We start from the raw sequence: 288,358 nt of genomic DNA, 5'->3' as shown, positions 1-288,358 counted from the left end.
TCCAGCGCTGATCTGTACCTCCACGTGGGATGGGGTCCCGCCGGACGTCCCACCGTAAGGACAGTCTCTGGATCAGCAACACAGCTTACGGAACATGCAGCAAACACTATCACTGGGTCCCTGCACTAAAGGATTACAACAAGGTCTCTCTCTCACCCTGCACTATCACACAGCTGAAGGGGCACAGGGTCCTTACCTAAGGGCCTGTCCCTATGAACACCCAGCCTCACTAGTGGGGAGTCAGGGCCTCAACTCTAGCCCGGGGAATTCTGGCCTAGGGCAGAAGCTCGCAGCTCTCTGCCCCCCTTCTTTCCCCTTAGTCCTCCTCAGCCTGACTGAACAATCCCTGTCTGCACACAACATTGTATCCAATTCCCTGCTGCAGAGAATCTGCAAGTCTCAGTGGCTGGCTGCAGGTGACAGGGATCATAGGGCATTCCCCAGAGGCAGCTGGGAGATGTAGTCCACTCAGGACCTCTTTCCTATGGGGACCGCGTGCGCGATCTCTACTGCGCATGTGCGAAGCTGTAATGGCAGCCGCTACGCTTAACTGCGTCTGCGCAACCTCCGAGAGCTCCTGCACACTTGTAATGGCCACCCTCTGCGCATTGCGCGAACCTCGAACCAACCACAACATGGCCGCTGCGGCTATCTGCGCATGCGCAACCCTTCGTGCATGAGCGAGCATCAGGACCCCGATGGCGCCGGCCCAGATGGCGGCACCAACTGGGAGAAGTCGCCGTCCCCTTCCCCCACAGCCACAGGGGTAAGGCAGGGGGCAAAGGAAGATCAGGGGAACCGGGGGTGACCCCCTTACATATGTGTAACCCTTATTCCCCCCCCCCAGACTCATCTGTGGTGTCTAGGGTGCGTGAGGGCAGATTACATGCGTAGTGGTGGTGCATACCTGCGTGGAACAGGAGGGCCTGAGCTTCCCGTGTTGTTATTGGGGAGACAGGACCAGGCTTCTGGGCTGGTAGCCTCCATGCTTTAGTGGTGCAGCGCCTCCATCTTCTATACTCCCAGGGATATGGGATAGGACCCGTACAGAAGAATGAACCCTGGTCCCAGGGTGAATGCTCCAGACTCACACAACAGTCTTTGTATAAAAGTATTGTTTCTTTATTTGTCAGATCAGCGACTCCAAATGTAGTGGCAACCAGCAGCCATAACAACAACAGCAAAGTCCCACTAATTACTCCGCTCTCCTCCCTTCACAGGTCTTTCCTCCTCTCCTTCCCTCCAAGTCTCTCCTCTGACAGGATGGTCTGGGCTGGGGCGTCAATACCCCACAGACCAACTCAGAGGTTAGCCCCTGGGTGGGGAATGGATTCTCCCCATCTCTCCAGACATGGGGTGAGGGGCATTGGTCCACCGGGTCTATGGTACTATCAGCTCCACTCAAAGTGGCTGAGTCTCTCCTCTCCTCTCTCTGCTCCTGTACGACTGCACAGGTGAGACCGCACTGTCTCCTCCAACTCCTCACACAGAACAGGGGGCCATCACTTACGGGAGCGGGCTCCTAAATAGAGTCAGCCCCACCCCTCATGATGTCAGCAGAACCTCCCCTCTGTCTCACACCTGCAGCAGAGTCAGGGGCCTGCATCTACCACTCAGGGCAGGGCTTGGAAGGGGGAAAACCCACGATGACTACTGGTGCCTGCCCTTAACAGGACTTACCACAGTATGAGAAAGATAGGTATAGCCTGTGCTGTTTACAGGGGGCTACATATGCAATGAGGAGAACTTCTTCCAGAAGGTGACAATATGTTATCCTCTGTAAATGATTAAGAGTTGGCACTTTCACTCATACAGTATTTTGCTTTTGATAATGTTTTTTGTCTTTGACATGTTTTTGGTTGTCAAAATTATTGGGGTCTGGTTTCGGCAAAACAATGTTTAGTTTAAGTTTGGGATTTTTGCCAAATTCTGGAAAATGCTGGGGTTTTGGGGTAAGGGGTTAGGTTTTTATGGTAGGGGCTTAGGGTAAGGAGTTTTAGGGTAAGGGTTAAGGTTTTTAGGGCAAGGGGTAGCGTTAGTATTAGGGGTTAGGATTAGGGGGTTTTAGGGTAAGGGGTAATGGGATAGGTCTTTCGTTGGCTGCAAAACGGCTGGCGGAGAGATGTCCCATCGGCAAGGTAAGTGGTGGCTAAACGCTGGCAGAAACTTGGTCGCAGCAAAATGGCTGCCACCAAACGTCTTAGACTTGATGACAGCATCACTTTAATGAAATGATCACGACATAGTTACATGGTAGATGAGGTTGAAAAAAGACATACGTCCATCGAGTTCCACCTATGCTAAATTTAGACGACACATACTTTATCCTATATATATACTTACTTATTGATCTAGAGGAAGGCAAACAAAAAATCCCAGTGATATATCACCCAATAATATCTCATGAGGGGAAAAATAAATTCCTTCCTGACTCCAAGAATTGGCAATCGGATTAATCCCTGGATCAACATTCTTCCCAAGTTTACTTATTTGGTATATTCCTGTATACCTTTCCTTTCTAAAAAGATGTCCAACCTGTTTATGAACAAATCTATTGTATCTGCCATCACAGTCTCCATGGGTAATGAATTCCACATTTTAACTGCCCTTACTGTAAAGAACCCTTTCCTTTGTTGCTGGTGAAATCTCCTTTCCTCCAATCTTAAGGGATGGCCCCGAGTCCTTTGTACTGTCCTTGGGATGAATAGTTCTTTTGAAAGCTCCTTGTACTGTCCCAGAATATTATTTGTATGTAGTTATCATATCCCCTCTTAGACGCCTCATTCTAATGTAAATAAATAAAATTTAGCTAGCCTCTCCTCATAAATTAGATCAGCGGTGCGCAAACTGGGGGAAAGATTATTCAGGGGGGCGCTACGGTTGCAGGAGCCCTGCACTCTTCCCCCAGGGCATTTAAATTAATACGGGGCCGCGTGAGTCCTCTGCAACTTCACTTACCTTCTCTTCGGCGATGCAACGCCATGGCAACGCGGCAACAACTGACGCTGCGGGGTCTTGTGACGTCACGTTGGCATGGCAACGTGACGTCACGTGACCCCGCGGCGTCATGTGACGCCAGGAGCCGAAGAGAAGGTAAGAGAGGGGGGAGGGGCGTGAGCAGGGAGGGAAGCAGATGGGGGGACGCGAGTAGAAAAGTTTGCGCACCGCTGAGTTAGATTGTCCATCCCCCTTATTAATTGAGACAGTGAAGACGGGCAAAGTGGCTATGAAGAGGGAGTGAGGAAGTAGTCTCAAATATGCAAATCTTTATGTAAATGACCATTTCCCACCAAATAGATCCAGTATGCACATTTATGTATGCCATTTATAAGAGTAATGATCACTGTGCCTCACTTCCTCAGGAGTGCATAGCTTGGAAGGACTTCTTGAAGGAGCGGCACCAACCATCTTACTACATTTCACTGATACAAGGACCGTGTATGTTTTTTTATGACTGCATTTTCACTGACACATTAGCAGTACATTACATTTTAGTGCAATTTGACTCACCTGTTATCCTATATTAAAGATATCAAGCTGTGTTTACATTTTTGTTAAAAGTGTGCATGTAACAGTATTATGTAAATATGTAAGAAACCAGTGATGTGTTTTGCACTTTAGCAACCCTAGTTCTGGCATATACAGCAAGTGTAATGCATTAGACAAATTGCAGCTAGTACATATTTGTGTTTTATGTTATCTGGAATCTTTTTCATCACATAGTTTAGCTGTTTTCTCAATATCCTAGTAGCCAAAAATATATTTCACATAACTGGCCTGTCAGATCTTTTTTTTTTTTAATTTTTTTATATCTGAACTTTAACATGATGGTAATGTAAATATTATTAATTTAATTTCCAATGCCTTTAGTCATGATATTAACAAAATCCAGATTCCTGGTTAATTATTGTAATTAGTTTAATGCAGCATATCTTTTGAGTATGTCATGTTTTCTAATGTAATGTGTATGTAAGAATACTACTTAATAAATAAAAAATATGTTAACTTGCTGGTTTACTGGGCACAACATATTATAAGAATACTGTAATTCATTGCAGACAGTGATAAATGTGAAGCGGAAAATAAGTCATATCCTGGCGCTTTTAGATACAATACAGTTATCTGGCTTCCGCGCAATACCCCGGGCATAAACACAGCCACATTTTTTCGGTTAGATCCACGCATTGTTCACCCACGGATAAAATGATTTGGACATGTTTGGAATGTTACCATTTTAAATAAACTTAGGTGTACTTTTACATTGGAGCAACAGACATGACTTTTATTGCAATCAAGTCTAATTCTGTAAATACTTAAGCTACATTGACGGTTTGTGGAATAACGTTTTTAAACGTGAATTGCAAACTAGGCTGCAATGTCACATAAATACTGAAGACATAAATGTGCTTGTAATAGTTTTATTATCTGTAACAAAGCAAGTGTTCTAAATGTGTGATAAAAAAAAACATCTTTAAAACCTTGCCTGGCTCTTAAGGAGTTTACATCAGATGTCTATGTACATGGCTTTGCTCAGTTTCTTATACCTTGTCAGGGTGCTGGGTCCATGCAGGCTGTGTGTAGTAATGCTGATGGATTAATAATGGATGCCAGCAACATTTATAGTACAAACAGGAGCTCTATTAACAGACATTGTTAATTATCTTCATTTTTAGACACACCACTCTCTTCACATTTACAGATATATTTACAGTGTTTGTACTATTTGCTTCTTCCCTAGGTACCCTCATCTTAAAATGCTAGGAAGGTACCGAGGCTTGTTTCTCTTTGGGTTAGCTGAATAGTCCGAAATGTACCATTACTAGTGAGCCCCTTGCAGGCATTAGCCAACATTCCATTTCCTCAGGATCAGAATCCCAGTACTATGCACTTACAGCCGCCTCTGGGCAGACTGGGTCTGAGTTAGCTACAGACATTCCGATTTGGCAAATCTGGCAAGCCCTAAAGTTCCTATCTGGAGAACCCCTTTTGGGCATAGGCTTCCTCATATCAAATAAATGGGTTCATCATGGCCATTGCTATGGACGCTACATGGTTAGGGCATTTTCCCTAACTATTAAACAACAAACAGGGAAAGATCAATATGTACACATATCTATACACAGGAACATATTTACATTATTAACAGTAACTGTAACTCCTAGGAACCTAATTCTAGAACCTTCGGACTGGCTATATATCCCCCGATTGTGACATCACTCGCCACCAAGCATACAGTGGGAGTGGCTACTTTCCTGCTACATCACTCATCTCGTTGTGAGGTGGATGAGACTTTACCCTGCGTAAACCCACACAGTTAACCCATTAGGGCCATTTACCCCTTCATTCAATAGTAGACACATTAAATGAGTAATATTGTCAATGTAATATTGTCAAATTTTCTAGTACAGTATGAAGATAGCTTTAAGAGATTACGGATCAAATCTATCCATAATGTTTATGTGAATCTAAAAAAGAACTGTCATAAATAAGCAAATAAATTTGTTTGTTTTTTAAATCAGGAAAATGAACTACAAGTATCACACAAGTATCACACTGACATTATATCAGTGTCAGTGCAGCGTTGACATCCATTATTTAAGACACTGTTAGGATACATTGTAGAATAGTGTCAGAACACATTATCACATGAGCCATTGCAAATAATGTTACTAAAATTCATTAATATGCAACATCGGTTTCATGTACAGCATGGCCCCGCTTCTCGGCGCCTCACTTTTTGGCGATCTGCTGATACGGCGCCACCGAGAAGGAGGCCGCCATCATTAATTGTCTGCGTTGTCTGCGTGCGCAGACCGTAGGCCGCGCATGCGCAGAACGGCGAAAACGCAGTTCTTTGCATATACAGAACTGAAAATCGCTGGATCTGCTTTCCGGCGATTTTCACAATACGGCGGGCCCCTGGAACGAACCCGCCGTATTCCCGGGGCCCTGCTATACTCCAGATTTAATCCTGTTTTATTCCACTTAATACTTATTACAATAATGTATGCCTGATCAAATATTTAAAAAGAGCCCAAGTTAAAATTGATACAATATATCATTACTTAGTTCTCAAACACACTTCTTCAATATAAAATAAAATATATGGAATAGGATATTCCTCCCAGTGGATTTAACTATGGTTGGGTTTCACATAAAAGTTGGAAAGGTTCTGGTCCAGGGTTTTCCTGGAGCTTGCCCTTACGTGGCCCTTACAACCATCTTGTTTTCTGGCAAACTTCTTCCTGGAGTCAGTAATTGGCTGCAACTGTCCCATGACTTTAAAAAAATAGGCAGCTACTCCCAGCCCCCATCTGAGCATGGTTTTCTGTTCCATGTGTTCCCGGACACCATCTGCTCCCTACTCCAGTCTCGGATCCTGACCTTGATCCGTTACTGCCTGCCTCGACCTCAGCCTGTGATCCCAACTACTCTATACTCAATTCAGGACTCTGTCTCATGGTTCAGGTCAGTGATTTCCTATCCTACCTTACCTCAGCCATGCGAGCCCTTTCTTGTCTTGAGACGCGCACAATTATATTATGTTCGGGGCAGACATGGACCCTGCTGAGGTAAGGAGGGCAGTTTCTCTCCAAGGACATCTACACAGAAATCACAAGCAATATCCCTCTTCAGGACCAGCAACTAGCTACAATTGCTAGACCTGCAAAAAAATGACTACCGCCTTGATGCTATACCCATAGTCCTGACTCCCTTACCGCATTTGGTAGCCCCACATGAAGTTCCCACTTCAAAGACAAGTTCTCATTTCCCTCATTTTCATGCAGTATTTGATATACCTATTGTTGATTCTAAGGATCCTGCTTCAAAGTGAACTTCCTCTGTCTTTGGCTCCCCTGCAGTGTTTAATTTCTTAGTCGCTGGTTCTAAAGTCCTAGATTTAAAGGTAAGTCCCCCTTTATCTGACTCTCCTGCACTGTTTGATATACCAATTGCTAATTCTAAGGCTCCTGCTTTACAGACATGTTTCCATACCACTGGGTTCCCTGCTATGTGTGATTTCCCTATCCTTGATTCTAAGGGGCCTATTCACTAAACTTCGATAAGTTCAGTGCATTGCAGAGCGGGTTTGCATTTTCTTACAGCACTTTAAGAAATGTGTGTCAAAACAGTATTCACCAAGAAAAATCACAATTTCTTTATAGTGCGGTAAAAAAATTGCACTACTTTCCCCCCCCCCCCCCCCCCCCCAATACTTACTGCACTACTTGGAGGGAGGCATGCTACCGGATTACCTGATCTTACCTGCCTTTTTGATGATTTTATATCACTCCAAAAAAGAAAAGGCATCACATGGTTTATCTACAAATTTGGTTGGTTGGTGTACCATGTGATGGCTGCCCCAATTTTTTTTTTGCTGAATTGACGTCATCTTAAAGGGAGGGAAGCATATACTACTACCTGATTGGCTGGCTGGCTTCCTGCCCTTTAAGATGACGTCACATCCTTAAAAAATAATGGAAGCTGCCACATGGTACACCAACCATATTGGGGGGTGTACCATTTGACACTCAAATGTGACGTCACAGGACTTATATAAGGCCTGTCCCATCTCATTTGAGCCCAAGAAGCCATCGGGGCAACATTTGCGGCCCTTTTGGATTATAAAGAAGAGAAGACAGAAGAAAAAAAGAAGAAGAAAGAAAAGAAGGAATAACTTACCAGAGATGTTCCTTCAATCAATCAATGATTGTGGACTTGTTCGCATCAGGGTGTTGAGCATTGCGCCGAGGGTCAAGAAAAGGTGCTGGAGTAGGACGAGGTTGAATGCAGCAAAGGTAAGAAACACATTAATTGTATTTAATTAATTGCGTATTTTTTTAAGGTTGCCCATTGACTGCCAATGTGCTTATCTATGCCCCTCTCTGGGTAGAGATACTCTAAGAACAGTGACAATCAATGCATTTTTTGACAAATATTTGTTTTTATTTCATTGTAATGTATTGTATTTTTTGTTATGTGTTTTTTTAGGTTGCCCATTCATTGTCATTGTGGCAATCCATGCCCACATTGTGAGCATGATTTACCACAGTCATAATCAATGGCTTCATTGTGAAATGCTTGTTTTTATTGAAATGTCATGTGTTTTATGTAGCAGGATGTCTCCGGAGCTGAAAAGCATTCATTTCAGCCTCGGGGACCACTGCTTCCCGAGTTACAGGCCCCAGGACTGGGTGATGTTATCTCCCTGCATTGTTTAAATGTTCAGCGTCACGTGACCGGGAGATTTAAATGCGCAGGCGTCACATCACATCTTCAAAAAGGGCGGTAAGATAGCCAATCAGGTAGCTTGCCTCCCTTCCTCCCTTTTTGATGATGTCACATCACTCCAAAAAAAGAAAAGGCATCACATGGAATATCTACCAGTCCAATTGCTTGGTGTACCATGTGATGGCAGCCATTTTGTTTTTTGCTGAAGTCACGTCATCTTAAAGGGAGGGAAGCATATGCTACCTGATTGGCTGCATTCCCTCCCTTTAAGATGACGTCACATCCTTAAAAAAATGGAACTTGTCACAAGGTACACACACCAATCGGATTGGGGGTGTACTATTTGACACTCAAATGTAACATCACAGGCCTTATTTGAGCCCAAGAAGATGTCGGGCCACCTCTGTTACCGGAGACGTCTCTTCACAATCAATGATCTTGAACTTCTTTGATGAGAAGCATTATGTTGTGGGTCAAGAGATGGTGCCATAATAGGACAGTGGTGAATACCGCAAAGGTAAGAAACACATTGATTGTATTTTATTTAATTGTATATTTTTTAGGATGCCCATTGACTTCCAATGTGTTTATGTATGTCCCTTTCTAGGTATAGATAAGCACAGTGACAATCAATGCAATTTTTTGCAAATGTTTGCTTTTATTTCATTGTAATGTATTGTATTTTTTGTTCTGTGTTTTTTTAGGTTGTCCATTAATTGTCATTGTGGCAATCCATGCCCATATTGTGGGCTTTGTTTACCACAGTCACAATCAATTTCTTCATTGTCAAATGTTTGTTTTTTTAAATGTCATGTGTTTTCTTTTATGGCTCTTTGTTTTTAGCTTGCCCATTCATTGCCATTGTGGCAATCCATGCCCATATTGGGGGCATGGTTTACCACTGTGACAATCAATGGGTAGTTGGGTTGGGGCGTGGGTGTAGTTGGTGGGGAGGGAGAGGTTAGGCCTCCATGGTGGGTAGCGGCGGAGGGGGTTTAAACCCTTAATTACTACAGTGGTTACTGTAAGGTGATTAAAAACCCTTAATTACTGTAGTGCCCATGGTTATTCTAACACAAACCAGTGGCAATTGTCAAAAAGACCCAGGTACACCCAGGTACATGCTGGATACATGCCTTAAACTTGCCTTAAACTAGACCCAGCATTTCTGCATTGATTAATGGCCCATCAGATTATTAGCAGGGGTCCCTGGCAGTCCCATTCAAACTGAATGGGACTGCCAGGGACCCCTGCAGTGTTAATCCTATGGGTCATTAGTCAATGCAGAAATGCCTTAAACTTGCCTTAAACTAGCCAGGTTACACCCAGCACATACCCAGAATGTAATCGGGCTAGTTTAAAGCAAGCTTTAGAATACTCGTGGTCTTGTATGTACTATAGCGGTTACTAACCGCTAAGATGATTAAGGGGTTAGTGGCCAGTAGTTTGTTTTTTTAGTATAATAATTCTGGACACAAAGAACGAGGAGGACAGTGATGAGGACGAGGACAGCCTTCATCATGGCAGGGGTAGAACTTTAATTTACTTTATGCTGGCTGGCTAATGTTTTATTTTTAATGGGCAACTGCGCTATTATACAGATCTGGATAATAAGAATTTTGCCCATGAAAGTGTGTATTGGGGATGGGGGGAGGAAGAGGGGGGCTATATTTTTATTGTATTGCACTGTAATGGTTTTTGAATGGGGAAAAGTGCTATTAGTCATCTTTGGCTAATGGCTCTTTTACCAATTCCGGTGTAGTGTTGTTGGTACAGGGGGTGGGTGCAGGTGGGTAGTGTAAAGGGTTAACTCATTCATCTCCTTAGCACTTGTAACCGCTAATGTAATGAAGTTGTTAACTTCTACTGCCACCGTACCGCAAGGCTTAAACACCCACCCTGGGGCAACTCAAGCTTCAGCCACACCCTGTACCAACAATAAAGCAGTGGCTGCTATTTAACCCCTTCATTGGCTTAGCGTTTAGCCGCTAAGTTAATGAAACTGGCTTTAATGTTATTTGTATTACATAGGATTGAATCCTGGGGGTCTCCAGGTCAGCTACAGAGGCCCCTGAACACCCCTGGGGACTCACAGAGACCTCCGGTATCAATCATATGCCGTAAAATAAACTCTTTGTTATGCAAATCACAATTCTGATCCCTTTGGGTTGCAAGAAAATAATGTGAATTTTTATAGTACTATATGCATATTGGAGTTTAGTGAATAGCAGTTGCTGGCAAAAAAATGCGAGTTTGGGCATTTTTTCAGCTACCGCACTTTAGTGTGATATTGTCCTGTTATGTTATCCAAGCGTTGTGAATAGCTACACATTCAATACCGCTCTTAAAGGGCACTTATAGTGCATTAATGCATTTATAGAAGTTTAGTGAATAAGCCCTGCATTGTTTAAGGCTTCTGCTTCAAAGACAGGTTTATCTCTCACTGATTTTCAAGCCGTACCTTACGTAATCTTTACTGATTCAAAGAATCCCGCTTTAAAGACAGATTTACTGCTCACTGATTCCTGTGCAGAGCCTTATGCACCCTTAGCTGTTTTTATGGTGACTATTTCAAAGGCAAATGCACCTCTCTTGGTTTTCCCTGCATTCCTAATGTACCCGTTGCTGATTCCTATGCTCCTGCTGTGCAGAAAAACGCACATTTTCTGATTACCTATCCCTACCTGATGCACCCTCTGCTAATTCTATTACCCTTACTGCAAAGAGAAGTTTACTGTACACTGATTCACTTGCAGAGCCTGATGTATCTCTGGCAGATTCTAAGGCTCCCACTTCTAAGACAAGTTTACTGCTCACGGATTCCCTGGCATCTGTATTGATTTACATTCCGATACCCACCTGCCCAAGGGTGCTGGCCTCCTGCTGACAGCTAATCCAACGACAGAGAATTACTTTGTCACCTCGACTGTCACAGATATGTGGCTGTGTGTAACTGGACTTGACCTGTATCCATGCCATTCATTAGGCCTCCTCAGTCTCTGTCCATGCTGTCCTTTGACTGGATTCAACCTGTGGCAGAACATTCTCATTAACTTTTACATGCTGATCAGATCCACTAGAACCTTTGCCTTATGATTCCAACCAACTGTCGGTGCTTCTTACTTCGTAGTCTAACTACTACAATGAAATTTGCATCCATCTTGCGGCCTTCTGACAGGCTTATTCAGCCTGTGCCTGAGTGCCCAGCTTGGCTACCACTCTCCATGTTCAAGTATTCTGACACTCATCATAAACTGGTATCTATGTACTGTATATGAAATCGGCTAAACAGCATCTCACCATTTGTGTTGACTATGCCTGTGATATTATGTGAGTCTTCCATGATGCATTCTGCATATCAAGTCTTACAGTAAGACTGATTTCTGTCTCTGAGGTGGTACTCACTAAAACTGTCTTACAGTTCCTCAAATCTGCTACCCCAAGAAGACGGTCTCATATCAAAGCTGCTACCTTGAGGAGACGGTCTCATTTCAAGCCTGGCAACCATCAGACATTTCTCCAATAATTCCAAGTCGCCAAGATCTCTGGTCAAGCCAGGTCCTGATCGCCCGGTGGTGTCCCCAGAAAGGAGGAGGGGGAGGGGGGCACTGTAAGGGTTTCAGTACTAGGTTTTCCTTGAACTTGCCCTTACATGGCCTTTGCAGCCATCTTGGTTCCTGGCAAACGTCTTCCTGGAGTCAGTAATTGGCTGCATCTGTCCCATGGCTTTAAATAACAGGCAGCTACTCCCAGCAACGGCTTTGTTTTCTGTTCCATGTGTTCCCGGGCCACGTCTGTTCATGCTCCCTGTTCCTGTAGATTGCCTGTTGCCGACCACAGCCTGTGATCCCGACCTTACTCTGTTGCCACCTGCCTTGACCCCAGCCTTTGACCCTGACTACTCTATATTCAATTCAGGACTCACGGTTCAGGTAGGTGATTTAATATACTATCTCAGCCCTGCGGCCCTTTCCTGTCTCGAGATGAGCATGTTTATAAAAGTGTGCTCAGAAAAACAATATGACCAAAAAATAAAATAAAAGAGTTAAACATGTAAATCCCAAAATAAAGTCTCTGTTTGCTGCTTCTTTAGAGGATAATTATACCAACTTGCATAACTAAAAGCAAAAGGCTATAAAAAGATAAATGCAACATCCATAATGCAGTATTTATTGACAGCAAAAAAGATGCACTCACAAACAAAGAATATGCCAATCCTTTTCTTTAAGATCTCCATTGTATCTGCCATCACAGTCTACATGGCTAATAAAGTCCACATTTTAACTGCCCTTACTGTAAAGATAATTTTTTCTTTGTTGCTGGTGAAATTTCCTTTGCTCCAATCTCAAAGGGATGACTCTGTGTTGTATGTACTGTCCTTGGCGTGAAGAGTTCTCTTAAAAGTATTGTCCCTAAATACGTTTTATTATGTATGTTTAATGGAGTGGTGCCCAAAAGTGTACTCCATATTCAAGGTGTAGTTTTGCTAATGATTTATAGAGTGGCATGATTATGCTTTCTTGCCTTCTATCCCAGGACATACTTGAAAACGAGAGGTAACTCTCAATGTATTACTTCCTGGTAAAATATTTTATAAATAAATATCCATACCCCATTTAATGCAAGATTTTGTTTGCCTTTGCAGCTACCACCTGACATTGAGCACTATTACTAAGTCTGCTGTCTACAAGCACATAACTGTATCCTTCTCCATCAATGATTTACCTCATGTTTCCCATTTAGTTGATACAGTATGTTGACTGTTTATATTTGCCTCCCAAATGGATAACTTTACATGTATCCGTATTAAACCTCATGTGCCATTTACCCGCCCAAGTTTCCAGTTTATTCAATTTTTTCTCTAGAGAAATTACATTCAGCTCTGATTTTGTTACCTTAAGTAATTTGGTGTCCTCAGAAAATATAGAGACTATGCTCTGTATGCCACCCTCAAGGCCATTAAAAAACAAGTTAAAACGTAGTGGCCAGTACTGAACCATTAGTTGATATACCACAGACTATTTTTATATACACCACATTTACTTAATTTTTTTTCTTCAATAAATACAGCTTAACCCCGTTTTTTTGTGGTGGTACCGCGTTTGCTGGAGGGGGGAAGCTGATAACTCTCCCAGCATTCCCAGACCCGGTGGGGCAGCGGCAACAGCATACAGCACTTACCCGGCATCTGGCAGCTCTTCTCCCTGTCTCTGCTTCCTGCTTCTGCTTCCGTCTTGCGAGAGCAAGCTCCCTTAAAGAGACAGTGTGTCTCTGTATGTGTGTGTGTATTTGACTGTGTGTGTGTGTGTGTGTCAGTGTGTCAGTGTGTGTGTGTGTGTGTGGCGTGTGCTGCGTGTATGCAGTGTGCTGTGTGTGTGCAGTGTGCTGTGAATGTATGCAGTGTGCTGTGAGTGTATGCAGTGTGCTGTGAGTGTATGCAGTGTGCTGTGAGTGTATGCAGTGTGCTGTGAGTGTATGTAGTGTTCTGTGAGTGTATGTAGTGTGCTGTGAGTGTATGCAGTGTGTGCTGAGTGTGTGCAGTGTGCTGTGAGTGTGTGCAGTGTGCTGTGAGTGCTGTGAGTGTGTGCAGTGTGCTGTGAGTGTATGCAGTGTGCTGTGAATGTATGCAGTGTGCTGTGAGTGTGTGCTATGAGTGTATGCAGTATGCAGTGTGCTGTGTGTGTGTCAGTGTGTGTGTCAGTGTGTGTGTGTGTGTGTGTGTGTGTGTGTGTGTGTGTGTGTGTGTGTGTGTGTGTGTGTGTGTGTGTGTGTGTGTGTGTGTGTGTGTGTGTGTGTGTGTGTGCAGTGTGCTGTGAGTGTATGCAGTGTGCTGTGAGTGTATGCAGTGTGCTGTGAGTGTGTGCAGTATGATGTGAATGTATGCAGTGTGCTGTGAGTGTGTGCATTGTGCTGTGAGTGTATGCAATGTGCTGTGAGTGTATGCAATGTGCTGTGAGTGTATGCAGTGTGCAGTGAGTGTATGCAGTGTGTGTTCAAAAAAAAACTAAAAATCTTTTTTTTTTTTTTTTAAATTCGGGGTCCACGCTCAAACCGCGTTATAAGCGGATCTGCGTTATAGCGGATCGCGCTATAAAGGGTTGAGCTGTACTGGGCAAACAATGTTGTGCTTTTCTCTTCCTAGGTTTTAACATAACAAATGGATGAGAAGGAGCCGTTGACAGTGGAGGGGTTGCTACTCCTAAACAAGGCGGGAAATTTCGTAATCACAGGGCACTATGAAATTAATTTGTATAAAGCAGCCTTCACTTTTTTGGAGCTTACAGTGTAGGGGAACTGGTAGCAGCATCTAAAGCTAGCAGAGACCCTGTTCTGTTTTTTTTAGGAAAGTAATAATCGGGGACAACACTGTGGCATGCCGCATACACAAGTAGAACACTGATCAGGCAGACAAAGAGTCCTGGGTGCACCTAAAAAGGTAGGAAGACAGCAACGTGTGCCCTGTGACGGTAGCGAAGCGATACGTCCAGCAGCAGCCGCAAGGGGGCGAGGTTTTTGTGGTGCATAGCAATCTAAACCCTTTAATAAAATGTAAAATCAACAGCATCTTTACCTGGGAGCGGGGAGCATACATTTTCTCAATTTTGGGACACACTCCTTTAGCATAGGGGCGGCAACAGCTGCCGCAGAGCAGGGTCTGCCTGTTGAGCAGATAAAAAAAAGTGGGCAGGTGGCAATCCAATGCATACAGAGCATACATTAGGTCCAGGAAGGATAGTAATTAAACATTGTGCAGTGCTAGCATGTGTCTATCATCATAGTGGGAAAACCAAGCGTGGCTCACGAAGTGTAGCTGATAGGCCACTTGTTCATTCACTGGGCCTGGGAGCAGGCCATGAACAGGCTAGGGAGTCTGAAGCTGGGAATACCACAGGAGAGTATAAACATATGATGACTGGGGCAGAGAGGGATGTGCTGGGGAGATTTGATACCAACCACCACAAGAGCATTGGAGGAGTATAAAAGTAAGCCTTTGGTAGTAATGATTCACCTGGGAGGGAATGAACTTGTGGCAACCAAGTCGCTAGATCCAATCCTCCAGATACCGGCAGACTGCGCTATACTGAAAGCCCTATGAAATGACACAGTCATTATTTGCTCTGAATTCATCCCAACATTATTATGGAGGGGAGCCTCTAGCTGGGTGAGAATTGAGAAAACCAAGAAAACAGTGAACAAAGCTGCCAGTAAATTCATCCTCTCTTGGGAAGAACAGGTAGTGAGACACGTAGAGTTTGAACACAAGAGATATATTTGGCACAGAAGCAACAGAGTGTACCTAATGGACGAGGGCATATACATTTTTATCAGTACTCTCAGTTTAACTCTACAAGCAATAAGCAATTAGAGCGCAGGGTCTCAGTTGTGGTTGGGGGTTATACACAGTAAGTGGCCTGAATGGGTCTTCTGAATGGCAGAACTGTCAGGTCAGTCAGCTTAAGGGTGTTAGAAAATGCCAAGAACTGAGGCGCCAATTTATGATTCCCCCGAAAAGATGGTCGGACGCGTCGATTTATGTGGCCGGGCTATACCCCTGCTAAAGTCTTAGGAAGCTGGGCTTCAACTTATGCGGTTGGACCCAGGCAACCAGATGGGGGGTTTGGGCGTGGAGCATTCCCTGCAGGATTCCAAGACCAGCGGAGCACGGCATAAGCGTCTCCCACCATGCAAGTTTTGACGTACGGGGTTGTCTGCAGACAGGGACTAGTGGGCTGGCTGAACAGTTTAATTTTCAAATGTTGTTTAAATTAGACTGTGTGGTCTCCGTTTATACGTGAAGAAAGAAATCACGGGGTAAGCAAACTAAGCCTTTATAATACCCTCTTAAACCCGGGCGGGAGAACAACCAACCTCAGCCCGTTACATCCTAAACAACCTGTAACAAAAGGAAAAAGTGTTTGAGAGAATGTGTCTAGAGAGAAAACTCCTACAATATATTCCCAAACCAGGCTAGATTATGATTGTTCCATAATGGCCAGGTCAATAGCAACTGCTGAGAATATATAGATACAGGCAATAGAAGGGGGTTATGAGATATAGCTGCTGAGCAAAGAAAACAGCATTGAAAAGCTACAGTATGTAAATTGGGAGAAACATACAAATCACAAAGACACTTTCGCTTCAGCCTTAGTCATTTATGGTAGGTGCATTGGAAGGGTTAATACTACTGTAGTAATATCAAAACACAGAGAGAAACAATGCTTCTTGAACTTCACTCAATACCAATAAAGATTGTAAGATTGTAAATTTTAGCAAATAACAATAAAGCATTAAATAAACTGAAACCGCCTCCTATTTGTTGTTACTGTGTATGTTATCGAGAGATCACTGCTCTTCTCATAATATTACTATCTGCCAATAGTAATACTCACGAACAATAAATAGGAGGCAGTTCCAGTTAACTCTGTATTGTTATTTGCTAGAACTTTCAATACACTTTATCATCTGCTGAAGCAGTATTGGAACTGGAAGGAGTATACATCGATCTTTTGATCAAGTTCCCTGATAGTCACTCAGATTTAAGTTTATCTAATCTTTTTTGGTATTGAGTGGAGTTTAAGAAGGATCCTTTTTGTCTCTGTTTTTATATTACTATGGCCCTTTGGAGACAAGTTAAGGTTTCCATGTTGTTTGTTGCTTTAGGTTTAACTTCCCCACCATATGACAAACAACTGCAACTATTAATGACCATGCTTGAGTTCCCCAGCAAGCTACAGTATATAGGTTCTGTAACCAACCGTTGCAACATTAGCGCTGGCTGAATTGATAGTATCTAGTGAGAGGTCTCTTTAATCCATGCGTCTTTCCTCACTGATTTTGGCACAGACCTCACCATGTCATGGCATTTAATGTCAAAATATGGGCACAAGTGGGCATTCAATTTCTGCTGCTTCCCTGGTGAAATGTATGTATTCTGTAGTGTCCTTTCATAGCCTACAGAAACTGGTGGAAGCATCCCAAGAATGTAGTAGCGAAATTCAACCTACTGCAGCTATTGTACTTTTAAAAGATCCACAGGCTAGGTAATTTTAAGAGCACAGTAATTCCAGAACGGCCTTACCCTTGACTGTTAAAAGGTCAAAATCAGCCCTCAAATGTTCATAGAGTGCTAATGTGGCTATAGTACTCAATCGAATTATCTTTATAACCGCCTCCTCTTGCAGCTCCAGCAGGATCTGTTGGGCCCCAAAGACCCTAGGTCTTGTTCCCATCTTCCGCCTTCGTTCCCTCTCCTCTCCCAAAAGTCTTCTCCCTCACTCAATCTCTCTTTCTCTCCTTTACTCTCTCTGGCACTCTGAAATTCAGCAAAAGCCTCCATCTTGTCCTCAGGAATAGCTGCCATAGAACGCCTTATATATCCAGGTAATTGTTGATTAATGTGGCAACAAATACAAAGAAAAAAAGGTCTTAGGGTGCATATGAAAAGACAAATGAAACACACATACAGTAGTGCAAAAATGCTACAAAACATAAAAACTTTGTATGAATGGTGAAAATGTCCCACTCACGTGGTATAAGATAAATTCAAGCATTTTCAAAATAAGCACTGGCAATGTGTGCAGTCTTGGTCAGTGGTATCTAAGATTTCATATATAAAGAGAAAAAAGTCAACATACTGTACAACAGTACAATATTTTTTTATATGTACAAAGAGCAGAACAATAAAACAACGCAATTGCACTCACAATTTCCTCAGTCTTTAAACATTCGTAAGCCACAGTGGGTCAAAGAGAACACTGCTCTGGGACTTTCCTCTTGTGGACTCTGGCACTCCGCTTCCTCTGATCTGGCACGTGACTGTACTTCTGGACGTGAGGACACAGCTCACAGAGAGTTGTGTTTCAGCATAAGTCCACAAAGGAGGGAAGAAGGGATCCTCACGTGCTTGCTAGTATTAACCCTATGCGTTTCATTCGAAGAGCTTCCTTACAGGGTCTAATCTACCGTTTGGATGTTGGGAAACATCTTTTTGACAGAGTGGCATCTTTCCCTAGGGTTGTATTTATCTTTTGATATATTTTTTTCACTTGTTTACACGCAAGTCACTTTGGTCTAAATGTTTACAATATTCTCTGTTTTTCACTATAAATTGATTTATTATATCACCTTGTCACCTTTTAAGGAACCTTTGTGCTTATTTTCTTTTTAATAGTTGATTAATGGCTGATTTACTGTAGGTGAAATTCCCTTACCATGACATAGTTCTCCTGCCTTGATCAGTGCTGCTTAGTAAATGCAGATTAATATGATTTAGCCTGTAATTACTGTACCTCATTAGCATCCAATTGAACATAACTCATAATACCAAGCTTTTTATGGCAGGAAAACCTAAATAGCTTTACATACATTTTTATTAATGTGTGTTATCTTGCTCCCTCTTTGTTTACCAGACCCTATTTGAACCCTGACAAACACTACCTGCTTGCTGCCGGCCACGGACTTTGGCCTGTCTACTGACTATTGTTAGCTGCCTGCCCCCTGCTTCTAATAACTGTCTGTCCACTGGCTTGGTAACCTGTCCCAGCTTCCTGTGATAGTAGCACAGTACAATGTGGTAAGGAGGACAATAACATACAGACATAGTACCTATAAGTAAGTTAAAACAATAGGAAAGAAGGTCACTATCCCAAAGATCTTACAATCTACAAAAGATGTGGGGGGGGGGGAAGAGGGTGAGGTGCGGTTGACATGAGGAATAGTGGGGGAGACTGCTCACATGGTTTATAGTTTACGTTTATAGAGTCCAATGGCATTGACTACAACACATATCAACCAAACAACAGCAGACTGCAAACACCCTTTGGCAACCCTACACCTTTTGGCAAGGCTGCTGCCTTGTGCTGTTCCATAGTGTAGTAAGGAGAGTCCCTTAAGGGGAATAAGGTGCACCTGAGTTGGGTGGTTGGTCCCATTCGAGCAGCACAAGGCAGTAAAAATTGCTCCCTGAGAAAGCTGTCGAATCCAAACAGAGTGAGAATTAACCAGCACACATAATATGGCATTAGCTAATGCTTCTGTTAACTAAGATTAACATCACTTTACATAGCATATCTCCGTTTAATGAATATAGCTCTAGATGGGCCAAATAGCCCTTATCTGACACGAGTTTCTATGTGCTATGTATGTCTAACTGTGTTGCAAAAAAAGCTATATGTCACCTTTTAATGCACTTTTCTTGGAATACTGTAGTAGTGTTTTTTCTAATTTGTGATGCTTAAGTATCCATACATTTCCAGCCTGACACACTTATATATTGTTAATTACTACTACAATTATTGTAACTACTCCCATACACATGCAGACAATTTCGCGGGAATTATAAAGCCATGAAGGTTTCCTAGCATAAAGGAATTCACCCGTCCTTAAGAGCTTAGCATTTAAAATGGTTAGGTGGGAGTAATGAACAGACAGGAGAATCACATGAATGTGCTTTCAAGATTCTTATCCAGCTGCTTTGTCTCGGCAAAATTACAACCTGTTGACAAAAGAAGACATATTTATAGTTATGAGCAACTTAACAAATTACATTTTTATAAAGCCGTGCAGCATATCATTTATAATTCTTCATCACGAAATTACAGACACAAGTTTTCTTTTGGAATCAGAGGAAAGCTTTGGCAGCCTTTGTCAAATATGTCTCGATTACAAGTTTTTTTTTTTTTACAACAAATACTTCATTGTTCTATAGGTTTCTTGGAAACTGAGCTATTCATTGTAGAGGAAAATATATTGAAGGATTATACCTTTAAATGAATTGTCGTGATTACAACAAGCCATAGAGCTATGCTCCTGCTTTCGTGGGTGGAATGACTCATTGTTTAGAGGTTTTCTCCTTCATTGCACTGGAAACCAATGGGTGAGATGACAGATTAAAAGATACAGATTGTATTACTGTCACTGTACACTACACTGGGAATTCTGACATCCAAGTTCTTATCTAGATATAACACTCGGGCTTTAGGCGATGATAGAAATCTACAGTACGCAAATTTCAGCTCTTTTTTTTTTTTTTTCACAAGACGACACAAAAGGTTTAGTTTCCTCTTGGCTCTTACAAGGGAAATGATATACAGCTCTGACGTGTTTCAAGTGTATTGCTGAATAAATATTTACCATATTTTCAGATCTAATATTTTGGGACACAACCCAGTCTTGGTTTACAAGTCAAAAGTTGTATCATGCAGTAACCTTTCAGCCTGTCTTTCTCTTTACAACAGATCTGTTTCGCTGCCAACCTCTCAAAAAATATTCTAACATTAAGATAAATACCGAAAGACCAGGAGGTTTAAATAAAGAATTGGACTACATTATGTTTTGTAAGTGTTGTTGCTTAAATCTGAAATGATCTTATATATTACATGAATAGTATTAAAGTATAATCAGACATGATCAGTTATTTTGTATTTGAATTAGCTGTTTCATAGCTATGAAGGTCTAACTGGGTCTTTAATTAAAAATTAGATGAAGTAATGTTTTGTTGTTGTACTATTTTATGTTTGTACCAACAATAACTTCCACTTCTGTTATTTGAAGTTTTTTTGGCAGTATCAAAATTTGTTGACATGATTTTCATAATAAAACATTATTATTATTATTATTATTTAATTATAAAGCGCCAACATATTCAGAATTGTGATACAATGCAGGAACAGAATGATATAAATTACATAAACAGAATGACATACCCAATAAGGACAAACAATCACAAACAGATACAAAAGGTAATGAGGCCTCGGCTCATGAGAGCTTATAATATAGAGGATGTAAGGGGACAAAGTTGAAACTTAAGGTAAATTAGCTGCTCATTGTGGAATTAAGTATGCCTCAGGATTGAGTTTAGTCCAGCCAAGGTTCCAATTTGGTTAGGGGGTGTGTATGTTAGGTGGATGCCAGATTGGCTCCTTTAAAAGATGGGTTTTCAGGGAGCTTTTAAAAGTTTGAAAGCTGGGGTTAGTCTGAAGGTTCCTTTTAGGGAATTCCAGAGAGAGGGTGCAGCACTGGAGAAGTTTTGAAGGCGGGACTGAGAGGAAGTAATAAGGGAGGAGGAGAGGCAGAGTTCGTTGGTAGAATGGAGGGGGCATTTAGGGAAGTATTTAGAGATAATGGCTGAGATGTAAGGGGCAACATCCTTAAGAACTTTGTAAGTCAAAGCTATGATTTTTTATGTTATTCTAAAGGATATGGGAATCCTGTGTAGGTATTTGCATAGTGGAGCAGCAGATGTGGAGCAGTGAAGCAGATGAGTCTGGCAGCAGTATTTTGGATGGATTGGAGTGGGAAAAGATGGATGAGGGGGATGCCAACTAGAAGAAGGTTGTGGTAGTCAATGCGAAACACGATGAGTATTTTTGTAGCATCATGAATGAGAAAAAGACGTATCCTGGTTTTACTGTATTTCAGAGGTGGAGACGGCAGGACCGTGAGGGACTGATTGTGAGGAATGAAGGAGAGAACAGAGTCAAAGATGACCCCTAGACAGTGGGGTTGAGGTATTTATGAGATTTTGGTATTATAAACAGTGAGGGAGTGTTTGGGTGCAGTGGTAGCAGGAGAAGGGGAAAGAGTATTAGTTCTGTTTTGGACATGTTAAGCTTGAGGTAACGGTGGGCCATCCAGAAGGAGATTGCAGAGAGACAGTTGTTGACACGGGACAGGGGAGAGGTCAGGGGAGGTGAGGTAAATTTGGGTGTCATCAGGATAGAGATAATACTGAAAACCAAGAGATTGTATTAGTTCACCAAGAGAAGAGGTGTAGAGTGAGAAGAGCAGAAGGCCAAGGACAGAGCCTTGTGGGACCCCAACAGAGAGAGGTAGTGAAGCAGGGGAGACAACAGAGAAGGAAACACTAAAGGAGCGGTTGGATAGGTAGGATGTGAACAAGGGGAAGGCTGCACTACGGAAGCCAATGGAGTGTAGAGTGTTCAAGAGAAGGGGGTGATCAACAGTGTCAAAGGCAACAGAGTGATCCAGGAGAATTAATAATGAGAATTGACCCTTAGACTTAGCTGTGAATAGGTCATTGGGCACGTTTGTTAGTGCTGTCTCAGTGGAGTGTAGGGGACGGAACTCAGATTGCAACAGTCAAGCAGGGAGTTGAAGGACAGAAAGTGAGTCAGGCAGTTGTATACAAGGCAGAAAGTGTGGCAGCTAGGGATAGAGGCAAAGGTGCTAGTGAGCGATCGGAGGTAAAGAAGGTAGAGAAAAGTAACAGTAGTCTGAAGCTGAGAGGGAGCTGAAGTCATTACATTATATGAGGTTGCAGTGTTCCCAGTTCAGGGTGTTGGCAGGTGCAGTGCATGAACTTCAGCTGCTGCCTTTGGGGCAACACATATGTTAAAATGAAGAGGTTATGATTGAATTCAGCTGGAGGATGCCAGTCCTGAAGCCCAGAGCAATAAAAATTGCAGAGCGTGGGGATGACGAGTCAAGCAGCGAGTCCCAGATGTTAACACAGCACACTGTTGCTGTGCAGCAGCTCCTGGGAAACCCTTTCAGATGTCCGCATTTGAGGCAGCACAGATGTGAAATATTTTCTGGACCTGGCAGTGTTTCAAACCGTGACTGTCTGGGTTTCAATCTCAGGACACCCTTAGTTCCACTGCTGTATCACACCATTGTGCGTACATGACTGAGATGAATACCAGGAAAGATTCTATGATGCACAGAGTTCTTTTTATTGATTAACTTTGAGCTTCATATACTTTCCCCCAACCTGGACATGCTGCTGCCTCTTTCCTTTTCCTGTGATATTTGGCTTAAGACATGAAGACAAAAGAGTAACCACAGAGATGTGAACATCCAGTAAAGAGAGCATTTGGGAAGATGTAAAAAAGGGGCACAGTGAAAACAATGTTAGAGAAGCATGCACTAAGATGAGAAAGAAAGAGAGGGAGACAGAGAAAGAAGGAAATAGGAAAGCTAAAAGAAAAGATCCATGGTGGACATAGAAATGGAATATGGGGGAGACTAATAGTGGGGAACTGTCAAAAGAGGGAAAGTGGCACAAAATTAACAGCAAGGAGTAGGAATGGGGTAGAGAGAAATTGTGGCACAGATAAAATGTGACTGGTGGACATGAAAGAGAAGTATGTATAAAGGAAGGTAAAACAGAAGCCCCAGGGGAAAAGCATAGGATGTGCCAACAAAGGAGAAGCAAAAGGAGGCTTTCCAAAAAGTAAAAGGCACAGCATACAAAGATGATATAGCGCACAGGAAGAGAAAGTGATTAAGCCGGTGAAAGGAAAGGTGAAGGGAACTATACATAAAGAGGTGAGAGTATATAAGGGGCACTAACATGAGTAAAATAGAAGGGGCAGGGAGAGAAAAGGTAATGTTTGGATTTTGCATTTTTTTCCCCATTAATTTTTCCATTTACTGAGCTTTGCAGGGTAAAATAAAAGTTGGCTTCCAAGTTGTTTGTCTATCTCTAATACTGACCCAAGAACTCCAGCTGTTCTTAGGAAACACACACAGTATATATATTTTATTGTTTACTTTAGTTTGTTTAACTTCATTTTGAGTTTGGGATCATCCTATGCTTGTACTAGATTTTTCACAATATTTATAATTCATTCCTACTGTAGCTGTCTCTTCTTGCTATGTCAGACTGTATAGGGCACCCAGTGTAAAGGTTGTCCAAGCCACTGACCTTGGAAGCAAACCATCATATTTTAAAACTGACACCAACTCATTATGACCATAACACATGTTCTATTCAAATGTATGTATAAATACATAATGCACTTTACTTTTTTTGATGGCATTATTAATTCTCGGTGTCTTCTTAAATTTTTGGTGCAATTCATAAAACTTCTAAGTCGGAAAAAGAACTGTTGTCTTCACTGAAAGTAAAAATGTAACTGCTGTTAGAGTTATATGTACAAATGGACAGAATAAAAGGACCATTTGACCTTCTCTTCTGCTCATAATCCCTACTTTCTTTAAAACTTTTGACCGTATTCTATATCTCTGGCCATATTGTATAGTTGGAAGTGCTGGAATTTCCAACTAAGAGAGGCAGAACTTTCAACTAATTCACAGGAAGCTTCAAAATTGTAGCTGGATGTTCTAGAATAATTAGTTTGGGAGAATTATAGTTTTGTCTTTAGGAGAGGGTTTTCATATTGATTGCTTGGGACCTACAGTATGACCAGATTCTAAGTTAAGTACTGTATTAGCTAGACTTGAACACATTGTGCTTTGTGTATTTTTTTTTCAGTTGTCACTTAAATGTATGGTTGTATATACTGTAGTGTAAAATAAATTCAATTTGTGAATGTAATTTCTTTGCATTTTTATACATACAGATGTGGTCCATCATGTGGACAAGTTATCATAACATTACTACGTCATGTCTAATATTTCTACTATAAAATAATCAATTCAATTCATCTAAAAATTATAGTCTTTTGGAAAGTTCTGTATTTATTTAATAAAGTATTGTACTTCCACACTATACAATTTAACAAAACAGTCAGCACATCTTTAAAGCACTCTCCTTACTTATTGTATAGTAACCGTGGTTTCTCTATAGGTAATACTTGTACATCATGGCAGTCGTGAAATAATGGAAAACAGCAATCAAGCAACTGGCTGCTGTTGATTTGATATTCGGGTTTGGGGTGTGGTTTGTGTGTGTATGATTTTAGTGTTATGGGATTAGTAGGGAGGGGTTGCTTAAGGGAATAGTAGACGGTATGGGGTGGCTGGTGGTAATTATGGGGGTGCTGAGGGGATTGTGGGGAGGGGTAGTTATGGGGAGGTTGAGGGCAAAGTAAGGCTAATAACTATTGTATACGAAAAAATTATTTTGGTGTGTGTGTTAATACACAGAAAAAACTGTTTTTCTCAAACTCGCTTCTCAAGGGCTACCAACAGGTCAGGATTGAAGGATATCCCTGGTTGAAAACAGGTGGTTCCATCGAAATGACTGAGCAACAGACATCAATGCTGAATCAGGGGTATTTTCTTTCAATCCTCACTTGCTAGCCTTTGATAAATGCGTTTACATGCATAGAGAGATTACATTATTACACACTTAAAACAATTTATTCAAAACATGTTTACGGTTTCTTCATTTTATACGTTTTCATAAAAATGTAGAAATTAAGTGCCTTTGTTTTCCAAGCGTTCTGAATCTGGCAGGATGAGTGCTTTCAAACGCCTGTTAAAAAGAAATCAGTTAATTATACTGCAAAAAGCATATAAATGATCATTGCTCCTTACATCTTGATATAGAGACTGTGAGCACAAGCAACGCTAAATACTTTTTCCAAGAAAAGCAAAGCCAGGTTATTGCCATCCTTCTTAAAAAATAAAAATAGTTTTCACAGAATCACTTAAGGGAATCTCTGGTATAGTATTGTATAACACTTCCAAATATCACTGTATAATTGATTCATATTGGCAATCGCATAAACAGCCAGCATAATCTGTAATGCAGGTTTGCAAATCCTCAGTATACTACAACAAAACAGCATACATTCAAAAGGAGTGCCCTTTCATCAAAATCAGTAGCCAGCCTCATTGATTAAAATTACAAGTAGACCAGACTCTCTATTAGAGATCAGAAGTTGATAAGTACAGCACATTCATTAGAAAATCAACAGTAATGCACACGTACAGACAAAATACCGAGGTAAAATACTCAACAATCCAACATTTATTCCACCCTCCATATCCCCATTTAATTCCAAACATTCCGTTATGATGACCTTGATATACCAGTACCATGCCCATCAACTTAGATGTGGGCATATCTGCCAGGCAATATGTCAGGCAATCGTTATGTGCATGGTACTCCTTGAATACAGTTCTCACCTTGCTATAGTCACCCTGTATGAGAAACACAGAATCAAAGGGATACTTAGAAGAAGCACCAAAAGCTCCAGTAGGATCACACTCAAAAGTTGCACATGGATGGGTGGTTAGGCCTCTTGGGGGCAGGTGATGGTAGAGGTCAAGCCCTTCATTGCCTTATCAGTTACTAAACCATTGCATGGCGCTGCTTTAATAGCCACTATGGTAGATAAGGGGGGTTGGTAGTGTATTAAAATATTTCAATTGATCCATTTGTAGCCCTTTGTGGTCATGTAATGAAAACCCATGGCTGACCACTTGGGCTACTAAGGGGTTAATATGTACTGTAATGCTATGTATTTAAATAAATATTGTATCACCTATTCAAGGTTTGTTTAGGTTGTCTTGACTATGAATTGTCTTGATGATGACCAATATATATAATGGCAGGATAGGGCAAACGCCAGCCTGAAGTACAGTACAGTAGGTGATAAAAAGGTGTGCTATTTTGAGGTTAATCCTGTTCCAATAAATATCAGAATGGCCTGATAATGGCCAAAATTGGGATATTATGTACATTTTTTAATGGGCCCGTTTTTTCCCCCCCCGATGCCCGTTTAAAAAGGAGTTATTTGTAGCGGTGCAACTTTGATGTATTGTAGAATAAATATTAACTAATTTTGTGGCTAGGATACCCCATTTTTGGCTTGCCGGAGCTTCATGTATCCAGACCATGGAGTCTTTTTTTTAATCTCAGTGGCATTTTTCTAAGAATGAAACTCTACACTGCATGCAATTAGATGTCAGGGCTGTAAAACAATATTGTGTAAGCTGTTGACACAAAGTTCTCAAGAGAGTAAACGTATGAAAGGGTAAGAAAATTACAGGCTAGGCAAACAAAAATTATATGGCAGCGACCTCTAATGAAGTGAACAGGGGATCGGCTGCAATAAGCTTGTTACAACTGGCGATCCGTCTAGATTTACTGTCATAAATAGGACTGAAGTGTCCATTCAGATCAATTACTTTGTTCAACCTTTAGTGGGATTATTTCTCTCTTACTTTTTCCTTGATGCTGCAGCAGCGTTATGGGTTTATTTTAAAGTCAGACCAAAGTAACCTGAATTAGCTTGCAAATTTCAAAAATACTGTACAAGTGTGTGAATAGCAAGTAAATAAGTAACAATATATTTGGTAGCAACTAGTTATTGCTGTTATCATCATTTCATATTCTGCAGTGTGGTACAATGGGGAAACAGTAGGTAGATACACAGAATGACAAACAAAATAAGAACAAATACATGCAACCCTACACAATAGGTACTCTGGGCCCTGCTTACATTCATTGCAAATGCGCAGCAATGCTTAATTTATATTTTGCAGCTAAATGTTAAAAAAAAAAAAAAAAAAAAAATTAAGTTATGGTTCAAATTAAATGTACAGTACTACCGCTCAAAGAAATATTATTACATGGGCTATCTGTAGTAAATTCCCAACAATGCTTTAGTTAATTAATGAATTTATTTAATGTTTTACCAGAAAGTAATACATGGAGAGTTACCTCTCATTTTCAAGTATGTCCTGGGCATAGAGTTAAGACAAATAATACATGGTTACAAATACATAGTTACATTAAGTGAACAGGTTAATACCTTATATACAAGACATTGAATGCACAGTTAAAGATAATATATATTATAGGTGTATGTAACAGTTACAGGCCAGATTAAAATGAGACCATCTGTTTTGAAAGAATTTAGAGTGGTGGCGGATGAGAGAGTTGACGGTAGATTGTTCCATTTGTGTGGTGCACTGTAAGAGAAAGATAAGCGATGACCAATCTAGTTCTTTGAGCATTTCGCAGTGATTTGTGTTGTAGTTGCATTGGAGGACAAAGCGGCATAGGGAATTTTAGAGGTTATCAAGTTTGCCAAGGTTCTGTTTGGGTTGCCGTGCCATATACTACGTATATGTCCCCATAGTATATAATTGGCATCAGTATCTGCTTTGTGATGCACTTTCTGACCAGCAGACTGTTAATAACATTGATGACATACCTGCACAAACCTCTGGAACCCTTGTTATTCAACAGTCACCCCAACCTGGATGTATTTGAACTGTATTAAAACATCTGTGGTATATTAGATAAGCAAACTTGATTTGTTAATTGTCCAGCTTGTAACAGGCAGATTTATTAGGGGGAGGTCATGTGACTGTTTATATGTATAATTGTGCAAGCACTTAAGGGAAGCATTTGCAGGGTTGAGCATTACTGTACATTTTAAGAGTGTTGCATATTTTGGGTCTCTTGTTCTTCTATATTGATTTGAAAACGTGGTACACTATATTTAATCTATGAAGAACTCTGATCGCTTAAAAGGTATCACTGTGTAATATACTGTTTGTACTCATTTGCAGTCATTGGTACGTTTATTAAAGGGAATGCTTGTTGAGTAACTGGACAATATATCAGAGAATATTTAACTTCTTAAAACACAACAAACTCATTCTAGCCCCCCACCCCCTCCTCACCACCAAAAAAGAAAGCAACAGTACCTATACATTTAACACTTTAATTCACACAACAAATATAAAAATAAATATGAGACCATCTGTAGAAATATCTACCAATCTCAAAACAAACACACTATTTGCAGGTATTACGTGTTCAAACAATCCATTAAGCCAGTAATAATTTGTGAGCTGCGTACATTCAACAAGCCAAGTTACATTATGTTACACCTATAATTTCTTAGAAGATGTTCCAAAAAAGGACAGGACACTTGGATGTATTTTGTTTGCATTGTAACAGCCTACAAACGTTACAATGCTCTTCTTTATGATTTTAAAATATTAAATGTTTTTTTTTTGTAACTTGTAATTTTTATTGAAGTAATGTACAGGTACAAATCATAACGTGGCATAAACCCACTCAAGGGAGGTACATATGACATAGTCTTTCAAATTAATACAGTGTATGTGGGATGACGACAGGACAACACAAAACGAGACTAACTTAGACAGCATCCATCTTTCGGTGTCTTGATATCTACTATCATATCCGGAGACATATAACTCATCGCTGGATGATGGGAGAGTGTGGGGAGAGACATAAGGGAGGGAGGATATAGGGTTGGGGGAGGCATGTCTTCTCGTTGAGGTGAAAGCGGCTCTCGGAGGGTGCTTCTTCAGCTAGGATCACTAAGACCTACTTATTTGAGCCCGTGTACGTACACCTGTTGTTCTATGACCTGTTTGCCGATTCCCTGATGATTTTAATAACAAGATGGAATATAGGCTGGACCTGCCAAAGGAGAATGCATCTAGTGCTATCAATGCCAAATTGTGGCCTGTTCCACCCCGGGTATGTCTGTTTGGGCCAACCAGGGTAACCAGATCTTTAGATAATTGATGCCAGTGTCGTTAACTAGACTCATTAAATCGTTTTTATAACATAAATACTGAATGATGAGGCTTTGGAATTCATAATATTTATGAATTTGAGACTTTTTCTCACTAAGAAAATGTGCCTTGTATTTCAGTGGATCTTATACTAGTAGAATGAATATACAGTATGAAAATAAAATGTCGTATTTCCGGTGTCCTCCCAGTAAATTAAAAAGTTTTCTGAGGCTATAAAATAATCAGATACAAAGTTAATACTGTGTGGTGTATTTATTTTCAGAGTAGGTCAAAAATGTATACATAGTGCTTCATTCACACACTACAATAGTCAATTTGAATAAAAAAACTGTTACTTTGTGGTGTTGCATAATATTTTTAAAACTTTTGGCGATCCTCAATGGTCCACAATGTTCTCATTGTAAGGATTCGTGATGGTCTGCACGTGCTCTTCGCGGTGCTCACCCCCCTCAACCCGTGATCGGGTGCTTCGTCGCCCGTTCCTTCCATGGCTCCTCCTGCGGTGCTGTGGGTGCCGGCCGTCGGCCTCGCTTTATGCACGGACCCCGCAATGGGGGAAGTACTGGTCCCGCTGGTCTCGACTCCAGGCTCTGTCCTGTGACATCAGCAGCGCGCAGCGCGCACACGATTTGCGCGGGTGGTGCACGCACACGCTGAATCAGGGCCTGGCTTTTGTCCCTTATTCCGCAGCTGCTGCAAACTCCTGCCCTGCTTATCACAGTGGGGCATACTGGTGAGCTCCTTCCTCTTCAGCCTCCCTATTGGCCCAGGGTACTATTTGGTAAGATGGCTGAGCGTAAGACTTCATTCAGTGCGAAGTGCTTACTGCAATCCTTGCCTCATTGTCTTGTACAGGTTACACCAGTTCCTGGCTCCTGATTGTCTGGCCTTGGCTTCATCTGTACTTCTCCTCTTCTGACCCTGACATTACCTTCAATGATCCGCACCTCTCCAACCCCGACCGCAGCAGGTATCTATGAAGATCTGCACCTCTACAACACTGACCTCAGCAAGTACCTTCTATGACTCTGACCTCTATAACCCCAACCCGGCTATCTGCTGCCAATCTACACTCCAGACGTGCTCTCGCGGCTGGAGGTTGGTGTCTTCACACTCCCCACCTCGGCCCTGCGGTCACGCCCTGTTTGTGGTGAGCACTCCATTACACTCATCCAGTTAGTTCATGCACCTGCATGTGGGAGCATAAAATCCGTACACATTCTCTTTTGTATTTTGACCTTCAGAATTACATCACATTGATAAAAAGTTAAACATTTTTAGCTAATGCCACATGCTTTCAGGGATTCATTTTCAACCAAGATCTTCATGGTATATGACATGGCAGGGGCATCTTCAATGCCGAGCGCCCATTTGAAACAAATACATTTATGATATTTCAAGCTATTGACTATCAGGAAGATAAGAGAGCTACAGTCTGTGAAATGTATGACTATATCATATAGAAATACCCATACTACAAAGAAGCAACTCGCCCAAAGAATTGGAAAAATTCAGTTCGACACAACTTATCCATTCATGAATGCTTTATTCAAATAATACCACGTCCTGGACAGAGGTGCTATTGCTGGGAAGTACTCCAATAGTGTAAGCTTATGTCCGATCATGGCACATATCTGTTGAGAAATAGTTATTTCTTCAGTTATCCATGTAAGAATCGACATTCACAGAGTGGTGTCTCGTATCATACGCCAGCACAGTGCCTCACACAATATGACTGGCAATGCGGCGCAAACTACTATGGGAACATGCAAAACTTCCCTATGCAATACCAGGGTGCATGGGAAAACATTAGCCAAGATGCGTACCTTGCTCAGCCCATGTACTGGACAGAAAACTATGTGGCAGAACAAAACAATGCTGGCAACGAGATGTATATGCATCAGGATCCCATGATTGACTCAATCATGGACAACCCAGATCTGCCTGCCTGGAACAATGGATACCATAAAGGACCTTGTTGACTTCACAATAAAGATAAATATCATGTAATATGGCTTTAATTATATTATTGTGAAGTACTTCATTACATAAGAGAGCACCATCTGCATAATATCCATCACGCATGTGCTAAACAACACACACGATGATGCATAGCAACAATTATAACACACATATATATATATATGTGTGTGAAGACAAGAAACTAACAGATGCCCAAAAGGAAAAGCACTCTAGCATATCCAAAAAATGAATTACATCTAAAAATACACACAACATATATTTTGAAATAAGCTGAGGAAAAACCCATAGGGGGCTATGCACTAAGCAGTGATTAAGTCGTTTTAAGAGTGCAAAGTGCTCTTAGAACATGATGTTCCGCCAAGCGCGATTCACAGAGCCGGGCAAACAGGCACTTTGCACTCTAAAACTGACTTTTTTCAGGAAATTTTTAAAAGTCCAACTTTGCTCGTACGATCAGCTGTTTGCGCTGAATCCTGCCCTTCTGCGGGATTCACTAAGCAAAGCAAACTTATCGTACACGAAAGTTGCGCTGAATTAAGCTCACCAGCTAAAGGCAGGTGATAAAGAAAGCAGGACTTTGAAAAATTTCTTTGTTTACATTTTTGCAGGCGCAACACCCATACAACAGGCTGGCGGGGGTCCACGGTTGACCCCGCGGGGTCCCCAAGGGAGGCCGGGGGTCCCGCGGGTGTCCCTGGCTGACGCCATGGGGGTCCCCGGCTGACCAAGCAGGGGTCCCTGCGGGAGTGCAGGGGTCCCCGCGGCTGTCCCAGGGTGTCCGCGGGAATCCCCGCGGGAGTCCCGGGGTCCCCGCGGGCTTGCGGTACCAATGTTGTGCCTCCAAAAAAATAAACAATATTTCTCACTAAATACACCCCCCTCCCCCCACCCCCTAATACATACAATACAGTAATGGGCAAAATTACTATTATCCACATATGGATAATTATGCATTTGCCCATTTAAAATACATATAAATCACAGAAAATGCAGTAAATACATATTACACTTACCTTTTCCAGGCACCCACGATGAAGGCCGTCTTCATCCTCATCATCATCCTGCCCATGTCCCCTCCTAAGCTGCAAAATATACAAAACAATCAAAATAGCCAATGTAATGTCTCCTAACCCCTTAATCACCGTAGCGGTCATTAACCGCTATAGTCATTAAGGGGTTAACCCACCCTCACCCACCACTCGGGAGGCCTATACACACTCCCCCACTACCCACCCCGTGAGACCTAACCACCCACTACCCACAAGGAAGCCTCCCCAGCCTGGATTGGGGACATTACCCACTTCTCCCACCCCGTTAAACACAATAAACAGCACTATATTTAATAAACACTACATAACCCAACCCCTGTGCCCCCCCATAAATATCTGATTTATTATTTTACATACAGGGTTAATACCCCAGGCCCACGGGAGTCCCTGGTGGCACTGACGGGTGTCCGTAGACCTCACAGTAGCCAAGCACAAGGTTTCAAACAGGGTCTGGAGGCCTACGGGTGGTCCCAACCAAGAGCCGTGGTCCACCAGGTGGTCACCGCCGGTCACCGTGGGCCACAATGGGGTCTCCACGGGTAGGCCAGCGGGTGTCTGGGGGGCCCCGGGTCAGACCCACAGGTGTCTGAGGGGCCTCGGGTGGTTCCCACAGGGGTCTGGTGGCCCACGGGTGGTCCCTACGGGTCTGCGGTGCCCCCACAGATGGGGCCACTGGTTCTTCCCCGCAGGTATCCCCCGTAAATACGCCAGCCTGGTACCCGTGAGCGTCCGAGGAGACCTCAGGTGGTCTCCAGAGGTCCCCGCAGACCTGAGGAACCAACCCTGTATGTAAAAAAAATAAACCTGTCCTATCCATTTAAATACATAAATACCCCCCACCCCCCACACACATACAGTACAGTAATGTGCAAAATAACTATTATCCAGATATGGATAATAGATTATTTGCCCATTATGAAACACATAAAACATGCATAAATAAAAACATGAAATCTTAATGTAGCCAGGTCATCTTTTTCCCCCTGCGACCCCCCCGGGCGCCTCCGTGGTCACGGACGCTGTCGGGTACTGCCAGCGGCAAGCGGCAGACCCGACGGCCATTCAGGAGGGTGGGGGCCGAGGAGGGAGCTCGCCGGAGTGCAGGAGATCTCCGGCGGCTCTTGCACAGGGCGCCGCCATGTTGCGCCGGTTCGCGCATGCGCAGAGAGTCCCCGGCGGCCCGAGATAGTCGCGCATGCGCAGAAGATCGCGCGAGTGTAGGAGCCAGCCAGGAGAGTCGCGCGAGAGGTAGGGAGAGATTGCGGCGGCCATTAGGGGTTAGTGTAAGCACAGGGAAGGCGCGCACGCGGCCCCAATGTTATAGTAAGGGCCTCGGGACTACAATTCCCAGGAGGCATAGGGAGACAGGCACCAGGTGCCTGATAGGAGCCAATAGGGCTGCAGGACTGCCCTGGAGGGATATAGATACATTTGGCGGGCTTGCAGCTACGTTGTCAGTCAGAGGAAGGAGCAGTCAAGGGAAGGAGGTAGGGTACAGGAGCGAGGGACTCCCTGTACTAGGCCAGCACCCCCTTGGCCCAAGATGGCCCTGAGTCCCCCAGTAGTGTGAGTGTTGCCAGGGACAGCCCTCAGGATAGGGAACCTGTCACTTACTTTAGTTGGCACTGGGGAACAGAAGGGAAGATAGGGACAGCTGGGGGGTTTCATAGCGGTAACCAATCCGGGGAGCCATAGCCCAGGGTCCTGTTGTGAATTAGTGGCACGAGACAGCTGGGGGGTTCATAGCGGTAACCAGTCCGGGGAGCCATAGCCCAGGGTCCGTGTTGCGAGTGGCGAGGCCACTGGGGGGGTTTCATAGCGGTAACCAATCCGGGGAGCCATAGCCCAGGGCGGCGTTGCGCGTAGTACGAGGCAACTGGGGGGGGTTCATAGCGGTAACCAGTCCGGGGATCCATGGCCCAGGGCCCGTATTATGAGTAGGGTGGGTACAAGACCTATCTATATAGGATAGGCAACCCCGAAGGCCCTAGGAGAGTGACCCTTAAGCCACTTAAGGATGCTGTGCTATAGGGACGGCCTGTAGTGCAGGGTGTGTCACGTTGCTGTATCGTTAGAAAGGGACTCAGCGGATGCTGCGGTTCCAGTGAAGGAGTTCGGACCCACGTTGGGGTCACAGAGAATATCGCCAGGATAGGATCAGACGGATTCATCACGCGTCTGACCCTTGGTGAAGCGTTGCTGATCCGAGCACTGGAGTGCTCGGCAGGTATCTACAGTTCTAAGTGCACCACCGGGCCCTTAGCTTAATAGTGACTGCGCAGTCACCCATTGATTCTCTGCAAGAGTGCGGGACATTGGGTGGGGTTCTTTGGACACTGGGTGGGATCACCTAGTGTTGGGGAATCGTCCTGCGAGACGTCACGGTTAGTGTCTCCTCCTGAGAGGGACACAGGTTATATTATGAATGTGATGTGTCGTATTACATGTTAGTAAAGTCCTTAGTTATTATACCCCATTGTGTATGTGATCATTGAGTTTGTCCTGCGAGGATTCACTTCCCCCTCTGGTGGGAGCCATCGCAGGTGGAGGCGCTGCACCTATTGAGTAAGTGGTTACCCCTAGTATAATTGCCCCAGGTTCCCCGTGGCGGAAGCTCAGCCCTCCTGCGAGCCAACAGGTAATGCACCACACCGGTAACACTGCATGTTCTACTCACCCACACTATATATGCGATTGGGTGGGGTGGAATACCCGTTACATTTGGAGGCGCTGCTGAGATAGACCTGGGGTGCCCTGTTTGCAATTTTTCAAATTGTCCCATTCATATTTTTCATCATGGCGGTGCCGTCACCGCAAGACGTCGATGACTGGGCCTTAGCGCGGCAATTATCCCCAAGGCGCGTGTTTGTAGTGGCCGGAGTATCCCATGATACGCAATTGTCCACTATGCGCGCCCAAGTAAGAACTTGCCCGGAATTGGCCACTGCCCGGGTGACAGACTTGAGGCTGGATACTGACGGCCGGGGGATTACCTATCTCCTGTTCACCACGCATGACATATGCCTAGAGACTGTTCCCCATGTATTAACACTCCCCGAGTCTTCCGCAGGGGACTGTCTCATGATCTATGCAAAAAGCTGCAGTGTAGTTGACAGGACTGTAGTTAAAATGGAGGCTCCTGCAGCCGGGGAGGCTAACAGTGAGTCCCACCTAAAATGGCGGCTCCCGCCAACTCAAGATGACACACGTGCTTCTGACTGCCAGGCTGCTCAGAAAAAGGTTACAGAAAACCATCCGGGACTGGCGGGAAAACCAGAGCCCCGCCCCCGTAATGTGAGTGACTCAGTGCAGAGCCAGAGCCATCCAGTGATAGAGCACACCCCTCCTTTAAACTCCACCAGGGGGAGTGAGCACAGTGAACAGCCATTAGACCCTTCTATTCACCAGGAGGAAGAGGAGGAGGAAGGCATTGTCGTGGACATGGAATATTTTCTTTCTGAGCAGGAAACCGAGATAGACTGTCAGGACATACACCCCAATATGTATGTGGCCTGGCGTGCGCCCGGAGTAGATTCTCTTCTCTTCATATGCTCCTGCCTGCAAGAAGCCCACGCTCAGGGAGCCAAAGTGTCTCGGTTATCCCTCGACTACAGGACCATCGAGGTGGAAGGAGAAATGGGCATACAGTGTTTTAGCCCCACTTGTAACTGTTCTAGAGAGACATTGACATGGTGGTCCTACTGTGAGTGTTGCGGTGTGCGGTTATTGAAGTCTATTGTTCCCCAGCATGCCGAACCAGCAGAGGAGACAGAGGAATCACAGCATACAGAGCCTGCTGTGGGCCCGTGTGCCCTACCACGGCCAGTCCGGCCTACAGAGGTACCATCGGTCCCAGGCTTGGGATCAGTACCTGTTGACGACGACAGGGGTGAGTTGACTGCCCCAGGGGTGTTGGGTGTGAGCCTCCAGGTGACCGCGGAGCACGATAGCTTCTTAAGTCTGGACACCTGGGCGAATGGTTCCACTCGACATCGCGTCCTGGCGGAGGTGTCCCCCCTAGAAGATAGCTGTCCTGCAGTGCGAGTGGACCAGTACCCACTGCCTACCGTTCCAGAAGAAGAGAAACCCATCGCAAGCCAGCAGAGTGGTAAGGAACCCCCTTGCTCCCCACAGGCTTCGATGGAGGTGGCCGTGCAACAGGCCAGAGTTACGGTTCCTGATCTGAGTGAGAGCCCGTGCGCTCCAACCCAAATGGTCCCAGGACTGGGATCCAACGCTCCCGAGTTTAAGGACAGCAAGTGGACTGCCCCAGAAGTACAGGAGGCAGGTCCCGAGACAGCCGAGGTGGGAACTGACAGCGTCCCCGAGGACCTGTTGGCCACCGAGAATCACCGCAGGGGTAAGGTGTCTACTCTTTACCCCCTGCCAGGTGAAGCAGAGACTTTGAGTAAAGAGACAGTGTCCAGTTCTCGCTTCCCAGTGGAAGCTGAGCACGTATGTAGGGACAAGGACTATGTGGCAAAGGAGCTGGTAGAAGTTGCCTCCTTTGCGCCCAAGAAGAAGCGGCCCATTCGTCACGTAGTGGACCGAGGGAAAGGTCCTGGCCGCCTGGCCTGCTGCTTCCAGGCCATGGATGATCAAGTAAAGGTTGGTGTGAAGGACACTGCGCTATTCCTTCCACCAGGGGGAGGAAGTAGCACTGAAGCAGTGACTGTTACGCCAGAGTGTGCTTTCCGAGAGATTCACCCCGGGGAGGCTCACGGACGCAAAAGTGAGGTACCCCCATCTGATCAGTTAGGGGCACCCCACAAATGGTCTCAGCAAGCAGCTGATACTCAGCTGGCCTTGGGTAATAGTGGGTGTGATATGCCATGTAATTTTGCATTGTGTGAAAATGTGCCATGTTTTGAGGATGTTGCAGTCGATCTGTTAAGTGTACGGGGTATGCCATGCCATTTTTCAGTGTGTAAAATTGTACCATGTTATGTCGTTCCCCAAGCGAGGGCGTTGGGTTTTTCACCAGGGGGAGAGTGTAGCCAGGTCATCTTTTTCCCCCTGCGACCCCCCCGGGCGCCTCCGTGGTCACGGACGCTGTCGGGTACTGCCAGCGGCAAGCGGCAGACCCGACGGCCATTCAGGAGGGTGGGGGCCGAGGAGGGAGCTCGCCGGAGTGCAGGAGATCTCCGGCGGCTCTTGCACAGGGCGCCGCCATGTTGCGCCGGTTCGCGCATGCGCAGAGAGTCCCCGGCGGCCCGAGATAGTCGCGCATGCGCAGAAGATCGCGCGAGTGTAGGAGCCAGCCAGGAGAGTCGCGCGAGAGGTAGGGAGAGATTGCGGCGGCCATTAGGGGTTAGTGTAAGCACAGGGAAGGCGCGCACGCGGCCCCAATGTTATAGTAAGGGCCTCGGGACTACAATTCCCAGGAGGCATAGGGAGACAGGCACCAGGTGCCTGATAGGAGCCAATAGGGCTGCAGGACTGCCCTGGAGGGATATAGATACATTTGGCGGGCTTGCAGCTACGTTGTCAGTCAGAGGAAGGAGCAGTCAAGGGAAGGAGGTAGGGTACAGGAGCGAGGGACTCCCTGTACTAGGCCAGCACCCCCTTGGCCCAAGATGGCCCTGAGTCCCCCAGTAGTGTGAGTGTTGCCAGGGACAGCCCTCAGGATAGGGAACCTGTCACTTACTTTAGTTGGCACTGGGGAACAGAAGGGAAGATAGGGACAGCTGGGGGGTTTCATAGCGGTAACCAATCCGGGGAGCCATAGCCCAGGGTCCTGTTGTGAATTAGTGGCACGAGACAGCTGGGGGGTTCATAGCGGTAACCAGTCCGGGGAGCCATAGCCCAGGGTCCGTGTTGCGAGTGGCGAGGCCACTGGGGGGGTTTCATAGCGGTAACCAATCCGGGGAGCCATAGCCCAGGGCGGCGTTGCGCGTAGTACGAGGCAACTGGGGGGGGTTCATAGCGGTAACCAGTCCGGGGATCCATGGCCCAGGGCCCGTATTATGAGTAGGGTGGGTACAAGACCTATCTATATAGGATAGGCAACCCCGAAGGCCCTAGGAGAGTGACCCTTAAGCCACTTAAGGATGCTGTGCTATAGGGACGGCCTGTAGTGCAGGGTGTGTCACGTTGCTGTATCGTTAGAAAGGGACTCAGCGGATGCTGCGGTTCCAGTGAAGGAGTTCGGACCCACGTTGGGGTCACAGAGAATATCGCCAGGATAGGATCAGACGGATTCATCACGCGTCTGACCCTTGGTGAAGCGTTGCTGATCCGAGCACTGGAGTGCTCGGCAGGTATCTACAGTTCTAAGTGCACCACCGGGCCCTTAGCTTAATAGTGACTGCGCAGTCACCCATTGATTCTCTGCAAGAGTGCGGGACATTGGGTGGGGTTCTTTGGACACTGGGTGGGATCACCTAGTGTTGGGGAATCGTCCTGCGAGACGTCACGGTTAGTGTCTCCTCCTGAGAGGGACACAGGTTATATTATGAATGTGATGTGTCGTATTACATGTTAGTAAAGTCCTTAGTTATTATACCCCATTGTGTATGTGATCATTGAGTTTGTCCTGCGAGGATTCACTTCCCCCTCTGGTGGGAGCCATCGCAGGTGGAGGCGCTGCACCTATTGAGTAAGTGGTTACCCCTAGTATAATTGCCCCAGGTTCCCCGTGGCGGAAGCTCAGCCCTCCTGCGAGCCAACAGGTAATGCACCACACCGGTAACACTGCATGTTCTACTCACCCACACTATATATGCGATTGGGTGGGGTGGAATACCCGTTACATTAATCTGAAAATCACCACATTGCATCTTACAATTAAACCAGCAGCAGTTTTAAAAATAAATGATATCTCCTCTCCCAACAAACCAGCAGCTAGACAAATGTATATCAAATATCACACAATTGCATTGAGTGTGTACATGATGCAATTAATCTGTGCATCATGTAACACTATGCAAAATCAATTCCAAAATAAAATACACTATGAACAACATACAATGCCAGCCACAAAATCAAATAGAAACTAAGCAAGTAAACATAAATACATTTACCATCAACCAATTAATCAATTTCCTAAATCAATTACAATACAATCCAAATCAATTATACAATTCACTATTCAATTCCTAAATCAAAACCATTGAGAAAATAATTCTACTTCAAAGTAACCACCTTCATACAAATCTAACTACCAGATATAAGCCATTATTCAAAAGCAAGCCCCTGAAATATACTCCTGCAAAGAGCATTAAAAATGACATGTAACTAAATAAAAATTAAATTACACACACAACAATGTAGAAATCAAGCAGCTAAATACATTTGAAATACATGAAAAAAACAGTCTGTAGCGGATACCTCCAACACTGTGGAAGAGTCAGTGAGAGACAGTATTGTCTGAGGAGTGGGAATCCCAGGCTCTAAGGCTACATGAGGAGTTGTGGGGGGACTAAGAGAAAAACTCTTCTTTGCTGTGAGGGAATTAAAGTCATGATTACAAAAGGAGCTGCAGAATAGCCAGTGAAGAGTATGTTCGTTCCTAAACTGGATGCCTGAGAAGATGCAGTGGTCACATTAGGTACAGCACAGGGGTCCGGGGAAGGTATACTGGTCTCTGAAGTGGGTATTTGAGAAACAACAGGGACCAGACTAGACGCTTCAATGGGATAAGAAAATGCTGCGCTTGTCTCTGAAAGGAATATTTGAGGAACAGCAGTAACTGGACTAGATACTAATATTGAATCAGAGGACAGTGCGCTTGTCTCTGAAGTGGGAACTTGTGAAAAGCCAGGGCCAGGCTAGGTACTTCTGTGGAATCAGAGGAGATAGCGCTTGACTCTGAAGTGGATATTTGTGAAACAACATAGGCTAGACTAGGTACTTCAATAGAATCAGAGGACATTGCGCTTGTCTCTGAAGTGGGAATTTGTGTAACAGCAAGGGCCAGACTAGGTACTTCAACAGAATCAGATAAAGTTAAGCTTGCCTCTGAAGTGGGAGTCAGAGTGTCCATAGTGGGGACATCAGACTCCATGGGAGACTTTGTGGCCAGGGTCTTAGAATCAATCAACGAAGCTACAGGCATTACAGACATAACAGAGAAAACACCTTTTAAAACAGGAGTTTTAGCATTAGTGATAGGCATAACACAGACTACAGGAGAGTCAGAGGGAAGGAAGCCTGGCTTTACATCAGGAGTTATAGCAGTAGCAGAGGTTAACACAGGAAGTGCTGAAGAATCCTTAGAAGCAGTGAGGGGAGACTCAGACCTTACTAATGGATCAGAGACAGATAAGCTGATCTCTGAAGTGATAGCTAGAGTGGCAGAAAAAGGGGAACTAATCGCTGTAGGAGGTTCCAAGGAAACAGACTTAGAGTCAAAGGCAGGAATTTAAAATGTCTGAGGCACAGGAGGAATAGCATTGGGTGTAGCAAGAGTGTTAGAGACAGGGGAATCTGCATGCTGGCTCTTGGCTGAAGCAGACTCATGAGCATCACATTTAACTGGAATTAATATTTCAGAAGAAGTCTCAGGGAACTCAGTAACAGGAACTTTAGTTGGGACAGGAGAAAGACAGCAATGAACCGCAACAGGCTTAGCAACTTGAACCTCAGGAGAGGCATAATGTGCAAGGTCTGCCTTTAAACCTAGGGGTTGGGAACTAGCAAAGGTTAAAGCAGGCAGTGCATGAGAGTCAGAGAAAATGGGATCTGACTTGGAAACTGGGGCATAGAAGGTTCATCTTCAGGCTCTATAAATGTCACGTTGGCTTGGGAATTACAATAATGCACAAAGGGTGCCTCAAAGGGTTTACAAGCATGGGTTAAAGTAGGCAAAACGTCAGAGAAATGAGAGGTTGAATCAAAACCAGGGATCGTGGCAAACTCTTCTTTTGGCTTTAGAGAAACAAAATCAGTTTGGTAATTTTCAGGAGAAGGCGGTACCCCCAAGGGTTTAGTAACAGGACTAGTAGCGCAGGGGAACTGTCCAATAACAGTGTAGCTGGCGAGGAGAGGGTCATGCTCTTTTATGTACTGGTCCAAAGATAGGGACAGTTCATGAAGCATATTTTGAGCCTGCACCAGTCCCACAGGATCCAAGTTTTCCCAGGTCACAGGGGAGCCAGGGGAAGGAACACAGGAGGCCAGGTTCTGTTTTAACTCTCCAAGCCGCTGGGCCTTAATATGGATTTCTTTACGGAGCTGTCTTTCAGATGGAGTTAGGCCTATAAACAGGGACTGGGTTTCAGGCGGGGGCAGTATTTCAAACAGGAACCAGTTTTCAGACAGCATTTCAGACAGTAACAGCGGGGTCCGAGTTTGTGGGGCTGAGCATACTGTAATGGACGTGCTCGCCACAAACCGGGACTGGACCGCGGGGCTGAGGTGGGAATGTGAATACATCTACCTAAGACCACGAAGCCGGTTCTGGATTGCGCAGTTCGTAGTCAATTGTAGCTGGTTTAGGGTTGGAGAAGGCAGGGTAATCCATGGTCAGAGTTGGAGACCCAAAAAAGAAAAAAATATATATAGTGTAATACAGTAACAAAGTGTCGATAAAAATATAAGGAGTTGCCAAATCACTACTCACAAATGAAGTAGATTTTAAAGCATTGAATCTGTCTGGAACCATGAAACATCCCAGTCAGGTGCAGTATAAACGGACAGCAATCTCATGAAAAAGAGAAAATAGCCATGGTGCAGATAGAATAAAAAAGTTTTATAAATAAAGGTCACAAATGGATCTACATCGTTTGTGAGTAATGATTTGGCAACCCCTTATATTTTTATCGACACTTTGTTACTGTATTACACTATATATATATTTTCTTTTTTGGGTATCCGCGACGCTGCCCTGGAATTCGATCAACAGTGCACCTTCAGACTTTTGAAACTGTCTTTTCTGCAGGGTCGAGTGATAAGTGGTTTTTACCTTTGTATTCACGATTTACACTCACTGAATGTTTATCACTATTTGATTTATTTATTCACTTTATTGTTTTAATTGATTTATTTAATCACTTCACAGTGTTATTGATTTATTCACTTCACTGTTTCATTGGGTTTAGTAGAGCGCCATCTAGCATTTATTTTTAGTGTCAGAGTTGGAGACGTCAGAGTAGTCGATATCCAGGCTGGGGTTCGGCAACTGGTAGGCTGGTGCGAAGCGCTTCAGCATAGCAGGTGAAGTGCGGGAAACGTCAATACCACACGTCAAGGTCCTCACCTTTTTAACTTGGGAGGTCTTTTCACTTTGCTGCAAAAACAGGACCTACTATGGTTCTTTCCCCACATACACTGGCGACACACTTTATTCGAGCTCGGCTAGTCCCACGAATTCGGGTATACTCGGGTGTATTGAGGTTTGTGACTGTTTTCTGCCCGAGTGCATTGCATTATTTTCCAGGTAGGGATTGAAGCATTTTATTCCCGCTGGCTGCAATACTGCACAGTATATATATATATATATATATATACTGCATTACAATTCATGAATTTATGCCATCTGGTAGACACGCGAAGCATTGCAGCCTATTAAATCCTAATCATTATTATTTAACAGATCAGCCGCCCGTCAGCCAGGCATGAACCATGGCTGGGAAGGCAAACGCAACGGGGCTTGTCTGAGGTGAGGAGCGGCGCATTCCAGGTATCTGCCAGGTACATACTGGGTATTTGCTCGAATAAAGTGTGTCGCAGCAGTATAGAGGTGGAGTAGTGTAGGACCTGCACTTTTGGTTATACCTTGACATTTGGTATGCAGGCTTACAACGCTTTGGCCAAAGGGTTTAACTAAATAACCAAGTAATTATTATCATTATTGAAGTATTTAAACTTTATTCTTATTAGCATATATGTTTTGTCAATTGGATGTAGCATTGGGCACCCCTGTCTTTTGTTGTATACATTTGCCATGCTCACTATTTTTTGGCATAAATATATAGTCATGATGTGGTGGGTGTAGGAGTTTGAGCTAGCTGGGAATGTGTGTTAATGTATAATTGCAGCTGTGGGACAATTCCTAATCAAGCGTCTTTTAAGAGCTCCACAAATTTAATCTTACACCAACATTTCTCTGACATAGTTGGATGAAGTACATTACACAGTGCATGGCAAAGTAAACTGAGTTTGTGCAAACCAAATAAGTTTCAATGCTTCTTCAAGAATGGATGAAATATAATCCAACACACACCCCTCTATCGCTTCCAAGAATTATTGGAGTACTGTACATGGAGTACTAAATAATCCCTTTCAGGACACTGAAGTGACATTGAGGAACATGAACACAAAGCAAAATTACAATACAAACCTCTTTACAATGTGTGTTCTTTCCATTGTGGTTTCATGTTGGTTTTTTTAAGTATCGTACTTAGTAGGTTTTCCATTTATATGAGTACAGTATATCCCAACATAGCTTACGCCACATAAACGGAGATAACATCAGCTATAGAAATAAGAAAAAATATACCTTACTTAAGAAAATGTATTGATTTGACATTTTAATAAGAGTACAATATCGCAGAATACATTGTTTTCATATGTAATGTTAAACTACAGAAAAGGTCACATTATACACTTTGCAAATACAGGGAGCCACTTACCAAACAAGTAATGTATAATGTACTGTAGTGCCCACGGTTATTCTAACACAAACCAATGGCAATCGCCAAAAAGACCCAGGTACACCCAGGTACATGCCTTAAATTTGCCTTAAACTAGACCCAGCATTTCTGCATTGATTAATGGCCCATCAGATTGACAGTGGTAGTTCCTGGCAGTCCCATTCAAACTGAATGGGACTGCCAGGGACCCCTGCTGTGTTAATCCTATGAGTCATTAGTCAATGCAGAAATGCCTTAAACTTGCCTTAAACTAGCCAGGTTACACCCAGCATGTACCCAGCATGTAACCGGGCTAGTTTAAGGCAAGCTTTAGAATACTCATGGTCTTGTCTGTAAATTAGCCTTTAAATTGGCTCAAAACAAAATGTATACAGTATTCTGTAGTATAAAACTGTTTAAATGTATAAAACTATTCTTCTCTATTTGTGCCTGTTTGTGATTTGAGAAGTGATTAAATAGATATGAGCCTATTCATATTTTCAGTAGCAGATGTAATCAGCATTTCACCAGAAACATTTTTGGGGTCGGTGACAAAAGTCTTAGAAGTCTGAAAACCTGCGTTCAGAAATTATTGAGGATTCATATCCACTGGCATTTCATGATCAACAAACACCCATTACAATACAAAGTACCTCTGGTTTCATACAGATGCAGCGGCCGTTATCCGTACATTTCACGATTTGTATTCCTGGACATACCCAGGTTTTGCCGCATGATTTCTTCAAACTTTCCCGTGTAAGACGCGTATTTACTAGTGTTTTTATCAGGTGTTGTTGTCTTAAAATCTAAAAATCTAAGTAATTTGAAGATTAATGTTACGATTTCATACTGCATACTGTACATGGGAAAGACGTCCTTTCTGAGGCTTCTTAGCCATACACAAACCCTCTAACTGTAGAAGAATATGGTGTGATTGGCGGCATTCACGGCAGCGTTCACGGAAGAATAACGAGTGAATGCCGCATAAAATACAGCAGAGTTCATGAAAACGGCTCCGTGAAATGTTCGGATAACGGCCGCTACATCTGTAAGGCTATTTTAAGAACCCATGCACTTATTATTTATGCTTACATTTTAGCTCCCAATCTCAGCCACTTTTGGGGTTATGAAATCCAGAAATATCACCTACGCTGCCATCAAATTTCCTCCAGACCATGTTATCTGAGGATACCGGTTAGTCTTACAAAATCGCCTACTTTTATATACTTGCTGTACCGTTGAGTTGTCAAATCAAATTGTACGATCTGCAATGGCTAATTGAGTGGTATTAACTTAGGAGTAAAGGAAATGTCTTGAGTGGGACAGCACTTGATCCTCATGAAAGTTGTGATATTGCCATTGTACTGTATCTCCCTGTTTCTTGGGCAGCAAAGTCATATATAGTAAATGATTTAGGGCACAGTATTATTGTGTCTGTAATGCTTACAATATAGTGATAAGCACAGAGGAGTGCAATATAAAATAACATCTTATTTGTAATCTTCTTAGTTCTAATTTGTGATTGTTTAAAACAGCTCTAAATTTGCCATCAAGCATCTCCTGGGCCTTCCATTCTCTCGGAGTTGATCTTCCCTCAATATGCAGTGCTTTTACAGCACCCAGGTGATCCATGTCTCTCACTTGTGTTCCAGCTCATGCCTTCCACTGCATACAACCAGAAGTGACCCCACTCAGCAGGTCCAAAGTGATAGCACAGTCATTACATAATACCGGCCCACAAGAGTTTTGCAGTCATGCTTCTTCCTCATGGTGAAAGGGCAGCTCAGGCCTACAGTGTAGGAATTCTGGTCTCCCTGGGTGAGTGAGAAGACATGGTGGGAACTGGTTGTATGTGGAGGCTGAGCATGCATGTGATAAAGACTGCTGTCACAATAAAGGGTTGGAACCATTAAAATCAAAAGCCATTGATCTTGGTCTTTTATCTTAAAAACAAATTGTCTTTCTAGTCCATAAATTAAGGGTCAAATGTAGGTGGAGTGTGCTTCCTTCCTCAAGGTCTCTAAAGCTCCTTGTAGTAGCTGACAAAAAATGGTCAAACACACAATAATACCTACATGGCACAGTACCCTTTATTATCTTGTGTAGTATAAGAGTAATAATACAAAGATCAACTCACATTTGATTACGCTTTACCACAAACCACATACGATCAAGTCATATAAGGAGGGATTTCCTCTGTGCCGGACCACATTGGTGCAGGATCTCACTTTCTCCCAGCTGATCCCACTCATTGATGGGGAGCTGTGGACGTCTCTCCACCGTTGTTCGTTCATTCCTGCTGCTGAACTGAAAGTCTCTGCATGGTGATGTTATGCTCACAGAGGCACACAGGATATTCCATGGAATACATCCACCGCATATCAGGAGACTACCTCCTTTCATCATGGAAATATTTAAGGGTGTGTTGGTGACATCTCACTCACAGAGGCTTGAATGTTCCCAACAAACATTCAAACATCCAGTCCAGTGAATGCTCTATCGGCCGTGGAGCAGAAGCTGTTGCTGTTTGGAGTGCTATCTGTCCAATTGACCTAGAGTGGTCTGAATGCTTACCACAAAGACATTTATGTAAGTGCAATACTTTGTGTTTTTTATTTATTAAAGCAATATTACACTATTTTTTGCTTTTCTCCTTCTATACGTGTGTAGCCCCGGTAAGAAATGGGGGCTATATATCTTTCTCCAAATGGTGTAAGTCCTGTTAAGGGCAGGCCGCCAGTAGTTATCATGGGTTTCCCCCACTTCAAGCCCTGCTTTGATTGATGGAGGTAGGCCCCCTGCCTCTGTGTGGAAGGCATGAGACACAGGGAAGGGGCCTGCTGACATCAGGAGGGGTGGGAAAGACTAAACTTAGTCCTGCCTGTTCCTGTAAGGGACAAGTAGTTCTGTCCTGGGAGCAGAGAGTGCTGGAGTGACTGACCTGAGAGGTCATGATTAGAGTGACACCTGTGCTTGGAGGAGAAGCAAAAGACCGGCCTGTTTAGAGCTGATAACACTATAGGCAGTGGACCAATGCCACTCACCCTGCTCAGGGGGTGAGGGGGGGAATCTTGCCTCACCCAGAGGGTATACCCTTGGGGTGGGTGTTGGGGGCCCATACAGCCAATCCTGCAGGTGTACAGCCTGGAGGAGAAGGAGAGGAGGACAAGACCCTGTACACTGTACATGAACTGCTGCTGTGTACTGTTGCAAGGACAATAAAGAGACACTGCTGTTTTTATGCAAATACTTGTGTGAGACTGAAATCTCTGAGACCAGGTCTTCTCTGGGAGGATTTCACCCTACCCCTATAGGGCTCGCTAGAGATGGAGGCGCAGCACCGTTACTGCTAAGAAGATAAAGGCATATACCCCAGAAGCCTGTCCCTGTTATCCCCTATACCATCGCGGGAGACTCAGGCCCTCCTGTTCCTCACAGGTATGCACCACCATAGTACACGTAGCCAGCCCTCACTACACCCTAGAGGTCCAGTCTGCGATCGAGGGGGGGGGGGAACATGGGTTACATGTGGATTTTCCCTCACTTCTTATGGAATACTGCCTGTGATATTACGAAGTACCTGTCTGGATACATTCAGAGTTGGTTACTCCTAACAACCACACTGCCTGATTATCACGTTTAACACGTGAGTGAAAACTCTATAGAGTCTCCAGTAATATTTATCTACTGTTGAATAATACAGTATAGCACTATTTGGTGTTTTTATTTCTTCCATGTCCTGATGAAATTTGCGCACCTGCTGTTCTTCATCATATTAATTCAGAAGCCTATAAATCCAACTAACAATAATTCCTGACAAGTACATTACCATTCCACCATCATGCATGCCCCCCCCAGCCCCATAAAAAAATAAAATAAAACGTGCAGTTATCATTTTCCGTAAAGAAAAAAAATCTGACAATCTTAGAGCAATGACTGCCCCTCTCATGTGAACACAAGCACAAGATTGTAATCTGATTGATGACGAGTCCACTTCACCTAAAGACTACCAATAACCATCTACTAAACAAGATCTTGATAACACAAAAAAGACTTTTCAAGAATTCTCAAAAACTTCTTGCTCTCGAATGTAGTGTACTTTAAATAATACTCACCCAGGGTGGGACCCAGGAGAAACTGGCTGGTTTGAGACTACAACTACGTAGACTATGGGAGGCCCAGGAGGACCTTGAAAAACAAACACGGAGGAATAACTCCAGTCAGCCCCCACAGAACAATTTAACACCTTTTTAGAGATACTCTTCTACCACCTGCTACCAGAGACAGACCAAGAGATACTTGTTATGGAACTGGCCCATCATTCTGTCAGAGTTTATCCTGCAGTACCATGAACATCCACCTGGACTGCTGCTGCTCTTGTTTCCAGACTCTGAAACCTGACACCTTTGCACCTTTCCTATGCCTCCAGCCAGACCTATATAAACCTCCGTTTCCTGTTCCTCCCTTGCCTGTTTATACTTGTTCCTCCAGCACCTGCTAAGTTACTGTATTTGCTGCTGCTGCCTTTGCTGCTGTTGCTATTGCCTTGTTCCTGTCTCCTCATTGCCGACCTTTGCTTGTGACCACGACTAGGCTATCTGCCGCCTGCCTCCAACCTCTGCTTTTGACCCCGACCACGCTATTTGCCGCCTGCCTCCAACTTCTGCTTGTGATCCCGACCATGCTCCCTGCTGTTCCTGCCACTGGGATCCACTCCAGCCATAGATCAACCCTTGACAGAATAAATAGGCCTTTAAATGGATTCCGTAAGAACAGATCTGACCCAGGCTCATCTGATTATTGACTTACAACGTGCCATGGTTGGCTTCCAAGAACAACAAGGACATGTTTATAACCGTCTTGTCGTCTGGAAGAACATGCTGTCCTTTCAGAAGAACGTGCTGCCTACGCAGAAGATGAAGTACGTGAACAACGTGCAGCTACAGTATAATCGCTGCACCTGTTCAAAACACCTTGCCTGTGCAAACCGTGCCCTGTGAACCCCTTCTGGAAAGATTTGGGGGTGAAAAACAATCATTCCGGGCTTTACTCAATCAATGCAGACTTCTGTTTAAGCTACAGCCCACCATCTACATACAGAGGCAGCCACATGTATTAGAACACTTACCTGGGAAATTCTGGGAGATTCTGGGACAGTCCCACAGTAATTGCCTCAACATTTCTGTGAGATTCTTAATGGCCCATCAAATTGACAGCATCGAATTAACACCATTCAAACTCAATGGGACTGCAGAGACCCCTGCTGTGTTAAATCAGATGGGCCATTAAGAATCTCACAGAAATGTTGAGTCAATGTTGTGGCAAGTTGAGGCATTTACTCTGAGACTGCCCCAGAATTTAAAAGGCAAGAGTTCTAATACTCGTGGCTGCATCTGTATAATACTGACGAAGCCAAGGTTGGACTGATCATCACCCTGCTCAAAGATAAGGCTCTTGCTTGGGTTTCCCCTATGTTAGAACAGCATAGCCCACTACTAATGGATCTGGAAGGATTCATCGAAGCCATGAGCCTGATTTTTGATTACCAAATCCGTAGTGTGACCGCTGAGACAATTTTGAACAACCTTCGTCAAGGAAGACGCTCGGCAGCTGAGTATGCCACTGAGTTCCGCAGCTGGGTTACTGATACAGAGTGGAATGAGGCTGCTCAGAGATGTTACTTTCATCACGGTCTCCTGAGTAAATTAAAGACGAACTGTTCCGGGTGGTGCCGCTAAAGGAGTTTGAGGAATTTGTCCATTTGTGGCTGAAAATAAACCTAAAATAAAGAGAGACTTTATGGACCAAGCCATTTTAAAGCAGCAAAACATGTAGCACTACACTATTTTTTTTTTAACATTTTTGTTTTTATTGAAGCAGGGGGTACTTGAAGTATTTAACTATGTATTTTGTCACATTGGATGTAGCATTGGGTATTTTTGTCTTTTGTTCCAGAGATACTTGCCTTCAAAGGGGTGCCAGTATATTTGCAGCCATTGAGCGTGTGTGCCTAATGAAGTGGCACTTAAATGTCACGGGCCAATAGGAAGCCATGACATGAAAACGTAGGTTCTAAAAATGAACTAGCTTTAAAATACTTAGCTTTTTTAATGTATGTATATGTTTATTTATAAAGCACCGTCTATCTTTTTAGTGCTTCATATGACAAAAAAAATCCCTTCTGCCACAACCACTGGCAGAAAAATGACGAACAAGAGAAACAGTGAAAGAAATAAAGTTGTACTGGAGTGCATGAAGGAGATAAGCAATCAATTCTATTGAACTTCTATAATGTTGCAACCATTATTTGACATTATAATCCCATCAATGTATGCTAATGAATAATTATCCATGAGACATCCCATTATGCTACAAGTTGAAAACAAGGAACTATTTTCCTCGACTAGTACAAACTGTTGGCTTTACGTGATGATACACAAGATATGTCCCAAGTATTATTTTGTATACAGAGCTTTAAATGCACAAGAAGAAACTAGTTTTCCAGAACCCACGCTGTAAATGACTCTCCATTAAAAACTGACGCCATGTAAATGAGCAGCATTGTTTGTGCCCCATTGTTGTACGTATTATACTATAGCCTAGCCTCCCGGCCGCTACTTCTTTTCCTGGGCCTTTCCAGTGTTAGTCCTGTTAGGTGCAGGCAGTGGAAAGGTTAATTCCTTCTGTAGGCTGTGTACAGCTGTAGCCCTTTTTCTGAACCCTCCCAAAGGAACTACTGGTCACTGTACAACACCTGCGGCTCCAGGAGATCTGAGCCTCCGCTAGCTGGGATCCTGGGGTAACACTCATACACTTACTTAGCGCAGCGCCTCCACTTACCCAGGATCCCCGTGATATGAGATTCCCCTGGGCAAGAAATACAACAACACACATATATATATGCAACCAGTTTTACTATATGATAATGAACGGAACCTTATCACTCTATATTATAGCAATATAACCTTAACGTGTAACCTTAGTGGATCCGCCATTCATCAGGAGCAACGTCTCCATCCCCTCACCGCGTGCCCCACACACCGTGTCCATATATATTAAGTGATGGTATACAGTAGGCTCAGTTCTTTAACCACTCGCTCAGTGTTCCTAAAGAGTTTAGCCTAAGGCGGGATCAGCGCCTGTTGACCGGTGTTGGTGCACTTGATGTTATAGCACCTTCCGGTCACGGCGGTGACCAGTACCTCTTCGCAAAGGGTCAGATGAATCAGCGGTCTGTCTCCTGGGTCTCAATGTCCTGCCGTCTGGTCCCAGACGACTCACCAGCAGACCTGCTCGCACGCTTGTCCCTTTGTCCTAGCTGGTACTCAGTAAGAGTGATGCTCGCTACTACTATAGGCCGTCCCTGCAGCACAGCAACCTTTGGTGTCTTCAGGGAACACTCCTAGGGGCCTACGGGGTAGCCTGTCCTATGCAGGTGGGTCACTGACCCCCTGCACCCACACTACCTCTCTCTTCACCTCCCGGATCCCCTCTGACTACTCAACCTAAACCTGCAGCAAACACACTGCACTCACACAGTACCTGCAGCGACCGCACTGCACACACACTGTGCCTACTTGTCAGCGCTCACAGCACTACCAGCCGTGACACTGACAAGACTGCACACACACCTAAGGGTAGGGTCCCTAACCTAGGTCCCTCAGTACCTACCCACTACCTTGGTGGGGATTGGGGCCTGCCTGGGATCTGGGGAACTACCTTACCTGGTGTAGGAGCCACTTACTCCCTACACCCTTCCTTCCCCTTCCTGCTCCCAGCTTCAACTGCCAAACGTGGTCCCCGCAACATTGTAGCCTTCCTCCACAGGAGAAGCTGCAAAACCCTATTTGCTGGCTGGCTGCACGTGATGTGGGTGAAAGGGCAATCCCCCGAGGCTGCTGGTAATTGTAGTCCACTCAGGACCTCTTTAGCATTGGGATCGCGTGCGCTACCCTTACTGTGCCTGCGCGATCCTGTAATGGCTACCGCGGTGGTTCTACGCATGTGCGACCTCACGCCAACCTTAACATTGCTGCCGACACTCCTGGCACTGTACAGCGCGTGCGCGACTACACTGCGCAACCGCGAGCAGACACAATGGCGGCCCCCGCTAGCCGGGTGCGCCGCAGAGCCTCGGATCGCTCCCTGCTCCGGCCCCCACCTTCTCGGCGTGCCGGCGGGTCCGTTGCTGCCTCCGGCGGCACCCGCAATCGCTCGGCACGCTACAGAGGGGGTCTCTGGAGGTAAAATAAGACCGGGGCTACACAGCCTTTGATACAATTCTGGTATCCAGGACAGGCCTAGCAACCACCAGAGTGTCAGCCTGAGAGATGGATACTGATTGGCTAGCCCTGCTTTTGGATGAACCTGCATTCAACCTATGGTGTGTATGGGATAGGGTTCCAACCCCCTATCTCATGTTATTAATTCTGACACTCTCCTAAATTGAGCAGTTGAGTTCAAGTTCTAGAAGGAGTGAGGAGTCTCGTCCTCCATCCCACCAGGGGATAGGAGGGAGGGGTAACAGGCCTGAAAGGGGCCAAAGGCCTGCGTCAGGGCTCTGACCAGGAGATGGGAACAAGGAGAGAAAAGGGATGCATCTGTGTTGCTGTCCGATATCACCTATCTGCAATAAAGCCAGTTGTACCCAGCATCAGTGTCATTACTGTCTGCTGCCTGCTGTGTAAAGGAAAATCAAGGTGTAAGCATGGCCCATCCTCTGTTGCTGCAGAGGACCTGTGTTGACTGGAGGCGCTGCACCACTGAGAAATAAGGTAACCTACATACACCCCTGTTCTGCTCTCCCCACACCACCGCGGAGCACTCAGCCCTCCTGTTTGCCAACAGGTACATTGCCCAACACCTAGAAGTAGCTGGAGAAAGCATACCCACCCCAATAGCACCTGGGGTAGGGGAAACAGGGCTACATTTGGAGCCGTTGCTGAGATGACGAACTGCTACCAGAACAGGACAGGTTTTTGCAGCAGCAGTATACTGGACTTTATTGTATGTGCACACACAGAGACTGTTCCTGTTTCTCTCCCAAAGAAAGAAATATGTTGGGGCGACCCCCTGGTCATCGTGCCAGAAAGTGTGGACACCCTCATATGAACTTGCTAATCTGTGGGGTGATTCCTTGAGGCTACACCAAGGAAGCGTGGATACCCACATACACTTCACAAATAGGATTTGGGGTGACTACCTAAGGCTTCACCAGGGAGGAATGGGTACCTTGCATATCAGTATACCAAGGAAAGAATGGGGATCAGGTTTCTGAGGCGACACCGGGGAGCCTGCAGATGATTTCCGGCACTTCAGTTGGGGCGACTACCAGGGAGGAGGGGTGACCCTTCTGTACACCACAACGGAGAATAGCAGCAAGGGGACAGGGCCTCAGAGGCATCACCAGAGACCCCTGTGTACTCAAAGCAATAAAGGACTATTGCAGCAGAGATTCGTGAGGCGTTCCCTGAAGCTCTACCAGGGTGCGTGGTACTCAAAGAAAGAAATTGTGCTTTGTTTTGTGTGGCTCCTTAATGAAGAAAGGGGTCACACGTGTTCACAAGTCCTCACAAGATGGTGGTTTTTGCTCTCAAGGAGACCGCATGGTGCTGGACTTTGTGCTTTCAAAATGGTGGTTCCAGAGAACTGGGGACCGCATGGATGTTAACTATCTCAAAATGGTGGTTCCCGCCACTACCAGGGAAGCCGTGTGCTCTTTTGCAAAAGCTGCATCAACTTGCAAGCTTTTGCTGGATTACAGTTTGCAGAAACAGCGCGAATTGCTGAAACCCCCCCCCCTTCCTTGCTCCTGATTGGACTATACTATTCACCGGGGGGAGGAGCTGGGTGTGCCCTGACGGAGCACATAGGATGTGAGAAGCCAGAAACACGTAGAGACAGCAGTTGAGCTTATACGGTTGTCTCCTAATTGATCCACATGGAGAACAGTGGGCAAATTTATGAGCTGACCGGAGGAGTCCTTGTCATCCATGACTCCCATGAGACTCAACTTCTCGGGGTCTGCCCGCTATGCGACTACCCGGGCGGGCAACTACAACTGCTGGGGAGCTGCCCGGCTTGCCGTGTGCTCTATCTCAGGGCTAGGCTCGAAGATCCACAAGCTATCAACATAGCGATGAGCACCATGGAGCTGCACACTCTATATCAACTGGTGCGAAAATTATCACAGTTGGCCCAGGGTTGGCGGATGATGCTGCTCGCCACTACCTTGCGATGGTCTAACTCTTCTATCCAGACCTGCAAGTGGTGGCTACTTACCCTTCTTCCGTGTCAAGTATGGAACTCTCCACCGTGAAACATGGCGGCCGAAAAGAAGGCTCTCTACTGGGTTCCACCACCTGAGTGACTGCCTTCCAAAAGGTGCCTGATGCTTCTCCACCTCCGGAGCTGTCCCTCCCTGTGTCCGGCGGGACATCTATGCCCAGTGGTCTGCCGTCTGTGCCCTGTGGAACCGCCCTACCACCATAAAGTGAGGTGCTGTCTGCTGTTGCTGCTCTGGCAAGCTGCTCCGAGAGGGAGGTGATTGCCGTTGGGGTGTCTGATGACAACGCCGCTGACATCCGCAAGGTAGCTTCCGATCCCTCCCGCGTACCTGATGTCCTGCCAGGTTTCGCTGCTGTCCTACTGGGAGTGACGTCAGAGCCGCTCAGCACGCTGCCCGAGATCCACACTGACGACTTACCTGCTTATGGTGAGGTGATCCATCTATCTGCCATCCAGGGTCTTGCAGTGGGAGCGTCTGCTTCCAGTTTGCCTGACAGCGAGGGTGCTACAACCTCCAAGGTACCGGTCGGGGCCTCCCACGCTCCCAAGTTGGCGAGTGTCCTACCGGTTCCCGTTCCTGAGGCTGGCACTACCCCAGATGTCGCTGTCGCTGCAACTACTGCTCCACCACCGGGAGAAGAGAAGGCTGCAAAGCCGTCCGGATGGGCTTAACAGCTGCTGCTACCTCCCCGGTGAGCCAAGTCCTCAGACTCCTTTTCCCTCCAGTGCCGGGGGAGAAAAGAAGAACGGAGCTTCCAGGATGCTGCAGCCGTCGTTGCGGCTGAATCTATGGTTGTCAGGGGCTCTGGCCTACAGAGCCTTGCTGGGACTGTGGACACTGATATGGCTCCACTTCGGGAGGTCTCCTTAGTCTCCCGCTTCCAGGACTATAATGTGCCCATTCCGCTGTGCCCTGTCCTGTTATCCTCTGATGCTGTCCCCGCTAGCGCTCACATTATGACCCCTAGGGCCTTGTTACCAGTAATATCTGAGGTCCCCATGAATAATGGTGTTGTTATATCTGCCCTGCCTCTCACACCAATGGTAAGGGTATCACCACAAGAACAAACTGAAATACAGAGGTTAAAAAGGGAATGGAACGTGTGGCGTAGTATCTGCATGAACAGGGTAGAATACATTTCTGCATCTGCAAACAAAAGATGCTATTCAATAAGAGTGCCTGATAGTCAGAGCCATATGGTGTTGAAGCCTGATCCAGCACATTACTACTAAGGTAGCCCTACCCATGTTGTAGTAATGGTATTGTCACATTGCATTGTACTGTATGTTATGTAGAGGTATTCCCATGTTTATGCTGACATTGAATCATCATATGCACTTTTATGCAAATGTATATTGCCATTGTGTGTTATGCAATTTACATGTTGTTGCATTTCATGTTATGTGATTTATTGGTTGTTGCACAGTAAGGTAGTGTTATACCTACTGTAGTCCAAGCGGGCCGTTGGAGTTTTCACCAGGGGGAGAATATAGCCTAGCCTTCCGGCTGCTACTTCTTTTCCTGGGCCTTTCCAGTGTTAGTACTGTTAGGTGCAGGCAGTGGAAAGGTTAATTCCTTCCGAAGGCTGTGTATGTGTATTACAGCCTTTGATACAATTCTGGTATCCAAGGACAGGCCTAGCAACCATCAGAGAGTGTCAGCCTGAGAGATGGATATGATTGGTTCAGCCAAAGCAGGGCTAGTCAATCAGTTTTCAACCTGTGCTGTTATGGGACAGGGTTCCAACCCCCTATCTCAGGTTATAAATTCTGACACTCTCCTAAATTGAGCAGTTGAGTTCAAGTTCTAGAAAGAGTGAGGAGTCTCTTCCTCCATCCCACCAGGGGATGGGAGGGAGGTATAACAGGCCTGAAAGGGGCCAAAGGCCTGAGTCAGGGCTCTGACCAGGAGATGGGAACAAGGAGAGAAAAGGGATGCATCTGTGTTGCTGTCTGATATCACCTATCTGCAATGAAGCCAGTTGTACCCAGCATCATTGTCATTACTGTCTGCTGCCTGCTGTTTAAAGGATGATCAAGGTGTCAGCATGGCCCATCCTCTGCCCATGCAGAGGACCTGTGTTGACTGGAGGTGCTGCACCACTGAGAAATAAGGTAACCTGCACCCCTGTTCTGGCTCTCCCCTCACCACCGTGGATAGAAGTAGCTGGAGAAGGCATACCCACCCCAATATCACTTAGGGGTAGGGGAAACAGGGCTACATTTTATAGTTGAGTACAAAAATAAAGTGTACAATTAATTTATTTACTGCTGTCATTGATACAGCTCAACAGTCACCATTATTGTTAAACCAAGATAATAGGGAGTCATTAAACAATTAATTTAGCACATAACATTCATATAAAGTAAAACCAAAAGATAGTTTTATAAATGTTCATGAACCAAAAAAGAAATACAAGTCAATCATACTACTATTGTAAAGGCTTACATGTCATGGGGTTTAATAATATTTGACTTTACTGTGAACCTTACATTATAACCTAGAATAAAGTAACCCTTTGAAAACCACAATGACAAACATTCCATCAAAGTGCATTGTGATATTTTTATTTTTTACCATAGGTTTTTGGTTTCCCACATTTATTCTTGATCTGATCTGTTAGTAGTTACAGTATGGTCAGTAGTGGTGTTGTGTGCAATCAGGATTCCTGACTACAGACTAATGTTATAGGAGGAAACATAAGTGAATGCATCCAGTGGTCAACATAAAAGAGGCTTTGCATCAGGAATTTGTTCATTCAGGAAAACGGAAGACAGCTAGGTTTCTTAAACTCAGTGCCCAGATAGTCTCTACATGAATAATTTTATTACATGGAGAGCACAACTAACGTTTAGCCAAAATGATTAAATATATATCTATAAAAATGAAAACGTTGATTGTTTGCTGAAAACTTTGTTTGTTTGCTGTGCTTATGGGCAATCTGATTGGTCCGTCGGTCGGTCACTCAGCCTCTGGCCAATCAGATTGATCCGTAGCCTGGCCCCGCCCCCGCACGCCTCTCATTGGCCTGTGTTGTTCTATGACCTCACATACCCAACTGCCACACTCTCAACCACCGCCGACACAGCCAACACAGCCAACACCACCCCACCTCACCCCTGCACACCGCCAACCCCCCCCCCCCTCACACCTGCACACCTAATATTGCACCCGGTCCATTACCCCGGGCCGCAACCTTCCCCCTCGGCGCGCCCTCCCCCTTGCGGCGCCCTTAACCCTGCGTGGCTGTGCGCTGCGGGACATGGGCGAGGGGGGGTGTGAGAGCACGGCGGTGGCGGTCGCGGCGCGTCTGACTGTCCCCGATCAGCTCTGCACACAGAGCAAAGTAGCTGAGTAGTTTCCTGCAGCGGAAGCAGGTAGGGGCTCTGCTGCACGTGTAACACTGGTAATAATAATAATAATAATAATAATAATAAGAGGGGGGAACATATATAGTACTTGGGAGCCAAGCAGAAGTTTTAAGGGGCCAGCGTTTGTTGGGGGGGATGCATTCCCCCTGCCCCTCACCCTCTGCCCCTCACCCCCTGCCCTGTCAGTGTGTCTTTGACACAAACTCTCATACAGACACGCTCTCTCATATAGGCAGACACTCTCTCCCTCATGCAGACACACACTTTCTCATACAGACACACACACTTTCTCAAACAGACACACACACTTACTCATACAGACAGACACACATTCTCACACACTTTTATTTTTCATCTCGGGCAACGCCGGGTCTCTTAGCTAGTACAGTATAAATTACTTCAAATGAAATGGATATTGATTGTATCAATATTTCTCATGTACACTAGATGTACAAAAATAGTACCTGATTAATAAAATATAATAATTTATTGTTTATATATCATCTTCAGCATTTGTTGATCCACAGCAACAGGGGAATCCAAACAGACAAAAGGGTAAGGCGTGACAGCGAAGACAACAGGAACGGCAAATGTTAGAACCTTGTTCGGTGACTCCCACTAGGAACTGCAGCCTGCCAGTACACAAAATGTCCAAATTGAGCAGAAAGGGCAGGCAACCTGGAAAACCCGAACTGCATCAAAACCCAGCACAGATCGAGCAGAATACTTACAGTATCCCCCTCTTGAGGAGAGACCTCCGGGCAATCTAAGCCGCTTTGGCAGGGAATCTCTGATGAAACGCCAAGACCAGGTTGGGGGCATGGTCATCCCTGAATTTGAGCCATGATTTCTCCTCGGGTCCATAACCCTTCCAATAGACCAAGTACTGTAGCCAAACACAGGATCTATGGGAATCCAGTATCTGGTATACTTCAAATTCCTCCTGGCCATACACCAAGAATGGTCTAGGAGGAGGGAGAATAGGAGGAGAGAAGGTGTTCTGGATGAACGATTTGAGGAGGGAGACATGGAACACTGGAGGTATTCTTAAGCTATCCGGAAGTGAACACCACTGGATTGACCTGTTTAAGGATTTTGTGAGGTCCAATGAACTTGGGCCTGAGTTTGGAGGAAGGCAGTTTCAGCCGATTATTTTTTGTAGCCAGCCAAACCTGATCTCCCACTTGAAATGGGGGAGGTGGTCATCGACGTTTATCTGCCTGGGTTTTTTGCTGGAGGGCGACTGTTTTTAAGGTGAAATGAAAATAAGGCTTTATTGCTTGTTCCTTTAAACAATACAGCAAACAAAAATTATACATAAAACAATAAATACCTATCCCTGTGTAAGAACAATGTAGACAAGGGAAAATCCCTAATTGGGTGCTCTATATCTTCAGTATTGCTTTTATGTAAGCATAACAGTAATGATACACAAACAGGGTTACATCCTTTTGAGCCATAAGTATCACATAAGATCCCAGCGTGGAGAGAATAATAAGTGCAATAGTCCATGCAGTGAAGGTAGAAGCCGTCTAACCTGTTCCCGGTGAGTATGTCGCTCCACCCGGCGGTCCCCCTCTGGATGGGCTTTTCAAACCTCCCATTGTCTCACTGAATGTGAGCATATGTACTCACGGTTCATAATTGAACTCTGATCCACCTCTCCGGCTGGGGATTAGGGTTGGTCCTGTTCCGCTGCGTGCCTCTCGTTCCAAGGTAAGGTCAGATTGAAAAAAATGGTGGGATGGGCACAGCAAATTACAATAGGCTGGAGGCAAAGTGCTATAGAAATTTTTTTTATTGCGGCATACAAGCCAGGTTAAAAAACATGAGTCTTGAAGGGAACCTCTGACGCGTTTTGTGCAGTATATGCAATTTGTCAAAACTCTTTGAACGAAACGCGTCAGAGGCTCCCTTCAAGACTCTTGTTTTTACCCAGTATGTTGCTAAACGTTCAATAAACTTCTTTTGATACCATGAACCAGCATCTGCCGCACTGCCTTCATTTGGAACGCATCATTCATCGTTTGACACGCTGTGCATCGCCATTACCCTTCCCACGCTGGGAGGAATCCCTCTCCTGAAGGCCAGCCTCCACCTTCCCTCAGATTTTTGTGGTTTCAGGTGCCGCAGGAAATTTAATTACCTAATTTATTACTTTGGAAACTATGGACTATTTAAAGCCATTAATTTACCTCGGCCATAACCCCTGATGCAGTCGCGCCTTTGACTACGAAACACGTATGGATGTTGTTTTACGCACTCAAACGTCATCACACAGACGAGTTGGAGGAACGCAGGGCTGGAGGAAAGCAGCTTAGAATATCAAGTTTATGGAGGACGTCTGTGGAGGTTGTGCCATCTACACCTAGTCCAAGATCGGATGCTATTCGACTGTGCCACGACTGGACTTCCATTTGGACAATTACAGCGGCGGTGCCTTGAGCTATTTCACAGAAATGTGATTCCCACTCTGTGTTTGTGAGTGTGATGATTTTATATTTTCTGGTCTGATTAAATTGTTATATATGGTTTTATACTATGGAGTGTATGCGCTCCCTTTTTGTCGTGTGTGTGTGTACATTGTAAGTTATGGTGGGTGAAAAAGGCAACAAAAAACATCCACCATTAGCATATAGCCAATAAAGAATATCACTTGTGAGCACATTCACATGTCTTAGACAGGTCTGCAACCCTGCCTTTCCACCATTATCACCTAGCATACAGTGCTCCCACTGCAGCTAGGGATTCTGGGAAATGACATGCAAATGAGCACAGGTGTCACCTTTTGCCTGGAAAATCCATTCACATGGACCCCATTTAAGCAAATGCACCGCCGTTCACACAGCTTTTAAGCACAGCATGGGACTAGCAAAGCAAGTCAAACCACTCACAAACATGTTTCAACCTTGATGGGTATCATCAGTTTGATATACATATGTACTCTACATACACACACACACATTATTTTACACATGGAAAAAATATGACATGGAAAATAATTTTATGTAGAGACAGGCCTCTATTCAATTTGCCGTGAAATAGTTTTTTTTCTCTGTGCAGGAGAAGAGTTCTGATAAACTCAAGTGAATTTTACTAAAATCTCCAGCAGAGGAAAGCGTTAACATTCACTAAGCTCTGATTAGGGGTATCGGAGCCCAATCCCTGTTACTTGGCAAATCCATAGCAGCTAGCACAGAATCAGAGCTTAGTGAATATCAGTCAAAAAGGGAGAGGATTCATTTAGAATATAAAATGTCATACAGAGACAAAAAATGAAACTATCTATAGATAAGAGAAGTCAAACGCTTGAATCCAAAGACCAGAGGGATAGATTTAGACAAAAAATAGCATGCAAACTTAGCCATTCACCATTGTGCACATACATACTAGATATGTATATATGTATACATAGTATATATGTATATATACTAGTAGTGCATGTAGTAGAGACTGAAGGAAAAGGTATGTTGTTGCGCTGAGGTGTTTTCTACTTTTTACAGTAAGTTTTATTTTATGTTTTTTGTATATGTTATTGCTGCATGGTTATTTACGTTAATATCAAAGCAAAGCTACCTTAGCAAAAATCTCAAACACGGAATGGAAATGACATCATTACCATACGCACAGATTTAGAGATAAGAAAACACCAGGGTTATATTTGCCTTCCATATGTACTTGAAAGTATGTAAACTCCATTATACTTTCCTATTCCCATACTTCAAAGTAACTCTACCCCCTCTAACACAATACTTGTGGTTTATTTCATGAAGAACAGCTAGAGGGGTGTTTGATTAAGACATTTACCTTGGCACAATGCCCTACCCATGTGTGCCTTCATTGTAAAAACATGTGACGGGAGGGGGTGACCAGGCTGCATAATAAGGGTCAAGCCCACCTGGTTACCCCTGGCCCAAGTATAAGGGTCCCAGAGAGTTAGCTCTTGGGCCCAGTAACATTGTATTAGTACATTGTACTTTGTGTAATAAAAAAACCTTTCTTGTATATGAGTTTCAAGGGGGGTTTTGCAGAGGAACCGTTGTCCGAATGTGCCTAGGAGGTTGGGGTCCAGAGTTTCCGGTTCCCTAATAAATGTGTCCAGGAATCATGCTTGATTCTCGGCTACATGTAGGCACATTGTCCCGGCAATACATCCCCTTGGAAGGCACTCACCATTAGGGCACCTTGCTTCAGCACAACTCGGAAAGTAGAAGAAGGCACGGGGGTAAATGTGTATCCCTTGGGCTGAGGGAATCCCTGGGATAAGGGGGGTACCCCAGCTAGGGCCAAGGTGACACACAAACAGTATATGGTTGGGGGGACGCTGAGAGTCCAAACTGGGTCAAAGGGAAGGTGTGTGGGGAAATAAGGCAGACAGAAATAGAGACATAATTTTTTCCTTTTCAGTTCCCTGTACCCTAGAGCAGCGGTACGCAAAGTGGGGGGGCGTGAGATTCGCTTTGGGGGGCACGGGGTTTACAGAGGCCCCACGCGCTTTCCGAAGGCATTTAAATTAATGCTGGGGGAGCTGCAGGGCCTCTGTTAACCTTACTTACCTTGATTCAGATGCTCCTGGTGATGCGTCGCCAAGGCAACGCAGCGTCAAATGACGCCGCAGGATCATGTGACATCATGTAGCCATGACAATGTGACGTCACGACACCAGGATGTCTGAATCAAGGTAAGAGGGGGGGGGGCACGAGGAGAAGGGGAAAGCCAGCAGGGGGCGCAGGGGAAAAAGATTGCGCCCCCTGCCCTAGAGACTACAAACTTTGGGAGTCTAAGTCTTAGGTGAGGTTTTGGGGTGAAAAGCAAGTCATTTTGATTGCAGGAGGTCTTGGGACGGAGTTACCGGTGGCCATATAATTCTCCCCGGCTTACTTGCCCTATTTTCGGGTACCCGGGATGAGTTGCACTGGGGCCATACAGTGTCTCCCAGACTCCTAGTTTTCGAACCCGAAGATCCTCAATTAAAGTCTCACATAGCTGGAGGGGTTCCCCGAGACTCAGAGTTTATTAAAGTGTATTGTAATGTGTTTTTACATTCAGAACTATGTCCAAACAGGAAGCCCCTGCAAACCCATAGGCGCCGGTATGTCTGCTGGTCATCGGAGTTCAAAGTAGCCTGAGGATACCCAACGGTGTTAACGGCATTTGGTTAGCAGGGAAAGGTGGAGTGCTAGGTCCGGAGATCAATGGCAGTCCCCCGGGATGCCACTTGTTCTGCCAGACATAAGGGCACCTGTCCAGCGGGTGGCATTGGGATAGCCAGGGGGGATGTGGCAGGATTGCGCATGTCTCTTGGCGTGTTCCCCTTGAGTCAGAGTCAAAAGAGCGTGGGCAGGCTTTTCAAAGTTGCTTTGTTCGAAATAGCAAAGCAACCGGCTTCGTTTTGAAGCCTGAAAAGTCTGCCCACCAGAGACTAAGTCACGACTTTTATGCCCAAATTCAGTGGACAAGAACGTAGTGGTGGCGTTTTGAATTTCATGCCGATTTGCGTTCCAGGAGATCCCGGGCTAAGTCCCGGTTAGGGTAAAACTCCCCCAATAGAGTGCCCTGCACCTAGGAAAGTTTTGTTTTTGACCCAAGACCCCAGTAAGTGTGTCTTTTCATCTGTATTTTGTGTTCCACGGTGTGTATGTGGATTTAAGCCGAATAAACGACAATTTATTTCTCTACCTTGTTTTGCTCAATGAATGATCCTGGTAAAAAGGTGTAAATAACCTAGTCTCCCGTGACAACATGATTCTACTCCTATAGTACTGCTGCGGCCAAGTTTATTCGAGAATTTGCCCGTTCTTGGCCGCAGCAGTAGCCTGGCGCGCGCCCGAGTGTGACGGGCGCGCGCCGAAGCAGCGGAAGAGCGCCCTCCGATCGGGGCGCTCTCCCTACCGCTACCGGGTCCGCCGGGTCCTCCGGAACCCCCTGCCGCCGTCCCGCAAATCGCGGGACACCAGGGCTCCCTCGGGGAGCCCTGGACGCGCGTGCAGGGGGCGCAGGCTCCCGAAGACGCGTGACCGCGCGTCTATGACGCGCGGCACGCCGAGGGGCAGCCACAAGCAAGCCGGGAAATCTCCCGGCTTGCGGTACCGGCCACACTTTAATAAAGTGTGTCGGTAGTGTATATCTATTAAAATAGTGACCTTACCAGTATGTATGTCTGTTAATCATTTTTCTTAGTAAGGGCACATCACAAGCAGTTTTCATCCTATATTGAATTTAATAAAAACATTTGTAGACTACTTCAAACTAGCAATGTCAGCAGCTTGGAAATAGCATTTATCTTTCTTTTTTTTTTTTTTTTTAAGAACGATGGAATAAAAGTATATGTTTTGCTAACATCAATCAATTCATGATTTTTTTTAAATCATAAACTAACTATGTTGCCAATAAAAGGTCTAAGCAAGTGGAATACTGTTATCAGTGAAAATTAATATTGCCCCCCAAAAAAACACTGCCTAAATTTGGACTAAAACTCAACCTGCATTTTAATCTTTTTAGCCATTTACCTTGTTCTAAGGAGTAGAGATGGGAGGGAGAGGAAGAGAAAGAATGAGAGAGAGAAAGAGAGAGAAAGAAAAAGAGAACAAAAGAGAGAAAGACAGACAGAGAGAGGGAGAGAGGGAGAGAGGGAGAGAGGGAGAGAGGGAGAGAGGGAGAGAGGGAGAGAGGGAGAGAGGGAGAGAGGGAGAGAGGGAGAGAGGGAGAGAGGGAGAGAGGGAGAGAGAGAGAGAGAGAGAGAGAGAGAGAGAACAAAAGAGAGAGAGAGAGAGAGAGAGAAAGAGAGAGAGAGAGAGAGAGAGAAAGAAAGAACAAAAGAGAGACATAGAGAACAAAAGAGAGGCTTAGCTAAGTACTAGAACGTCTCCCCAGAATAGCAGAGGTTGTGGGTTCTAATCCCGTTGGGCCTGACACCAGTACCCCATTCCGTAAGGTGCCTTGTCAACTCAATATGTAGTTCTTATGGAAATCCTTTTAGGAAGTTTGAAAGGCGAGTCAATCAAAAATACTTGAAATATCTCCCAGGCACCTCATATGTGCTCCTTTTTGAGTACAGGGATCTCTCCCAATGTTATTTGAACTGAGGTTTGAGAGAATATATCTATATATCTATCTACCTTGAGAATGTAGGAGCTTTACAAAGAGCCAGATAGACCCGACACGTCTCCATTTTTACTTTTGAAAACTTTGAAAAGCTGCAGATTAGATTTTGATAGGTTGGCCCTTATATAATTGGGAGGGGTTTAACTTTCTTAAACTAATCTCATTGCCTTATTTGGAAAAATTTATCTTTTTTTAACATCCTTTGATGTACACGAAATGTAAAATAGGTTATAGAAGAACAATACAGGTAATGAATATTTGGCTGCATGGTTAGTGATGAAAAATCCATGAAAAGCTTGGAAATATGCCTGAGGCCTTGATTATACCCGGAGCGTGCGAGCGCCCTCGTGAGTTCACTAGGGCTATGTGCATGCCCAAAACCTGCACTGCAGGCAGGAGGCAAACGAAGGAGACAGGGAGGCGTGGCAAAGGCGTGGCCATGAGCGGTTCACCCTCATTGGCTGAACCATTCACGTGGCGGGGTTGCCGCGCACCAAAATCAAAAATGAAAATGTGCTTGGGAGAAGCTCGCGCCGCGCGAAGTATGAGCAACTGCATTAGGTTACATTCATTTGTTCCAGTGGTGCGCGCATTGTGCGTCTGGCCACAGTGTATAAGCACGGCCTAAGATTACATTTCTCTTCTTTTTGCTTAAAGTCTTTTTTTTTTTAATTTATTATTATTATTATTCCTTCCGATGATGTTTTTAAATATTTGCTTAGAGGTTGCAAATTGTAAAGTAAAATATAATTTTTTTATTTTCGATCGCTAAATTTTGCATGAACATTTTTATTGGGTGGGGGGAAGAAGTGTGTTTGTACGAACAAAGATGCATCCACGGAGATTTGCACTTGCGAATAAATCCATTTTTGGAACAGATTTAAACCTTTGTTGGATCTTTAATTATTACTTTAATAATTGTTTTTCTTCTATCCTTTCTCAATCATAAGTAGCCCCTTTTCCCTGTCACTAAGGGAACTACCAGTATTGCTGTTACCTGTTTGGCTACCAGAAGGCCTGAGCCTCCGCCGCTGGAAGTCTGGGATGATCTCCCTCCCCCCCTTCCCCTCCCTCCTTCCCCCCCCCCTTCCCCTCCCTCTTCCACCCCCCCTTCCCCTCCCTCCTTCCCCCCCCCCTTCCCCTCCCTCCTGCCCCCCCCCCTTTTTTTTTTTAATTTCCATTGTTGGTATGTAGTAATGGTTCATATCCATTGATACTCTCATGGATTTTGTCTTCTAGGAGGATGAGGTGTTCATTGTGTGGCAAATGTCCTAATTAGGTTATAACCTATTTGACATTTTTGCAAGAAGATATTTCAGTAATGTTTACTATTATAATGGTTATATATTTAACATGCTCTTTGTGGGCAAAAAAAATGAAAATATGTGCAATTATACACATATTTGTTGACATCTCATCCTCTGATCCTTTTCCATTATGTGTGTTATGTTGTCTATTTTCATGGTTTATTTTCCTTATAGAATTAGGACTCCATACAGCATTTTGTTCTTTTGGTTTTATATGCTAACTTTTAAAACGTGTTTCATTTTTATTCCGGCCTGGGGTTATTGGGTGTTTTTTGTTCATGCATTATTGTAAAAGTTAAAAACATTTTTGATGCTTTTTCAGATATTGTACAAATTACCTTTAGCCCTGGGGTCTGGTTTTGTTTTTTACTTTAGGTTTGTTCATGTTACCCGCTCCCTACTGCCCCCCCCCGAATCCTCCCACTCCCTCTGTTAAAACTTGTAATGCTATCAGCTGGTGTTTAACAGGAGGGGGAGTGGTTTTCTACATAGTGATCTTTGGTTGGTCACTTTGCTCGGGTTGCTGGGTATTTTAATGTGTAGTGTTGTGTACCGTGTATGCTCTTTGATAAAGTGCGATCCCTCGCACGAAACATGTCAGAGTGAATGTTTTTTGCTGTTTAATGTGCCAAAAAATTTATAGTTTGCTGATCCAGAGGATTCCCGGTCTGTTTCACTGACGTAGGCAGTTGCACCGCCTTCTTCTCTCCATTTATTCTTGGCTACCAGAAGGCCTGAGCCTCCGCCACTAGGAGTCTGGGGTGATCTCTCATTCATCTCGGTGCAGCGCCTCCACCAGAGAAGGATACCAACGTGGTGGGATAAGCCCCTCACAGGAACAATACAAATAATAATCACACACAGGGTATATAATAACTGATTTTATTGCACATAAGATAATCAACCTGTGCCCCACAGTATATAGCCCCCACACACAACCCCAATACACCAGGTGAGTGTCCCCACAGTACATAGGGTGCTTGTCACCAATATCCCTGAAGTCCTTTCCCAATGTCAGGGCCCACCCAAAAGTGAATAGAATAGCGCTATCCCGAGAACTGTTGGTGCTCTTGGTGTGGTACCTGCCCAGGTGCTCCAGCACCCGGGTGCTGCCGAACAACAAACAGGGATCCACTGATCCAGCGACGTCGTTGTCCGCAAAGGTGTCCACTTCTGCGTGGGGTGAACTTTGGCTGGAGGGTCTCACTTGTATGAGTCTCTATATGCAGGTGGTCTGGTCCAGGACCACAGGCCGTAATCACCGCATGGCATCTCACCGGTGCTATACGCTAACTATAGGCAGCTACTGGGGAAATGTCCCTAGCTGTGGGCTTTTCCTGTAGCAGCCATAATCTGATGTGAGTCGGGGCCTAGCTAGGGCCTAAAGGGGGTATCTGGCCTAGTCTGAGAGCCCCTGGGGCTGCTGGGAATTGTAGTCCCTCTGCAGAGCCTTTATGAGATAGCTGCCACATTGCGCATGGAAGGCTACCCTCTGCACATGCGCGAGATTTCAAAATGGCCGCCACCTGTAATGCGGAGCTCCGGAGCTCTCCTACTTCTGCCCGCAGCCTGACCCTGCAGCAAGGTGCAAATAAATATGTACATAGAAATGGATTTTCTGATTATTGAGGTTTGTTTCTTTGTTGTTTACAGTTCAAAGTTCAAGTTGCTGTATTGGTCCAGGAGAAATGCAGAGTGATTTGTTGGTTGTAATCAACCTACAATGAATCTTGATCTTTGCAAGAAGCCTTATGTCAAGCTTGGTATGTTTAAATACTTTGCAGAACCTTGATTAGTGAAAATGGAGTATGTTTAATTGGTTGGTATCAAAACAAGTCAAGTTTACCCCCCTTAAAACATCAAATGGGGCAAAGTTAAGGGACTTTTATTATATAATAATATATTCCCCAACTTAAAAGACAAAAGGCCTATTGAAAGGTAAAAGCATTCTGTACGTCAGGGGTGCGCAAAGTTTTGGCCCTGTGCCTCCTGCCTGCTCACCCGCAGTGCTCGTGCTCCCCCTACCTGGTATCCAGCATCAAATGACGCTGTGGGGTCATGTGACGTTGCCCAAAGCCGTCGGAGAGAAGGTGAGTAATACTGAGGCCCCGCACACCCCATGCATTTAATTTAAATGCTTCGGGGAAGGGCGAGACCTTTGTAACAACCGCACCCCGCAAAAAAATTATCACGCCCCCATTTTGCGCACACCTGCTGTAAGATATGCTTCCACAAAATATGGCCCAGTTTACCTAAAAAGCTAAAATGATTGGTTAGAAGAAATATAAGTATAATGCTATTATATCATTTTATAATCATTACATTACCCCTGGGGGGGAAAACTTTGTTACTAAAACCCTCCTTGAAAAGACAAGAGCCCCAATGCTACATCCAACATGACAAATTATTTTGTACATTAGTACTGTATGTATTTTATCTGTATTCTTTCTTCATAAATGTAACCCGTGTCCCCCCACCCCCTAAGGGAGATTTAGCAGCTACAGTACATGGTGTTTGCTGGTGCTAGGTTGCTCACCTTTGGTAGTACAGAAGGCCTGAGGGCTCCGCGATGTAATGGGGAGTAGCACAGGTCAGTCTTTTAGGTGTTCTCAGATGCAGCGTCTCCATCCTCCACAGCCCTATCAGAGATAGGGGCAGCCCCTGCAGGAACTCTCCTTCAATAACAGACACCAGGCAAAGCAACAGTCCACTATTTATTGAGGCAGGCCAGTCTTGTAGCTCCCTTCTCACGCTGAAGAAGTACTTCACAGCATAGTACATGTTCCCTCACAACCTGCTGCATCTGTGTCCCTGACTAGATACCTAGGGACTTGAGGCCCCTGAGGCTAGCCTTCACAACCGCTAGCCCCCTTATGGGGCAAGGGGAATCCTCGCCTACTCCCTAAGGAGCATGCATCCACAGAGGAACTCACTAGAATTTGGAATTTGTTACCAGGGAGGGTCCCAGGTCTTAGCCCCGGTAGGTGGGCAGCACCTCGGCATTGGGCCCACCCCCCTTTGACTAGGCTCCAATGGTTTCAGGACACCTGCAAACCATACCAATTATATGTAGCTAACAGGAGCTTACATTGCTGACTCAGAGGCAAGGGATTTAACCCTAACACTGCCTGAACTGGTACCAGGGCTTACATGCTAGAGCCAGGAAAACACGTAGTACGGTCACAGGGCTACATAAATATGTGTAATTTAGTTCAATACTTTGGCCAAAATATTTGAAGTCTCCAACCACGTCCTGGTAGACCAATTTCAGCAGCGCCTACACTACCAGTATTATACGCTCTCATGCATTTCTTCCATGAAGATATGATTATTTTTCAATCTGCTTGGAAAAGACAATATTTGTGCGCTATCACCATCTGTGCCTTTTTATCAATGTGTCCAGTACTGCAAGAGTGATTCATTTTATGTTTTCATAAATGTGTTAAACACATGCAGTTCTGCAAAAGAGCAATAACATATTTGCAGGGTATTTTTTTTGTAATAATAAAGGGTTAATACTGAATCGATGTTGGGTTTTAGTGAATGTTGATGTACTGTACGTTGATCTTGAGGTTTTTTTTGCTTTTAACTTGTTTGGTCCCTCTTCAACAGTACTCTAGTGGAAAATGATGACGCTGTGCAAGTGCTGCATGTAGTTGGCAGGCTTGCTAGAACACCTTGCACTGGATTTATATTTCAGAAGGAAGGTGACTACAGTTATTGCACCCAACCCACCTACTCCCACAGGTGCTTTGCAAATGGCAAGCTGTTTAAGAAATTGACGGATTGCAAGTCACAGGCTCCATGAAAACTAAAGAGAGAAGGAGGAATTCAGCTCAGAGGACATTGCAAAGTTTTTTTTTTTAATTAGACAAAAGGACCTGCCTAATAAGGTCACCTTGTCATGCTGGGCAAGCTTATCATACTTTACCTAAATTATAGACCTAAAACCCCAGTTTAAATGAAATATTAGAACGTTTAGGATCAGCATGCTTTTATGCAGCTTGCGATAAGTATGTGAAAGAGTTAACAAAAGATAAACATTTTGGTTTAAGAAGATTTGAATGAGTGTTGATCTTGGGTTTTTGCTTTTAGCTTACTGGTCACCCTTCAACAGTTCTCTCAAGGAGTTGCCGTAACTTACAATACCAAAGTCACATACACCTGGAAAGGTTTTTGAATGTCAAGTGATCCTCTATTGCCAAAGAAAGAGAGCAGTATCAGCTGGCAGGCAAGCGGAGAGGTGAGAGAGCCTGTAACCCCACCAATGTAAATAAGCGCTGCGGCTGTAGGTAAAAGCTGACCCTCACACCTGGGATAAATAGTCTTAACAGGGACAGCCTCTGCAACGGCCGCTCCGTAACAGGTCCTGCAAATAGAAGCACAGCTGATCTGCCTCCAAGGGTTTCGCAGACCCTGGTCCAGTATTGGGATTCAGTTGTCCTGACATTAGGGTATACCCCTCCCCTCCCATCCCTGTTGATCCCAGGTGTGAGGGACAGCTTTTACCTACAGCCACAACTATTATTTACATTGGTGGGGTTACAGGCTCACTCACCGCTCCACTTGCCTGCCAGCTGTTACTGCTCTCACTGAATGGCTATTCAGCTCACTTAGGTCCTGGGTCCTGGCTTATGATATCAGATCCCAACAGGACCATTTGCCTCCCACACCAGAATTATTGTAGCTTTGTGGTATGAATAGCATTTCATTGCCTACACTCAGTGCGCCTCTCCCCCTTGTTAATACAACATAGGGAGTCAATCCAGACACTTTTACTTTATGTTTTTGCTATTAAGCTCCTGCGCTTTCACTGCCAGTGTACTTTTACATGCTAGTAAATGTGGTTTGTTGTCCTTGTGTCCCTGTATTTTAGTTTTGGTCCATTGGACCTCCTTTAAATTGTTTTAACCTCTCCAATAGCAACTCTGGTTTCACTAACCTGTGTATGTGACATTTACTGTTTTACACTACATGTATATAGTGATACTGTGCACCATCCACTATTTACTCTCACCTAGTCCTCAGCCTCTACCCTTTGGTCTCCACACAGATTAGCAAATGCATGGGAGGCTTCCACTTAGCCTACTCTCCACCTTTAGAGTGACCCTCTAGCTTTGCTATATCCTTGCTCTTGCCATACTACTAGTGCATCCTAATATCTACTACCTACAGATGAGTGGGTGTCCCTCTTTTGTCTTATTCCCCAAAGTCTCCCACCTGCACAATTAGTGCATGCAACATATATATGAGATGCTCTCTTTGATTAATCTGGTGTCACAATTTGCACCAGCATTGTACCAGTTTTGTAACAGTTGAGGGGGTTGCTGAACATACTCTGAAGCCCAAAATCCTATTGACATGAATGGTAGTTTTCAGTAGATCATGGTGTGATCTGATGTATCTGAGCATATTAAATAACCCCCTGAGTTTCTGTGTGACCAGTTGCAGATATGTAGTGACATATGTGCAAGAGTCGGTGTGTATGGATGTAAGAATAAGAGTTGGTCCTAAAAAAATATGTTTCCTATATAGGGTGGCACAGAGTGGAAAAAAGTTTGGTAGTACTATTCTAGCTTGTTACATGGAGAACTACTCCATGCACTATACAGTTCTAAACACATATACACAAAGTATATTATTGCTCTTTCCCACCAATGCATATAGTTACATAGTAGTTACATAGTACAGGCATACACCAGTTTAAGGACACTCACTTTAAGTACACTCGCGAGTAAGTACATGTCGCCCAATAGGCAAACGGCAGCTCGCGCATGCGCCTGTCAGCACGTCCTGAACAGCAATACCGGCTCCCCACCTGTGCCAAAGCTGTGCGCAAGCGGGGAGACTATAGAGCCTATTACAAAAGCGTTATTTACATCAGTTATGCACGTATATGATGATTGCAGTACAGTACATGCATCGATAAGTGGGGTAAAGGCAGTGCTTCACTTTAAGTACATTTTCGCTTTACATACATGCTCCGGTCCCATTGCGTACGTTAATGTGGGGTATAGGAAGAAAAAACCAGGGGAGCGTAGATACCTTTAAAAAGAAAAAAAGACAAACATAGTGCAACCTGTAGTAAAATATGTTATAAGGAGCTCCCAGCTGGGCACCACATACTAAGGCCAATGCCTGATGGGATATATCAGCAGGAACAATTCGGAGGAAACAGTCCGTCTAAGGGTTTGAGTGTCTTTATTTTTACTTTGTATTTTGTGTTTACCTTCACATTTATATACATAGTTTTTCCATTAAGTGTTTATATATTATATTATTCACTGTGTTTAGGTATTGAGCGCCATCTTGTGTGTTCCACGTTAATGTGGGGTATGCCTGTAGATGAGGTTGAAAAAAGACTTCCGTCCATCAAGTTCAACCTATGCTAAATTTATATCTATACTTATTGACCCGGAGGAAGGCAAACAAAAAACCCCATTAAGGGGAAAAAATTAATTCCTTCCTGACTCCAAGAATTGGCAATCGAATTAATCCCTGGATCAACATCCTTCCCATGTATACTTATTTGGTATATCCCTGTATACCTTTCCCATCTAAAAAGATGTCCAACATTTTTTTTAACAAATCTATTGTATCTGCCATCACTGTCTCCATGGGTAATGAATTCCACATTTTAACTGCCCTTACTGTAAAGAACCCTTTCCTTTGTTGCTGGTGAAATTTCCTTTCCTCCAACCTTAAGGGATGGCCCGAGTCCCTTGTACTGCCCGTGGGATGAATAGTTCTTTTGAAAGCTCCTTGTATTGTCCCTGAATATATTTGTATATACAGTAGTTATCATATCCCCTCTTAGACACCTCTTTTCTAAAGTAAATAAATCTAATTTAGCTAGCCTCTCCTCTTAAATTAGATTGTCCATCCCCTTTATTAATTTGGTGGCTCTTCTCTGCACTCTCTCTAGTTCCAGAATGTCTTTTCTAAGGATTGGTGCCCAAAATTGTACTCCATATTCAAGGTGTGGTCTTACTAATGCTTTGTAAAGGGGCATAATTATGTTTACTTCCCTTCCATCCATTGCCCGTTTGATGCAATATAAGATCTTGTTTGCCTTTGCAGCTACTGCATGACATTGGGCACTATTGCTAAGCCTGCTGTCTACAAGCACTCCTAAATCCTTCTCCATCAAGGATTCCCCCAATATATCTCCATTTCATTTGTAAGTCGCCTTTTTATTCTTGTATCCCAAATGCATAACCTTACATTTATCTGTATTAAACCTCATCTGCCATTTACCTGCTCACGTTTCCAGTCTCTCCAAGTCCTTCTGAAGAGAAATTACATCCTGCTCTGATTCTATTACCTTACACAATTTAGTATCATCAGCAAAGATGGAGACTTTGCTCTCGATCCCAACCTCAAGGTCATTAATAAACAAGTTAAAAAGCAGGGGTCCCAGTACCGATCCCTGAGGTACTCCACTCATGACTTTAGCCCAACCTGAAAAAGTTCAGTTTATGACAACCCTCTGTTGTCTGTCCTTTAACCAGTTTTCAATCCTGGGGCATATATTATTACTGAGTCCAACTTTCTTTATTTTGTACACCAACCTCTTGTGTGAAACCGTATCAAAAGCCTTTGCAAAATCTAAGTAGACCACATCAACAGCATTACCCTGGTCTAGATTCCTACTTACCTCCTCAAAGAAACAAATAAGGTTAGTTTGGCAAGATCTATCCTTCATAAATCCATGCTGACTATTACTAATAATTTTATTTTCCATTAGATATTCCTGAATATTATCCCGTATTAAACCTTCAAGTAGTTTCCCTACTATTGAAGTCAGGCTTACAGGTCTGTAATTTCCCGGTTGTGATCTACAGTAGCTCCCTTTTTAAATATAGGCACCACATCTGCTTTACGCCAATCTTGTGGTACTGAGCCTGTGGAAATGGAGTCCTTGAATATTAAATATAATGGTTTTGCTATTACTAAGCTTAACTCCTTGAGAACTCTTGGATGTATGCCATCGGGGCCAGGTGCCTTATTAACTTTAATTTTTTCAAGTCGCTTATGAACTTCTTCCTCAGTTAACCAATTGTTCATTAATATGGAGGTTGTGGCTTCCTCCTGCGGCACTACTATTGAACTTGATTCTTCCCTGGTAAACACAGAGGCAAAGAATTTGTTTAATACCTCAGCTTTTTCCTTATCTCCAATAATCTGCCTACCCATCTCACACTGAAAGGGCACAGTAGAAAAGGAAACATAAAAAATAAGATAAAGTTTCTTAAAAAACTGTCACTTTATAAAATAAACCGCTCAGATATTGAAATAGTTGATAGTGTCAGTATCTGATAAAAGTACCAGAATATTTTAGATAAAATATTTAACGAGAGAAAATAAACTCTTCAACCCTATACAAAGAAACTGGACTACTGTACAGCAGTATTTTTACCCAAAAAACAAATCAACATTTGATGGCTTCAATGTAAAGAACTGTTCTGTAGCTAGAGATGGGAGAATTGTTTTTGTGAATTTGTTTCCGCCTTGGATCGACCGGTTCCTTTGGTCTACGGATTTCCGAGAATCAGTCTCAGAAATGGCGATTTGCCGTTTCTGGATTTTTTATCGTTGACAAGCTATTCTGCGGATTCTGCAGTCCGTTGGGGTACTTAAGAATACAATCCTCGGACTCCACAATCTGTCGGAGGATTCTTAAAAATCCTCCAAATGATTGCGGAATCCATGAATTGTATTCTACAAATCCAAACAATGGATTTTACACGGCGGAACGAATTTTGAATGGAAAGCTCGGGAAATAGTGGGAAAGGGATTTTAACAGTATCGCCCATCTCTATCTGTAGCTCTATTGAAAATAAATTTCAAGGTGATGAAAAAGCGTTTCAGTGTGCTGAATATTTACCTAAAATATCCAATGGCACAACTGTGCTGAAGGCAGTGATTGAAAAAAGTCACGTTAAAAAATAACCTTCATGTTGCTTTTAAAAAATTCAAGAAGGTTCCCATTAAATACACATACTGTATGTACAGTTGAAAACTTAATTCTACTTCCTTCATCATATAACTTTTACATTTCGGGTATCACCTAAATGTTTAAAAATGTGAAATTTCAATAAAAATCTGTTTTGGCATTTGCTACAATGTATAGCAAATAGAAATATCACTCATGAGTACATGTGTTAGGTGGGTTTCGTGGACCTGCCTTTCTCCATAATCACTCAAACAATTCTTACACCGGAGGCAGGGATTCTGGGTAATGACATGCAAATGAGCACTCAGTTTGTCACATTTTGCTTCCACTCTATGCCTGGGTTAACCGTGCATGGTCAGCCAACCTCATCACAGACTGATGAGACCCAAAAGGTCAAAACAGCTGTGGCCACTACGAGCTTCATATTGCTCATAATGTGTACACAAACAATTCCTATTTATCATGTAAATATGCAAATTAAAAGAAAATACTGTTGCGTGCTGTGACAAGCGGCTTACTCCGGGGCTCCGCCGTCTACCCGGGACTGTTACAACACTGTCTTTTAGGGTAGATTAAATGACGAGGCGTCACGTGCTGTTCCTTTAAACAGGCTATGTCTGGTTTATTCAGTCCCAGGCAGTGAGACTGCCACAGTGCATACAACAGAAACACAAGCAAAACAAAAACCTGCTCACCTGAGCAATAACTTAACTTAGGTTTTCCCTGACTCAGGGTTGAAGTGGCTTTTCCACTTCCAACAACAAAATAAGGAACTTTGCAGTTTTAGACAAAAAAGAGCAGAATGATTTAACCTGTTTGGGGAGAGGCTTTTCCCCTCTCTGCTTCCAGCAGGCTTCCTGCCTCCAGGCTCTTGGGGGAAAGGGAAGAGGAACCAGGAAATCAGTCTGAAATACCTGATTTCTAATTAGCAGGACAGGTGACAGAAATCAGGCAGCAGACAAACTCTGGTTTGGATCCCTCATCCCTCAGTTCCAGCACTTGCCAAACTGTGGGATGGAGTGCATGTATTATGAGGCTGCACTTCCAGCCTAAACAGGATAGAAACTGTTCAGTATCCTGGGAGCCCTATATATGGAATTTATTACCATCCCCTGGTTTCTGTCACAGTGCCTAACCAAGTTTTGGAGCAGTACTTGTGAATCTTGAGTGATTATGTTGCTTCTAAGCCTTAGGGCCGATATCCTGCTGGTTCGCACTGGTTCACTAGAACAGGTTCTTGAAATTTTTACTTGTTCAGAGAAACACGATTGAATTTACCAGTCTGGTCAGATTTTAGACAGTGCTTGTCCTGGATTTTCCCGACCTTGCAGTCCTCAGTATATTTGTAGACAGCAGTATACAGTGTTCTAATAAATCTGACAGCCTAATACTCCTCCTTTTTCAGGAATCTGAGGGATTGACTGTGCATGCAAAACAGCAGCATACAGTACCTGTGAATCACATCTAAGATTTAAAAATAGCTGTGCCCCATAATGAAGTGAGTTATCAGTATGCGCACTGCATTCCAGGGTGCGTTTCTTATTGTCCTTCATGATGACAGTATAGCCATGGCTGGTCCTGCTATCTTTCTGCCCCTCCTGTCACGTAAGTCCCAGTAGCTACAGGCAGTGACAGGATATCCTGTGGGGTTTACCCCCCCTCACACAGTCTCCCTGAGTGGCAAGAGAGGTGGTGTCATGGGGTCTGTGTTGCAGCCAATCCTGGTGCAGACCCTGTGCCCTCCGCTTTTTGCATTAGGGAGGATGTTACAAATTATAGGAGTCAGTTCCCCTCCATCCCTCCTAGTGAGAGGAGCATGTGTCAAGTCCTCCTCCACACCTCCTGGGGCTGGGAAAAGAGATCTGTGCATGGCACAAGGCCTCAACCATTAACTGCTGGCCAGCACGATCCAGGGATCTGAGACCCCTACTCTACTATATGCAATGCTGTTTACCATCTACAGTGGTTGCTACAAATAAAGATCTCATTTATATACCCCTGGCGGTCTATTAGTCAGAGGTATTGGAGAGAAAGAAATGTCATGGTAGGGACTACCTGCAGCTTTGCTGTAGCCTGCCGTGTCCGGACGTGCTGTATCACCATGGAAAGAACATAAGGATCACCGTAAGCCTGTCCTGGTCCCCACCCCATCGCGGACTCTCAGCTCTCCGGGACCCTCACAGTTATGCATGCACCAAGACATCAGTAGTAGCAGCAACATGTTTCTAGAGAGGGGGGGGGGGGACAGGGCTACAACAGCAATTCTGCAGCCTGAAGCTCTCACACTTCTGATACCTCCTTTGGTTCTCTCCCTTTCCTCCTGCTCTCATTGGTTATCTGTGTCCGCTCTGCTCTCCCATGCCTCTGCTTTCTTTCCTGCTCCTCCATTGTGCCTCTCTCACCTCCCTGCTCTCATCTGCCTCCTCTTTCCTCCACTCTCCCGATAAAGAGCTGATAATTGGAATGGACTTCCAATTCAGAGGCAAGCAGCATAACCACAAGTCCTGTAACCCTTCTTTGTGTTAATGAGCTATGCATTCCTGGTCAGTGCTGCATGCACACAACATTTTGTTACTGAGAGAATTACTATGTATTATGTTAATGATTTGCCTTATGAAGTTATCACTTTCTACTTATTCAATATACTGTAGTGCATTTCAATTAGGATTTTTGGACCGAATGGTATATATGGTATATAGAATACCGCTGTTAATTGAACGTACACACAATATGCTGGTTCATCTCCATATTACATGGATGTATTTGCATTTCTTATGGTAAAAACGATTCCTGGGATGTGCTGGATCCTTGGAACAGTCAGAACCACCATTTACAATCCGTGGGGAAGTCCTTGTCGTGTGAATGTGTCAGTATCCTAACCCTAACTCGAAATCCTCCAGTCTTTCAACACAGACACATGCCCTGTATCAGCCCAACACACCTACCCCTCTGTTATATGATCGAAAATCTGTAAATAAATGATGGCCCATAAGAACAGAAGGGGAAAAAACAGTAATATGGATATGCAAAGTTTTCTGCTCAGTCCAAGGCCTCTCACTTGTGTGATGATAAGAGACAGCCCACATTAAATCTAAATAGATACTGCAGGAGTGGAGGTGTTCATTGGAATGAATAAGCAAAACTACGAGCTAACTGTTCTGACTCAAGCACACACTGTGGCTAGTGGATAGAGGCAGGCAGTTTAACTTAACCACATATATCAAGCAAGGGAACCTTCTTACTTGCTGAAGTGTTTATTTAGGTGCAACAACAATACAAATAAAAAGATGAAAAGGCACTGAGGGAACACTGGGGCATGGGAGCAATGGTATGAGGTCTGGTCAAATCATTTCCAGGTTTTCACGATTTTGCTCTTGCTCGCTCTCTGTGGCTGGATCGTCCATCTTTGCTGCTGGCAGCTTCCTTTAAAAGAACAGCCCTGTGAGCAGGAAGTTACTGGGCAAAGTTCCAGTTTCCTACTGGGTTCATGCAACGCATTTATGCTTATTGTCTTTCGCGTTACCAGATCTGGCTCATGTACCTCGACTATCATTGCCTTCAGCCTGCCTCGACCTCTGCATTCCCACGTACATCGCAACTCTGGTGCAAGCCCTGACTTTCGGCCTACTACGCACTACTCTATCAGGACTCTGTCCCTCGGCTCAGGTCGATTCTTTCACCTTCCTACCTCAGCCCTTCGAGTCCGCTTCCTGCTTGAGACGAGCATTGTTACAAATGAAGGGGAAATGGAGCTACTGTATGAGGGCAGTGGGATAATGCAAGATATAAGGAAAGGTAAAATTCAATAGCTTTACCAGGAGTAAGAGAGATGACTGCTCAAAGATGGCTGCTGGTTCTAAAAGGGAGCATGCTGGTCTGGGCTGATGGGAAATGAAGCTAGGCCTATACCAACTGGCAAAGGGAGGAAGACCCTATGGTGAAAAGGCAGGGGGAGGGGGGTGGTTCCAAGGCAACTGGCCAGGCTGTAGGAGCAACAATATTGTAACTTACCCTGGGGAGCGCTGGCAGCCTGAGAGTAGAGAAAAACACAATCCTGCTCCAGGACACTAACAATTAACACACAAAGAGGATTTCTTTCAAAATTAGACAACACAAGGTTTGTTTGTCTGACCCTGTGTACAAGTGTGTTAAAAAATAAAAATTATTTTAAAGTGAATAAATTATTGATATTTTTGTTTCTCATATGTGCTTTTTAGGTCAATTCCTCGTGACCTGTGATCACTGAGGCAGTTTTGTCATGTATTCTGTGGTCATTATGAGGCAGTCAAGTAATACTTAATTAATTCCGATGCAGTGGACATTATTTTAAGAAATCACTGCGCCGTTTTCGTGTGCGCTGCTGTACTCCATGCGACATGAACGGGGCCAATCGCCCCAGGCACACGTGTTTATCGCAGTTGCTTTGTTTCAATTTCATGGATTGTGTGCAATTAAATGCAATGAAATGAATTACACTGGCGACACACTTTATTCGAGCTCGGCTAGTCCCACGAATTCGGGTATACTCGGGTGTATTGAGGTTTGTGACTGTTTTCTGCCCGAGTGCATTGAGGTATTTTCCAGGCAGGGATTGAAGCATTTTATTCCCGCTGGCTGCAATACTGCACAGTATATATATATACTGCATTACAATTCATGAATTTATGCCATCTGGTAGACACGCGAAGCATTGCAGCCTATTAAATCCTAATCATTATCATTTAACAGATCAGCCACCCGTCAGCCAGGCATGAACCCAGGCTGCAAAGGCAAACGCAACGGGGCTTGTCAGAGGTGAGGAGCGGCGCATTCCAGGTATCTGCCAGGTACATACAGGGTATTTGCTCGAATAAAGTGTGTCGGTGCAGTAATAGTAATGTGTGCAGTACTGTGCCAATTTCAGGTGTTTACAAGCCAGAACACTAAAATGCCATTTTCTGCACTCGCGTCTTAAGGCGGTAAGGTTGGATGGGGCGGGAAGGTTGGAAGAAATCCCGCCCCATGACATGGGTATTCCGAGGTATACACCGAGTAATTTGTTAAAATAATGGCCGCTGCATCTGTATTATTCTTAAAGGTTAAAAGGACAGTCTTTTCTGTTCTCATTTGAAGGCAGGCCTATATTTTCTTTCATTTGTGAAGTTCAAGGTTTAGTGGAATAGTGTCTGTGATGAAAACAGGGGGGTTCTGTATTTTCTTGTTCAATAATGATTTTCTTTCAGGCTTAGAGGACAGCGCCATCCATTTCCTCTATTTCTGAAATGTTATATATATTATTAGTGACGTTAGTTTTCAAAAGAGGAGACCATGATAAAATAATTATTTTTAATTACAAAAGCAGAATGTATCTTATAATGTATCTCATAATCTGTAGTTCTGTTTTATATAAATATACAAGTATGAGCAAACTTGCAGTAAAGCCTACTGAGTTTAGGACTTGCTAGATCAGGGGAGCACAAACTTTTCCCTGCGCCCCCCTGCCGGCAGTTCCCCTCTCTCCGCGCGGGGCCTCTGTAAACCCCACGCCCCCAGCAGACAGACAATCTCAGGGGGGGCGTGCCCCCCAGTTTGCGCACCGCTGTGCAGCTAGATCACCTGAATTATCACCTTGCTAGATCACCTGAATTATCGCTTTGCGAGCCAAAAATGTCTTACACGTCCGCCCTCAGAGAGGCGCCTTGTCTTTATTTTCTCTTTCGTCTGATGTACAGTAATATAAGATCTAAGCTGCTCTGCACTTAGAATATGTGCACACACTATTTTATGCAGGGTACCATTGCATATATACAGTGTTATTCACGGCCGAAAGGTTTTGGCATAGCACTACATGCTTCCTGCAGAGAGAATAGAAGAGAGCTAGTTAAAAATGTGGAATATCTTTCATGCAAAGCTGGCTCTAGACTGGAAGTATTAAACACAGCAAATGACATATCAAACTTGTACACTTTCATATCATTTCATTTGTACAAATCTGGTAAGAAAATGTGACTTGCTACAGCTAGAAGTCTGAAACGTAAAGCATTATAATTGAAACTATATATATAGTGCAGAATAAATGAGTTCTTCAGTATTAGGTGATACCTTTTTTATTGGACTAACCATTTATGTCATAGGACAAGCTTTCGAGAGTTATCCTCTCTTCTTCAGGTCAGGCAATACTGATATACAAAGGATTCAATGGCTAAAACAGTGTAGAGTGAAGAAAAAAAAAACATTTGAACTCAGAATGATAAGACTCTTTGACACCAAAACCAAATGACTTAATGCGGACATGGGTTTTCTCACACGCTATCAACATTGCTTGTAATTATCCTGCTTGCCTCTATTCTTATCCACCCTTTCTCTCTCCCCCCCAGTATCCCTCCCCCTGCCCACCTTTCTTTGACACTGTCCCCTGGCTTCAAACACATTTGCATATGCACACACAGCTGTCTCTCACACATACTCCTTGTTTTTCCATCCCTATACACCAATAGGGACCACATAGTATCCACACACACTTTTAGTTATGCTATAAACTCTCACATTTCCACACCCACCCACACCATTTATATCCGCTCCCACTCCACACACACCTTTTGTAAAGCACTGTATATACTGTGGGCTCTCCATTCATGTTAATTCACACTTATACACATACACACTCTTTCATCACTTGCTCTCAGGAACCTTTAGACACCTCCAGCCATAAAACACATCCACCCCGGGGGAAGGACCAGCACAGATAACATTCCAATAGACACTGTTTATAGTATAGCTTTTGCTTGCTTCATTCATTGTAACATCGCCGGAAGAAGAGATCAGTGTATCTCGAAAGCTCGCACAAATAACAGCATTTCGTTAGGCACAGAACGGTATCATCTATTTATTTTTTGATTATTGAAGCTCGGCTAACACGGTACTGATACCTCTATATATCACACACTCAGATTCTTGTCTACAAGATATGTTATAATAATTTGATGTCGAAAAGGTTTACAAACTGATTGTTTCTGACATAAAACCATAATCCCAACACCAGAAAATATTTCTCATACCATATCTTCTGTTTTTAGCTTCTTTTCTTTAAAGATTACTTTAGCAGTTTGATGAATCATTTTAAGTGAAATACATTTACTGGAAAAGATATCATCAACAATTAAAAGCAGAGATAGGGTCTGTTGATATTAAAAACAAAATGTAGACATTGCTTCTAGCAAAGCACACATTTTTATTAAAGAAAATGCTGCCTATCCAAAAGCTGCTATTGCAAATGCATACAGCTTCCCCTCTGTTATTAGCCTTCGTATGGTCCAAGGCTGCAGACAGAGTTATCTGTTACTGTACTTCTCAACTTGTTTACCTCATTCCCTTTCGGTGTTTTTGTGACTGCACATAGACTGGAACCAATAAACCCAAAAAAACAAACGTTTTCACCGAATGTATGCAGGACAGATTTGCTTTTAAGTTCTGTTTTTAAAAATACTTACAGAATAAAAAAAAATAACAAAATAAATATAGAGATAGAGAGGAGAGAGAAGTAGGAAGTCCACAGCGTATTGTTTATTGAATTCATCGGCACCCATTTTTACTTTGTATTTGTTTATTAGATGGATTGAATAAACAGATTTTATTTTTACTTTGGTGCGCGGTGTACGTCCTACGTCTTCAACAACATGCCATTGGAGATAGTGGGCTAATCCTATTTCGTCAAGTGTGCACTACTTCAAGATGAGTCATTTTAACTCTTACATATCACATTATTTATCACACATATATACTGTGAACACACACACACACAGACACATATATGCATACCAAAAAAGAAAGCGCACCGCCATAGTGTTAATCTGTACTAAATAAAGGGTTATTAAGAATGCAAATTGCGCACTTACTGTACAACAATCCAAGATGTTTGTGGGGAGCGCAGATATATATGTGGAAAGAAAAACACAAGCAAAATAGTGTAAATATGCCTTTCAAAAAAACTGGATATTCATTGAGTTCTTAGTAGAATCCAGAGAAATTTGTACTTACAAATTTCCCAAAGTACACATGTACATAAAGGTATCATTTATCCAGAAACAGCAGCTTTCACCGAGATGTATGTATATATATATATATATATATATATATATATATATATACTGGAACCTTATCGGAATAGGACAGAAATACAAGACATTGCACATACTGTTCAAATTTTATCTTCTTAAAATACAAAGTATAAAAATGCGCTCACATTTTACAAAATATAATCACGCATTTAGGATATAATATCCGCACCAACAGAACTCTGCTTCCACAATCAGTATGGCGTGTGACGCCTGCTCTCACGTGTCTGGAAGGGAATCCCTCAGGCTGACTGGAGATCGAGCTGCAAGCAGACAGATGTCCTAGGATATGCCCACCTCTGACATCACTCTGATCATCACGTATCCCGGAGGCGCCTTCCAACAGCGTGGAGTCAGGAAAGGTAGTGCAGACCAGTCTCAGCTCATGTGTCCCTCTGCTAACCAATGCTGGATTACACTCTACGCGTTTCACCTATGCAGGTTTCATCAGGAGTGTCTCATGATGGTATTGTATTGTATTGTATGTCTTTATTTATATAGCGCTTCACAGTAGTAATACATGTGGTAATCAAATAAATAACAGATAATATAAATAACAGATCATGGGAATAAGTGCTTTAGACATAAAAGTAACATTTCGGAAGAGGAGTCCCTGCCCCGAGGAGCTTACAGTCTAATTGGTAGGTAGAACGTACAGAGACAGTAGGAGGGAGTTCTGGTAAGTGCGTCTGCAGGGGGCCAATCTTTATGTATCCTGTGTTCAGAATATCCACAGTGCTATTCATATGCTTCTTTAAGCAAGTGTGTCTTAAGGTGGGTCTTAAAGGTGGATAGAGAGGGTGCTAGTCGGGTACTGCGGGGAAGGGCATTCCAGAGGTGTGGGGCAGTCAGTGAAAAAGGTTTGAGGCGGGAGAGGGCTTTAGAAACAAAGGGGGTAGAAAGAAGACATCCTTGAGAAGAACGCAAGAGTCTGGATGGTGCATAGCGAGAAATTAGGGATGAGATGTAAGGAGGGGCAGAAGAATGTAAAGCTTTAAAAGTGAGAAGAATGGAGTGTGAGATGCGGGATTTGATCGGAAGCCAGGAGAGGGATTTCATGAGGGGAGATGCTGAGACAGATCTAGGAAAGAGTAGAGTGATTCTGGCAGCAGCATTTAGGATAGATTGTAGGGGAGACAGGTGAGAGTCAGGAAGGCCAGACAGCAGGAGGTTACAGTAATCAAGACGGGAGAGAATGAGGGCCTGAGTCAGAGTTTTAGCAGTCGAACAACAGAGGAAAGGGCGTATCTTAGTTATATTGCGGAGGAAAAAGCGACAAGTTTTAGAAATGTTTTGAATGTGAGGGGCGAATGTGAGAGAGGAGTCGAGTGTGACCCCTAGGCAGCGTGCTTGGGCTACTGGGTGAATGATTGTAGTTCCAACAGTAATGTGGAAGGAGGTAGTAGGGCCAGGTTTGGGAGGAAGTATGAGGAGCTCTGTTTTAGCCATGTTGAGTTTAAGGCGTCGGAGGGCCATCCAGGATGATATAGCAGAGAGACATTCAGAAACTTTGGTTTGTACAGCAGGTGTAAGGTCAGGTGTTGAAAAGTATATTTGTGTGTCGTCGGCATAGAGGTGATAATTAAACCCAAAAGATGTTATTAGGTCACCAAGAGAGAGTGTGTACAGAAAAATAGAGAAGAGGTCCCAGGACAGAGCCCTGGGGTACCCCCACAGAGAGATCAATAGAGGAGGAGGAGGTGTTAGCAGAAGAGACACTAAAAGTACGATGGGAGAGGTAGGATGAGATCCAGGATAGAGCTTTGTTCCGAATACCTAGAGTATGGAGAATGTGGAGGAGAAGAGGGTGGTCCACTGTGTCAAATGCTGCAGAGAGGTCGAGTAATATGAGCAGAGTGTAATGACCTCTGTCTTTGGCAGCATGGAGGTCGTCAGTTATTTTAGTGAGGGCTGTTTCGGTGGAGTGAGCAGTGCGGAAGCCAGATTGTAGAGGGTCTAGGAGAGAATAGGTGTTGCGAAAATGGAGCAAGCGAGAGAATACAAGACGTTCAAGGAGTTTAGAGGCAAAAGGCAGGAGGGAGACAGGTCGATAGTTAGAAAGACAGGTAGGGTCAAGCTTGCTGTTTTTGAGTAATGGTATGACTGTTGCATGTTTGAAGGAGGATGGAAAGGTTCCAGAGCAGAGGGAGGAGTTAAAAATGTGTGTAAGCGTAGGGATTATAGTAGGAGCTAGAGGTTTTAGGAGATGGGAGGGAATGGGGTCAAGAGGGCAAGTGGTAGAGGGAGAAGAGGCGATCAACAGCGACACATCCTCCTCTGAGACAGTGGAAAAAGAGTCAAGGAAGGCAGGAGGAGAGTTAGGAAGATGTGTAGGATGGGGGGAAGAAACAGAGGGGATGTTCTGCCGTATGGATTCCACCTTTTCCTTAAAATAGTCAGCAAAGTCCTGAGCGGAGATGGAGGAAGGAGAGGCAGCTGACGGTGGTTTGAGTAGAGTATCAAAGACAGAGAACAGTCGGCGTGGGTTAGACTTGTGCATGTTGATTAGTGCAGAAAAGTAGGCTTGTTTAGCTTGCGAGAGGGCAGAGTTGAAACAGGATAGCATAAATTTGTAGTGAAGGAAGTCTGCGAGAGTGTGAGACTTCCTCCAGAGGTGTTCAGAGGAACGAGTGGAGGAACGCAGCATGCGCGTGTGGGAATTTAGCCAGGGTCTAGGGTTAGAAGGGCGGCAGAGAGAAAGCGGGGCATGTAGATCAAGAGACGAGGACAAGACAGAATTGTACTTTCTGACCAGGTTGTCAGGGTCTGTAGCAGAGCTGAGAGAGGAGAGGGAGGAGCGTAAAGTGGACTCAAAGTCAGGTAAGTGAATAGAGCGCAGGTTTCTGCAGAACCGGGGGGTAGATGGAGGTGGAGAAGGGGAGAAGCGAGATAAAGAGAATGAGATGAGATGATGGTCAGAGAGAGGAAAAGGGGAAATGGAGAAATCAGAGAGAGAGAAGTTTTTAGTGAAAACCAGGTCTAAGTAGTGGCCATCCTTGTGGGTGCTGGCTGCAGTCCACTGTTGAAGGCCAAAAGAAGAGGTAAGAGAAAGAAAGCGGGAAGCCCAAGAGAGAGAGGGGTCATCAATGTGGCAATTGAAGTCCCCAAGGAGAAGAACAGGGGAGTCTGAGGAGAGAAAGAAAGAGAGCCAGGATTCAAAGTGAGAGAGAAAGGCAGAAGGAGGATGAGTAGAGGTAGGTGGGCGATAGATGACTGCCACATGAACAGGGAGAGGAGAGAAGATCTGGACAGTGTGAGCCTCAAAGGAGGGAAAAGCAAGAGAGGGGGGAATAGGAAGGGTTCGGTAATGGCAGACAGAGGAGAGCAGGAGTCCCACGCCTCCACCCCTGCCATCAGGGCGCGGAGTGTGGGAGAAGGAAAGGCCACCATAGGAGAGGGCAGCTTCCAGAGCAGAGTCAGACTGAGTGAGCCAGGTCTCAGTTATAGCAAAGAGAAGCAGGGAGTGAGAGAGAAAGAAGTCATGTACAGAGAGGAACTTGTTAGAGAGGGAGCGAGCGTTCCAAAGAGCACAGGAGAATGGGAGAGAGGAGGGAGGGTGGCAGGGGATGGGTATGAGGTTGGAGGGGTTGACACCAGAAGGAGTAGAAGTTGCATGTGGGAGGCGAGGACGAGAGCAAGTAGAAATAAGACAGGGACCAGGATTGGGAGAGATATCCCCAGAAGCAAGGAGGAGAAGCATGGATAGAAAGAGGATGTGTGAGGAGGATTTGTAGGGGTGTTTTTTAGTGCAGGGGATATAGCAGTGTGGTGTCAGAGGACGCAGGTAAGAAAGGAGTTCATGTGAACTGAGAAGTGGGGAAGGAAGGAGAGATGGAGATATATGAATAGAGTTTGAGATATACTGAGGCTGGTAAAAAGAAGTGCATAATTTGAGAAGAAGTGAAGTTACAGCAAATATAAATGGCAAAGGCAGCATCACAGCAGTAATGATGCAGTCTGGTATTGATGATATCCTCCTTTCCAGCGTAGTTCAAATGCAGGAATCAGGGCCAGATGGGGTGTCCACTTCTTCCTCACTTCTTTTGAACTTCCTTTTAAACTTCAGTTTTTCAGTAGACATGCCACTTATAATGGGCCACTTGGATATGTGCTGCACATATATAAGTACCCTGTCTCTGCTTCTCATTGGCTCATGATAGACCAATGGAATGGTGTATTGTTCACCTTACTACAAATGCTCAAAATCAAAGCTGTAAACATTGAGTCACAAATGTGATAGCACAAATTAAAATTCAATGTAAGACATACAGAGAATTCCAAAAAATGGTGGACCTTATAATAGCATATCATATTAAAAATAATAAAATATTAAGTATAAACTATAAAGTATAAGCAATCTCTATCTACTTAAATTAAATATAAAATATCTTGAAATCTGGAAGAACAGAGGGAAACAGAATATTAGAAAACATATCAATATTCAAATGAAAACACTCAGATCAAAATCGGCATTTAAGCCAGCGGGACTGAGGGTGTTTAATTGATGAATCCAGAATGATTCTCTCCTAATAAGATCTATATTGCAATCTCCACCTCTCCAATGTGGTAAAACTGATTCTATACCCATATATCTTAATCCGGAAGGTTCAGAGTCATGGAACTTGAGGAAATGTTTGGAGACACTATGTGTTTCCAACTTCCTTTTGATATTTCCCACATGTTCCAAGACTCTGGTGCGTAGTGGTTTAATGGTCTTCCCAATGTATTGCAATCCACAGGGACAAGTCAAAAGGTAGACAATAAATTTAGATCTACAAGAGATATCTGTCTATTTACCTTATTTACCTTATAGCTTTTCCCCGTGGTATGCGACACAAATGAGTCTCCTGAAACAGCACTGGATGTGCAAGCTAAACAACTCTTACAACTAAAAAAACCTTTAGGAAGATTAAGCCATCCTGCACTTACAACAATAACATAGAAAACAAGCAGTCCTGATGTATGGCCACCAGACAATGCTATAGGGGAAAAGCTGTGCAACGTAGTGATTTCAACCAGTCCTATTTCACCATCAACCAGGGATCTGGATAGTCCACAGCAGATCAGTTGGAAAAAGCCGTCCCTTAGGAGGTTTCACCCAGTACACGGGCTGCTGTATATTGAGCTCCCACCTAACAGATAAGAATAGGAAATCCTCTTTGCTTCACCAGCTGGGCTGAGTTCCCTCCACAACATGCTGGCATCAGTGGCGCAACCCAACACATTTTGCCTCCTAAAGTCATGTGTCATAGTGACGATAAACAGGAATGGTGGAAACCACTACAGAGCCCAGATGTTTCTCTACAAAAGTTGGCTGGTGGCCATACATCAGGACTGCTTGTTTTCTATTTTATTGTTGTAAGTGCGCAATTTGCATCCTTAATAACCCTTTCATTAGTACAGATTAATACTATGGCTGTGCGCTTTTTTTTTGGTATGCATATATGTGTGTCTGTTCACAGTATATATGTGTGATAAATAACCCTATAAATTAGTACAGATTAACATTATGGCTGTACGCTTACTTTTTTTTTCGTTCTTTTTTGCTTGGAAGTGGTTCTTCCTTTTTGAAAGCTGCAAGAGACTATGTTTCTTATACTGGAATCCTAATATTGGACTCGTATGCTTTTCATTTAAACTTTCACTTCAAGGACTGGTATATAATTTTGTGTGAACTTTTATACATTTCTTTGTTCTTTTACTTTTCACGGTCACAAGGTTTATGATACATGTACATTAATTATACATCATGTTTTTATGGTATTCGTTTTTACACTTATCACTCACCTTGAGGTTTATGTGTATTAGGCACTTGTAATAGTTTTTGTTTGGAGCGGATCCCCTTTTTTTTCTTATTGTTTTTCTAGAAAGAGTTTATTACAAAAAAGTACCTTTTTGTGAAACTCTTACAAACTGGCATTTTTTTCTTCAAAAGACCTGAAGTGCCTGCTAATTTACACACAAACACCCCAAGATTTACAGACACACCTAGGTCTTAGTTTAAAGAGTTTTATGATTTATTACTAAAAGTTCTGCCCCGGAGGGCCACGATTCACGAGTAATCTCATTCCGCAATTTATGCCAGCATCCACGGCACCACTACTTTCTAATTCAACTGATATTCACCTCAAAAATTATTGAGAGCCTCACAATGACTTTCTTACACTTCTGTGCAGTGTTTTTTGCTGAGAGCAGGCATTCATGTGGACAAGGCCAAAACTTTGGTTTATTCAGACGCTGACGGGGGTAAGATCCTTTTTGATCTCACTTTAACTGAATGTTTGTGAGAAGTTAAATCAACAGACTTGTTTCATGAAATGTTGTGATTAAGGAAGCGAGAGAGATCTTTCTTTACATGACATCTCTGACAGAGTACTTTAAAGAAAAACTAACCCCCGTGGCTTTCGTTGTAAGTAATATTCCCACTATACTGTATGTGGAACTATCCCAGAATTTTGTCACAAAAGGTGTGCAATTTTAAATAACTGTTCTTTCTACCTACAGTGGTGAGAACAAGTTTGTGAACCCCTTAGGATTTTCACAAATTTCAAACCTAAAATGTTATTAGATCTTAATCCAAGTCCTAAAAATAGAAACAGATAACCTATCAAACAAATATCACAAAAACATGATATTTAATCAACATTTATCTACAAATGATTCAAAGTTCAATATCTATGTATGAAAAAGTATGTGAAACTTTTGATTCAGTAATCGTGGCAACTCTTTGAGCAGGAATGACTTCAACAAAGCTTTTCCTGTAACTGCTGGTCAGTATCTCACCTCGGTTTTGAGTAATTTTGGCCCATTCCTCCTTACAGAACTGCTTCCACTAAGTGACATTTGAGGGCTTCCTTCAGGTCCAGCCACAACATTTCAATGTGGTTTAGGTCCGGATCATTGTCTTGCTGCATAACCCACTTTTGCTTCAGCTTACAGACAGATAGCCTGATATTCTCCTCTAGAATCTTCTGAAACAATGCAGAATTCATGATTGTGTCAATGATGGCAAGCCGTCCAGGTCCAAAGGCAGCAAAGTGTAAGGATTCTGCCGATCTGTGCTGGATTTTGCTGACAATTCATGTTTTCCAGGCTGCCTGCCCTTTCTGTTCAATTTGGCCATTTTGGTTACTGGCAGCCTGCTATATAAAGCTGCACTTCCTGGTGCGAGTCGCCGAGCAAAGTTCTGCATGTTTGCAGCTCCTGTCGGTCTTTGCAATTACGCCTAACCCTCTTGCCTGTTTTAAATTCCTGTTGCTGACCCCAGACCGTGACCCCAACCTCTGGGTCTGCCTCCTGATTTGAGATGAGCACCGTTACTCAAAGCAACACCCAACAATCACACCTCCCACCACCATGCTTAACGGTTGCAATAAGGTTCTTCTTTTCGAATGCATTGTTTGGTTTTCGCCAAACATATAATTTCTCATTGAGGCCAAAAAGTTCTACCCTTGACTAGGCTGTCCAGAGACCATTGTTCTAGAAGTCTTGTGGATCATCTATGTGCTCTTTGGCGAACATCATATAACAGCAATGTTCTTTTAAGAGAGCAGTGGTTTCCTCTTGGCTATCCTTCAATGAATCCCATTCTTGTTCAGTCTTTTTCTGATAGTTGAGTCACGAACACATTAGTTAAGGTGAGAGTAGCCTGCAGATTCCGGGATGTTACTCTGGTGTTCTTTGTGATTTACTGGATGATTTGCTGGTTTGTTCTTGGAGAGATTTTGGTAGGACGACCGCTCCGGGGTAAAGTAACTGTGGTCTTGAACTTTCTCCATTTGTTTGAGAATGGATTGATGGAGCCACAAATCCTTAGAAATGTTTTTGTAACCCTGTCTAGACTGGTGAGCATCATTAACTGCTTTTCTGAGGTCCTGAGAGATTTTTTTTGATTTGTTTCCACACACCTGTATGATGAAAGCCAAACTTACAAAGTTTCTGATCTTTATATAGGGTGGGGCCTCCCAAACTCATACCTTAAGATCTACCTAATTATTTAAACACCTGATTCTAATTACCCCCTTTAATTTAACTGATAAAACCAGGGTTTCACTTACTTTTTCACATACCCTGACTCTTAATTACTCATTGTTTGTCTAATTCATACTGTACATCATTTTCTTCAAAAGACATGGAATTGATTAATATAAATTCTATTGGCTATTTAAGAAAAGACTGATTTTGATTCAAGAAGGTTATCATGGAAAAACTATGGAATCTCTGTAATTATCATTGTGGTTCTTAAACTTTTTCATTCCAATGTATATGTATTTCTTTGGAAAACGCTTCTTTTTGTTACATTCCTACAATCAGAGAGACCATCTGTTTTTACAGTCGGTTCATAGATTATATCTTTCTCATTTGGAATTGTGATAGTTGTAGTCTGATAAAACATATTGATGACATCCACTTGTCCCCTACACCGATAAAATTGATACTTAAAAGTGATTTACATGACTTACCAGCCTCGGATTCTGTCCCCTCGTCCCCATCTTAACAAAACACACTGACATCATGGTTAATGGGTATAAATTGTCACAGCATTTATTAAGTACAACATAACTAATAAACAAAGCACAACCTTTATAACTTCCCCAGGGACCTGCCAGTTTGCTCTGAATTACCACACTAGAAAGCCCCCAGGATACCTGTGGCTTGTATATGGATATTGCCACTGCCGCTCCCTGATAACGCACATTACATTACTGTGAGGACACCACTACACCCACTATGTTAGCATTGTATGGTACCCTACTCCCCCATTACCAGTAGAGAAGGGACTACAGTCTCCACCCACTACAAGAGGGACAACGGCCTCTACCAAGAGCCAAACTGGTAAGGTCCCCACTACTATACTCAAACCATCCTGCCATGAGCAAGGGCATTAAACCACCTTAAACGGCTGCCACCAAACCCACTGCCTTCTCCAGGACACACTGCACACTTAAGTTGAAAAGATCGCACCAGATATCTGAGAGATGACCCCTATTGTCCCTGAACAAACCTGCCAACTTGCTCCTGAGATCCTAGTCATATCTGAACTGCTAGGGCCAGTCGTGTCCACCTCTGTGACCTGTATGTGCGCCAGTGAAACCCTTACACCGCTCCCCTACCATACCTAGCCTAGCTAAATCTCTTCAACTGCACACTTCTCCTGAAACCCACATACCCTGAACTGCTCCTAAATAGCCACCTCCCCATTTTCTACTCCTCCCTCCTGATCCCTTACAAACCTGCACTTCTTCGTTCTTGCGTTGCCCCAGGAGGCAGACACCCTTTCCACCATGGTCTCCCGCTCACGTGATGGGCTCCTCTGCAGGGGTTTAGATTTTCTCCTGAGCCCCTCTGTGGACCACAGTTCCTATTTGCTGCCATGAAGTGGCACTCTTATGCCGCTTCTGCCTTCCTTGCTTCTTTTGTCCTCCAGCATCAGGGGCACTGTACTCATTCCAGCACTGCTCTCTCCCAAGTGGGGCCTGCCTCCACTGGCTGCCGCAGAACTCCTGGCAGGGATGCTTCCAAGTTACACCAACCGTCTCCCTCTCCCTGCAGCTCCAGTCCCACCTATCCTGGCAGCCGCATCATTGCTCACTTCACTCCAACAACACCCTGGGGGGCCTGACTCAGCCTGGACTCCAAGCAGCCTGGCTGCCTGTCTCTCCTGACAGCCGATCCTTTACATCCGTGCCTCAACTCGAGCCCAACATCAGCTGCAACCGACGCTCAATCGCCAGTCTGTCCCCTCCTTGAGTAAGACCACCTCCCCCTTTGGCCGCTCTGTGACGTAGAGCCCCCCTGCCTCCGGATGCTGGTCAGGCTGGCCATGCCCCCACTCAAATGTTCACCCGCATCCTCCAGATCCTACTCCGACACTGCCGCTCTCAGGGTTCTCTTCCCACTTCAGCCCCCAGGAAACACGCAATCAGCTAGTTGGGGCCCTTTCTCCTTGCTTCTTCCTTCAGCTGCTCCATCCATCCAGCATGCAAGGCTACACTGACGACACACTTTATTCGAGCTCGGCTAGTCCCACGAATTCGGGTATACCCGGGTGTATTGAGGTTTGTGACTGTTTTCTGCCCGAGTGCATTGGGTTATTTTCCAGGCAGGGATTGAAGCATTTTATTCCCGCTGGCTGCAATACTGCACAGTATATATATATACTGCATTACAATTCATGAATTTATGCCATCTGGTAGACACGCAAAGCATTGCAGCCTATTAAATCCTAATCATTATCATTTAACAGATCAGCCGCCCGTCAGCCAGGCATGAACCCAGGCTGGGAAGGCAAATGCAACGGGCTTGTCAGAGGTGAGGAGCGGCGCATTCCAGGTATCTGCCAGGTACATACTGGGTATTTGCTCGAATAAAGTGTGTCGGTGCAGTACAGAGCTTCTCCTCAACATCGCAGATCTCCTTCCAGCCATTCTGTTAGATGCCTTTTCCATGAGGTAATCTGAAAGAGAGAAGGCGGAACGAGGTAAGTGAAACAATATATAACATACACAGACTCCACCCCCCCCTTCATACACCCATCACCTCATATCCTGCCTGATAACATCCCACCCCCTTTTAACCCTTAGCGCATGTAACCCTCTCTGCCCGGCTCCTAGGGAGGTTACACAGATGTAGGTACAATTGGCTGCCCAGTATGTATTACATTTATCAGGGGAGCAGATCCGTACAGGCTGGGTGTACATGTAGGTAATAATGATGGGCACCAGAAATGTTGTACTTACGAACAGGACAGGCTTTATTTATAATTCATTAGTTACAACTTCTTCTCATGGTGCAGTACCGCATCCCTGAAGGCACATTCCTTGAACAGTTGCATGAACATACATTAATGGTAACTCTGTTTGAGGTACATTATAACAGTTCCTATCCGGATCCCCTCTTGGAATACCCTGTATATTTCTTTTGGAGGTAACTTGCACTTTGTATGACTCTGCCCCATCTTTTATGCTTCCTGGCTGGGAGGGAAAATATCATGGTTCACTTGTACAGGTCTACCTCATTCCCTTGGGATGCTCACCACAGGGATAGGCCTACAGGCTTCTAACTGCTGACCTGTCAGAATGCTCCCAGGGCTACAGGTTGGACAACCCTAGGGGACACAGGCCTGTACTTGTATGCTTCCATACTCTAGGGAGCCTAAGTTCAAAGGTTACTTCCCTATCTATAAAATACCTACGCTATGCTATGTATCTACATTGTTATATACAGGTGACCCCTCCCCCCTTCACTGTCACTCCTCCAGGGGTCTGAGGGGAGATCTATTCCCACCCTTATTATACTCCCTGATGACATCACAAGTTGCCATGCTTGCTCTCTTACTTTATGGGACAGATCAAATACTTTCTAGAAGAGGGGCGTGGCTAGCGGTTTCTGCCCAGTAACTCCCCACCTGTGATGAGAAAGTTACACTGTTGTTGCTCATACAGTTAACCCCTTAAGTGAACATAACTCCCTAAAGGGGGGTTACACACATATGTCGGAGGGGAGGCCCTAGGCATGTCATGCCGCCCCTACACTTAGTCAGATTGGGGCTCTCTAACTTAACTTCTTAGACGTGACTAATTAACTTAAGTGGCCGTTTAGGTACAACTTTATTTAGGAAAAATCAACAGAAACACACTAAGCGTTGGATATGCCATTTGTTGCAAAGTGAAACGTTGGATAGCGAGGACTACTGTACCTGTATTGTATGCCACTAGTTTTCACTCGACAGCACTTAAACGGTAATTACCTTTTCCCCAAATGCTGAGAATACATTGTATGGTTAGTGATGACATTAGGTTTACGTTAGAACTAAAAGCCATGGGGGATCGTTTTTTATAAAGCGGAGAAAACCCTAAAGACATACAAAATAGCATGTCACGTATCCTTGCGTTGAAATGAGAGACAACCTTCATCCGACTAAGACAAACCAGACCAGACCGATTGCCGCGCTAGGGTAACTTCACGACTTCATCTAACTTCATTCAAAAGACCATAAGAGAGAAATTGTATATTCTGGCTACTGACAGCAGGCTACCTGGACTAAGTAAGACTCAGCGACATTTTTGCTATAGCAGAGGTAAAAACCTGAGACCAATTAGTCAAATCTGAGATCCCTGTTGAACAACCAATATATCCAATTGTGAAATTGGGATATTATAAATGAACGGGATGTACCACGTCTAGGTACATGATTACAGGTAAAACCTTTAAATATCCACATAAGGGTTCCACATCCAACCTAAAAAAACTCTTATATACTCAAGGGACATAATCATATACTTAATTGAATGTCCATACGGTCTCTACTATGTGAGTAAGGCTCAGCCTACGTTTAACCAAAGAAATGCACAGCATCGCTCAGCAACATAGGCTGCTTTAAAGGAACATAACAGTGAACAGCCTGTTGCGTTACACTTTCTAACAGTGGGGCACCAACTACCCTCAATGCGATACTGTGCATCATCATTGACCAGGTAAACTTACCAAGAAGTGATAGTTATAGGTGAAACTTACTTTTACGTGTAGAAGCCTGCTGGATTTTTCTGTTGGACTCAGTGACACGCAGGGGATTTAATGAAAGCCTTCAACCTAGGTACTTTATTGATGAAAAGACTTAAGTGGAACTTAAAAATTGTATGTATGAAGCATCTACATAATTTAATTCCCTTGACTTATTTATCTGCAGTGTCTATGGGAACAGTTCTGTCACCTCGGTATACCTTCCATAATAGGACTCTGTGATGTGGACTTTCTGTCAATCATTAGGAGTAACAGGAGTAGGTACTGTAATAAAAATTAAACTGGTGAAATATGGTTTAATATAAAACCTAACCTGTGTCAGGCCTCCGGTTACTAAAATTGCTCTATGGAGTCGTTAAGAAGAATAACCTGGTGGACTGAACAAATGACCTCAAATACACCGTGACATTTTGTGCAGTTTGGCATGCACAGAATTCACAAAACGATTGCTTTTCATAGGACAGAATTTTTTTTTACACCACCCCAACTCCAAAAATCCTGTACAAACACTTATCCACCTAACAACGTCACATGTTTTGTGTCGGTATAGAAACCTTCTGTTAAGCAAGGAAGGTAAACAACTTTTTGTGACGTGTGCCTTCGAATGACATACTATACCGACATGCGATGCTAGTTTTACTGCAAACAGTTGGGTGTTTCCTTTTTCTCTCTTTATCTTTGTGGATTAAGAAATAAAAAGGCAAGCAGGAAAATACAACATTACAAACTGTACCTTAGAGTTGCGTCTTGTAAAATAAATGTGTCTTTTGGAAAGATACCATTAAAATCATACAATTTTAATTTAGTTTCATCGCTAATGATTGTTTATTTGACTTAACATTTTATGTAATAGTAAATTATAGTGTTCTAAAAAAAAAATAGCATTGAATTTGTTCTGTTTATTCAGGGCAGCCTGGAATGTATGAAGCAAAGAAAGATAAAAGATCCCAGCTAAAATGAACAAAGAACTTGTTAAGAGCAAATAGAAAATATACAGTAGACATTGTCACACCTACACTAAAGAAGCGCTTTCCATTATATCTTTCACAGAGAACCAGGGTTGCAGAGCTGAAGGTGAAGTTACCAAGAGACCTAATCAAACGCCACAATCAGAGAACAGAGAATTCCAACACTAGCCCAAATGTACATGCTCCCAAATATACAGAACAAAACACTAAAAAACATTCTCAAGCCCCAGGTAAAGTAACCATGTACTTGTAGAGAGGATGCCACAGACTGAACAATGCTGTGATTGGGCTGATGCCACGAGAATCCATCCTGGAAACTAGGGATATGGAATCCCTATACATCAACATCTCTCTGAATGTGGCCTGTAGAGAATACAGTAGAACACCAAGATATATCATTCAACTGGTGAAGGGTGGTTAGTTCCCTTGCAAAACTTTGTGTATATGTTCTGCTCACGGATATGTGAATAAATGTAGCCGAGATTCATCAACTTTGAAGTGGTTACATTTCCCTGGTACGGCAGTCGTATTTGCATTACTGTACAACACAAAGATATACGGTACCCACAGAGATTGTGACCCAATGTATACATTTCATACAGACCACTTCTCATTTGGTAAATACATCATGCAAAATACCATAGTTATCAATGCTAAAATCCATTTGCAATTCAGATGCCGAAACTCCCATTTTCTCCCATTTTGGAAACATCTTTCTGCAGCTTTTTGCCCATTTTAAAAACCTTTCTAATTGGATTCTCGCTCTTTATAACTTTCTATTGATCACGTCTAAATATAAAAAAAATAAAGAGGTTAGTACAAGTCTCCGGGGAAACCTTGCGGTTCCTGCTTCTTCAAAATGAAAACTCGTACTGCTTCCTCCTACAGTTTAGGTCTAAACCTGTAGCAAGTTGCTGATCCATAAAATTATTATTTTTCCAGTTATACCATAACAACCTTTGATGAGGTACAGTATCAAGTAATGTATCAAGTTTTAAGAAAATACAAATATACCATAGAAACTGGATGTCCTTATGCTTGTGGACCACCTCAAAGAATTCCAGTATTAAGGTGCTGTATGCCTGTTAACTACGGACTCTCACGCTGTTCTTTTTATTTTTTCTACCTTTATATGAAAAATGTCTGCCAGATTTGATGCAAATGTCTGCCTCTCACAGATATATACAAACAGAAATCATATAATTGTAACGGTTTTACGGGCCCCCACCCAATCTCACATTGGCCCCTGTGATCTACTGGCCCCATTACATGTATGTATAGTGTGTGGTGCACCTGCTGGCTTACAGGACTCCTGAGTCTCCCACTTGGTTGGTATGGGGATATCAGCATGACAGGAATCTGAGGTAGTGTGCCTAGAGTCCTACTCACATCTGATGCAGCGCCTCCACCTCATCAGGATCTCTGCGGTCGCAGGGGGATGTATCTGATGAGGAACTCCTCTGTGGTACCTCCTTCTGTGTAATGACTCCACACAGCAAGGGTCTTGTGAAACTGGGCATCTTTATTGACATCATCATGCAGACTGCCCCTCACAGCGGTCGTCCTAGCCGCTCATCTTGGTGTAGTACATTCTTTCAGAAGTCCTTTCCCTCCTAATGGAGTTGGGTCACCTCTCCCCTCAGGGAGATCGCCACCTGTGTCAGGTCCCTGATCACAGTGTAGATACTATTGAATATATCTGCTGCAGACCTCCAGAACTGGATCATAACGGATCCCTTGATTAACACTCTTCAGCCACTACAGAACACACACTCACTTTAGGCAGTGCTGTGTCTTATATAGACTCAGAAAACAGCCACACCTCGTGTCACTAATAGTGGACACAGAGCATGTTACCACTCCCCTTGTGTACATATGACACCTCCCCAGGGTGTGAGGGCAAACCTCCATGATTGATGCTGGCAATCCTGCATACTTACCAGGTTTTACTGCCAGCATGAGAAAGAACTGTATACCATTTTTATACATGGCTACATAATAAGAGATTCATATATGTCCAGGTATGTCTTATGTGTAACACCATTTTACATGCCTGCTACAATACATTTTCATGTGCAATACTGCTGTTAGGAAGAATAATATAAAGGCATAGTCTGGCTCATTGACAAATTAACATGTAGAGCACTGTTCCCATGAACTGCTACAACAAAATGTTCAATAAATTATGAGATGTGCAATCTTGACAGCAATCTGTGTCAAGGAATGCAACAAGACTAGGCATTTGGACTAAGACACATGTTTGCTCCCAAGCCATGGACATTGATGGATATTACAATGTATGCCAGCTATGAAATTTGGCATAAATCAGTAAGCCACTTTCAGCACCATGACACTTGTGTGCTTTGGCGTATGTTTTGCAATTAGTTCAATTTATTAAGTTACAGTATTACTTCTCTCACAGAACTATGTTTATTTAAACAAAATTAAACAGAGGCTTGTAACAAATCATTGAGCTTGCAAGCACCAAGCTGTGTGACTGAATTGCAGGGTTCTGGGTTTAGAGATTGCGCATTTATTAATTGTAATGTTCAACTGGTATCAGTTGCATGGAGGTTAGTGACCCCCTCCTCCCAGGGTTTAGGCTCACCCCATCCCACTTTTAAAGTAGCAGGTTTTTTCATGTTCCTGTGCAGGACAGACACCCACTGGTCATTCTCCCTCTAGCAGAGGTAACCGAGAATTTTCACAGATACAGTAGTGTTAGGACCTGCAGAGTGGTCATGTCGTGACGTGGCTTGCAGGCTTATAACGCTTTGTCACATTGGATGTAGCATTGGGTATTTCTGTCTTTTGTTGTATGCATTTGGCCACACTCAGTAGCACTCCTTTTGACTGACACCACACACACACACACACACACACACACACACACACACACACACACACACACACACACACACACACACACACACACACACACACACACACACACACACACACACACACACACACACGTGTGTGTATTACCAGCATTACTGTGAGTTTGGAGATTGTACAGTGGGTTAATATATTTTGGTTGTGTGGGAATTGGATGTTTGTAACAAACTTTTTTTTACTTCATGTTTGATAGCAGTGGGTGCTGGTTAGTTAATTGCTTACCTACTGTAACACACTTGCTTTGTGTGTCTGTGCTTTAAACGGAGGCTTGAGACAAATCCTCAAGCTGTGTGACAGAGGTTGTTTGTGATTCAGCCCCAAAACAGAGCGTAAAACAGTTCTTTATTGGTTTCAATTACTTTTCCTTTTCTAATTAGTTGGTGTGGGAATACTTTTTTGATTTTGGGGAAGTTTGGGTGTGATTTAGTTGGGTTAAAATCCCGTTTTTATTTTCCCCTTGAAGCTGTAATCACTCATTCAAGCAAAGCCCTATTCCTTGTGAGCTAGGCACTGTGGCAACACCCGTTTCTCAGATTTGGGCTTAATAATCATTATATTTTAGATTTCTTTTTACAGTGGTTCAGTTGGGAGCTGCTTTTTAAAGTTTTAAAATGGGGGCTTCGAAGAGCGCTGGGTGCCACTTCTGGCAGGGGAGATAGGAGTTAACGGAATGGGGGAGGAAAAAGCAGAGATGCAAGGCTTTTAAAAACTGCCTGCATTTCTTCCTCAGCAGCAGCAGAAAGAAGACTAACTGGTTCCTAAAGAGAGCGCCGCTCTCCTCGGGCACTTTCTTCCTTACTCTGATTATAAAGGGCAGCATCACCGTGCCTAAAAGGGAAGGAAGGCTTAAGAAGGGGGGAGACCCTTTACCTCCAAAACCCCACTTACATATCCCAAGCCACAGCCCTGCACCATTTAGTGCCCTGGCTGCACTTCCCCAGCTCCTGCTAGCAGCTTAACCTCTGCAGCCCCAAGCCACATCATGGGTGCAGGCGGTCACTGCAGGCACTAGCCTCAGTACCACTGGGGCTGAACCTGTATTAAGCAGGAAGCATGGGGTGAGGTGCTCTAGTTGTGGGCCCCTCTGCAGTGGCGCCAGTCAGCAAAATGTAAGGGAAGGGGGTATTCTTTCTACATATGCTGGCTTTTTGTTTGTGTCTCCCAGGTGCTCGGGTTTGGCACACTGTATCAGGTCGACAGATTGATGAGGGTCTAGGACTGTGTAGGGACATGCTATAAACCAGGGGTGAGCAAACTTTTTATGCCGAGCCCCCCGTTTTATCCATGAAATTTCTCGCCCCCCCCGCCTGATGTAATCAAAATCACATGAAAAAAAAAACCTTTATTAAACGGTATACAATGTAAATACAAATATGTCTAAGGCCGCGCGTATATTGCCCGCGACGGAGATGCGTGACGTCACCCGTCGCCGCTAGCGAAAGTTGTATTTTGCTTTGTGGCGGCGCGGGCGACCAGGCTATTGATTGGTTTAGAGGCTGTCACATGAGGTAACAGTCCCATAAAAATTAAATATTGCCGGCTTCAAAAAAATCGCATCGTCCCGTTGCGCTTACTATAAGCGCACGCGGCGGCGACAATGCATTTGTTTTCGGGCGACGTCGCGTCACCGGCACTATAAGCGCAGTCTAAATACTTACATACTTCAACAGCTCGCTCTTGCAAAATTAGGCTGCGTCCACGCTGCCGCTGAAACCGGTGACATCACCAACTCTCAAAGTATAAGCACAGGGTGTCCTGCATAATTTTGAAGCACGAGCGGGGAAGTGTTTACGCTTTTTTTTTAATTATTTCTGTACATTCATAGTATGATTGATATACTAGCAGCCTACCCTCTCACTTGCAGAGGATCGCAGCGAAGCAGGTTGCCAGAGGAGGAGAGCAGGAACACAGCGCTATTGCAGGGCAAACACCGGAAGAAGGGGCGTTTGACATCAAAGCGCTCGCGCGTGCTCCTCCCCCGTACCTCCAAATCACGTGGCTGCCACCTGCACTATCCTGTTCGGCCGCCCGCGCACATCTTTTTCTCACGCGCCCCGCCTAAATCTTGCGCCCGAGGAGCTCCCCATTTGTGCACTGCTGCATTCAATCACAACACCCACAGCACACATACTCAATCACCGCACACACACCTACCTGGTGACTGGGGGGGGGGGAGTAACTAAGCCTGCTCAGGTCCCCCCATGTGCTGCTGAAAACGGGCGGGTAACAGACAGGAGGAGGAGGGCTTGTCTGTGTGCAAGAAAGGCCCCGCAGCAAGGCCCCTCCCCCTCTGCAGGCAGACACAGCAGAGAACTGGAAGCAGCCTCAGCACGGAGCTTCTGGCGGCCCGTGCACAGCTCTGCCCACCCCCAGGTTTCCCCACACGCAGCCTGCACCCCCCTACATAATCTTGCGCCCCCCTAAGGGGTCGTGCCCCCCAGTTTGCGCACCGCTGGTATAAACCACCAAGTATCTGACATTGAGGAAGCCAAAATATTTTTGCAAATGGAGAAGGTAGCAAAACTTGGTCATGTTTTCATTATGGGCGATTTAAAAGCAGCAAAATTGGAAAAATCCTATGGTTTTTAAAAAAAATTTTTTAATAAATCAGTTTTGTAGTATTAGATAATACTGTCTGCATTTTTTTTAAACTCCTAATGCCATTTTTTATGATTTAAAAAAAATGTACTGATCAACCATTTAGAAACTAATACTGAAGTAAGGGAAAGAAAGGGGAAGAGCCCCTGCGTCAGCCTAATAGCAACTAATCAATAGAGAAGATGTGTACTTCGGTGCAATAGGGATAAAGATAACCTTCAACACAGACAAAGATTCCCCAATTAATGCACTCATAGTAATACTGTATGTATGAAAAATTATTATTAAGTTGAGATCCTTTTATTAGAAAATAGTCTAAAACTGTTTTGTATAGAGGGACTTGGTATTGGTATCCATGGCCAATCCCTTAAACACACCAAATACTTATAAAAAAATACTTTAGTTACATTAAGTGGTCAAAAAGACACATCTTGACTAAGTGTCTTAGAAAACCCTTTTAAGTAGAGTAGATTAGCTGCTATCAGTTGGCGCACTGCTGGTTTAGACTGCTAATATTTAGCTCATTCACTAAATAGTGATTCTGTGCATGGAGATGCTAATGTTTACTATCTTTATTTTTAAGTAAATTAAGCTACACCAAACATTTATGTAGCAGAGAAATAGATATTTGAGCAGCATAAGGGCTGGGACCCGCTGCGCCCGGTGGCGCGGGCGGCCGCGTGAGCGCTACTCGCCATTGCCTTGTAGCCTCACGATCCAGTCCCAGTTCCTCCTCACTGCCAACTGACTACGTACTGTGACGCGTCAGCCAGCAGGGGATACCAGAGAATTGTGTTCCCGTGCGGCGACGCGTCACATGGTACGCGAGTCAGCCAATGGGGAGGAGGGGAGGGAAGGAGCTAGATGGGAGGCGCCTTGGGCGGGGAGCAGGGAAGGAGCTGCAGGTTAAAGTGTGTGTGTGTGTATATGTATGTATGTGTGTGTATGTATGTGTGTGGGGGGGTGGTCGGCACCACGATCAGATCCCGCCCCCCTCCCTCCCACTCCAGCCCCCGGCTCCCTACAGACCGCATATCGCGGTCTGTGTCTGTCAGCGCCCCGCCTGTCTGCAGTGCGGGCGCGCTGACTGAGGGAGCGGGGCCTTAGCCTAAGACTGCGCTTATAGCGACGGCGTGCCAAAACAAATGCATGCATGCGCTTATACTGTAGTAAGCGCAACGCGACAGCTTGGTCGCGATCGCTGGAAGTCATCTCTATTTGATTTTACGCCAACCGTTGCGTCGCCGTCACTATAAAGCGCAGCCTAAGGCCCAGGGCATGGTTACTGCTTGCTTGCTCTCGCTTGCTGCTGCTTGCCACTGAGCCCCTACAGCCGCAATTAAAGCGGCTTTAGTAGGGGCTCGCGCATGCTTTCCCTTGCTTGCTGAGGCGCTTGAACAGAGCCGACAGTGAAATTTTAAATTCACGCACTGACTCCGCTCACGTGACGCCTCAGCAACCAATTGAAGGAGAGCAGGGAAATGTGAACGGGGTCTGGCGCCAGCGGAGTGAGTGTACCTTCTGCCCGATCCCTGTGGCTGTCAGCCTGCGGGAGATGGAGGGGGCTTGCGTCGCCGGGGGGGGGCTGGTGATGTGTCCCCTTCTGCCCCGATCACCGTAGCTGCCTCCCTGCGCGGGAGATGGAGGGGGGTTGCGCGGCCACGGGGGGGTGGGTGGGAGGGTGAGGAAGGGGTTGTGTCCCGGAGCAGGGGTGGCAGCAAGGTGGTGTGTGCATGTGTGTGCATGTGTCTGTGTGTGTGTATGTGTGCGTATGTGTGCGTGTACGTGTGTACCAGTGTGTATGTGTCTGTGTGGTGTGTGATGTGTGTGCGAATATATTTATCAAAGTTGCACAATGTTAATAAATAATTTATTCTCACGTCTTTTTTTTTTAATTTTTAAAATATTATATAATACACACACACACACACACACACACACTCACACTGACAGCTACCAAGTGACACACACACACACAGTGATACCCGCCTCCCAAGCGCTTGCTGTCTCCTCTGCAAGGACAGCAAAAAGCTCCTGGTAGAGCGAGCGGCAGCAAGCGAGAGCGAGCAGCAGCACCTAAGCGCTTACTATGTCCAAGGCCTAAGTCTGTTGTACACTGCTGATAGCAGCTAATCTACTTAAAAGGGTTTTCTAAGGCACTTAGCAAGATATGTTTAGTTTTGAACACAATGTACTGTAACTCAAAGTATTTTTTATAAGTATTTGGTGTGTTTAAGGGATTGGCTATGGATACCAATACCAAGTCCCTCTATACAAAATTGTTTTAGACTATTTTCCAATAAAAGGATCTTGACAATAATCATTTCTCATACATACAGTATTACTATGAGTGCATTAATTGGGGAATCTTTGTCTGTGTTTTGAAGGTTTTAAACCATTTAGAAAAGTCATATCCATTTCCTCTTTTGAAACCGCTCTGTTGCCATGAGCTCTGCCCTTTGGCAGCAGAGTATCACAAACAGATCTGTTGCAGTGTTCCAAACAGCAGACTGTCTATTACTTTGAAAGCTATAAGAATAATGTGTTACACTTACTAATATAATGTTACATACTATATCAGCTGCAGCATATCACCGACTGCAGCACAAAGTTAGAAAGCGGCCATTCTGTTAGGTACACAATCAGGCGTTTACAGAATTATAACAGGAGAACTAAATGATTGCCAGCTTAGCCAAGAATGTAGAATTATACATTGTCACATATAAATAATAAAAATAAATAAAAAAACAAAGGGGGGGGGGGGGGGGGGGAATTGGTGATAAAGTAGTATTACTGCTTTAATTATCCTGATAGACTGGAGCAATAAGATTAGCATTACAACTAAAGGAAACAGTTTTTTGGTGCTTGTTAAAAGACAATTACATGACACAAATAATTGAGGAACATACCCGGAGAGAGGCAATACTGGATTAAGGTAATACCAAACAATGTAGAACTAATAACAAGTCAGGGAACATTTGGGAAACAGTGACCATAACATGAAATAAATTATCAAAAAACAATGTACTGCTGCGGCCAAGTTTATTCGAGCATTTGCCCGTTCTTGGCCGCAGCAGTAGCCTGGCGCGCGCCCGAGTGTGACGGGCGCGCGCCGAAGCAGCGGAAGAGCGCCCTCCGATCGGGGCGCTCTCCCTACCGCTACCGGGTCCGCCGGAACCCCCTGCCGCCGTCCCGCAGATCGCGGGACACCAGGGCTCCCTCGGGGAGCCCTGGACGCGCGTGCAGGGGGCGCAGGCTCCCGAAGACGCGTGACCGCGCGGCACGCCGAGGGGCAGCCACAAGCAAGCCGGGAAATATCCCGGCTTGCGGTACCGACCACACTGCAATAAAGTGTGTCGGTACTGTATATGTCTTATCTTAACTGCCCTATACCTACACCAAAATATCCTATACTGCTTTCTTCCAGATCCAACTCAAGTTTCACACAGGAGACATCGGAATCCCCCCTAACCCAGAAAGACAGGTAGGGAACACCCCAGGCCCATACTGAATCCCCCCAGGCCTTTTGTCACATAGGATGTAGCATTGGGTATCTTTGTCTTTTGTTGAAAATATTAAAATAAACAGATTGCATTGTAATGTTTTTTCCCGTATTAACAATAACAAGAAAACAGTTAAGTAAAAGTTGTGCGCAAAGACTTTTTTTGCCGTGATAGGTGCGCTATGGGGGCGGGGGGGAGGCTGCTCCTTTCATTTGTCCTGGGCCCCACGATTTCTGTTAGTATGCGCATCTTGTCAGGGCCACCATTGGAGATAAGGAAAAGACAGTGGTATTAAATACGTTCTTTGACTCTTTATTTACCAAGGAGTCAATTGCGAAAACATTGCAATAGGAGGAAACCACAACGTCTATATTAACAAACAATTGGTTAACTGAGGAAGAAGTGCATAGATGGCTTGATAAAATAAAGTAAATAAAGCACTTAGCCCCGATGGCATACATCCAAGTGTTTTTAAGGAGCCAAGTTCAGTAATAGCAAAACCTTTACAATTCATATTCAAGGACTGCATTTCTACAGGCTCAGTACCACAAGGTTTGTGTAAAGCAAACGTAGTGCCTATATTTAAAAAGGAAGCTAGATCACAACCGGTGAATTATAGACCTGTAAGCCTGACATCAATAGTGGGGAAGCTACTTGAAGGTTTAGTAAGGCCTAATATCCAGGAATATCTAAAATCGACATCAAAATTATAAGCAGCAGTCGGCATGGATTTATGAAGGAAAGGTTGTGCCAAACTAACCATATTGGTTTGTTTGAGGGGTAAAAAGTAATTTTGACCAGGGGAATGCAGTTGATGTGATCTACTTCGATTTTGCAAAGACTTTTGACATGGTTCCACAAAAGAGGTTCGTGTACAAAATAAAGGAAATTTGTCTCTGTAAAAATATTTGCACCTGGATTGAAAACTGGTTGAAGGATAGACAACAGAGTTGTCCTATGGAAACTTTTCAGGTTGGGCTAAAGTTGTAAGTGTAGTACCTCAGGGTTCGGTACTGGGACCACTCAAATGTATCACAACCTACATCGAATCTACTTTTCTTCAGGACCATGATGGCAAGTAGAATAGGAAATGTTATGTAAAACTAATATCCCTATAAAGCTACAAGCCATTTTATAGCATGGATTTCCAGATCAGTCATTAGCAGGAGATCCTGTACTGTAACTGCAGTTTCAAATCAACTACAGGATTATTCTTGAAACAGAATGACCTTTTTCTAACCAATATTTGTATAAACTTGTGTCAAATATAATTACCTAGGTGAAGATATAAAAATAAAGAAAATGCAAATAGAAGAAGTCGCTCAATTTTCTGCCTGTGTCTGCATGAAATTTAAGTATTTCCTACATCTGATGCAAATTGTTAGATAGAAAGGTTTACGCCACTTAAGACTTGTTGGATTGTTTTGATGCAAACACAACATAAAAAATGTAATGCAGAAGAGATTCTAATATAGCTCATGATGACTGTCATGTAACTCCTCTATGGCCCCACCTAATGTCACTACCAAAATAGAAAGCTGTACACCAGATATTTGTACTATAGGAGGGAAAAAGTAATTTTCAGTGTAACCCGTAGATGAATGGCAGTGTCTATTAACACGGTAAAAAGACTGTGGAAAAGATTAAATCAGTTTTATTTTTGAAAAAGTGAGTTTAGCCAAGGTATATAGTTTATTTTCCCCAATATCTGCTATAGTTACTATGTTTGGTTAGCCAGTTGTGGAGAAGGTATTTCTCCTCAACACAAAATCCCAACCAGGTGTTCTACTTGGGGATTTCCTTACAAATTATACATTCTTAACATCTGGTCAACATTGATGGGAAAAAAAAAAATACTCAAAGTTCAACGTACTGTATGTTCTCCATTCTTTTTATTTATTTTATGAGCACTATGAGGTTTAATTACCATGTTAATAGCTGATTCTTTTTGGATAATGCATTAGGTCGCGTAAAAAGAATAATTTGTTATTTTATTAGGAAAGTTCCATGACGAAGGCAATGCACCTGTAATTTTAGTTTATAATTCCTCTAATTTTAGTTTGTTTCTACTGTATGTCTGCTACCTTTTCCTGATAATCACTGTGTACAGGTATCCAGACTTCCTGACTTCAATATGACTAAACTGGTTTTGAACTTTGTGATGGTGCTGGCAGGATAAAAGCACAGATCCCTCTGTCACTGCATTGGGACATATGAAGTAAGTCTCTGCTGCACACAAATGATAAACTGAACTTGTCAACATTTTACTGCATTTATATAGCAGTAAACATCATATTCACCTATATAATTATTTTTTATTTTTTATAGCTCTTATTCAACCCCTGAAATGTCATAAACACATTATTAACAAGTATTTGGGATCATGAGGTGTCAGCGTGATTGCATGACAAAAAGAGAGGTACAGAAATTATTAAAGTGTATTAGACACAGACCCATTTGTAAAATTAGTTGGCATTCAGATAGCTAGAGAGATGAATGGAAGCCTATTTAATACATGCCTGATAAATGTAAAGTAAGTTCAGTACTATAAAACATTTTTAATAAAATGACAAAAAGTAAGGGAACAAATGATGAATTCACACTTTTATTTGAAAGACGTTGGAGCACAAATTCTATTTTTCGTAGACAAAGTATTCACATTTGGACTATCAAATATTCTCCAATGATCTGATTTAAATCCTTAAATTGGTAGATATGGATACAAAGCACGTCCAATCGCAGCACTGAGGATATTAAACACCCAGATCTACTAAACATGTGTGAATCCTATTTGCTAAGGCTCCATGGCGTTTAGTAAATCGGGACCAACGGTTAAATGTCAAAATGCCAAGTCTCTCAAGTCTTAACTTCAATGGCATACTGCAAACACACACACACACACACACACACACACACACACACACACACACGCGCACACACACAGTCAAAGGACATTATAAACAATTCTTCCTAAGAATTATATTTACATAAAATCTCCTGGGTACAGCCAACAATAAACTCTTGCTGAGCTAGGATGTATGAATGCGTCTGCCATAATCAATGTTTGTTCCACATGGGTGTCGCCATAGGCACTTGTGCTGCCCTTTCAACAGTTATATATTCATCAGGGTTGTCTAAAGCCTGGTAGTGCACTAACAAATCCTGAATTGCATGCTCTTCAATCTGAAAAACAAAAAAAAACCCCTAATCATTTCTGAACTTCATCAACAGAAAACAGAAATTAAAGAACACAAATACCAAACGCAGAATTCTTAAATATGAAATGCAATTTTAGTTTTGAAACTGAAAGAAAATCCTACAATGCAGCTCACCATAACATTTGTCATGTAAAGTGTTTACGTGATATGCAAATTCATTTCACATTTACTAATCCAATAATGCCTTAACATGATGTGAAACAGTTTCATCATTTATGATATTCTTTACCTGGATCAATGCCAGCGGTTTCTCTCTTCTTCTGATCAGAGCAGCTTCTTGCTTTTTTTCCTCCTCTACAATAGTTGCAAATGTGACAGGAACTGCTGAATTGGAGGTTTTGCTTAGTGTCAACAGCCAAGGACTGCAATGGAATAAAATAATGTAAGCAACCTTTTCATCTTTAGGTCTCTCATTCAATGGGCAAATCCACCACTTTCTACACAACCTTATTTATAACATTTGAAATGGACTAGAAGCCTAAGTCTATTGCACGGACACTAGGGATCATTTATACACCACTCCACCTACAATTTACACCTAGCATAGGGGTAGACATGTGGGAGACCAGGTTACTTGAGAATGAATGCTCACACTTTTTCCCACTGGAAATGTTAGTATTGTACAATTATCGCCACCCTTTTATTTTACTAATTCTGTACAGTGCTGCATACCTACAACTGACATGAGAATTCTGAAACCTATAACCCCAGGAATTACTTCAATATAACATAAAAAAAAGATTTACTTGAGACTGTCTTGTTGCGGCACATCACATTTAGGCTGAGCTTCATGATCCAAAGTACGAGCTGGCTTTCTAGTAAGATATAAAAGCAACAAATAAAATGGTGTCAATATTGCCCACCATCCTGATACAACAGGAAAATTATGTTTAGCTTTTCATTTCCGGCGATAAGGAAAGAATATCGAAGAATTCAACAAATTAAAAAGAACCTCAAGGGGATCAAGACAATTTCATTTAAGACCTTTTAAAGATAAGGGTCATAATAAAATAGAAGCAAACACAAACCACAGGGTCAAATGTAAATATTGCAGAGTTGTGTTAGCATAAGGCAGAGTTAGGCTACGGCCACAGCCAGTGTGTGCACGCATGCGTCGGAGCGCCTGGCAGACGTGCGTGCACCAGTTTCAGCTGCGACCTGTGGTCATGTCAGGAGAAGAGCAGATCATCACGACACGGGGGGGTGGGGGAGAGGGAGGGAATGGGCGTGGACATGACGTCACACGACTGGTTCACCCTCATTGGCTGAACCGCAGCCGTGATGTTGCAAACGCTCGGCCACTGTGCCAAAAGACAAAAATCGTGTCTTTTGGCAAAGGCAGTCGAGCATCGCACTTTGTGTAGCGGCGTGGCAGCAGTGACTGGGGCCAGCCCCATAGAGGGCCGTATCTTGTTCGCATCGCACACGCCGTAGCATGTGCAGCCGCAGGCCGTGGGGACGAGGCCTTACAGTATTCCACAATATGGGCCTGATAAAGATCTGTCTACAAAAGCAACCATAACACCTTATTGGGACAGCTTTGCAGCTATGAATTGCTTAGAATCCAGTTCACATAACTTTCAAAATGACCACAAATTAGACATCCTTTAATATAAAAATTGCAGTTGGCGAAAACCAGTCAAACAAGAGATGTAGGTGTAGCCTGAACAGCAGAATAAAACAATATAATGGGTCAATGTTCCAGACTTGCACTTAAGGTACTTATTAACCTCAAGTGGCTTCTTCTAAAATTAAAATGTATGACCACTGGTGGAAACGTCGTGAATTGTGCAACTAATGTTGACAACAGCTAAAAGGGTGTCTGATTAGGCATTCTAACTTTCTAAAATAGAAAGGTTTAACATTTCTTCGATGGCAATTGTGCGTCTTCAGGCAGAAAAAATACTTGTATTCGCCTGGCCTAGTTAGCAAGCATTCAGTTACTTAGTGGATGAATACCACAATTAGGCCCAAAGGTGTACATGCTCATTCTAAGAACAGTACAACAGAACAAGTTACCACATGGCCTAAAATAATACTTTCATGTTTTTCCTTAATAGTGATTGACACACAGGTACTACATGTGTATTATGAAATTAAAATTAGGCATTGAAGAAATTAAGTACAAAAGGTAGCTATAGTGAAGGGAGAATGGTGTGAAAACACAAGCCGGTTAACTGCCATTTCTTAGAAAGGCTATACACAGGCGTTTAAACCCCTCGTCAACACATATATCCATATGTATTGGTCAGGCATAATTAATGTCAGTTAATACTTATTATAGAGTAATCACATTTTGGAGTATTGTGACACTCCAATATTTACATCAAAACTATTGCTTTTACATTTTGGGGGCAAAGCATCTCAAATCCATTGTGTATACATGTTTGCATTATTGCTGGTGGTCAAAACAAATAAAAAGGTTCAGAGAGTTCATAGCAGATCATAAAACTATTGAGGCACATTACATACATTTGTGCTCATTTCTTTTCTTTTGAAAACATCTGATGCTTAAAATTAGGAGATTTCCTTGAGTTGACGCAATTGATTGTTTTGTGTATAAAAAAATCAGTACAGATCTATTTCCTGTTATACTTAACGCCTCAAAAGTCCCCCAAATATATAGTTTTGATAACCGACAGCTCAATTTGTGTCCATCATGTGATGTTAATGTTAGTGAAATTGCACTAAAACATGTGCGAGTTTAGAATAACGGCCACTACCTCAGTAGCATTGTCCGACAGCACTGGCTATATTGCTAGCAAACATGCGGTTAAAGCACATAATTGACAGTGCCTATGCTTTAAAAGTTGAAGTTTAATTAAAGATGGAGCAACAGCACGCTCTAGTGACCAATAAAACTCATTTTATACCAAAGTATTTTAGACCTGGTTACAAAACCAATGAATAAATAAAAAAATAGCTGGGGAGTTTAATAGGGCAAATGGTAACACAGGAAACTGCTGAATAAATAATTTTAAAAAGTTACAGAAAATAACAAAAATATTTTTTCATTCGCCGTAATGCATAATGTATTGTCAAAGAACGGATTTGAGATTGAATACTGCAGCAATGTCTTGAATACCTTTATCTTGCAGTAACACACATCTTGGAAATGTTACTTCCTAGCATGCTACAGTATATGACTGCATTCTAGTGGACAGACAACACAACACAGTGTAATCACAACTCGAATTTACTCAAATCCTAAAAATACAGCGATAAATAAAAATGGGTTCTCTTGTATTCAACTCTGTATGAACTAGTTACACTATCACTATTACTAAGAATGACAGACTGTATTTTTATTCAGAAAGTATATTTAAAAACATAAGATGAGTCCCTTTGGTACAGTATAGCCAATAAAATTGCTGCATTTTAAAATAAGAGCAAGGAAAATAAGAGATACAAGATTCATATTAAGATGGTATCCCTCTTTCCCATCACAAATACAACAGTTGTGGTAGTCTGTGTAAAAAGTATCCACGTGGCACGAGGGGAGCAGTGCCTATAGATGTGGATTTATACCATACTTCAATTGTTCCCCTTTAACATTTTAGATATTATTAGGATTAGGCATTTAATAGTGAAGTATTTTATTTCAGAAATACTGCCATGATTCATTCAAAGGCAAGAATTCTCTGTGAAACCCGAAGTTTTTGAAAACGTCATTCCGCAATTCTTAAAATGTTAGGATTATAAAAATGGTAAATTTCACCCAACTTCAGATTTTATATGCAAAATCACAGCTCTGAAACAGCCGACGTATCAAATCCGAAGTACTGTATGTGACATACAGTATGTCTGGCTTCAGGACATTTCACTACTGTACTGATCTAACGCCCGTCATTCTAAAATTGCAGGTGGTATTGCCAGCATAAGTTCTAATGTAAGATTTATCACAGTTTTAGTCAAACAAATTGAGCCACTGGTAACATTGCATGATTTTTGATACATATTGCATGATTCTGAAAGATTACTGGAATATCATCCTGGATGGCCATCCGCCGACTGAAACTTAACATGGCAAAAACAGAGCTCCTTATACTACCTCCCAAACCTGGCCCTACTACATCCTTCCACATTGCTATTGGAAATACGATCATTCACCCAGTAGCCCAAGCACGCTGCCTAGGGGTCACACTTGATTCCTCTCTCTCATTCTCCTCTCATATTCAAAACGTTTCTAAAACTTGTCGCTTTTTCCTCCGCAATATCACAAAGATACGCCCTTTCCTCTGTTACTCAACTGCTAAAACTCTGACTCAGGCCCTCATTCTCTCACGTCTCGATTACTGCAACCTCCTGCTGTCCGGCCTTCCTACCTCTCACCTGTCTCCCCTACAATCTATCCTAAACACTGCTGCCAGAATCACTCTACTCTTTCCTAAATCTGTCTCAGCGTCTCCCCTGCTGAAATCCCTCTCCTGGCTTCCGATTAAATCGCGTATCTCACACTCAATTCTACTGCTCACTTTTAAAGCTTTACATTCTTCTGCCCCTCATTACATCTCAGCCCTAATTTCTCGCTATGCACCATCACGACTCGTGCGTTCTTCTCAAGGATGTCTTCTTTCTACCCCCTTTGTATCTAAAGCTCTCTCCCGCCTTAAACCTTTCTCACTTTCTGCCCCACACCTCTGGAATGCTCTTCCCCTCAATACCCGACTAGCCCCCTCGCTATCCACCTTTAAGACCCACCTTAAGACACATCTGCTTAAAGAAGCATATGAGTAGCACTGGATAATCATGGACACATGACACAAAGCTTGGCCTCCTGCAGACGCACTTACTAGTATTCCCTCCTACTGTCTCTGTACGTTCTCCCTACCTACCAATTAGATTGTAAGCTCCTCGGAGCAGGGACTCCTTCCTTAATGTTACTTTTACAGTATGTCTGAAGCACTTATTCCCATGATGTGTTATTTATATTTGTTATTTATATGACATGTATTACTACTGTGAAGCGCTATGTACATTTTATGGCGCTATACAAATAAAGACATACATACATACATACATACATTACCAGGTGCTACATCTGTACAGATCCAGTTGATGTACTGCACATGGTTTAAAAACAAAAACAAACAAACACCGAACGTACAGTATAGGTCATACTGGTTTTTCATTGAAATGTAAAAAAAAAATGCCAATTAGAAGTTGTTGGTGCTGTGTTATAAGGCATTGCTATTTAATGACTTAGAAGCACAAGGGAATCATATTCCCTGAACAGAAGCATCAATTCTAAATGCTCTTCTAAAATCTCTTCTTAGATAGTTAAGGCAGTTACTGTCAAATAAGATTTATTTTTTAAGCATGGACACATCCACCAAAAAAAGGAGGTGGATGAACCCATTAATTAAGGCAACTGCTTTGTCTCTGCAGATGGGAACGTCAAATATAAAATGATTACTGGAAAGTAAAAAAAAAAACCATATCAAGCTGCCAACAAAATTAAAGCATGTACCGTTTACTAGCAGACTTTAAATGAAGGGAGACACTCAAGCGTACGCTATGTAACTACAGAAAATGATTTTTTTTGTACAAAAATCATTATTACAATGAAAATTGTACAAGTAGTACATAAATCCCAAGTTATTAATTTCACCATCACCATTTGATACTAGGTTCAGAAGCAGCACATTGTGCTACTAGTGACTTTATACTATTAAAATACAGCACATAAGGCAATTAGACATTTGGGATGGTTAACAGACATTCATTTGAAAACCTTTTAACGATCGCTAACAGCGATGGTCAGCAAGTGAACTTCCCTCATATTGTTACCTTGCAAACTTTTGAGAATCGCATTCATCAAGCGGTGTGTTTCTTTTGCCATTACAGCCCAGAGAATGAAATTGCACGTTGGACTTTTGTTCTTCAAGCAACAGGTCACGAAAAGACTTCTGCTCCCCAGAATGTAAAGAAGACGCCCTAGAAAATAAAGCTAACATATTGAATAATGTTAATCTATTGCTTACCTCTGTATTTGTTATGTATTTTTTACCTCAGACAACTACAGTGATCATTTATGAAAATCTACAACCGAGCAGCTACAAAGCTTTATAAATGATGTACTGCGTTGTGTAAACAAGCTTAATTTAGCCCTTGTTTAAGGCTTTAGATTATGTACTTGGTGTACATGTGAATCACACGATTCACAGGGATTACATGGCCCTGACTAGAATGCCTGTTTCTAGAATGGGAGATGAACTCTTCTTTCTTTCCAATTGCAGTGACGGGCGGCTTTCAGAGATGAGCAGCGGTAAGAAGTCCTAGCTAGACAATACCAAGAATTGTATGTCGTTCAGGAATATTGTAGTAGCCATGAAAGTACCTACCATTGGGACACTGTCTGAACGTCATAAGGGAAAGGTTATAATTAACCATCATCACAAGAAATAGTGAGTACTTAAAACTCGCCCTTTTTCACTTATCGAAATCTAAAGTATCTAAATTTAGTTATTAAGAAGTATTCTATTTTTAATTCTGAAAAAAAACAAAAAACTCTCCTTGATGCAGTTTCATGTCCCAACAGATCTTTCCTATAGCATCATAACTACAGTATGCCGGCAGAACAAATGACAATAAATGGAGAGTTAATAAAATCCAGATTTGGAATACCCACGAAGGGAAAATAAAAATAAAATGCCCAAATGATTAAAAACACATTCTCAAAGACCACCAGCAGCTTGGGAAACAGGATATAGTTGAACAAATTGCAACGGTTTCAAATTCTGGACATAATAAAGATTATAAGACCGTAATTATTTGTTTTTAAACCGATATATTCACATAATTAATTTTAAAGCAGCTGTATATCCCCGCTCCCCAAGTAACCCACAATTTTTTTTTACAGGATTAAAACCCGGGGACCTTCTCAAGTAGAACAGTGCTATTTTATGTTCAGCTCCAGGAACCCGTCGATTCCCACTATACTTACCAGTAATGCTACGAGTATTGAATTCTGACTTTAAAGAAAGGATTTAAATGGCGGTCCAATAGGAACCAGCAGCTAATGTTGTGCCTTCCTATTAAAATCAAACAGGTGGCCTGCCTGGGGTGTTAGAGGAAGATCTCCCTCTATTACATTTTTACACCATCTCTTTAAGACTCCAGGTTTGGTTTCTATATCTACTGTAGAGGTAAAACGTTCCAATCACGTCATATTGTATAATCAATTCATACTGATGAAGCGGTCGTTATTCAAACACATCTCGGCGCCGATTTTGAGTTCTCTGCTGTTCCCCACGCAGCATGAAACGCGGCTAATCGCCCTACAGGCACCCATGCTTATCGCGGATGTTTTGTTTGAATTTCATGGATTCTGTTTCTTTGTTTGCAATAAAATGGATGAATTGTAATGTGTACAGTACTTTGCTACTGTGCCAATTTCATGTTTTTAAAAGCCAGAACACTAAAATTCGTTTTTCTGCTTTCGCCGCGCTCGCATCTTAGTGCGGGAAGGCTGGAATTCATCCCGCGGTTTCAAATCGGGATTCCGATGTACATGACGCGTGAAGTGTTCGAATAACGGCCGCTACAGCAGTAGATAATAGTAATTTTCAATTTAGCCACTACCTTCCTACACGAGCCTACAGTGGGTGCTCCGTTCTCCCACCAAACAATCCAACCGGATCTTCGACAACACAAAAGACACAGCGAACCAGAAGTGAACGGTAAGTAATGTGATTAAAAAAAAAAAAAAAACAACACACAAACATATAGCTTAGATTTAGAATTTCAAAAGTAAAAGTAGGCTCCATGATTTCCCAGTGAGAGATTGAAAGGTCTGTTGGTGTGATTCTGCTAGGACCCGGTGCACCAGGTCCCCGGACTCACAGCTCGTAGCACTTTGTTACACAGCTATGCAGCTCAACAGCTGATCCACTGACTAGCGTCTCCACGTGATGACGTACGGACACTCCTGCGTGGTGACGTATAACAAAGTGACGAGACCTCAACGCATTTCGCACGTACAATGTGCTTCATCAGGCTGGAAACGTTTTTAATTGTAAATCTATGCTATATGTTTGTGTGTTTCTTTTATTACATTACTTGCCATTCACTTCTGGTGCACTGTGTCTTTTGTGCTGTTGGTTTCTATATGTAGTCTGCGTACTGATGACTGGCTGTGCACCCGTGGCAGTTATTCTACAATAACGCAAGTATTTCTTCACATGCGTACGTGGACGTTAAATAATTTCATACAGAAATGAATTTGCGCTACACTACTGTTGCTCGGAAATTGTTGCTGCTAAGAAAATCAGAGATGATAAATGAGAAAAGACTGGTAAAAACGGATTTAACGCTTTATTTTTTACCAGTCCCAAAAAATGGTTTAGGACAAAAACCACGTACATTTTATGTTATTTATGTCGGTGACCAAGTGTGATATATTTAAAAGCACATAATGCAACCTAGCTCATCTAAAATCTGGCATTTAACTGAAAGAAATGCACTGCTCTAACCCCCACTGAAAGCATAACCTTTACACAATTCTACCAGCTTCAGAGGAATGTGTTTCTGAGTTTCAAAGAAGGAAAATAACAGAGGTTTCATGTGAAATGGGAAGTCTGAGGTATTCTTTGTCCTTACTCATCTTAAATAAGACGCCAAAAACGTTCCCACCCTTCTGGCAAATGACACTGCCAGTAATGCTGCTGGATTTCCATTGCAAATATTTAATTTCAATGAATTTTTCACAAGTTGCGCTGCTTTTAACATCTGAATGGAAACTGCGGCTCTGCGCCAAAGTGACCCCACTGATTGTCAATAATGTAGATACCCAAAACATACAATTTCAGCATAAAAAAAACACAAGAGTGAGTATATAAAAATACATCCGGACTAAATTCCATACCAAAAATACAAAAGTGATGCTATTTTTGAACAATGTCCTACTAAAGAATTGTTTGACAATACTGTACATTCTATTGCTTTGTACCGGCTGAGCTCGCTTCTAAATTTGGTAATTGGAGCTTTTATAGGGCCAAGATTTTATTTGAAACAGGTGGAGATTTCTTAAATGCTGTGACTTTCTTAATCCATGGGAAACTGCCACTTTCCATCTTTTTTCAGAAATATACATGTACAGACAGGATTAATACAGGACACAGCTTCTGCCAGCGAGTGTGTGTATGTGGGTGGGTAAGCACACACAAGATACAGACCAAAAATATACATTTATATATGTAGAATACAACGTTTGTGACACCCTCAGACCGAGCAACTTGCCTGGGTCCATCTGAAACTAAATTAATCAAAAAATTTAAAAATTCAGGTCCACACAGTACTTGGAAAAAAAAAATATAGTATTTTTTTTAATCCTCAACGTTTTGGCCAATACATAAGCCTTTCTCATGAAATGCAATATGTATATATAAATTGAGATATATTCATATACACACATATGCCAATTAAGCTTTAAATGTCAAATCAAAGTAGCAAAAGTATTACAACAAATCCAAGTCTTATGTTTACAATTAGAAGCTATTCCAGTCAGTAACTCCTTGTCAGCTTATCTTTAATTACCATGTTGTTCCTGTACTTTTGATATGTGTAGATGTGGAAGAAGCCACTTTAGTTGGAGTATTTTCATTACTAGAAAATCCAGTGCTACTATCCTTTGAAGACATCACCATCATTTTCCTTTGCTTCTGAGAAAGCTTCATGCCACCTGAGGCGGTTTTAGCTACCCTACAAAACAAAACATTATAGCATTAAAACCTGGGACAAGGACAAAGCACAGACGATAATCGCACACAGCAGTTATTTACTTTAGAAGACACCTTCAGAATATGTGTTATGCTAAATTGTGAAACTTGTGGGAAATTATATTCAAAAGGATTATAAACAACCCAAACTGTGCGGTGCTGATCACTATGTAAAACATGAAACAAAGGAAAAATAGTATTTATTCAACTATTTTCATTGTATATATTGTAGCTTGCAGTAAGTGTCATTAGTATTGCCAAATAATATAGGCAGATGGTAGATGTAAATAGTTGCAGAACACTGATTGCAGAAATAACCAGTTAAAATCTTCTGATTAGAAAGAAAAATTAACATAAGTTCAGTAGGAAAATGTGCTGTCAAAATGGATGCCTTTTTCCCTGAATCATAAATCTGTGTGCAGAGGGAAATCTTGACCTGAGAATTGTGTAACAAAGGCATATAAAAAGGTAGGAGATAAAATATTCAATTATGTTTATTACAACAAAGGTGAGGAACCCACTTCATTAATTCAACATTGTGATTAACAAACAAAATGCATCATCCATTTGGATGCAAAATGCACCTGGTCTTTTGGTTGTAATCCTATACTATTATTTGGGTGCGAGTTGTTGGTACAGTTTTTAATCTTTCTATGCCAAATCATTAGCTCGAGTTGTCCTTAGAGATGTAGCTCAAGTTATTATGGTCTGTTTCGGAACCCGAAGTGTTTATATTTGCAGTTGCTTAGTTACGGCCCCGGCCTACTTCCTGGGAGGCGTAGTTGCATCCGTGCTAGCTGCGCTGGTTCCTGTTGCGGCTTCGAGAGATGACAAATGCCTCCTCCCCCGGGTTGCAGGGTACCCGGATTGTTTCATAAATTTATATATGTCTCACTTTTGCACTTCATATTTAAGCCCTGACGAAGGTCTGTTTTTGGAATGAAACATCGGTATTGGGTTTTTAATATTGTTCTGATAAATATTATGTTTGAGTGTCCAGCTGGTGCATTTCGCTCTAAGGATTATTCCTCGTGGATAAGGGACCCTGGATTACTAGCGGGAGGTACCAGATCTCACATTTTTGGGATATTATACTTTCGAGTGCTTGATCATGTTTTGTTTTTGCTTGTATGCAAAACTTAAGATTGCCTCGTTTAAAGTGGCAGTCGTACATAACTCAAGAAAGAAAAAAAAAAACCCAAGTCACCAGAGTAAAATATTGTGGCATTACACTAAGTGTGATTTCAAAAATTTTAAACACAGGTATGACGGCTCCTCATCCAGCATGCGTGTGTCAGCGGTGACGTCATGAACTCCGCCCACCTATCCATCGCATCACATCTATTGGACAGAGGGCTTTCCTCCCCTGTTCCCACATCAGCTGGGACTTCTCCTGCACTCAGCAAAACAGCGCTTCGATTGGATAGCAGGCTCCCCCTCCCATTAATCCCATTAATCGTGCATCCCATTTCAGTGACCCTATGAATATATGTATTTATCTTAACATACTTACCTGATTGGTCATTAATATAGATATCAATTGTAGAGTGGTCGTGGGAGGGGGGAGTTTACTTAGGAACTCTCTTCCTCCTACTAGTCGGCTCACAATCCTACTTTTGTCAGGCATCTCTGCCTTAGTCATTCACCTTTTTTTAAGGGTTGACTACCCAAGCTTCATTTATTGTAGCTTGGCCCTTTGGGGTATTTTTAACACCCTGTGTTTTATACATTTTGGTACTATTAAAGTGTTTTAATTATTATCATCATATCACCCATTTCATTTGGATATCCTAGCTCTCACCTGTATTAATTCATACACATCTCATCTGCAGCAAGGGATTCTGGGAAATGACATGCAAATGAGCACACAGTGCCACTTTTTGCTTCAAAAACCATTTTTAACATGGTTCCCTATAGGCTGGTTCCCTGGCTGTGCTCAAAGCTGTGACCATACAGCAAGCTTAAGCCTATAGGGAACCATGTTAAAAATGGTTTTTGAAGCAAAAAGTGTCACTGTGTGCTCATTTGCAAGTCATTTCCCAGAATCCCTTGCTGCAGCTGTGTGCTGGGTGATAATGGTGAAAGGCGGGGTTGCAGACCTGCCTAAGACATGCTAATGAGCATACAGTTGTATTTACATTTGCATATTTGCTTTGCTGTGGAGGGTTTTTGTCACTTTTTTTACTCACCATAACTTAACTCAGTATGGTAAACCCCATCCTTTAGCTTCTCTGCATACCCAGTTAACCAACCCCACACTGATGAGACCCATTAAGGTCGAAACAGCTGTCTGTGGGTGGGTTTTCTGGGTATGCACCTTTACCCTGGCTGTGCTCAAAGCTGTGACCATGCAGCAAGCTTAAGCCTATAGGGAACCATGTTAAAAATGGTTTTTGAAGCAAAAAGTGGCACTGAGTGCTCATTTGCATGTCATTCTCCAGAATCCCTTTCTGCAGTGGAAGTGCTGTGTGCTGGGTGATAATGGTGAAAGGCGGGGTTGCAGACCTGCCTAAGACATGCAGATGAGCATAGTTGTATTTACATTTGCATATTTGCTTTGCTGTGGAGGGTTTTATAGCCAATAAAGAATATCACTTGTGAGCACATTCACATGTCTTAGACAGGTCTGCAACCCTGCCTTTCAACCATTATCACCTAGCATACAGTGCTTCCACTGCAGCAAGGGATTCTGGGAAATGACATGAAAATGAGCACACGTGTCACCTTTTGCCTGAAATCCATTTACATGGAACTCATATAAGCAAATGCTCTGCTGTTCACGCAGCTTTTAATCACTGCATGGGATTAGATGAAAAGCCAGTCAAACCACTCACATACATGTTTCAACCTTAATGGGTCGCATCAGTGTAAGGTTGGGTGTACACACAATTATATTGCACTATTTTCTTCTACAGTATGTTTTTCTTCGTGCTTATAACATACTTATTGTCCTGGTTGACTTATGATGGCATCACAATTACAGTACTTTACACATAATGGGTACTTGTGACATGCATTTAACCAATTAAAGATGTCACTGCCCATATAGTAGTTCACCACAGTTATAGAAGGTACTTCCCTTTTAAATACCTTTCAATTTAGGTTAATCTTTTTGATGCTTTTCCCCCAGCATTGCATCACTGTGTAATCTACTGGTCAGCATGCCAATTAAGTAAAGTGTCTTTGCACAGATACTGCTATACAAACACTCCTTGAATCTAGACCAAACCGTTTCATCCCATCACAAATGTAGAATACCAGCTTGTAAGCACTTAAAATACTGTGGGGAGATCCTACATTACAACGTGTTTTAAAATATACTCATGGAACATTAAAAAAAAAACAAGTGTAATATCCAAACCAACCCAGCACTCAGCTTTGGTGTAGCTCCACCTTTTTGTATGTTTTCTTCTATTTCCATGATGGTTCTGAGATCCATTGCTGGAGGACTGGCAGGACTGAATTCAGAAAAAAAGAGAAACAATTTTGAGACTTGATTTACCTAGGATACACACACCACATTGATTTATGTGCTGCTGCAAGGCTCTGATGAGGATCTCTTGAGCACAATATGCATTAGTATGTTCAGGTCTAGTCTGTAATGTTTTTGGCCTATAATATATGGAATGCCCTTCCCCTCAGTACCCGACAAGCACCCTCTCTAGCCACACTTTAAGACACACTTGCTTAAAGAAGCATATGAATAGCACTGTGGATATTCTGAACACATGATACGTAAAGCTTGGACCCCTGCAGACGCACTTACCAGAACTCCCTCCTACTGTCTCTGTACGTTCTCCCTACCTACCAATTAGATTGTAAGCTCCTCGGAGAAGGGACTCCTCTTCCTTAACATTACTTTTATGTCTAAAGCACTTATTCCCATGATTTGTTATTTATATTATCTGTTATTTATTTGATTACCACATGTATTACTACTATGATGCGCTATGTACATTTATTGCGCTATATAAATAAAGACATACAATACAATAAAGACATACAATACAATATATATATATTTTTTCATCTGGAACGTTAGTGTGCATTTTTTTTTTGGTGAGCGGACTGCGCAGGGTACTGTGCAGGGTACTGTGTTTTTAAACTGTATTTTTCAGATATTCATTAGGGATTATTACTTTGTATGACTAATTTAAAGCCCACCCACAGCTCCTGTAGTCTTTCAGACCAAATATACCAACATACGCTGTGGCATGATGTAATACCCCAAAGAAAAGGCATATGTTCCATATGTATGGCAGAATGGTGACCATTCTGGTACAGTCAACGTTAGCTTGATAGACTTTAATGGTAAAGATTCCGAGGGATCAGTTAAACACAGAAATAGGATTCCGAGAACAGAGACATAACTCCTTTGGAGCACCCTGACTGCTGAAGTTTACCTGTGAGGAGAAAGATCCAAATAACAGTTTGTCTGACTTTCCATTAAAGATGAGAGGCCTTAGTGCTGGTTGACAGAAATGCAAAAAGCAACTATGGAAGTCTGACAGTTCAAAGAAGGTACCTTTCAAGATATAACTTTTTTAAGATACCACCGAAATTTTTTTTTAAACACTCTGGAGAATGTTTGATACCAGAGGCCCTCAGAAAGCCATTCCTACAGTTTGTACAAGATGAGAACTAGAGAAAGAAATAGACTTTCATCTTAAAGAACAAACACCTTATCGCTTCAAGACATTCCTATATACAGTATATATTCCATAATTACAAAATGTTTAAAGAAGAAGCCTCTGAAGACTTCTTATATTCACAAATACCTGAAAGACACAGTGACCCAATTAGGAGAGCTGGCAGAAGTAATTCTGGTACTTGGGATAGCTTCTGGAGAAGAAGCTTTAGGTTTTGGCATCTTACAGGAAGTTCCACTCACTACAGCTGGCGGAGTACTGGTACTTACAACAAGACCTTTATCTTTTGCCTAAGAAAGAAAACATAAGGGCGTCAAAATTATTACATTCCCTGTTGCTTAAAATATTTTATATCTACAGTATCTCAAGAAAAAGGTACTGTATAGATCAAGATTCTGTGCCTCCCAATCCTACAAGGAGTTAATGGCAGGGACATGTTTATGTTGTATAAACTAGGAAACAGAATTATTTTTTTAGAAACAAAACACCTACTTTATAAGAACTTAATTTTTTTTAAACTTGGTTTTGCAAACATGTTAAGCTCAAAAAAGGTTTCATTTCCTATATCCTCTCTCCACCCCCTTATGATTGGCCCTCTGATGGGTAGAAGGAAGGATAGTGGTGACATGAACCCCCTTCATTCACAGTCCCTTTGAAAATGGAGACTTATTTTACAAAGATACAGAAACTGCCAAATGTTTACTGTAAGTATACAGTAACTGCAATTGTTTAAAGCTGCAATCCAGCTAGAAAGGTTATTGAATTTGTTTTACATATTTGGAACTGGGGGGTTATGTACCCCAAGTTCCGTGAGATAATTAACGTTTTTGTGTGCCCGTTCTTCCCATGTAGAATTCAATATGGCTACTAGCATCGTTCAATAGGAGGACACAACCTATTGGTCTATAGGAAACGGACATTTTTGACATGTTTGAGGCCTTATAAGCCCCTCCTATGCCTGCCTCAGGTCAGTTGTACAATACGTCCAGCCAAGCTCAAATACATAGATATGATCACATAACAAGAAAAATAAGTTATCTACTACAGTATATATTTTGAGAAGTTGTCTGTTTGATATGCATTTTGTTTATGTTTTGATACAATTCACAAATGACATCACTGATCAGCAATAACATCAGGGTACTGCCTCTATGGAAGCCACTGTCTCTCAAGAGTGTAACGTATTGTTGTGCTGTAGGATACCTTACGCCTAATTTTTCTGCATAAATGCCTTATTCTACCTTTCTTTTCTGCTAGTAGAAACACACTTGCTGTTACAGTATTTAACTGCATCCCCAAAAATCTCAGCCTCTGTGACGTGGTAAGTCTGCACTTTTTGTAGTTGACCAACGATCCGTGAATGATTGAGCAAACATGCTAGTCTGCTTTTTCTGTGGATCTGGCTCCTACCAGGATATCGTCCAGATATGGAATAACAAATATGTTTTGCTGTCTGATGTGGGCCACAGTGACCGCCAACATCTTTGTGAATACCCGAGAGGCCGTTGAAAGGCCAAAAGGGAAGATTTGTGAACTGATCATGCCAATTCATGATTCTGAGGAATTTTTAATGTGTACTGGATGGTTATATGTAGATGAACATTCTTGAGGTCTACAGCTGCTAAAAAAATAAATAATTTCCTGGCATTATGATAGATCTGATGGATTTCAGCTTGAAGTGTGTCTTCTTGATTAATTTGTCCATCCTTCAGATCGAGTACTGGATGAGAGGAGTCCTCTTTCTTTGGTACCATGAAGCGGGTAGAATAGAACCCTTGACCCCATTTGACCTTGGATACTTCTATAATTAGCCAGTTAAAGTTTATCTGCACATATGGCAATTTAGTCTTTGGAGCCAGTTAGAGCTCTATATCGCAGAATGCATCCAGTCCACAAATAGGAGCCAGCGTGAGCTCACTTGCACACAGTGCATTCTATCAATTAACCACTATACCAGCTAGATTACCTTCCCCTGAGCCTGCTAATACATGGTGGCTCTGTGGGTGAGCACCTTAAGAGTCTGAATATTGTTCTGGAATTAAACAGCTGTTCAGGGTGGTATACACACCCACTAAGCTGTAGGTAAAGAGCCAGTTAGAGCTCTCTGCTATTTATGAAAATTCAATACAAGACCTATTTACTATAGAGATTGGAGTCAATTGAGCTCATTAGCACTACTAGCGCGCTCTAACACACCAACAATGGCTTTACATACCTGAGCTGGACAGCCGTATGTGGGCTCTGGTAACAAGTACATTGAAGTTATACCTGGTATCTACAGTAGAGCTATATCAATGATCTCCCAGTTAGGAGACACAATGTCCGCCCGTGGGGGTATCTTTTTACGTTACCGAAAACACTTAAGACTCTATAAGTAGTGTCAGTGTTAATTATTTTATGGTACAAGGTGTACAAATTATATTAAAAGTACATTTTTATTATAAATAACAATTTTGTTAACTATATTCATTATTAGTCTGCTACAGTGTTCAAGAAAGGTATCCGCTGAATCTCAGAAAGAGGGATTCCTGGACAAGGACTGACTTGCTCCATAACTTTGTCTTCCTCTAACGTTCTAGATGAGCTGCCTTCCTGTTTGATAGGTGGTCTTGGTCACTTGAATGATCTGTGAAAATACTGTCCCTGACCTATGGATGATGTAATAAAACGTGTCATATCTTGAGGTAGGAATGTTCCCTTCCCACCTGTGACTGGTGATTATGGTTTCCAGTTCTGGAACAAAAGGCGCTTTTCCAAGGCAGGGAATAGAAATCAACGTATTCTTTGAAGAGAAATCCACACCCCAGGGTTTGAGCCAGAGAGCTCTGCGTATGGCTACAGAGATTGTAGAAAATCTGACAAGTAATCTGTTTGTATCAAACCAAGTGTTACAGAGAAAATCCAGTGACTGACATGATAGTGCAGTCTTTAAGTCTTTTGCGTCATGATGTTCCTGCTTCAATTGCCTCTTGAATATTGGAGAACCAGATATAGCTCTCATAGTTCTTACCAGGCAAGCTAATGTAATCATGGGCTTGAAGGATGCTCCTATTGTAGAATACAAACTTTTTAGCAGACCATCTATCCTTTTGTTTATAGGATTTCTGAAAGATGCTGCATCCTCTAGGGCAGGGGAGCGCAAACTTTTCCTGCTGCGCCCCCCTGTCTGCCTGCTCCGGAGCTAACGCCCCCCCTTACCTGACAGCTGCGTCAAATGATGCTCTGGGGTCACGTGACCCGCAGTCATTTGACGCTTGTGACGTAGCGTTGCCATGGAGACGTGTCACAGCGTCTGAATCCCGGTACGTTTTATTGTTGCAGAGGCCTCTGCAACCTCCCGCGCCCCAGACAATTCTCCAGCCCCCCCTGGGGGGCGCACCCCACGGCTGTAGGGAGCATGGTTGTTCTCCTAGTCAGTCTGGATACTGCAGTGTCTCCTCTGGGTTGACTGTACCATTCATTCTTATTTTCCATCTTAAACGGATACACCTTATTAAAGTTATTCGTCGTACTGCTCTTCCAGTCTGGATATTTCCATTTGCGAAATATCAAATCCTTTAACGGTTCTGATTTTTTTCTTTGACCCATAGTAAATCCTATCAAGAGCATTTAGATATGTTTCCTCAGGTAGTCCAAGGGCCAATGCCATTTCCTTAATGGGTCATTCTGTTCCTGGGATGCTTGACTCGGGACTGCAAAGCTTCTTCTCTGGCTTCTTTTAAGGATTCTGACAAACCAATTGCTCCTCCTGTCACCCCAACTACCTCCTCCATGTACCCCACTGTCCCCTCTTCCCTCCTACCACATGTCACTCCTTCCCCCTGCGATACCCCCTCCCCATATGTCACCCCCTATTTCCCCCTTGGTCATGCGTCACCCCCTCTTTCCCCGCTCCCACGTTTGACCCCCTTTGCCCCGACTGTACTCTGTGTCAGGTTATATCCCGTGTCAGTGTGTAGTGCCGTCAGGTTATGTCTGGTCAGTGTGTAGTGCCGCTGGCTACATTCTCAGTCAGTGAAAAGTGCCATCAGGTTATACTTCGAACTATACATTTACACTAAGTGCATAACCTTGTCAGCTTATACACCCCCGGTCAATGTATAGCATGGAGTATAACCTGATGGCACTATTCACTAGTGTAGCAGTGGTGTTGGGGAGCGCAGATATCACCATACATAAAAAACATAAAACACAATAGTGCAGATAATCTTTCAGCAGGGGTTAATTACTGCCGACAATCTAGGAGATGGGAACTCACATTCAATTAGCAGAATAAAGGCATTTTCAGAAAATTATGTTTGGTGAGTTGAAGTATATCTCCGGTGAATACTGGGTAGATGGATCTCAGTGTGTGTTTGATGTCTGCTGGCCCGTCATTTGATGCAGCAATATTAGTAAAAGCAGAGACAAACCATAGTGCAATCTGTACCACAAACACGTTTATAAACAAGAAATATAAATTACAAACTAACGTAAGTCAAGTCTGTGTGGGCATGTAGAACTAAAGATGTATATAGGAATTCCGAGTTCCCGCTGGCATCTGCAGCCGTCCGTGATCCGGCGTCTCCCTGCCTATGCTACTTCTGGAGTCAACACGTCCGGTGGTCGGATGATGGAACGACGGGACGCCACGTGGATCAAGAAAGGCAGCTTGCGATTGATTCCCAGCAAACAGTGTTGACTGTACGCGTTTTGCCCCAAAATTGGCTTCGTCAGGAGTCATCTTTCGCCATGACTCCTAACGAAGCCAATTTTGGGGCGAAACGCATAGTCAACACCGTCTTCCGGGCATCCATCACAAGCTACCTGTCTTGATCCACATAGCGTCCTGTCGTTCCATCATCTGACCACCGGACGTCGACACCGGAAGTGTCGTAGGCAGGGAGACGCCAGATCACGGACTGCTGCGGATGGCAGCGGGAACTCGGGAGTTCTTACATACATCTTTAGTTTTACATGCCCACAAGGGACTTGACTTATGTAAGTTTGTAATTTATATTTCTTGTTTATAAACGTGTTTGTGGCACAGATCGCACTATGGTTTGTCTCTGCTTTTACTGCGATTACTGCATCAAATGACGGACCAGCAGACAAACACACACTGAGATCCACCTACCCAGTATTCACCAGGTAAAAACTTCAACCCACCAAACAGAGTTTTCTGAAAATGCCTTTATTCTGCTAATTGAATGTGAGTTCCCATCTCATAGATCGGTAGTAATTAACCCCTGCTGAAAGATTATCTGCACTATTGTGTTTTTATGTATGGTGATATCTGTGCTTCCCAACACCACTGCTACACTATTCCATTGAGGAGGACTCAGAACCATCCTTTACAGGGTTTTCATTTCACTTTATTCACTGAGCACTTATTTTGTGTTATCACTGAACATTTAAACTTGTGTTGTCACTATTATCATAGAGCACATATATAGGTTTATTTCCTAACATTGTATATCATTATTATTCTAGCACATTTGTACTCCAATTTAGGAGCGCCTTTTCACATTTTTCTTTTTTGGGCACTATTCACTGACAAGAGAATCTAGCCAGCTGCACTACACACTGACACAGAGCACAGCCGGATGGCACAACACACTGACACGGTCGGGCATTGCTCTGTATCAGTGTATACAGGTATTAATTTGATTTGATATTATTGTGGCCCCTTAACAATGACACTGGTAAATTCTGGCTCAGACTCCCAACTAGGTTGGCCAACCCTGCTGTAAGAGATCAGTGAGAATTCAGTATAGTGACAAACCTCATCTTTATCAGGAGTAAATTCTGCAATGAGGTCTGGAGATTGTAGATCTCTGGGGCTACCTGCTCCTGCAAAGCTTCCTTCAGAATCAGATGCAAGCAAGTCCTGAAGTGATTCTATAGAGTTGGTCTTTTCTGACTTTACTAAACCTGAATAATAATTAAAAGAAAGAAAAGAAAAAAAAAAGAAGAGGTAAATAGAAAGGAAAAGATTACACATTTGAACCTGTTTTATCAATCTGATGTAGAAAAAGACAACAATCCTGTTTAATGAGAACATGATTACAGAGCAGTAAAATACCTTCCCCACTGCTGCCCCCCTATCCACCACCCCATCGCAGTCCTTCTGATGATGATCTCTCAATCATTAAACGCTCTTATCCCCCCCACATCTCCTTCTGACCTCATTCCACACTACCTCCTCCCCTACACTTCCTCCTCCTTCAACCTCTCCCTATCCAGCGGACAATACCCAGACTCCTTCCAAACTGCGGAAGTCATCCCGCTTCTCAAAAAAACATCTCTCGACCCTGCCCTCCCCTTCAACGTTCACTCAATCTCACTCCTTCCAAACTCCTCGAGTGCATCATTCACAACTAAGATTTTCATTAATATTCATATTTATTATATTGTAATTAGGCTTGGTTGGGAACAGATGTCACACATGAATTATTCTGATTGGCAAAGAATGTTCTGTAGATCTTATTACATAGGAGAGATGAGTTATAGTTGGGTCTCTGCTTTGTCGGGTTATCTGTGGAGGCGCCAGCAAATGATAGATAGCTACTATTGAAAACTAAACAGAAAAGCTGATGCAATCAAATCTGATAATAACTAGGGTAGTTCCTTATACGTACATAAGGAGCAATTACATCAGTGTTAAGCAGGACACATGGTAATACCATATTCGGTCATTATGTTCGGAGTAGGAAAGACTGACTAATGGATATTCTCCTGATAAATACTGGCAGGTTTAGTTGGATAAGGCAGACAGGATAACACCAGGAGAGGAATCTGACAGGACATTTCAAGCAGAATAATCTAATTATTTGATGTCGCCATATATCTGCTATTTGTGAACGTAAATAAAATCTTCATAATAAACGTTTCTTGCTGCTGTGAAAATACAAAACAACCAATGCTCTAACTTCAACAAATCCCCTTCCCTCCTTCCCACTGTCCAGTCTGGCATCCATCTCTCACACTACTAAAATTGCCCTCCTCGCTATACACAACGTTCTCTCCCAAGCTTGACACTCAAAACTCTCCTCCAGCCTCATCAACCTCTCCAGCCTTTGACACCGACCATCACCTCACTCATCTCCACCCTCACCAACCTTGGCATCACTGACAACGTCCTCTCATCCCATCTCTCCCTCCGCTCCTACTCCGTCACGTTCAACAATTCATCCTCTCAACCCACCAGCCTCTAAGTGGGTGTGCCCCAAGGCTCCGTCCTTGGTCCTCTCCTCTTTTCCCTCTACACTGCCTCCCTATTTCACCTCATTTCCTCCCATGGATTCAATGTCCATTTGTTTGCAGGCGACATCCAAATCTACCTCTCCTTCTCGCTATTCTCACCCTCTCTGCCTGCCTTTCTGTCATTTCCTCCTTGATGTCCTCCCCACTTCCTACAAATTAACCCAGCTAAGACTGAAGTACTCTACTTTCCTGCTTCCTCCTACCTTTCATCCTTCCCATCTCCCTCTCTGCTCGCAACCTTGGAGTCACCTTTAACCCTTCCCTCCTCTTTGCCCAACACATCACCTCCATCACTGACACCTGTTGCAACCACCTATACAACATAGGAAAAATGTGTCCACTAATTTCTGTCCTCTGCCAAACTGCTCATCCGCTCCCCCATCTTCACCTGTCTCGACTACTGTAATTCCCTGCTCCTCTGTCTCCCCCTCTACTCCTCCAACAAATCGAAAATGCTACAGCCCGTAAACTTCTCAATCTCCCTGTTCCTTCTTCAATCTCCACGTTACTTCTTCAAATACTCACCCTGGTCTACACATTTCTCCATGGTCTTGCCGCCCCTTTCAGCACTCATCTCTCGCTACGCTTCTTCCCATCCTCTTAGCTCCCCGACTGCCACAACCCTTACTAATTCCCCCCACCCCAGTGCCTCCTCTCAATTCCAATCATTTGCCTTACTTGTCCCCCTCTACTGGAACAAGCTCCCCCACCACATCCAATCTGCCACCACCCTATCTTCAGAAGCTAACACAAAATTTATCACATTCAATGGTCCCATTAACCTCTAATCCCATCTCCTCCCTCACCCCATCCTCCCCAATGCCCATGATCTCCCCTACCTTCTCCCCTTCCTAATCTTTCCAAAACCCCAAGTCACCCACCTCACCGATCCAATTGCCTCTTGTCTCCAGTTAGACCCATCACTATGCCACCGACAAGACTAAATCCAGAGACCCCAACCCCTGCCCACCAACAAAGCAAGTTCTCAATGCACCTAGCCCATAGCCCGATCATAAAGTTCCCACCCCTGCTCACCACAAAGATATCTTAGCAATTACCCTATAATCTAATCTGTATGTAACTACAACTTTGTTTTACTAACTAATGTATAGCGCCCTGGATAAGGGTGCTATATAAATGATTTTATAAATAAGTAAGACACCTTCCAGCACAGCGTAAGAACCTTATGGTTCTTTCAGATAGGCGTGGGTTTCTTGCGTGTACTACCGTGACAACAGGAAAAACAGAAAATGGAAGCAAAGCATAACATGGCAGCTGCGCTATCTCATGGGACACCTTTCGGACACATGTATTCATGTTCAATTCCCACATGGTGTAGGGGTGTGTGTGTGTTTGTCAGTTAGCAATAAAGCATTGAATGTTTAAATCGGGAGTGACACTCAGACCGTGTTATAAGCGGATCCGCCTTGTGTATATATATATATATATAAATATATATATATATATATATATATATATATACAAACACATACATATCTTATGGTAAAATGTATAGGACAAATAGTAAGTACTGCTTTTCATAAGAGACCTGTTGCAGGGGGGCTCTGAATGATGTCAGAAAGGTTGTATCCTCCAGAGCTGTCTGATCGCTTTCTTGGCTTCTTTTTGGTCTTTGTTTTAGCTTTTTTTAAAGTTGCTTCCCTGTAAATACAGAACCATAACAGACATTTTGTAGATATGCTGCAATGTTGATTCAATTCAAGTAAGTTTCTTTATAAAGTATTGACAAGAACTCAATGAAAACTTGGGCCTAAATGACCCTTGCTTATGAGAAGGAAAGCAGATAAGTATTTAACTATATAATTTGTCATGTTGGATGTGGCATTGCGGCTTTTTGTATTTTGTTCTACACATTAGGTTACAAGACTAGTAGCACTCCTTTTGACACAAATATATATAATTTAGTGGGATTGGGTTCTGAGTTTACAGAGGCTGTGCGTGTTCCTAAATTAATGGACAGATGTTACAAGTATGGTCCTGCTAAAATGAATCAGATTTTGATCTCCAAAGACTCTTTGGAATGTGAAATCGGAAAACATGGTTATAAATATTTATCCTATTGACCATTTCTTTTATTTCTCTGCTGAAAATATCTAATGTGCATTTAAAAAGGTCTAAAATGTTATACATGTTGTCCTTTTTATAATAAAATAATACCATGCAAAGTCCACACTTAGAATCATATATTGAAGATGCAATAAAGTAAATATCACTTGGACACTAAATATAACGAATATAAATGTTAAGATACATTCATATTCATGTAAATCCAAATCTGCAATGCCAAGTGGGGAAATGTAATTTAAGAGTACCTACAATAATGCTTTTAACTGAATATTTCTCCAAAAACATAAATCTACTGGATAATTTCACAAATCAATCAACAGTCAAGATGAAATTGAAAAAGGTAAGGCACTTTGCACAGAGAACAGCTAATTAGGACAACATCATTGAGAGAACAGAGAAAGTCTCACATAGATTGATGCGAAAACGTACTACACACTAATCATGAATCTCTTAAATTAGAGTTGCACAAATACTGTAATTATAAGGACTTACAGTAATCAGAAAATTGTGATGCTTCTTGCTCTTTAGTTTCTAAACTTTGAACTTCCCGAACCCCTGCCTTAACGCATGCGAATGGACTGATAATTGTGACGCACTCCTCCATTTTCCAACAGTGCCCTCTTTTTAAAAATGTATTTCATAGCCAAAACTGAAGCAACAGGCACTGATTCCAATGCTTTAAACAATACTGCTACTAAGAAAAAAAACCTTCACAAACTCGTATGGCATCCGATAATAAGACATGCCATGAAATAAAACTAAGATTTCAATTGTTAAGATAATATAGCGCGAGAAGACTAGTTTCAACCTGAGTTAATAACTGGGTATTTACACCTCCCCCTACTACACAGTAGTGTTATAGAGTATGATCACACGCGCCTTACTTTTCATCTTCTAAAACGATTGTTCTCAACTTTTTTGAGCATGAGGTGGTTTCAATCTGGGGTACATCCCTGTTTATTAGACTTCACTCAAACATACACAATTTTTCTGACACATTCCACATTCACCCCCTTTCTCACACTTCATACTCACCCCTATTCTCAATGCTCCATTATTCAATTTGTTCCCCCTTTCTCATACAGCACTCTTCCCCTTTATCACACATTCCATATTCAACCCACTTCTCATACTCCATACGTACACTCAAACACCACTGCCCACACACCTAAAACATGGCAGCCACTCAGGGCGTGCGTCATGCTGTGTCTGGAGGCAGGGAGGTTATCTGCCTTCTCTCTCTCTCCTCTGGGCCAAGCTGAGTAGAGGCGGTTCACAGTCGATATGTCTCCAGACAGTGCAGGTCACGCTTGCTGAGCAGCCACCAGTTTTTTTTCCTTGAGCCCAACGGCATCCTTAGCAGATGGCCGCGACACACCAGGGCCGAGGTTGAGAAACACTGGTCTAAAACATTGAGGCTCATCAAGCATTTCTCAATGCTAGAAGAAGAAATGTCATGTCCCAAAGATAGGAGTTGGGAGTAAGGGGGAAATCTGCAGAGGTACTTAATAGAAAAAGTGCTGAATTCATGGAGTAGTCTCCCAACAGAGGTGGTAAAAGCCAACACATTGAAGTTAAGATAACCGTGAAATATACAGGAATTGATATATAAATATTGCACTAGTACAATTCTTAAAGCGGGCCCCATGCGAAGGAATCAATGGATTTCTTTCCTAGTGTGCATGCAAACATTACAATTACAAAAATAATGAAAGCACAACAAAAGCATTACCCAATTTTAAAGCAGCTTCCCCCGCCCCCACCTGTCCCAAGCACGGGAATAGTTGAAAGCCAACACTGATGTGTCAGCACAGAAACTAATATAACCATTCAAAATTCAACACTGCAATTTATAGAGGTCAACAAATGCCATCAAATGTCATACTCCAGAGAGCAAATAAATGCTTTGGGGTGTTTAATATAAGAATTTTCGTAAATGGTCATATATGGGCTTACAAATCGCCAAATCAAATCACCTGAGCTTTTGATGAAAAAGCAGAATTCCAATATTAAAATTCATAACTCTTCATAGCTGGAGGGGCCTGCCATAAAGGTCAGGTACTTATTTAATATTTTCAATGTATATGACATGGATGTTTGTGGTCCCTATAACACAAAGTAGTTCAATTATAGCTATATATGAATGAAAACCAATGAAAGACTGTGGGGTATATTACTAAAAAGAAACAACTTACTGAGTAGCTTGCTCGGACAATATATCATCCCTGACAGAGGTGAGGCTTTCTCCATCTTCTGAATCTAAAATACTGATGTCTGGACAATCTAGGTATGGTGTGATCATTCTAGTATCCATGGCTGTAATCTGTATTTTAGTTTAAAAAAAAAATGTTGTGGTGTTACCATACAGTATAGCAGATATTACTGTAATAAAGTTACACTTCTCATACAAGTAACATTTTCTACTTCTTGAGTGCTTGGTTCATAAATTAATATACCTTCAGTAGCTTCTCAAATGTAGACATGAAAGTTATAACGTGATCCATACCTTATACACATTTTATTTGTTTCATCTGAGGTGCAACAACTGAGAAAAGACTACTGCAGCCACCAGCAAAGATGCAACTCAGACCCACGGCATTCACATCATCTTAACAAGCTGTGGCAATATTACACATAACAATACACCCCAAACTTTTTCAGGTTGAGTTAAAGCTGTGAGTGGAGTACATCAGGGATCTGTACTGGGACCGTTGCGTTTTAACTTGTTTATTAATGACCTTGAGGTTGGCATCGAGAGCAAAGTCTCCATTTTTGCTGATGATTCTAAATTATGTACGGTAGTAAAAATCAGAGCAGAATGTAATTTCTCTCCAGGACGACTTGGAGAGACTGGAAACTTGGGCAGGTAAATGGCAGATGAGGGTTAATACAGATAAATGAAAGGTTAGGCATTTGAGAGACAATAATAAACAGGCGACTTACAAATTAAATGGGGAAAAATTAGGTGAATCTTTTATGGAGAAGGATTTAAGAGTGCTTGTAGACAGTAGGTTTAGCAATAGTGCCCAAAGTCATGCAGTAGCTGTAAAGGCAAACAAGATCTTTTCTTGCATTAAACGGGGAATGAAGGGAAGCATAATTATGCCCATCTATATATAAAGCATTAGTAAGACCACACCTTGAATATGGAGTACAATTTTGGGCACCACACCATAAAAAAGACATTATGGAACTAGAAAAAAAGTGAAGAGAAGAGCCACCACATTAATAAAGTGGAAGAAAAATCTGATTTCTGAGGAGTCTCTAGCTAAATTAGATTTGTTTCCATTAGAAAAGAGGCGTCTAAGAGGGGATATGATAACTATATACAAATATATTCAGGGGCGATACAAGGAACTTTCAAAAGAACTATTCATCCCAAGGGTAGTACAAATTACATAGGGTCATGCCCTAAGGTTGAAGGAAAGGAGACTTCACCAGCAACAAAGGAAAGGGTTCTTTACAGTATGTACAGTTAAAATGTGGAATTCATTACCCATGGAGACTGTGATGGCAGATACAATGGAGATCTTTAATAAAAGAATAGACATCTTTTTTTGCTTGTGAGTGCATCCCTTTTTCTGCCAATAAATATTGCACTATGGATGCTGCATTTATCTTTTGATAGGCTTTTAAATTTTAGTTATCATGGTTAGTATAATTACCAATGGAGACTGTGATGGTAGATACAATAGATATATTTTTTAAAAGGTTGGACATCTTTTTAGAAGAGAGTGGTATACAGGTATATACCAAATAAGTAAACATGGGAAGGATGTTGAGACTGGGAGTAATCTGATTGCCATTATTAGGAGTCAGGAATGAATTTATTTTCTTCCTTATGAGACATCATTGGGGTTTTTTGTTTGCCTTCCTCTGGACACAAATACTGTAAATACAAATATAGTTTAAGTATGTCGTCTAAATTTAGCATAGGTTGAACTTGGACATATGTTTTTTTTTCAACCTCATCTACTATATAACTATGTCACTTACCATTTGTCTATACGCGTTTGACATATCCTTCAAAACATCATCACTTAATACATCCAAAGACCTACAAGTTAACACAAAATTGCATTAAAGGGTGTACCAAACAATGCAGGAGACTGTTATACACCTGTTATTGGCAGGCAAAATAGGAAAATTATACTCCCTACACTATTTTCTCATAAGTACTAAGCAAAACCACCAAGAGAATTTTTCAGATACATTCCATACTTTATACCATAATTTATATTGAAGTTTACATCATTTACACTGGATTTGTAATTCTTATATTACAATGTGTATTCATTAGTGATAACCAGGCAGAAGCTACCAATGTATCTTGTACTATTTGTCACACAAAGAATTCACGGCCACATTTAGTAAGCAGTGCTATTCCATAAATACCTTATGGTTCATGCACTTCAATTAGCTGTAAGGTAATTCCTAGATATAATGCTCCTCCCTACCTCGCTTCCAGTAGAGCCGCCATGTTCTGTCCTATAAACTGGAAGCAAGACAGTTTCAGCTGCTCAGCATTGTACAAAGAAGCAAACTCCAGGAGCTCGGCTGCATTCCTTAGAGTAACTATGAATTACAAATGAAACAATGAGCAAACAGCAGATGAAAATATATTTCTTTGTATTTACACCATTGTGCCAATCCCTGCAGCACATATTCAGAAATGCCGCACTTTGTAATTTCCACATCACGGCTTAGATTTTCCTCCCACCAATTCCTTCAGAATTTGTCTTAAATCAGGCATTTAGGAACTATATAAAGTCAAACTGTAAAAAGATGGTGCTAAGGTGACAAATGCTTGGGAAAAGGGTGTTCTTGTACATAAACAAACATTTAAAAGAAAAGGTGCGAAGAAAAAGAATATTCTGATACCACACTTCTCTAAGGTACACATTGCATTTAAGAATAAATCTTAATAAATCATAGCAAAAAAAAAAAAAAAAAAAAAAAAAAAAAATATATATATATATATATATATATATATATATATATATATATATATATATATATATATATATATATATATATATATATATATATATATATATATATATATATATATATATATATATATATATATATATATATATATATATATATATATACATACACATACACATACATATACACACATGCATATATACATATACAAACAACACACAGATGTCCTGCACTCATGAATATATTCATTAAATGAAATAAGTGATATAAGCCAGGGGTGTGCAACTGGCAGGCATGCGGGATTTAGAAAGGCCTTGTGCGCTTCCTGAAGGCATTTAAATTAAATGCCGGAGTAGTGGCGAAGGCCTCTTTAAACTTCACTTGCCTTGGCTCAGACGGCTTCTGGAGACACGTTGCCATGGCAACGTGGAGGTCAGACGTCAGAACACAGGAGCCAAGGTAAGGGTAAGTCCCCAGTCTTCACTGTGACACGCGCGCCCGGCGGGGGGCGGCGCGTGCACAGCGCTACACCGCGATCTGCGGTGAGAGGGAAGGTTTACGACGGGAGGGGGCGTGGCTGTAAGTTTGCGGGGGCGTGGCCATGACGTCCTGCGGCCCCAGTCGCAGATGTCGAGGTCAAATTCCCCTGCCTCCCTGAAAACCTGTCGCGCACCGCTTGGGAAAGGTGCGCGACAAGGTAGGGACTGGGACCGGCCGGACTGGAGGGGCGGGGCTTGATAGCACAGCGCACGCCGAGCCGTGCGCTGTGGCGGTGACTGGGACCGCAGCATAAGCAGGGGTGGCGCGAGGAGGGGAGGAGAGCCGGCAGTGGGGCGCAGGGGAAAAAGATTGTGCACCTCTGAAATAAGCCATAATAACTCAGGTGCTACCCTAAAGCTTATCAAACATTGAAAACAATCTCTATAAAAAGCACTTAGAAACCAAGACTACTAATAGGATGCACTAAAAAACTGATCCTTGCGTAATTCATTAAAAATGACAACCTGGATCAAATAATGCATATGTACACATGTGGAAGACGGTGAATGGGGAGAAAAGTTATTCTACTTGCTATGGCCTCAATTCTTTTCAAATTATGCACTTCTTTCTACCAGCCTCATTATGTCTTTAACTCTATTCATATATCTCCATCTCTCCTTCCTTCGCCACTTCTCAGTTCATATGAACTCTTTTCTTACCTGCACCCTCTGTTACAACACAGCTATATCCCCTGCACTAAAACACACACCTACAAATCATCCTCACATATTCTATTTCTATCCATGCTTCTGGGGATCTCTCTCCCAATCCTGGTCCCTGTCTTGTTTCTACATGCTCTCGTCCTCGCCTGCCAAATGCAACTTCTGCTCCTTCTCGTGTCAACCCCTCCAACCTCATATCCATCCCCTGCCACCCTCCACTCTCCCTGTCTCCTGTGCCATTTGGAATGCTCGCTCCCATTCGAACAAATTCCTCTCTGTGCATGACTTCTTTTTCTCTCACTCTCTGCTCCTATTTGCTATAACTGAGACCTGGCTCACTCAGTCTGACTCTGCTCTGGAAGCTGCCCTCTCTTATGATGGCCATTCTTTCTCCCACACTCTGCGCCCTGATGGCAGGGGTGGAGACGTGGGGTTCCTCCTCTCTGCCGTTACCGAACCCTTCCTATTCCTCCCTCTCTTGCTTTTTCCTCATTTGAGGCTCACTGTCCAGATCTTCTCTCCCCTCCCTGTCCACGTGGTGGTCATCTATTGACCACCTTCTTCTACTCATCCCCCATCTGCCTCTCTCTCTCACTTTGAATCCTGGCTCTTTCTCTCCTCAGACTCCCCTGTTCTTCTCCTTGGGGACTTCAACTGCCACATTGATGACCCCCCTCTCCCTTGGGCTTCCCGCTTTCTCTCTCTAACCTCTTCTTTTGGCCTGCAACAGTGTATGTGAGTGGAGAAAGTATCCAAAAACCAGTGCTACAAAATGACAAGCAGCAGCACTGCAACAATGAGAAATAAATGTATCAGTTCTGCCGCAGGACCAAATCCACTGTAGTCATAAGCATGTAGAAAGGGCATGGGGCTCACAGTGTGCAAACATAGTATGATACCTCGGGAAGGGGGCCAATATGTGGTAGGGAGCGGGGGTCCTAAGCGCAGACCTCCAAGAATTAAGCTCCGCCACTACCCTCACTAGGCAGCATTTGATCATGCAGATTCCCTTAATAGGAAAGACTTGATTATAAATAAACGCTATAGGAATAAAAAAAAAGATTACAGAGTTATTCTGATAATGATCTTTCATGTCCTTTTATTTATATCGACATTCAATAGACAATCACAAACCATTCGTGAAATCTTCCTTAAACATTGGAAGATTCTTACATTAGATAAAGATATTGCCCCTATTATACAGAGTGGCCCTAGAATTGTGTACAAAAAAGCCAAGACATTGGCAGGTCATCTTTCACCTTGTTTATTTAGTTCCACTTCTAGAGATTCCCAAATTAGAGGTACAGTAGAGGCAACGTTTATTCGAACATTTGCCGTAAACTAGCCGGGTTACATTCTGGGTATGTTCTGGGCTAGTGTGAGGCACGTTTAAGGCATTTCTGCATTGACTAACGACCCATAGGATTAACACAGCAGGGATCCCTGGCAGTCCAATTCAGTTTGAATGGGACTGCCAGGGACCCCCGCTGTTAATCTGATAGGCCATTAATCAATGCAGAAATGCTGGGGCTTTAAGGAAAGTTTAAGGCATGTATTCAGAATGTACCTGGGTGTTTCCTGGGTCTTTTGGGGAATTAGCCACTGGTTTTTGTTCGAATAAGAGTTGCCTCTACTGTATTCCAAAAAGTTTTTTCCATGTGGAAGGTGTTCTATTTGTAGATATGCTAGAACTACTAAAACCATGCTGATTGATAATAAGAATGTTCGTATTAACACTTTTATTAATTGCTATACTAGCTACGTTATTTATCATCTACAATGTGGTTGCAAAAAATCTTATGTTGGTCGTACTATTAGACCACTTCGGCTTAGGATACAGGAACATGTAAGACTTATTATCAAAAATGATCTTACACATCCAGTATCACGTCATTTCTCTCAATGTCCTTTGGGCGGGATTAAGAATTTTTCATTTCATGTTATAGAACATATACCAGTTCACCCCGGGGGGGTGGGGGGTGAGACAGAATACATTGAATGTGAGAGAGATATATTGGATTTACACCATGAACACTATACACCCTACAGGCATTAAGATTGAATGGGACCGCAAACATTTTTTGACTCAATGAATTGTTCATGGTGCTGTTTATCATCTTTTTATTCTTTTTCCATTGCATCTCCCTCATTTTCAATTTGTCTTTTTCATGCAGGTGTTCATATATTGTCCTCGTAAACATCATTGTCATGCTTAGTTTATTTCTTGATTTATTTATATCAATATTATTATTTTTTTATATATATTCATTCATTATACAATTACTATTATACATTTTGAGTTTGAATAACTATACTACTTATTCCAATTCTGCCATTTGATTATTGTTTTTTTATCATATGATCGGATATTTAATGTTTTTTGTTTTTTAATATTGTATTCTTTTTTGTATTCTTTTCTTTCACTATTTTGTTTTGTATATTCTTCTGATGCCATTGTTGATTTCTATTGATGGGCGCCTCAGTTAAAACTGAAGGGTTTTAAACAACACACTCCTTCAGTAAGCCTGATTATATTACAGATGGTTTTTTGATGATGTAATAGGAAGCTATAGCCAATAGCATCTGAGGCGCCACTATATAGTAATCACCTTGCGCTCTTACCAGTTACTCTTTGACAAAGTCCTAGCCATAGGACGAAACTCGTCAGAGTGTTCTTGTGGCATTTTGTAATGTCTAGTGCACATTAAAGACTGTTTTTATTCATCTTTGGATTGCGCATTTCATTACCCCACGGATGGCTGTGAACCGCCATACTTACCTTCTTTGATGGCCTTCAACAGTGGATTGCCACCAGCACCAACAAGGATGGCCACTACCTAGACCTGGTTTCACCAAAAACTTTTTTTTCTCTCTGATTTCTCCATTTCCCCCTTACCTCCCTCTGACCATCACCTCATCTCATTTTCTCTATATCGCTTTTCCCCTTCTCCATCTCCATCTAGTTTCTGCAGAAACCTGTGCTCTATTAACCTAACAGCTTTTGATTCCACTTTACGTTCCTCCCTCTCTCAGTTCTGCTCCAGACCCTCACAACCTGGTCAGGAACTACAACTCTGCCTTATCCTCCTCTCTTGGTCTACATGCCCCGCTTTCTCTCTGCGTCCTCGCCCTTTTAACCCCAGACCCTGGCTAAATTCCCACACGTGCATGCTGCGTTCCTCCACTCGTTCCTCTGAACGCCTCTGGAGGAAATCTCACCGTCTCGCAGACTTCCTTCACTACAAATTTATGCTATCCTATTTCAACCCTCTCTCAGGCTAAACAAACCTACTTTTCTTCACTAGTCAACACGCACAAGTCTAACCCACGCCAACTCTTCTCTGTCTTTGACTCCCTACTCAAACTACCCTCAGCTGCCTCTTCTTCCTCCATCTCACCTCAGGATTTTGCTGACTATTTTAAGGAAAAGGTGAAATCCATACGTCAGAACATCCCCTCTGCTTCCTCCTCCATCCTACACCACTTCCTAACTCTCCTTCTGCCTTCCTTGAGTCTTTTTCCGCTGTCTCAGAGGATTTCTCACTGCTGATGATCTCTTCTCCCTCTACCACCTGCCCTCTTGACCCCATTCCCTCCCATCTCCTAAAACCTCTTGCTCCTATTATAATCCCTATGCTCACACAGATTTTTAACGCCTCCCTCTACTTTGGTACCTTTCCCTCCTCCTTTAAACATGCAACAATTATACCATTACTCAAAAACAGAAAGCTTGACCCTACCTGTCTTTCTAACTATCGACCTGTCTCCCTGCTGCCTTTTGCCTCCAAACTCCTTGAACATCTTGAAATTCTCTCGCGTGCTCCATTTTCTCAACACCTATTCTCTCCTAGACCCTCTACAATCTGGCTTCCGCACAGCTCACTCGACTGAAACAGCCCTCACTAAAATAACTAATGACCTCCATGCTGACAAAGACAGAGGTCATTACACTCTGCTCATTACTCGACCTTTCTGCAGCATTTGATACCGTGGGCCACCCTCTTCTCCTTCACATTCTCCATACTCTTGGTATTCGTAACAAAGCTCTATCCTGGATCTCCTCTCACCTCTCCCATCATATTTTCAGTATCTCTTCTAACACCTCCTCCTCTATCGATCTCTCTGTGGGGTACCACAGGGCTCTGTCCTGGGACCTCTTCTCTCTGTACACACTTTCTATAGGTGACCTAATCACATCTCTTGGGTTTAAATATCACCTCTATGCTGACAACACACAAATGTACTTTTCAACCCCTGACCTTACACCTGCTGTACAGACCGAAGTTTCTGAATGTGTCTCTGCGATATCATCCTGGATGGCCCTCCGCCGACTTAAACTTAACATGGCAAAAACAGAGCTCCTCATACTTCCTCCCAAACCTGGCTCTACCACCTTCTTCCACATTACTGTTGGAAGTATTATCATTCACCCAGTACCCCAAGCACGCTTCCTAGGGGTCACAGTCGACTCCTCTCTCACATTCAAAAACGTATCTAAAACCTGTCGCTTTTTCCTCCGCAAAGATACGTTTTTTCCTCTGTTGCTTGACTGCTAAAACTCTGACTCGGGCCCTCATTCTCTCCTGTCTCGACTACTGTAACCTCCTGTTGTCTGGTCTTCCTGCCTCTCACTTGTCTCCTCTCCCCTACAATCTTTCCTAAACGCTGCTGCCAGAATCACTCTACTCTTTCATAAATCTGTCTCAGCATCTCCCCTGCTGAAATCACTCTCCTGGCTTCCTATGATATCCCACATCTCGCACTCAATTCTCCTCCTCACTGCTAAAGCGTTACACTCATCTGCCCCTCCTTACATCTCTGCCCTAATTTCTCACTATGCACCATCCCGACTCTTGTGTTCTACTCAAGGATGTCTTCTTTCTACCCCCTTTGTATCTAAAACCCTCTCCTGCCTTAAAAACTCTCACCGACTGCCCCACACCTCTGAAATTCCCTTCCCATCAATACCCGACTAGTACCCCCTCTATCCACCTTAAGACACACTTGCTTAAAGAAGCATATTAGTAGCACCGTGGCCAATACTATACATATGATACATAAAGCTTGGCCACCTGCAGAAGCACTTACCAGAATGCCCTCCTACTGTCTTCGTACGTTCTTCCTACCTACCAATTAGATAGTAAGCTCTTCGTAGCAGGGACTCCTCTTCCTAAATGTTACTTTATGTCTGAAGCACTTATTCCCATGATCTGTTATTTGTATTATTTATGTATATGATTGTCACGTGTATTACTACTGTGAAGCGCTATGTACATTAATGGTGCTATATAAAGACATACATACATACTATATCTATGGTAACCCGGGTATCTGAAATAAACAGTATTAATCATAAATCAAACACGACTTACTGTATATATGAACAGGCATCTAGGAAAAAACATATCAACTGGATAACCACTCAAAAATGCAGACACGATTCTCAAAGCATAGAAGTCAAACATTCAGCACCAGGCCCCTTATTGTTGTAAGGTTACTTCTAGTCTCCAGTAGTATTAAAAGAAACATACTTGGTATCAGTAGCTAAATAGCTAAGGCCTCTCTTCATAAAGTGTAACCAGAAAGGGTAGGTTTTAAGAGGGTCTTTACTAATACCTTAGAGTGTTCCGGTCCTCGTGCAGACATGTTTACTCGGGGGCTCCTGAAGCAGTCCAAGATGGCAAAACATGTGTTGTACTAAAATAACGTGCAATCATGACATCAGACTGCGACCGGTGCCATATTTGTGATTCACGCTGAGGCAGCGGACAGCGAGTAAACGTCTGTCTGCACGAGGACAAGAAAGCTGGTCATACCGCCCGGATTGATGGTTCTAAAAAAGCCTTTTTCACACAGTTTCGACATGTGAAAAGGGCTTACACAATAGCAAAACATGAAAATGTGCTTTTACAGTGTACTTTAGAAGTGAATTGTCACAATTTGGAGCTACTAGAATAGACCCCTTAGCATCCTTACAACAATAAGGGGCCTGATATTGAACGGTTGACTTCTATCTTTTGAGAAAACATCTGTATTGTCTGCATTGTGAGGGGTTATCCAGATCAAATATTTTCTCCTACCTGTATGTACCCCCCCCCCCCCGCCCCTCCACTCACCCTCTTCCACACGTGTACACATGCAATGATTGCTCTAGGTTGTAATTTTTAATTAATTACTCAAGGATTTATATCACAAAAAAAGCAAAAATAGAAATAAATGCTTCTAAGCAAGCGTGTCGGATGTGTTGGCTTCTTAGTGCAGGTCTTGTGGCCAAACTTCCATCTGGCAGTAGAATACTGGAACACCTTGGAAAAAAAGAGTGCAACACAAAGAAAGCCAAAATATACTGTACAGTAGTAAATTCTTTAATGTGATGATGTATCCTAAGCAATCTGGGATTACTCAAAAGATCAATATGCCAGAGAAAAATTGAGGGACAAAAGCCCTTGGCATTTAGTGCAAGGAGACAGGGACGCCGACTTCACATCTGCACAGCTGTATTTGTGTTGCGTATTGAAGCCGATTAAATCAGTCCCCGGCACCCAACCAACTGCTCACTCACTGCTGCCTACATTAGGTGCGCGTTTTGAGGTGGCCACCCCGCTTTATCAGTGGATTGTGAGCGACACAATAGTCTGTGCTTAAAGGCTCTGAAATGGTTAGCATGTAGTTGAATACAATAAAGTACATTACAAAAACAATTAAATGCTTCACAATAATGTATTATAAAACAGACAACGCATAAAAATACAGGCAGACTCCAGTGTAGCAACACTTAATTAGTACTGAAGATAAAGAGGTCTCAAAAAGCATGTAAATAAACTAAAATGAGAATATTTAAAAAACACCAACTAAAATAGTTGGAACAATGCAAGATAAAACTGCATAAATATATATACACATATATACATAGTATATATACATACGTATATATATATACACACACACACACACACATCCCAGCTCGCCCCCTCCGGCGGCCGCGGAACCATTGAGGGGTGCAATTCTCTCGTGCAAAAACGAGACCGCTTATAACGTGATGCGATTCTTTGGACCCCAAGCACCGTGTTATAACGGGGTTGAGCTGTATTTTCTTTTTATGAAAAAAAGAATATATTATATTTTTAGACTTTATTTCCCTTACCCCATCTTATTTTTATACATTCGTAGATTTTTATATTTGCATCGGGTCAGGTTTTGATATTTTTATATTACATTTAGTTCTTCTTTTTTTTTTTTAGATGCATCAGACATTATATCTATCTATCTATCTATCTATCTATCTATCTATCTATCTATCTGTCTGTCTGTCTGTCTGTCTGTCTGTCTGTCTGTCTGTCTGTCTGTCTGTCTGTCTGTCTGTCTGTCTGTCTGTCTGTCTGTCTGTCTGTCTGTCTGTCTGTATCTATATACACACACATGTAGAGGTATCAGTACCGTGTTAGCCGAGCTTCAATAATCAAAAAATAAAAACGGTATCATCTATTTATTTTTTGATTATCTATATATATAAAATCGAATGGTTAGTGCTATTTGTGGTGAATCTGATTAGCCAGAGGCTGAGGACCAATCAGATTGGTGGGTCTGACGTCACCCAACTGCCACTCTCTTCCCCCTCGGCGACACACACACACACACACACACACACACACACACACACACACACACACACCTCTCCCCTCCCGGCACTCATCTCTCCCCTCCCGGCGCTCATCTCTCCCCTCCCTCCGCTCATCTCTCCCCTCCCTCCGCTCATCTCTCCCCTCCCTCCGCTCATCTCTCCCCTCCCTCCGCTCATCTCTCCCCTCCCTCCGCTCATCTCTCCCCTCCCTCCGCTCACCTCTCCCTCCCTCCGCTCACCTCTCCCTCCCTCCGCTCACCTCTCCCTCCCGGCGCTCCGCTCATCTCCATCCCCGGCGGGGGAACAGGCAGTGGCCAGGCAGGCTGCCTCGCGGCGCCCGGAAAGGACCCCCTTCCTCCCTCGCTGCGCCTAAGATGGCGGCGCCCGGAAGGACCCCCTTCCTCCCTCGCGGCGCAGAGTGAGAAGATGGCGGCGCCCGTAAGTAGAGGTAGGTGTCGCGTGTGTGTCACTCTAGGTGACGTGTGTGTGTGTGTGTCACTGTGTTTGTGTGTGTGTGTGTGACACTGTGTGTGTGTGTGTGTGTGACACTGTGTGTGTGTGTGTGTGACACTGTGTGTGTGTGTGTGTGTGTGTGTGTGTGTGTGTGTGTGTGTGTGTGTGTGTGTGTGTGTGACACTGTGTGTGTGTGTGTGTCACTGTGTGTGTGTGTGTCACTGTGTGTGTGCCTCACTGTGTGTGTGACACTGTGTGTGTGTCGCCCCCCCCCCTTTCACGCCCCCCTGCCTTTCACGCCCCCCCCTGCCATTTACGCCCCCCCCTGCCTTTCAGGCCCCCCCTGCCTTTCAAGCCCCCCCTGCCTTTCAAGCCCCCCGCGCCCCCCCTGCCATTCACGCCCCCGCCCCCCCTACCTTTCACGCCCCCGCCCCCCACGCCACCCCCCCTGCCTTTCACGCCCCCCTCCCCTGCCTCCGGGCAACACCAGGTATATCAGCTAGTATATATATATATATATATATATATATATATATATATAATTGCCTCAACTATTTTAGTTAATTGAATTTAAGTGTGATTTTTTTTTTTAATTTTTCTTTATTTACATGCCTTTTGAGCTCTTTAGCCTCAGTGCACATTTTTGGATCAAATGTATACAATATTTTGTACTTTGCCTGTTTCTTAATAAATTCTTGCAAAGATCCTCAATTGTTTTTTGTAATGCACACTATTGAATTACATGCTAGCGGATTAGGAGTCTGACGTAATCGTCTAGAGTTTGCCTACCCCTGGTGAAGTGGTGCAATCGCAATCACTGTGAAACGCATAGGGGTGTGTTGTAGCAGCTGCAGCAATGAGAGGAGAATGACTCAATCGGCAGTGAGATGTAATACAAGTACAGCTCTGCAGATGCGGTGGAAGCCGGGGTACTCGTCTGCACTAAATACCAAGTGCGTTTAGCCCTCAATGTACTTGGGCTTATTGGTCTTGTAAGTAGTTCAGGATTGCTTTGGATACATCGCCATATAAAAGGATTTATAATACTATATTTGGCTTTCTTTTAGTTGGCTCTTTTTCTAAGGTTGCCACCATTTTGTAACTAAAGACCAACAGACAATATTGTTGTATAATTGTGAGATTACCTAATGGGGTCAAGCGCTGGTCCTATTTCCATGCCAAAATATGATGGCAAAACATGATTAATGTTTACAACAGGGCAAATATTCAATGTATATTGAATATGCAATAAACCAAAGTTAAAAGGTAATACAATGGATTCTTTGCACATTATGAAAAGTCAACATAAAAGTACATTCTGTATGTACACCAGGTTTAAAACCCTTCACAAGATGTGCACATCTATGCTTTTGCTAGAGCAATATTGAGAAGCACAGTAAACATTATTTAATCAGTTGGGTCATTTGGCATAAGCTATATTTGCCCATTTTTCATAAGCATTATTATTTCAACTGACATGCTTTTCTTGTGTATCTCATACTGTACTGTACACAACCCCTGTATTCGTGACCCTTCTGGCTAAATTAATCTCTGCTTTGCAACAACATTCTTTGGCCACAAAAATGTTATCTGTGATTGGCAGACAGTCCTCCCCCCTAACATCCCCCCCACACACACACCTTATCTACCTTTCTTCAATCATACATTGCCCAGAATTCACTTGACCTTTATCGGTCTGTTGGAAACAAATTTGTACACGTTTCTGTGTCATTTGCCAGTAACCCAGTGCTGCAGCATCTGTGATCTTTGTTTGGCACGTGGAATATTTCAAACATCTTTGACATAAATCTTATGATAGATTAGTTATGAATTGGTTATTTATTATACATGAAAGAGACACAAAGATCTGGTTTCTACATATGTCCTGCGAGATATATTTTTTTTTACAGACAAACATTAAACTTAATTTACCATTTTATTGCCAGAGGGGCTTGCACACCGGTGCAGCCCCCTGTTAAAGTGACAAATCAATGGTCATAGAAGAAATTTTATTTTAAATTGAAACATTTTTAAGTCTACAATTCACAGTCAACTCTAGACAGATGGACTTCAACTGCCACTTACTCATATAAAATGGCGATTTTGGCCAAAATCCATTAAGAAACATGCTGTTTTTATGAAAAGCCTTTAATACCAACGCAGCATTTCCTTAATCTAGAGAACTGATTTTGTTTCTGGTCTTTCAATACCTTAAAAGGCATGAAGGTATTAAAAGACCAGGCACGAAAACCTTTTCATTGCATTATGTAATTAAACATTATTATTATTATTATTTTTAAGTATTGCCAAAAAACAAAACAGAAATATAATTGTATGAGTCTTTTCAGGAATTAATTTACAAATACATTCAGATTTAGTAAGGATTTATTTTAGGTACAAAGCGTTCCTTAAAAGAAGTGATCAGAGAAATGCATAACGCCAACTCCCCATCATTTCACCATGCGCACTCATTCGGCTTCCTTTAAAGATCAAATGCAAACAGTTTCCCAGAAGAGGAAATTCTAGACCCCTTGCCTTCTTTTCATAGCCCGGAAATCTGTAAAAATATATATCCAACAGCCCCACATTCGAGTTTCCAGCTTCCAATTACAGTCTATTGAAAAGAAGTTAAGTTGCCTGATTCCAACTAATTCCAGGAAGTATGGCATTTGATATGAAACCCCTTCCAGCATTAGCAAAATCAGGCACTTAAAATAATATTTAATAATGTCCAATAGGGCTATAATGGTAACCATTGCAATACACTGGAAGAGGTGATAGGATGTTACACAAGGTTAACCAACAATGGCAACTGAACCCTAAGTACACCATGTAAATTGTACACAAAAAAACAGTACAAGTTACACTTCTATGTTATTACTGAACAACAATAACTTTTTGATGAACATAGTAACTACAGTACCTTTGCAACTAAAATGAAACTTACAGCATGAATTTGCTATAAACAAGATCTTAACATCCACATGAATTACAGTACAGTACAATTGCTTGAACAACCACTTTGCTTCAATATACTGTATGTACCCTACGTACAGTATCTCTATATGGCTCCTTTTTCTAATGCTTTGAGAATTACAAACAGAACTGTGTTTGTGTATGTATTAGTTCTTTGTGGATCAAGGAACATGCCGTTAATATTTGCTGAGCACTGCAGAGCAAACAGAAATTTGAGGTCAAGTTTCATGTCATTGTCTCCAAGCCCCAGGAGGGCAGCATACTGCTCTATGGTAATGATGTGGGTCACAGGTTGCTGCTGGAGCACCTCACTTTCCTCTGCCTGCAAATCTATGTAGTGATTGTAAGTAATGGAGCTGACCATGCCCCAAAACAAAAAGATGTAAGGACAAAAATACTCACGTCTTTCAGTAATTGTTACTTCACATATTTCCTTTAATCGAATGATAAGGAGCTGATCTGCTACCACGAGGACATTACAAATAAATTCAACATTTGAAGACTCTGAAAAGAAATGAAGATACATTTATGTTCCCAATACAATATGCAGTCATGAGGAGTGGCTCAGTGAGCAAAACAATGACACAGAGTATGAAGCAGGGGAGCCTGGTTCAATTCCGAGTGTCAGCTCCTTGTGACCTTGGCCAAGTCACTTTATCTCCCTGTGCCTCAGGCACCAAAATCATAGATTGTGTCTGTACTAACTAATGTACAGGGCCCTGGATAAGGACGCTATATAAATATTGTTATAAATAAATGTATTTGTCTTTAAAACTAGTGTCGACAAAACACATTTAATTTGCCTTAATCAAAAATTACGTTTAGTTTCAAATCTTTAATTTTTTTTTTTTAAATAGTCCAGCTCCCATATAGTTTACTTCAGTAAAAATGTAAGCTTAGCTTATGTTATAAAACAGTACTGCATGTTATATACAGTATGGAAGATGCCACAGATTAAAAACTGCTTTCCAAATGAAGTGTTTCCAAATTCTATTTCTCTACAAATAACTCCTATTAGCACTGATTCGACAATACAGAAGAATAAATGTGTTACATGCAAAATAAAAATGGAGGTAAATATTTTTCCAAAGGGAGCTTATTTTATACTTTCACGCTACAGAACGCTAGATAATGTTTAACAGTAAACATTTAAAGCTGGCCCTACAATCTTGATACTGGAAAACTATTTTTGTATTGCTTTCCCCCAAATATCATAACAAAAACAGAAAACTACCATATCGGGTCCGATCACTACAACTCACAAAACTTAAATGTGCCTTTCCACAAAAGGAAATCATTAAAATAATGACAGGACAAAGTTAAAACTAGACTGACAACATCTTGGGGGAAAAACCCCACCAACAGTTAACCATCATCAGGACAAACGTTCAACATTTGTTTCAGAATACCCACACTAATGTTGATCTTTTTTAATATGTCAATTATCTAGCTTTAACCTACTGAACATATTTGCCATTAGTTCAAGTTTTGTGCCTGAGGAAATCTACTGCTTTTTGCAGGGAATAACAAGATGTCCATTTAAACAATGGACAGGAATGCACATGCAAGCTTTTATTTTTAAAACTCACACACTCAGGGGTGTAGCTATAGCCCGGGCAAAGCCCAGGGGCCCGCCGGGCCCGCCCTCCCCACCTGTCGTCAGAGGCAGGCGGGTGGAGATGGGACGCGGCGGCGAGAGGCGGAACGCCATCATTGATCAGAAGAGCAGCCGGCAGAGGAGGAAGGAGTTATATGGAGCCAAGGAGGATAGCCAGGGAGGAGCACGTCCCACCGGTCTGACCTGGAAGTCTTTCTTCTGCTGTCTGCTGCCACAGCGCGCTCCTCACCTCGTGCTGTCCTGCTTCCCTCAGTAAAACTCTTACCTCCTCTGCCGGCTGCTCTTCTGGTCAACGCTGGCAGCCCGCCGTCGCTACCAGCATCTCCCCCGAGACATAGCGAGCGAGAGAGAGCAGGTGATGGTGAGGAGGAGGGGGAGAGAGAGCTGGTGAGGAGGAGGGGGAGAAATGATGAGGGGGGGGGGAGAGAGAGCTGCTGATGGTGTGGAGGCAGGGGAGAAATGATGAGAAGGGATAAAAAAAATTGCAGTTAGTATTAATGGGGCCCTGATTTTTGTTTTACCGGTGGACCCGCGCATTTCTAGCAATGCCACTGCACGCATTATTACATACAGGTATATTTAAAAAATGTGATCTGCAGTTACCAAAAATATCAGGAAGAGTGAAAATGTTATCCAAATTGTGTAACTAGTAACACAATGTTAATTACGGGGAAATACTGAGTAAAAAATATACATGAAAGCATTTTAATGTTGGGACAATGCAAGGGTTAATCTAAAATACATACCTTTGACACCAAGGGCTTGATCTGTATAAATATAATCAAGGATAACTTGCAGTACATCTGAATTGATAGGCATTTCTAGCGCTGTACAGCAAGACGCCTATTATAAAGAAAAATGTTATTTAGAATTTTTTTAGAATGGCATCAGTGGTTATGTACAGATGAAGTCAGACTTCCTGTTCCCAGCGCCGCGATCGATTGCAGCCTGGGAGGATTAACAATGCGGGGGATCCCATTGAAAGGAATGGACCCTCAACAGCACCATCGCGGCTACCACCTCCCCCAGCGCCATGTTTTTCAGAAGTTTCGATCGAGGCATCAGCAACAGTAAGGCTGACTATATCTATACCTTCCCCCAAACGGTAGGGGGGCGTGAAATTAGGTGTGATATCTCTTCATATTAAATCTGTGAGTTAGCAACTCCCCATGTAACACGGTTTGCCAAAGCTTAATGGTTTAGCAAGCATTACAAATATTTAAGCAATGAAAACAGCCAAATCCCTTGCATATACCATAGAACCGTGAGGTGATATCTCTACAGGTCCACTGAATTCCGAAAAAAATAACGCAAGTCATCTTACTAAAACCACCTTTCTAGTTTTAAAACGACCAAGTCAAAGTCCAGAACATTGTAGCTAACAAGTGTGTAACCATCAATAATACGTTGACCATGTCCCAAATTAAAATATTAGAATGTTTAACTTTTAGAGACAGAGATGAAGGAAAAGCAGTATATCTCAGGCGCCTCTGCAGTAGAGTGAAGATAACCAAATATGTACATTTATACGTTATTCTTACCTCAATCCAAGAGCTGCTTAGCATGCTGTGAAAATATTCTGAAAGAAACCAAAACAACGATTTACATTATAAGGGAAAAGAACAACAAAAAACACATTAGTTCTGGCAAATGAGACATACTGTACCTAATCTTGCACAGAGCACACATTTATGGCAATGGAACTCTTTTCCATCTTCTGACCTCATTGTGACATCACAAAGGGAAGAGCTGCAAAATGAAAGATTATTTTAGCGCATTTTTCTTTACACAATGAGAATACCCAGTATAACACCTTCACAATATCACTTTCGTGACACATTACAAAACATGCAGCACATCAAGGGACCATAGAAGTAAAATTAGTATTTGCCTGCAAATCAAGCAATGTGTGATGCTGCGGCGATGCAGATTCATTCTCTTGTTTAGCCCCTGCTCCGTCTCACCTATGTAGTAGCAGCCCCCTGGGCATATATCATGCACATGATGAGGTACAAGACATTGCTGGAGGAGCAGGTGAACCTTCCTGTGATTTTGTACTCCAGATTCCTGTGTGGTATGTGTATTGTGTCCGCTGTGTGGAGCATATTTACACACACACGGACCATTTAACAACTCAAGTCATAAAACGCTTACTGCACAGGGGGAGGGATAAGTTTCAATCACAGATCACATTCCAGTATGCGCTGTTTTAAAGTAAAAACCCTTTTTTGGCTTCATTCATTCTAACATCGCCGGAAGAAGAGATCAGTGTATCTCGAAAGCTCGCACAAATAAAAGCATTTAGCTAGCCACAGAACGGTATCATTATATATACACACACATATATACATATATATACATACATACACACTGTGTGTGTGTGTGTGTGTGTCTGTGTGTGTGTGTGTGTGTTTGTGTGTGTGTGTGTTTGTGTAAATGAAATATAATATATATACTATTTTATATATATCTATATAGAGATATCTATCAATATATCTATATCTATGTATATATATATAGACAGAGAGATGGAAGGTATCACTGTATGGAATAACACTGATGCAGAACCTTTATGATGTTGAATAGGATGCTGCTCCCTGTGGATCTGGGGTAAACGTAGCACTAATAAGCACACAATAGGCTGTGTGTCATTTGCCTGTGATGTGTAATGACGGGGAGAAACCCTATAGTATCTGCCAACGGAGCTACTCAAATGCTTCGTTAAAGAGGTGTGTTTTAAGATGGGTCTAAAAGGTGGCTAGAGAGGGTACCAGTCGGAAATTGAGGGGGAAGGAGATTCCAGAGATGTGGGCTAGTGAGTGAGAAAGGTTTAAGGCAGGAGAGGGCTTTAGATACAAAAGGGGTAGACAGAAGACATCCTTGAGCAGAATGCAGGCGTCGGGCAGGTGTATAATGAGATATTAGGGCTGAGATGCGAGGGGCAGTGGAGTGTATAGCCTTAAAAGAGGGGAGAATATTGTAATTAATACAGGATTTAATAGAAGGCCAGTAGAGGGATTTCAGCAGGAGAAACACAGAGACAGATCTAGGAGAGAGTAAAGTGATTCTAACACCAGCGTTTATGATAGATCGTAGGAAAGACAGATGAGAGAGGTAGGAAGGTTGGACATTAGAAGGTTACAATAGACAAGACGTGAGAGAATGAGGGCCTGTGTTAGAGTTTAACAGTAGAGCAATAGAGGCAAGGGCGTATCTTTTCAATGTTACAGAGGAAAAAACTACAGCTTTTGGCTACATTGTTAAATGTAGACGCCGTGATTGTGATACTGGGTGTATGACAGTGCTGCCAACAGTAATGTAGAAGGGTACACACAAACACCAGCCAGCACCACCTAGGCAAAAACCTCTAGCAATCACTGAATTAGGTGCGGGTAACATCAAGGGTCACTGTACACCCTTAATGTAGTCACACTATTTAAATATATATGACCCGCACACAAAGAAGAAAACTACTGACAAAGCACTGTCTATAACTCAATTTTTATATATCAGTAGAAAACCACATATAAAAAGGTAAACAACTACTGTCACACTCATGAAAAGTAACAAACAATTACACGGAAATACATGGTGACAATAAATCCCTAATACACCTAAAAGAGAGATATATACATAAAAAAAAAGCACAATGGAGTAATGAGTGAATAGGATACACATCACCTAATACCATGCAAAAAGGTGTACAAAGTGTGCATTGAAAAAGAGGGTAATTGCAAAAAAGGAGCAATACTTATAAGAAGGGGGCAACGTTTCAGGACCTATTGTCCTTTCTTCTGGCCCATTCCCACGCATCTAAACGCAGTACTTCCCTTGTGTCCCTCCTCGGTAATCTCCAAGTTCAAACAACAGCCACACTCAGTCTCTCTGGATCTGTTGTTTCAGTAATATAGAAGGGGGCAGTAGGGTCAGGCTTGGGAGGAAGTATGAGAAACTCCGTCTTTGACATGTTAAATTTGAGTTGGCGGAGGTCCATTCAGGATGATACAGCGGATAAACATTTAGAAACTTTGGTCTATACAGCAGTTGTAAGGTCAGGGGTTGAAAGGTAAATGGGTGTCATCAGCATAGATGTGATATTTGAACCTTAGAGATGTGATAGGGACGCCTAGAGTGTATAAAGAGAAAAGAGAAGAGGTCCCAGGATAAACCCCTGTGGTACGCGCAGAGAGAGATCAACAGAGGATGATGAGGTGTTAGCAAATAAGACACTGAAAATACAATGGAAGAGGTAAGAGGAAATCAAGGATACAGCTCTCTTAGGCCGCGGGCATGGTGTCTCGGGCCACGCCGAGCTGTGCTCCTGCTCAGCCTCGACTGCTCAAGCTGGTGCTTTTTTGCGTCCTGGCAGGCGAGGCAGTGAGCGCGCTTTGGGGGAGAAGGCGGGGCGGAGGCGGGGCGGAGGCAGGGCTAGTCCCTCGTTCCCATTGGATGTTTGCGGTCACGTGACCGGCCCTCCACTCCGGAAAGCATGAAAACTTAATTTAGTATGTCGGCTGCGATTCAGCATGCCGCCGCACGAGCCCGCTGAAGCCACACACATACAAGATGCAGGAGGTAAGTGTGCTGGCTCAGCACGCTATTTTTTACTATGCCCGTGGCCTAACAGATACCAAGAGAATGGAGAATGTGAAGAAGAGGGTGGTGCACAGTATCAAAAGCTGCAGAGAGGTCGAGTAATATGAGCAGAGTGTAGTGACCTTTGTCTATCAGCATGGAGGTCATTCGTTATTTGGTGAAGATTAAGTGGAGTGAACAGTGTGGACGCCGGATTGTAGAGGATCTATGAGAGAATACAAGGCGTTCAAGAAGTAAAAAACAGGAGTAAGACAGGGTGATAATAAGAGGGACAGGAAGGGTCAAGCTTATTGTTTTTGAGTAAAGGTATAACGGTTGTGTGGTTAAAGGAGGTGGGAAAGGTACCAGATTGGAAGGAGTGGATTTGAGTAGGAGCAAGAGGTTTGAGGAGATAGGAGGGAATGGGGTCAAGAGGGTAAGTGGTAGAGGGAGAAGAGGATATCAATAGCAACACGTTTTGCTCTGTATAAATAATCATGTTTCTATATCTCTGACATAGCTAATGAAGAACCTGGAGAGGTATGAAAGCTTGTAACAGATCAAATATTTGTTGGTCCAATAAACAGAATCACACTACCTACTCTTACAGTACCTTTGTTCATTTTCTACACTAAACGGATGATGGTGGTCTTAAATACAGTACATAGCACATCTAATGGAGACCTCTGCAGTCTCTAAGGCTTATGCACAGGACAACCAGGTATAATTGATATGTTGGTCCATTAATAGGTATCATAACACACAAAGTATCTTACGCCTTCTGTGACCAAGCACTCGAGTAAATATCCAGAGAGAATAAAAAGTATACCTGACAATCTACACAATTAGGATTGTTATTTTATAATCATAATAATATGGTGCCCTTAAGATACTGAAAACTAGCTTATTTTATTATGATGTATATACATTGTATCTTGTAGTTATTAAAGTAAATTGACGTTTCCATCTGATAATTCAGCAGTATTGTACAGTAGTTAAATGAATAACCCCCTTGGTGTAATCACAATAATAGTTATATTGGTCATACAGTACATTATTCAAAATGAATTCTACTCTACACTGAATAAGTCTTGAAAGACAAAAAGAGAAGTGACCTGCAGAAACCACAGAAATACTACAAATCAACTGAGCTTCACTTTTAAAAGATACATGTGCAAGAGTTGTGCAATCATTTCATTTCAATGTGCTTGAAGCCAGATGTCAAAGAAAAACACACTTGGAAATGCCCTCCTACACGGTGATGTAATACTACGACAAACATGAAACATTTTAGGAAGCACAAGAGAAATGACTGAATCCGCATTATAGGCATTCGCTTTTGAGACGTAAGAAATCTGAAAACGGATGCACATTACAACCAAGGCCAATTGTAAATTAATCAATTGAAGAGTACACAATTGGAATCAATACGAGATGTCAACAATGTAGACAGTATAATGGCTTATGCTGATAGAATAGACCCACCCTAACGCACTGCAATGTGTTGCTAGAATTCAGCAGCACACATACTAAGCCAATTATAATGATTAATAATACCACTTTCAAAATAAAATACATACAAAAGCATACCATTTCTTTTGGTTGAACCTTGCTCTGTTCACACTTTTCTTGTGAACAACATTAATTCGTCCATTTTCATATCTGACTCCATCCAGTCTAGGAGGCAAATAAGTGGAGAGGTTAAAAACAAAACAAAAACGCACTAAAAGGATGGGGAGGGATAATGACTTAAGAGTGATTTTAGTGCTAACAGTGAAAGAGAAGAAGTTGGAATCATGTTTAAGAATGAATGTCAGTCATCTCCTACTGAACGCTGATCACTAAGAACACTATTTTATATCAAATGACAGCATACGCATTTGTTTCAAAGTGGAGTCATTGCTTTTCAAGGGTTTACAAAGATATAGCAGATAGTATTGCACCCATTAATGTAACAGTGCGTCAAAGCTCGCAAGATTTGATGCAGCTCCATTGACAACACTCATGACATTTCCTTTACTCGTGCATCATTTGTTGTGAAATTGGGCAACAATCACACATTAACAAGTGCAATAATGTCTGCTACATCTGTATCTACAAAAACAGAAAGGCCCAGCGCAACCTATAAAGTGACACAACATATAGTAAATCACATCTGAACTGTTTCATGCATATAATAGTAATTGGGTATGCTGGAAACTGGAAAAGATTGCAGCGTGTTATATAAAATAAAGTACACATTTTATGCTATGTATATCATTTAATTACAATTAACAGACTAGTTAATTTTAATTGTAACATTTTATTTAACAATACCTTTTATAACTATAGGACAAAGTATATCTTCAAGCTAATAAAATGCATCTGCATATACAATTTAGAATTCTCTTGCTATTGTTTTAACAGGGAAACATGCATCTTATAGATATAGTAATTGAACCCGTAAATTTGGGAGTTTTAAAATTCCATTAGCCAGAATTGCTTATATACTGTATACCGTTAATACTTCTAAAATGTGACTCAAAATAGTGCAGAAGCTTCCTAGTGTGATTACAATATCCAATGCTGCAGCGCTGTTTCATAAAAATAAATACAAGATTCTCCAACAAACCTTGAACTTAGACTGCTCAGGCCAAACCTCTTGGCAATATTCTGCAGCATTTTTACAGGGCTAGCTTCTTCACTGATAGATTTGCTCTTCTTGGAGGTCTTCATCTTGCCTTTTTGCTTTTTATTGTCCATGCATATTTGGCTCTCCCTATAGACTTCATATGCAGACTTGCCTTTGACATCTTCATGAAAATCCATCTTCTGAAAGTTGGAGATGATGGTATCCTGATTGTCTTCAATTTTTTCCTTGTGACACATCCTTGGTTTGTAGCCCTGCACCAGCAGGTCACATGTGTCCGTATAAACAAAACGAAGGAGGTATGCAAATAGCTCAGGATTAACTTTATCCACCACAAACAGGTCACATCCAGCTGCATCCTCGCCATTCTGGTGCAAGTCTAGAAAATCAAGCTGGTTATCATCCTCGGAAAAAAATAACTTTTGGAAGAAGTTACATCTCATGGCCAAAATGTACTTATGTGCTGGGAAAGTGTGGGCACCGACTTGGAAAGTCACATCATGGATACTGTCCGTCTCATCCACTTCACTGAGCAATTTCCCAAAGTCTTCAGCAAACATAGAGGAAGATGCAGAGGGGACTAAATAAAGGCTGTTGGACAAATGATATGTAGGACTTAATGATTTCACCCGTATACATAAATAAATGAAAATGTACACAGACTTCTAACAAAAATAAAAGTTAAGAAAAGTCCACATTTTCTACTTATTTAAGTCAACTAAACACTTAGACAACACAAAGTCCATATGTAGTTCATATGCGAACTTCCAGATCAGAAACAGAATAGCAGTAAAGGGTAACCACTTATTTAAAGTTATGCTGCTAGGAACAGAACAGTTACATTGATGGTGAACACAATAATCCACATAATTTCAGGAAAGTTTATTGTGTGAACAGTGTCTTACATGTCCTACCATGAAGACCCATAAACAGTCTACTTTTAGCCTTCTCAATGTAAAAAAATAAGTGTGCTTATTATTCAAGTGATGCAAAGGTCACACCGGACCTACTTTCTCTGTCTATATCTAATATAGCAGAATGCAGCTGAGAAATCATGCACCTATTTGCTTAATACAGGCAGTCCTCGTTTTACAACGCTTCGCTTTACAACGAATGGCTTATCCAACGCTATGCAATGCATATCTATGTTCATTTTTACAACACCAAAACGGCTTATCCAACGCTTTGCAAAGTTGTTTATGTGTACAGTGGCGGCAGCTTTTATTTGAAGCAATAACCCCGGCCGGGTGCGTGTGTGCGCTGCGTGGAGACGCGGCACGTTGCGGCGCACTGTGACGTCACAGTCACGTGCGCGCCCGGCTTCCCCGACACCCCTGGAGATTAAAGTAAGGTAAGCGGGGGTGCGGGGAAGCAGAGGGCCAGAGCAGGAGCCGGGTTCGGGGTCGGGAAGGGGGGGCAAATTGCGCGCGAAGTGGAGGGGAGGTGCGTGGGGGAAACACGGCGGCGCGCGGTTTTGACTGGCGGCAGCCGGAGTAGATCCCGGCATGCCGCCGGCATTACTTCAAATAAAAGCTGTATATAATATATATATTAATAATATTATGTTATACTATATAATATATATTATTATATTTTATGTTCTATTATATATAAAATACAGTATATACACTATATCATTTATGTGTGTGCTGCATATCTTATTGCCTGCATAAAATATTTGGTGTATTTTAGTGTTAAAATGCCTTCAGGAATGGAACCTTTCATTTAAACAGTGTTCCTATGGGAAAACGTGTTTCACTTTAAGACGTTTCGCTATCCAACGCCATTTTGAGTAACGCTTTGTGTCGGATAACCGAGGACTGCCTGTATACAGTATGTGCTGTAAACATGATAGGTGCAGCATTTCTATTTTTTAGAAATTGATATGACACCAGAAGCCTCGTGCATACCAAAAACCGAACAGGCAAAAACACTTGTAGAGTAGCACTTATTGCATTATTCATTACCTTGTTTTTGGATCAGATTGTAACACAGCAAAGTTACATCCATTGGGATCTGTAGTTACACTAACAGCCCTGTGGACAAAGCAAAGCTTCTGAAGGCATATTCTTTCATACACACTGTGCGTATCACAGTGACAGGTTGAATCGGATATTGAGTTCTCTATGAGAAGAAAGGGTGGGGGTTAATGACCAGTGGAGTTAAAATAAAGCACAAGCATTGTTACTTCGAGGAGACAGTGGAAGCGCACACTGCCTACAAACACAGAAACATTAGAATGTTTTAATTTCTTTCTTACAAAGTATAGACATCTAAAGAGGATTCCTTTGTAACCGCAAAATGTCATGTATTACATTAACACGTGATTTTGAAGGTGGCCCAAGAAAAAGGTAATGCAAACTGCAAATGCAAAATTGAAACTAAAGTTGTTCATCTACACATACATACGTTGACACCTTACAAATAGACTATAATAGGACTTATTTTTTAAATATAATTTTAAGATGCATACACACACGTGTACGTACAGTATGCGTGTGTGTGTATATACATACACACACATACCCCTGAGGAAGAAACAGGAGCTTCAAAACACGTACGGTTAAACAAGGAGGCCTCCCTGCAACCATCTGAATAACCGAGTGCCACCGCTGACATCATCCCCACAGCGCCACTCTCAGCTGATCGCCGGCAGCCACACATGGAGAAAATAGACACGGTGAAGGAGCCCTAGGGACATCAGCCCCTGATCGCCCTTCAAGTAGCTTTTCAAAATGCATATTTGAGAGACAGGCAAGGGGGAATACTGGCGGGTGGTACAGCAGAGTAAGGCTACGGCCCCAGTGTTCACTGCTGCATGCGCGTCTGGCGGAGCGTGCACGGGTGCAAGCCACGATCTGTGGTTGAGCTCCAGGAGAAGAGCAGGAGATCGTGGCAGGGGGCGTGGTGGGGGCACGGCCATGATGTCACGCTGCTGGCTCGTCCTCATTGGCTGAGCCGCTGCCGTGACGTGACCAATGTTTGTCCGCCGCGCCAAAAATCTGGTCTTTTGGCCAAGGCAGTCACGCATCATGGCTTGTGCATGCACACACACCGACTGGGGCCTGTCTCATAGAAGGCAGTACCTTGTATGGGGAGCTCACGCCGTCGCATGTGCAGCCGTGGCCTCTGGGGACCTAGCCGTGTGACTGACCAGACAAGCAAATGCATTTAGAAATTCAGCATCAAGTGTTTGTAAAACATTAGAACCTGAAATAACTATTGGGTTGTACTGCTAAACTACACCATAAATATGGCAGCCGAGCCATACATAGAAGGTTATTGCCATACATATTAGGCATCAATTACCTTACATTAAAAAAAAAATGTTAATAGTGCAAAGCTTGGAGAATATTTAAAGATAGCTCTGCAAACCAGACCTACAGTATTTCCCAGCCCAAAGCTGCAAAAATTCACAGTAATGATAAATAATAGGATACATGTTTTATAAATCAGATACTAGAGGCACAACCTGTTATAAACTTATGTGTTGTAAAAGTTTACAAAGAAAAAAAAAACAAAAAAAAGAAGCGCTTACCTTTTTTCTCAATATTTCTTTTCTTTTCCACCATCCACTTTCCAGTAAATCCTTCACCTTCCTGTGTGACAAACATCATTTCATTCTTATTTAGGGCAACATCGGACATAAAGACTTGGCGGCCATAAATCCATCTACAAAGTTTCATGGAACTGCTGGGCGACTTCAAGCAAAACACCTTAAACAGAAATGAAGACTATTTAACATCTCCCTTTAGAAAAGTAATAACTAGAACAAAGCTATGCTCAAATAAAATATTAATGCTTCCGTATCAGATAACATTTCTTCTGTGAACGAGGAGGCCGTTCCCTGAGCTATACCACAATATTTGTAGCATTTAGGAGCCACCAGCTCCCAAGATACTTACTGGTAAAAAAAAAAGGTACAGGTGTTTCAGTCCCCTCCAAGCAAACAAAATAACAGTTTAAATTGCCTGAGTCATGTAAGCCAGTAGAAATCTTTACTATGTGACAGCCATTTAAAACCCAGAGCAAAAAAACAGAAAGTGACGCTAGTGCCTTTACTTGTAAGTATTATGGGAACCTTGGTGTCCCCAGAGCTGCAAATAAATTAAATTGTAAGCTCCTCGGAGCAGGTACCCCTCTTCCTAAATGTTACGTTTATGTCTGAAGCACTTATTCCCATGACCTGTTATTTATATTATCTGTTATTTATATGATTACCATGTGCAGTGGTTGACAAATCACCAAAAAATCTACTCGCCACACAAAAAAATCTACTCGCCACCTAGTACCAAACGTGTGCTGCTTGGGCCAATATTTACTCGCCCGGGGGTTAAATCCACTCGCCCGGGGCGAGCAAATGTATAGGTTTGTCGAACACTGACCATGTGTATTACTGCTGTGAAGCGTTATGTACATCAATTGTGCTATACAAATAAAGACATGCAATACAATAAAGCCGTTCAGCTCTGGGAATCCCCTAGCTCCCATCCTATAGCAAGAAAATAAAAAAAGGAGTGGGTGGAAAAATCGATGGAGTGACTTGGTGCTTCAATGAGCTTTTGAAGTGTAAGCCAGCTTTTAAGGCGTTACTAGAGGGTTGGAGTGTATCAGGCCCCACCCATGTGTTGCCATGGAATCCCGACTTCACGGAGCGTATATAGAGAAGGGGAAGGTTCGAGAAGGTTAGGTTCCTGGGAGAACAAGAGGGAGCCTCGGGAGAAGAGATAAAGATGTTCCTAAAGTAATAATCGAGACCAGGCCCTTTATATTTTGTTGTGTTGAAGATGGGAACAGTGCCCCTAAATTAGGATTCCAGGTGAAAGCAGATGAGTTCTCCCGGATGTCAGCGCATTGTTTCTAACCGCAGGTCCGCATTCATATTCCTAATCAGTCGGTATGGAAGTGGCAGCTCCCAGTACTGTTATTACTACACAGTCATAAACACTGTTTGATATCCGGGGTTTACAGACTCCCATTGGATTCACATTGCCTTGTTTAATAATTCATTTTAAAGCCCTATATTTTAATTTACGTTCAGAATAAATCTCATCTTATTTTAAAATGACACTAGTCATTCCATTAGGTGCGAGTGCTATCAAATTGGGGTCCTTTTCTCTAGTGTTGTCAGGCTAAAGGTCTTGTGACCAATCGCAAAGGACCAACCTGGTTTTTCTGTAGGGGCCCAGGTAACCTGGTTTAATACAGTAAAGGTACAGGTATTGAAATAATAAGGGGGGCCGAGTTCAACATAAGCTAGGGACTAAGTAAATGCACCTCCATTCTAGTGTTAAGTGTGGGCAATAATGGAAGTAACAGAAATCCTGTAAGAAGTACAACGTCCAAAGTTTGAACGTGAATAGTCCCCATGCCTGGGAATCAGAATAAAAGACTGTAATATTACAAAAGTACTTGGCACCCATTATTATGCATCCTTGCTACCTCATCACCCACCCACCTGAAGCCAGCACACTGAGTCAAGGTAATCCATGCCGAGTAGCCAAATAATGCACAACGATGTAAACTTCCAAGGATTCGGGCAGGAAAGGTTACAGAAATATCCCACATGTCTACATGCTAAAAAGTGCAATTACGGAATATCAATCTAGGGTTGGGCGATATCAACATTTTCACCATAATAACGAGATTAAGAAATGTATAGTTCGCAATATAGATTGCGATAACGAGCTGTTTGGTCGGGGGGAGCGTTGGAGGAAAGAGGAGGAGAGAAGAAAAGCGGGGAAAGGGAGCAGGAGGAGAAGAGGAGTAGGAGAAGAAAAAAGGAGGAGGGGAGGAGAGGGGGAGGAGGACAAAAGAGGGGGAGGAGAAGAGGGGGGAGGAAGAAAAGAGGGGGGAGGAAGAGCATTGAGACGTGACACGTGAGAAGCCTCAGAGCAAACTCACCCTGCCCCTCCCCCCTTCAGTGGAAGATGTGCTTCCTGGAGCTGGAGGAGCATTGGAGTGAGCCACCGGGGAAGAATTGGGGAAGCAGCGGTGCAGTCACTGCTGTGGGTGGCTGGGCTAATGGTAATTTTTTTATTGTCTGGGGGGTTACTGGAGGGGTGGGAGACAGAGAATCACAGGTGGTAGGTATAGGTAAAGGATAACAGGGTATTGGAAGGATTTTATTAGGGAGTTTTTCCATTCACCTCCTCTCGGCATGGCAAATGCATCTCCGATGGAGCCGGGGGACCGGAATACCGTGATATACAGAAATTTTACAAATAGTTATACCGTCCGTTTGTGTTATCGCGGTATTACCAACAAACCGGTTTATTGCCCAACACTATCTCAATCACATTAAAATACACATTCACATTTTCACCATGTGAGAAAGGATATTACAATTTTATGCGGTCCACTAAAGTGACAACCAAATAGGACAGTCTTTAATGGGACGCCACAAGCACAAGTGATTTTGTCAAGGGAATATCTTTTTTGAATGCCTTTCAGTAGTGTTGTACCGGGTAGTGATTTTGAAAAAAAAAAAAAACGGGTTCACGGCCAAAATTAATAGTTCTACCTGTCCGACTTACCCGGTTTGGCACTTACCTGCAGGGTTGTGGCGACATCTAGGAACAGCAGCAGCGGTCCTGTGGCAGTGGCAGCATCGGAAGTGTCTTCAGCCGGCGCGGGAGCAGCAGGAATCCATTACACAGCACAGAAGCAGTGTGAGCCGGGGAACCATGTGACAGGAGCAGGAGCGTTCCTATTGGACAGCTGTCTGTCCAATAGGAACGCTCCTGCTCCGGTCACATGGTTCCCCGGCTCACACTGCTTACCTGCTGAAGTGCTGTTGAATGGATTCCTGAAGCTCCCACGACGGCTGAAGACACTTCCGATGCTGTCACTGCCAAAGGACCGCTGCTGTTCATAGATGTCGTCCATCGCTAGCTGAAAGGTAAGAAAGGTAAGTAATAAGATTATTTTCAGCTACCCTGACATTACCCGGCGCCGGGCCCACTTCTCAGTTGCCGGGCCCGGGTAATGTCCGGGTAGCTGGAAATGTGCCGGGTACCGGGTAATTCCGGGTACTCGGTACAGCCCTAACTTTCAGCAAATTGGCAACTAGAGCCTAGCAAGCTACCGCAAACATGTTTCTATTAATAATAATTGATAGATATATAGTAATAGGTAGAGTTTACTCTTCCAGTTCGATCCAGGGCAAGGATACAAACAGGCTGTCCACCATTTTCTTTGAGATGCTGTGAATCAGCCTTATATTCCAGAAAACCACCAGAAACAAGGACCTTCGTTAAGTTGAACTGCCTACAAAAAGAAAATACAAACAGATAAAGCTTCCTTGTTAGGCTCACACCCATTCATACCCACAATCTGTTGAAACACCCACATTTGAAGTAAGAGAGGTTAATCGAATGGAAGGGAGAGTGGGGTCTTACTTTGATGCAAGCTTCTTGCATTGATACTCAGTTAGGAGGTAAATATCTCCTCTTTCGCTAACACAGACTGTAGCTCCATCACTTGCAGATACCAGAGATATAGCTATGTCCTTATGATGCAGAGCAGAAACTTGGCGAGGACAGCTAACAAGCTTCTCCCCATTAGGATCTAGCAAATATCCTAGGACAAAAAAAAAAAACAAATACAAATGATTTCCCATTTCCAGTAACACTGAACTAATTTCTCCCATAGTTTGCATGATGTTACTTCTGTACTAAAGGGTTCAATGTAGCAAATAGAAACAGGTAATAGGAAATGTGCAATTACCTGTACCCTCAATAACAAAATATGCTAACAAACTAAAATAAATAAAACAAAATATGTCTCTTGGCAAAGGTTGTTACCTTCTTTGATTACTTAAAAGTGCAAACCCAATTTAATTAAGAACAGTCTTTTCCAGCTTACAAAGTGCTCTATTAATCCTGACCACACAAGTCATTATACTATTTCCCCAACTACAACATCACAATTCAGTGAGGATCGCGGCATCTTCCAAACGGCTGAACTAATCTTTTTTCAGCAAGTTAAACGCATTGACAAAAAGTTGTTTTTTTTAAATACAAGACGGAGCTTTCAATTTACTGCAACCCCACTCCATGTGGCTAGATATAATTGAATCATTAAGATTTTATCTAAAGTTAGGCTTTCAAAAGGAAAGTAAAAAATGGTAGAAATATTTTATAATTCTGTTACCTAGTTGACCACCATTCAGTCCCATTGTATACACCGCGTCCTTAGTCCACAGCACAGTGTGAAACCTTCCAGCAGCCACGCCTATCACAGTTTTGCCTTTCAAAGTTTTGGCTTGAATCTGCAGTTACATTAAACACAGGTTTATTAATCACATTCAATACACCAACCCGACTCGTGTGTTCTGCTCAAGGATGTCTTCTCTCTACCCCTTTTGTATCTAAAGCCCTCTCCCCACTTTAAACCTTTATCACCGCCTGCCGCTCCACATCTGGAATGTCCTTCCCCTCAATATCCGACTAGCACCCTCTCTATCCACCTTTAAGACCCGCCTTAAAACACACCAGCTTAACGAAGCATACAAGTAGCTACATGGCTGATACTTTACACCTCATATATAAACCTTGGCCCCTTGCAGACGCACTTACCAGAACGCCCTCCTACTGTCTCTGTACATTCTTCCTACCAACCAATTCGATTGTAAGCTCTTCGGGGCAGGGACTCCTTTTCCTAAATGTTACTTTTATGTCTGAAGCACTTCTTCCCATTGTGTTATTTGTAATGTTTGTTATTTATATGATGGTCATGTATATTACTGCTGTGAAGCGCTATGTACATTAATGGCGCTATATAATGACATACATACATACATACATGGGCCGCAGAACACGGGGCGCAAATATATCCAAGAACATATAAAATAGAAAAAAACAAAGGAAAAAAGTGTGCAATATTGTAACAATGATAACAACAAATCTGGAATGTGTGATCAGGCGTTGAGCTTATTATGAGTGACCAACTCTTGCTGTGATCTCAGAATTGTATCCAGACACCTATCACAGCATAAAGGTCAATACCAGTTGAGAAGAGCTGCGTATGCAAGTGCTTTACTTTCTGATATTAATTTGATAAAGCATACTTCACTATTGTTGCTTGTCTTCTATGTAGGATTCCCCTCCCCCCCTCTTCTCAACTGGTATAGACCTTTATGCTGTGATGGGTGTCTGGATACAATTCTGAGATCACTACAAGAGTTGGTCACTCATAATAACCTCAACGCCTGATTAACATTTGGAGCATGTGAGTGGAAAACTAATTTTTCCTGTGTTGTTTTTCTATGTTATATGTTCTTGCATATTTGCGCCCATGTTCTGCAGCTCATCTCTGTTTCTGGACTTGGAGAGTCCTGTTTGGGAGCTGCGTTATTTCCAAGGACGGTGTAATTATATATTTAAATATGAATAATAATAATAATAGCATGTTCTTGTACAGTGCTGCTAGTATTATGTCGTGCTTTACAGAGACATTTTGCAGGCACAGGTCCCTGCACTGTGGAGCTTACAATCTATGTTTTTGGTACCTGAGGCACAGGGACAAAGTGACTTGCCCAAGGTCACAAGGAGCAGACACCGTGAATTGAACCAGGCTCCCCTGCTTCAAGCAAAGTGCCAGTCAGAGTCTTTACTCACTGAGCCACTCCCTCTTAATCACTACAAGTGTTATACACACTATTTATTATATTACTGTGCTATTTGCACTTGCACTATTTATATGTTTGTATACATACATACAATACACTTATACATATATGCACAGACCGTTCAAGACAACCTACAGAGACGACTGTTATTCTATAAAATCTATTAAGTTTTTAGGCTCATAAAAGGTGGTAAAGATCATCTAAGAAACAATTTATTTGGGTCAAAAATTACGTGCAGCAGTACTTGCATAGCAACAGCGGTTTAAAATACCACCACTGACAGAGCAGCTAACAAACCAATACATTGAACCTAGTTTCAAGTAACATTACACATTCTGCAGAGACATAACTGGAGTCAGAATTAATCAGCATTCATCGGGGGACTTTTAAAGAGCATGGGGGCAATAAAGAGAAAAAGTAGATTGGAAGTTTCAAAATAGGATGCTAGGTGGATAGAACATGATGTTCTCCTTATCAGGGTCGCTGCCAAATGCCACGGGTTCTTCAAATGCCAAATATTAAACCCTGACCTGTACTACAAGGCATGAAAAGATGTAATATGAGCACCTACAGTATGCACATAAATGCTTCTTTGTGAAAGCAGAGCATATGTTTATTAACTTGGAGCAATGCATAGTTATGGGCATCTTTAAAAGCTAACTACCGGTCAAACAAAGTACCAATTCCCTCCTACTAAAATGTATTTATTTTTACCTTTTTTGTTTGTTTTTACAGAAATTAGAACTGCCGCTCTCCGGGAGCTGAATGGCCCAATTGTTTTAAGGTCAGCTGATCACAACCTGTTCCCTAAAAATGTACCCTTTATGTGCCAGTGTTTCTGGTCCTTTTTGGGAAATCAATATGGCCGCCATCCAAGTCTCACTCCCACAGGACAATAGCAAGCTGCAACGTTGTCAGGGCAATGATATTGCACAACACTGGCAGCCATCTTTGATTTTACCAGCACATAAAAAAGTTAATAGTATCTTGGGATCCAGCTGGTAGGATTAGCACAGATCAGCTCTGGGGGACCCCCCATGCCCACATTCTGGAAATAAAATAATACATGGGGAGGGAAGAGCAAGAGTAGTTACAGCAGCAAACACATACCTGTCTAGGAACACTGCAGTTGGAAGGAGGTGGCGTGATACCTAGCTGATGAAATGTGTTTACGCCAAAGGTGTAAACATATCCATCTTCTGTCAGTACAACTGTATGGTCCTTTGCAGCAGCAACCAGACTACATGGATGACTACTTAAAGCTTCGACCAACCTAGGAACCTTAAAAACGAAACAAATACAGAACTTATTCATAGCAAATTAAATAAACAAATTCAAAACGTACACTCATACGTTTTGTTTTTAGTTGTACCATCAATCTTCAGTTATTTTCGGACTACTGGTTGCATTTCTGGGCAAAGCTGGAGATACAGTATGTCAACATTACAGTAAGAATCAGGTGTTGTGTACGGATTCTGGGTTAACCAGCAAAAACAGAAACTAGCCCTGGTCCTACATTCCATTAACCACTTTCACAGGGACAGCATGACCAGTTTAATTAAGTGGTTGAGTTAGTACTCAGGGAAGAGTCTGGAGCAAATGTGATTCTGGTCAGTAGTGTCTTACAGTACTTCTTGAACATAGAAAAATGGCTAACAAAGCACTGCTTCTTTTACTTCTGATGAAAGAAATGGCTTTCTCCACTGGAAAGTTAAGAAATTATGGAATTTATCACTGATACAAACAAGGTGGAGATTGAGCGGGAAAGCAACGTCCACTGTCAAAACGCAGTGACCTCAAATACTGCAGATCAATATAATCCCTTTTAATGATTTGGATATTTTCAGAACAGGACATTACATCTAGAGTAAACCTGTTGGATTCTAGCATGTCCTTCCTGAGAAGCCTATTTGAAAAAAACCTCATTGACATGCAAGTAGCCTAGTTGGTTTTGCAATAATTAAAATAGTTGTGTCAGCTATGCTTAAAGCAGCATTTAAGTCAAAATCCTGTAGGATCGGCAGCTCACATAATTGCATTGCCTTAAAGGTAAAAAAACAATTGCATAAAAAACAAAAAATATATAAACATTTTGGAAAAGCCTTTTGGGTGCTGTGCCCCTTCATTCACCTAGAAAGTGTCTCAGTTGGGGCTCAAATAATGAATATATCAAAGTGACCGCACTAAAGTGATTTCAATGTAGAGGGATATACTGTAAATGAATGTGACTGTGATAATATAATATAGGATACAAACACACACACACCTCATGTGCAAATAAAAGTGTAATGGCACACTAATAGACAGTGAATCTATCTATACAGAACAAAAACCGCGTACAAGCTCCAGGTGGTCTGGCTGCAAGTGCACTGATAATAACAATATATGGAGCTGACACCGGGTAATGGGGAATAAACAGTGATGCAGTGATAAATATAAACGGATGTTAGGGAGGACAGGAGGGGAACAACACAGGGACAATAAGGTGAAATATATTCACATGGTCCCCATAGCCCCGGCGAGCCCGGTGTGGAGTAGCCTTACTCACGATGAAACACCGTCCTGAGTCCCTTCCTTCAACTGCTTCCCTGACGCTGCCAAAGTGAATGCGTCTCCCGTGTGGCTTCCGGTGGTGAAGCAAGATCCTCACAGACAACGGCAAAGAGGTATGCATCAAAAGAACATCCGCTCCAGGAAAAAAGGTAAGGCGCTCACCAGCAATTGAGGGTTAAAAGCAACTTTAATGAACTACATAAAAAACAAAGAAACAAACAGTACTAACTACTCTCCCACGCGTTTCACGCCCACTGTGGCGCTTTCTCAAGGAGTGACAAAGTGGGGGAGGTCAGGAACATTTAAACCTCCCACCGTCATGCAAAACAGCTGGTAATAATAATTAAATTAGCCTTGCAAAACCAACAAAGGATAGATAGAACAGAACAGAGAGTAAGGAAAAGAAAAAGAAGAGAAAAGAGAAAGAAGAAAGAAAAAAGAAAAAGGACGAAAAGGGAAAAATTAAGAATCAAAGAAAAAAAAAATTTCTTTGATTCTTAATTTTTCCCCTTTCGTCCTTTTTCTTTTTTTTTCTTCTTTCTCTTTTCTCTTCTTTTTCTTTTCCTTACTATCTATCCTTTGTTGGTTTTGCAAGGCTAATTTAATTATTATTACCAGCTGTTTTGCATGACGGTGGGAGGTTTAAATGTTCCTGACCTCCCCCACTTTGTCACTCCTTGAGAAAGCGCCACAGTGGGCGTGAAACGTGTGGGAGAGTAGTTAGCACTGTTTGTTTCTTATGTAGTTCATTAAAGTTGCTTTTAACCCTCCATTGCTGGTGAGCGCCTTACCTTTTTTCCTGGAGCGGATGTTCTTTTGATCCATACCTGTTGCCAGTGAATCTATCTATATCTAAAATCGGTGACAATGAAAGTGTGATAAGGCACTGTAAATAGACAATAATAAAATCCCAGACAAACCCCAAAAAATAACTGTCTCCTTGGTCCCGAACACATGTAGAACCTCAAAGTTTTAGGGGAGCAGTGGATGTCGTCCAATAAGTGGGAGAGAAGAAAACAACAAACAACAATGGCGCAATATTGTCAATGGCGCAATATTGTCATACTGGGTATGTGGTCTGTGAATTCATCTGAAGTGTTTACTCACATGTAATTGTATTAAATGAGCGTATCCCATACTGTGGCAAATTATGGGTCAATCTGTAAACTGCAATCAAACTCGGGTAAAAGCGGAGAAAAACACAATACTGCAGATAGTATAAACAAATGTTATCTGGACAAATTTAAAAAAAATGTGTGCACACAGAAAAAACCATTGCGGAGAAAATCTCCAAAGTGACAGCCTGACCACAATCTCACTGCCTCCACTGGCTTTCCGCGTCTCACGTGACCGCGATCAACATTTCTTGTTTTAGACGTCCGGGAAACATAGACTCGTTTCCTCAGTTCTCCCTGCAGACCAGGAACGCAACATGTTTCGCTGATGTACTCAGGTTCCTCCGGGACTTTTTAAAAAAAATTTGTTTAGATAAAGTTTGCCAGAGTATGGGATATGCTTATTTAATCCAATTACATGTGAGTAAACACTTCCGATGAATTCACAGACAACATACCAAGTGTGACGATATGGCGCCATTGCTTTTTCTTGTTGTTTTCTTCTCTGCCACATACTACATCCACTGCTCCCTTAAAACTTTGAGATTCTTAGATAAATTACCTGACGTAATAAATGAAAAATTGTGTCTGTCTCATCCACCATTTTCCATCAAGAATACCTAGTGGTAACTCGGCATCTTTAATTTAGATTTGTAATAGGTTTATTAGTCAATGCAATATATACCCTACTTGGGAATGGTTTAACTTAAAGGTAAACATCTAATTTACAATGTTTACAAGATAACATTTTATCAACCGTAACATTGTATTCTTTTGTTGGGTGAATATCAATTTTAATTTACCCCAAACCAAGTGTTAAAAAACTTAGAGAATTGTACTTTAAAACATACCAGACATGTCAGTTCATCCCCATGACCAAGGCGGCCCCCTTGACCATGCCCACATGTGTAAACCTGCCCTTTCTGCGTCAGGAACACTGCATGAAATTTGCAAAGTACCATCTAGAGAGAAAGAGAAAAAGAGGGGGGGGAAATTGCTTAATACATACTTCTTAAGATAATTATTAAACACAAGCAGATTCATGTACCCGCTTATCCTCTTTATCACTTATTGTATGAAGTATAATAAATCACCTCTCTATCTTGTAAAGATAAGGAAGATCATTTTATCAACATATAAAAAAAAAGTCAGCTTGTCCAAAGCATCACCCAACGCGTTTCCCTAACACTCTGGACTTTCTCAAGGGACAATAAAAACCTTAGCATTATACATTCATACTTATAACCATATAGGCTTGACTTTATCCATGGCAGGCTGGGATGTTTGCGGGGCTCGGTGAAGTGACATGTGCTGGGCCTCGGCTCTTACCTTCTCCAGAGGCATCTGGCGGCATCTCATCCAAGATTTCCCCCTGTATGGTCCTGTCATTATGGCTCTGTGACGTTGAATGGCTCCGCTTTGACGAGGCGCCACAGTGCCATGTGGCGTCACATTGCATTGGAAACGCGGTGCCACAGGGCATCCCATTGTCATGGCAACGTGATGACACATGGCGCCCTGTTGTCATGGCACTGCAACACCATTTGACGTCGCAGAGCCTTAATGATGGGGTGAGATGCCAGGGGGAGAAGGTAAGAGAGTTACTGAGGCCCTGCGCTCTCTCACCGGCAATAAAGCCTCGGACATGGTGAAAAGAAGAGCGCTGAGCAGCGATGACGCTCATGCTCTTCTGCTCAAGCAATAGCTTTTTTGTGTCCCTGCATGAGTGTCAGCGTGCGCGCTTGTGAGCCGGGAGGGAGCCGGGCGGGATGTGGGGCGGAGGCGGGGCAAGCGCGCCACGTCACGGCGCCGACGTCACGGACTGCCATTGGCTTTTGGCAGTCACGTGACCGGCCCTGCGCTTCCCTCAGCGGGAAAACTTAAATTTCTCTGTCGGCTGCAATTCCACACGCCTCCGGACGCATGCGGAAGCGCCGTCTAAAGCCGTGCTTATAGGGATAATGTTTCCCCTCAGCGCGGCTCAGCACGGTCTTTTTGACCATGTTCGAGACCTAAGTCTGTAACCATGGGGCTCGGTGCAGTGGCACCGACTGCACCGCTATCAAGCCAGCCTGCACAACTACACATTTAAACATTTTTTTTTAAACACTTTTAGTGCAAGTATTTAACTCTATAATCCAAAATGCTTCTCGGATTGATAATATACTGTATTTATTACAACCACATTTCAAAGGCTAAATCCTTTGTTTCTTGTGTGCGCGAACTGTGTAGCATATCCCCACACTCCCTTTTTAACTGCATGGATGAGTTCATAAATGTCTAATAAAGATACTACTAATACGCTGCACAAATCCAACGCCACAAAAACACTATTTAATAATGAAAAAATATAGCATCAGTGAGATTAAAAAAAATGCCATCTTAATATTCTGTCTGTGTCTTTTGAATCACTAGAGTACTTCTCTATATGTTGAATGAGCTCTTTGATAAGTAGATTTAATGTTCAAGGTTGAAGCCCCCATTATGTAATATTATTGTAACTTTTTCTGACACTTTTTTTAAAAATAGTTCAATTTGGTTGTCTCTTCTAATCTGGAGAAAATTCCTAATTGGAATGCTCTTTATAGTCAACACTGACTGGCAGCTATTTGCCTTGGGAAATGAATTCACTGCAGTCCATTTCCAAAAAAGTTTACTGCATATACACACACACTAGAAAAAAAAATATCTATAGAAATTAAATCTATACACCAAGTGAAACATAAAGTGTAAATTGTTAACATTTCCACGTTGAATAAGACCATCCAACCTGGACTTGTTTTCCGCTCCAAATTATTAGTAGATCCTCTATATAATGTACAGAATCTAATATTGTATCTTGTCCAAAAAAAGGGTTGTGCAGAGCATACAAGCCTATCCTCCTTCTACCCTGAAACCCCCCCCACCCCCAAAAAAAAACACATTGTGTAGGACGGGGCAATAACGATATACTTATACATTGGGCAATAGGAAATAAACAGGATCAACGGTGTATGATTCACATGTTGTATGCAGTCAGAAGATAATTATTTGGCAAGAACGCCATTTCAAAGTTCGCCCATTGATTCCGTATACAACAAATAGTTAACAGTTTTATTTAATTTTGTTTCATACAAGAGAATTACAGGCCCCTCTATTATTATTATTATGATTTATTTATCACGCGCCAGCATATTCCGTAGCGCACTGCAATAGGGATGGAGGATGAAAAACATTGGAATAAACATTAACATACATTGCTATAGTGGGTAGGGAGGGTCCTGCCCATAGGAGCTTACAAATCGATAAGGAAGGGTAAGTGGAAACAGGGTACAGTGGGATAAGAAGTTTGGTGTGTACAGGCAGCTGTACCATCAGCGAACAGCTGACGTCTTTTGACTTGTTATCTCCAAAAGAGTCTGAGTTCAAGTGATACCAGCAGCACAGAAAACAGACTACACCCATAGCAGAAATGCAGGCAGTGTTGTCACATTCTGTTGATGGCAAACCCGGAGAATTTTTGCAAAGCAATTACATTTTTATTTATTTATATATTTAACTCTCTTACCTTCTCCGGCGGCACATTTCCAGGTATCTCTTCCTGCATGGTCACGGCAAAATGTTTCGCAGTGTCAAATGGCGTCACGTTGCCATGACAACGGGGCATCAAATGGCATGCGCCCTGACATCGCTGAGCCACATTGATGGGACCACGCAGGGGGAGATGCCACCGGATGATGCTGCCACCGGAGAAGGTAAGATCCGAGGCCTCACACATGTCCCTGCACCGAGCACCGCAAACATCCCAGCCGGCCCTGTTTTCGCCCAGAAATTTCCAATCTAAACCCGTAGCCCAGAGATACCTAGCCGAAATCCGTAGTCTCCGGGACAAACCCAGAGTGGTGGAAACCCTGGATGCAGGGGGAGGTGCTGACGAACTCCAGGTCTTTGAAGTTGTTTCTCTTTTACTCTGCCCACGTTGGCTGTGAGATGGAGCAGTGAAGGGGAAGCATAGTGGGGAAACTCGTTAAGGGGCTACTACAGTATAAAAAAAAACAATGTCTACAAATGCAAAAAAGCCAATATGGGTTATTGATGAACCACACACTGTGCAAAACTAATTCAGCAAAATAATAGACAATCTTATTATAATTTATTATGTCTGTAGTATTTCAGGAAATAAGAAACAAAGAATTATTTATGGAAGGAACATTGACCTAGGAAACTAGTGAAGGTTTCAACATAGTAAAACAGGAATGGAACCATTTAGTTAACAGAACTTTCTAAACCTGTGGGCGACATATTCCAAATAGGTTATACAAGATAGGGAAATATGTTTTATGTTGAATAAAATATATTAAACGTTGTCTGGAATTATTTACATACAGTAGCTCACATGCAAAACAAATCCTTAGTATCCCATCTATGATCTCCTTTACAACATGCTCACAATGTACCCCTCTTGAAAATATACAAAAGCTTGCAATATGATTAAGTATAACATTACTAACGCGCAATTAGCCAATACCTGTTTGATATATACTCCAGAGCGAGGAAACATGTCTACCAACTCAGGATGATGCTTGCTCTGTTGACCACCATGTCCCAAAGTGAAATTAATATTGTTCCCCCAGGTGTAGGGCTCAGTTGGATCTTTAAAAAAAAAAAGCATTAGAATAAAATATAAGCTTTGCAACATTCAAATATACCCTGAATTCAGTTATTACATACACTTATAATACACTAAAAAAAACTACCAATTAAATACAGGCATACCCCGTTTTAAGTACACCCGTTTTACGTACACTCACAAGTACGTACATTTTTTTTTAATTGCACCTTACCCCCTGTGTACGTACACATGCTTCGCGAGTACGGACACCAGGGGGCAGCGTGCGCATGCTGCGGCGGTGTGCCCTCTCTTCCTCTCCCCGGCGCTTCCTTTACCCGGCTCCCCTAGCTCTTCAGTTCCCCAGCTTCCCCCTGGCTCTTCCTTTCCCCGGCTCATCCAATGCCTGGCTCTTACGAACACCCCCCACCTCCCCTGGCTCTTCAGATCACCCCCCTGGCTCTTCCGATCACCCCCCCACCCCTTCCGATCAATCCCCCACCCCCCCTGGTCCTTCCGATCACTCCCCCCACCCCCCTGTCTCTTCAGATCACCCCCCCACCCCCCCTGGCTCTTCCGATCACCCCCCCACCCCCCCTGGCTCTTCCGATCACCCCCCCACCCCCCCTGGCTATTCCGATCACCCCCCCACCCCCCCTGGCTCTTCCGATCATCCCCCCATCCCCCCCCCGGCTCTTCCGATCACCCCCCCTGGCTCTTCCGATCACCCCCCCACCCAGCCTGGCTCTTCCGATCACCCCCCCGATCCCGCTCAGAGCCTCCGCTTACTGCCGTGCTTCTGCCGCCCGCAACCTGCACGCTGCTTCAGGTAGGGGAAGAAAGGGAGGAGGGACATGGGGGGGTTGATGTGAGGGACATGGGGGGGGGGGGGGTTGATGTGAGGGACATGGGGGGGGGGTTGATGTGAGGGACATGGGGGGGGTGATGTGAGGGACATACAGGGAGGGGGGTGATGTGAGGGACATGCAGGGGGGGATGATGTGAGGGACATGCAGGGGGGGTGATGTGAGGGACATGCAGGGGGGGTGATGTGAGGGACATGCAGGGGGGGTGATGTGAGGGACATGCAGGGGGGGTGATGTGAGGGGCATGCAGGGGTGGGGATGATGTGAGGGACATGCAGGGGTGGGGATGATGTGAGGGACATGCAGGGGGGGTGATGATGTGAGGGACATGCAGGGGGGGATGATGTGAGGGACATGCAGGGGGGGTGATGTGAGGGGCATGCAGGGGTGGGGATGATGTGAGGGACATGCAGGGGGGGTGATGATGTGAGGGACATGCAGGGGGGGATGATGTGAGGGACATGCAGGGGGGATGATGTGAGGGACATGCAGGGGGGGATGATGTGAGGGACATGCAGGGTTGGGGATGATGTGAGGGACATGCAGGGGGGGGATGTGAGGGACATGCAGGGGGGGATGATGTGAGGGACATGCAGGGGGGGTGGATGATGTGAGGGACATGCAGGGGGGATGATGTGAGGGACATGCACGGGGGGGATGATGTGAGGGACATGCAGGGGGGGGTGATGTGAGGGACATGCAGTGGGGGTGATATATGGGAGACGCAGGGTGGTGATATGAGGGGTGTTGGAGGAGATGTGATGATTTTACCCGTGCGGCCCGATTTTTGTATGGGGGGGGGGGGATCTTTTAAAAATGTATTGAGGCGGTGTTTTTTTAAAAAAAAATTTATTGAGGCGGTGGGGGTCTTTTAAAATGTATTAAGGCGGTGTTTTTTAAAAAAAAAAATGTATTGAGGCGGTGGGGGTCTTTTTAAAATGTATTGGCGGGAGCGGGTATTTTTATTATGTATTGCGGGGTGGGGTTACATGTATTTAGAGGGGTGGGGGGTTTTGGTATGTATTTTGTGGGGGGGATTGAGTGAGTGGGGTAATTGACATAATTTTTACATAATTTTCTGTTCATCCATTTTGCATCTGCCAGCACTAGTAAGAAAAAAATCAGCTGACATTAAAGATTTTCTTTCTATAAAGCTTACTATATTTATTTTGGTTACAAATGCATTATTTACATCAGTTATGCACGTATATGACGATTGCAGTATAGTACATGCATCGTAAAGTGGAAAAAAAGTAGTGCTTCACTTTAAGTACATTTTCACTTTACATACATGCTCCGGTCCCATTGCGTATGTTAAAGCGGGGTATGCCTGTACCTAATAAAATAAACTGCTTGCCATTCTAACATCTTATTTGAGAGTATTTCTTTCTACATGTATTTGTTGATGTATCTTGACAGTTTCTAACGTCTCCCCATCTTTATTCTCAGATGTACAAGTTAAAAACAGTATGTTAACAAAATGTAATAAATGAGGGTGAAGGCAATAGAAAAATTGAACAATTATTGGAATAAATAAACACATTTTATCAAAATCTTTCTCCCATAATTCAGCAACTTGTGTTTCTTCTATTATTATACCTTTAGAGTACTAAATCGGTAGTAAATAGAGGTTCCTCACTTAGCTCCACCGTAAGGTTAAAGGATATAACCAAATGAAAGCAACGTGCACTTACAGGTCTTCATAAAGTGATAGTGATAAACTGTTTATTGTCAATCGTCGTTTTGGAGAGAGGGAGAGAGGGAGAGAGGGGGAGAGGGAGAGAGGGAGAGAGAGTGTGGGTGTGTATATATACACGTATACAAACACACACACACACACTGTACAAACTTAAGAGACACGCCATTATTCATTTTGACCAATATCAATTCTTTTCATTCCCATTATATGTTGAGAACAAAATATGTCATGACAAGTGTTGGTCTGTAATGTGTCAGTTATAACACTATACAAAACTGAAAGATTATTAATTGGTTCTTTAGCGTTGCAGGCCCATCTGCCAGAAAAAGGGTTAATATTGCCAATATGCCAACTTTTTGATGCTCCCTAGAAATCTTCCACAATGGCCTACAAATACCATCATAACGCTAATAATCAGTCGTCCATACCACATTACGTTACGCTGATCATGCATTTTACACTACCGATGGTATGTTCATTGCCATTGAGCACCTCTAGATGAGCCAACAGTCTACAAATGTGTGTCAGACACTCACATTATGTAGCTAGGCTAGTTTATCATGAAATGTACCCTTCCCCAAACGGGCCCCAAGGTCTTACCGCTAGTTTTGAAAACTATGTGGGAAGATCGATCTTTCATTACAAGATCCAACGCAGTGAACCCATCTTTATCCTGAATGTAAAGACTACTGCCATGCTGGAAAATAAAATGGAAAAAGGAAATTGAATGTAAACTATTTCATGTGCTGTGTTGAAGTGGAGTACATTGAGAAGCCTTTCTTTCTGTACGTAAAGTTTGAACAAAGCATAGATTCCATGTGTATTGTTGGAGACGCTTCATGTTAAGATATGTTGAACATTATGAAAAGTAGAAACACAATATTTACACGGTCTTTATTGGGAGCAGATTCTGGAATTTCATTAGTTGCAGTTAGGGTGACCATGGGTACACTCCCCCTGGTATACCTCATTTAAAACATCAAACCGAACTTTCAGGACTGTGTGACCGTCACTTATTTTACAGATCGGAATGTTCCCCCAAGTATATACAGTATAATGGCAGCCTAACGTAAAAACAAATCATGTTCAGAGTCCTACAATGTTTATGTTTTTATTATTTGTCATCGGTAAGGAGATACATGTAAATCAAGTCATTTATGTTGTGTACACCGTCAGCGCTACATAAACAACTTTTATAACACATTACCAATAAACTATACACTAACTAGGGTGATGCAGTACCTAATATAATGCGGTAAAGACAGATAAAATCCATAAAAAAATAAAATAAGTGTGTGTGTGTGTGTGTGTGTGTGTGTGTGTGTGTGTGTGTGTGTGTGTGTGTGTGTGTGTGTGTGTGTGTGTGTGTGTGTGTGTGTGTGTGTGTGTGTGTGTGTGAGCAGGAGGAAAACAACCAGGCACACGGTCTTGCAAAAGGGGTGGTTTAATAGCAAATCCAATGTTTCGACTGCACAAGCAATCTTTGCTGTGAGGTGAGGCCCTCATCTTGACAAAGACTGCTTGTGCAGTTGAAACGTTGGATTTGCTATTAAACCACCCCTTTTGCAAGACCGTGTGTCTGGTTGTTTTCCTCCTGCTCTGTGATCTCTCTGGGGCAGTACAGTATCTCCCCCACGTCCACGAGCATCGGCAGATAACCTTCATTGCTGCTAGTACCGTGTGCCTGTAACCCTCTCTGCATTCTATGTACAGAGAGACACACAGACACACACACTATGCTTTTAGTTTTCTGTTGAGCAGAACATTCCAAATAGAGGATGATCAGATGCCTGTATTTTACTCCATAGCATTAAAAAGGAGCAATCCAAGCATATTTTTTATTTTTACTTTTTCTTAATTTTTTAATACAGGATTGAAGCAGGGAGTCTCCACATCTAAATCCCATCAATTTCAGCTCCAGAGACCCGCTGCTTTTGGAGATACTTACCTTCCGAAGGGGGGTGCCGGTATCTCTGCAGTTTTTATCTTCCTCGTGACATGGGCCAATAAAAAAAAATAAGAAAGCAGCACCGGATGACGCATCACAGCTTCCTATTGACTTGCAGGGCCCGAGAGCTTTGAAAAGCAGCCATATAGTGAACCCTGGTGTAGCTTCCGGCACCCCCTACGGAGGTAAGTACCTCATGGGGTCCCCAGAGCTTAAATTAATGGACTTTTGCTCCGGAGACCCGCTGCTTCAATCCTGTATGGAAAAAAAATTACAGGGGAAAAAAAGCTTGGATTGCCTCTTTAAAGCACACAACTACACAGTTCCTTCAAGTCCTTGTACTTACCCTTAACAGGGACAAAGCACAATCAATGTGCCCATAGAAAATGCTTCTGTGTAAAGCTGTCCATCCTGATTCTTTGTCTTTGATTGACAAATCTACTCCTTTTGCTTCAGCCAACCAGTCCAGTACCCCTTTCTTCCCACAGGAAGCAGCAATGTGAACCACATTGCGCCCAAAGTCATCCTTTAATGTAGCAGCATTGTAGCAATAGGAAGAGAGAAAGGCCTTTATCTGATGCTCACTTCCTCTGGTCACCACTGAAATAATATCCATGGCGTGCTGCGAAGAGCGGCACCGCAAAGTGCACTCGGGCCATACAGAACCCATGTTGAAGTCTTTTTGATCTGTAAAAGCCTGAGGGTAATGGATCCAAAGCTTAAAAAATATATAGCTCAAGCAGCAAAGAAAACCATTACCATGATTTCCATATGTGCGTGGAAAATTGCTTTGGCACTTTATAAATATAGATCTACCCCCACCCCAAGTTCGGTTACAAAAATAAAAATGTGCACGTTATACTCCATGGTCCTTAAGTTCTTGCCATGAGTAAATCACTGAAATGGAAGGAGAGGAAAGGGAGGGAGGGAGAGGGAGGGAGAGAGGGAGGGAGAGAGAGGGAGAGGGACCCCTCCACTCTGGAAACGTTTTATTCTTTAAACCTCCATGATTGCAAGATGCACCTGCAGAGAACAAAAAATAAAATACAGTTATTAAAAATGTAAGAGTACAATGCGCACCTCACACATCATCACAGGCTTAACCGCTAGAACATTCAAAAATTAAGATTTTGCTAATGGTGTAAATTATGGGCATTAAGGATCCTGTAACATCAGCGGCCGAAAAACTGCTTCCACCTTTCCTACTCTGCCAAACTGCACCTTCCTGTCTCTTTCACCAGTCGCCACCACAAATAATATAATAAAACAATATACTCGCTATGACCCAGATTCATCAAGCCTTAGCGTATGCGATCTGACATCAACTCACACTGATTTGAATGGGAGTTGACACCGGATCGGGAGTGCTAACCTGTACCTACGCTTAATTCTGCTTCTCTTTGGGAAATTATACATGAAAACAAATGTAGAGTTGTAATCTCTTTAGAACAGGTTAATGACAGGCCATTAATGGCACAGCTGTTTTAGGCGATACCCTGTTCTTTGGGAGTTGTTACTTATGGCTTCTAGAAGGATTCAAAATGCATCACAGGCCTGGCAGCAAAGAGGTTAATGAAACACTAACATCCATAACCAAATATGATTAAGATCCACTTGTAACAAGTTATCTCTTTTAGCACATTTTCAGCCAATATTAACATAGAATTATTATTAAATTATGACCAATGCTAAATTCATCTAATACCCGAGAACTCCAATTAGGTCACTTTTATGGACAGACAATTCATAATAGCAGATATGTTTACCCATTCAGGTGCTCTTATGCTAGGACGCTAACGCCCCTTATGACATCCACTAGAAGTTATACAGTACCAAGGGAAGAGGTGAATGTAACCAAATAAAAAGGAGTGCTACAGTACTTTTTCCGATTCCAACATCAGATACAGGTAATGGCCAGATGCTAGCTAACTAACTGATCGCATGGTTATGATGCTGGAAGGCTAACTTCCACCAATAAAAATGCCAGCACCGCAGTTATTTCACAGTCTTTGTAATCATCTCCTGATCCACCCACAGAAAGATCTTTTACATTCTTATTATCGCTTATTTGTAAAGCGCCAAGATATTCTGCAGCGCAGTACAATGGGGGTACAGTGATTTGATTATTACATTACATCCAAATATATGCATATCTTTATTTATATAATGCCATCCAGGTACACAGCAATTTACCAAGCCTCGAAAAGCTTACAATCTAAAGTAGTAAATGGGGAGAACTTGCAGAGACAGGAGGGTGATCTGTAAGTGTGTCTGCAGGGGCCATAGTCAGTGCATATGAGATGAATAGTATCAGCCAGCGGTGCTACCCATATGCTTCGTTAAAGAGGTGTGTTTTAAGAAAGGTCCTAAAAGGTGAAGAGAGGGGGTGCCAGTCAGATCAGATTTTGAAGGCAAGGACATTCCACAGGTGTGGGGCAGTGCTTGAGAAAGGTTTTAGGTGGGAGATGGCTTTATTTATACATTTTACCAGGAAGTAATACATTGAGAGTTACCTCTCGTTTTCAAGTATGTCCTGGGCACAGAGTTATGATAACAATACATGGTTACATTAAAAGAACAGGAGGTTATACAGTCAATTCACAGACATTTCATGGAAAGTTAGAGATATGATTATTGGCGTATTTTACCTTTACAGACAAGATTAAAATGGTGTTAGACGAGTTAAACACGTTTTTCACAATTGTATTAAAATTGTATTAACACCTGCAATGTGTTAGAAGATGCCCTGCCTCAAGGAGCTTACAATCTATAAGGCCAGGTAAATTGGAAAATTGTGTACAAGGGATAAAAGGGCTGGGAGCTTTAGATACAAAAGGGGTAGATGACATCCTTGAGCAGAAAGCAGGTCTACACTGAGAAATTAGGGCTAAGATGTAAGGAGGGGCAGAAGAGTGTATAGCCTTAAAAGAGGAAGAGTAGGAGAATTTTGTAAGTAATATGGGATTTAATGGGAAGCCAGGAGAGGGATATCAGCAGGAGAGGTGCATAGACAGATTTGGGAGAGAGTAAAGTGATTATAGCAGCAGCATTTAGCATAGATTGTAGGGGAGACAGGTGAGAGGCAGGATGGCTGGACAGTAGAATGTTGCAATAGTCGGGACGGGAGAGAATGAGGGCCTGCATTAGTTTTAGCAGTAGAATGACAGAGGAAAGGGCGTATCTTTGCAATGTTACAGAGGAAATAACAACAGGTTTTCGCTACACTGTGAATATGAGAGGAGACTGTGAGGGAGGAGTAAAATGTGACTCCTAAGCAGTGTGCTTATGATACTGGGTGTATGATAGTGCTGTTTGTTGGAAAACTCCATCGGGACGCGCAGGGCTCCCGGCAGCGCGCGTATCTCACTACAACAGGCAGTCCGTTCAAACACGCAGCACGCCGCTCTGCCTGCAATTCATGTATGACTCTCAGCTGGGCTACATCTGCACCTCAGCTTTAGGGGTGCATAAAGAACAGGAACAAAAGTGTCAAGAAACCACTAGGAGTGTGCACTCACACTGGCCCGTGTGAGTATTGTGTTATATATTTTTTATTGTTCCCCCCTTCATCACCACCTATAACCAATTGAAAGTTATCCCTAAGGGGTAACAACAAGATACCAAGATAAGAGAAGGCTCACATTAGCCCGTGTGAGTGCATGATCGTACCATTATATTTTAATGGTCTACCAATACACCATCCTTCCCCATATTGTCGCCTCTTTATATATGCGAGTTAACCTTACCCTCTTTTTGTTTATATGAGAGGAAATCCCCCTGGAGGGGCACATCGAATGAACGAGGAAAGCTGGATATACACCAAGAAGAAGAAATACAAACCCTAGGAGATCACATCATTCCAAGGTGACAGGAAACCCAAAGAAACCCTGATGCGACTGAACTTACACAGGGCCGTGTAAGTTGTATATTCTTTTACCTTTCCACCCACACATACACACCATTGTATGTATACATATTGAGTTTGGTATCCGCCCCATGAACCATCACCTTTATAGCTGTGTAAACTGCTCTATCTGTAACGAATACTAGTCCAAATACACTGCCCGTTTCCTATAACTGTGCTCCCCCATTCTTTTTTGTATGATAGTGCTGCCAACAGTAATGTAGAAGCGGGCAATAGGGCCACGTTTGGGAGGAAGTATGAGGATCTCTTTCTGTGACATGTTAAGTTTGAGTCAGCGGAGGGCCATTCAGGATGGTATAGCAGAAAGACATTCAGACTTTGAACTTGTAAGGAATCTGGTTCTGCTTTTGGTTATAGCCTTGCAGAACTGTGCAGTTTCTATTTACTCCCTCTGGCAATCTATAAGCACCTGTGCTAGCTATCTATGCTGCCCTAGCCGGTGCTCCGTCATTGGAGGAATTCTTACACACCTCCCTCCTGTGATTGGCTCACTGCCCTTTATATACTAGGCTTTAGCACTGATTCAGTGCCGAGCATAAATCCTTATGGACGTTACATGTTTTCTGCCACAAGCCCTCTGGCTTGTCTCGTGTGTTACCAACGATTTCACTACGCTCTAGTTTCCAGTTCTCGTCTCTGGTCCTGGTTCCGGTGGCCTGCTGCTTCTCTCTACGCAGAGGCCTGGGTTCTGTCTGGATTCTGCAACCTGCTGCATTCTCCCCTAGCAGAGGTTACTATTTGGATCCCGTGGCCTGCTGCTCTCTCCCTTCGCAGCGGCCAGCTTTGGACTTCTGTGCTGAAGCGCTGGTTTACCAGTGCTGCCTGGCGGTGTGCCCACTCCGGTCAGCCTTCTTCTTGCTGAGACCGGTACCATGGGCCGTGGTCACCACTCGCGCAGAACCCACTCCCGCCCTGCAGCTATTACGCTGAAGCAGGACCTACTTGACTTCCTGTTGCCGAAACTCCGCTTAGATAACATTTACCCTGATGTCTCCAATCCTGACCCTGGCTCGTCCACTGACTATACTGCCCTCACCAGTCCCGACCCTGCTATGTACGACTACGAACTGCGCAATCCGGATCCGACTACGTGGTCTCAGGTCGGTGATTATGTAACCCCACCTCAGCCGACCGGTCCTGGTTTGTGGCGAGCACAACCGTGACAGAACTGTACAGCGGTGTAAGGTCAGGGATTAAAACTGCAGTTCAAGCAATATCCTATGTGGTAGTTTTTTTTTTTTTTTTTTAAATCAGTTCTGTACTATGAGAAAATATTTTTAATGTTTCTAATACAGGCAGCATTTCCAAAGTGACAGCCCCCTTCTGATAGGCTCTGGCTCTTGAGCCCCACCCTCTCGCTAGAAGTGCACCAATTGTATCTAGTAACTGCCCAGTCAATCAGAGGAGGGAGTGCAAGAACAGAGCATGAGTGTGTGGCAGTTTAGCCAGAGTATGGGGGTTCGAAGAGCGAGAATGGCAGAGAAGAAGAGGAGCATGTAGGTTAGGGCGGAGTTGTATTTCAGGACCAGGTTGTCAGTCTGTAGCGGAGTAGAGAGAGGACAGGGAGGAGCACAAAGTGGGGGGGGAAAAGTGAGTTTTTAAATGTTAAAGCTGGGGGGAGAGTCTGATGGTACGTGATAGGGAAATCCAGTGAGAGGGTGCAGTACGTGAGAAGTCTCGTGGTGGGAGTGAAAGGAGGTAATAAAACAGGAGGAAAGGCAGATGTTGTGGGCAGAATGTAGTAGCTAGTCATTAATGTATATATTTGGGGATGAGGGCTGATATGCAAGGCGGAAGGGGGGCAGCATCCTTAATAGCTTTGTAAGTCAGAGCTAGAGTTTAAAATTTGATTCTAGTGGATATGAGAAGCCAGTGAAGGGATTTTGGTAGAGGAGCAGCAGAAGTGGAGTGATAAGTGAGGAAGGTGAGTCTGGTAACAGCATTTTGGATGGATTGAAGATGGGACAGGTGGGCAAGGGGAATACCAACAAGAAGGTTGCAGTAGTCAAGGTGGGAAAACATGAGTGAGTGAATTAGGATTTTAGTTGCATCATGAGAGAAAAGGGCGTATCTCGACAATACTTCAGAGGTGGAAACAGCAGGACTTCGGGAGGGACTGAATGTGATGAATGAAGGCGAGACCAAAAATCAAAGATGACCCCTAGACAGCGGGCTTGAGGTGTTGATGAGATGGGGCGTTATTGACAGTGAAGAAAAGTAAAATAAATGGAGATTTTAAGGCACCTTTAAAGCGTTCTCACATTATAAACTGCCGTGTATAACCCTGCAATGCCATGACCAAAAAACCTGGTCCTATCAGACCGACTATACACCAGTTGGACACCCCAACTAAGTTCATCAAATCAAATAAGCTTTATTGGCATGACAAAAGAACATTTCAATATTGCCAAAGCATGAATAATAGGGGATAGGGTACAATGAATACACAGTACATGAATAACAGGGGGTAGGGTATTATGGTTACACAGTACATGAATAACAAAGGGTAGGGTATTATGGTTACACAGTACATGGGTAACAGTTACACATGGTTCATGCTACACATGGTCACGAACGGCACACTTGTGAGCATGTGACTTGTATATATAACACGGGTTAATAAACAGCTATCTAGCGGACACATTTTTCACCTATGCAATGTACCTAAAATTAATAATATTCCCCATCATTCCGTCACAATATAGATCTTTACTTGCTTTCACCTCAAAAGAGATATCAAGAAATCCCTTGCAGAGTCTTTGGTCCCTGTTTACTAAAGAAAATATGCACTGAACACACAGAAATCTGTTCTAGCAACATGTGTCTGGAAATATAAATCACACATGCACAGTTCAATCAGAGCCCAAAGTCATTACTTATTCAAGTTTAGATTGAATATATGAAATTAGTGCTGTGCTTAGATTACAGAAACAGATTACAGTATTAAGAAATGCAGACCGTTTCTTCAAAATAAGAGGATAAACAAAGAATATGATCCATTCCAAAGAGATCATTGGCGCATGAAAGATGAGAATTTACGTTTCTGACAGAGCACACCTCTGTTAAATTCTGATTTCATAACTCGAATGCAGGGTTTATATTCTAAATTCACTTCATTGAAACACAGCATAAACCCATCTTCTGGGTGTGTCAACTCCCCTTATGACAAGGAAAAAAGGACCTTTCATTCAAATAAAAAAGCTGCCTGAACATATGAAATAATTAATTTCTATAATATTTAGAACGCCATCTTCACTGTTGTGTTTGTATAATTAACATACATGCATACAGTAGATATCAAATATGCCGAACCAATTAATGGCGTTTGCGTGATAAAACAGATATATAGCAACCAATCATTCTCGGTATCAATGTAAATCAGCTAATCGCAACTGTTACAAAGATTCATCTGTAATGTTCGTGAATCATTTTTACACCCATGATATCTTTACATTTAGTAAATCTACACAATTCTGGAATACCTTCCTGGCCACACGCCTTGCTATTTGCAGATCTCCTTGAGGAATTCCTTTTAAGATACATAAGAGTGTTTTTGTTTATTTCAACTGTCACAGAAGAATTGTGACACCAGATTCCTAAAACCAGGCCTTGGCCTGATATAACCCATGGTATAAAAACACAAAAACTAGGTACACTTGACCTGCCGTAAAAAAACAATTCCCTGTATTTTTAATAGAACTTGTAGCTCAAGTTAACGGTTTGTGTCCCGGTCTATTAAAATACTGAATATTGTGATGGTATTTTCATTACACCACACATTAAATCACAAAATGGGTAAAAGACAATAGGCAGAAACACACATGCACACGGCGAAGGGAGAGAGTTAATAGGGTGCAGCATGGTTATCTCTTCTCTCCACTCAGTTCTGTGGTTTCAAGGCTTTTTTCTTATAATGTCAATGTGGGGCTGGGCTGTGTTACAGAAGAGGGTGTTACAAGCTCTCAGCAGCTGTCACTGTGCCCTGACATTTTAACATAGGAGTCGCAATCATGTAAACCCATTGCTGCTGTAGGGGCAAATAAAAAGATTGCTATAGCCACTAGGAGCCCACATTTTAGGAATACCGCAGTTTTTCAAACTGATCGTGCAAAAAGATTTAGATTTCTAGAATGTGGAAACTGCTTAGAAACCCCTTTTTACACATCCCTTCCATACCACCAGGTAAAGAAACTCCCCAGACACAGCACACCCTCCCCTTAGACCCCCCCATCCCCAGGACTCCCTCCCCTTAGACGCCCCCAGGCACAGGACCCCTTCTCTTATGCACCCTCCCCTTATGCACCCCCAGGCACAGGACCCCTGCTCCCCAGTGGTGAGTGAGGGTTGGGATATGACCGCAGCAGGATCAGGGGTGGCTATATCAGGGGGTGCAGGCACACATGATCAGGACGCAGCACATCTCACCGGTCGCTAGATGAAGCTGCGGGATTTAGGTGCATGGAAAGAAACTACTGACACTCTCATCTTCATGGGGACACCGTACAGGAACAAGCACAGGGCAGGGGGGGTGGGACGGACACACCGTACAGAGACAGGGCAGGGGGGTGACACTGTGCACACACAGTACCAGCTGTACCCGAGACTCGGTCACGGTATGCAAGCTGCGCAGTGATAGGTCAGTGTATGTAACCTGCGCAGTGATAGGTCACACTGTATGTAAGCTGCGCAGTGATAGGTGTACCGGAGGCAGAGAGTCTGTCTATTGGGAAGTCACACATAATCTCGCAACCCACTTGAGGACGTGTGGGAAACGTCACCACCGTCCCTATTGGTGGAGGGAACATGAGAGCTCTCTCGGTATTTGCGGATTAGGCTGTCAGTCACACGCCCGCTGTGTTCTTATGACGTGCCAGCCTGTTGTTGCTAGGGGCGTGGTTACACGTTGCTGTCAGGTGACTTAGCAGTAGTGTAGTGGAAACAGCACTGCTTTCTATTGGGAGAGAGGGGGGTGTCTGGTGTTCTGTTATTGGTGGAGGGTATGTGTGAGGCACTCTTCCTATTGGTGGAGGATGTGTGAGCACTCTTCCTATTGGTGGAGGATGTGTGAGCACTCTTCCTATTGGTGGAGGATGTGTGAGCACTCTTCCTATTGGTGCAGGCCACATGTTAACCTCTTCACTACTAGAGCGGTGCCTGCAGCTAGGGGAGGCAGCTGCTGGGATGAACTGTTGACATGTTTGTAATGGTGCTGTAAGGCAGCGGCGTGTAACCTGTACTCCACATAGGAAGTCAGTGACTGTCTCTAAAGAAATGTTTGAAATGCTATGTTACGCACTTTAAGACCCATATTTACTAAGCAGCCTTCTGACTTGGATGGGCTGTGAGGTGAATTCCAGGGTGGGAAGGTATCCAGTGGGGCAGAAGGCTGCTTAGTAAATATGGGCCTACAGTATATGTAAAGCCAACACATTTCTCAAAAACTCGTGAGAGATTTTGACAAATATAACCTGTTCTGTGTCAAGGGCTGTATGTATTTGCCGTAAGCTCCTCGGGGATCAAAAAGTTCTATCCAAATGTATATACTGATACTGTACGAATATAATATTTGGAAAGCCTTTGTTCTAAAGAGCTACGAAGTCAGTGCTGTAAGCAATGATCAAAATTAGTATATTAGATGTAACGGGTTTTCTGGACTAGCCTGACCCACCCAATCTCATATTGGCCCCTGTGGTCTAACCAGTCCCCATTACAGTGTGATGTCTGGTGGTGCACCTGTTGGCAACAGGACTCCTGAGTCTCCCGCATGATGTTGTGTGGGGATTGCCAACCCAGACAGGCAGCTGAGGCAGTGTGCTTGAGTCCTACCTAGATCCAGTGCAGCGCCTCCACCTCATCAGGATCCCAGCTTGAGCTTGTGGATGGTCCTGGCGAGGAACTCCTCTGTGGTGCTTCTCTCTGTGCAATTACTCCACACTTACACACGAGAGTATATTTCAACAGGGTCATCTTTATTAGTACGGTGGGCCAGCTGCCCTCCACAATGGGTGAATTTAGCCCTCCATTGTTCACCGTACTTTCCTTTTGAAAGGTATAGTCCTCCTAATGTAGGGATTCCCTATCCCCGCAGGGATATCTCCCCTGTGACCAGGTCCCTGGTCACAGTTCCATACACTGTCCTTCCAACAACTTCTTAACTCCTCTATAACTCAGCAAACACACACACACACTAACTTTTGATCAGTGCTGGGCCTTATGTATCCTCTGGGGGCTGACACAACTCTGACATCACTAACCGTGGAGTCAGAGCCTGTGACCACTCCCATCCATACATAGGGCACCTCACCAGGGTGTGAGGGCAAACCTCCATGATTACTGCTGGCATGCCCATATCTTACCAGGCCTTACTGTCAGCAGGAGAGATGACTGCAGCCATTTTAGAGCATGGCTACATAAAAATAAATAGAAATCTGATTAGAAATAGGGTAGGATCCCTCCGGTTGTTGAATCTTTTTGTATTGCAGACATTCAGATGTATGAGACATTATCGTGTGATTTCCCGCTGCTCCGTTTGTTTTGAGTTGCAACATAATGTAGTGCCGTACAGGTAAATAATGGTGCAACAACACCTGCTTCATCAGTGTTAATTTATCAAATTAGGGATTTTATGGGAAATTAAGCTTTTAGACTTGGGTGGTTAAAATGTTAATTTAACACGTGTAAAGGATAGAGAAATACGTTGCTGGCTTCTCTCGCTGATACGGTTTGAGATAAGCTTAGTTAAACCTGGGGGTTATGTTATGTATAGGCCTAAGGAGCTGAAGGCTGTTTAAGTGCAGCTAGATTCTATGGCAGGTCCCTGGCTGTGATTTACTGTATGTAAAGCCAGGTGCGTAGCTATATCCCGGCCAAAGCGCTCTTGGGGGACCCGCTCTCTAGCGTTGACAATGAGACCGGCACTTGGCTACTGCGCATGCGCGGTAGGAAAGAGCCGATCGCACATGCACGGTAGGAAAGAGCCGATCGCGCATGTGCGGTAGGCAAGAGCTGATCACGCGTACGTGGTAGGCAAGAGCTGATCACGCATGCATGGTAGGAAAGAGCTGATCACTCATGCGCGGTAGAAAAGAGCTGCTCGCGCATGCACAGTGAGAAAAAGCAAATCGCGCATGTGCAATAGGAAAGAGCTGATCGCGCAAGCCCAGTGGGCAAGTACCGGTTGCTCATGTGCGGCCAAACACAATACAAAAAATTTGCCCGTGCATGCTTTGCTACGCTACTGTGTAAAGCTATCTAGGAATTTAGGGTTTAGATGGGAAAAGTGCACAAAACTAGTGAAGCAGATTGTGCTACTCATGTTTTTCTAAATTACCTGACCCATGGGGGGTAAATAAGTAGAAAGGTCTCTCTGTTTTAGCTGAAGATCGCTACTCTGTCTGGTTATTGGGAAAGTGTTCATGTTGTAAACTATCCTATTTCATTTGAAAAGTTTTTAAATAGTGTTATAGTTTATAAATTCATTAATATCGTACTCTTTATTAGTAATATATGAAGAAAAGATGCACGCTTTTGTATAAAACGAACATGCTTTTCAGCCACAACAGAAATAGCCTTTAAGCACTGTATTGCCAAAAAACAATGTATCAGGTCATTTATCTCTCTTTAAGAGACTGTGAGCCAAAATATTCTTTACATTTTGATTTTTTTTTTATAAATCACTTGTGGTTTATTTTATAGTAATGTTTTATGAACAGGATCTAAATGTAATATCACCAATGTTTACATAAAATCTCATCTGTTTATAGTTTGTAATAAATGCAGTTAGTTTATCTGTGGAATTTATGTGGAATTTTTTCTTTATGCTTAATTTTATTTCTATATTTCAAATATGTTACACGCTCTCTAGGTGACCTTATCCCATCTTTTGAGTTCAAATATCACCACTGCAGATGACACACATTTACTTTTCAACCCCTGACCGTACACCGGCTGTACAGACCAAAGTTTCTGAATGTCTCCTCGCTTTATTATTCTGGATGGCCCTCAAACTTAACATGTAAAAAATGGGAGCTCCTCATATTTCCTTCCAAACCTGGCCCTACTACCTCCTTCTACATTACTGTTGGCAGCACTATCATACACCCAGTATCACAAGCACACTGTCTAGGGGTCACATTTGACTCCTCCCTCACATTCGCCTCTTACATTCAAAATGTAGCTATAACATGTCCATTTTTCCTCCTTAACATTGCAAAAAGATGCCTTTTCCTCTGTCGCTCTATTGCTAAAATACTAACACAGGCCCACATTGTCTCCCGGCTCGACTATTGTAACCTACTGCTGTCCGGCCTTCCTGCATCTCACCTGTCTCACCTGCAATCTATATCTGTCTCAGCGTCTCCCTTGCTGAAATCTCTCTCCTGGCTTCCTATCAAATCCTGTATCACACACACAATGCTCCTACACACTTTTAACGCTATAAAACTGGGACAAATGTAGTGCATGCGCCTGTGAAGGGCGAGCACCGACGGTGCAAAGGGCAAATACAGTCTGCGCAGACGCGATCAGCTTTTGCTGATCGTGCATGCGCACGAGCACCAGTTAGAGTCTATCGCGCATGCGCAGTCAGCGGGATTCAAAACCAAGACAGCACCACAAAAGTTGGGACAGAGGCCTAAAAACCAGGACTGTGCCAGCTAAACCAGAACATCTGGTCACCCTATTATCTATTCTTCTGCCCCTCCTTACATCTCAGCCCTAATTTCTCACTATACAGATGCAGCGGCCGTTATTCAAACAAATCACGGAGCCGTTTTTGTGTGCACTGCTGTACTCCACGCGGCATTAACGCTGCAAATCGCCCCAGGCACACGTGTTTATTGTGGTTGCTTTGTTTGAATTTCATGGATTCTTTCTTTGTGTGCAATTAAATGCAATGAAATTAATGAATTGCAATGTGTACAGTAAGTACTGTGCTACTGTGTCAATGTCAGGTGTTTAAATACCAGAACACTAAAATGCAATTTTCTGAACTCGCATCTTAAGGCGGTACGGTTGGAGAAATCACGCGCCATGACGTGGGTATTCCGAGGTATACAACGCGTGAAGTGTTCGAATAACGGCCGCTGCATCTGTACATCATCCCTACTCTTGCATTCTGCTTAAGGACGTCTTTCCCTTTTGGACCTAAAGCCCTCTCCTGCATTAAACAATTCTCCCTCACTGCCCCACACCTCTGGAATTGCCTTTCCCCTCAATATCCAATTAGCACCCTATCTATCCACCTTTAAGACCCACCTCCTTAACGTAGCATAGGAGTAGTTCCTTGCCTGATACTGTACACTCCATACATTGGCCTGAGCCCCTTGCAAACGCCCTTTACAGAATACCTTCCTATTGTCTCTGTACGTTCCTCCAACTAACCAATTAGATTGTAAGCTCTTCGGGTGTAGACTCCTAATGTTATTTTTATGTCTGAAGCACTTATTCCCATTATGTGTTATTTGTATTATTTATATTATTATGTCACGTGTATTACTGCTTTGACGCGCTATATAAATAAAAATATACATACATACAAAAGAGAGTTCCTATCTGTAGCCTTTGCCTTCATGTATGCCCCCTGAACCAAACCCACATAGTAACCTTTATTCAAAAATTATTTTTTGGGGGGGTAAAAGCTTGTTTGTCAAATTGAACTAAATCAGAACAATTTTTGTGCAAGCGTTAAAATTGGCCATATGGAATCTTTGAGATTAACCTTCCATGATGGTAACTGGTTGCAGCCAAATACGTACTTTTGTTGCACTGACCTCCTTATCAAAAATGAATGTGTGAATTTTTCCATCCTAAATATATAGGCTATTTTAAGATCAAACAAATGCAATGATTTTTTCACAATTTGTACCAATACATTTAAAATTAACCTAATTTGAGGTAATCTACAAGAGACAAAGATGACTAATTTCCCTCCCCAATTAAAATACTATCATCAATGCATTTCCACCACATAATGATCTGTAGTGGAGATATTATACTGCTGTGCGAGCCTTTATTCTAAAACTTCTCAGCCGTTGTCGTTGCATCTCCTGTATTCCACGCACTATAAATTTTGCATCCCCCGTTTTCATGCCGCATTCGCGCCGCCTAGCACCCGCGGTTGATCTGTTTAATTATAATGGTTTGGGATTTAATTGGGGCAATTCTTCGCGTTTCCGCCAGGTGGCAGATATTCATGAATTGTAATGAATTCTAATGTATACGCTACTCAATACTACTCATATTGCCCCTGCACACGGAGTTAGAGGAGGGTATTTGATAGGTCAAATCTGGACCTAGGGCAGGAAACCTTTTCTTTACTCTACTCAGGGAGTTTTCATCACGCAGCTGCTATATTCTTTGGTCTCAGATATGATGGTAGTCGAGCTCGGAGAAGCAAAGATTCAATGCACACAAGGTGGTTGAGTTCTCTCTTCTGTTTAATAGGTACAAAGAGCAATCTTTTATACCAACAGCAAGGACAAAACATTGTGTGTCAATTCCATACATCTGTTTCAAACTGAGTTCCCATGTATAGATCATACATCTAAAATTACATATACCATCTGGCCTAAATTGGTGGGAACAGGGATAAAAGGTCAATAACTACCAATGGGGTAAGAAACAAGACTAGTGGTCTTGTTTCTTATGATCTTATTTCTTATGCAATAGATATCCTGGGACAGCTGGTCCAAAGCTGAAATACTTTTACCATCTAGTCTTCTGAGAAAATAAAGCTTGACACATACTGTTTTAACCTTTTCAGTCCCTGAAAAGAACAGATCTGACAGATTCAATTTTTAACCTTACAGTATTGGTGTGTGATGCCAGATTTTCCAGTATCTTTGATCATGGAGACTTCAAAAGCAGAAAGGTCAGATTTAATCAAAATAAGAATCGTCAATCCCAGGCCAGCAATGTAACAGCGCCAGCACCGGCTTACAATAACGGTCCGACCGTCAGATGACCGGCAACCCTTGCTATCTGTCCCCGCCAGGATACCTGCAAAACTTCCAGCCTGAGCCTGATTTTACGTACAGATACCAGCAAGCTTGCATGTACCAAAAATATTTCCAGCTTCATCAGCTGTCAACTTCAGGTGTAGCAGGCCCGCTGTCACCTGTCAACTACGTGTATAATCAAGAATACGGGAGTGACAGTGGCTCATCAACACCCATTTGGCAAAGTCAATAATGAAGGTGAATACAGTATAATTTACTACAGTAACTACCTGTATTACACTACCTGCAGTTCAAGCTGCCGTATTTTATTCTTTTTTTTAAATATCAATACATTATGCACACAGACAAGTGATTAGTTACTAAATAACCTTGAGAAAAGCAATTGATTAAAGGAGAACGGACCAATCTGATCGGTCCGTTCTCCTGTAATCAATCGCTTTGCTCAAGGTTATTTAGTTCTATTATTTTATTCACAATTCTAGAAAATGTAGTCTAGCAATATGATTGGCTGAGCAGTTACTACAGTAGATACTGAACAATTGGTGGAACTCTAGACACATGCGTGTATGTCTCATGGTACCTTGTTGAAATGCATATGCGTATCATCGCATCCCCACCCACCTCGCACGCAAAATCTTAATACAGTAACAAGACAACAGTAATGCAACCGTTTATCATCCACCACCTCCCCCATCTCCCCCCCGAGCCATTCATGAAAATTCTTAAATGTGATAACACGCTTGGGAAGATTAAACTAAGCCACAAAGCCATCCATTACAAATGAATGGTTTGGGGGTGGTGTCGATAAGAAGTAGAAATACTTTTGCCTTGTGTGTGTGGGGGAGGGGGGAGAGGGGTAGAGCACTGTTCTGTATGCTGGATTATTAGTTCAAAGAAATATTTTCAACAGGTCATCATAATGTTTTGAACCCCACACCCCCAAATAAAAATCACAGTATACCACCCACCTCATAAAGTACGTACATGACTAGTGTAGAATTAAAAAGCTACAGTAGTGATTGATTCTCAGAATAGCAAAAATTGTTATGCAAGACCATGTCCAGAAACGAAAAAAAAGTTTTTTTTTCAGACTTGAAATTCACATTGTATACAACAAAAAACAAAACAACAAAAATACCCAAAGCTACTTCCATTGTGACAAAAATACACAGTGCAATACCTATATATGTCTTGTAAAAAGGGTAATTTAGTTTAACCCTTTGGCCAAAGCATCTTAAGCCTGCTGCCACTTACAAGGCATGACCGAAAGCAGGTCCTAACACTCATCTGGGTTAACATTCTTATTTACCTGTATAATTACAGGAAGAATGATCACATTGGATCTGTCATAACCTGGCAAAATGAAATTGACCTGCCAACTTGGAAAGTGGGATGAGGCAAGCTTAAACCTTGGGGGGGAGGGACCACTACCCTCCCATAAGCAACTGAGACCAGCTGCACACAGTTAGCAAAATACACATATTCCCAACAAGCTCTGAGAAAACCCAACCATTACCACATAATATAAATATATATATATATATATGAACAACAAGAAAAGAAAGCGCCCGATCCTAGTGCAGCATGAAAAAATACAATTTAATAAAAATGAATATGAATAAAACCAACAAATGCGAACTCACAAACACAGGATAAATAAATGCATATAATGAGTATACTCATTCGCCAACCGCCCACGTTGTGCCTTGGATGGCGCGCCCTCTCTCTGTCTGGGTTTTCTCAGCTCTGCTGAACCGACATCCAGCAGGGGATACAGGATAAAGCTCACCACAATGTGACCCGGAAGTCCTCCACAATGTTAGTGTATCCGGATATGAGGTCTGCAGTCCGTGACCCCGCGATGCAGGGGCTGATCAGAGAAGTCTCTCTGCACTCCCAAAGGCAGTCCGTAATGAGGTGGGCAGTGAGGATAGAGTCAAAATGTATATCACGGTGTGACAGCAGCTAAAAAACGCTCTTCTCTACGCATTTCTTCACATAAAGTGATTTCATCAGGAGAGATCTCCTGATGAAATCACTTTATGTGAAGAAACGCGTAGAGAAGAGCGTTTTTTAGCTGCTGTCACACCGTGATATACATTTTGACTCTATCCTCACTGCCCACCTCATTACGGACTGCCTTTGGGAGTGCAGAGAGACTTCTCTGATCAGCCCCTGCATCGCGGGGTCACGGACTGCAGACCTCATATCCGGATACACTAACATTGTGGAGGACTTCCGGGTCACATTGTGGTGAGCTTTTTCCTGTATCCCCTGCTGGATGTCAGTTCAGCAGAGCTGAGAAAACCCAGACAGAGAGAGGGCGCGCCATCCAAGGCACAACGTGGGCGGTTGGCGAATGAGTATACTCATTATATGCATTTATTTATCCTGTGTTTGTGAGTTCGCATTTGTTGGTTTTATTCATATTCATTTTTATTAAATTGTATTTTTTCATGCTGCACTAGGATCGGGCGCTTTCTTTTCTTGTTGTTCACAGATTTCTGGGAGTTCGTTGGTCCTTGATGAGAGCAGCCAGATCCTAGCATGGACCCTTGGTTTGGTTGATATATTTTTACATTTTTCACATTTTTCATTTTTATTTTTATTTTTATCTTTGACACACTTAGTGTCATTTTTTCTGTATATTTCCATTCATCATTCATTTAGTATCATTCAGGAGGGATTCATTAGTGCAGTAGTCAAACTACCAACACATGCCATTTTATTATATTTGTATTGTTCACTGGCATATATTTGTGTTTACAGCAGCTTTTTAAACATTGGCACTCAGCATTTTATTATAACATATTGCATGTATTTTTATTAGTGTGAGTCAATCATCCATAATACTGTTGCATTCACTTTTGCCATTCACCTTTGCTATATCCATTTAATACAATCATTTGGTAATTAGTCTGATTTTACACCTGAGGAGCGCAGTCCATTCTTTGTTTGATATATATATATATATATATATATATATATATATATATATATATAAGTGTCAAAAGGAGTGCTAGTGGGCGTGCCTAAATGTATACAACAAAAAACTAAAATGCCCATAGCTACTTCCATTGTGACAAAAATACACAATGCAATACCTATATATCTCTTGTAAAAAGGGGCAAGCTTAAACCTTGGGGGGCAGCAAGCTTAAGACGCTTTGGCCAAAGGGTTAAACTAAATTACTTTTTACAAGAGATATATAGGTATTGCACTGTGTATTTTTGTCAGAATGGAAGTAGCTTTGGGCATTTTTGTTGTTTTGTTTTTTTATTTTTTGTTGTTATACATTTAGCCACGCCCACTAGCACTCCTTTTGACACTTATATGCATATATATATATATTATGTGGTAATGGTTGGGGTTTCTCAGAGCTTGTTGGGAATATGTATATTTTGAAATTCACATTGAATGAGAAGTCATATACGCATGCGCCTAAATGTGATGACACGCATATGCGTTTCAACAAGGTTCCAATGAGAAGTACACGCATGCACATGAAATAAAAACAGTATGAAAAGAAGAGCAAGCCTAGCAAAAGTATTAATTAATAAATAATACATATAGAAATGTGATGACACGCATACAGTACGCGTTTCAGCAAGGTTCCAATCCGCATGAGCGGAAAAAATATTTTGTATTCGGAAGAAGACGCGACGTTATATTTTTGTAATACTGTATTTCTTTTCCCTTTATTATCCTGTATACAGTACAGTATGTGTCCTCATATTTTTTATGTGTATGGCTAAGGAGTCTCAGACTACTGTATACAGTATGAACTCGTAACGTTAATCTCTGCTTCAAATATAAATCTTCAAATTACAATTACTGTACATACACACACAGACTTGCAGAACTGTACAGCTGTACATTACTGTAGGTTGAATTGCTATTAGACTTTTAAGACAACAGCTCGCGATCGCCCAATTGAGTTTCTAGACGGTATTGCAGACAACGCTAAAATGCAATTTTCTGCGTCCGATAGAAACCCGAGTCAATTGCAATATGGTTGGAAAACATAGCACGTCATGATCTTGTATTCAGAGCGGTACGCCGGGCGAGGTTTTAGAATAAAGGCCGGCGCCTCTGTACATTGACATTCCAAATATGACGTCATTCAGAGAAACCCATAAATAAATTGGTGAAACTGGGGCAAACCGAGTGCCCATCGCCATTCCACATAATTGTCAATAAAACTGGTTTATCACAGAAAAAATAAATGTTTTGTAATATAAAGGAAATACTACTGTAAAATAAAATTGAGTCGCAGATCAGGGAGAGAGGAGTCTTTATGTAGAAAGTAACTCACTGCTTCCAAACCATCTGAATTTCAGTGGTGAAAGTAGACTGGTACGGTCTGGTGCCGTTATCGCTCACCGGTATGATTTATTTGGGATTTTAAGATTTATTTTTCGAATTCTAACCTAACCTAACCTCCACTGCGACACCTAACAGTCAGAAACTAAAGAAAACTAGTCTGACTCTCTCTCTGTGTCTCTCTCCCTGCCTCTCCGTGTCTCCCCAGCAGAAGCTGGCTCCGGTCAGGGACATAGGCTGTCCTAACATGGGCATTTCCATTTATGAGCATATCCATATTAGGTCATCCATGTCACTGACCGGAGCCATCTTCTGCTGGGGAGACACGGAGAGGCAGAGAGATGAGATGGAGAGGGAGAGATAGGTTAGTTTTCTTTAGTTTTGGTCAGAAGATTAACGTTGCGGGGGTCCCATTCAGAAACAGGGACCACAGCTGCATTAGTCCTTACTTTTTTTTGGGTTGCGATGTAACCCGAAAACAGTAAGTCGTGATACATCACTCTAGCTGTACTACAATACTGTAATAATGTATTATTTGAATGAGCGCCAATGGAACCATTGAGCCTCTCTTTTCCAAATACTGTATGAGGAGCCCTCTTTCTTTATGCTTTTGCATGCAGGCGCAGGCAGCGTAACGTACAGGTCACCGTGACACCATCTCTCATTCTCCAGAAGACTACTGCCGGACGTATATTCTGTGGTTCAGTGTTGTTTAGTTGTATGGATCAATCTACCTCTATGGTGTTTTTGGTATAAATTTGAAAAAATGTCAAGTTCAAACAAACTGCCGTAAGCGTTGGACCTCCCTACATAGAGTGAAATCCTACACCCTATGTGCAATCATGGCTAGGTAAAGGACGTCGGTGGCACATTCAAATGAGGGCATGGCTCGATGGGAAAGAAACGAGATCACACCTACTATGAAGACTTGGGGAAGTGTTTATGAATTATATATCTTTAGCCTCTTCCTTATTTCCAGGAGAGTACCCTAAGACACTCCAGTTCCAACCTCCAATGCTGTGAATGCCTAGGCGAGTATCTGTAAGAATAAAAATCTACTTTCACCACCAGGGCCGCCAAGAGGAGGGGGGAGCTGGGGCAATTGTCCCAGGCCCACCTGGGGGTGTGGGGTGCTCCACCTCCGGGCCTGCCTCTCTCCTTGCCGGTCTGTCGCAGAAGTTTGGCCCAACCCCCGAATCCGAGAAGCATGAGTCCAACTCCCTACCCCAAGGTTAGTGTGTAGTGTGGTGGGGGTATTGTGTGTGTGTGTGTAGGGGGATTGGTGGGGTATTGTGTGGAGGTGTTGATGTTGGTGTCTGTGTGTGGTGTATTGTGTGTGTGGGGGAGGGAGTTTGTGGGGCTGTAGGTGTGTTTGTGTAGGGTGTCTGTGTAGGGGGGTTTGTGTGTATGCAGGGTGTGTGGAGGTTTGTGTGTGTGTGTGTGTTTTGGGGGGGGGTGTATGCCTGTGTGTAGGGGGCTTTGTGTGTGTGTGTGTGATTTTGGGGTCTGTGTGAATGTGGGTGTAGGGGATTTGTGTGTAGGGGGCTTTGTGGGCATAGTGTGTGTGGTAGGGGTATTTTGTTTGTGGGGGAGGGGGATTATTGTGTGTAGGGAGGTTGTAGGGTCATCGTGTGTGTTGGAGGGTTGCGGGAGTATTGTGTGTGTGTGTGTATGTAGGAGCAGTGTGTGTGTGTGTAGGGTATGCGTATTGTTTGTGTGTGTGGGGGGGGGTTTGTGGGGGTATTGTGTGTGTGTGTGTGTGTGTGTGTAGGAAGGGTTTGTGGGGGTATTGTGTGTGTGTGTGTGTGTGTGTGTGTGTGTGTGTAGGAAGGGTTTGTGGGGGTTTTGTGTGTGTGTAGGAAGGGTTTGTGGGGGTATTGTGTGTGTGTGTAGGGGGTATTGTGTATGTGTGTGTGTGTGTGTGCGGTTGGTTTATTGTTTGAGTGTGCAGGGGGTGGTTGTGGGGGTATTGTGTGTGTAGGGGGAGTTATAGGAGTATCGTGTGTGTGTAGGAGGGTATTGTGTGTGGGGGGGACGGAGTTTGTGGGGGTATTTCATGGCCAGGGAGGAGGGAGGAATTGAGCGGGGGGTTGAGTGTGAGTAATGAGGGATTGAGGGAGTGGGATTTAGTGAGAGTAGGGGGGTGAGTGTGTGAGGGGTTTAAGAAGGGAGAGGAAAGATTGGAGAGGAAGAGTGTAATACGGGAAGAGTGAGAGGGGGGAGAGTGAAAGAAAGGTGGCGAGAGAAATACATTGGGGAAGGGGGATTAGAAGGGAGTGAGAGTTTTTATAAGAAACAAGGGTGGGCTTGCAATTCTGCCGACACGGGTGTGGGGAGGGCACCGGGTGGGGGGCGAGGGGGCAGTGGGAACTGTAGACCTGGGTCCTGGGAAAGCTTTCAGCTGCCCTGTTTGTCACGGGAGACCAGCACTTTTAACACCTTAATACCCGGATCCTTTCATTGAGCAAAGCAAGAGATAAAATAAATTGTAATTTATTTACACAATGAACATACACAGCTTGATTTACAAAATATTACAAAAATACACTTACTGGGACGGGGCAAAACAAAATCTTCTATTTCCAAAACAAAATCTTTAGAAATAGAGTCTCTAGGCACAATTTCCCAGGTGCGGGAGTTGTGTGCAAATAAAACCGAAAACAGTCTTTGGATAGGGCGCCGCTCGCAACCCCTGTGTCTCCTCCGCAGCTGCTTACTTCGTTCTACGCAGAGGAGAAATCCAAATGTTGGAAGCAGTGCACAGCTGCAAAAACAGGGCCAGCACCAATGCTGATAGGGTTAAAAATAGTTTATTGGTAACATGGTAACGGGGACAGAGACACACTTTAACGCGTTTCAGGCAAACGCCCTTTCTCAAAGAGTAGATTCGCGTCTAATCAAACTCCCTGTCTTATAGAGAATCCCCCACCTCCAAACACTGACGTCACATTGTAAATTTGGCGCGAGAATCATATGGAGTAATACTATTGGTGGACCCCTCTTCCAAACCACAATCTAGAATGGAAGGTGCGTCCTGTATGAGCGGGGGATACTGTATAAAGTATAGAGAGCAGATGTGATACAATTGAAAGCAACATAAAACACAGACAGACATAAAAAGAAAACAATATTCTAAAATTAGAAAAGAAACAAAGTAATATGAACTAGCGAATTCGGTTCCCTATATGGAACAAGGACATAGAAACAGTAATAAATAAATGTTTAGGATAGTATATAAAAATCAATACATTTTTAAATAATCTATATGTATATATAAGAAAAATAGATATGCATTTATAACAAGCATGAAATCTAAAATGAAAATATTAAATATAGATCAAATAATGTTAATGGAAATCTATTGAAGCCTAATTATTCAAAAAAGTTCAGTATATTAATAAAACATACATTAATAAATTTAGATTATTGCTAATAATAAAATTAACTAACATAAGGAGACAGATATATATATATCCATAAATATAAATAATATTATATTCAATAGTAATGACAAAGATTATAATATAGAAACCAAATTTATTTTAAAAAACGTTTCAATTCCCAGTTCTGGTTCATGCCCCTGGGTGCTAACGTCCCAAGGGCATAGATCCAGAACATCTCTCTACAATTCAGGAGAGCTTCCCTATCTCCTCCTCTAATGTTAGTATTTATATGTTCAAGGGCACTATATGTGAATGTGCTAAGTGATCCTTGAGGACAGTTCATAAAATGACGAGCTACAGGGAATCTGTCATCATGTTTTTTAATGCTTCTGATGTGTTCACCTATTCTGGTTCTGAGTGTACGGATAGTCCTGCCAATGTAACCACTCCCAGAGGCACATCTAAGCAAATATATCACAAAGTTAGTATTACAAGTTATGAATGACTCTATCACATATTTATAATTTGTGTATACATTCTTAATTGACTTAATTGGTGTGGCATATCTGCAGAGACTGCAATCTCCACATTTGAAGAAGCCCTTAGGCCGATTTGATACATTATCCTTGGCTGAGTGATACAAACTGGGTGAAACATGACTACCAATAGTTTTTGCTTTTTTAAACACCATTTTTGGATTAGATCTTGTGTAGTGTTCTAAGTCTTTATCTAATTTCAAGACTGCCCAATGTTTATGTAGGATAAACCTAATCTGTTCAGCCTGTTTGGAGAAAGTGGTCACAAATAGAGGCATCTGGCTAGTCGCATCATTCTGGGCATAAATGTTTCTTTTCGTATTACGTTGTTTAGATAGGAGTGTGTTCTTATCTGTACATAATGCCTGTTCAAAGGCAACCTCCAGATCCCTCTCTCTGTATCCACGATCTCTGAATCTCATCTTCAGTTCCTCTGCTTGCTTGAGAATTGGTAGAATTGGTTCTGGATTCCTTAGTTCTTACGAACTCTTGACTTGGGTTACGATGTTGCAAAGTTTAAGATCCAGCTTAGATGAATCCTTGTTACCGCATGATGGAACTAACTCCTGATCGGCTGCAGGGATTTTTAAACAGTCAAAACCCCTATCTTTAAGCCCTGCAGCCAATCGCTGCGTGGGAACTAACCATCCCACCTATCCCTAGGTTGTCAGTACCTCACAGCACCGGGCAGAGGGCTTCTTAGTATGCTACGGGCATATGCGAACCTCGCACCTTCACCGCTTAGCATACCAAACCAAGCCCCCTTTCCTGGCGACATCTTGTCTACTTCGCCTGGACATCTGCTAGGATGAGGGTACTTGTATTTACCCCTCCCTGCTTAACACCTTACGATGTCGGAACCTTTTTAACAACGGACTTTTCCAGACATCTTGGGACCATGTCAGCGGGATGTCTTACAAGCCCGGTGCTAAATTATGCATGACTCACTCACAGGAATTTCCTGCCAAACATTTCTAAAGTACCGCCATTACAATCTTGAGTGTTTCCCTCTGTTCCGGCTGTCTGAAGGAAAATCCCCTTATGCCCATAATGTTAGAACTATTAAAATATGGGGACTTTCATTCATCAATTTTTATGAAACTTTATAAAAATTGCGTTATAACCTTTTTTATGATTTTACTCCCTCAGCGCTCACAGCAAAACTCAGCGCTCTAGAACCTTCCTAGCAGAAGTTGGCTAAACGCTTATGCGCTGTGTTGCAAGCTGCTGGGTTTTTAAAACCATTTTTCCTATGCGCGGCTATTGAAATACATGTTACAATAACAATCACATTATTCTTGCCACCTTATACCTGGTGGGAGACACACAGACATTTTTTATTAGAAGCACAGTGTTATTGCCATTACTGGGTTGAAGAGCTGACAATCACAATTCCCCAATATGACTCGGGTGCACCCAGCTGGGCATAATACCTTTATTTACTGGCCTGGGTACCCCTTCACCGTCACACTGTTCACCACTGCTGAATGTCTAATAGAAGTGTACAGAGACTGTAAATGTAAAGTGACTAATCTGAAATTGGGCTTCAACACTATATTGTTAAGCAAACCAACAAGAGTTGTGGTGTCTTGCAAAATGGCAGGCAGTTTAACAAACAATTTTTTGCATGAAAGAATCAACACATCACGACAAATTTGTCAGTGATAGACTTTATCCCGGAGATACAGTAGTTGGGCGGCCTGGTTGCTATAGAAGGTCCTTATGACATTTTGGTAAGTGGTACATAATTGGTAAAATACAGTACGAATATAAAGGGAAGAAAAAGCTCATTCTGATTTTGTCAATATCCCCAACGGAAAAAACTCATCCAAAAACGTTCCCAATTTAAATTCATAGTTCACTGTTGGATCTTTCTTAAGATGCAGATAGGAATTAGCATCTGATAGGAGGCACTGTGCTACAGAAATATAAATCAATCCTATCCTTCGACCTTGCTCTGTCTTTGGCAGACCTTTTGGGGTTTCCGCTTTTGAACTCCGGCGGCTTAGTTCCCGGTGGAGACATGGACCACGCAGGAACGCCATTGCATATGCAGGACTCCCGGTTTACTCTACTATGTTCGAGTTATAATACTGAATTTTAAGTCTGGTTTTTACTTTTTATTGCATATAAATTATTGAATACTGACCTCGATGCACTCTGTCTTCTTTTTCTTCGTTCCGTTTGGAGATCGTGTTGTTGGTGGTGGAATCGGATCGCCCTCCTTTTTATAGAGGAGCAGGAAAAGGGATTTTCAAGTTGGTCTGAAGGTACTTGCAGAGGCTTTTGCGCAATGGACTTTGCTGTCTGTTTGACTGGCATCACAACCTTGTTAAATTCTTGAAAACCTGGACTTTTTATTAATTTATTCCCTTAATTACCAGAGGAGTATGCAACGCATTGCTCTGCTTCACTTAGAGCAATGTTTCTTAATCAGGGTGCCAGGATACCCTGGTGTGCCGTGATCCTCTACCAAGGGTACCGCAATCCCCCAGGGGAAACACTCTGCTAATGGACTCATCCGGTGTCCTGGAACAGTATTGTGTTTTTTCTATGTCTTCAGGCTGCCAGCACTACTTCGCCTGGCTGTTGCAACAATGTTGCGACCCCTTGTGGGTTTCTTGGCTTCAGTCAGTTGCCTTGGCAACCCACCTGCCTTTTTTACCAGGATGGAAACAGAAAAGGAAGGGGGAGCACAGGTTAGGGGATGATGGAGGGTATCAGTATTTTTAGTGAAGTATGAAATACAGATATAGCAATACCCAAGCTTTCTTAGCTGTAGTGTGGGTTAATATGTGTTCAGTTTTTTAGTTATGTACTTATAAATTGATATATTTTTTCTTATTATCATTATCTTTTTGTGATCTTTTTTTTTTCTTCATTTTTCTCATCATTTCTTTATTTATGTATATATTTTGTTTGTCCACCAATACATACTTTTGTTATTGGTGGCGTTTTTATCATTATTTTTGTTATATTAAATTTTGTTGTTATGTTTTCTCACTTCCTGGATTTGCTAACTCGATTGGGGAGGTGCTTTTTCCCCATTGCGGCTTCCGTGGTTTGCTGCCCGGTCTGCATCCCATGTGATCGGGTGAGTCATTTTGGCGCGAATTCACCTCCTCATTGAGCTGGTAATTAGGGAGCATTCTCAGAACACATGTCACTCTTTGACAAAGCGCCACACAGGCGTGAAACGCGTTAGAGGACCCTGTTTGTAGCGATGGCTACTATGCATCTCTGAATAAAGCATTTTTAATTTTCATAAGCCAGCCTCCAGCCCTTTCATTCTGAAGCAGGGCTCCATCATCTTTTTTGGATATCTACACTCATTCTATGGACGGAGGTACCCACTTCAACCAGGACTGCTATGGACAGCAAAACTGTGAGTCATTCACATTTCAAATAACTTTGTATGCAGATAGGCTATGTTTGCTCTAGCCTAGGGACAGAGGACTATTACTCTAAAGTGGCTGTGGGGTGGGTTCTCTTCATTGGGAATTCATTCCTAAATCCACAGTGAGCTTTGTCCTATCATTGAAGTCCTTAATTATGGCTTTATTGTGAGCCTTATGCCTTTCAACTGCACATACCATTTTTTAATGGATATATAAGTTCCTGGACTCTTAAAGCTATATTGCAATCGTTATCCTGGATATTGGAAGCACCACCCTGGGATTTACTTCTCATCTTCACTATTTTTACCAGTCTCATACCAACAACTCAGAGACTGGCTTTTTATTGCACTTACTTCCTTCTTTGATGTAAGCTTTTTAATGTTTTATTAAAGTGGACTACCTCGAATACAGATCAAGCGTGGACTATTTTTATTCCACATCCCCTCACAGAGAAGTTAACCCAGTGGAACCTCACCACTGCGTCACAGAACCACCACAAGAGTGATGGGAAGTTCCCCAAGAGGCTACAAAGATACCGCTACTAGTGTGTACTCACACTAGTCCGTGTGAGTATTATTGTATTTATCATTTTAGTTATACCACTTCCCATCATCCCTGCAGACTGTCTATGCTCTATGTGTGAGTCTCAGACATCAAGGCTGTCACCTTTGGAGCGAGAAACATCTCTTACAGGATTACACTCACACTGGCCCGTGTGAGTGTTTGCAGTTCAATCTGCTTTAATTGTCCCATTTCCCCTATCAGTTACCCGCTCTAAGCATTTACTTACCTCTGTATCTGTTATGATCTAACTTTGTTCCTTTACTCCGAGGGGAGCACTGCGACCTCGAGTGTAAACAGACCGCGGCAGAAGCAAGGAAATCACTGTGAGAACCAGGGAAGGAAGATTGTCGTACCGGCCGAACAAAGGAAGAAAAAAACAAAAGATACCTTGATGCGAGCCATACTTACACAGGGCCGTGTAAGTTTTATCTATTTATCCTTTGTTATACCACCTTCCCCACACTACAGCTAAGAAAGCTTGGGTATTGCTATATCTGTATTTCATACTTCACTAAAAATACCGATACCCTCCATCATCCCCTAACCTGTGCTCCCCCTTCTTTTTCTGTTTCCATTACCACTAAGGATCTCGGATAGATCCTGTGGGGGTCTGAGTCATAGAAGGGCATTAAGAAGACAAGTGGGAACCCAAAACACCATAACAAGGTTTTATACATTTTTTACAAGTTTGGTTTTCCCCACCACTTCCATTTGAGGTAGCGCCCGGGCACTTCTTCATTATAGTTTTTTTTACCAGGATGGGCTGCTCCCCTTGCCAGGTGGTATTGTTCCAGTTTATTTCCCATCAGCCCAGACCAGCAAGCTGTCTTTTAGTACCAGCAGCCATCTTGAGCAGTCATCTCTCCTATCCTGGTAAAGTTACTGATTTTTACCTATCCCTATATCTTGCATTTATCCCACTTCCCTCATAGCTCCCTTTCCCCTCAATTGCTCTCATGTCCCAATGTTCCCTCTGTACTTTCCCCACCTTTTTATTTGTATGTTGTTGCCCCAAATAAACACTTCAAGAAGGTTCCCTTGCTTGATATATGGGATTGAGTTAACCTGCCTGTCCCAACGCGTCTATCCTGTGATGTCTGGAGACCTAGAGGCTGCGATCCACCTCTACTCTCTGAGCCCAGAACGGAACGAGAATGTGTGATTGAGTTCTGATAAACGGGTTCCCCCGAGATTTACAAAATCCACCAGGTGTGCTCCTGCTCAAATAGAGGTTGAGAACTACTGACTTAGAGAAAATTGTGCAACAGTACTATCCTGCCAACCTTATTTTTTCCGAAACCACCATGAATATGACTATTTTCACTCTGCACCGGGTGCACTGTGCTATTCAGAGAGTACTATTTGTTTTAGGCATATTATTAAACTTCCGCTCATAGTTTTTTGCATATGATATTTATGCTTGCATTGATCAGCAGGTAGATTTGCTGGCACACCAGTGTTAATCCTATACTGTATGTACATGCATACTAAATGGATTACATAGTGACTTTATAATTCAAAACCGTCTACTTTGGCATTAGTCTGTAACCTATAATGAAACATTATTTGTAGTTGTTATGATCAAAAAGCATGTGGTACCGATCATATTGGCAGGTTTATGGAGTTACTCCTGTTGAAGGCTTTATAAAAGATTACAATAAGCAGATGTGAATTGGAACACTTCAAATAAAGTTCTACTGATAAATTCCTACAAAGGTACTGACTTCGAATAAGATACTAGCATCAGCAAGACTGGGTAGAAATGATTTAGGAAAAGTACATTGTCTTTTCTACTGTAAGTATTGGGCTATTTTCAACCAGTGCACAAATACAGTAGATAAGATCATGCATGAACTACTTTTAATACGTTTGTTACAAACTCGGATCATAATTCCAAACATCAGCATATTATAAGTGTAACGGGTATTCCCCCACCCAATCGCAGATATAGTGTGAGTGCGGAGAACCTACTGTTACCGGGTGTGGTGCTTTACCTGTTAGGCTCCCAGGAGAGCTGAGCTTCCGCCATGGGGAACCTGGGGCAAGTATATTATGAGTAACCCTGTACTCGGTGCAGCGCCTCCACCTGCGATGGCTCCCACCAGAGGGGGAGTGGTTCCTCGCAGGACAATATATATCACTCGGCACACAGTATGTATAATAACCAATACCTTTACTTGTGAGCATAGGAAACGTACTTTTGCATATAACATCAACAGATCAACAGGTGTCCCTCTCTAGAGGAGACACTAACTAATGCGTCTCTCAGGACGCTACCCCCTTCACCAGGTGATCCCACCCCGTGTCCAGTAACCACATACACAATACGTCTCCCACCCTTTCCTAGTGAGAGGATATGTATGACTGCGCAGTCACTGGTCCCGAAATAATAATATGTAGGATCGTTGGTGCACTTGTTGATGAGGGTTACCTGCCGAGCACTCCGGTGCTCGGACCTGCAACGGAGCTTCGCAAAGGATCCGATGATGGATGAACACAGGAACTACCGTCCGGGGCGATCCCACCCATATGGCCTATGCAGCAACAACGATGATCTGCGCCCAACCCTCTGGACGGACACACAGCGTCTGCTGAGTCCCTAACTGACACTAATAGTAAGGTGATGCTCGATGCTACTATAGGCCGTCCCTACAGCACAGCAACCTTAAATGTCTTCAGGGGAAACTCATAGGGGCCTACAGGGTAGCCTGTCCTATGCAGGTGGGTCACTGACCCCCTGTACCCACACTATCTCTCCCCTCACTACCCGGGTCCCCTCTGACTAACTCCTACCTAATACTCACAACACCTGCAGCAACGCACTGCAACCTCACATGATGCCCTCTTGTCAGCCCTCACAGCACTGACAGCTGTGACCTGACAAGACTGCACACCACACGCACCTAAGGGCAGAGTCCCTAACCTAGGGGCCGTCCCTTATCACTTACCCACTAACCTGGTGGGGAGTTGGGGCCTGTCTGGGACCTGGGGAACCTTAAGTGAGAGGAAAGATAGAATCCCTTTAGTGTGGCACTAAGCAAAGTGCACCCTAATTAAAACTTACATTTTATTATAAACTTATTAAAATAAATTGTTTGGAGAAACCACATACAAAAAACAAACAAATAGTAATTAAAAGACGGAGAGGTGTGGTAGGGTGTTTAATGGAGGTGTAATTATATATAAATACCTCTATAGTAAATCTTAATAAACCCTAAAATGTGGGTGATCTCTATACCAAGGTAAGTATAAGTATATCTCTAAGCCCCTATGACCATTGCAATAAGATGGGGTGAAAGCAGTTGAATGTGTTTGTCAGCTAGATGAAAAGTGAGGCTGTGTACAAGGATGGCTGAGTTGAAATAGCCACTACACACCTCACTCAGTATATCAATATACTTTACTATAAGCTCTGATATAATTTCGACCAGTCTATTGTAAGACCAGCCACACTCACTGCAGATATAGGAGAGATCAGCCCTAGAGTCTGAGTGCTCTTGCTGCCCACGGACTCAGTCTACGAAGCACTCAGACAGTGTATAGCCCACACCTCACCGATGAGCCGATGTCACGTGACGGTGACGTCAGACGTACCCTGGGTTTGTGTGTCAATGCCCTTTATCAGGTAAACATAGTAATAGATTAACCGCTGAAACGTTGTGCGTTTTATGGACTTCTGCTCAATAAAAGAATATTTTTTTTCACATATGTTCAAGTAACAAATCATTATTTGAGTGAAATAGATCCATTACAACGTGAAACTAGGCTCCTGCCTAAGGCCAGTTGGGACGGGGACATCAAAATGCATCAATTGGTTAAGAAGAGTCTGACACTGTATGTGTGCGTAACCCTCCCTGCCCGGCTCCTACGGTGTTTACATTGGTGCGCAGTATTTGCTACTCAGCACATTTTACCTCACTTCAGGGTACTGGATTTAGGTGGTTGGGCGATGAGGGGGTGGGAAATGATGGACGCCAGGAAGTTTTGTAGTACAACGCAGTCTTTATTCAGGTCCCCAGGCATAGGGACATCCCACACACATACTCAACATAGCTGTACGTTGCTTTACATACTTTTTGTTACTCATGAAACGGTGCTTCTCTAGGTGCCCACTCTTAACTCTCAGAGTAAGGTATATGTACTTGGCTGTGTTACTTGTATTGGACCGAGCCCCCCTTCGGAGTAACATCCATTATACCCCTTACTGGGATCCTGGTCGGTTCTTTGTAGGTAATGACTATACCCCATTCCTAATTGGGAACTGCCACTTCCCTACTGGTTGAGGAGAATACATAGGTGGATCCGCCTGTAGATCTGATCCGCTGACACCCTGGAGCCCATTGCATATGGCCCACTGTGGTTCCTTTCTTCTTGTCCTTCAGGAACCTAACCCTCTAGAACCTTCTTCCTCTCCGATGTACCCCCAAGTGACGTCAGTATCCCCGTGGCAACACAGGGTGGGGCCCAGCACATGCTATTCTGCTATTAACCCCGTACAGCAAACCAGTAACCCAATTAATGGGGTGTTACATGTGTGTGACTGGTACCTGTATCTCTGTGTGCTCTGCTCTGTCTGTATTTCTCTTTGTGCCCCATTGATAAGCATATGGTGTGTATTGAGAGCCCAAAACTGGTGTCTTACCTAGGGTCAAGTAAAACATTAATCGGACTTTGTATTCAAGGTGTCTTATGGCAGAACACTGCTTAGTAAATATGGGCCATAATATTTAATTGGCGCCCAATTGTCAGGTACAAAGCTTGACTTATGTAAATCAAGTGTGCTAAACTTGACACGGTGACCCAAGCTCTGACTCTACAAGGCAATGTGGCGATTGTGCCTCTTTAATAAGACTGATAACCAAGATGCTGTTAGTTACGGCGGGTGATATGTTGATGTACGGCTTTTGCGCCTCAGGTCATCAATGTATTTCAACTGATCGAACTACCTACAGTTGTTAAAAGATTTTAGGGTGCAGTAGACTGGTGTTGAATGCGATCCTTTATACAATAAAAAATGTTGACACAATTATGAACAGTCACCCCATCTTTTTATTGTTCTTAAACATCTTTAAGCATTGCTCGTCTGTAAGATTAAAGTAGATGGTCAGAAACCGTGTGGTATTATAACAACAATTGGTGAAAGAGGATCAGAGACTATCGTACTTTAAAAGGGGCCATTTCCCCTGCATGTTAGTTTTTTATTTTTTAAAGATTTGTCTTACAATCTAACATTGTCTTACAATTTTTATAGGCTTGTAAAAATTGTCTGTTTTCACCTGACTCATTTTGCAACGAGTTAGATGCGTATTTAATTGCTAATGAGCTTACAACTTAAATTAACATGGCCCAGATCCACAAAGGTTCATTAACTTAGTGCTATTAATGGGACATTATCAAAATCATTAACAGATGTTATTTTCAAGAGGTAAACACGTATCCACAAAGCTACTATAATAATGTGCAAAAACAATGCCCATTGTACATCTCATTAACATTAGCTAAACACCATGTTAAGTTAGCACTACTACACGTTGCTCCCATCCAGACCCTGAAATATAGTTTTTTGTTAGTTAATCATACCCAACTGTGGTGTAGTACCCACCCAGAACTTGTGAAAGCCCTATTGCAGTTTGCAGTGTGTAGTTACGGCAAGTTTCTGTTTGACCTCACCAATGTAATGTTAAGTCCCTGCGTTACAAAAACACACTTTATTGTAATGCCACATTTGCATCTTATTATAACTAATAGCCATTACAGTCACTGCAATGCTCTTTCTGGGAGAAATTGTTAGGTTATTGTCTTTTGAAGAAATGCAGTAAGTCTTAACAAGACGTTAAGTCAGGTTAACTTCATGTTAAGTTGCTTAACAGAACTTTGTGGATCTGGCCCTAAATATGTAAACTATATTAATGCCCCATACGAGTAATGCACATGCTGCTCATTCTCACATTTGCCACTAGGATGCACTGTGTTATTATTTTTGTCTTATTGCTACATTACATACAGTGGTACTATATTCCATGTCACTGACAGCTTGCTTGTGTGTGTAGTCTGCCACAATAACATGGATGGAAGTGATTTGTACATAGTTGGTCAGGCTCTGTAATAACATAATTATGTTTATCTCTATTGAAGATCTGATCTGCAAAACCAAGAATGCAGATTGACCATTTGGTATCAGAATCTCTGCAGTACAAAAGTGCAATAGACATTCTGGAACAAAGATAATTTAATGACTCGTGTGCCAAATCACATGGCCATAGCCCAACCTTTTGTCATTGTGAGCAGAAGAGGAAGGTCTCCTTTTCCTTACAGATCTCCTTTAGACACGGCATGATGTTTAGTGAACTTAATAAGGACAGTCTATTATAATCTACATGCATGCAGTACAGAAATGCAAGAACCAACAAATATAAAGATGAAAAAATCATGCTGTAACATACAATTCAATTAGGAAGCTGTGCAACTGAATAATATTTAGCATACATATTTATTGAATCATTTGCATAGCAATGTTATCTTTCTTCACAATAGTAGTAATGTACACAACCATAATATGGCATTAAAACATACCTTTTTGCTAAGATACATCAACGTCATCTCTTCGTTTTCCTTCCTAAACAAAAAAGAAACCCTGACCATTGTGGCAAAAAGAAATATAAATGAACGGCTGAGGTCCTTGCTCCCCCTAATATGGGTTACATTTAAAACTGGGAAGTTGGGGGCTTAGTCTCGCGTGGTAGATATTAGGAGGAGAGGCCTGCATACATGTGCTTCAGAGGACCCTGCATCTATCCACATATCTGTAACATCATAAGTTTCAAAGACATCTGTAGCCTAATGGCTAGGGTCACTACTAGCACTGCTGGAGTTGGAGATCATGCTGGGCTGTGTCAGGAGGTCTCAGTCAATAAGGGCACCAGGAGCTTTTGTGTCAAAGCTTAAGTCTTTTATTGCACATGTAGCGTGTGTTGGGATGCACTCCCCAGGAATGACAGACTTTTGGTGCTGGTGGACTAGGGCAGGGGTGATCAACTCCAGTCCTCAATGGCCACAAACAGGTCTAGTTTTAAGGATATCCCTGCTTCAGCACATGTGGCTCAATCAGTGGCTCAGTCTGCTGTAGCCCAAGCTAATCCCAATAAGTGCGCTTCTAGGCTAGTTCCTAAAGTCTGGCCACACATCAACGGAGTGATAGAAATAAGTGGTGACCATCCAGAGATCATTCCAGCCCTGGTGGAAGTGGAGGCAGAGGAGGAGAAAAGTAAACCCCTGACTGACTTAACTCAGAAACGACTCTCGGTTCTGGTAACCTGGTCTTCTGCCTGTGAACAAGCTTTTCAGGCATTGAAGACAGCACTGGCTAGTGCTCCCATCCTGGCTGCACCAGATTACAAATAGACAGACAGAACCCCTATTGATAGAACTCTGTTTCAGTGTGATTTGGTGATTAATTTAAAATAACTTTATTGAATGACAGTAACGTTAAAATATTGGGGTTTAAAACAAGGATTAAATATAACCAAGTATTACTTAATCTATTGGATATGTGTGTCCAAGAGATTGTACAATGGTATTATAATGTCCAGTGTTAGGATGGTTCACTGGCCCTAGTGTTCCTCATATGGAGTGAATGGGCTAGAGGTCTCTGTAGTTATACCGGCAGTTGGAACCACAGATGAAGTGCCCCAGTGTGATATACTAGCTGGTGCTCTTTTATATGACCTGTACTATGCTGTATAAGTGATGCAGCTAGTAGTACATTATAGATTAGATAGAGTCAAATCTAGGTCTGAGTGCACCTACTGTTGTATTACTGACGCCACCCTATATAGATGGTGGTATATAGGTGTAGGTTTGTAGTACTTAGTACATGTACATCCCAGGTGTTTGTTGACCGGGCTGTAGTGAATACTAGAATGGATGATACAATACTGGTAAGTATAATGGCACTGCTGCAACTACTGTATATGCAAATACAGAGTTTGCAGCTGAGTACTGTGCCTTGTAGGGTGTGTATACCGGTCACGTGACCACGTGCACGCGGAGGAGTCTTAGTTCACATACACTGACTCAATGTGATATAGGAAGTCAGCGTGGCTCAACCCGTGCGCATTAAAGGACTGCTATTAGACCCAATGGACTCAGCAGTCACATACTTTCAACGGCATAATAATATCTGGCAATGTACTACAATATCCATCTAGGTAGCCTGAATGCTATTTCCCTCTCACAGCATTGAGCTTGCAGGGCACTATATACAAGCAAACGGCACCTGTACCAGCTATTAACCTCTGGAGTGCCAGACAATAACCACAAATGAGGATTACTGCACCAATTAGGGAAAGGTCTTTAAATTTTGACCGGTATACACACCCTACAAGGCACAGTACTCAGCTGCAAACTCTGTATTTGCATATACAGTAGTTGCAGCAGTGCATTATACTTACCTGTATTGTATCATCCATACTAGTATTCACTACAGCCCGGTCAACAAACACCTGGGATGTACATGTACTAAGTACTACAAACCTGCACCTATATACCACCATCTATATAGGGTGGCGTCAGTAATACAACAGTAGGTGCACTCAGACCTAGATTTGACTCTATCTAATCTATAATGTACTACTAGCTGCATCACTTATACAACATAGTACAGGTCATATAAAAGAGCACCAGCTAGTATATCACACTGGGGCACTTCATCTGTGGTTCCAACTGCCGGTATAACTACAGAGACCTCTAGCCCATTCACTCCATATGAGGAACACTAGGGCCAGTGAACCATCCTAACACTGGACATTATAATACCATTGTACAATCTCTTGGACACACATATCCAATAGATTAAGTAATACTTGGTTATATTTAATCCTTGTTTTAAACCCCAATATTTTAACGTTACTGTCATTCAATAAAGTTATTTTAAATTAATCACCAAATCACACTGAAACAGAGTGCTATCAATAGGGGTTCTGTCTGTCTATTTGTGCATTAAGTTATATACCCCTTGCAGCACCGTTTCCCTTGCTCTATAGTCAAGCTGCAGCGGGGGCTAAACCTAAGTATTTAAATGCACCAGATTACAGCAAGAATTTCCTTGTGCAGACCGATGCCTCCGACTACGGTATCTGTGCTGTACTCAACCACGTGGGCGAGGAAGGGGGTGAACACCCCATTGTGTACCTGAGTAGGAAGCACCTACCCAGGGAAGTGGCTTATGCCACAATTGAGAAAGAATGCCTGGCCATAGTATGGGCTTTAAAGAAATTGCAGCCCTATCTGTATGTCAAGTCATTCACTGTGATCACTGATCACAACCCTTTAAGTTAATTACAGAGGGTGTCGGAGGAGAATGTCAAGTTACTACACTGGAGCCTTGCCCTTCAAGAATTTGACTTTACCATACAGCACAAGAAAGGTAGTGAGCATGGTAATGCTGATGGACTCTCCCGACAGGATATCCCCAATGAGCCAAAAACCTCAAGAGTCTCCAGGCTTGCGGAGCCACCGGACGAGGTGACTGCCACAGAGCCTTCATCTTGAGGGGGGAGGTGTGACAGTGTGACAGTGAAGAGGTAACCAGGCTCACTAATAAAGGTTAAGCCCGTTTAGTTATCTCTTATACATGTGTTGGGGTTCAGGAGTGTCAGCTCTTGGACCCAACTGTTGTAAAAGCATTACCTGTAATTTTGCGACAATAAAGAATGTGTGTGTTTTTACATTTCCAGGGATGCCAGCAAGCAGGGATTGCTGGGGTATGAGTTTCAATGGGGGTTTTGCAGATAAAGTGTTGTCAGAATCTGTCTATCTAGTCAGGGGGCAGATTTGCTGTTTCCCCTAAAAATTTACCCACGAATCAGGTCGGGTTCCTGGATGCATGTGGACACAGTGTCTCGGTAATATCTCCCCTTGAAAACGCTTGCGAGACTCACCACTTCTGCACAGCCCAGAAAAGTAAATTGTGCAAAGGGATGTAAAGTATCCCCAGGTTAGGGAGGAAACCCAGTTACTGTACAGGTAACCAAGAACCTGCTTAGAGGTTCTGAGGGTACTCCAATCATCTATAAGGTTGTGAGGGGACTTTTAAAAGTCAAGTCCTAAGTTTATTGTATAGCGTGTGGGGAATATGGCTTGTAAGAAATAACGTGCAGCTTCTTATTCTATTTCCCATAACCAAAAGACTTAGGATATTTTTAAAGTGTATATTTTATGGAACAGTGTGTTTTAAAATGTATATTTTATGGAACAGTGTGTTTTAAAACATATCTGCTTGTGCACAGTATTATGAGCTGGGACTTTCAGAACGTGCCACTATATCTACCCAGACAGTGGAGATGAAAGCCCAGAAGATGTCCGAGGTGTCAAGACCATTTGGACAGGAGGGAAGGACCCAAGTACTCAAGCATTCACGTCTTGAGATTAATGCTCTTTGAATTTCAATTGATCCCACCAGACTGGCAGGAGCCTGTCACCGCGGGTGGCATTGAGGGAACAAGGGTCAGAGGTGCCAAATTGCACATGCCCCTTGGTTCATTCAGATACACAAAAACTGCCTATTTCAGCCTTCAGCCTTGCAATCTCCTCCTGCAACATAGAAAAGTGCCTACAGAAGGAACAGCACCCGCACCTCCAGAATGTCTCACGGAACAATACTGCCGTACATCCACTGCACTGGACAGCACCAAACATTGAAGCAGATGTACAGTACAGTATAGGCTATTGACCATGATGTGGCTTCTGTATTCCAAGTCCTGCTTTTTGTTTAAACCTCAAAAAACTCCTTGCTTAGGAACATACAAAATCAGTTATCACTTGGAATAAACAGATGCTAACTGGTATAATGAGTGAGTTGGTTGTTTTGGGTGTCTTTCTTTGTTTATTTATTTCTATCCCTTACTTAATTTGGTTATTAAATTGAGGTTTAGAGAAGTATTTGACTTTGATCATTTGTCCCTTCAGCTCAATGTACCAAGATAAAATGAGCCTTCTTTTGCAACTTAGTATATACTTCTGCACTATATTTAAAATAGTGAGGGTAACAAACAATGTATTAGAGCCATTCAGTTGTGTGTAGTTAATGCATTGTTAACTGCACACTACTCAGCATCTCACCATGTGAAATAGAGGCGTATGTCTCTCTAGCCTCGAAAACAATAACACTACTACCTTTTTCTCAAAGGATCACAGTCATATCGGATAGGTATTAACAATGCAATCCACAATCTATTTCGAATTTCAATTTGCATATTATAATGAAATAAAACACCCTGAGAAAAGACAAAATGTATTTATTTGTGTTGCAGAATGGTACTGAGCATACATTAAGCTAACTTGATGGTGCTAAATAGTGAACATTTGCGTGTCTGTTAATAAGATAAGTGTTAAAAATAATTAATTATCAAAACAGGAATCCCCAGCTCCTCGTGAAGCCTAAAAGTGAAAATTGTAATGTAAGATACTTGGCCTTATATAAATGTCATAGTAGCGGTGCCATGTTACATGATCTGGTAGAATGCTTTGTTATTCAAGGTTCATGCTTACAAAGGACCTTTTTCTATTGTTTGTTTTGAACATGATATTTTCTCTGGGCTGTTGACCTCACATTATACAGATCATTTGTACGTATACCCATTTGTAAAGGTGCAAAGATGGCTGATTAGTGATTATTGTTTGCAATAAGTAATGGCTCTTCCTTAAAAATATGTATTCAGCTGTACAGTAAGGTGAGCTCAATTCTAATATCAGTATGCAGTTCCCCTGTATCCATTAGATCTTTTTAACAAATACTTTATACATTTATATTTACACACACACATACACACACACACACACACACACACACACACACACACACACACATCCACACACACATCACTAACATTCAAGTATCAGATAACACCTTAAATCATACATTGCATACTGCACAGAGGGGAGGGGTAGGCTTCAGTCAGATACATTCCAGAATGCACTGTTTTTAAGTAAAAAAATATTTTTTTTAATCCATTTTAACACCGCCAGAAGAAGAGATCGGTGTATCTCGAAAGCATTTTGTTAGCCACAGAATGGTATCATCTATTCGTTTTTGTGTGTATATATGTATGTATATATATGTATATATGTATGTAGCCCTTGTACCCCCCACCCTAAGTGATATTGGGGGTCTGCTTCTTATCTGGCTACTTCCTAGGTGTTGGGCTGTACCTGTTGGTAAACAGGAGGACTGAGTGCTCTGCGATGTTGTGGGGAGAAACAGGACAGCTTCACAGTTTACCTTAGTTCTTGATTGGTGAAGCGCCTCCAGTCAGAATGGATCCTCTGTGATAGCAGGGATGGCCCATACTGACAAATTTTCTTCTTCCAGCAACAAGACAGTGAATCACACTGGTTATGGTACAACTGAATCTTTATTGCATGCAGATGACATAAACAGAACTGATGCATCCTTCCCTCATCTTCCCTTACTCACAGGCACTGACTTGGACTTGAGGCCCATACTGGCCTGATGGACTCCTCCTCACATATCCTACTGAGATGGAGGGTAGATGTTGCTCACTTCCAGAGGGAGGAGATACAAAGCAAGAGAGCCCAGAATTTAGGAAAGTGCCAGTACTTATAGCCTTTGGGTGGGTATTTGTAACCCTGCCCCTTAATAGAGCAGGTTGAATACTGATAGGTCATCACACCCTGTGTGATCCAATCAGTACTCATCCCTCAGGCTGATACTTTCTTGTGGTTGCTAGGCCCGCCCTTGGATACATCTAATCATCTAAGGCTGCAAAAGCACAAAGGGCCTAAAAGAAGGAATTAACCCCTCCACTGCCCGCACCTAACAGGACTTACACTGGTAAGGTCCAGGAAAAAGACATAGCAGCCGGGAGGCTAGGCTACATGCTCCCCCTGGTGAAAATTCCAGCATCCCCGCTTGGACTACAATAGGTATAACACTACCTTACTGTGCAACAACCAGTAATCACACAACATGGAATGCAATAACATTTTCACATACATGGCAATACAACAGTACCATTACAATAACATGGCAGGGTTACCTCAGTAGTAGTGGGCCGGATAAGGCTTCTTCACTATATTGCGCTGACCATCAGATACTTTCACTGAATAGCACCTCCTCTTCCCAGACTCAGAGATGTATTCTACCCGGTCTAGGTGTATGTTGCGACCCACTACCCATAACGTAAGTAGATATTGTGATCTATCAAGATCACGATACAGGGGATCTCTAGCAGTGTGATCTAGATGTGCTCTTCCTCTACCTACTCCATCCTGTGCTCTTCAGCACTCCGCATGAGGTTCTCAGGGAGATAGGGGTACTCGTACCCCATCTTGCGGAACCTGTGCACTAGCACTCTTTCTGCTCTACTGAATTTCATCAAACTTTTGTCAGTGTCGGTGCCCGGTAATACCCCAAATATAGGCTCGTCCCATAAGGGTGTTCTTACCATTTCTTCCCTAACCGAAGCTAGTACAGTCACTTGTTCTGAGGAGGCCTTCTCTTCCTGTTCCACCCGGTCCCCCCATGGTACAAATTTCCCCACAGTGGACACAGGCATAACATGCACGACAGACATTAAAACATTTCCCACTACCATTTGGGGCTACAGGACTCACCGGTGATAAGGGCCTGGGGGTCAGAGGTCTTACCCTGGGACTGGTAGCGGAAGGGGATGATGGAACAGAAGGGATAGGTTGAACAGTGGCATGGGCAGAATATGACAAAGTGGCCACACCAAAGTCTCTGGAGGGGAAATTCTGAGAAGTATCCCCGGGAGGAGCAATAGCACAGTCTCAGCTAAGTTCAGGAGACCCCAACCTTTAGCTTTAATGTAACGGGCTTCAGCCAGAGCTGTGGCATGGAGAGAGTCTCTCGCTTCCTTCCGCTCCCGACAACAAAGGAGGAAAGGGTTTACAGTGGACTTGTTACTCACCGGAGCGGCAGCGGTGTCAGGTAAGCCTACCTGGCTGGGTGGCTTTGCGTTCTTCTCACATGGTGGAGCAGCAATTGGTGCGAAATCACTGGCATCTGGGGTAGTGCCGCCGGCACTCTCCCAGCAGCCCCAGCGCATCGTAGTGTCGTTCCGCAGCCTTCACGTAAGTGACAGCTTGAGCGTGGTCCTCGCGCATCTCTTGGCGGCGTAGTGATTGCAGATCAGCTGCCTTCGGCGCTGGGTCCCGGTGCGGATCAACGTAGAGGATCTCCCAAGGTTCTCCCGCGATGACCACTGGAAACTGAAGCTCCGCGGCAGACTCGGGGTTGTAAGAGGTCTCGGCAGATACCTCAGGGATGTCATCTGCCTCATCCGGCTCATCGCAAAACAGAATTCCTCTATTGGCATTCACAAGACAAAATGTGGTTTGGTGGACCAAGGAGGAGAACCTTCATAAAGGAAGGTCCATGACTCCCTACACAAGGAACCTATTTACTACCGTTGACTGCCTGATGAAGTGGAGGCCATTCTCTCAACAAGTGTCAATCCAGGATCAGTGGTCACCAGCAGAGACCAAATTACCTAGCAACATCCTGGAAATATGCACAGTATTTTACGCTATGCAGAGAATGAGTCTAGTCTTGAAGGACCTTCCGCTCAGGGTTTTATTAGATAATATCACAGCCATAGCCGACATCAACCGACAACGGGGCACCCAAAGTATAAATGTTATGAGTGATCTCAATGATTTTGATGTGTACGGAGCATGCAGTTCCCCATCTCTCAGCGACCTACATTTCAGGAGATAAAAATGTAAATGCAGACTTCTTCAGTAGTCAAACAGTTCTACCAGGAGAATGGGAGTTTTGTCCACAGGTATTCATCAATATAGTATGTCAATGGGGAATTTCATCAATAGACCTAATGGCATCCAGACCAAACAAAAATGTTGCTCACGTTGGCTCCAGATGGCAAGATCCCAAAGCCACAGTTTGGGATGCTATTTCAGTCATAGAGACTTCCTCTCATACAGTGGCGGCCGCCTTTATCCTAATGCGGCCGTATCGGCGCAACTCTGATAACCGTGGGCAGATGCAGTATTTTTTTTTTCCGGAATATGTTCTGGTATTTTAGCGCTCGTAATATTAGCATTTTATTAGTGCTGTCTGCAATACTGCAATACCGTCTTAAAAACTAAGGGGGTGTTCGCGAGCTGTTGTCTTCAAAGTCTAATACTTTAGCAGTTCAACCTACAGTACGTCAGTACACAGTCTGCGTGTGTGCGCGCGCAGTAATTGTAAATTTGCATATTTATACATGCATGTGCAGTGCTGTATGTCTCATTTGAACATTGTTGAAACGCATAGGCTCGTACTGTAACAGTATCACATTTCGGCATATACAGCGCTCTCCCCTCGCTCGCCTCCGAACACACACAGGCTAATTTACTGCACTGCAGTATTTCAACTTCTTATCTTATCTACAGTACAGTACACTTCACCCACACCATTCCTTTGAATGTGTGTCTTTCTGGTTTCAATCATATTCCTGCTTGCTAGCTGATGATCACTGCGCATGCATCTATAAGTTCACCACTGCTTGCTTGCAAAGTTCAAGAGTGAGTGACCAAAAAAAAAAAAAAAAACATTTCTCGTCATTTTTTATTTTTATTTTCTCCACAAGCCTGCCTAAACCATCTTGATATTACGATATTCAATCTGTGCTGTAGCTTTTGACTGTGACACTGTGCGTTTTACTGCACGTGGTTGATTTGTGTGGTTTTTATGTATTTGAGGGTGTGGGGATCAAATTATTATTATGACCTGCCTGTTGAAAATATGTCATGTCTTTGAACTACAGTACAGATAATCCTTCATGCAGCTTTACCCCCCTTCCCCACGCACACACACACAAGGCTCGCTCAAGGATTTGAACCTCTTATTGACACCTCTACAAAACCATTAATTAATTTTCCTATTGTTGGCTTTGAGTCACCTCTCTGTAATCCTCTTTGGGAAGGGAGCTAGCTGATGATTACTGCGCATGACTCACCCATCCACCCCCCCAACCCGTTGAGGCTTTTTTTACGGTAACGCTTGTGATAATCCCTTCTCGAATTTGATATGTAAATCTGATTTGCACAGCACTGTGAAATTGAGAGTTAAAAAAACCATAATCTGATTCATGTTTTTGATGCAGTAAATTACCACTTTTTGTTATTCTTTCTTTTTCTTTGGTGTAGGGGGGGGGGTGTCAATGATTATGATTATAATGAATGTAAAGAAATATTTATTTTATTTTGTCAGGAACAAAAAATACAAATATACAAATAATCATGAATAATACAAAATGCAGTCTTTAGTCAGTTCTTCTGTCAGTTGAAAATTGAGGGCCGGTGGATAATCATGAATAATGCACATTGATAATAATATTAATTAATAATATATAATATATAATAATATATATAATAATATAAAAATTTCCATCTTTATCTTCTTCCTCATTCTGTGTAGGTCATTGAGAGAGGGGAGGTTTTGTGTAAATCATGACTGCACTTTAGATACACTTTACTGTACACACAGTTCACACAATGTACACATGATACCCCCTCCCCCTTTCCATCCTTTTTTTCTCTGAAAAGACAAGAAAAGAAAAAATGAGTGCAGTTAGGTGCATATTATGGCATTGTGTATAGTATAGCTACTCCATATTGGACTACAGTATGCAGTTAGTACTGTCAAACTAGTCTATACTGGAACTACTGTATACTGTAACTACTGTTGAATACTTTGCAACCAGGTGGTCCTGCTCTCTCAGGAAAGAAAAAATCTGTGCCATACTTAGCTGTATCATACAGTACTGTACTTGGTGTACCTGTACTTACCATACTACAGTACAGTACTATACCATACTACCTTCCTGATGCTTGACAATTACGCTTGATCACAATGGGCAACACAGTCACAATATGGTCAATATATTTATTGTATCGTTCCACTGTGAGTACATCGTTCCAAAAACTTATTATGCCTTGCGCCAACTCATCCTTTTTGGAGGGTTTCACGACTTTTCGGATATGATCCTTCAGCTGATGCCAAACCATTTCGATAGGATTGAAGTCTGGCGATCTGTCATTGGAGGGGGAAAAAAAGGACAATTAGTTAAAGAGATACACAGTAAAAACAGTGGGAAAAAATGAGACACGGTTACCGCATTTACTCCGCTGGCGTCTTCACCCAGTTGATACCGCGCTCAAGAATATGTGCTGTTGGCGCGGTGTGCTTCGGATCGTTGTCCTGGTAGAAACGGTGACCATCTGGGAACTCACGTGTGATGTATTCCACAATCTCAGGCACAATTTGCTCTTGGAAAAAAGCTTTATTCATGATTCCTATAACAAGAAAAGAAAAGTGCTCAAAAAACTGCACACTAGTACAGTACAATTCATAAGGCAAAAGCGTGTGACTTATTTTACCTTCAAAGATGACAATGCATCCTGGTCCACGCCTAGAGATGGCACCCCACACATGCATCTTCTTCACTGGGTGTTTTGGATGTGGCTTCATAGATATGCAACCTTTTTTGTGGAATGCAAAGGTGGCAAATCTCTCCAGCGATACAGTAGACTCGTCAGTGAAGATGCAATCCTGGAAAGTTTCTCCACTGTCGATCCATGCCTGGGCCTGGACCACTCTCTTGATCTTGTTAACGTCCCTTATCATAGGGTACGCTCTGTAATGACAAGGAATAATTTTATAGGTACAGTACAGTTTCTTAAACAACACTTTAACCTCCTGTACTGTCAAGTACTAACCTCACACGTCCATAAATCCATCCAATTCTGCGTCTCATCTTCTTTATGCTGGTCTCGGATACAGTGAGATTGTGATTTTGGAGTGTATTTGACCCTTAAGGCATTCTTCTCATCATTCTCTTCACTTATTTTGTCGATCAGAAGAGTTGTCTCCCTACAGTGTACAGAAAACAACAATCCGGTAAGTTAGGGTGCAGTAGGCCACAAGTACAGCACATCATTTACAGTAAACAATTATAGATGAAGCAATAATAGATATACTGTATACTGTATTATATACTGTAGTTTTATAAATATACCGAAATAACTATAAAATTAAATAGATCTATACTATATAGTTATATTAATATGCAGCAATATAAACAATAATAGATATACTGTATTATATACGGTAGTTATATAAATATACAGAAATAACTATAAAATTAGATAGATCTATATTATATAGTTATATTAATATGCAGCAATATAAACAATAATAGATATACAGTATTATATAGTTATATAAATATACTTACGCGTTGGTTACCGTTGGTGTCCTCGTGTGTTGTTTGTTTTGATAGCACACGGTGGTTGATGGCACAACGAGGACAGAATGTTACGCCGGTGCTGCCCGCAGACCAGACCCGTCCCCTGAGCTGAAGGGGGAAGTGGTAATACACGCACCCGCAGCAAAGGGAGCGTGTCCGGAGTGTGGTATGAAGCGTTGCCAGGCCAGGTGTAATAAGGTAGATAATACTTGCCGGTACCGGTTGTAGAGATAGAGTGAAGGATGCCTCGCCGAAGTCAGGGAGTGGAGAGTGGAGATAGGTCGTTGTCCAAGCTGTGTTCAAGGGGTTACCAGAGTGAGCGTTGTCCAAGGAGTGCCGAGATCGAGAGCCAGAGGGGGTAGTCGTACGAGCTGCGTCAGAACCTGTGTAAACACTGAGAGAATCCAGAAGTACTTCCATACAGAGACTATGTCGAGCAAAGACTGAGAGCAGAGAGGAGCTAGATAAAGCAGGAAGGTCCAATTAGGAACGGAGGTGGGACAGGAAGAGCTACAAGGAGACACTGCAGATTGGTGCAGACATAACAGGCCAGGTGAGTCTTGTTGGTAACCTGAGTATGCCCGTGCAGTGTGCGGGGGCGGAGCCTGAGGTCCGGGGGATGGGAAGAAGAGTGTGCAGACTGAGCGTGCTCCGTAACTCGTGTACGCATGTGAACCGAGTCAGTGGATGGTGCAGGTGTGCGTGCAGGAGGGCGTGGGCGCGGCCGGCGCTGAGCAGAGAAATCGCCGAGGGGAGTGATCCCGCGACGGCGACAGGGGCGAGGAGCCGTGGAGGCCGGTAAGGCAGGTTTGTTTTGTGTGTCCAGGGGCTCCCTGCGGGAAGGGGGTGCTCTGTGTGGGGAGCGTGGAGAACGCCGATTCCTGACAGTACCCCCCTCTTCAGGAACGGCCTCAGGACGGTCCAAGAACGGTTTCTCTGGAAACTTTTTCCTGAAGGACTTAAGAAAGGCCGGGGCATGAATGTCCTTTTGAAGGTACCCAGGATCACTCTTCAGGGCCAAAGCCCTTCCACTGCACCAAGAACTGGAGCTGACCCCTGGATAAGCGAAAATCCAAAGACAGTGAACTTCATATTCCTCGTTATTTTGTACAGTAATGGGATCCGGTTTACGAGTCTGATCCGGAAAGAAGTGACTGGAGATAAATGGTTTTAAGAGGGACACATGAAAGACATTGGGAATCTTCATACTGGGTGGTAGTTGGAGCCAGAATGCCACGGGATTGATTTGTTCGCAAATAGGGAAGGGACCCAGGAACTTTGGTGCCAGTTTAGGAGATGGTACCTTGAGGTGGATATTCTTAGAGGAGCGCCATACCAAATCCCCTGGTTTGTAACTGGGCACCGAACGACGACGACGATCGGCCTGTAGTTTCGATCTGCGGGAGGAGTTGAGAAGGGTAGACTGAATCCTGGACCATGCGGTTTGGAGGGAAGAAATGCGTTCATCTACGGCTGGTACTCCAGAAGGGATGTTGGGGATTGGAAGACAGGGAGGATGGAACCCATAATTTATAAAGAAGGGCGACTCCCGGGTGGACTCGTTTTTGGCAGAATTGACGGCATACTCTGCCCAAGAGAGGAGTTCAGCCCAATCATCCTGGAAATCGGATATAAAACATCTCAGGTACTTCTCCAGGGATTGACTGATTCTCTCTGTTTGTCCATTGGACTGAGGATGATAGGCGGAAGAGAAAGAAGAAGAGATGCCCAATCTCTTCGTGAAAGCTCTCCAAAATTTGGATACAAACTGAGAACCTCTGTCAGAAACAATGGACGAAGGGATCCCATGAATCCGGAAAATCTGCTCCGTAAAGATATCAGCAAGGGCGGGGGAGGTGGGTAATCCTTTAAGTGGAATGAAATGGGACATCTTCGAGAACCTGTCCACGACCACCAAGATAGTGTTCATTCCTCTGGACCTGGGCAACTCCACAATGAAGTCCATAGAAATGTGGGACCAGGGGCGGTCGGGAACTGGAAGGGGTAACAGAAAACCCTGAGGCTTTTGACGAAGAGTCTTGCTTTGAGCGCACGTGGGGCAGGCGCGGGTAAACTCCAGAATATCTTGAAACATCCTTGGCCACCAGAGATTCCGACGAATGAGATCAGTAGTCTTCTTAAAACCTGGATGACCTGCAGATTTAGAGGAGTGACCCCAAGACAGGACCTCTGGAACAAATTTGGAAGGTACAAAGAGTTTGTTGTCGGGAACGACCAAGTCCTTGGGAATGCGTCTCTGGGAGTGCAAAATCTTGTCAAGATTCTTGAAAGAAGACGTGGCGAGAATCCTCTCATGCGGAAGGATAGTCTCCAAAGATTCCTCTGGCCTCTCTTCAGAAGAATGTACACGGGAGAGTGCGTCTGCCTTTACGTTCTTGGTCCCGGGGATATATGAAAGGTGAAAATCGAATCGAGAAAAAAAAGAGCCCAACGAGCCTGTCGTGGACCAATGCGTCGAGCGTTCTCTATGTAAAGAATGTTCTGGTGGTCCGTGAGAATAGTAAACGGCTCTTTCGACCCCTCCAGCAGGTGTCTCCACTCTTGAAGAGCCATCTTCACGGCCAGAAATTCCCTGTTACCCACGTCATAGTTCCTCTCGGCAGACGAGAATTTCTTGGAAAAATATGCACAGGGATGTAACTTATCTTGGGGCGTGGGTCTCTGAGAAAGAACGGCACAAGCGCCGCAATCAGAAGAGTCGACCTCCAGGACGAAGGGAAGTTCAATGTTGGGATGACGGAGAATAGGTGCGGATATAAAGGCTTCCTTGAGTGTCTCGAAGGCGGAGATGGCCTCGGATGACCAAGCAGAAGGATCAGCTCCTTTTTTGGTGAGCGCAGTAAGGGGTGCCACAATGGTGGAAAAACTCCGTATAAAGTTACGATAATAATTAGCGAACCCTAAAAAACGTTGTATGGCCTTGAGAGAGTTGGGTCTTGGCCATTCAGTGACTGCTTGAAGTTTATCGGAGTCCATCATAAACCCCTCATCGGAAATGATGTACCCCAGGAACGGAGTAGAGGTATGATGAAAGGTGCACTTCTCCAGTTTGGCGTACAAATGGTGTTCACAGAGACGGGAAAGGATGTAGGAGGTGTGGCGTATATGGTCCTGGGGATCTTTGGAAAAAATCAGGATATCATCCAAGTATACAATAACAAAAATATTGAGTACCTTATGAAAGACGTCGTTGATGAAATCCTGGAAGACAGCGGGAGCATTACATAAGCCGAAAGGCATTACCAGATATTCGTAGTGTCCACTACGTGTGTTGAAGGCCGTCTTCCATTCATCCCCATTCCTGATGCGCACCAGGTTATAGGCACAACGTAGATCCAACTTGGAAAAAATCTTGGCCCCCTGTAATTTATCGAACAGTTCGGTAATTAGGGGAAGGGGGTAACGATTTTTAATAGTTATGTGGTTTAAACCCCTGTAGTCGATGCAAGGCCTCAACGACCCGTCCTTTTTCTTGACGAAGAAAAACCCAGCCCCTGCTGGGGAATTGGAGTGGCGAATAAAGCCTTTCTTGAGATTCTCCTGGATATATTCATCCATAGCGTGAGATTCTGGTAACGACAAGGGGTAGGTCTTGGACTTGGGTAGGGAGTAACCTGGAACTAGATCGATCAGACAATCGTAAGTCCTGTGTGGCGGCAAGAGGTCTGACTGTACCTTATTGAAAACGTCCCGGAATTGATGGTAAACGGAAGGTAGAATAACTTCGGGAACAGAGGTATTGGCCAGCAGTTGATGAGTCTCGTCTGACCTCGGCCTCCAGGAAATGGGAGCAGAGGAAGTCCAGTCAATGAGAGGATTGTTAAGCTGTAGCCAAGGAAGACCAAGGGTGATGGGTATCCCAGGAGCGTGAATGGCATCGAGAATTAAGATCTCCTTGTGCAGATGTGAGGACAGAAGCAAGGGAGCCGTCTCTAAGGAGATGTGGACCTGGGTAAGAGGACGTCCATCGATACCGATGAGTGCGATGGGAACCTTCTTTCTCACGAGTGGTATGCGGTTTAACCTGGCGAATTCAAGATCCACGAAGTTTCCTCCAGCTCCTGAGTCAATGAAAGCGGCAGTAGAAGTCTTGAACTTATCGCCTGAAAGGGAGACTGGAAATGTAAGTTTCTTAGGGAGTTCACCTTTAGAAAGGGGACGTGGAGACATTACACCCAGAGAGAGCCCCTCTGTACTCACTGGGTGTTCTCGTTTCCCGGACGCAGTGGATACTCCCGAACCAGATGTTCCATGGATCCACAGTAGAAACACAATCCCCCTGCGTGGCGGAACTGCCGTATCGGTGTGCGGATGCGTTGTACCCCCAATTGCATTGGCTCTGGCAACTCCAGTGCAGGACGAAGGGGTATGGTAGCACTTGGGGGAGCAGGAGTGTTGCTGGGAGTACTGGAGAACGGAACTTGAAAGTTATGGAAGCGAGTGCGCTGACGCTCAGAGCGGCGTACCTGGATACGTTGATCCACTCGGACAGCCAAATCAATGAGGACCTCCAATTGATCCAGCCTGGATTGGCGAGATAGTTTGTCCTTGATGGGATCTGCCAGGCCTTGCCAGAATACAGAGACGAGAGCCTCTTGTCCCCAGTTAGTCTCGGCTGCTAGAGTCCGGAATTCCACAGCATACTGTGTCACCATTCGCCGTCACTGAGTGATCTGGAGGAGAGAAACAGATGCCATCTCCCGACGAGCGGGAGAATCGAATACTCGTTGAAACTCGGCTTTAAATGCCGGGTAATCTTGGGTAAGGTCAGAACGTCGCTCCCAAACCGGGGAAGCCCAAGCCAGGGCGCTGCCAGTGAGGAGGTTATAAATGTAGGCTACCTTCTTGCGATCAGTATTGTAGAGATGGGGGGCTATTTCAAACTGCACCTCACACTGGTTTAGGAAACCCCTACAATCTTGCGGTTCACCTGCATAAGGCTTGGGGGGAGGAATCCTTACATCTGAGCTGCTAACTGCGCTTGCGGAGTGGGGGCTTACATCTGGCGGGGTCGCGGTCGGTACCCTGTCTGAGAGTACTGCGACCTGGCGTGTAAGTGCCACAATTTGATCCGCCATGGCCTGGTTTTGCTGAAGCAGATTGGAGAGAAACTGTTGAAGTTCGGTCTGGTCTGCGTCTTGTGGGCTCGACATAATGTTACGCCGGTGCTGCCCGCAGACCAGACCTGTCCCCTGAGCTGAAGGGGGAAGTGGTAATACACGCACCCGCAGCAAAGGGAGCGTGTCCGGAGTGTGGTATGAAGCGTTGCCAGGCCAGGTGTAATAAGATAGACAATACTTGCCGGTACCGGTTGTAGAGATAGAGTGAAGGATGCCTCGCCGAAGTCAGGGTGTGGAGAGTGGAGATAGGTCGTTGTCCAACCGTGTTCAAGGGGTTACCAGAGTGAGCGTTGTCCAAGGAGTTCCGAGATCGAGAGCCAGAGGGGGTAGTCGTACGAGCTGCGTCAGAACCTGTGTAAACACTGAGAGAATCCAGAAGTACTTCCATAGAGAGACTATGTCGAGCAAAGACTGAGAGCAGAGAGGAGCTAGATAAAGCAGGAAGGTCTAATTAGGAACGGAGGCGGGACAGGAAGAGCTACAGGGAGACACTGCAGATTGGTGCAGACATAACAGGCCAGGTGAGTCTTGTTGGTAACCTGAGTATGCCCGTGCAGTGTGCGGGGGCGGAGCCTGAGGTCCGGGGGACGGGAAGAAGAGTGTGCAGACTGAGCGTGCACCGTAACTCGTGTACGCGCGTGAACCGAGTCAGTGGATGGTGCAGGTGTGCGTGCAGGAGGGCGTGGGCGCGCCCAGCACTGAGCAGAGGAATCGCAGAGGGGAGTGACCCCGATTCCTGACACAGAAGCAGCTAACCAGCGTTGGCTATCTGCAATTCGTTGTCCGCTCGTTAACATCTCCTTAATTCTCATGCTGAGATCCTTTGAAATCTTTTTAACAGGCATAGCTGCGAGTAGAGTTGAAAAAATTGGTGGAACAGCAGGAACCCAGAGAAAGATCCAATCATCTCACCAGAGGTAGCAAAAAATAAAAAAGCTTTATTGAATTACATTGTTAAAAACAAAAAACAAACTAACATAAAAAACAAAATCTCCTACATGTTTCAGGCTCTCCAGACCTTTCTCAAGGCGTATGAGAGGGGTCTGATAGAATGATGTATATATAGCCCCTCCTCAGAACTCTCCAACACCAGAAATGCATGACAGGTGATTAAGACATATAACAATTAACTCAAAAAGTGTGTCCATGTCTCTATATTGATAATGCACTAGGAAAATAATGAATCATAAATCAATATGGGAACATGTATCCATAAACAGCTAGGCAGTGGACAGAGGAATCTACAATATAAGTAAACTCAATGTCATACAAAGAAATTGATACAGATTGTGTTGAATAAAGGTGTATCCCACTAATTGATTAATTAAGCTATCCCTATCACATAAGAGATGAGGACACACATAAACATGTTGATTGCATAAACATAGGAAAAGTTGGTATAACCTTCATGAAGTAATAGATATAATACAGAACAGAAAACATTTCACAAAGATATAAAAACTACAATGTATATGAAAATAAACAAGGATATACATCCAATTGGTTTGACAAAAAAAGTGTTTTAGAAGAAAAGAAAAGGGAAGAATGAAAGAAAGATCAAACAAGTCCTGTTGGTATGATCTGTGAACTGTAAACGTAACCACGAGAGGATAAATTTGACCAACTGTTGCCATCTTATCATCTGTTGCATTAATCGCGACACATATTAAATAAGCGTACGTTCTGTCGGGTTTTTGGAACACGGACTGCGGTGGTGCACTCATGTTAGGACTCTCAGGACAATAAAACACCAGACACTGTGCATGTATTTTTTAATATGAAAAGCCTAAATTGATACATTATTGTAACTTCTTCAGTACCAAGGCCAATTTACAATGGACCACTATGGTATTTTTTTAAACACCTGCAAGTCGACACATTACTGAAGCGCATGCGCATTACAATTCATGAATATCTGCCACCTGGCGGATACGCGAAGAATTGCAACCAATTAAATCCGAACCATTATCAATAAACACATCAACTGCGGTTGACGCCGGCATGAATGCAACACGAATGTGGCATGAACGTGGTGAAGTGCGGTGAATTGTGTGGCATTCGGAAAAAATCCCCGAAAAAATTCGGAGATGTTGGAGAATAAAAGGGGCCGCGACTATATATTTGTTTCCTCCCATTCCATTACTGCAGATGCTGATAACCAAAATTCGGGGAGACAAGACGAGTGCTATACTCATAGCACCACATGGGCCCAGGTGGTTATGAATCACAGACCTAAGGAACTTTTCCATAGACACCCTGTGGAGCTACCTCCACTTCCTGCGTTGCTGAAGCAAGGGTCAATTCTCCATCCCAATCCTGATTTCTTTCAATTGACAGCATGGAGGTAGAGAGATCTTTGAGAGCAATGGGTTTTTCAGACCAGGTGATTTATACTTTATTTCACTCTAGAACACGTCACCTCAGCTATATATTACAGAATATGGAAGTGTGGCAGAACAGCCTCGTGGTAGGTTCAGTAAAAAGTCCACACACTGTATTTGTGCTGTAATATTTCTTTCAGTGGTTTATTTTCCACACAAGTAAACATGAAATTAAGTACACTGTCCCTTTTAGGCAAAAAAACATAAACCAAAAAGCTTACTCCACGTTAGGGAGACTAACTAAGCTGAACAGGCTCTGACTAACTGTCTGGTTAGCCATGTTAATTACCATATCAAACAGAACATAGCATAATACAGTACATCTTTAATCAAAAAAGTTCTTACCTTAGGTGCTGGGAATCCGTCCCAGGAGTGTCCAGGTAATTCTTCTTAGAACCGTTACTCCTTGCAGATAGGTCAATCCTGCTTCCTCAGCAGACTGTGGAACTTTGGTTCCTAGCAGACACATCGTTCGTCCTTGCAGATTTGTCTAGCTTCTTGGAGCTTCCATTGCTGGGTGTGCATCCCAGCCAGTCCTAGGGAACTGTTCCAACCCGCGTCCATGCAAGTTGGGGAAAGACTCAGTTGTGGCAGGCTTCTTACTGCCTTTTAAACTCCTTCCAAGCAGGAGTTCAGTCTGTGGAAGAGAAAACCTCCTGTGGCGCTGAGGCAAGGATAAAGATAGGATTGTAGACAGAGTTCTTCTCTTGGACGATTACCTCAAGAAAAAATGACAAAACATGCAGACAACACTGCAATGGTGCAGTACCCAGGGACAACAATGGATTATAAATAAAGAGAGCAGTTTAATATAAGACAATTGAACCATACATTATAAAAAACACATTAACTACAATAAAAACTTCCATGTGCCTCTGCACTTGAATCTTGAAACTTGCTCCGCCTTGATAAAAATAGAATCCTACTCACCAAAAGTGACTAGGACATGCACATTTGTTTAAGGGTCTTTTCGCCAGGTAAACCGCTCGCCGTGGGGTGAATTACGCCAGTCACTGAAGGAGGATCACCTTCTATGCTCGGAGTCTGCTTGCTGCCAGAGTCTGGTCGATCAACTCCTCTGCTGACGTCACCACTCAGATTTCACTGCTACGATGTCCCTGCCATGCCAAAAAACCTCCAACGTGTTTCGAAACTCCAAATAGTGGGTTTCATCGTCAGGAAGACGATTGTTGTCCCTGGGTAATGCAGTGCATTACAGTGTTGTCTGCATGTGTTGTCTGCATGTTTTGTCATTTTTTCTTGAGATAATCATCCAAGAGAAGAACTCTGTCTACAATCCTATCCTTATCCTTGCCTCAGCGCCACAGGAGGTTTTTTCTTCCACAATTCCAAGTCTGGTTGGGAGATACCAGAATAACCTCGTTGGGCAGCTCCACGACTACCTATTGGACTTTGTATCACAGGTTTTTAAAATATCATTGTTTGCATGAGCACTATTTTGCACCTATATTTTCACCAGGAGTTCAGTTTGAATTAATTAGGTGCACCTGAAGAGTGCCTAGCTAGAGAATTTGAACCTCCCAAATGCTGGAAAGCATGCATACTGTAACCTCTCTCTACCATACACAGTCTCTGACTCTGTGACTCCACTTAAAGAATATCTTCCTGTGACAATCAAGAAGTTTCTGCATCCCAGCTATTTTTGGCTGACACAGGGAACGTTTAAGAAAATAGGAAATGAGTAAGGTGAGAGGCAGGTGCAGAAGTACACACAAGACAGTTTTGGGAAATTAAAACATGGCTTTATTTAGCCTGTCCCTTTAAACAATGCACAGCAAATAAAAATATACAAAAGAAACAAACACCTATCCCTTGTAAGGGCTAACTTACTTCCCCAGTCCCTATCTGCAAGACTTGGAGGGAAAGCCCTACCACCCCAAAGTCTCAAGTGGTACCTTAAAGCAGGTGGCCCTCCAGGTCACTGGTATCCGGGTGTCTTGATCTCAGCACAGCCTGTGTGCTCAAGACAGTATCTCCTCTGTTAGCCCAGTTGTGAATGTGCTAAGGAGTTCTGGGGCAGGGAGGAGTTCTGGGGACACAGGAGGTTTTTTTTTACCCTCCTCTGATTACGCAGGTGAAGCTGGTTAATTGACTAGCTGCAATCAACCAGCCCTCTGCTGGATTTCTCAGACCACTAGAGGCATTTATTTAAACAGCGATATGTCCCTGTTACATGTACCTACCAATATTTCGGTTTCTTCATGTCCTCTATGGCAGTCTACTTCACGCCCTTCTTTTCTTTTTATCTGTCTATTTTGGTTCATTTGTGCTTCTATTTAGGAGCTTGCTTAACTGATAACTGGCTCAACAAAAAGCCTGGCACTCAACCTATAATAAACCTGTGTGAATCTAGTGTGAAGGTGGTGCATGAGGGAATAGAGCAACTATTGAACCAAAGCCTTTGTGAAACCCTTGTGGGTTCACAAAAAAGAGTCCCTCTCAATTTGCACTCTACCTCTATTAGGATGTATATTTGCAGAATTGTCTGCAGAGTCCAATACTCAAAACATATCAGGACGATAATTGGAGTTTATAATAATTCCCAAGAGACCTCACTAATACAAAAAATAATAAAATTTTATTAACATTTATAGTTTAAAAGTGACATACAAGTGATAGTGTGTAATGTAAATAAAATCCCCTCAGTGATAGCGGATCAACTACTTGAATGTAGTGTAGTAAATAGGGTAGGATGTATCCGTACAGTCACTGGGCAATTGTGCCACATGGTGGACATATACAGGCAACATTTAGCCCTGTGACTGTACGGATACATCCTACCCTATTTACTACACTATATTCAAGTAGTTGGTCCGCTATCACTGAGGGGATTTTATTTACATTACACACTATCACTTGTATGTCACTTTTAAACTATAAATGTTAATAAAATGTTATTATTTTTTGTAGCCAATCAGAGCGTGGGAAGTCTATCTCTACTCTGATTGGTTCAAGTACCATGTGACAGAGGCTTGGGGAAGAACGGATATGACGTCATTGAAAGCCTGTCACATGGTACTTGAACCAATCAGAGTAGGGATAGACTTCCCACGCTCTGATTGGCTGCCGTACCATGTGAGTCCGGCCATGTGTCTTTTCATGACGTCATCTTAAAGGCAATTGAAGCAAAGCCATTCTGATTGGCTGTGCTTTCTTTGCCTTTAAGTGACGTCATCATTTTTTTTTACATCGGCCAAAACACATGGTTTTCACGGCCCAATCAGGGCCGTGGGAACCATATGACGAAAATGTGACGTCATAGGCCTTTAAAAGCCTATGTCGTCTCATTTTGAAGCCAGACGCCGAGGAGGAAGGACCTCCTACTGAAGAAAGAAGACCAGGGCGTGGCACCGGACGGCAAGAAGACCCCGGAAGAAGGTAGAAGAATACAGATGAAGATGGATTACAACTAGAAGACCCCTGGATTGTCGTGTTTTATTATTTTAATGTTTATTATTTTATGGTTTTTTATTTTATGGGTTCGTGTTCGTGGATTGGTTCGTGAGTAAGCTGATCAACGGGAGTTGTTGGGAGCAAGTAATGGTAAGTTAAATAAAGAAATGTATTTAATGTAACTGTGTTTTTTTTTGCTTTTTCATGTGTTCATTTTTTTTATGCATATCATTTCTTGCCACTGTATGTATGTATGTATGTCTAGAGAGATATATACATACAGGGTAAGAAATGATAGTGTTGTTAAAGCTTGATTTTCTGTATTGTAAATGATTGCGGCTATGCTGCTATGCATAGATGTGTGTTAAATGTATTTTATTATTAGAGAGATGTAAGTTTTGGGCTTCTATGCTGTACTGTAGGTTATGGAGAGGCTTGCTTTAGTATATTGTAACTGTTGGTGTCCTTTTTTGTATGTTTTGAACTTGTTATCTGTAATGATAGCTATAGTTAATTGTGTAATTGGTATGGATGGTATTTTAATTGTTTAGGGATGTAATTCATGTGTGTTAATTAATTGATGGTGACTTTATTTGCTTACATAATATACTTCTTGTGATGTCAGGCTATTTGAGTTGGATTATTGTATTGTTAACATTGATTTGCAGCGTGTACATGTAGGTTACATGTTATGCTACATGTATACACTGTAAATGCAATGTTTTAAGTGGCATTTGAGGCTTCAGATTGAATGATTAAATGAGATTTGTGTAGGAAATAGCTTTTTAATTCATTGAGGATGTTATGCATAAGTGGTGTTGCCATTGCAGGATGGCTTAACCCCTTAATTACCTTTGAGGTCAGTACCCGATAAGGTGATTAAGGGGTTCATTGGTATGTTAATGTCATTGAGATGTATTGGTTATTTATTATTTTGGCAACGGACCCCAAGGATGATGCTGGCGACGGAGCCTTCTTATTGATGAGGTTAGTACAATTTTCTTTACTTTATTACGGTATTTAATGTGTTTAATAATGGCCAAATAATGTATTATCCCTATGTGGATAATAGTTATTTGGCACATTATTGTACTGTATGTGCTGGGGGAGGGGGTATTGGCCCCAACGGTATTTGGTAGGACTCCCTGTGGGTAGTGAGTGAGGGTGGTTAGGCCTCAGGGTTGGGGGGGGTTAGTGGGGGAGGGTATGTGGGTGATGGTGGGTTAACCCCTGAATGACTGTAGCGGTTTATAACCGCTATGGTGATTAAGGGGTTAGGGGACATTACATTGGATGTTTTAATTCTTGTGTCTGTTTTGCAGAAGCGGATGGGGCATGGGCAGGATGAAGATGAGGATGGCCTTCATCGTGGCAGCCGCACATGGGTGAGTGCTATATGTATTTAATGTCTTTATTGTTGTGTATGTATTTTAAATGGACAACTGCACTATTATCCATTTGTGGATAATAGTAATGTTGCCCATTACTGTATTGTATGTTGTGTATTGCTGCTATGTTTATTGGGGGCATTTGTCCCCAATAAACATGCTATTATGCGTTAACCCCTTCATTACCTTAGCGGCTATCCGCTATGGTAATGAAGCAGCATTAATGTATTTTAATAATATTGTGCGGGAGCAGGGGGCCCCCTGAGCTGGACCGCATTTATTTGTGGCTCAGAGACCCCCTGCTTCCCGAGTTACAGGCCCCGGTTTGGGGCATCGGTTACAGTGTGGACGCCATGTTTGTTGCGAGCACGTAGCGTATGGGACGCTATAAACATGCCGGCGACACTGCCCATCCGATCACACATACTGGGGCCTGCAACTCGGGAAGCAGGGAGTCCCTGGTCCACAAAGTGATGCGGTTCAGCTCGGGGGACCCCCTGCTCACTGTACAGTATTAGTAAATAAATATTCATGCTGCTTCGCTACCGTAGCAGATACCCTGTAAGGTAAGGAACGAGTCTTTATTGATATGTGTGTTTTACTCATAGTGTAGATGTGCAGAGGGTCTCCGGAGCTGAAGCGCTTTTGTTATAGGTCCGGGGACCCCCTGCTCCCCGAGATACAGGCCCCTTTAGGGGGTGCCGGTATCCCTCTGCTTTGTTTACATGCCGCGGTCACGTGATCGGGACCTTTAAATGCAGAGGGATACCGGCACCTCATAAAGGGGCCTGTATCTCGGGAAGCAGGGGGTCCCCCGACCTGAAACCAATGCTGTTCAGCTCCGGAGACCCCCTGCACATGTACACTATGAATAAAAGTTGTTTTAAAAATAATTTTTATTGTGCTGATGTTTGCGCCGAGAGAGCAGCGGATCTCTCTCTGCTGCAAACACAACTCGGCAGGGGACGGCTTCTTGGCAGTTTCTCGCCAGGCAGCTGTCCCGCCACCGGTTACACGACATTTCATCAAATGGTGGTGGCTAATTCATTCGCCAGGGATTCGCCCCTTACAGCATACAGCCAGTTTAACACGCCAAAAACATGGCTAATTGCTAAACTAGCTAATGCATTTTTTCGCTGCTTACTGCATGAGGCCCTAAGTCTTATAACAAAGGAGTCATTTAGTTGCATCTTTTGGTCAAAAAATGAATCAAGCCTGCTAACCCCATTGATGTAAACTCCATTTTTGCAGATAACTACACTAAATGCATTACTGTATACTGTATTTCTTATTGTCTTTTGGACTGAAATATGTGAAAGTGCCTAGAGGAGTGTAGGGGTTTTGTATTTATTTTCCATAAATGTATGGCCAATTCCTTTTCTCTATGCTAAGGTAATTCTATTTCTGTTTTTTTGCCAGTTTTAATTGTGCTGAATCGCAGATCGCATAAATGCTTTATATATTTAACCCTTTCGGCACTTTTACATATCTCACAATGTTTAGTTCACAAGATAACAAATATTATGAATTTAGTGCAGGTACCTGCAGGGCTGCCGACAGATTTTCCAGTACCCTACAACAAGAGTTTGACCGCCCCACCCCTCCCCCATCTGCAGCCTTTCGAGTCCACCCCTTTCATACCTCTGTGCGAGCCACCTCCTCTATTCCCTCTCACTCTTCCCCCCTCTCTTCCTCAATCTCCTCACCATTTCCCCCCTTCCACTCTCTCACTCCGCCACCTCCTTCTTCCAGCCCCTCTGTCCTCTCACACTCTCACAAACCTGCTCCCTCAATCCCCCCCCCCCTCTTCACACTCATCCCCCCCCCACACATACACACACACAATTCCCCCCAACAATTACCCTCCACAATACTCCCACCACCCCTCCCACACACAAAATGCAATAGCCACTCCCCCACATAAAATACAATGCCCATACAAAATAGAATACCCCCACACACAAAATACAATACCCCCCTCCCAACACAAAATACAATACCTGGGTTAGCAGGCTTGCATCATTTTTTTGATCAAAAGATGCAACTAAATGACTCCATTTTGTTTCTAGATTTAGGACTGAAATGTAGAATTTCCCTAATAAATTACAAGCCAATTTTGAATTAGCGCACGTTTTTGTATTTATTTTCCCACCCTGTCCTTATCAGAGACCTAATAAAGATATTGGGGAATGGGGTAGAAATGGTAATTCTGGCTGCACAAGCACTTGCTGAACACACAGTGACATCACACAAAAGGAAGTAGCCAAAGGACATCATTAACATTAAAAATGAATTGAAAATTACTTATAGGTGTCATATTTGTTTAAAAAAAAAAAAAGAAGTTATTAATCACTCAGATGTGACCCCTTAAACATGTCACTGAAATTAATTCACCTTTTTCCTTGGAGGGATTACCTCTTTAAAACATTTAATCTAAGGCCTGTAATATAGAGCGCGCACGTGCGCTACAGTGCACACGCGCGTCAATCATAATTGCAGGGTGTGAGCCTGACATTGCTATACTTGAGAAGCGCGTGTGCACGGCCGTGAGCATTGACGCGGCAGATCTGTGAAAATACAGTACAAGAAATTTTTATTTCCGCGCTGCTGCCGCTCCACGTGACGCTGCGAGCCACATCACAGCGTGGCCTAACGCTGTGATGTCAGAGCCATTCCCCCTAGCCACGCACGTCACTGGTTGCCCTATAGAAACGAAACATGCGCGCCACGTGCACGCGCAGCGCCGTGCGCGGTACTATATTACAAGTCTTAGGCTACGTCTATACTCAGGCAGACGGAGCGGAACAGAGGGGAGGCGCACACACGCTGCAATACTCTTGCTAAAGCCTGAGCTTTTTCATGGCTTTGCAGGGTATTCAGCAGGCGCGATTTGGGGGCGTGGCAATGAAAATTTGGAGGCGTGTCAATGATGTTCCGGCGGGGACGTCACTTTCCTACCTCACATCCCGATGCCATCGCGCAAAAAATCACTTGTCTCTGTCTTCTTGAATTTTGTGCCGTTGTGAGCTCCGTCTGATGTGCGCGCTGGCGCAATCTATAGGCATCCTCAAAGAGGACAATAGATGTGATCGCGCAGTGTGGGTGCGCCTCCGTTCCGCTCCGTCTGAGTAAGTATAGACGCAGCCTAAGACTTGTTGCACTGCTTATTTGCATGTGTGGTGTGTCCTATTACATTCAGAAATACAATAATTGCGTTGCTTCTGGGGTTTTTTCTAGGTTTGATAACTGTACTTTGTGTTGGAGTAGTATGGCTGTTCTTCCTAGTGACTGTTGCACATAAGCTTGCAAGACCAGAACAGTTTATTCTTTACATGTGGTCTGTGATGTATTGGAAACTACACTTTTGTTTTGCCACTCTCTGACATGTCAGCAGCAGCTGCCAACCATCTGAAGCTCTCCTTACACTTTGTCCTGATTTCTCTCCTGTCTTCACTGTGTTGTTAAATGAGCTTTTGAGCCTAAAGATGACAGTTTCCACATAAACCGTGAAGCTGAAAATAAACTGTGTAACTGAGAGCCTTTACAGCGGCATATTAATAATACTGAAATTGCACTCTCTGCAACAAAGACACCACAGGGATTACCAGAAAATAACATTTTGATAAGCATTAGAAATTAGCAAAATTTGTAGCCTCATTAATGATAATTTTGTTATGTTAATAATCAACCTAGTTGCACAGTTGGTGATCAACAACAATTCAGGCTCTAATTCAATGTGACATGAAGCTGTTTTTCAGTGCTGGAGAAGAGCTCTGCACCATTGACATGAGTGGAACTTACATTTTCTCCAGCATTGGGAATCTGCTTCAAAGAGAGACTGTGTATCAGATTATGCCCCCTCTCTCTGACAATGGTTAATCTACACTTAATGGTGTCATATCTCACAAATAGTGCATGTATGAATAGAAATCCCTAAAGTAACAAATGTGCTAGGCACAATTTTTACAACGATAGTAAAGTAATACAAAGAAGTAGCACGAGTCATTGCATTCATGTATATTGTTACCTTTAATTGTTACTGTGTACTTGAGGAATAAATATGTGAGGTTTCGAAAACTCTGTGCACTATATAATTCCATCTATGTAGAATCCTAATGTTGGTCCCAGAAAAGGTATCATAATCTACAATTAATGCCTATTGTTACCATATGTAACACCCCTATGAACACACATAAGTATATTGATGGACATGCTCTCCGGCCAATTGCTGTGAACCAAGGAAAGGACTGAGATCATAGGACACTGAGAAAGATGACATCATGGAAAGAGAAGTGGAGAGAGATATAAGTTGAGAGAAGCAAGTGAGCAGGGAAGAGAAACCCATGAGGAGAGGGCACCTGTCTGGAGGAGCCCGGCGAGTGAGACAGCACGGTGGCAGAGCACATACCAGAGATAGCAGATACGATCCAGGACGGTACATCACCTGATGAAAGGGAACCCCTGGAACCTGGGGTTCCAAAGCCATGAGTAGACCAAGAGGAAATGCGTTCAGGCGATCGCCCTTACAACACATCAGTATCCTTGCAATGTACACAACTAATGCCATTTTTTGCGAAGTACCAGTCCTGCAACTGTTAACACACAGACCTCTAATTGAGCTCCAACGTGGTGCCGGCACAGCGGCCCATTAGTTATGGGCTAATGGGGCTGAATAAGAGAAACTGTGGGTCAATTGCGCAGCGGGGTACATTTCTATTCTTTCTGTATGATTGACATAAGTATTGTTCATGGCCCTCAGATTCTGAATGTCACTGTATGTGATTTCTGTGTTCTCTACTTACAGTATACACAAACATACAAATACAACAGATGGGAAGTCACAGAACCAACGTTAAGCCCCCATCCCTGAGCTGTCATAATCTCACAAACAGAACACTTTTATCATGAAAACTGCATGCAAATCTTTTAGTATATTTTTAAATATATTTAGTCCCAAATTGAATAGGTTAATAAGTATTAGTGATATACAACATTCCTTTTCCTACCAAAAAAAACCTTAGAGGCATGGTTTGGACATGGAAGAAATTTTTAATGAACATGGCAATGTTCAAAAAACTCTAGTCTCACAGTTTAAAGCAGCAATAGAGCCAAAAGGATTGGAACACAGTCGTTTTCAGGGACCACCGGTTCCCGAGATACTTACCGGTGAAGTTGCTGCATGGTTATGGTCCATAAAACAGGCATACTTCAGTGGTTTTTAATCATTTTATTAGTGTATGTATATACATATTTTTTCACTTAGAAGAGTTATTAGTAATTAATAAAATTTTATTATTTTTTAATTTCTATTCCTCCTTGGTTCTGCATTATATGTATGCTGGGACTAATTAGTTCCCTTAAATACTGCCCTTGGTAATTTAGGCTGTGTGCAAATTAGTAGGAACCTTTTTGTGATCATTCTTGGTCATTTGAAAAACATATTTGTTATTCCCCATGCACCGCCATCTCTCTTATATATACTATTGAATATTAAGGTTGAGCGTCGATAACTATTTCCTATCCCAAAATATAGTTACCCAAAGAAAAAAGGAAAATAAAAAGTAAAAAACAAACACACAAAACCCTACAATTTTCTTAATCTCTAGCCTTTCAGGTTTCCATGGTAACCGTAGAGCACTGGGTAGAGCAGGTTTCCGTAGCGCACTGGGCTCTAAGGACAGCATCAATTTAACTTCCCAGACACTTAATACAGTATTTAAAAAAAAAAATTATATGCAAAACAAATATGGTGATCAGCACATACTGCTGCTTTAAAGATGTTTAACGAGTGCATGCTATTTATGATGCACTTAATTCCAAAATGTGAAATCCATCCACACAAGTACATCTAGGGTTAAGGATCTATGACAAAGACCTCATTTTTATGTTCCTTTAAAAAATTGCTCTGTGACAGACAAGCAAAAACACTCAAAGTATTTAGATAAAAACAACTCTGACATATCTCCCCAATACAGGAGAAGTTATAGCTTGTAGTATATTTCAGCCTCGCAGTAACTCTACTACAGTATGTGACTCAAAATGGTTTTGACGTGAAAAGTACAAATACTTAATTTCAACCTGAACATTTTTCATCCTGAAAAATAAGAGGAGCACAGGCATTCCATCAAAGCAAAACATGTTACTCGGCAAATCTATATCTTTCTTATCAGCCTTTGAAAAGTGTACTATGCATTTTTGTCCTGTTTGCTTGTGCAAGAAAACCAGGTCATTCATTTTCTTTCATTCAGCACAGATTATTCGTTAGACATCTTTATGCCTTCAGAGAACTAACAGATTCAGAAGTTACTAAACAGTTGTAATATAACAATTGCCTCAGTGAAACTACAGTATATAAAAGGGTGATTTGTGTGGTGACAGATTTACTACAGGTAGAAATTAAACTGATTGTCTAAAGTTTAAAGTAGTTTGGATGCAAAGTAGTGGTCTAGTCAGGCATTAAGATGACTGTGTGGTTTGAAATATTACATGCTAATGACCCCATTAATCTAGAACCTACATTCAAGCAACTCATGCTCTATTAATCAATGCACTTACATGCACATACTTCTGTTGTGCTGTGTAAATATTCTAAATTCCAACTTAATGTATATTGTAAGATCATCAAGGCAGAGATTTTTCTCCCATTGTACACATATGTGCTTCACATCTCCCCAATATTGGACCATATTTCTCCTGATTAGGTCTGGAGGTATACTTTCTCTAAAAAATGCAGTGTACATGAACAGCATTACGCAAATAAATACAAATACATACAACTCTGTGGTTTTTAGTATCTGGCAAGAAGAAGGCATGCATGAACTAGTACATCTGGATTTTTTGCATTATACAATGCAACGGATATAATGTGGTCATATGACTCTCTTTGACGTGATGTGTACCATTGTGACATCAGAAACAAATAGTATATGTATAGTACATATACACAAATATACATACCATATACAGTACATCTCACCATCTTCAGCCCTTGTCAATCCACTACTAGATTAACGGAATCGGACATTTGGTCGCAACCAAGTCACCACTGGCATTTGGCCTCCAAGGCACCCTTCGCCCCTGGACACTCAACCGCCGCCCATTTCATCAATAAGTTAACTTAAGGGGTTTTAGCGGTTAGGGTAGGGGCTTAAAGATAGGGATTTTAGGGTAAGGGTTTTTAGGATAAGGGGTTTAGGGTAAGGCCTTAGGATAAGGGGTTTTAGTGTAGAAGTTAAGATTTTTAGGGTAGGGGTAGCGTTGGTAATACGTGTTAAGATTAGGGTTTTTTAGGGGTTTACGGGTAAGGTTAGGGATACTAGCGGTGAGATGTTCCTGCGGCGAGAGAAGTGGTGGCTAAACGCCAGTGGCGACTTGGTAGTGACAAAGCCGCTCTATTAAGGCCTTCCCAGTGATATTATCGGTACTGCGGTTGAAAGCCTCTCATCTCCATGTTGCTGTAGCAAATCTTTGGTAATTGTCTTGGTCTTTTCTATCCTTAGGAATCCAGTCGAGTACTGTCTTTGTCTAATGATGATCACGTCTTCTATGTTGTGCCCACTGCCATTTTAATTTATTTACCGATTTGATGAATATCACAGACTGTCTCTGACTGTTTTCCTGTCTCTTTGGGTATTGCCCAGCATTCATCTCTCCATCTTTATTGGAGTTATCTAAAGCTTCAGAATTATCATTGTATTTATGGTCAAAGTGTCACAACCATATGTAAGCACAGGCAGAATACACGGGTCAAACACTTTCCTCTTGGGGCACAGTTCAAATATTCCATTGAAAGATTGTCTTGTTTGTTCCAAATGTGTTCTTTACCATCTTCATTCTCTTTTCTTGTTAATTCAAAGGTTCCCATCTATTGATACATGTTGGCCTTGGTAGACATCATTTTTTTACTTCTACTAGTACTATTCCATTAATTTCAGCCTTGATAGACTTGACACATTTGATGAACATCATGTTGGTCTTGTTGAGATTCATATGGAGGCCCACCTTCTTACTTGCTTTGGCAAGTTCTCCGATTTGTTTCTAGAAGTATTCTGGACTTGAGGTGAAAATAACAATGTCAAATGATTGAGGAACCAACCAGGAGGGGCAATACTGGATTTGGTAATATCAAACAATGTAGAGTTAATAGCAAATATTCACGTCCTGGAACATTTGGATAACAGTGATCATAACATGGTCTTATTTGAAAAAAATTATCAAAAAAGGATTACTTGGGTTCAACAAAGACCTTAAACTTTAGAAAGGCACATTTTAATAAACTGAAGACTATTCTACAAGGAATACATTGGGATGATGTTTTTGCAGGGAAAAATGTAGAAGATACATGGTCAGTCTTTAAAACATTGTTAGAAAAGCACACTCATTAGTGTATACCCTTGGGTAATAAGTATAAAAGAAACCAGTCAAAACCAATGTGGCTAAATAAACAGGTAAGGGAGGAAATGGAAAAGAAGAGGCAGGAGTTTAGATACTTGAAGTCAGAAGGGACGGAGACATCATATTAGAATTATATGGAATGTAACAAAAATTGAAAAAGGGCAATCAAATTAGCAAAAATAGACAATGAAAAAAGAATGGCAATAGAAAATAATATCAACCCTAAAAGTTCTTTAAGTACCTTAATAAAAAAAATTAGAAAAGAAAATATAGGACCCTTTCAGTGTTAGATGGGCAGGTAGATTATTGGAGATAAGGAAAAAGGAGAGGTATTAAACAAATTATTTGCCCTCTGTTTACCAGGGAAGAATCCATTTCAATAGTAGTGCCGCAGGAGGAAGCCACAACCTCTATATCAGTGATTCCCAACCCTTTTTGTTTGGAGGAACCCTTTAAGTATTTCGTAAAATTTCGGGGAACCCCTATCTGGATGACACATGTTCGATAAGGGTAGATCACAAAATAGTTGTGTAAAGCAGTAGGGGTAATAAATAATAATTAACTCGTACTTTTGAATAAACAATGTATATATTTCGTAATGATTTTGGTTTAAACATCACCAACCTCCCCCCTGCATCTCACATCACCCCCTCTGCATCTCACATCACACCCCCCATGCATCTCACATCATACCCCCCCAATCGATCGATCTCTCTCCCTCCTCCTCCCCCTCTCCTCCCCCCCACTCTCTCCTTCTCTCTCCTCTCTCCCTCCTCCTCTCCCCTTCTTCCTCTCCTTGTCTATCCCCTCTCCCTCCTCTCTCTGTCCTTCTCTCTTCTCTCTCCCTCCTCTCCCTCCTCCTCTCCCCCTCCTCTCTCTCCTCCTCTTCTATCCCCTCCTCCTCTCCTCTCCCCCTCCTTCTCTCTCCTCTCCCCTCCTCCTCTCCTCTCCCCCTCCTTCTCTCTCCTCTCCCCCTCCTTCTCTCTCCTCTCCCCCTCCTTCTCTCTCCTCTCCCCCTCCTCCTCTCTCCTCTCCCCCCCCTCCTCTCCCCCTACTTCTCTCTCCTCTCCCCCTCCTTCTCTCTCCTCCTCTATCCTCTTCTCTCCCTCCTCCTCCTCCTCCTCCTCCTCTATCCTCTTCTCTCCCTCCTCCTCCTCCTCTATCCTCTTCTCCTCACTCCCTCCTTCTCTATCCTCTTCTCCTCTCTCCCTCCTCCTCTCTCCTCCCCCTCTCTCCCTCCCCCTCTCTCTCCTCTCCCTCCTCCTCTCTCTCCTCTCCCCCTCCTCCTCTCCCCTCCTCCTCTCCCCCTCCTTCGCTCTCCTCCCCCTCCCCCTTCTCCACACACACACAGTCACTTACACACACACACACACACACACACACACACACACACACAGACAGACAGACAGACAGACAGACAGATAGATATTTTCACATTGGTGTGAATAGTATATTAGAAACCACAGAAAATATTTTATAAAATTGACTGTAATAGTACTGAATGTCTGGATGCTCTGTGATCAGGTTTGTCCAGCATGTAAGATTCAGGCACTCAACTGCGGCTGAAGCTGGAAGTGTTCTCAGCACTGTGCACAGTACAAACATGAGCACAGGAATATACAACTATCAGGAAGGCATCAAGAGATGTAGGGGGTCCCCTTGTCCAATGAGTGATATCCTGACTGAGTGCCATAACATGGTGAATATCCAAAACTAAGTAACCAATAAATTGTATTTACTCATAACTGGTGTTGGTATTATTCATGTATGTACTCATAGCTGAGATCGACAACCAGAATCAATGTCTTGAATAAGTAATTTTGTTGTCAGGACAAGCAGACGTTACCATATTCCATGCTAAAATTCTTAACAAATGTAGGTGCCTTTTTAATAACCCCATCCCAACTAGAGATGGACGGGCTTATCTTAATATGTTCTGTGGATTTTCTAAGGCTATTCTGCCATCAGATTTCTTTATCTTAAGGCTACGTTCAAAATCTGTTGCTAGGTCTCGGCCACATGGATTTGAAAGAATCGTCAATGAATTGCACTTAAATCCGAATCTGTGGAAGGTCTTTAAATTGATATTTATATCTCATCCTCCAATAATAATTCCATTGATGGATTCGAATTCGGTTTTGAGGGATTCTGATTTTGTTTGCAGATTCGGATTCCGAATCCATCGGACGGATTTTTAAAAACAGGGAGAGACAAAATCTGACTCTTTGAGACTGATCTACAGAATTCTGCGTTGGATTTGAATTCTAGAACAAATTTTGCCCATCTCTAATCCCGACCAATTTTGCTCTTACTCTTATTTATTACCACTTTATGTATACGATGCCTTATATCACTATTGCAAGTCCTCCAATAGGCCTTCTCCAACATCCATTCTGGATAACCTCTATTCTGGAATCTACCTTTGAGTGGAGTGAAGGCAAGCGTAACAGGAAACCAAACAGTGCCCAGGAACACAAGGATTAGACACCTTGCTCAGGCACTGACTGAGAACAAATGGCTTCCCAGGTGTAGCCAATCTCAGTCTCCTTTGTGGCTGAGGGTGATTTAAAGCCACATCAGCCATCTTGCTTCAGGGCGTATGAGGACAGTTTGGACATCTTGCTTCTGGGCACCAGTGCCGAAGGAGCACAGCTGCGACAGCGGAGCCTTACAGTAAGATTGTGAAAAATATCCAAACAATTGTTTTTGCTATAACTTTGAGATATTTGTGGCTGGTGAAAAAAGCAAAGACTGCACCAGACCTCCTTTGAGTCCAATTTTCTCCCCCAGGTCAGCAACACTGATTTAAAAAGAGTCCATGAGTTAAACACAGGTGTAAATATCCAGATAACAATCAAAGGCAGATGATATAGGAAAGGAATTGCAGAGAGAATGGTGAATAAACAGACAGGGAAATAAATGGATGAAAGGGACAGTGACAAATCAGACCATCCATCAGCAGTGTGGAAAGGGTGGAGGTGCAGGGGGTGGGGGAGAATTATACTTAATTCTATTTACTTATGTAAACTACTTACGTGATATACTGAGTAGTTTGGGAAAGTAAGATTTTCCTTTGTTTTCCCTTTTTCCATATTGGTTTTATGTTTAGTCACTGGATAATGCGACATGTTAAAAGAGCAGTTACCATCTGCAATAGTTTCCCACCCTTGTTTTAACATGGGTAAGAAGCAAAGGGTCTCTGAAGCTAAACCATTAATTTTTAATTAATACAGCACTGGGAACCCCCTGTTTCCTGGGATACTTAAGAGGGAAGGTGCCACCAGTAGCGTCCCCTCCAGGAGAAACAAAATGGCATGACACAGGGATTTAAATACTGTATCATGAAGTTATCGGCGGCACCTTTCCTAGTACATATCTTAGGAACTAGTGGCTTACAAAATGCTTATTCTAGAGGCATAATATAGCATATACTGTGCTAGAGAATTATATTGCAAGGGTAAACTGTCAGTGACATAGTCCGCACGTGTAACCCAATCGGTTTGTTCCAAAACATGTGGTTTTTTTCTGGACTTCCAGTCCATTATATCCTCAGACTTCAAATGTTTCCAAAAATACAAACACATTGATGTTGCATTTCAGGTCGCTACAAAGTTACTCGTATTGGTAGGCAATTGTAATGCATCCTACCATTATGCAGTTATTTCTGTTGTGCATATTTACTCAGCCTTTAGGCTGTATATTTGGAAACATTTATGAGACCAACACTCTTACCAGCAATTGCTGCATGTCTCTATGTTTTGCGTATATATACTGCAATTTGGTTTGTGGGGTGTAAGTCACTTACATGTTTCTTGTAAAAGTGCCGACATATGTTTATTTACACGCCGCTTTAACTATTTTACTTTATGACTAGTTGAAGCATGTGTAATTGGTGCTGTAACGGTATACACCAATATAGAAGTAAGTCAAATCAGTAGTGGTAACATAAGTCAGGCCGTATGGCGGCGTTCTAGTACCGAACACATACCATTCAGCAACACTCTTCTCAGCACTAGATTTTTACCTTATGCTGATATAGAATATCTTATCAAGCTGATTTCATCAGTGCGTCCCACTGTGTTAATCCTATGGGCCATTAAGTCTGGTTGCTGGGACTCCTCAGCGCAGGAGAGGATGCCGTACTGGACCCGCAAAGACAGAGGTCCGAACCAAAAGTTTAATCTGTATTTCAGAGAAAGAGAAGTGCTCAAATAAGAGGATGTGCTCGGGCAGGGGCTAATACAGTAAGGGAATTCAAGAATGCTTCGGGTTGGACATAACGCTCATCAAATAGGGTGTGAGGTGTTACAGCAGGTAGAATGGCTCAGGCACGGTGGGCCAGGTTTCTATGTTAAGTTAAAAATACTTAAACTGAGGGTGGTTGAATCTTTCTAATGAAGGCAATTACATTAACAAGTTGTTTAACCCCTTCAGTGCAACACATTACAGCACAGTGGGTTGCTGGCCCATTTAGCACTGCAGTGGTAATACAATGTTTTATTTCTACCCGCTACGTTACTTGCCTCCTTAAATGGCTACACTGCAAGACTTGTGTCTTTAACTGCTTAATTCCTGTTTTATCTGTCTATACAGGCTTATTCAATGGGGAATTTTGTCCGAAAACAGCCTGATCGACTGCTTTGGTTGATATTGGTTAAGCTTCTTACGGTTTAACTTTTATAGTACTGTCCTACAAAGATGACCTTTTTTTTATAATCCATTCTCTTTCAGCTGCATAAGTACTTTTAGCATTTGAATTAGACTATTAAAATAAGGAAACCTAACATTGATTGGTGTTTGATATTCTTGTTAGAGATTTTAAAGTAATGTACATATACCAGGTCCCAAAATATTTCTACCTTTCTACCCAAGTAAATTTATCTCGCATTTTATTTGCTGTGCTTGTATGTATGTGTGGAAATGAAGAATTTGGAAGCAGTTTATTGAGATACAAAATGGCGGCTTTCCCTACCTGTGGTAGCAGTACAGGGAGTACAGTGTGTCGGGCTGAGTATATGAAGGCGATGTGAAGGAGAACAGAGTATCGGATTAGTAGGAGGGGTGGATCATGGATTCGGATTTTCCACGCTAGCAAAGGAGGCCGGGAAGAAATTAATATTTAAATGCAGAGGTCAGCAGTGATTGATTCTTGCAGTGCAGACTGAAAGACAGAATGAAATTGCTACTTCCCCACATGAAAAACACAGGCCTTTAATAGTGATCCTGTCTCCACGTGCATTTGGATCTGTGAAATGTATGCAGTTATACAGTATACAGCTATGACATTTGGTACTAACCACAGAAATCTTGTGACAGTCAATAAAAGGGCAATTAGGAAGAAATACATTTGTTTACATAATCACCTTAAATGTAGGTACTATTTTATAAGCTAGACTGGCTAGGATAGTCCAGTCCTCATAGTTATCCATTATATTTTATATAGAGCTTGTATTCATAGCTATGAAAATCTGTGAGGTTTGTAATTTAATTAAGGAAATGTCACTAAATTCTTAAGTAATGTTGTTCGTTCTTCCACTAAATGTTTTAGGTGACAATTTAAGTACTGTATGTGTTATGCAATGCAATGAAAAGTCCACTGTTCTCTACTGCATGCCAACAAAACTAATGGGAAGCTTACAGGTCTTTTGTGATCTCAATGCAATAAAAGAATGGAAAGTGCTTTAAATGATTATGCTCTTTCTATTTTGTGTTGTGTTAATGCCCAAAAGAAATAAAGAATCTGCAATATCTCTTCCACACAGGAATCAGTATTCCTAAACTTAGATTTAGTTTAACCATAATCAAGCAAATGGCTTTTCAGTAATGTCTGGACAGTGAAAAATGTTTGAAATCATCCATGTGGTTTTATAAATCTAAGATGAAGAAAAAACACTTTAGTTTGTCAAAAGCATAGCCACCTGGGTTATGTATTCCTAAAAAAGCTGCTACACGGTTTTGGTTTCCAATCTATTCTCTTATTATGTTTAGTCTGTCTAATTTTGTAGAGGACATTTTTCATCTGGATAACAGATTAGGTTTAACAGACTGCATTTACGGTTCATAGATCTGCAGTAATAACTATGCTCCGAGGGTTACTTTCTATCACGGGGGCCCATTTCATTTCCATTCCATTGCTCTCTAAGCACCATGAAAAGAAACATGGAAAGTCCCTATAAAGAATGGACTTTGCTCATTTTGCACTATTATATCATTGTTTCATACTAAACTGAAGAGTATGTGGTAACTTCAATAACCGCTGTCCTACAATTTTGCTACATACTGTATTTGAGAAATTAATAATGGAAAATATGGAGCGATATTTACAAACCGGTCCTACTCCATAAGACACCTCACTGCACCCGAAGCTATCATATGGAGGAACACCACTTAGTAAACATGGGCCATGATGTTTTAATAATTTGTGAACACCATGGCAAAAAAAGTCTAAATATTTACATTCCCAAATTGGTATTCTCGGTTTTCTACAATATAGCACAACCAATTGTGTGTTTAAGAATTTCTCATTCCTCCAAATATTGACACATTTACAAAACTCTATAAGAAGCAACATTAGCAAATTAGGAAGGACAAATAGTATTTAATTATGATTGGAATCCTTAATACTACAGATGTATCAAGACTTACTACCTCCATGTCTGTGAACGTTTGCAAGGGCTGAATGCGGCCAGGCCTGGGCTCAATTGAAGCCAAGAAAGCATTAAGCAGCCTGGCAGGATTAGCCCTGCAGGGGTCCCTGCTTCTGAATGGGACTCCCGCAGGGATAATCCTATCGAGCCAGACACCTGTCTGTAAGAGCTGTAAAGAGCAGTCCCAAAGAGAGAAGCAATCTCTTTGTTTCCCTAAGCAGCTCTTACAGCGATCCAATGTTTTTTCATTTTTATTTTCTATACTGTATTGAGGCAGAGGGTCTCTGGAGGTGAACCCCATTGATTTCAGCTCTGGTGACACTCTGCTTCCTGAGATATAGACCTCCATAGGGGTGCCAGTAGCCCCTGCTGGGTTATAAAGCTCCTGCACCACGCCACCTGAGCCCAGCTGGAGCGGTTACCACTGAAATGAATGGGTTCCACCTCCGGAGACCCACTGCTTCAATTCAGTATACATTTTTTTTATTTAAATGTCCTGTCCCTTGATGACATAGATGACCGAATACGGTCCTTTGTTTTCCCCCTCAGGACGTAGAGGTCCATATTCAGGCAATTACTGTACATCATCAAGGGACAGAACAGACCGGAGTCTATAAGAGCTGCTCGGGGGAGACACGGAGAGAGTTTCTCTCTCTGGGACTCCCCTTCGCAGCTATTACAGACTGTCTGGCCCGGGACAATTAACACTGCTTTAATCCTTCAGGGCCACAAAGTTTACTGCTTTTGGGGGAGGCGGACCAACGGCACATGGGCCCCATATTTCAGCATGTTAGTCTGCGGCCACAGAGGCAGTAAATCAAGTAAATCAAGTCTTGATAAAGTGCCTGCGGTGCACGAAACGCGTTGAAGGTTGTAACCCCCGTTTTTATGGACTCAAAATAAAGATTTTTTGCCAGACCTGCTCCTCATCCCCTTTCTTGGCTGTGCACTGCACACACACTATATTGGATGTCCCTTACCAGGATACAGCTGCACGCTGATGGAGATAGCTACTGGAGGCTTTAATCTGTGAGTACTTTACCTGAGGCCAGCCCAATGAGGTAAAGGAGGGTGTCTTTGTGCACCTACCCCTACCTTCAGGGTGACTAGAGCCCCATTATAGGTTTTTGTACTACTTATAGTTACTGATCACTCCCCAGTCAGCTTTCATTCTCCCTTTATTAACATATAGGTCCGTGTACTCTGAGCACCATATTGCCACCACTGTATGGTACCAAAAGGAAGCCCTCCTTTTTACTCTGTGTTGCTCCCAATGGTCTCTGAGAGTCACGTCAGTTACCAGTTCCTGGGAGTGCAGAATATGCTATGGCAGAATGGTTGTGTGTGTTTCAGATCATTTGCCATTCTCAAAAATACAATAAGGCACTCAAACAGGTACAAGCATAGCAGTCTGTCAATTCATTTCATTGGACAAACTGCATATTTGGTAACCTATTTTAACGGATGCATACTTATGCAGTACTGATTGCATATATTTGTGCTGAAACTACACCTTATGACCCGTTCACTTGAAGAAACAAGAAATGTGTCTTATGGCATAGCACCGCTTAGTAAAAATGTCCCCATGTCTTTTCAATGGTTAAACACACACGTCTCACTAAGTTCCATAAATGAGGCTGTATGACAGATACTGTAACTCCTTTTATCCCTCAAAATAGAGGTGAATTTTTGATTAAAGCTAAACCTCTGTAGAAATTAGTACTAATTTTGTGTACTACCCACTAGAGATGGGGGAACCAGCCAGTCAGTCTCTCAGTCTCTCAGTCTCTCTGTCTGTCTGTCTCAGTATGTCTCTCTCAGTCTCTCTCTCTCTCTCTCTCTCTCTCTCTCTCTCTCTCTCTCTCTCTCTCTCTCTCTCTCTCTCTCTCTCTGTGTCTCTCTCAGTCTCTCTCACTCTCTTATAAACTATGGTAGTAATAGATAGAAGTATCCTCTATCAAAGTAGTCATGCTGCAAAACATGTCAATCACTACTAATAATCTCAAATAATGACCACTGCAACAGAAAATGTTGTGACACCTGTTAAGTTGAAGCAGTAATTGTCAGGTGTTCTGGCTCCTCCACCCCCAAAAACCTTCCTCCCCGCCTGCCCCACCCCCTCCTCCATGGTCCTCAATTACAATATTAACAGCCTCCCTCCCTAGCTCATTAGGGCAGGTCTACAATCTCCCACTCATCTTTGGAATTGTGAGCAATCAGGAGACACCATTTCCTTTTTATCCCATAATTCATATTATCTGTCTTTCCCACAATTTGTGTAGCAGTATTAGTTTAGAGATTCCAGATCTATATATAAATTAGAAGACCCCCCTTGGAGCCCAAAATCCAAACCTAGGGGAAGTCCCTCTTTCTACCTTTGCCACAGGCACTGAAACGTGACTGTCATAGTGTTTTCTATGACCTTATCCCACCATCAGAGAGCGAACCTTTGTTGAACACACAGTGACATTGTCAGATCAGTTTGTTGGCGATTAGCCAGGATATGCAGTATTAGGAAATCCTGCCCTCATGGGTGCTCATTCTGGCTGCAGTATTGCAAGTGTCCACAAGGCTTGAAACACAGGAGAAAACTACAACTCCCAGATATATTGTGATGTACAGTAAGACTGTCCCTCTTCCTGGTTGAGTGCTACAGTATTTAAAGTCCAGGAAGTTACGCTGTTCATTGCATTGCATCTCTGCTCTGCCCTACAGTGCAAGTCCCTGTTCCTGTCTCCTGCCAGCTACACCCGTGAGAAAAAGTTTGTGAACCCCTTAGGATTTTACTCTACTTGTCTAGGTAGAGAACATTGTTTCAGAAGTCTTATGGATCATTTATGTGCTTTTGTGGGGAACTTCATATAGGCAGCAATATTCTTTTTAGAAAGCAGTGGTTTCCTCCTGGCTATCCTTCCATGAACACCATTTTTGTTTAGTCTTTTTCTAATAGTTGTGCATGAAACTCACATTAGCCAAGGCGAGAGTGGCCTACAGATCATTAGATGATACTGTGTGGTTCTTTGTGACTTCTTGGATGATTTGCCAGTTTGTTCTTGGAGAGATTTTGATAAGACGACCACTTCTGGGTAGAGTCACTGTGGTCTTGAACATTCTCAATTTGTAGACTTTCTGTATGAGTGGATTGGTGGAGCCCCAAATCCTTAGAAAGGATTGTGTAACACTTTCAAGACTGATGATCATCAATAACTGTTTTTCTGAGGTCCACAGAGATTTCTTTTGATCGTGGCATGACGTTTTTTCACACACCTGTATGGTAAAGACCAAACTCACAAAGTTTCTGATCTTTATATCGGGTGGGGCCTTCCAAAGATCTACCTAATTATTTAAATGTCTGATTTTAATTATCCCCTTTAATTTAGCTGATAAAACCAGGGTTTCACTTACTTTTGCACAGACCTTGACTCTTAATTACTCATTGTTTGTGTAATGCATACATCACTTTGTTTAAAAAGACATGGAATTGGTTAATATAAACCCTTTTGGATTTTTAAGAAAAGTGTGGTTTTGGTTCAAGAAGGTCATCATCGAAAAACTATGGAATTTCCATAATTATCATTGGGGTTCACAAACTTTTTCTCGCCACTGTAAATTTACTACAGTGGCTACAAACTTTATTCGAACTCGGCTAGTTTCGCGAATTTCAGAATATCCCGGTGATGTGCGGTTTAGTATTGTTTTCTCCCGGAGTGTATTGCGTTATTTCGCGCCCGTGATTTAAGCATTTTATTCCCGCTGGCTGCAATACTGCAATGCCGTGTGAAAACGCATGGTGGCGTTTGCGAGCTGTTGTTTTTGAAGTCTAATACCTTCGCGGTTCAACCTACAGTGCGTGCGCGCGCAGTAATAGTAAAATTGCATATTTAATTTTATTTTAAAGTACTGTACTGTACATGCTCGGACCCTGTTGGGGTGAAGTGAGGGGGTTCCTAACATCTGGGGGAAAATGAATTTTAATTCTATGGTGAGTACTGTCTTGTTGCCGTATTATTTTGGTGGGGCTGGCTGGGTACTTCTTTAGGGGGCTGACCATTACTGTACATTAAAACTTTTCTTTTTGTTTTTTCTCAGAAAAGAAAACGGCTAATGGGGGGATTTCGATGGATAATATTGTACTGTATGCTGATGTTTTCCGGCCGTACAGTATACTGTGTAATAAACCCGAATAAATAAAACTATGCATTTATTCTACATGTTCAGTATCGTTTCATTATTTGTCTTCTACAGTATACTGTACAGTGGTATACAGTGCCTAACATCTGGGGGCAAAAATAATTTTATTTCTAGGTACCCTAGAACAGAAGTTCCCACGCCAATTGCCCGTGAACTTGACCGAGGCCCTAAGTAGTTCCCACGCCAATTGCGCGAATAAAATGTAAAATAACCCGTTCTGTGGGTCTGAGCGGGTTGAAATTTACTTGGTCCTCATGCGGGAGGACCCTTGCCATAGTGGCAAAATATCAGCCTTCCAAGACCCCCGAAACCAGAGATACAAAAAGACAGTTTAAAAGCACATTACCAAAGTGGCTTTTTTTCTGCCATGCAAGTCAATGGCAGAAACCTGAACTTTAACATCACCCTGACTCCGTTCTGTTGCCACGAGGGGGTCGCAATTTGCCATGCAATCCTTCCGCAACTAGTACTACATGGTGACCAAATCTGAGCCCTCTAGGTCGAACAGAACCGGAGTTGTGGGTTCCAGGTTTCTGCTCATTCTGACTTAGCCGGTTCAAAGCTTTCTCCGCCATTGCGCTCAATGGTAGGACCCTCCTCGCCGGCGTGACCCTTTCTCGCCGCCATTACTGCTCGGACCCTGTTGGGGTTAAGTGAGGGGGTTCCTATTTTTTATTTCTAGGCGCCCTAGAACAGAAGTTGCCACGCCAATTGACCTAGTTCCCACGCCAATTGCCGTAGTTCCTACGCCAATTGCGCGACCAGGCAGTAAAAAAACAGTGCAGCAAGCCTCTACATTTGTTACACTGGCAAAGGAGCAAATGGAAACAATGTGAGGCAATTCAACATGTTCTTTTATTGGTGGAGTCAGTACAAAAACATTTATTTACAAATACTGTACAATGTTGAAACATTTAAAGTGCACAGCAATTCTAACCATCAACACACAATAATACATACTGCAGCCTTTATGAAATTCTTCTGCCACAAAACATTTTTGGTGTATGGGGCAAAGGGAGTTAAAGTGACTTGCTTTTTATGTACTGTATTTGGGGGTTGTCTTTGGGGGTTTATTCATCAAATTATTATGATGAACTGCCTTTTGAAATGACACTGCTGTTAACTATTTCCGCCACACACCTCCAGAGTTTTTAATCCCTCCCTAGCCAAGCGTCAATCGTCTGAGTCACCCTAGCCTACCATCCCCCTCTCTCCATTGGGTCGTTAACCTTCTGCATATTGCCATTGAGTTTTTAATCCGCCCATAGCCGAGCTACAAACACTCAGTACACCTGCGTCTAATCACACCATCCCCCTCCCCCAACCCTTAGAGGCCTGTTGTTTGAACGGTAATGCTTTGGAAAATCCCCTCTCGATTTTGAAATGTAATCTGATGTGCACAGCACAGTGAGAATTGAGAGTACACTGATACAGTATTTCATCAGGGTGTGAAAATATTTGTCAGTCACTATGGTTTACAGTCACATGTTTTTAATACAATACAGTACATTCTTTAATATCTTTAAAATAAAAATATATAAATCCTGGTATATACTGTATAGTAAAATTATTTTTTCTTTAGTCATTATCTTTTCCTCATTCTGTCTGCAGTACAGTAGTTCATTGAGAGAGGAGAGGTTTTGTGTACATCATTGCTGCTGTTTATATACTGTACATTTGACTGTAAAAGCAGATTTGACTGGACACAACGCCGCCATCCCCCTAGGCCACCGTTTTTCCTGGAACGACAAGAAAACCAAAAATTAGTGCAGTTACTGTACTGTATTAGGGCAGAACTACTGTAGGTGGCTGGTGCAGCTTTCTCTGAAAAGAAAAAAAATGGGGCAGTTAGTAGGCAGTTACTGTAGTACTGTCAAACGAGTCTACTGTATACTGTACTGGAACTACTGTATACTCTGACTACTGTTAAATTCTATGTACTGTAACCTGATGGCTGGTGCTGCTCTCTCTGTAAAGAAAAAACTAACTACTGTATACTCTTACTATCTGTAAAGAAAAAATCTGTGCCATACTTACCTGTAACATACTGTACTTACAATACTACAGCACAGTACTACTTTCCTGATGCTTGCCCATTACGCACGATGACAATGGGCAACACAGTGGCAATATGGTCTATATATTTATTGCAGCGTTCCACGGTGAGTACATCGTACCAAAAACTCAGTATGCCTTTCAACAACTCGTCCTTTTTGGAGGGTTTTGCCACTTTCCGGATATGGTCCTTCAGCTGATGCCAGACCATTTCGATCGGATTGAAGTCTGGCGACCTGTCATTGGAAAGAAAGGACAATTGGTTTAAGAGCTAAAAACAGTGGGAAACAAAAATGGGACACGGTCTACTGCACTTACTCCGCTGGCGTCTTCACCCAGTTGATGCCGCGCTCAAGGATATGCGCCGTTGACGCAGTGTGCTTGGGATCGTTGTCCTGGTAAAAGCGGTGACCATTGGGGAAGTCGCGTGTGATGTATTGCACTATCTCGGGCACAATGTTGTCTTGGAAGAAAGCTTTATTCATGATTCCTATAGCAAGAAAAGAAAAGTGCTCAAAAAACTGCACAATAGTACAGTACAGTGCATAAGGTAAGGCAACACTAGTCAAGTACAGTGCATTAGGCGACATTATATTTGATAAATTTTACCTTCAAAGATGACAATGCATCCCGGTCCACGCCTAGAGATGGCACCCCACACATGTAGCTTCACAGGGTGTTTTGGCCGCGGCTTCAAAGATAAGCGGCCTTTTTAGTGGAACGCAAATCTTGCAAATCTCTCCAGCAACACAGTAGACTCATTAGTGAAGATGCAATCCTGGAAAGTCTCCCCACTGTCGATCCATGCCTGGGCCTGGAGCACTCTTTTGATTTTGTTTGCGTCCCGTATCATGGGGTACGCTCTGTAATGACAAGGATTTTTTTTTTTTGCGGCACAGTGCAGTACAGTTTGCTAAACAACACTTTTACCTCCTGTACTGTCCAGGACTAACCTCACACGTCCATATTTCCATCCAATGCTGCGTCTCATCTTCTTTATGCTGGTCTCGGATACAGTCAGATTGTGCTTTTCCTGCAGAGTGTTTTTAACCCTTAATGCACTCCTCTCATCATTCTTCTCACTTATTTTGTCTACCAGAACAGTTGTCTCCCTACAATGTAAAGAAATTATATTGTTTTATTAATATGCAGCAATATAAAATGTATGTATTAATATACAAAATAAATATACTGTTGTAATATAAATATAAATATTAAGATTAATTGAAATATACAAAAAATGTATACTGCTGTACTATAAATATAAATAGACAAAATATATATACTGTTGTACTATAAATATTAATATGCAAAATAAATATACTGTTGTAATATAAATATAAATATACAGTACATCCTATACAGTATATACCGTTGTAAGATTAATTGAAATATACAAAAAATGTATACTGCTGTACTATAAATATAAATAGACAAAATATATATACTGTTGTACTATAAATATTAATATGCAAAATAAATATACTGTTGTAATATAAATATAAATATACAGTACATACTATACAGTATATACCGTTGTAAGATTAATTGAAATATACAAAAAATGTACAGGTGTATACTGCTGTACTATAAATATAAATAGACAAAATATATATACTGTTGTACTATAAATATTAATATGCAAAATAAATATACTGTTGTAATATAAATATAAATATACAGTACATCCTATACAGTATATACCGTTGTAAGATTAATTGAAATATACAAAAAATGTATACTGCTGTACTATAAATATAAATAGACAAAATATATATACTGTTGTACTATAAATATTAATATGCAAAATAAATATACTGTTGTAATATAAATATAAATATACAGTACATCCTATACAGTATATACCGTTGTAAGATTAATTGAAATATACAAAAATGTATACTGCTGTACTATAAATATAAATAGACAAACTACTGTGTGTTATAATATAAATCAACAGAAATAACAACAGTATTACAATAGATACAGAACTGTACTGTAGATGTACAGTACAGTTTTCTATATTTTTTTTTTGTTAAGTTTTATAAATATACTTACGCGTTTGTTACCCTTGGTGCCTTTTTCCGGTCTCTGTTTTGTCCGTGTGCATGATAGCTCACGGTGGTTAATGGCACAACGAGGCCACAAGTAGCTAACCAGCATTGGATAGTAGCAATTCGGTGTCCGCTCGTGTACATCTCCTTAATTCGCATGCTGAGCTCCTTTGAAATCTTTTTAACAGGCATGGCTGCGAGTAGAAAGAAATACAAACACAAGAATGTATATTCGATGTTTAGTCGATGTGTATTCTATGTGCAGTCAATACACAAAATGGATGGTGTATTTATACGGTAATGACTCACACGCCCACTTTCAACACCTGTACCTGGTCGCCATGCATAAAAGGTCACACACTTTGCATAGGCCACCACTCCATGATCTTTATCTGACCTTGCCCTTGTCCAGATACTGTACTGCATTGTGCCACCTGCTTCCATGGAGCATCCCCGGTTCTATGGACGCAAGAACCCTCTCACCTCTGCCGTGCCTGTCATGCTGAAAAAGCGAAAGGCGGTTGCCGTTTCCACGCCAAGGGCAAAGCGACAGGCTAAGGCCAATAAAGAAAACCTTCTGCTGACCCCAAAGGTTAAGGCTTTTCTTAGACGTAAGCCTCATTATGTGAAGAAGATATACAGTGATGTACTCTCGACGCAGAACGAATGGCAGCCAACCCATCGGACCCGCAGACCACTTCCTCCCATATGCTTCGACGACTCTGCTGTAGCTGTCCCGGAAATCTTCATCCCGTCTTCTCCACCCCCATCTTCTCCGGTTCCATCTGACGACGGGTCACTGTCTCCTTTGCGCTTAGACGACTCTGCTTCTTGCCCGGAAATCCAAAGGTCACCTTCTCCATCCCTCTTCGACGACGCTGCCGCTTCTCCTCTACCGGGTATCCACAGGTCACATCCTCCACTCTCCATCGATGCTGCTTCTCTCCATGGAACCCCCATCTCATCCTCCGTTGAACCCATCCCCCCAGATGTCCAGACGCCATGCACAAGAAGCAGCTCGTTGGACCGGATCCTGAATGGGATAAGTGTGGATCTCCACGGGAATTCTATTGTGCTGGCAAAGATAGATCTGCTTCTGGAGACCATGTTAAATGTGGAGCAACGGATGCTACAAATGGAGCAACGGATGGATCAACGGATGGAGAAGATAGAGGCTGACATTGCAGGCATACATTATTTGCTCGGTGCTAATGCCCCTGTTTCCCCAACGCCGGAGCAGGAGGGTGACATGGATGTGATGAATGGGACCTTCGACCCCCTTCCATCACCAAGCGCACCCCCTCCACCAGAAGATGTAGTGTACATGTATGCCGTTGAGGAGGACATGAAAACCCCGTCAAGACCATACCAGGAGAGAACACGGCAACCACGACCGGAGGAAATCTTCCTCCCAGACATCCTACCATCGCCCGTCGCCACAAGCACACCCGTTCCCAAAAGACCTACACCCGCTCGCATCGAAACAGTGCCCGACATCACCCTGTGCGATCTGCCACCGGGGCTCAGGGAGAAGTATAGGGTGATGAGTGCTGGTGCACCCCACAAGTATGCCTTGATCATTTTTAAGCACCATGTTCCCTACACGTTGTACTGCGAGTGGGTGTTCAAAGTGAACTACGAAGGAAATCGCGTTAAAAAGGCCCTTCCTGCCAATTTAAGGAAAAACATTGTGGAAGAAATGCGGCGCTTTTATACAGTTACAGACCCTGTAATGAAAGGCGTTCGAGACTGCATTAATGGTGTTTTGCGCCATGCAAGGAATCGGCCATGGCTGGACAATGTGGAGGACTGTCAGTGAGACCATACTGTTGTGCTGAACTGTATTGTACTGTACATGTTTTGCCCTACAGTACCCGCTGTACTTAAACAAAGGAGATGTTGTTGTGTGTTTTTTTCCACAGGACATGCACAACTCCAGTCCCTGAGGGCAGCAAACAGGCACGGTTTTCAATGTTGCCCTGAAAACCTGCCCTGTTTGCTGCCCTCTAGGACTGAACTGGTGCAGGTCTGACTGACAGTGTTGCGCACCATCCCACTGTACTGTACTGTATACAGTACTGGGTTTCTTTAATAAAGGAGATGTTACTTAAAATGTCACTTTAACTCCCTTTGCCCCATGCACCAAAAATGTTTTGTGGCAGAAGAATTTAATAAAGGCTGCAGTATGTATTATTGTGTGTTGATGGTTAGAATTGCTGTGCACTTTAAATGTTTCAACATTGAACAGACCCACAGAACGGATTATGTTACATTATACTTATATACAGGATTTATATATTTTTATTTTAAAGATATTAAAGAATGTACTGTATTGTATTAAAAACATGTGACTGTAAACCATAGTGACTGACAAATATTTTCACACCCTGATGAAATACTGTATCAGTGTACTCTCAATTCTCACAGTGCTGTGCACATCAGATTACATTTCAAATTCGAGAGGGGATTTTCCAAAGCATTACCGTTCAAACAACAGGCCTCTAAGGGTTGGGGGAGGGGGATGGTGTGATTAGACGCAGGCGTACTGAGTGTTTGTAGCTCGGCTATGGGCAGATTAAGAACACAATGGCAATATGCAGAAGATCAACGACCCAGTGGAGAGAGGGGGATGGTAGGCTAGGGTGACTCAGCCGATTAACGCTTGGCTATTGAGGGATTAAAAACTCTGGAGGTGTGTGGCGGAAATAGTTAACAGCAGTGTCATTTCAAAAGGCAGTTCATCATAATAATTTGATGAATAAACCCCCAAAGACAACCCCCAAATACAGTACAGTACATAAAAAGCAAGTCACTTTAACTCCCTTTGCCCCATGTACCAAAAATGTTTTGTGGCAGAAGAATTTCATAATGGCTGCAGTATGTATTATTGTGTGTTGATGGTTAGAATTGCTGTGCACTTTAAATGTTTCAACATTGTACAGTATTTGTAAATAAATGTTTTTGTACTGACTCCACCAATAAAAGAACATGTTGAATTGCCTCACATTGTTTCCATTTTCTCCTTTGCCAGTGTAACAAATGTAGAGGCTTGCTGCACTGTTTTTTTACTGCCTGGTCGCGCAATTGGCGTAGGAACTACGGCAATTGGCGTGGGAACTAGGTCAATTGGCGTGGGAACTTCTGTTCTAGGGCACCTAGAAATAAAATTCATTTTGCCCCTAGATGTTAGGAACCCCCTCACTTGACCCCAACAGGGTCCGAGCAGTAATGGCGACGAGAAAGCGTCACGCCGGCAAGGAGGGTCCGACCATTGAGCGCAATGGCGGAGAAAGCTTTGAACCGGCTAAGTCAGAATGAGCAGAAACCTGGAACCCACAACTCCGGTTCCGTTCGACCTAGAGGGCTCAGATTCGGTCACCATGTAGTCCTCGTTGCGGCAGGATTGCATGGCAAATTGCGACCCTGTCGCGGCAACAGAACGGAGTCAGGGCGATGTTAAAGTTCAGGTTTCTGCCATTGACTTGCATGGCAGAAAAAAAGCCACTTTGGTAATGTGCTTTTAAACTGTCTTTTTGTATCTCCGGTTTCGGGGGTCGTGCAAGGCAGATATTTTGCCACTATGGCAAGGGTCCTCCCGCATGAGGACCAGGTAAATTTCAACCCGCTCAGACCCACAGAACGGGTTATTTTACATTATATTCACGCAATTGGCGTGGGAACTACTTAGGGCCTCGGTCAAGTTCACGGGCAATTGGCGTGAGAACTTCTGTTCTAGGGCACCTAGAAATAAAATTCTTTTTGCCCCCAGATGTTAGGCACTGTATACCACTGTACAGTATACTGTGGAAGACACATAATGAAACAATACTGAACATGTAGAATAAATGCATAGTTTTATTTATTCGGGTTTATTACACAGTATACTGTACGGCCGGAAAACATCAGCATACAGTACAATATTATCCATCGAAATCCCCCCATTAGCCGTTTTCTTTTCTGAGAAAAAACAAAAAGAAAAGTTTTAATGTACAGTAATGGTCAGCCCCCTAAAGAAGTACCCAGCCAGCCCCACCAAAATAATACGGCAACAAGACAGTACTCACCATTGAATTTCCCATTCAGCTGGCGCTGGCGCCGGTCCACTGCCAGTCCAGCTTTCTTCATCATCCACGTCGATAGTTGGCAGCGGGACTAGTCCACCTGTAGTCAGCAGGTGAGGCTGGAAATCGCTTAGGTACATGCAAGCTTCATCAAAACTGCACGCCAAATCCAGCTCAGCCTCAGGCTCAGGGTTGTCACTGACAGTGGGACCGTCATTGGAAGCCGGTGCTGGTGCTGGTGCATTGCTTGGCAGCGACTGTCGCTTCTTAGTTGGTTTTAACACGACCCTTTGCCTTTTGCCGCCTCCATGATCATAGATATGGGAAAAATCCGGTGACACTCACCAATACCCTCCAACAAATTGGGGCTCAATACGGTGAAAACAGGGGTCACTACATAACCTTTTCCTTACTGCACGCTTCCACGTATGAGGAGTTGGCGAAAATTTGTAAAAGTCATAGTTTTCGATAAAATACTGATACATTTGAGCAACTGTTGCCATCTTATCCTCTGTTGCATTAATCGCGGCCCATATCAAATACGCGTAACTTCTGTCAGGTTTTTGGAAAGCGGGCTGCACTTGAACACTCATGGTGGGTCTCTGCAGAATAGTGTAACACAAACTGAAACTGGTCTTTGTCTTTCTTTAATATGAAAAGCCTAAATTGATACATTTTTGCAACCTCTTCCTTCAGTCTCAAGGCCAAGGCCAAGTTACAATAGCACACTGTGGTACGGTTTCTTTTTTAAACGAAACACCTGCAAGCCGACACATTACTGATTTGGCGCATTACAATTCATGAATTTCTGCCATCTGGCGGACACGCGAAGCATTGCAGCCTATTAAAATCCAAACCATTATCAATAAACACATCAACCGCGCGTCAGCCGGGCATGACCCTGGCTGGGAGCCCGGCATGCTCCGGGTGAACAGCGTGGCATTCCAGGAACATGCCAGGTACAAGCCGGTGATTACTTCGAATAAAAGCTGCCGCTGCTGTATATGCTTCCCTGTGTTTGACCTCGGATTTGCTCTGCACTTTGTCTTGCCTAACCCCTCAAGTTACCTTGCCTGCTATCTTGTGTATGACCTTGGATCTGTTCCGGACTTTGCACTTAACTATAACCTCAAGTTATAATGCCTTATTACCTGTGTTTGACCCTGGATTGCTTTTGACTCTGCTCTCTCTCGCACACTTCACCATTATTTTGCTTCCTAAGCCTCTGTTATCACCAGTGTTCTCAGAGACATCAGACATAAAGGAAGTAGTCAGAGGAAATCAACCACCTCGCAAGTCTCGGCTCATCATGTTTACAAACTAACTTATTCAAAGTATTACAAAAAATACTTACTGTATAGGTGTGAGATTTTGGTTTTAAAAAAAGGCATCAATCACCCAGATATGATCCTTATACATGTTACTGTTTTGGTGTACCAGAATCTGACCCTTTAAGGGCACCTTTTAAATTTTTGCTTATGGCCCTGCAAAACCAAGAGCCTCCACTAGCTACACATGCTTAATCACCCAGATCAAATTCAGTAGCTGAACTAGTGAGCCCTGATCAAGGTTTCTTGAAGAGACACTGTTGTGGAAAGCAAAGTCATATAATACATCACATGAAATAGGAGATGTCAAGTACTTTAGATACTGTTGCAGGTTAAAGCTATGTCTTGGGACTATATGATACTTCCTAACAGTTTTTTTCATGCTGCATGTAAAAGTTCATGAGTAATTCTAGTTGTAAAGATAAACTCAAGGAAAATTAAATATTCAGTACTTAAAATTCCTGAAATTATGTTATGCTAGGTGGCAATGGAATATTTGTAGAGAAATTGAAACCCATACACACTATGATTTTTTTAATGTAAAAAAAAGTGTAATTACAATATTAATAATATGTCAGTTACTGTAGATTACTGATTTAGTTTATAACTATATTTTTGTCTCAATGGTTTTCCACTAGAGGGAGGTGGAACACAGGAAACTTTTCATAGAAGGATAAAAGAAAGAGAAAGAAAGAATAAAAAGCACTGCTGTGTGCTTTCTATTTCTTTTTATAAAATAGGAAGATGAATATTATCGCACTCCTTCTTCCTGAGACACACTGTATGATACTGTAGGATTTATACTGTCTGGGGAAGGGAACTTTTTGGAAGGTGATCAAAAGTTATGGTAATGTAACCTGAATACTGATTTACCCTGATGAAAATGCCAGTGAAGTGAAAAGCAGAGAGGAATGACAAATATTTCCCTGAACCCACACATGGAAGAGGATGAGGAAACTTGGATCAAGGATCAAAGATGGAAAACATATTGAATGTTTCACATTACTTTTCTTTTCCTACTTTCCTTGCTATTCACTCTTTTATGTGCTCTTGTTTGCCAGCTGATTACAGGTTTTCCTGAGACATTTAAGCAAATAGATTTTGTGGTGATTCAATTAGAAAAAAGTTAAAGTCATGCTTTTTTTAAATTACTGTTTAACATAGGTTTGAAGCAGGGGGTCACCAGAACTGAACCCTGTAAATTTCAGGTCCAGGGACCCCCTGCTACCCAAAATACATACCTCTAAAAGGATGTGAGTATCAGCAAATTTTAAAGCCCCCGGTCATGTGGGCCAATAGGAAGCCAAACCTTATGATCACAGCTTTCTATTGGCCTACAGGGTGCGGGAGCTTTGAAAGTCCGCCACTGCGTGAACCCTACTAACTGAGCAGAGCAGCTACCACCCCCGCCCCTATGGGGGGTAAGAAACTACGGTTGCAGGGGGTACGTAGAGCTGAAATTAATGGGGTTCAGCTCCGGAGACCCCCTGCTTCAAGCCTATGGTTTAAAAAATGCAAATAAAAGTCTTCAGCTTGGATTTTCGCTATAAGAGAAGAAGTCAGGAAAACAAGAAAAACAGGGGGAGTACAGGTTGAGGGATAATACGAATGCTAAAAACACTCTAATTAGATTCGAGGACATATAATACCCTATTTGAATTGTCCCTCACATTTTGTTTTTCACTCCATTTCTGCTTCGAGGGCAACACCGCAATCCATATTCATAGAAAGATTGAAGAGGCCATCATTTGGATCAAAGGAAAAGAAAGAATCGCACCAGGAAGATACAGAAGATAAAGAAGTAAACTAAAGAAACCTTGCTGTGACAGCATTTACACAAGGCCATGTAAGTGTTTATGTTATTTCACACTTCACCACAATCACTTTCAATGATCTAGGATTATATGTCCTCGAATCTAATTAGAGTGTTTTTAGCATTTGTATTATCCCTCAACCTGTACTCCCCCTGTTTTTCTTGTTTTCTTGTACTATTAAGGATCCTGGATAGGTCCTATTGGGGTCTTGAGCCGCAGGAAGAGAATTTGAAGTAGATGGGAACCTTATATACCCTATAAGGTTGTTTTGTTCTGAAAAAAACTGTTTATTCTTCCCACACATATATTTCTGTGGTAGCGCCCGGGCATTTTCTATCGCAAGAGAAGAAGTCAGCCATGTTACAGTACTCCTTGAAGCCAGCAGGATCATATAAGCAATTACAGAAACTGTTTATTGGGCCTCACATGACTTTCTAACTTTGCAGTTGAACGTTGCAACATAAGATCTTAAAATAGTTAAGATTATTATCCTGGATCTGCTAAGCCTAGATGAAAGATGACAGGCTGGACAGTATGCAGAGGAAAGCTGCAGATTAGGTCTGTGCTTATGATGGTTTTAGTAGTGGTTGACATGCATATAGGGATCCATGTCAAAATGGATTTGAATGAAAAGGTGGCACTGTGTGCTCATTTGCATGTCATTTCCCATAATCACTTGCTGCAGTGGGAGCACTGTATGCTTCCGGAGTTACAGGACCCGGTATGAGGTGCCGGTATCTCCTATGCATTTAAATGTCCCGGTCATGTGACACGGTAGATTTAAACATTGCATTGGGATGCCGACACCCCATAACGGGGTCTGTAACACGTGAAGCAGGGGGTCCCCGGATCTGAAATTATGCGGTTCAGCTACGGAGACACCCTGCTCCTGCACACTTGTATTCAAATTTAAATAAAAACAGCTTCATTACTTTAGCGACTACCCGCTAAGGCAATGAAGGGGTTAAACCAGAGTACCCTGTTTATTGGTGGCAGAGAGGGTGGATGAAAGGGGTAGTTGCCCCAGGGTGGGGGGTTAGGCCCAACGGGAAGGTTTCAGAATGAGTTAACCCCTTCACTACCATACCGGTGGGAACCGCTATGGTAATAAAGGGGTTAACCATTCCCGCTACCCATCCGAGAGGCCTAAACACCCCCCCCCGCCCTGGGACAACTACCCTCTACCCCCAACAAACATTAAAAAATACAACAACCCTACTACCCACCTCCTATACCCCCAACAACACTCCAACACTCCCCTAACACATACAGTATAGTAATGGGCAAAATTACTATTATCCAGATCTGGATAATAGCTAATTTGCCCATTCCAAATAAAACATTATCTAGCCAGCATAAAGTAAATAAAATGTCGACTTACCCCTGTTAGAATGAAGGCCGCCTTCGTCTTCTTCCCCATCCTTGTCCTCTGTTAGCAGGAACACACCAATAAAAAATACAAATTAATTGCCCCTAACCCCTTAATCACCTTAGCGGTTTGTAACCGCTATAGTAATTAAGGGGTATTAATGTATTTATCTATGCCCCTTTAGGGCTATACATCAATACAGTGACAAGCAATGCATTTTTTGGCAAAGGCTTGTTTTATTTCATTGATATCTATTTTTGTTGATTGTTTTGTTTAATTCTTGTGTATTTTTTATTCTTATTTTGTGTGATTGCTTTTTTAAATTCTATCTTATTTTTGTTGTTTGCTTTGTTTAATTCTTGGTTTATTTTTGGTAATTTTTTTTATTCTGGTTTATTTTTAGTGATTTTTTTAGGTTGTCTATTGACTTACATAGTGGCTAATCATGCCCATATTATATGGGCATGATGTACAACTGTGCCAATCAATGGGTAGAGGGTGGGGTAGTTACCCTGGGGAGGGTGGTTAGGCTACCTCAGTGAGTAGCGGGGGAGGGGGGTTACTAACCGCTAAGGTGATTAAGGGGTTTGGGGCCATTAGTTTGTATTTTTATTGTACTGTTGCTGCCCAATGAGGACATGGATGGGGAAGATGGAAATGAGGTTGGCCTTCAGCCTGGCTATTGGGATTATTTTTGCTCCCATTGAGGGCATAGGTACCCACACTGGCAATGAATGGGTGTATTGGCTAGTATTGTGTTCTAATGTTTATTATGGGTAGCGGGGGTGGGTGAAGGTGGTATTTGGCCCATAGTGGATGTTTATGCCTACTCGGTGGGTAGCAGGAGGGGTTACGTAGGAGCCACTAAGGTAATGAGGGGGTTAACTCCTCCCACAACCCCCCTGGAAGTCCATAACACCCACCAAGGGCCAAATACCACCTTCACCCACCCTCGATACCCACAATAAACTGAGCACTGGTAGTTAACCCCTTCATTGCCTTAGCGGTTAACCGCTGAGGTAATGAAGCTGCCTGTAAATATATTTTTATTGCATTGGATATTAGCCGGGGTTCTCCAAAGCTGGTATTAATGCATATCAGACTCCTGGCTTCAAACCGATGCTCTCAGATCATATACTGCCACCCGTGGGGTGGCGAGATTAGTTCTTTGAGAAACACGCTATTCCAGAGCCTCAATGAGATTCTCGAGGCTAATAGAATAGTGTTATTTTCTCGAAATGGCGCAATTTTGACTTTTTTAAGCTCCCGCTCGGTGAGTTTGGCCAGGAGTGAGAACTCATCTGAAAATGCAGTCCCCGTACCAGTTTGCCAACTCATCAAGGCTTTCTGAATAGCAACCTTGCAAATTTTGCGAGAACTGCTCAAAATCCTTGATGAGTTGGTTACCAAAGCTACTAGAACAAGGCCCAAAGAGTCTTGGGCAGCTTCTTTGTTGATTTACCAACCGCAAGGTTAAAGTCTAAAATATACAAATAAAAATTGTGTGCTGCATAGAATAATATTTTAACAGTTTTAATCTCACAAAGATATAGAAAATTGCTCATTCACAGGAGAAAGGTATAATTTGGCTTTAAGAGATAAAGTTGAAATGTTACCAACCGTCGGGTCCGGGGAGGAAAAAGCTAGTGAAGACTTCAAAGGGAACTGAGAGTGAATCCAGGCAGTGTCAGTAAGGATAAACCCCTCCTCTCGGATCTCAAAGGTAAGGAGTTCTGGTGAGTTGATCGCTTTACAGCACCCTGCCATGCGGCTTCGGACAGGATGACGCCATGACTAGGGATAGGCAGAACTCTCAAAATCCGTTCCTCTGAATTTCCTGTGCTTTCCTGGCACAAGTCGTTCTGCATTCCGATGGATTTTTGCAACTTCAATCCGTACGTATTATTTAAAATCCCTATATACGGCACTGTTGAGGGCTTTGAATTAACCTCCCCAGCGGGATCAACATAAATCCGTTTGCAGATTGCGTTTATTTCTCACCCGTCATGGTATGCTAAGAAAAAAAAAATGGACGACAAATGAATGCGCCGTAGCAAATTAAAATTTTTTAAAACTGCCGGCGGAGTAATCTGTCGTTAAAAATCCCTCATAGCTGTAACTACAGTATGCAACGTGACCCTGTTTGATGAAAACATCAGTGTATGTGATGATGAAGATGATGGCTTCTGTTTATTTAAAAAAAATTAATATGCAGGGTAGGTATTATTATTATTTTTAATAATAATAATAATAATAATAGTAGTAATAATAATAATAGTAATAATGGTTATATTGATCACTTTTCAGGTAATTGAATCTGAATTTTCACAATCAGGATGAACGATCACAGTATTATCACTTTTATAAGAAACATTATCATATATATATATATATATATATATATATATATATATATATATATATATATATATATATATATATATATATATATATATATTCATCTTCATTGACCAGGGCACCTCCACCAGCACCAATGCTATTTAAATCACAGTCTTTAACAGCATCAGCAACATCCTCATCACCAGAATCCTCATTCATAACAAGTGATATTTGAGCCAATGATTCGTCAAGTCCTTTCTCCGGCTCCTCAAAGTCATTAAGTCCTTGTGATTAAATGTATGATGTCGATGACTCTTCAACCTTCAACATCTGACTGTTTTATCAGCTCTTCAGAGTCTAGTAACATCAATGTCAGAACTTGTTCGGCACTAGCTGCTTTTTTTAAGCGTGACAAGAAGGATAAGCCTTTTTAAAATGAAAGTAGGCATGTTGTTAGCACTGGTAGCAGTAACAGCCTCAGGCACTGCAGAAATGGGCATTGGTGTCAGTGGTGGTGGTGTGGTGTCAGTGGTAGTGGAGGTGGTGGCGGGCCTTGTTTTTTTCGCAATACAACTGACAGTTGTACTGTATTAACATTCTCAATATTATGCTTTCATACATTATCCATCTTAGTTTCAGACGTACTAGCAAGGGATAGGAACATAGCCAGCTGACTTGACCTCTCTCTTTGAGTTCCCTTTTTATATCTCTTCTTATCTGGAATTTCATTGTCCTCTACTAGACAAAAGATGGAGGGGACAGGGGAAGAGTGCCTTTTTCAGTCAAATTGCTGTGAATGCGATTCATTGACAGTCTCATTAATGTCCTTCTGCTTATACTTCTGACTGTTATTATGATGATGACTTCGAGTACTACTTGTAGCTGGATCGCCACCAGTACCAACAGAACCACTTTTTACTGATTTATCTTGATCAAATTTATCACCACTGACACCAATGCTTCCACCACCGTTGCCACCACAGTGACCACCAACAAAATGATGGCCGCCTCTATGTCTACTTTCTAAATATTTATTCAAAAGACTATAACTGGCATTTCTCCAATTAGACACGTTAATCTAATTATTTTACTTCTGAGAGTTAAAACAGCACCATTTGTCGATCACCAATAAAGTATGAGTAAATAATTAGTCATTACTAGGAAACAAAACAAAACTACAGCACTGGATAAATGGAAATCTTGTTATCCCAGACTATCATTGACAAAAACTGTCAGAATTACCCTGCAAATGCTCTGAAACTGCAAGCTTATGACTTATCCTTGGGATTAGTTTTTCACAGAAATATAAAGACTTGGTCTTATAATAATAATAGTATAACTGCTGCTTGCTCTCTCTCTCTCTCTCATATATATATATATATATATATATATATATATATATATATATATATATATATATATATATATGTATATATATATATATATATATATATATATATATATATATATATATATATATATAATCAAATGGAAATATACTGTATGCTCATTTGCATGTCTTAGGCAGGTCTGCAACCCTGCCTTTCACCATTATCACCCAGCACACAGCACTTCCACTGCAGCAAGGGATTCTGGGAAATGACATGCAAATGAGCACACAGTGCTTCAAAACCACTTTTTGCTTCAAAAACCATTTTAAACATGGTTCCCCTCATTGCTTCATTACATAGCCAGTTAACCAACCCCACACTGATGAAACCCATTAAGGTCGAAACAGCTGTCTGTGGGTGGGTTTTCTGGCTATGCATCTTAACCCTGGCTGTGCTCAAAGCTGTGACCATGCAGCAAGCTTAAGCCTATAGGGAACCATGTTTAAAATGGTTTTTGAAGCAAAAAGTGGCACTGTGTGCTCATTTGCACGTCATTTCCCAGAATCCCTTGCTGCAGTGGAAGTGCTGTGTGCTGGGTGATAATGGTGAAAGGCTGGGTTGCAGACCTGCCTATGTCATGCAAATGAGCATACAGTATATTTCCATTCGCTATATGCTTTGCTGTGGAGGGTTTTTGTCACTTTTTTTACTCACCATAACTTAAATAAATATATATATATATATATATATATATATATATATATATATATATATATATATATATATATATATATATATATATATTCCAATGAATAATTGGCTACAATCAGTCACAGTAATGAACCCACTTCACTGAAAGAAATACATAAAATATGAAATTAATTATGTTTTGCCTTTTAAACTATAATATAATAGTATAATAGTATACTACAGCAGCAAGAACAGAAGCAACACCCTCACCCACAGCTAATCCTTACTTTATCTTAAGACTGCACCTCTATTTATACTCATCCTTCTCCTCATCTGCGGATCACATATTATGGATTTCTTTCAAGCCGATCCTAGGTGGATCAGAATCCACCAAAAAAACTTTGCCCATCTTGTGCCACAATGGCTGGACAGACAACCAAATGCGTTCCATCACAAACAGGGTGATTTCTTCAGGGAGATGTCCATAGGTTGAACAGGAGCCCATAAATAGCCCCAAATTGCTAAGCAACAATCAATTAAGAGTTACTAAGCAAACGTGCTCAACCTAAAACCTTATAGTATTAAATAATATACAGTGGTGTGAAAAAGAAAGCACACCCTCTTTGAACTCTATGGTTTTACATATCAGGACATGATAACAATCATCTGTTCCTTAGCAGGTCTTAAAATTAGGTAAATACAACCTCAGATGAACCGCAACACATGACATATTACACAGTGTCATGATTTATTTAACAAAAATAAAGCCAAAATGGAGGAGCCATGTGTGAAAAACTAAGTACACCCTTACTGATTCCATAGGAATTAAGATGCTAAGTAGCAGACAGGTGCTGCTAATCAAATGCCCTTGATTAATTGATCATCAGCAAGTGTGACCACCTCTATAAAAACCTAAGTTTTAGCAGTTTGCTGGTCTTGAGCATTCAGATGTGTGTTAACACAATGCCAAGGAGGAAAGACATCAGCAATGATCTTAGAGAAGCAATTGTTGCTGCCCATCAATCTGGGAAGGGTTATAAGGCCATTTGCAAACAATTTAAGTTCTAGCATTTTCTTAACCTCTGCTCTAATTGCCTCTCTACGAGCTGCAGGTATTCTACAAGGCTTAAGATTTACCCTTTTCCCTGGTTTGGTTATAATGTCATGCCTAATAACCCTAGTCCTTCCTGGAACTGCGGAGAATACCCTTTTATTTAATTTAACAAATTCTTTGGCTTCCCGTGCCTGGTGTATAGACAGGGCCTTTGATATGGTCACTTCTGGATCTGAGTTTTCCCTTGCGGGGGAGGCAGTGGTTTCCACAGTGATTAGAACCTCCCTTTCTTTCCAGGGCTTGAGTAAGTTCACATGGTATATTTGTTCAGGCTTTCGTCTGCCTGGCTGTCTCACTTTATAATTTACCTCACCCATTTTTTCAATAACCTCATATGGCCCATGCCATTTTGCCAGAAATGTATTTTCTACTGTGGGGATTGGCACTAGGACTCTGTCTCCAGGTTGAAACCTACGGACCCTAGCATTCCTATTATAGCTATTCTGCTGGTTACGTTGGGCCTTTTCCATATGTTCCCGCACTATAGGCATAATGGCTGCCATGCGTTCCTGCATTTGGGTTATGTGCTCAATTACACTGCGATGGGGCGTGGTCTCATGTTCCCATGTCTCCTTGGCTATGTCAAGTAACCCCCTAAGGTGTCTACCATACAACAATTCAAATGGCGAAAACCCAGTAGATGCTTGGGGCACTTCCCTAATAGCAAACATTAAATAAGGTAACAGAAAATCCCAGTTCTTTCCATCCTTATCAATTACTTTCCGCAGCATTGCCTTTACGGTTTTATTGAACCGCTCCACCAAACCATCAGTTTGTGGGTGGTACACAGAGGTTTTTAACTGCTTTATGTGGAGAAGTTTGCACAACTCCTTGGTTACCAGAGACATGAATGGAGCACCCTGATCTGATAGGATCTCCTTGGGAATCCCCACCCAGCTGCACATCATCATTAACTCTTTAGCAATAGATTTTGCTGAGGCCGTGCGTAGAGGGATTGCCTCAGGATACCGGGTCACATAGTCTAATATCACCAGTATGTACTGATGCCCCCTGGCTGACTTCACTAAAGGGCCAACAAAATCCATAGCAATGCGTTCAAATGGGATTCCAATTATTGGTAGGGGTACCAACGGACTAAGATACGCTGGCAAAGGGGCAGTGAGCTGACATTCATGACACGATGAACAATAATCTATTATTGCTGCCATCACCCCTGGCCAATAAAAACTCCTGAGAATGAGCTCTTTCGTCTTTTCAACCCCTAGGTGACCACCTAGTACATGGCTATGCGCGAGGCTTAACACAGTGCGCTGATACGCTTTGGCACTAACAGCTGTTTTACTCTAACAAACTGTTTTTCCACAAGGCAATACAACAGATCGTTATCCACCTCAAAGTAAGGATAAGACAAGGGTCTGTCTGGATTAGTAGGGGTTCCATTCCTTACTAAAATGGAATTTCAGGCTACTGACAAAGTGGGATCAGACCACTGGGCACTCTTAAAGTTACCTGGGCTGACCTCTAAATCAATAAGGTCAATGTCTGGTTCTGGACTATTAGATGGTCCGGCGCCACTTTGTTCTGGGTTGTTGCCCACTAGTGCTTTTACAGGGTATGGCTGTTTACTCCCAGACTCATTTGTGCTATCTAGTTAGTCTCCCAAAATGTCAGCAAATGGGAAATCATCACTACCTTCATCTGACGAACTAGTGGCAAGTTTTTCAGCAGCTGGCCATAAATTTAGAAAATGGGGAAAATCTCTACCAATCATCATGTCATGGGCTAATTTTGGTACAAGACCAACTCGCCAATTTACAGAGCCACACTGTGACTCAACCTGTGCGACTAACTGGTCAGCTGTTTGAGGATCACTCTGACTGACCCAGCAACGAAGGGCAACAGGTAAGCCTCTCAGAAATCGGTCCATTACTAGTTGCTCCACAATGTGGCTGGATATGTTGATTTCCGGTTGTAACCACTTTCTGGCAAGATGTATTAAGTCAAACATCTGTGATCTTGTGGCTTTATCCAGGTTGTTGGTGCAGGAGTGAAACCTCTGGGCACGGACAGCCATTGTCACTTCTAGGCGCGCCAGGATCTCCTTTTTCTGCTAGCTGTAATCACTGGCTTGAGCCGGTTCCAGATCATAGTATGCTTTCTGGGCCTCTCCACACAGGAATGGTGCTAGCAGACTTGCCCATTCAGCCACAGGCCTTTTTTCTCTCAGCCGTCCTCTCAAACACCATCAGGTAGGCCTCTACATCATCTGCAGCCACCATCTTTTGCAGGTAGTTACTCACTCTAACCACCTTAGGATGTGCTTCTGCGGCATCCCCGGTAAGCCTCTCAGATAGGCCCCGGATCTCCTGATGTAAGGCATGGGCGATATTTTGCTGCTCCTCTCTGAGCAGTTGATGAGCTTCAAGTGGTCAGTGGTAACGCTACTCACAGCTCTAAACAGAGAGTTCCAAAAATAGGTAATAATATAATGTTAGGTTGGACTACTGAGGTAAGCAACGAGGGGAATAAAAACGTGGGTGTAACAATAATGTTAAGGTAGATAGAGAGGACACTGTAGTCAACGTGTTATGGAAAAGGAGTTCCAATGGAAACCGCTACCTGAGATCCTTGGCAAATAGAGAGACAATGTCGGTACCTCTATGGATCCCTCCTGTAGCACTCCTAGTACGCAGTCCTGTTTGCAGCATAGACGAAGCCGTCCTTGAAATCCGCTGCACGGTCTCTCATCTCTGGCGTGGAGTTCCCGAATGCCGGAAGTGCGTCATAGCATATCCGGTCTGTCCGGTAAATCTTCCTCTCCCTTGTAGACGTGTGATTTCATGGGGGAGAATGTAGTAAGCGCCAACACCCACGTACCCTCAGATCCTCAGCGCGTCACTCCAATCCGGCAACGACAGCATATGTGATAGAGATTGGAAGGTAGAATCGCCAAAGCCCAAAAATTGCACCATCAGCTCACCAAGTAGAGGGCTAAAAAAGTTTAATTAAGACTACATAAAATGAAAATAAGGAAACAAACAAAAAACTAATACATAACAACCCTACGCGTTTCAGGCTCCTCAGAGCCCTTTCTCAGCCTGGGCCAGCACCAGTCTCTGCAATATTGCCATGTTTTCCTGCTGTGTGGCATTACCCTCAGCCAGTTTGCTGTTGGTTTCTGGCTATATGGCATAACCCTCAGCCAGCCTGCTGTTGGTTTCTTGCTGTGTGGCATAACCCTCAGCCAGCTTGTTGTTGATTTCATGTTGTGTAGATGTGGATTGGACCAGGGCTGTGACTACTTCCTCTATTCCCTTTTGCATCTTACAGGCTTGTCAGTGTGATGCCCGCATTCTCCACCATATGTGACAAAGTACCTTCTTGCTCTGTACCTTTTGTCCAGGTATCAACACTTTCACACAGCCTTCCAGGTAGAGGAGACAGTCTTCTGACACAGAGGTGAAAAGCTTTGGCCTGTTTATTTTGCCATACAAATGCTACAGCAGATAACAGGAGTAAATCAAACAAGCAAAACAAAAGTCTTTTCTTTTTCCTCAGCATCACACAGCTTTTCAGCACACACTTCTCTTGGGAGTAAAACAGCTCTGTCTTGCTCTGTTCAGAGCAGCCTTTTAATCATCTCCCTGCTCAATCAGCTGCTCCAGTCCTGTGAAAGCAAGGAGAGCTAGAAGTCCTGGTCTGGATTCCCTTTGGTAAATCTCCAAACCGTGGAGTGGAGCAGAAACCCCGCACTAATTGAGGGCCGTAATATCCCCTTTTCACTACCGTTCCCTCATATCTGTCACAATATATTGTGACAGATATGAGGGAACGGTAGTGAAAAGGGGATATTACGGCCCTCAATTAGTGCGGGGTTTCTGCTCCACTCCACGGTATATATATATATACTGTATATATATATATATATATATATATATATATATATATACTGTATATATGTGTAACACATATCCCCCCCCCCCCCAATCGCAGATAGGGACCATGTGCGGGAATCTACAGGTGTTACCAGATGATGTGCAATACCTGTCAGGCTCATAGGATGCCTGAGCCTCCGCTGATGGGAACCTGGGGTGTATCCTGGAACGTACTTACAGCACCTGCACCTGTGCAGGGATTCTAGTGTGTAGAATAACCCCTGACACAGGAACCACATACAGTAACCGCTTGCACCAGGTTATGGATAAAACAGTTTACTACAGCTCAACCCCGTTATAGTGCAATCTACTACAACACGAATTCGCTTATAACGCGGTCTGAGCATGGCTCGCGTATTGAAAGCCTCCATTTTGCTGCCTTACCTGCATCTCAAATCCTCCATTTTGCCGCCTTACGTTCTCCTCTTCCAGCTGTCCTGTCCACGTGCTCATTTCCCTCCTCTTCCTGCTGTCCACGTGCCGTTCTCGTGTAAAAATTTCACCGGCATCAGCTCTCCTCGAGCCTCCTCATTACAGATTTCATTCTCCTCCATTTTGCCGCCTTACCAGTGCTCTCCTCTTCCTGCTGTCCACGTGCTCATATCTCTCTGCCCGTCGCGTGCCATGGTTTTTTTTCTTCGAACATTCAATTCAATGCTTTATTGACTATAGACACACAATTAAACATTAATACATTTTGTACAAAACACATGCAGGGATTGAACTCGGGACCTTCTGAAACCAATGCCTTGCTTCTTACCTCTACACCATAGGCTTGGTGTGACAAGACATAACCTATAAATATATTTATTCTCTACAACACAGTGCCACAGGGTACATGTCAATGTTAAATCTTAAGTCTACTTCTAGATGTCTATGACATCACACAGCTTCTGTGGTTCAGAGGTAGAACTCCTAAGCAACATATGAAGTGGTCCTGGGTTCAATTCCTGTGTGATATACAGTAGTATATTATAATTATTATTTTAATTATATTGTATAATTTATAAATAATATATAATTATTATTATTTATTATTCTTTATTAAGTAATAATTATGTATTGATAATTATGTATTAATAATTATGTATTAAGTATTAATAATAATTCTATATTAGTAATTATGTATTAATAATTATGTATTAATAATTATGAATTAAGTATTAAATTGTGTGTCTATAGTCAATAAAGCATTGAATTGAATGTGACGGGCAGAGAGATGAGCACAGCAGAGAGATATGAGCACGTGGACAGTAGGAAGAGGAGAGCACTGGTAAGGCGGAAAATTGGAGGAGAATGAAATCTGTAATGAGGAGGCTTGAGAGCTGATGCCGGTGAAATTTTAACGCGACCCCGGTTGTAACGCGCGGTCTTGGGGTTGTGGACCCCAAGGACCGCGTTATAACGGGGTTTAGCTGTATATGCAACAATAACCACATGACACCCTGTAACACTGGCCTAGTGCAGGCCGTAACCCCACACCATATCCCCAAGATTCCCCCACCCACCCAAGTGTGAGACAGCGCTGCCCACCAAGTTGTGATGAGGGTTGGTGTATGGTGAAGGTATCTGCCGGGTGTGTCCACACCCGGGCGATCAGATGCTGTACTTGGCTGATTTATCTGAAAGCGTGATCCACAACATAGCCTCCGCTACGTGGGGTGACGTCCCGTCAGACAGTCCCACTATGAGGATAGTCTCTATCTTGAGCGATGGTCTGAGTCAAGACACGATGACCAGGGCCGCACAGCAGGTGAACTGTTTCCCTGAACTCAGCAAATAACTAAAGGGGCAGGGTCCCTACCTAGGGCCTGTCCGTGTAGCAACCACAATCTGGGTTATGGATTGGATTCTATCTGGGGCCTAGGGGGTAACCTCGCCTAGTGCAGGGGCTACTGCTTCCTGCACATACAACTTCCCCAAACCTGCTCCCAGCTTCAACTCACTAGCATACCCTGAATGTGGCAAAATGTATCTCTTTGTAGGGAAGTCTGTAAGCCCTATTGGCTGTAATGCAGCATGTGATATGGGTGAAAGGGCCGTCTCCAGAGGCTTCTGGGTATTGTAGTCCCCGTGGGACCTCTTTTACATTGGGGCCGCTTGCGCGATCACAACTGCGCATGCGCGAGTCTGTAATGGCCGCCGCGGGCTCTGTCTACGCATACGCGAACTGGGGATGTCCCTGCACTATGGAGCACCTTTCCTGCCACTTCTCAGTCTCTGTAATGGCCACCGCACCTCTGCTGCACATGCGCGAACACGGCCAAGATGGCAGCGCACTGCAAAGGGAGCCGCCGGCCAGCCGTCACCACCCGCATTGCCCCTATGCAGCCGAGGTAAGGAGGGGGGAGGGCAAGCAGGAGACCGGGGCACCAGAGGGGACCAGGGCTACATATGTAACACCCTCCCCCACCCCCCCTTAGGGGAAATCCTCATGGGTCTCCTGAGCATGCACAGCACTACGAGTTTGACTGAGTGCTGTGCGTGCTCACCTGTTGTGTTCAGGAGGCCTGAGTCTCCACGTTGTTATGGATATTTGCAAAGGGACAGGCTCTGGTCTCGCTGGTGCAGCACCTCCATCCTATGGGAATCTGCCAGAGGCAAAGAGGAACCCGACCGTAACTCCTTCTCAGTAAAGTAGACAGAGACAGGGAACTTCATAACATTTATTGGCAGGCCAGTTGATTCCGTCTCATGCAAGAAAGGTACACTACCGACCAACTTTATTCTTACTTGGCTAGCTCCGCGAATTTCGGAGTATCCCGGTTATCTGCGGTTTTGTGTCGTTTTCTCCCGGGGTATATAGCGTTATATCGCGCCCGTGATTTAAGCATTTTATTCCCGCTGGCTGCAATACTGCAATGCCGTGTAAAAGCGCATGGGGGCGTTTGCGAGCTGTTGTCTTTGAAGCCGAGAAATTCATGAATTGTAATGCAGTATATACTGTATATATACAGTATATACTGTATAACAACAACCCCTATAACCCCTAACATACACATACTGTACTGTATATGCACATCAATGATTCTATAGGCCGTCCCCTGGCGAGATGTGTTTGCAGCAGAGAGAGAACCGCTGCTCTCTCTGCGCAAACATAGGCACATTAAAAATTATTTAAACTACATTTTTATTCATAGTGTAGATGTGCAGGGGGTCTCCGGAGCTGAACCGCGTTGGTTTCAGGTCCGGGGACCCCCTGCTTCCCGAGATAAAGGCCCCTTTATGAGGTGCCGGTATCCCTCTGCATTTAAAGGTCCCGATCACGTGACCGTGGCCTGTAAACCAAGCAGAGGGATACCGGCACCCCCTAAAGGGGCCTGTATCTCGGGAAGCAGGGGGTCCCCGGACCTAAAACAAAAACGTTTCTGCTCCGGAGACCCTCTGCACATGTACAGTATAAATAAAACACATATATAAATAAACACTCGTTCCTTACATTAGCGGCTATGTGCTATGGTAATGAAGCAGCTTTTCTGTATTTTAATAATATTGTACAGTGAGCAGGGGGTTCCCTGAGCCAGAAATTAATGCTCAGGGGATCCCCTGCTCCTGCACAATATTATTAAAAATACAGAAATGCTGCTTCATTACCATAGCTGATAGCTGCTAAGGCAATGAAGGGGTTAACCCACCGTGCCCGCTTTATTGTGGGTAGCGGGGGTGGGTGAAGGGGGTATTTGGCCCTTGGTGTGAGTTTAGGACTTGCGGGGGGGTTGCGGGTGCACTTAACCCCTTCACGGCCGTAGCAGTTAATACCGCTACGGTCATGAACGGGTTAAGGTCTCCCACTACCCCCCCGCAAGCCCTAAACAACCATCGTTGGGGCTAATACCCCCTTCACCCACCCCCACTACCCACAATAAAAAAAACTCACACACAGCAGCCGCCCAAAAAAAAAATAAATAAATCTAAATAAATAAATAAATAAATGAATATAAATAAATACATTTAAAATACATTTTTATTCATAGTGTAGATGTGCAGGGGGTCTCCGGAGCTGAACCGCGTTGGTTTCAGGTCCGGGGACCCCCTGCTTCCCGAGATACAGGCCCCTTTATGAGGTGCCGGTATCCCTCTGCATTTAAAGGTCCCGATCACGTGACCGCGGCCTGTAAACCAAGCAGAGGGATACCGGCACCCCCTAAAGGGGCCTGTATCTTGGGAAGCAGGGGGTCCCTGGACCTAAAACAAAAACGTTTCTGCTCCAGAGACCCTCTGCACATCTACAGTATGAATAAAACACACACATCAATAAAGAATCGTTCTTTACCTTTGCGGCTATGTGCTATGGTAATAATGCAGCATTTCTGTATTTTTAATAATATTGTACAGTGAGCAGGGGGTTCCCTGAGCCAGAAATTAATGCTCAGGGGACCCCCTGCTCCTGCACAATATTATTAAAAATACAGAAATGCTGCTTCATTACCATAGCTGATAGCCGCTAAGGCAATGAAGGGTTAAGGCAGAATAAACAATAAATACATTAAATACATATTTTTAATGTGTGTTAAACCTCCCAGCCTTCACTATAACCTGTGTAAGACCCCCTCCCCCTATTGTGTGTGTTAAATTTCCCTGCCTTGACTATGTAAAAAAGCCTCCCCTTATTGTGTGTGTTAAACTTCCCTGCCTCGACTGTAATCTATGTAAAACCTCCTCCCCCTATTGTGTCTGCTAAGCTTCCCTGCTTTGACTAATCTGTGTAAGCCCCCCTCCCCCTATTGTGTCGGTAAAATCTCCCTTCCTGTGTTTCTGAGTGCAGTGTACTGTATGTAAATGTGGGGAGGGGGATCCCGTGTAAATAACCACACTACAAAAAAAATTCACACACAGCAGCAGCACAATAAATAAATACATGAAGATAAACAAATATATATATATATATATATATATATATATATATATATATATATATATATATATATAGTATATGCACACACATGATGAACCATACTGTCCTACAAATAACACTTCTCCATACAGACACACTACATTACAATGAATTTCCTTTAATAATCCTAACTGATCTTACAATCTAAATCATCAAATGACAAAGAAAAACCTCACATTCCAATCCATACATTGTATTTACATTGTATTTATGATGCATAAAATCTATGCACCATATACATTCTGCAAATGAATGTGAACATATCATTGCAAGCAAAATACAGATAACTCCAAACAAGTCAACTATTTTAACCAATCAAGTAAACAAAAATCAATATATAAGTACCAACCAGAAAACACAATTTAAAACCAAAGCTAACCCTTACAATACCAAGGATTACATCTATCTAATTGTAAAAAACATTATACTGTACACACATTGAAGTATTGCAATAAACAACATACAGTACAGTACATCCCCTGTATCTCCCTGCCTTGAGTGTAATCTGTTTAAAGCCCCCTCCCCCCTAATGTTTCTGTTAAATCTCTCTGCCTTGAGTGTAATCTGTTTAAAGCCCCCTCCTCCCTAATGTTTCTGTTAAATCTCCCTGCCTGTATAGCTGTGAGTGCAGTGTATGTAAATGTGGGGAGGGGGGGGGACCCGATGTGCATACTGTGAGGTCTAACCACCCTCACCCCCTACCCACATACCGTTACCCCCCCCCCATCCTGGCCATGGCCCCTCCGCTTCTGCAAAACAGACACAAAAATTAAAACATCCAAAGTAATGTCCCCTAACCCCTTAATCACCATAGCAGTTATTAACCGCTACAGTCATTAAGGGGTTAACCCACCCTCACCCACCACTCGGGATGCCTACATACCCTCCCACACTAACCCCCCCCATGAGGCCTAACTACCCTCACCCAGTACCCACAAGGGTGGCCTACCCACATACCGTTGGGGAAACACCCCCCCACCCCCAGTACCCACAATAAAAACAACAGTGACCCATAATAAACATCATTCTATTTATTAAATACATTACCCACCCCCTGTGCCCCCCCATAAATACATGATATATTATTTTACAAACAGGGTTCATAACGCAGCCCCACGCGAGTCCCCGGTGGGCTGGCAGGGCACCTGAACAGACCTACAGGGTACCAGCAGCCCTTTTCAAACAGGTTCTGGAGGCCTGCTGGTGTATCCCGCCAGCACCATGGCCCCCAGGTGGTCTCCTTGGGTCACCGTGGGCCACAATTGGGTCCCCACGGTAGGCCCAAGGATGTCTGGGAGCCCCGGGTCAGACCCACAGGTGTCTGTAGGGCCTCGGGTGGTTCCCACGGGGGTCTGGGGAACTCACGGGTGCTCACTACGGGTCTGCGGTGCCCCCACAGAACTGGGACCACACATCATCATCCCCGCACCTACGGGTCAGCGGTGCCCCCACAGAAGTGGGACCACACAGCTTCATCCCCGCAGACTACGGGTCGGCGGTGCCCCCACAGAAGTGGGACCACACAGCTTCATCCCCGCATGTGTCACCCGTGGAACCATCACATTGCCATGGTAACGTGATGTCTCTTGGCCTTGCAGCGTCATTTGACGATACGTCGCTGGAAGCCAAGGTAAGGGAAGTTACAGAGGCCTTGCGCTGTCCCCTGGCATTTAATTTAAATGCCTTCAGGGAAGTGTGGGGGCCTCTGTAACCACTGTGCTCCTCCTGGAAAATCTTGCACCCCAGTTTGCGCACCCCTGCCATAGAGCATCATACGATGGCCAAATAGCTTTGACGAGCCTAAAAGATGAAGCAACCCATCTTATGCTAAACACGCGACCAATCTTCAGCAACTGATATTGTAGAGACTCCGCGCAGGCTTCCAATTTGTCCTGATTTTTCGGAGATCTGTGGTACAGTGAATATAATTTGTCACCAAAAATGTGTAAATGATTCAACATTGCAACTTCAGCTCAGTTCGTCTGTGATTAACACAGTGCCAAATAGTTGCATGGGAAATTATCAAGGAACAATTTTGCAACTCCAGCATTTCTTCGAGCATAACTGATGCACCATCAGTTGCAAAAGAAATTACATTTTCTTTCAGATATTCCATCGAAAATCCTGAATTTTTTACACTGTCTAAAAATTCATCATAAATGTTTTTGATTTTGCACCACATTGTAAATGTGCCAAATCAAAATACTGTAAAAAGAAACTACCATCAGATTCACAAACAGTGCCCCTTAAGCAAATTAAAAGTATGGTTTTTCCATTGATTGTAGTTTATTCATCGACCATAACAGAAAATGTCGATTAGTTGTTCATCATTTTTTGAACTACTGCCGTACACATTTCCTGTCCTATGTGGTTTGCAATATCTGTGCAAGATGTTCGGGAATGTAAAACAAGACCCAAATTATTTCCGTAGATTTCTTGCAGTTCAGACCATATCTGTACAAGTTCTACCTTTGTGGACAACATAATAAACGGTTCTAAAAACCCTGCATGTTTTTTCTTCGCGTATCTTCAATGATTTATAAATGGTTTGCTCTATTATTTGTTTATTTGCTATATTTTTAGTTTTTTGACATGCAATGTAAGTTTGACTATTTTTGTGTTTGAATGAATTTTCTTCAATTCTATCAATTTGTTGCTTTTAGTATCGCTTGGATTTCAAAATTACACCATTCTTGAGATAGATTCCTTCATGGGTTTGTTCGGCCCCCTAAATTAGAGACATGCACTGCGTCCGATTGTTTTTTTTTTTTTGTCATAATCAATGAATAATGTACTTTTTTTCTTAAAAAGATTTCATGGGTCCAAAAATCTGGAATATCACTTGTGGGATTTTCACAAGTAGACGACTCTTTCTCTTGAAGTTCTGTAGATTTAGAAGTCGATGCCCTGGGTCTGGGAGGCTGGGATATGAGGATGTCCTCAAAGAGTACTTTGACAAAGTCCTAGTTACAGGACGAAATGCGTCAGAGTGTTCTTGTGGCATTTTGTAATGTCTAGTGCACATTAAAGACTGTTTTTATTCATTTATTGATTGCGCATTTCCTTACCCAATGGACGGCTGTGAACCGCCATACCTACTTTTTCTCAATTTCCTGCCCTGTATATATGTATATACTGTGTACTTTATATACACATATACACGTGCACCTCTAACAGAAGGTGTGGAAGGTACTCCTCTAACAGAATTAATGAACCTGGTGATCAGGAACAGAAAAACAGAATACCAATGGAAAAGGTTGGCACTTATGGTAGTAGTCTTTCTTCCAGGTGAGAGGAGCCCAGAGTGTTCACAGCATATATGAAAATATAAATTAAAAAGACATGCTGTAGTGCGACCAGTATGATAAAGTGAAATATTCAATATATGTGATATTCTTTCACTCACATATTCCTCCTTGTATTTAAAGTATGTTAGAGACTCATTCTA

The 288,358-nt window shown here is 42.7% G+C and overlaps 1 protein-coding gene and 1 long non-coding RNA gene across 8 annotated transcripts; one reads left to right on the top strand and one right to left on the bottom strand.

Annotated features, from left to right (window-relative positions):
* Nucleotides 1–108,270: 108,270 nt before the first annotated feature.
* Nucleotides 108,271–189,592, bottom strand: IBTK (inhibitor of Bruton tyrosine kinase). 6 transcript variants are annotated; one of them, XM_075597945.1, is made up of 29 exons: nucleotides 189,379–189,583; nucleotides 181,375–182,051; nucleotides 179,681–179,777; nucleotides 176,435–176,559; nucleotides 172,779–172,889; nucleotides 169,370–169,540; nucleotides 166,783–166,900; nucleotides 166,029–166,209; nucleotides 165,774–165,897; nucleotides 162,167–162,344; nucleotides 160,596–160,752; nucleotides 158,611–159,219; nucleotides 157,590–157,676; nucleotides 153,091–153,173; nucleotides 152,966–153,003; nucleotides 152,171–152,267; nucleotides 150,209–150,310; nucleotides 137,062–137,179; nucleotides 136,601–136,661; nucleotides 134,800–134,927; nucleotides 132,066–132,178; nucleotides 129,036–129,184; nucleotides 123,401–123,561; nucleotides 121,988–122,080; nucleotides 118,441–118,605; nucleotides 114,694–114,840; nucleotides 109,650–109,718; nucleotides 109,133–109,265; nucleotides 108,271–108,868 (listed from the first exon to the last, which is right to left on the bottom strand). In XM_075597945.1, the coding sequence occupies exons 2-29, from the start codon at nucleotides 181,696–181,698 to the stop codon at nucleotides 108,743–108,745; spliced, it is 4,065 nt and encodes a 1,354-aa protein (XP_075454060.1). In that variant the 5' UTR covers nucleotides 181,699–182,051; nucleotides 189,379–189,583; the 3' UTR covers nucleotides 108,271–108,742. The 6 variants fall into 6 exon arrangements, with proteins under 6 accessions (XP_075454060.1, XP_075454061.1, XP_075454064.1 ...); XM_075597946.1 differs by lacking the exon at nucleotides 189,379–189,583 and adding an exon at nucleotides 182,359–182,383; XM_075597949.1 differs by lacking the exon at nucleotides 158,611–159,219 and having other exon boundaries at nucleotides 189,379–189,582.
* A 493-nt stretch (nucleotides 189,593–190,085) lies between these two features.
* Nucleotides 190,086–257,966, top strand: LOC142492123 (uncharacterized). Of its 2 annotated transcripts, XR_012800754.1 has the most exons (5): nucleotides 190,086–190,202; nucleotides 191,436–191,518; nucleotides 195,762–196,148; nucleotides 201,306–201,465; nucleotides 257,863–257,966. It is a non-coding gene; the product is annotated as an uncharacterized LOC142492123 (long non-coding RNA). The 2 variants fall into 2 exon arrangements; XR_012800753.1 differs by lacking the exon at nucleotides 191,436–191,518.
* The last annotated feature ends 30,392 nt before the right edge of the window (nucleotides 257,967–288,358 follow it).

Source organism: Ascaphus truei, chromosome 4, assembly GCF_040206685.1.
Source record: "Ascaphus truei isolate aAscTru1 chromosome 4, aAscTru1.hap1, whole genome shotgun sequence".
In the NCBI taxonomy this organism is placed as follows: domain Eukaryota; kingdom Metazoa; phylum Chordata; class Amphibia; order Anura; family Ascaphidae; genus Ascaphus; species Ascaphus truei.
Note: the sequence above shows the minus strand (reverse complement) of the source record. Positions and strands in the feature narration are given on the sequence as shown.

Excerpts from the sequence above, each read along its gene's own strand:
- IBTK (XM_075597945.1), bottom strand. The coding sequence starts at position 181,698 with ATGGGTTCTGTATGGCCCGAGTGCACTTTGCGGTGCCGCTCTTCGCAG. Across the intron at positions 179,778-181,374 it reads GTGCTTTGTCCCTGTTAAGG|CATGGCAGTAGTCTTTACAT; the intron begins GTAAGTACAAGG and ends TTTATTTTCCAG. Across the intron at positions 132,179-134,799 it reads TTGTCCGAGCAAGCTACTCA|GGAAGCAACTTTAAAAAAAG; the intron begins GTAAGTTGTTTC and ends CTGTATTTACAG.